Here is a 288,358-nt window from a genome sequence, read left to right on the forward strand (position 1 = left end):
AAATGGCGCCAGCCCCTTCATTCCATGCTGTGCACCAAGGAGCGATCAGGCCCACACCAACAAGCCTCATTCAAGGTAATCGCCTTTTGGTATTTATATAAATGTGTATTTTTTCCTCCTCCAATTGAGGGGATACCAGTGGTACACGATAGTGACTTGACGTTCCCCCTCTGGCCCCCCTCCCTTATTTTCATTCTATTATAGGTCTGATACCTTGCCTTTTGGTGCTGTTGAAGTCTCTTATTGAAGCCAGCATTTTTTTTACCACTATTAGGCCCTTTTCTAGGTCTTAGAACTCCATGAGAGTAGTTGGGTAGGTATATTCTGTTTTTTACTCATATGCAGATGTAGCCAATTTTCTTGGGGCTAATCCCTATAGATTTGGTTCCCATACTAGATCAAGTTCGCTTTTTCCTTTTGTTTATTTTTCTACATCGATTTGTATTGTACGTTACTTTTTAATTTTATTCTATTAAAAACATATATTTTTCAATAATGCCTAATTAGATGTATACTACCCTTTCAAAGTCCCATTTAGAGTAAAATTTTCTTTCACTAGTTACATTTCACCTGCCACACCCAGGCATGATTACTGCCAGACCTGTTGAATCAAGAAATTACATAAATAGAAGCTGTCTGACAAAGTGAAGCACACTAACGGATCACAAAAAGCCACACATCATGCCACAATCTAAAAAAAAAATTCAAGAACAGTTAGAAACAAACATGTATCGGTCTAGGAAGGGTTTCAAAGCCATTTCTGAAGCTTTGGAACTCCTGTGAACCACAGAGATAACTTGGAACAGTGGTGAACTTTCCCAGGAGTGGCCGGCCTACAAAAATTACTCAAAGAGCATGACGACGACTCATCCAGGAGGTCCTAAAAGAACCCAGAACAACATCTAAAGAACTGCAGGCCTCACTTGCCTCAGGTAAGATCAGTATTCATGATTCAACAATGAGAAAGACTGGACAAAAATGGCATCCATGGGAGAGTTCCAAAGCCACTGCTGACCAAAAGATAACAATGGCTCAGCTCGCATTTACCAAAAAAATATTAATTATCCCCAAGACTTCTAGGCAAACATTCTGTAGACTGATGAGACAAAATATTTACTTTTTGGAAGGTGTGCGTCCCGTTACATCCAGCATAAAACGAATACAGCATTTCGTAACAAGAACATCATACCAACAGTCAGACGTGGTGGTAGCGTGATAGTCTGGGGCTGCTTTATTCTGAGCTCTACCAGAAAATCCTAAAGTAGAATATCCTGCCATCAGTTCGTGACCTCAAGCTCAAGTGTACTTGGGTTATGCAGAAGGACAATGATCCGAAACACAACAGCAAGTCCACCTCCAAATGGTTCAAACAAAGCAAAATTTAGGTTTTGGAGTGGCCTAGTCAAACCCCGGACTTAAATCAAATTGAGATGCTGTATCATGACTTTACACAGGCCGTTCATGCTGGAAAACCCTCCAATGTGGCTGAATTAAAACAATTCTGCAGAGTGGACCAAAATTGCTCCCACAGCGATGTGAAATACTCATTGCCATTTATTGCAAATGCTTGATTGCAGTTGTTGCCGCCCAGGGTGGCACAACCAGTTATTAGGTTTAGGGGGCAATTACTTTTTCACATAAAGCCAGGCAGGTTTGGACAGCTTTTTTGCCTTAATAAATTAAACCATCATTTAAAAACTGCATTTTGTATTTATTCCGGTTATCTTTATGTAATACAATAATGTTTCGATCCGAGTCATATAAGTGTGACAAATATGCAAAAAAAAGGGGGGGGGGGCAAATACTTTTTCACGTGTGTGTGTGTATATTATGGGCAGAGAGAGATCTCTCAATAAATTACTATATTGTCAAAAGTATTGGGACGCCTGCCTTTAAACGCACATGAACTTTAATGGCATCCCAGTCTTGGTTCGTAGGGTTCAATATTGAGTTGGCTCACCAGCTAGAACTTTAGTTCTTTCTATAGATTCTCTATTGGATTCAAGTCAGTTGATTGGCTAAATCATTCTAGCAGCTTTATTTTCTTTCTTTGAAACCAATTGAGCGTTTCCTTGGCTTTGTGTTTGGGAACATTGTCATGCTGAAATGTCCAACCTCGTTTCATCTCCATCATTCTGGTTGATGGCGGATTTTTATTAATGTTTTGGTACATTTTTCCATTCATCCTTCCATCAATGATATGAAGTTTGTCAGTACCATATGCTGAAAAACAGCCCCACACCATGATCTTCACCTTCAAACTTCACTGTCAGTATGGTGTTTTTGGGGTGATGTGCAGTGCCATCTGACCTCCAAACATGGTGTGTATTGTGGCATCCAAAGAATTTCAATTTTGGTCTCATCTGACCAGACTGTACTCCCTGTATTTTACAGGCTTGTGTAACTGTTGTGAAGCAAACTTTAAATGATTTTCAACATGCTTTTTCTTCAGCAGTGGAGTCTTTCGTGGTGAGCGTGCATACAGGCCATGGCGGTTGAGTGCATTGCTTATTTTCATTTTAATCATTATACCTGCTAATTCCAGGTCTTTCTGAAGATCTCCGCAAGTGGTCCTTGGCTCTTGGACAACTCTTAAGATTCTTTTCACTCCTGTCAAATCTTTTGCAGTTTATGGTGAAATTACTTCCTTTCCACTTCTGGATTATGGCCCCAACAGTGCTCACTGGAATATTGAGAAGTTTAGAAATCCTGTAACCAATGCCATCAGTATGTTTTGCAACAATAAGGTTGCGAAGGTCTTGAGAGAGCTCTTTGCTTTTGCCCATCATGAGGTTTCTTGTGTGGCACCTTGGTAATTAGACACCCATCAGTTGAGACTGAGCCAGCTGATATTTTACACTGACAAGGGGCAGGATTGCTTTCTAATTAATGGATTTCAGCTGGTGTCTTGCCTTTCCACCCTTTTTGCACCTTACTTTCTTCATGTGTTCAATACTTTTTCCCTGTGTCATTCCATTTTATTACACGTAACTCAATTGCTGAACCTATTTGTTTTGGTTTCTGTGCATGTATGGATTGCATGGGTTGTTACCGAAATGTGGTGAAAACTTCATGTCAATATCATGTTTAGAAATATATTTACCTAGAGAAATGGTGACATGTTCAATTTTTTTTTTTTACCCGCTGTGTCTGTGTGTATGTCTATATATAGAGAGATTCTATATAATACGTGTATTTTCATGTATTACTGTTGGAAGATAAGTCACTCTGAATACTCTGTTCCTTAAAATTGAAAAAATGATTGCGTAAAAATTAAACTCTATGCAAACCCCCCCCCCCCCCCTTCCCATCTTTTCTCCATTGGAAAGATTAATGCTGACATTTTTTGTCTTGGTTATTTTTTCCAAATGCAAACACACGCAACTGCAAAAATTTGATAGAGGTTCTATTACTTCCCTACTCTATCCAAAACAAAAACATTTTGACTGGAATTTTAATTTATTGTGCTAATGCCTTTGCTTTGATATGTTCTGCATGCAAAAATATCTGAAAATATCACACTTGCAATTGGAGGGGGGGGTGGGTGTTTTTCTTTGCTGTTCTGGTGACAATGGTTTGAGCAGACAGGAATTGAGGGGAAAATCTGCAGCAAGGATACAGACCAGAAATATGAGGGTTCTAGCTTTCCCTACTCTAAAGACCTACAAACCCTAACAAACTATAAACTTAAAAGGTGTTCTAACCCTTCCCAATTTATCCAAATTAGGAAAAATAAGTTTGGGCTTAACTTTCATTTTAAAAGTCAAAAATATTTTTAAGCTATTCGTGATAAATCGCAGGTACCTTTTGGTGCCTGCAAGTAACTTCTTCGGTATGAAATTGGTCACTGAGTCCCTAATCTAGCCCCTTCGAATCCTTGGGACGGCAGTGCCTTTATTTCAGTAGTGTTACTTTAGCAACCTCCGTCAAGTGGTAACATTAAATGTGCAAATATTTTTCAAAATTACATCCTTTATAATGCAATACTGCATATTGTAGCTTTACTAATTCGACCCATATCTTTTTTGTAAATAAGATACCGTAAAATGGACATAAACCATTCTGAATTGGCTGGCCCGGTTTAGACTTTAGTGGATGGCTTAAGTGTGCTGATCTTTTCAACTTCCCTCAGGGCAAAGTCTTGACAGAGTATTGTAGTGTGCTTTGGAGGGGTCTAAATGGGGTGCTGGAAGCCAGCACAAGCTTATAGGGATGCACAGTAGCAATTAAGACAGGTATTCTAATCTGCCTATATTCACTAGTTCTCAGCAGAGGCCATGCAGTCATATCTCTGGGTTGGTCTCTGAGCTGAGATACTCTCCCATACAGATTGAACACGGTCAGGTTCTTCAGCCGATATCTCCCATCTGAAAGTACATTTAAAGAATGGGTTTAGAAGAAACCCTAGGCGGATGCAGCATCGAACCAATGTTTACTCTGCCCCCACAATTTTTAAGACTGGGAGTGATCAAAGACTGCTGATTGCTCAGTTCTCAGTCTTCAGTGAGCAGAGAGCTGGTGACTGTCAGTCACTGGCTCTGTGCTCTGCCCTCCAAACGCTCACTAGAGCACTTAGCTGTGCATAGGGTGAGATCAGGATGCAGAGCCTGGACTGGCTGAGTGGCCTGTTGCAGGAGTGTAGAATGAACTGCACTTATGTGATCCCCAGAAGTATAGCCAAAATAGCTTTGGCTATTCTGCTTTAAACAAAATGTTTGCTATGTTTTTGCTAGAAACAAACACCTTCACCTTTTTTGAAAAGGAATTCAGGGCAAAAAAATTGATAGCTGCAGTTTCTGACTTGACTCTTGGGCTCTCCTAGTAGCAAAGGAAAGAAAAGGGTAATGCAAAGCCATTTGGTAATCTTTTGCACAGAATATAGAATGAGCAGGCTAGGTGGCGGGAAGGTCGTTTATAAAATTGCAGAGCTCATACTTTGAAGAACCATGGTGGTGCAACCAACTTGAAAAGTAGAATATTTGATCAATTACAATCATTGCTTAACGTAATTACAAGTATTTTGGCATGCTAAAAGATAAAAATTGTAGGCTTAAAGTGGATGTAAACCCTCACATATACCTAACAGCCTCAGATGATACACAGGGATGAAAAAAAATTCCCTTCATAAGTTTTACATGTATATCTGCTGTCTTCAGCTTGCTAGATTTAGAAAGTGCACATTGTGTTAAAAAATCTCTCCCTGTTTAGCACTGGGAGTGAAGTCTTGGCATACACTGTGTGACCGCTGATTGGAGGAAAGGTACACACCCCCTCTCCACATAAGCGGAGAAAGGAAGGAATGTGCAGAGCTGTGCTGTGAACAGATCAGCTCTCTGACCTAGGCACATATCTGCAGTGTTTTCCTATCTCTCTCCAAAGCCCTAAGTCCCGTGTCTGTCTGCTGCTCTATTTATAGCACCCACCCCGACACAAATTTCAGGCTGGTTTTAGCTCAGTTGTCAGAGAACTTGTCAGAAGTTATGCTGATGATGGAAGAACAGAGCAGCAGACAGACATGGGACTTAGGGCTTTGGAGAGAGATAGGAAAACACTGCAGATATGTGCCTAGGTCAAAGTTCATGAATCAGGTATACATCCACTTAAATGCATAATGCTTTGGAGCCTGCAGTTGATCTTGACGTGTATCTGGTGACCAATTTAATATTTTAATAATGCTGCATTTACCAAACACAATTTTTTTGTTCAAAGATTAAAATCTTTTCTATGCTTGTCTCCCAGGCAAATATGACAATTCAGTTGATGTCTATGCTTTTGGGATTCTGTTTTGGTATATATGCTCAGGATCAATAAAACTTCCAGAGGCCTTTGAAAGATGCTCAAGTAAAGACCATTTATGGAACAATGTTAGAAAAGGTAAGTTGCCTTTATTTTATATTAAAAAAAAAAAAAGATACAATCCAATGATTTGGTTACTTGTATTTAATCCTTATGTGAAGTAAAGTATATGAAATTCCCAGTCACTAAAGTTTTGGCCTGAGCTTAGTGTAAACCCTACACAAACCTGAGCAATTCATACTTAACCTGTTATAAAAATGTGCACATGGAAGAAGTAACCTAAGCTGAAAACTACATAAACAGTAGATCAAAAAATTGGCAGCTATAGATTTACACAATTCTCAAATATTATTGTAAATTTTAAGCTTGACCTTCTTCTTTACATCGGTCTTCTAATGTGACAGTCAGCCTCACTGACCAACTTGGAACAGAAGGGAAAGGAGGAGTGGTCAAGCTTAACACTATAGGCAGATCTGTCTGGGTCTGTTGATCGTTTTGTTAAGTTTTTTTTTTTTTTTTTAACAGAAGGTAAAAACTCTGCATTATTTAATCACATTTTCAGTTTAAGTTTCTCAAATATGTAACAAGTATTTCTGTAAGCCTTTGGACCTGATATTTTTGTTTCTAACCATAGGCGTGCGTCCAGAGAGGTTGGCTATTTTTGATGAGGAGTCCTGGAAACTGATGGAAGCATGCTGGAATGGGGATCCCTCTAAACGCCCTCTCTTGGGCATTGTGCAGCCAATGTTGCAAGGCATAATGGACCGGCTTTGTAGCAATCAAGAGTCTAACAAAACATTAGAAGATTCCACATGATGGCATCCACCTTGTATTTGTAGGTTTGCAGTGAATCAGACTGTTAGCCCTACTGTATGGAGTGGTGGAAACTTTGTACAGCCCAGGCTTTTTTTTTGCCTTGCGCATGTTTAAAATGCACAGTTCTAGCTAGCTGTACTTTCCATACTGGTTTGAGCACCAAAGTGGCAATTTGTTCTTCCCACCAACTTCTGTAGGTAGTTTGGCTATAAAATTATTTTTCCAGTGTTGTAGGAAGTGACTTTTTTATGTTTACAGTATGTGTTCTGCTCAGGACTATGATCATCTAGTCCTTGAACTTTATTGTAATTGTGCTTACAGCATAAAACCTGTATTTTTATGGGTTGTTCTCCAGATTGCTTTCCTCTACTCCTGAACTCCATGCCGTACCAGGAATTATGCAGATACATGGAATAATTTTGGTCAAACCTACTCTTCCCCACTTTAAGGAAACTATCGGAACCAGTTGCAAAATTATGCAGCCTTAAATTATGTTTTGTGAATTCATGCATTCATGTTTTAGTCGTTTTTTTAAATGGGTTTTAGACAGTGTGAAAGAACCCTTTTTAATTGACTTGAATATGAGGATGCATGTCTGTAAGCCATGTGTGTATGTCTTTCAAGTATAATCGGCGCAAAGAGTCTATTGTAAATAAGGTGCGTTTATGTTTTCCTGCAGTTACAATGCAGTAAAAAGTACTGTGGACTAAACAATAATATAAAGTGGATATATTGAAAATCACCCATAAAGTCAGCTACAGGTTTGGGTTAAAAAAAAAAAATTAAGTACTGCTAGTTTTTATTTTTTTATTTTTGTTTTTTTTTTTTTTTCTCCACATGACATAAGTTTGATTCCCAGAGAGGTGAAGATTATGCACTGCAAAGCCAGACCTGTCTGTCTCCTGTTTGGCAGGAGTGTCTAATGGATTGGTAAAACAGTACAGATATGTTTATTTTAACTTTGCAGGTATCGTTTTGTCTGTTGTTCTGCCAAGCCCTTCACAATTTTCCTCAAATGTTTTATTCCCCCCCCCCCTCCAACTTTTCCCAACCAGGAAACCGTTGCCACCTGCAATTTGTTGTCAGTCAAAAAGAACTGCTGAAAGAATATTTAAGATGTGTAAAAATGTTAACACTTCTGTATCAAAAATGTTTGTCCCTTTTTTGCTTACTTTATATGTTAAAGGTGCTGAAACTTTTAAATGCATGTTTTTTAATGTTATTTACACATAATTTGCTTTCATTTTAATTATACAAATACTTTTCAAACAGGGACTTTCACTGCTATATTAAAAATAAGTTCCTCGCCTGAAGTTGGGCAGTTTCTAAAACCTGGCTATACACTGTTGGACTTAATGGAAGGAAAAATAAAATTGATTCCTCCCTCCATGAGCTGAATGGAGGAACCCAAGAACCCCCTAACTGCACTGCTTCCCACGTCTTCATACTATATTCATCGGCCTAGCAGCATTGTTTTTCCTATGCTTCTGGACTGCCGCAAATGTTTAAGAATTTACAGATTGTTACAGCTGCACTGTAGCAGAAGATATGGTGGCAATTGTTAACAAATACAAGGTAGAATTGTGATGGTAAAATCGTACTGCAAAGATAGTGAACCTGAGGGTCTAGGAAGTTGGGTTGGGGGAAAGGAGATTAGCTGAGACCATGGTGTGGTTTTCCTCCTTTTTCTTGTTTGTACTGTATAATGAATTTCAACTTAAAGTATTTGAGTTTTAGGGTTTGTTTGAGTTTAGGACACTTTTTTGCACATAATCCTATGTAAGGAGCTTTATCAGAAAGCAACATGCCTATTAGAAAAGGCTCTAGAAGCAGACCTCTTTCAGTTCATGTGAATCTGTGTACAGCTTAATCGCTTCAGAACATTTTTTGCTTTGATATTTTTTTTTTTTTTAAGGAAATCTGAAGTTTGCTGCCGTTGCTAGTTGTATGACTGTTAGATGCTCAGGCTTTAATACTTTGAGTTGCTGACCTGGAACAAAACGTACAGATAAGGACTTATAACTTTAATGCAATATTCTTGGTTTTTGTGTGTTAGAAAGTATTTAAGCCTTAGGTCAATGTAACAGTCAGCCATTATGCTTTTCAGATGCTTTTCATTCTCTCAGGACAGGTGTACTTTAGGACAATATAACTAATTCAGTGTTTAAACACAGGTACACTCCAGTATTTGTCTGGTGTTCAGGATATGCAAGATTACTGCATTTTATACAAATCACAATAGGTTCCTCAAATATGTGGCAAGCAGAGCATGTGGCTGAAGTGACAGGACATGGCACAATTGAATTTTAGCAAATTATTGGGTATATTGTGATGCCGAAAGACATGCAATATTTTTTTAATGATGCTTCATTTCTAGAAAGTAGTTTTAATCATAGTTTAACTATGAGTGTGCATAACTTGTTGTACAACTTATAACTATACTACTTGCATATTCTTGTTTGCTGAATTGTCTTTGACCATATTTTCTGCCAGGAGGTAATTTATACATTGTAAAGATACATATGTTACATTTAATGCATAACCATCCCAAATGCCATTGGGAGATTGATCTTTATTTGTCTTTTATAGTCATTCTCAAACACTAAATACACCTAAAACTAATATTGCTTGAAGGTAGACTGTTTGCCAACAGTGTGTTGTGTTGTGTTTTTTTTTTTTTTTTTTTGTACGCTGCCTGTGGCACATGTAGTGTGTACACTAGTTATTCCACCATGCATGCGTGGAAGTTCAATCATCACTGGCCGCCCAATGGCCAAATAAGACATTGGCGTAGAAGAAGATTCCAAGAAAAAGGGGCAAATTTAAGTGGTAAGTTTGTTATTAAGTGCAATGTGCAAGTATGCAGTGCATATTTGCACGCTATGGCATGTGCTTCTGGAGTCCCCAGGTGGCTTGGTTCTGATTTAATGTGTAAGGTCCTCTATTAGCATTCAGACATATAATGGTTTAAAAAAATGCACAAATATACTGAGGGAAATTTTTAAATTAAGATCAGAAATGTTTAACACAACACGTTTTAAGAATGAAGTTACATTTATTACACAATACCTATACAGATTGTAAATAGTCCAAGGGTTAGCAGTACAATACAGCAGTTTTTCGGTAGCATACTTACTATCTAGTGCTTATTCAGTAGTTTATTGGTTAACAAGCTATGTATGCCTATTGTTCACAGATTTTTAGGCATGCTTGAAAATCTTTTCCTCATGACTTCATCATAAAGAAAACTTAAATTGTCAGTGTTACATCTTTGTATATTACTTTGTTACAGATTTCAACAGCCTAGAATGAAGCACACTTCCAGGGAAGTTTTATCACCCCTTTTTTTTTTTTTTTTTTTATATACATATATATATTCTATTCAAGGTAGCCATGTTTACATGCTTGTATCTATGTGCATAATTTACAGACTTTCTTTTTTAATTTAAGAATAAAGTGTGCATTTTGTTTTTGTGGGTTTTATGCATCTAGAGGTATATCTGGTTTTGAAACCTTTGAGTGCTTGTTTACATCATTAGACGTTTAATAAAAAATGAAATGTATTGGATTTCTAAGAGAAAAAGGTGTGATAAGGAATATAGTGTAGCAGTTTGTAAATTGTTCTGTAGGCTTTGGCCATTGTTTTTTTTTTTTTTTTTTTTTTTTTCTTTTATGTGAATTTTCTCTTGGCATGTATTTTAAACCAAAACTTTTTTTTATAGTTTTGGATAGAGTGGGGAAGAATTAGAACTACTGTAGGTTTCTACTGTTGTTCGAGGCTCTGTTATGCTTGGTTCAGATCTGTGTGTTGAACATGTGCAAAATTGTGTGCGTTCCCGATCCACACAAATGCACTACTGCTCTTTAGCAGATATGCGGGAGTGGCAACAATTCCTACTATAATACAAAGTGATTGGACCTGTGCTGATGTGTGCAATTTAGTGAAACCTGAATATTCTTGTTTAAATTTATGTGCAAGCTTTAATAATGATTTGTACCATAGTTACATAGTTACATAGTTAGTAAGGTTGAATAAAGACACCAGTCCATCCAGTTCAACCTGAGTGAGTGTGTGTCTACAACCCTGACCCTTGTTCCTAACCCTGTACATCGCACACTCACATCAGTCCCTACCCTCAATCAAAGGTCCCCATTCATATACTAGGGCCAATTTTTGGACAGAAGCCAATTAACCTACCAGCATGTCTTTGGAGTGTGGGAGGAAACCGGAGTACCCGGAGGAAACCCACGCAGGCACAGGGAGAAAATGCAAACTCCAGGCAGGTAGTGTCGTGGTTGGTATTCGAACCAGCGACCCTTTTTACTGCTAGGCGAGAGTGCTAACCACTGCACCACTGTGCCGCTGATGTAGCAGCTATGAGTAAGCACTTAGCATAAGTGCGAAACACGTTAGCTGATTGCCTGTACTTTTTTGCCACGGTATCCTGTATGATCCTGATTTTACAATAAATACTTTTGGATAATATCTTCCCAGTGTGCGGCTGTCTGGATTTTCTCATCTACCTTCAGTAAGAGGTCTCTGACCTTTTTTTTTTTTTTCACTTCGAGCTGCACCAAACTGCATGATGCTGCGACACCATGTAGTTTGACGTGAACAAAGACATGTGGTTTGCCAATGGATAGGGTGTCATTAAGAATGAATGAACTAAAGTATGACCAGAGCTCAGGTTCTCTTTATTGCTCTAGAATTATTTCATAAAGAGGGTCGGAGTTGGTCACACTTTAGTAAATTTAACTGGACAGTGGGAGTTCACCCCCTTGGTTTTTGGTTCACTTTTTTTCCTTTTGCATACATAGAACTACATAAACAGAAACGTGCACAAGTAACTCTCTGTACTCATATTGCACACAGATTACAGAGAGTGGGCTAAAAAGTTGATTTCGATTTTTGGAAATGTTGTACTTGTCCGTGTTGGGAAGAAGAGTTGGGGTTTTTGAGGTTATTTCAAAAGTGTAAATGAGAAAAAATGCGCTACCTTATCACAAATCTGCAATGAATAAGTGAAAAAAAAAGGGCGCTACCTTATCAATATCACAAAGCTGTATGCTCAATTTATAACATAGCTAAATATTATAAAGCCATAAATATTATACCAATTTGAATTTTTGGATGGCATGCATTGTTTTATATTTATGGCTTTATAATATTCAGGTATGTTATAAATTGAGCATACAGCTTTGTGAGATTGATAAGGTAGCGCCCTTTTTTTTTTTTTCTCACTTATTCATTGCAGTTAGTGTTTCACTAATATTAGGAGCAGCACCTTTTTTGTAATGAACATTTTATGTATAGAATAATAGTTTGTGCCGTTTCCCTTTTTATTTATTTCGAAAGTGTAGTTAATAGACCAGAGCTCAAGGCACTGGGCCTTGAATTGCCAATCAGCTTTTTCTGTACAGTTATCACTGTACAATTTTATAAATATCTGAACCAACATTGTCTTGCCTTTATGGTTATAACAAAAGTATAATGGCAGTCCCCTTATAGAGTACTAAAAGTGTGCTATCTGTATGGCTTCTTCCCCATGAGTTGCTCAGAGTTCTAGCGAGAGCTTTTCAATTACAACTTTTATCTGGTGCACCACCTGTTTGAATCAAATACTGTAGTGCACATAAAAAATTAAAATAAATTAACATACAAAGTTGATTAAGCAACCTATATATTTTTTGATAGTATAAAAAAAACGAAGAGTGCTTCTAGATAGCAGCATCTGTCCAGAAAAAGTGTCCCCAAACTGTAATGAACACTAAGGCAGCACTTCAAGAGGAAAGAAACGACTCTGGTGAAAGGAAACAAAGAGGAAGGCACCTCAAAGTGTGGAACACAAGGACTTTATTAGCCAAAAGGGTTAAAAGCACTTACTAAAAAGTAGCGGTTAAAAGGCTCATGTGGCGGTTTGAAAAAGGAGCCTATCAGTCGTTCTAAAATGCGTCCCGCCTTTTAGACGTCCCTTCCGGGACCATGCATTCCACGCTGGTTCTGAGTACACGTGACGCAATTGCCTAGTCCAGCATTCTATCCTGGTTCACAACAGCACAGCAGTTTCCTCATTGATCCTCTGTGATGCAGCTTACCTCTGCTGGACAGCTGGGACATTCAACACTCCGCTGCAGACCTGACCATCCCAGGACTACCACCACTGCTGGACTCCTCCACATGAGCCTTTTAACCACTACTTTTTAGTAAGTGTTACCCTTTTGGCTAATAAGTCCTTGTGTTCTGCACTTGGAGGTGCCGCCTTCTTTGTTTTATATATGTTTTCATGTTGCATGCCCAGTGATAAGTTACACAGGAGTTTCTTTGTACTTCTCTGAACAATGCATTTAATCTCAAAGCCATCTTTCTTTACATTGCATTCGGAAAGTATTCGCAGCGCTTCACTCTTTCCATATTTTGTTAAAGCCTTATTCCAAAATGGATTAAATTCATTATGTTCCTCAAAATTCTACAAACAATACCCAACGTGAATGAACTTGGTTTGACATCTTTGCAAATGTAATAAAAATAAACAAAAAAATCACATGTACATAAGTACCGTATTTATCAGCGTATAACACGCACTTTTTTCCCCTGAAAATCAGGAGAAAATCCTGGGTGCGTGTTATACGCCGATCCCCCGCTGATTGTGAGCTCTTCGGCCGCTCTCAGCGGCTTCTGGCTCTTCTCGGCGGCTTTGAAAATGGCGCCGCGGCTCTCGGCCGCTTTCGGCAATTCTCGGTGGCTTTCGGCGACTCCCGCAGTCCCGCGGGAGCCGCCGAAAGCCGAGTGCGGCCGAGAGCCGCCGAGAATGGCCGAAGGCGGGCGAGAGCCGCCGAGAATAGCCGAAGGCGGCCGAGAACGGCGGCGCCATTTTCAAAGATGATGCAAATGACACAGGCTACAGAGTAACACTGACAAGGCTGCAATGGGGGACAAGGCTGCAATGGGGGACAGGGCTGCAATCAGGGACAACACTACAGATGGACACTGACAAGGCTGCAGATGGACACTGATGAGGCTGCATTGATGGGCATTTAAATGTAAGTTTTTTTCCTTAAACTTTCCTCCTAAAAGTTTTTTTCCTTAAAATTCCCTCCTAAACTGTAGGTGCGTGTTATACGCCGATAAATACAGTATTCGCAGCCTTTGCTCAATACTTTGAAGCACCTTTGGCCCCAAATACAGCCTCAAGTCTTTGAATATGATGCTACAAGCTTGGCACGCTTATTTTTGGGCAGTTTCTCTTTGCAGGACCTCTTCAAGTTCCATCGGGTTGGATGGGGAGCGTTAGTGCACAGCCATTTTCATCTCACTCCAGAGATGTTCAATCGAGTTCAAGTCTGGGCTCTGGCTGGGCCACTCAAGGACATTCACAGAGTTGTCCCACAGCCACACCTTTATCTTGGCAGTGTCCTTAAGGTCATTGTTCATCTTCACTAGACTGGGGTGAAGATGAACCTTCACCCCAGTCTGAGGTCCCGAGTGCACTGGAGCAGGTTTTCATCAAGCATGTCTTTGTACATCACTGCATTCATCTTTACCCTGATCCTGACTAATCTCCCAGTTCACGCCACTGAAATACCATCACTACAGCTTGATGCTGCCACCACCATGCTTCACTGTAAGGATGGTATTGGCCAGGTGATGAGCGGTGCCGCGTTTCCTCCAGACATGACACTTGCCATTCAGGCCAAATAGTTCAATATTTGTTTTATTAGACCAGAGCATTTTGTTTCTCATGGTCCGAGCCCTTCAGGTGCCTTGTGGCAAACTACAGGTGGGCTGTCATGTGCCTTTTACTAAGGAGTTGCTTCCGTCTGGCCACTCTACCATACAGGCTTGATCAGTGGAGTGCTGCAGAGGTGGTGGTTCTTCGGGTTTTTGGTCACCTCCTTCTCCCCCAATCACTCAGTTTGGCCGGGTGGCCCGCTCTAGGAAGAATTCTATGTGGTTCCAAACGTCCATTTACGGATTATGGAGGCCAATGTGCTCATTGGGACCTTCAGTGCTGCAGAAATTTTTTTGTACCCTTCCCCAGATCTGTGACTCCATATAATCCTGTCCCAGAAGTCTACAGACAATTCCTTGGACTTCATGGCTCGGTTTTTGCTCTGACATGTACTGTTAACTCTGGGACTTGTATATAGATGTGTGCCTTTCCACATCCTATCCAATCAACTGAATTTACCACAGGTGGACTCCAAGTTGTAGAAACATCTAAAGGATAATCAGTGGAAACAGGATGCACCTAAGCTTAATGTTTGAGTGTCATGGCAAAGGCTGTGAATACTTATGTACATGTAATTATTTTTTTTTTTTCATTTTCTTTTAAATTTGCAAAGATTTCAATAAACTTCTTCCACGCTGTCATGGGGTATGGTTTGTAGAATTTTGAGGAAACTAATGAATTTAATCCATTTTGGAATAAGGCTGTAACCTGACAAAATGTGGAAAAAGTGAAACACCATAAATACTTTCCGGACGCACTGTAGATATTATCCAGGGTCAGCAATTACTTCCTAGACTGTAATATTTACTCAGTCATGCAAATCCCGGTGCCTTTTCAGTTTTTGGCTATTGTTACAAATCTGTGACACGGATCCATTCACTCACATGGTGACATACTACAAGTTACAATGCTGCATTTTGAGTGATAAATAAGGTAGAGTAGACTGAACAGCAGACTGACTTTTTTTTACAGGCTATCAAAGTAATTTGACACTGAAAGGCTGCTTTATACTAAAAAGCAGCAATATGTAAAAAAAAAAACCACCCTGTTGCTATTTAGAAATAATATTTCCCTGCTTTTGTGCCATATAAAGAATTTATGCAAACTTGCAAATTCACTGAGAAGTTAATTTGAAATCAAGCTTAATGTCTTGTGGGCTCAGTTTTAGTAAAACAGCATATTTCCAGTGGCTACAGCCAATAGGCCTGGGAGCTCAGGCAAAAAGATTTCACTAAGACTGAAGTCAGTTTTGGATAAACAAACTACTAAAGTTACTGTGTTTTAATGTAAGTTAAAGTGAGCTGAGTTTTCTCATGTGTTCATGTAAAAACTTTAAAATAAACCTGTAAAAACGCAGGGCAAAGCAACTGCATTACTACAAGGTCTGGTAAACACTAGCTCAGAATATTTAAAGTTGAACATAAGCAATAGGTGTCTAAATACAAGAGGCATGTTTATTACTTTTTGTTTTTTCAGGTCTGTGCAGTAACCCAGTGTGAAATGTTGCATCTGTGCGGGAGTTTTCTTGTAACAGACTAGTCTCTGCTGCTCTTTTTTTCTTGTGCAAAGTGATCTTGAAATCAAGCTTAAAGTGGATGTAAACTCTCACATATACACAGTGAAGTTGAACAGCCTCAGATGATAGAGATGAAACAAATCTCCCTACATATGTTTTTACATGCATATCTGCTGTCTTCAGCTTGCTATATTCTTTAGAAAGTGCACAACGTGTTAGATATTTTGTGTTCCTGGTTAGCACTGGGAGTTGAAGTCTTGGCATACACTGTGTGACAGCTGATTGGAGGAAAGGCACACACCACCTCTCCACATAAATAGAGGAAAGAAGGAATGTGCAGAGCTGTGCTGTGAATAGACCAGCTCTCTGCTAATCTATTTATAGCACCCTCCCTGACACAAATTTCAGGCTGAATTTATTTTGGTTGTCGGAGAACTTGCCGGAAGTTATCATGCTGATAACAGAGGGATTGGGGAGCAGAAAGACACGGGACATAGGGCTTTGTAGAGAGAATAAAACACTGCAGATATATGTGCCTAGGTCAAATTTCATGCATCAGGTTTACATCCACTTTAATGTATTGTGGCTCAATTCTAGTACAAATTAAAATGATAAACTAAAGCGCTAATGGATTTCTGATATTAGGTGATACAGTGATTCAAAAATTCTGGAGATTCAAAAATGTAGTGATTCAAAAAATTTTTAAAAAATTTTGTTTTCAAAAACTTATTATTCAATGAATTGTTGTGTGTTCCTAATTCCTTCTACATCAACAAAATAATTAACAATACTATGTATAAAGCCGCACCTCTATCGTAGTGTTCTAATGCCACTCAAAAGGGATTTAATATGTGAAATAAGATGCAAGGGTCCTACTTTGTTTATGTTCCACACCAGCTGTTCATATCTAAAATGTAATGTATGGACTTGATATCTATATCCATTTGGGACTACCATATGATTGTCTATATTTATCACCATCTGCCTTATATAAGCTTAGCAGTAGCATAAGCAATTTCAAGTATTATTATTTTTGCACTTATCATTTTAAGCACAGAGTTAGCAGTGTGTTTAGCACCTCTTATTTCACATATCAGTTCTAGTACAACAGCTGCCAGCTTCCAGTGAGAATGAAAAATCTGAACTATACTTCTATACAGTGAATGATGCACACATTGTTGGCTGAATTCAAAAGATAATCAGTTTTCTGAACTACTAAACAATTCATGTATGCATAAAAACGCTTCAATTTGTGATAGCTGTTTTGACCCTGTCGCCTCTCTGGACTGCTTTGTAAAGGAGAACAATTGTTAAAAAAAAAAATAATGGATATATAATCTTCCAAAACTGCATTCCTTTTGAAACCCATTTACATGTGTATGTACACAGATGGCACCTACTCCATATGCCTTCATTCTACATTAAGCTAATGCTAAAGTTGCACTTGGGGCACTTTCACACTGAGCCGCCCAGACATCGGCGGTAAAGCGCCGCTATTTTTAGCCGCGCTTTACCATCGTTTTAGCTGTGCTTTTTGGCCGATAGCGGAGCACTTTTAACCCCCGCTAGCGGCCGAAAAAGGGTTCAAAGTGTCACTGGAACGGTGCTTTGCCAGCGCTGCCCATTGATTTCAACCGCTCCTACAGCGCCTCAAAGAAGCTGCTTGCAGGACTTTTTTGAGCGTCCTGCCAGCGCACCGCTCCAGTGTGAAAGCACTCGGGCTTTCACACTGGAGTGAGAGGAGAGGTGCTTTGCAGGTGCTATTTTTAGCGCTATAGCACCTGTAAAGCGCCTTAGTGTGAAAGGGGTCTTACTCTATATTCCTTCATTCTATATTCAGTTAATGTCAACAACTGAACATTTCACAGCATACAGAGTATATTATATCCTACCAGCTGCTTTCTAATTTGATCAATTCTGTTTAGAATGCATGCTATAAAGTTGTGTTTAGTTTTCTACAATACATGGCATCAAAAGAAACTATAAAATTAGTAACAAAGTGTAACGAAAGGCAACATCTCCTATGTCCAGTTGCAGATTTCCCCCCTATTTTCTTTTGGAATTTCCTTCATTTTTCTTTTGTTGATCGGAAAGAAGATAGAGAGGGTAGTAAATCTCCCTAATGGGGGCACAGAAGGCAGTAAAAACTGACAGATGTTCTAATCCCTCTCCACTCTAGCCAAGACATTCCATAAAATGCTTATGCAGCATCAAATATGTAAACAAAATGAAAACTTTAACGCAAAAGGAATTGCAAAACTAGGTTGTAGCACTGCACAACGAAGTTGGCCCCCTTAGCCAATTAATACAGAACAAAAGGTTAAACCGCCTATGTTGGGTCCTTTGATTTACATAGGAATCCACTAATCCTAGAATCGCTTTTGCAAGAGCATTGGTGAAGGCCTGAGATATAAGCAGACTAACCATCTTCCTTGCTGACTGCAGTGATGATGCTGAGTTTAGCTGGGCAGAAGAAACTACATTTTGTTTCCTACTCCTTTTTTTTTAAAAAAAAAGTGTGTATATTTTTGTATTGATTTCTGAATGTGATCTTCGATTGGGAGGTTTTCAAGATGTTGAAAGGGTCTCTTACATCGGATAACTAATTTTTACCAATAAGTACTTGAGAAAACTCTTTTGGCATGTTGATTTTTTTTTTTTTTTTTTTTTATAGTTCTCTAGATGAAGTGTGCCTGTTAAAGAATTTGTCAACGTGCTCTTAATTTGAGTGTTTTGACCCTTGTATCCAGAACACTAGATTCAAATTTAGACTGTAAATGTGTATTAAGAAAATCTGCCACTATTATTTTTTATATGTAAGTATCTAAAACTTGTAAAATATTTAGACTTTTCTCTGTATTGTGCAAGAATAATAAAACCTATTAACCAGATGATTCCAGCATGTTTTTTTTTCCTACTTAATACTTAAAGGATAAGTTCGCTTTTTAGGAAAAAAATAATAAATGCACATTTTTATTTATTTTTTTCGCCCATACATACCGCGCAGCAGCTGCAGCACAGGGAACATGTTACATGTAGGACCGAAACAACGAATCGATTATGAAAATAGTTGTCAACTATTTTCATATTCGATTAATCTGTCAGCTGATTAGTTGGACTGCATACAGAATTAATTTACATATCCACAAATACAGTGATGCACACATACAGCTCAGTACACCATCCATACGTGTCAGAAGAGACAATGCAGCACACATACAGCTTAGTACACCACCCATATGTCAGTAAGTGCCTGAGAACTTGTGAATGTGTGAGGAGCAATGCCTCATGGGACATGTAGTGCTGGGCAGGAAGTGGGTGGTTCTAAAGGCAGAAGGTCCTGAAGAGGAAGAGCCACAGCCACCTCATCTCTGCCCACCATTGGCACCTATCAATGCCCACCCGTGGTGCTCATCACTGCCACCTATCAGTGCAGCCTCATCAGCATACATCAATGAAGGAGAAAAATTACCTGTTTGCATAATTTTATAACAAAATATAAAACTGTTTTTGGTGATTTTATTTTGTTTTTGTTCAAAATCTTCGTTTTTTTTTTTTTTTTTCTTTACCACTTGCTTACTGGGCACTTAAACCCCCCTCCTGTCCAGAACAATTTTCAGCTTTCAGTGCTCACACTTTGACAATTACTCAGCCATGCAACACTGTACCCACATGATTTTTTTTGTCCTTTTTTTTCATACAAATAGAGCTTTCTTTTGGTGGTATTTGATCACCTCTGGGTTTTTTATTTTTTGTGCTATAAATGAAAAAAAGACTGAAAATTTTGAAAAAAAAAACACTAATTTTTCTTAATTTGTGATAAAATTTAAAAAAATTAGTAATTTTTCTTCATACATTTTGGCCACAATTTATACTGCTACATATCTTTGGTAAAAATAACCCACAATTAGTGGAAATTATTTGGTCTGTGTGAAAGTTTTAGAGTCTACAAGCTATAGTGCAAATCATAAAAAAAGTATCACATCTGATGTACTAGCAGCCTATCATTTCTTGACACCCTAACAAGCCAGGAAAGTACAAATGCCCCCCAAATGACCCCTTTTTAGAAAGTAGACATTTCAAGGTATTTAGTAAGAGGCATGGTGAGTTATTTGAAGTTGTAATTTTTTTCCCTCAATTCTTTGCAAAATTAAGATTTTTATTTTGAATTTTTTCACAAAATTGTCATTGTAATGGCTTATTTCTCTCACATGGCATGTGCATACCACAAATGACACCCCAAAATACATTCTGCTACTCCTCCTGAGTATACCGATACCACGTGTGGGACTTTTTCACTGCCTGGCCACATACAAAGGCCCAGCATGCAGGGAGCACCATCAGGTGTTCTAGGAGCATAAATTACACATCTCATTTCTCAACCACCTATTACAATTTTGAAGGCCCTGGAGCACCAGAAAAAATGGAAACGCCCACAAAATGACCCCATTTTGGAAAGCTAATACCCCAACGTATAATCCATGAGGCATAATGAGTCTTTTGAACGGTTCATTTTTTTTCCAGAAGTTTTTGGAAAATGTGGGAAAAAAAAATGAACTTTTTTTTATTTATTTATTTTTTTACACAAAGTTGTCCGTTTTATAAGATATCTCCAACATATAGCATTTAGATAGCAAAAATGACACTCCAAAATACATTCTCCTACTCCTCCTGAGTATGGCGATACCACATGAGTGAGACTTCTACACAGCCTGGCCACATACAGAGATCCAACATGCAAGGAACACCGTCAGGTGTTCCAGGGACACATAGCATGCACATACCAAGAATTACACCCCAAAATAAATTATGCAGAGCAAAGCGTAAACAAAAGATTACCTGTGGTTGTAGTAGTGCAGTTGTACACAGGACCATAGCACTGGTCCAGGCAGGTACTTGGTCAGCAACGGCGAACACAATTATCCATGCAGCAGGCAGGGATACTGTCCATATACAGTCCAGGGTCAGTGCAGGCAGAGATATTGTCAGAAGTGCCAAAATATCGGTCCTGGTAGTAGGCAGGAACATGTGGTATGGTCAGTGCGACAGGCAGAGACATAATGGCAGTAAGTCCTACAGGCAGCAGGCAGAAGTAGGGCCTCGTTCAGGACAGAATTGGGACAGGGGTAGAGGCTTCTCCCACCCAAATCTCTTTGAAGTCTCCAGACCCTAATCTAGGAATGAGAAAACAAAAAAAAATGTTTTCTTCATCCAGAAAAACAATTCTGGAGCCCCTCACATATGTGAGACCCCTGTGTTGAATCCCACTAGTCCAGTAGCAGGGTACAATATCAGTCCATGAGGCAGGCAAAAAGGATGGTCAAACAGTCCAAGGTCAGTTCCAGATCAGGCAGAGGTATGTACAGAATCGTTAGGCAGAAGCATGGTCGAATAACAGCAGGGCCGATCCCAGACGGGGTGCAGTGCACCCGGGCACCAGAGAGGTGGGGGCGCTGAAGCGCCAGAGTGCTCCCCTCCCTCCTCCTCTGTGTCCAGAGGCGGCTCCCACCGCAGGTCACCGCCGCCGCTGTATTTTTCGAGGCTCAAGCCCGTCCCCCCTCCCTATCATAGAAGGAGAGCAGCGCCGGAGATCGGAGCGGCTGGGTTGTGTGTGGAGAGAGACCAGCCACGCAGTGACATCGCTGGGGGGGGGGGGCCGTGCCTGACGTGATCTCCTCCACTGTCTCTCACTCCCGCCCAAGCCTGTCACCAACTGCTCTCTACCCGGGTGGCGTGGCTGCACACTGTTCTCTCCTCTCCAGCTGCCGCCTGGGTGTTTTTATGTACGCTAATGGAGGAGGGGGGTCTGTACTAATGAAGGGGAGGGTTTGTCCTGGGGGTCTATACTAATGGAGGGGGGTTTCCTGGGGGGTCTGTACTAATGAAGGGGGGGTTTCATGGGGGGGTCTACTAAAGGAGGGGGGTTTGTCCTGGGGGGTCTGTACTAATAGAGGGGGGTTGTCCTGGGGGGTCTGTAATAATGAAGGGGGGTTGTCCTGGGGGGGTCTGTACTAATGGGGGGGCGGTTTGTTCTGGGGGGGTCTGTACTAATGAAGGGGGGTTTCATGGGGGGGTCTACTAATGGAGGGGGGTTTGTCCTGGGGGTCTGTACTAATGGAGGGGGGTTTGTCCTGGGGGCGCTGTACTAATGAAGGGGGGGTTGTCCTGGGGGGTCTGTACTAATGGGGGGGCGGTTTGTCCTGGGGGGGTCTGTACTAATGGAGGGGGGGCTTTGTCCTGGGGTGGTCTGTACTAATGGAGGGGGGTTGTCCTGGGGGGGTCTGTACTAATGGAGGGCGGGTGGTTTGTCCTGGGGGGTCTGTACTAATGGAGGGCGGGCGGTTTGTCCTGGGGGGTCTGTACTAATGGAGGGCGGGCGGTTTGTCCTGGGGGGTCTGTACTAATGGAGGGGGTTTGTCCTGGGGGGTCTGTACTAATGGAGGGAGGCTTTGTCCTGGGGGGTCTGTACTAATGGAGGGGGGCTTTGTCCTGGGGGGTCTGTAGTAGTGGAAGGGGGGCTTTGTCCTGGGGGGTCTGTAGTAATGGAGGGGGGTTGTCCTGGGGGGGTCTGTACTAATGGAGGAGGGGGTGTCCTGGGGGGCTCTGTACAAATGGAGGGGGGTTTGTCCTGGGGGGGTCTGTACAAATGGAGGGGGGTTTGTCCTGGGGGGGTCTGTACAAATGGAGGGGGGGTTGTCCTGGGGGGTCTGTACTAATGAAGGGGGGGTTGTCATGGGGGGGTCTGTACTGATGAAGGGGGGGGTTGTCATGGGGGGGTCTGTACTGATGGAGGGCGGGCGGTTTGTCCTGGGGGGGTCTGTACTGATGAAGGGGGGGTTGTCATGGGGGGGTCTGTACTGATGGAGGGCGGGCGGTTTGTCCTTGGGGGGTCTGTACTGATGGAGGGGGGGGTCTGTCCTTGGGGGGTCTGTACTGATGGAGGGTGGGCGGTTTGTCCTGGGGGGTCTGTACTGATGCAGGGGGGGTGGTTTGTCCTGGGGGGTCTGTACTAATGGAGGGGGGCTTTGTCCTGGGGGGTCTGTACTACTGAAGGGGGGTTGTCCTTGGAGGGTCTGTACTAATGGAGGGCGGGCGGTTTGTCCTGGGGGGTCTGTACTAATGGAGGGGGGCTTTGTCCTGGGGGCTCTGTACTAATGGAGGGGGGGTTGTACTAATGGAGGGGTGGTGGTTTGTCCTGGGGGGTCTCCACCCAGGAAAGTACACCCAGGACTCCAGAGGGAGAGGGCAGTGCTGAGAGAACACCATCGAAGAGAGAACCCCGCTGCCCTGCGTCACCAGAGGGAAAGCACACAGTCTAGTGCCATCCCTGGCAGAGAAAGGAATGGAGTCATTGCAGGAATACAGATCTGGGCGCTTCCCAGCGGAGTTGCCATGGGCAATTCAGAGTGAGCTGGCTCCTGATCAGAGGAACCATTGCTGAATCGCTGGGTCAGGTGAGAGGGCCGATCGGCCATTATCTACTAACGTCCATAGGAACTGCAGTCTCTGACCATCTCCTGTACCATGTCCGCAGTCTCTGACCATCTCCTGTACCATGTCCGCAGTCTCTGACCATCTCCTGTACCATGTCCGCAGTCTCTGACCATCTCCTGTACCATGTCCGCAGTCTCTGACCATCTCCTGTACCATGTCCGCAGTCTCTGACCATCTCCTGTATTATGTCTGCAGTCTCTGACCATCTCCTGTACTATGATTGCAGTTTCTGTCCATCTCTTGTATCAGGTCTGCAGTCTCTGACCATCTTCTGTATTATGTCTGCAGTCTCTGACCATCTCCTGTATTATGTCTGCAGTCCCTGTCCATCTCCTGTATTATGTCTGCAGTCTCTGTCCATCTCCTGTACCATGTCCGCAGTCTCTGACCATCTCCTGTATTATGTCTGCAGTCTCTGACCATCTCCTGTATTATGTCTGCAGTCTCTGTCCATCTCTTGTATCATGTCTGCAGTCTTTGACCGTATTATGTCTAGGGGCTCTTTCTAACAGACAGCCCTCTGTGCGTGCATCAGAGAGACTCCCCTCCAGGTCTCAGTGTACTCTCTTCCTGTATTTTCTTTATTGTTAAGAGATCATGGGAGGATCCCAAGGTAACGAAGACTTCTAAGGGGAGCTTCTCTGCGTTTGAGTCCTTGCCATAGAAACATTTGTAAAGGGGAGGAGTTTTTAAGATGACCACGCCCATGTAGGGGCGCCAGAAATATTTCTGCACCCAGGTGTCTGTGACCCTAGGATCAGCCCTGAATAACAGTCCAGGGTCAGTTCCAATTTAGGCAGAGGTATGTACAGAATCGGCAGACAGAAGCGTGGTTGAATAACAAGCCAGGGTCAGTTACAGAGCAGGCAGTGGCATAAGGTGTGTGAAGGCATGAACTGAGGATTACGTTTACAATACTTCACTAATAATTTATTGAAGTATGGTAACGGTGAAAACATTCACCTATGCAGAGGCCTGGTTGGGAACAGGGCTGGACTGGGACAAAAATTTGGCCCTGGACTTCATCCAGACCGGCCCACTTAAATTTTGCAAACACACACAAAAACAGTATATGAACTATACGCAATTGCGCAAAAAACTATACTATACGCAATTGCGCATCAGTGACCATGACCAGCAGTGGCACTAGTAAATTCAATCATCAGTTACCCTGACCAGTGGCAGTAAATTAATTCACCAGTGGCATTAAATTATTCATCAGTTACCATGATCAGTGGCATTAAATTATTCATCAGTTACTGTGACCAGTGACATTAAATTACAAATCAGTTACCGTGACCAGTGGCATTAAATTATTCATCAATTACCGTGACCAGTGACATTGAATTACTAATCAGTTACCGTGACATTAAATTACTAATCAGTTATCGTCACCAGTGGCATTAAATTATTCATCAATTATCGTGACCAGTGACATTAAATTACTAATCAGTTACCGTGACCAGTGACATTAAATTACTAATCAGTTACCGTGATCAGTGGCATTAAATTATTCATCAGTTACCGTGGCCAGTGGCATTAAATTAATAATTGACCAGTGGCATTAAAATTAATAATTGACCAGTGGCATTAAATTATTTATCAGTTACCGTGGCCAGTGGCATTAAATTAATAATTGACCAGTGGCATTAAATTATTTATCAGTTACCGTGGCCAGTGGCATTAAATTAATAATTGACCAGTGGCGTTAAATTAATAATTGACCAGTAGTGTTAAATTAATAATTGACCAGTAGCGTTAAATTAATAATTGACCAGTGGCATTCAATTATTTATCAGTTACCGTGGCATTAAATTAATAATTGACCAGTGGCATTAAATTAATAATTGACCAGTAGCATTAAATTAATAATTGACCAGTGGCATTAAATTATTCATCAGTTACCGTGGTCAGTGGCATTAAATAATAATTGACCAGTGGCATTAAATTAATAATTGACCAGTGGCATTAAATTAATAATTGACCAGTGGCATTAAATTAATAATTGACCAGTGGCATTATAATAATATTAATGTAATGCCACTGGTCAATTATTAGTTTAATGCCACTGGTCAATTATTAATTTAATGCCACTGGTCAATTATTAATTTAATGCCACTGGTCATGGTAACTGATGAATAATTTAACCATGACCAGTCCAGTGGCACTGTGGCAGTACATCTACAGTACAGATTTACCCCTACCCCCTCCCCCCGCCATGCTGCATATTCAGTTACTACTATTACACAGTTACTTTCTTATAGTAAAGTATTAGTGCTTACTTGAATGAATCACACACAGTCACAGTCGCTTTGGTCCCTGTCTGACTGTACTTGCTGGCTGCCTGCAACTTGGTTCTGTTCTGGTAAGGTAACACTAACTTCCGAATCCTCTTCCTCAGCGGCGCTGGTTCGGCCTCAGCTCCTCTTGGTTGCAGCCCAGGCTTGCTTGCTACGCTGTTCTCCTGGCTCCGCCTCCTCCTATGTCCCCGGGCCGCCTCCGGCCATGAGTGACGTCACTGCGCCGGGACAAACAGGCCGCCCAAGGCTGCAAATGTTAGGGGAGAGCCTGGGGGAGGGACTAGTGAGTGGCAGCCAGCGTCATGACTCATGATGATGCCAGTGCTTGTATGACGCCGCCCGCCGGGTGCTTGAGCGGAGCCGCCCGGCGACAGCGTTATTCCAACAATGATAATGTTGCGTCGGAGAGAGAAGTGTAGTGGCCCACTGCCAATCGGCCCACTGGGAAACTCCCGGTAGTCCCGATGGCCAGCACAGGCCTAGTTGGGAAGGACATTGGGCACAGTAATAAGATGTCTCTTCTGACTCCTCCTCTGGTACACACCTTACATTTTTTTTTTTTTTACGTCGTTAGTCTGTTGGTCTGGGAGGGAGTCTATCTGGAAAGTGGCGTTCGGAGAGTCGACTAAGAACATGTGATCGGATGTTTTCTGGTGGGCCGTTCGGGAATATAAGGGCAGTGAAAACTTCCTCCTGGTAGCCAAGGAAGTGTTTGGGGTTATGGGTGGAGTTGCGGTAAATGACATAAGTTGTATTTGGCCAATTGAAAAAAATTAATTGTGACATTTTTATAATAATGGTATGTCCGTCTTTTAGCAAGGTATGGTTCCAGCATTTGGTCATTGAAGTTGACTCTCCCCATAAACAAATTATATTCATAGATGCATTTTGGTTTTTAGATGGGGCCATTCCTTCTGGGGATTTCCACAAAGGTATCATTGTGGATCGAAGACAACATGAAGACATCCCTTCTGTCCCACTTCACTGCCAAAATCTCCTTGTTTTGCAGACTTGCTGTTTCTCCTTTTCTCAACTTCTTACTGACAAGAGTTTGAGGAAAGCCCTTCCGGTTCTTTTCTATGGTGCCACATGCTGGCGTCTTCTTCCGGTGAAGGTTGTGGAACAAGGGCAGAGATGTGTAGAAGTTGTCTACGTATAAATGGTAGCCTTTCTCCAGTAAGGGTTATATGAAGCCTCAAACAATTTTCCCGCTTGATCTCAAGTAGTCTGGGCAATTAGGGGGTTGCATCTGGGTGTCCTTCCCTTCGTACACTTTGAAGGCATACATGTTTCCTGTGACTCGGTCACATAATTTTTATACCTTTACCCCATAGCGGGCCCTTTTGCTGGGAATAAATTGTTTGATTTTAAGCCTGCCACTAAATTTAACAAGGGGCTTATTCACATATGTGTTGGTCCGGGGTAAACAGCTGGGGGAATACTTCAGAAAAATAATTTAGAAGTGGCCAAATTTTGGAAAGCCTGTCCTAATTTGGGTCATTTCGGGGAGGGCACTGGGAATTATCATTGAAATGAAGGAACCTCATTATCATTTGGTATTTGGTTCTGGGCATTACCTTGGAGAAGATTTTCATGTGGTGGATGGGGTGGGTTGACCAATAGGAATTCAAAGTGTTTTTTTTTTTTTTTTGGTGAGTCCCATACAAAATGTGAGGCCTAAAAAAAAAAAAAAAAAAAAAAAAACACACAACCTTCAACTCCTCCACCGTTAGGTCTCTCCACTCGTAGGGACGGGCATAATAGGACGACTCAGAATTGGAGTTTGAAAGGAAATCCCAAAAAGAGAGCTCCCCATTGCTCTGGTCGGCCTGGGAAAGAATTTGGTACGCCTCCTAGGCGGAAAAGCATCTTTTGGACATGGTTGCTGGTGGTGATGCGACTACAGGGGTGTGTGCTAAGCCTGCACTGATGAGGTGGCACAGATGGGCACGGAGGTGGACAGAGGGGCACTGATGAGGTGGAACAAATGTGCACTGATGAGGCGGCACAGATGTGCGCTGATTTATGGCATAGATATGCACTGATGAGGTGGCAGTGATGAGGCGGAACAGATGTGCACTGATTGCACAGATGTGTACTGATGAGGGGGCACTGATGAGGTGGCACTGATTGCACAGATGGGCACTGATTGGCACAGGTGGGCACTGATGAGGTGGCACAGATGTCTGGACACTGATCACCATTGGCACAGGTAGGCACAGATCCCAAATAGGCACTGTACGGGCACTGGTTTATAACTGTACTTTTTGTTTTTTACTCACTGGAGCACAGATCGCTGTCAGACATCCTCTCTGTCCTCACACAGCACAGAATTTCCCCAATGCGCGCTCGTGAGTGCGCACGGGGAGCGAGGAAAGCGGGGGACGGGCTCCCGGAAAATGAGGTCCGTGCTGTAGCAGTCATTCGGCTATGGCCCGGACTTCAAGTGGTTAAACAAAGGATAAAAGACCAGCAGTGATTAAATACTAAAAAAAAAAAAAAAAAAAAAAAAAAGCTTGATTTGTTTGAAAAAAAATGATAAAAATTTTATTTGGTTACAGTGTTGCATGACCGCACAGTTTGTCATTTAAAGTGTGACAGCTCTGAAAATTGGTCTGGTTTAAGTGCCCAGTAAGCAAGTGGTTAAAGACTGTGTGCAGGGAAGGTCAGCATCTGAACCTAGAGAAGGTGGAGGCTGATAAACTGGAGGTGATATTCGGCATTACAACTACATTTAAAGTAAACTTTTACTAGTATTGTGCATTTATATTTAAAATGATCATATCCATGAAAAATAAGTCAACTCTTTAGTACTACATTAATATAAACGATTTATATCTCCCTTCATATAGATTCATGTTTGACCGTTAGTTAAAATGCCCATATATCCTACTTCTGGGTTTTATTTATTATATATATATATATATATAATATCTCTCTTTCACTGTTTTACAGTATAAATGAACCCCTTATAGTAGCGATTATCTACTCTTTTTTTGTACTATAAAGGGCTAATTTTAGTTTTTTTTAAACCCCATGATGACAGGGAATACAAGAAAAAGCATGCTGCTGCTACTACTAAACGTCTTAGACCTGGTTCACACCTATGAGTTTTTTTGGTGCTTTTTTTTTTGCAGAAACTCACTACAGTTCATTTAACATGGTTTGCTATGGGGCACGTTCACATCTGTGCTATTTGTCAGCTGCTGCATATTTGGAAAGGCCCAAGGATTTTTTTCAATGCAAAGCGGTGCTTTTTTGCTTGTTTGGTTCAATAGACTTCAATGAAGAAGCTGCAGAAAAGCATGTAGTGCATTTTTGCTGCAATTTGCCCTTTTTTAATCTGCCCAACAACAAATTGGCCAATAAAAAAAGCATAAGAAATGCAAAGCGCAAATCGCGTGAGCAAAAACGCAAAATACACAGTAAAAGGCACTGCAGAAACGGATCAAAGGCGAACTGCATAGGTGTGCTTTATGCTGGCCATACACGTATTGATTTTCGGACGAGAATATTCATACGATAAATCTTTGTGAAAGAATGTAGTTTTGAAAATTTCACTTGGTTTTAACGTTCAGTTTTTAAAGAATGTCAAACGAAAACCATATAGACGGTCTGAAAATTCCTTTGACCAAGAAATTTTCTATTCTGCACTTTTGAATTTTCCCGTCGCTGTGGTTAAACGAACATCGTTTTGACCCCACTAACGATTAGAAATTAATTTTTTTTTTTTTTTTTTTTTTGGAAGGAAGACATTGTTTTTGTATGGCCAGCATAAGTGACAGTAGGTGCAGGTAACTTTTATCAAGGCACGTTCCTAGGACAAGGGAGTCTGTCATACATAATCTATTTCAGTTCTGTCTGAAAATCCTTATTTAAAGAAAAAAAAAAACTAACAAATTTGATCTGAGCCTGATATTTACCAGATTCAACCTCTAATGGTATATACAGTATACAATGCTGTGAAAGTATTAGCCCCCTTTCTGATTTTTTTTTTTTTTTTTGCATATTTGCCACACTTAAATGACTCAGATCATCAAACAAATTTTATTATTACACAAAGATAACCTGAGTAAATACAAAATGCAGTTTTTAAAATGATGGTTTAATTTAGTAGCCTCCCTGGTGGTATGATTGTCAGATTTTTGCGTCTCAAAGCAGTACAATTATTTTGCATAGAATTTTGGCGTTTTATATTGTAGGCCTGTAATTCTTAGCAATAACACTTAAATCTGTCCACCAAGAGTCTAGTAGATATCCCGGGTATGATGAAGTTTGAAACACAAAATCATAAATTATAATAAATATAAATAATTATAAAAAATAATATAATAAAATTTCCCCACGATTCACTATCACTCAATTCTGTAAGTGTTCTAATTTACTATCGCTATTTTCTAGCTGGTCTAAAACCACTTTTCATGTAACGGGACACTTTTTGGTTGCTATGGACAATCTCAAGTTTCCAGGCAGAAAGAACAGTATATATATATATAAAATAAAACTGCATGCAGGGCATTGGACAAAGCACTGGGGACAAAAGGGATGGGAAATAATTTCATACAGTAATGTAATCTAAGATTACAGTGTACTGTATGTATGATTTTTCACTTTTTTGAATTTGCCGCCAGGCTCCGCCCCATGCATCGCGACGCTCGCAGGGAACGGAGCCCGGCACAGAGAGGCTTCGGGCAGAGGGCAGAGCCCGGCACAGAGAGGCTTCGGGCGGAGGACAGAGCCCACGGACACAGCAGGGGGACATCGCAGGATCCTGGGGACAAGGTAAGTACACCGCACCGGGATCCTGCAATGCAATCCTGAGTGTGGCTCGGGGTTACCGCTAATGGTGCTGAAATTTAACCCTGAGCCACACTCGGGAAAACCGGAAGGGAGGTTAAGGCAAAAAAGCTGTCCAAACCTGCCTGGCCTTTATGTGAAAAAGTAATTACCCCCTAAACCTAATAACTAATTGTGCAACCCTTTGCGGCAACAACTGCAATCAAGCGTTTGCGATAAATGGCAATGAGTCTTTCACATTGCTGTGGAGCAATTTTGGACCATTTTCCTTTGCAGAATTGTTTTAATTCAGCCACATTGGGGGGTTTTCCAGCATGTTCCAAGTTATCTCCATTTGTGGATAATGGCTCTCCCTGTGGTTCACTGGAGTTCCAAAGCCTTAGAAATTGCTTTGATTGTGCAATGATGTGTGGATTTTTGTGATCTTCACTTTGTCAGACCGCTTCTATTTATGTGATTTCTTGATTCAACAGGTCTGGCAGTAATCAGGCCTGGGTGTGGCAAGTGAAATTTATCTTGGCTTTCCAAAACATTGTGGTTAATCACAGTTCAGCATGGGAGGGGTCAATTACTTTTTCAGGGCTAGGCAGGTTTAAACAGCTTTTTTTTTTCCCCCCTTAATAAATTAAATAATTTAAAAACTGCATCTTGGATTTACTTGGGTTATCTTTGTGTAGTATTAAAATTTGTGTGATGGTCTGAATCATTTAAGTGTGAGAAATATGCAAAAATAAATAAATAAAAAAAATCAGGAAGGGGGCAAATACTTTCACAGCACTGTATCTCTTCTGTCTGGTATTCTCAGAGTGTATTAGAGATTTTGCACCCCAACATACAGTTATTTATATTTACCACTGCATATAGATATTTTTTTTTTTTTAAAAACACGTATTTTTATCTTTACATATTAACTAAATTATACACCACATATTTTTAGGTGATTAGTTGGCCAATGAATTGGATATGAAAATAATCGTTAGTTGCAGCCCTAGTTACATATTCACCCTAAAATCAAGTGGAACATGTAACATGTTCCCAAAGGTGATCTTACTTATGCATTTAACATAACGATCAAGGGTAAAAGTATATGGCATGTGGGTAAGGGGCACCAATTGGGGTTCCAAAGTTAGTCTTTACGATCCCCAAATTATGCAATATGAGGTTTTGTACTTTTAAGTTTTAGTAGAAACTCCTTATGTTGTTATTTTTGGGGCCTGATTGCAATGGTAGTATAAGTTGGAGGTCACAATGACTTATGTCCCTTTCTTTTACTGGAAAAAAATAACACATGTAATGACATCACTATAATTCCGGAACCTAGGAAAGGAAAAAACTCACTTATTGAAGGAGTTACCAGCCAATTTTCTTTCTTCTTTTACTCCAAACACCCCCACACAAATTCCGACACCTCACATCGTGTCCACAAAGATCAAGTAGGTTTTTATCACTCATAAATGTTAAAACCCTTTGTGCTTGCTTGCGATGGAAGTCAAAACCGTGTTGATCAGGTTATGCAACTATGTTTCAAAAAATATATGGAACTGGATGTGACTTGTATTGTGCCTCTGAGAAGTGTAAACAAATGAAATTATTATTATTATTTCAGGTACTTCTATAGCGCTGTCAATTTACGCAGCGCTTTACATATACATTGTACATTCACTTCAGTCCCTACCCTCAAAGAGCTTACAATCTAAGGTCCCTAACTCACATTCATACATACTAGGGACAATTTAGACAGGATCCAATTAGCCTACCAGCATGTCTTTGGAGTGTGGGAGGAAACCGGAGTACCTGGAGGAAACCCACGCAGGCACAGGGAGAACATGCAAACTCCAGGCAGGTAGTGTCGTGGTTGGGAAATACAATAACAAACTTATAAAAAATGTATTTAATATAAAAACAGTTGAAAAAATTATATTACAGTTTGTACGATTAGGTTTGAGTTCAGGGTGTGCAGATCCCCAACAATTAATAGAAATATGGCCTATGTGTTTCGTGGACAGTGCCGCTTCGTCAGGGCCTTGAAGATAGCACAGTATGACGTGTGAATTCTACAGATAAAGCATCAATTAATACTGTATAAATTATATAATTATAGATAAGGATTGAATACACACTGTATACAGACGTTATTGCATGAATCCTTACATAGGTATATATTAATAGCATGTCATCATAAATATTTCAGTAAAATGAAAATATTTGTAAAACACTGAACAAACAAATACAGTTACATTTTCAACTCGGTATATAGCGATGCTTTTCACAGGGAGCTAGAACAAAGGGAGTCAATTGCATGCTGTTAATTATCCAGATATGTGACGCTAAACTATGGAATTATCTAAAAACACACACACACACACACACACACACACACACACACACACACACACTCCATGAAGGCGTATCTCTCACCCACCCAGAAACTGTAATCGGAGGACACCAGCTCAGCGGGACAATGTGAGGCCTGGGAGCCCGTGGGAAAACTCCACCCCACCTTAATGGGGAGGAATGGGTGGGTCCCTATACATGCAGATGGAAAAGTATAAGTCAAATGGTGGCCTCAAAAAAAATAATAAAGATAGCTAAAATGACTAGAAAAGGGGAGGGGGGGCTGCCAAAAAAAAAGAAGGGGGGGAAGGAGAAAGTTGTGGAAAATTGAAAGGAACAAGGAATGAGAGTGATAAGAACACAAAATAAAATAAATATAGGAACCCTCCAAAGTGGGGGGGGACAATAATATCCTTATAATATTCAAAAATGTTTGATTGCTTACGTGGAGATATATATGCTAGGTTTTATTAGAGAATTAGTGTGATCCTATGGATCAAAAGATACACTATGCTTGAATTATAGTTTTCACTCTGGTAAGAGGAAGATATAGATCTCTAAAACTTGAAGACGATCAAAAGAGAGAGGCATCCCAGAATGAGGAAAAAAGGCTGAATTCTCAGCTTGCTGGAGATTTAATCCAAAAAGACAAAGATTAGCTTAAGGGTAGAGATTCGCTAAGCACATGAACAAACATGTGTCTGGAAAAGTGACCAAGGTAAGAGAGAGGCAAACCAAGTCTTTCCCCAGCGTCCCCCACACAAGTGAGGAGAGACTGCAAAGATGTACCTTATATAGGCAGATACAACCGCCCTAATCTCATCCCGGCAGGTGTGTGTGGAAGGAGATTCCTGGGGTCGCTTGAGTCGCCCGGATTACAGGGAACTGGAATAGATCCTTCCAGGGTGTAGAGGAAAGGAAGGGGGGCGGATCTATCCCCCCCCCCCCCCCAGATCAGGATGGATCAGCAAGGAGGAGGGGAACCAAAACAGCATGGCGTCAATTTTCTTTTTTTTTTTACTCCAAACACCCCTACACAAATTCCGACACCTCACATCGTGTCCACAAAGATCAAGTAGGTTTTTTTATCACTCATAAATGTTAAAACCCTTTGTGCTTGGCGCATGCGCGAAGCTCAACATGGAGGACGCTTCCTCTTAGAGCTCCGCAATCCCCGCCACAGACTCGGGACCGAACGACACATCCAGACCGCCAAAACGAGCCAGAAACCCGGCGATCCTCTCCCGCAACTCCCGAGCCTCAACCGGGATGGTTTTAACGGGACATAGGGGCAAAAACAAGTCCAAGCCGATCAAGGAGGCCCTGGCCCGCGCCTCTTCCAAGATGGTGGCGAAAGCCCTTGCAAAACAACACGCTGCATCCCCAGCAAGATCAGAACGGGCAGACAGTGAGGAGGAAGAGGACACAGATCCTGCATACAGCGGTTCCCCCGTACCTCCACAATCAGGTATGTCTCAGCCTGATTTCCTGAAACATATGGAGAAAATGTTAAACAGGGCCCTGAAAGCTACATCTGACCAAATAACTAATAGACTGTCACGGAAAATAAGGGAACTCGGTCAGCGTACAGCAGACTTGGAAACCAGGGTAGATGATATAGAGCTCACTATACAAGAGCATGCCCAGGAACATGCGGCCCTCCGTGAGTAAAATGCCACATTACTCTCACGTTTGGAGGATGCCGAGAATCGCTCGCGCAGGTCCAATTTACGCCTCCGGGGTATCCCTGAAGCGATCGATGATATACAATCCTTCACCACAGCCCTCTTCCAAGAGCTCTGCCCTTCCATACCCATCGAACGCCTGGAATTTGACAGGATTCACAGGGCGCTGACTCGCTGTCAACAAGACGGCCCTCCACGGGACATAATAATCACTTTTTCCGTACAAAAGAGCAACTACTCACAGCTGCCCGGAATAAGGACGCTCTCCAATTCCAAGACCACAACTGCCAACTTTTCTCTGACCTGGCACCCCTCACCATTCCCAAAAGGCGAGCCATGAAGCCGCAATTACAAATCCTGATCCAGCACCAGATAAAATACACCTGGCGATTTCCCTTCTCCCTCTAGTTTACGTATCAGGGGCAGCAACACTCCTCCACATCCCCAGAATCACTTCAACGTCTTCTTGAATCGCTTCATCTGTCGCCCCCTTCACACCAATCCGAGACTTCACTACCACGAACTCCAGCCCGCTCATCAACCCAACCATACACCACCACTCCAAAGCGGAACCAATCAGGCCCCTCCTCAATCCGAAAGGGAACCCCAGCTCGCCAAGCAAACCTTTTTGATCCGAAAGCTCACACGTCGTTTCTGAACAGAAATTGATCGTCCATGGCTTTCTTTTAACACCACTTGATAACTCCTGGTCACACAATTGTTATCACATAGACCGGAAATAGATGTGGTTTTATCCTGTTACCATGACACAGGAGTTCCTATAAGTTCTCTTATCGTTACGGGACGCACCAAACACGACCCCCTTATTTCTATTATAGGGCGTATATATGTTTTGGATACATTCCTTTTGATATGTTCCGCTTGTTCTTGTTTTTCTTCCTTTTTTTTTTTTTTTTTTTTTTGTTTTTCTGCAGCTCGTTTTCTACCTTAAGTCTTTGATTAAGGTTTTGAATATGCTAATTACGGAATTTGCAATAATATGGATAACATGATCCTCTCTACATTTTTGCATTCCCCCAGATATTTTTGATCTCAACTGTGCCAACTGTCTCTTTTCTCCCATTCCCACTCCTTTCCCTTCCCTCCTCCCCCTTTTTTTTTTTCTTATTCCCCCTCTCTCCCCTCCTATACCCCTAGACCTTTCTCTCTTTCCCTAATCTCCCCTTCCCCCCTTTTTTTCCTCTCTCCTCCCTACCCTCCCCCTAACCTCCCTCTCATGTTCCCATTCTTTTTCTGATTTATTGGCACTGAGTTTTCCCACTAAGTGGGACTGTTACCTGTATAGTATAAGTGCATACAATGTCCTTAAAGTTAACTGTTTATATGGTTTGAGTACTACAGTTTTCTATTTTGTCCCGGTCTGTGGCAAAGAACTGTCACTGCTCCCCCCTGTAGGATGCTCGTGCTCCCTCTCCAGCTGGCTGGTTTGGAGGTGCGGGCATGTACCTGTTGGGCTAAAATGTCCAACGCACCAAGTGTTTTTACACTTCCTTGTTCTCTCTACAAAACTCTTTCACTGTTCCTTCACTCCCCTTTCTGTTTCTCCTCTCACTTCTCTCTCTACCTCCTTCTTTGTTCCCCTCTAGGTCGGGGGGGTCGAGTGACCCTCAAAAATCTTCCTTATAATATCTCTCCCAGAACACGTAAATGGCCCCCTTGAATATACTCTCCCTTAACGTTAAGGGACTTAATTCCCCTAATAAAAGGGTTAAGGCCTTCCGAACTTTCGCATCCCTGAAGGCCAACATAGTAGCCCTACAGGAAACTCACTTCTCTACTCAAGCAACGCCCAAATACTTTAGTTCCAAATACCCCCAAGTGTTCACCGCCTCTGCTACCACAAAGCAACGAGGTGTCCTTGTTGCATTTCATCATACCCTTCCGTTTATATTAACTAATGAAAATCAAAGACCCTGAAGGTCGTTACATTATCTTAGTTGGACATGTGCAAGATGTGATGACTACTATAGTCTCCTACTATGCCCCTAACACTAACTCCAATCCCTTTTTTACCCATCTATTACAAGTGATAAGATCACACTGTAAGGGCACCCTTTTCCTGTGTGGTGACTCCAACCAAGTACTGCACCCACACCTCGATAAATCTCCCTATGCTCCTGAACAATATTCCTCTTCTATATCATTTCGCAAACTTTTCCAGCAAGCCTCTTTACTAGATACCTGGAGAGAATGCAATCCTGCTAAGAAAAATTTTACTTTTTATTCCTATCTGCACAAATCCTTTTCAAGGATTGACCATATCTTTATACCAGTTTCATCCTCGCCAACCCTACTCCACTCACACATACACCCAATAACCTGGTCAGACCACTGCGCAGTGATTACAACAGTCTCTTCCCTGATTTCTCAATGGAAAGATCACACATGGTGTATAAATGAGGCACACTTAACTAACCAATCCTATTGTTTTGATATACAACTAGCCCTTAAAGAATACATACAGCATAACTCCACACCAGACGTCTCTCCTGTTCTATTATGGGAAGCTCACAAACCCGTGATCCGAGGCACCTGTATATCTATATCCACTCATCTCAAAAGAGACAAAAAACTCAGAACCCAGCAATTAGAGGCAGAATTTCACCGCCTCTTCCTTCAATTCCAATCCGCTCCAACTGAACCTCATAGAATTGCGCTAGAAAAGACAAAAATAGAATTGGACCTAATTTTAGCAGAATCAGCAGATAAAACCATCGGTAGATCTAACCATACAATTTATACTAAAGCCAATAAACCTGATACTTTCCTGGCACTAAGACTCCGTCGACCGGAAAGGGTGCATAATCCTATCAGACTCAAGCTGGCTAAGGATAACTTCACGAGTAACCCTGTTAAGGTCCTTGCGGAATTCCGTAGAAAGTTAGCTGACTTGTATACCCCAACACGCACCTTCTCGGCGAAACAAACTGAATCACTCTTTCAAAATATAACATTACCGAAATTATCAGAGGACGACAGAGTCTATGGAATGCCCCGTTACGTCCAAAGAAGTCCTTTTTGCTATAAAATCTCTTAAACCACACAAAAGACCGGGTCCCGACGGTCTCTCTAGTTCTTATTTCAAAAAATTTGCTCCCACCCTAGCCCCCCTCCTCACCAACTCCCTTAATGCCCTCCTTAAACAACCCTCCTTTGGTCGAGATACGTTGACAGCCATTATATCTATGATACCCAAACCTAACACAGATAGTTCCCTGTGGTCCAATTACCGACCCATATCTTTACTCAATCTGGACATAAAGATCCTAGCCAAAATTATGGCGTTACGTCTCAACCCAATTATAGGTGGCCTTATACATAAAGACCAAGTTGGCTTCATCCCAAAATGTCAAGCCAGTGACAACATCCGACGCGTGATTCTACTCCAACATCTAGCCCGAACGCGCCAAATCCCTATGCATCTACTCTCGCTCGATATTCGTAAGGCGTTCGACACTGTCTCTTGGCCTTACCTTAACTATATATTGCAGAGATGGGGATTTGGCCCCAATTTTCTACAATGGGTTAATTCCCTTTATAAGCAACCACAAGCATGTGTTAAATACTCTGGATACCGCTCGGACTGCTTTCGGATCCAAAGAGGTACAAGACAAGGGTGCCCCCTCTCCCCCCTTGTATTCGCATTAGCGATAGAAACACTAGCAGCCCTCCTTAGGGCAAGTCCAAATATTAAAGGCCTAGATATAGCCTCCACATGACACAAACTATGTCTATTTGCCGACGACGCACTACTATTCGTCACCTCTGCACGAACCACACTCCCGAACCTTATCTATCTTTTAGACAAATTCGCCCAAATATCAGGATTGGAAGTTAATCAGTCCAAATCAAAGGCTCTCAACGTGTCTCTACCACAATCAGAGGTCGAACACATACGGGAATTCTTCCCCTTCACCTGGTCCTCATCCTCAATAGCTTACCTTGGTATCAAACTAACTAGCGACCCGGCCCACTTATTTAGAGCAAACTACCTCCCTATGTTAAAACATCTAACAGCCCTGTTAGAATCGTGGCGTCCGATATGTATCTCTTGGCTAGGCCGGGTAGCGGCTGTAAAGATGTCTTTGCTCCCAAAACTACTTTATTTATATAGAGTCCTCCCGATCCCTATTCCCTTATATTACCACCGAATTATCCAATCACGAGTGTCCAAATATATATGGGGTCCCACTAGACCTAGGGTTTCAAAAACTGTACTACTTCGTAGTAAACTCAAGGGGAGGTTGGGTCTGCCTAACTTTTTGGGATATTATCACGCTGCCCAGCTGACCCAGATTACACTATACCATGCACAAAATGAAATCCCACTCTGGGTCAGTTTGGAAGCCATCGACCTGCATCCTCTCAAAATATCTAACCTACTATGGTTACCCCCCACGACCCGTGGTCCAATCAGTAATCCCATAACTGGACACTCCCTTAAGTTATGGGATAAACTCCGAGGTCCATTTAAGTTATAATCCCCCCATTCTTTTCCCGTTATTTTCGTATCTGGGTCACCCGAAATTTTACCCAGCCCAAGTTAACCCAAGCTCATTTCAACTCTGGCTTAGAGCGGGACTATACCGCATCTGTGATTTTGCCTCTGGATCCACTATAAAATCGTTCTCATCCCTACAAAACCAAGCTGACATTCCCTCTACAGAATTCTTTAGATATCTACAGATAACCCATTTTATTCAGACCACGATAGGCACTCATACCTCACTAGATGCCCTAACCTCTTTTGAAGGGATTTGCAACTCTGACCCTCACGCCCCTGGTCTAATCTCCCTTTTATACGCTCACTTGACCTCTCCCCCAACCAGCCTACCCTCTTATGCTGCGCAGTGGTCCAAAGACCTCACACTAGATCTTGATGCAGAGGACTGGTCTGATATCTGGTCCAATACGAAAATATCATCACAAAACGTAATCGCTCAAGAGGCTAATTACAAAGTACTCATGAGATGGTACCTGGTTCCTGCCAGGATCTCCAAATTCCTTCCAAATTATCCAGCTACATGTTTCCGTGGCTGTAACGAGCGGGGTACACATATGCATATATGGTGGACATGCTCAATAGTACAGGAATTTTGGGCTGCAATATTCCAAATGGCCTCCACCCTATTCCAACATAGCATTGAACCTGATCCGGCTGCAGCACTGTTGAATCGTATTCCATCAGATTTCACCAGATTTCAGACCCGTCTCCTCCTTCAGCTCACAACAGCAGCTAAGCAGACGATTGCCAGGGCCTGGAAAACCCCAAAACTCCCTCTAGCTGAGGTCAAAAATAGGGTCACTCAAGCAATGATCCACAGTAAAATAGAAGCAACGATCCTCGATAGGATTCCCCAACATCTTAAAATCTGGAACCCTTGGATTGAACACTTTCTTCCCCCAGATTTTGATAAGCGCCTTTTAAAACCTTAACCAGATCAGGTCCATTCTTGACAGACTCTTCGACACTTTGAGGGCTCGCGCGTCCCCCCCGACCATTCCCCTCCCTCTCCCCATCTTTCTCTAACTTCTCCTCATCTCTTCTGTGCCTACCACTCTCTTGACTCTCTCTTTTCTACTTACTATCCCTCTTAAGGTTATATCTATGGTAATATTATATACAAATAGCAAAAGGTCAATTAGAATTTGACTCTAAACATGTTCGCAGATGAACCTTTTATGCGAATATATAAATCCTTCGATAATGCTTTTGCGCTCTTTTTGTTGTTTTGTCTATTAGTTGTAAATGTAACAGTTATAATTAACCCGCAACCATCTCTGCGGAAATTTAAGTCTCTAGACTTCTGGTTTACGACATATCTCTGAAATTTGATGTATCCTTGATGACTCAGGAGAAAAATATGTATAAATCTCATTGTTAAATGATGCACAAATATTGCCTGTTGAATTTTATGTCTTCTTTTCAATAAAAATTTTTGAACGAAAACCCTTTGTGCTTGCTTGCGATGGAAGCCAAAACCTTGTTGATCAGGTTATCTGTCATTTTTATTTTAAACTATTCTACAACAAATCTGTATTTGAGATTATCTAATCCATATCATGCCCTTATATACCCTCTCCCCAACTAGGATGAGAACCAATGGTATGCTCTGAAATTTCTATACAATTCATGCCAGTGATATCCACTATAACCACTTATGTACCATGGTAATGGAAAATTTGAAGATACTCTTGAGGTCAAATAACTCCATCCAGGGACTGACTAGATGGAGCACCCAATCAAAATTGTTTGCTGATGATCTCTTAATGATAACCTGCCCGCAGGCCAGTCTCCCCAGAGTCCTACATGGAAATCAAATTACATAGTTGCATAGTTAGGTTGAAAAAAGACACAAGTCCATATGCAGTTCAAACAAACAAAAAAAAAAGAATACAAACAGTTGATCCAGAGGAAGGCGAAAACCCCATCAAACAATGATCAATTTTGCTATAGCAGGGGAAATAAATTCCTTCCTGATCCCCTGAGAGGCAATCGGATTTTCCCTGGATCAACTTTACCTATAAATGTTAGTACCCAGTTATATTATGTACATTTAGGAAAGAATCCAGGCCTTTTTTTTTTTTTTTTTTTTTTTTAAGCAATCTACTGAGCTTCCCAGAACTACCTCTGGAGGAAGCCTATTCCACATTTTCTTACTGTAAAGAAACCTTTCCGTATTTGGAGATGAAATCTTTTTTCCTCTAGACGTAAAAAGTACCCCCTTTTTCCTCTGTGAGGACCTTAAAGTGAATAACTCAACGCCAAGTTCACTACATGGACCACTTATGTATTTGTACATATTGATCATATCCCCCCTTAATCTCCTTTTCTCAAGAGGGAATAGATTGTTTGAAACCTTTGCCCATTCCAGCACCTAAAAATGAAAATCTAAAATGCGTAGTGGGAACCCCTCACAATTGCTACAGCCAATAGTCCTGGGAACTTGAGCAAAAATATTTATCCAACACTGAAATCCGTTTTAGGCAAACAAACTTTGTTTAATAAAGTGTGAGCTGAATTTTCTCACGTGTTCATCTAAAAACTTTAAAATTATCCTGTGTTTTTGCCCATGCAGGGCAAAGCAACTGCTTTACTTCAATATCTGGTAAGCACTAGCTCCGCATATTTAAAGCTGAACTCCAGGATAAGCAATCTTCTATCTACAGGACCAGATAAAATCTTTAGAGAGACTTGCTGAGATCAAGGGTGGGTTCATATGCTGCCATGGCTAGTCACAGAATGTAATGCATTTTTTTTTGTTTCCTGGTGCCTACATAGCCATATAATAATGATAAATAATTAGCTAATGGGGTGATGCTGAACAAGTCAAATTTTATTAACATAAGGCCATGGGAGCCTGAATTGTCTTCCTGACAAAATCCACCTTCATTAGGACCCCTGTATCCATGTTGTTGTGCCTAGGGCGTGTGTTACACTGACCAGTTTACCTTCCTGACTATAGTCTCTAAGACGGGGGTTGACAAGCCGTTGACCACAGGAAGCCGACCAGTGGATTGTGACCACAGCTCTGCCTCCCACCAGCCTCCACTGCTATTGTTGCAGAGCTCGGGAGGCAGCGTAGTGCTAAATGGAGGGCGGGAGTTGCCTCAGTGATTTGTTGCTAGGCAATCCTAGCAACCAATCACCAGCTTGTTATGCAATGTTAACCGCAGCAGCTCCTGCTCTCGCCTTCCACCCAGCACTATGCCGTCTCCTGATTACCTCTCTGCTGTATACACGCTGGCAGGTAGGAAATGCTACCTACACAGTGCTGTGTGTATGGGGAGGGGAGGGGACATTGTGATTAAAAATGGGTAGAGGACACCACAGTGTGTGTGGGGGGAGGAGACTATGTCTACATCTTTTTATTGGGAGCCTGATTTCTTTTTTATTCAATCTTACTTTATTGCAAAAGTAAAGATTACATTCTTTTATACAGGTATCACCAACAACAGGTATCAACTGCATTAGAACATAAGTAAATTATAGTCACACATGTATTATACCATGTTTCTGAAGCAGATTAGGAGTCAACAAATGTGTAACATAGAGAAACATGACAGGTAGAAGTACAGATCGCTAACATCAATGACGGAGATATCGTATGTACAGTATCTCATAAAAGTAAATACACCCCTCTTTTTTGTAAATATTTTATTATACCTTTTCATGTGACAACACTGATGAAATGACACTTTGCTACAATGTAAAGTAGTGAGTGTACAGCTTGTATAACCGTGTATATTTGTTGTCCCCTCAAAATAACTCATCACACAGCCATCAGTGTCTAAACGGCTGGCGACAAAAGTGAGTACACCCCTAAGTGAAAATGTCCAAATTAGGCTCAATTCGCCATTTTCCCTCCCTGGTGTTATGTGACTCGTTAGTATTACAGGGTCTCAGTTGTGAATGGGGAGCAGGTGTGTTAAATGTGTTATCGCTTTCTCACGCTCTCATACTGGTCACTGAAAGTTCAACATGGCATCTCATGCCAAAGAACTCTCTGAGAATCTGAAAAAAAAAGAATTGTTGCTCTACATAAAGAAGGCCTAGGCTATAAGAAGATTGGCAAGACCCAGAAACTGAGCTGCAGCGTGGTGGCCAAGACCATACAGCATCATATCCAGAGGTTGTCCTTGGGAAATAGATGTATGAGTGCTGCCAGCATTGTTGCAGAGGTTGAAGGGGTTGTTCAGCCTGTCATTGCTCAGACCATACGCCGCACACTGCAGTCTGCATGGCTGTTGTCCCGGAAGGAAGCCTCTACTAAAGATGATGCATAAGAAAGCATGCAAACTGTTTGCTGAAGACAAGCAGACTAAGGACATGGATTACTGGAACCATGTCCTGTGGTCTGATGAGAACAAGATAAACGTATTTGGTTCAGATGGTGTCAAGCGTGTGTGGTGGCAACCAGGTGAGGAGTAGAAAGACAAGTGTGTCTTGCCTACAGTCAGGCGTGGTGGGACTGTCATGGTCTGGGGCTGCACGAGTGCTGCTGGCACTGGGAAGCTACAGTTCATTGAGGGAACCATGAATGCCAACATGTACTGTGACATACTGAAGCCGAGCATGATCCCCTCCCTTCGGAGACTGGACCGCAGGCAATATTTCAACATAACTACCCCAACCACAACCTCCAAGACAATCACTGCCTTGCTAAGGAAGCTGAGGGTAAAGGTGATGGACTGGCCAAGAATGTCTCCAGACCTAAACCCTATTGAGCATCTGGGGCATCCTCAAATGGTAGGCGGATGAGAGCAAGGTCTCTAACAGCTCTGTGATGTCGTCATGGAGGAGTGGAAGAGGACTCCAGTGGCAACCTGTGAAGCTCTGGTGAACTCCATGCCCAAGAGAGTTAAGGCAGTGCTGGAAAATAATGGTGGCCACACAAAATATTGACACTCTGGGCCCAATTTGGACATTTTCACTTATGGGTGTACTCACGTTTGTTGCCAGCAGTTTAGAAATTAATGGCTGTGTCAAGTTATTTTGAGGGGACAGCAAATTTACACGGTTTTACAAGCTGTACACTCGTTACTTAACATTGTAGCAAAGTGGAATTTCTTCAGTGTTGTCACATGAAAAGATATAATAAAATATATTTACAAAAATGTGAGGGGTGTACTCACTTTTGTGAGATACTGTATATATTATGCATTAAAGCATCAAAACTTATATTGCAAAACTGGTATGTCTTAACAGAATATGTTGCAGGGATCACACTTTGTTACAGAAAAATTGGGTGAGGAATAGTCATCACTTAATGGATTCCTACACAAATGCACAGAGGGGGAGGAAAAGAGGAGGGGGCAGAAATAAAGAAATAAGAAACATTCCACTGTGGTTATGAGGTGATGTCATCTGGGCCACCTTCTGCCCAAGACTCTGAGGAGTAGCAGAACATGGACCATGAAGTCCAAGTGAAAGAGAACTGTTCATCCTTACCAGATTCCTGAGCTAAAAGATGATCCAGGTCCCTAATACGGTCCACCTCAATAGCCCAATCTCCCAGGGAAGGTATGGTTGTTGATCTCCAGTGCTGGGGAATCACTACCCTGGCTGCAGCCAAGAAGTGTGGCAGTACATTTCTTTCTGGATTTGAAGGTTCCAGGGAGTATAGACAGGAGGGCTACCTCCGGTGAAGGCTGAATTGATCAGCTTGCAGTATAGTTCAAAGATTTGGTGCCAAAATCTCTGTATAGGAGGGCAATCTCAGTAGATGTGGAGCATGGTACTCTTGGAGCCAAGACACCGCTAACAGGTATCTGGTAGTGTCAGGTTGTACTGGTGTATAGTTGAAGGGCATCTGTACCATCTCGTCACCAATTTTAACTCTTTTTTTTTTTCCTGCTTCTTAGTGGCTAAAGAGAGCTTGTGCGTCAGAATAAAGCATTTTTGCCAATCCACAAAGGAGGTTGAGTGCCATAGTTCTACTTCCCAGGCCCTCGCATATGATGGAAGTTCAGGAGTAGAAGCATTAAGCAAGAGGGAGTAAGATTGAGAGACCACGTGCGTTGGAGGGTCTGCCTGCATAAGCATAGCCTCAAATCCTGTTGGTTAAGCTAGAATGTCTGTTATAGATGGGAGAGTCCGAACATAAGAAGTTATTTGTTGTCTCTGGAGCCACTGCATGGGGAAGTGACCCTGAGGGGGTATCTGCCATTAAAGACGGGTCTGCTTGGAGAACTTTGGCAAGTCCCCTATGATCATCTTTTTGCCATGGGCGTAATTTCCGGAAATACGAGCTAGGTACTAGGCATGCACCGGTACCATTTTTTTGTACAAGTACCGATGCTTTTTTTTTAGTACTCCCCAATACCTACCGCAACTGTTTTGTTTTCACTTCAGCTGTCAGCAATGGTACACAGCATTGAAAAGTTATTTACAAATTAAATAAAATGTATTTGTTTTTTAATTTTGCGCTTTTTCAATGTGAAATGTGTAAATATATCTTAATATATATGCGTAAAAATAATCACTAACAAAGCAAACAAAAAAAAGTTTTAATTCTTTATCGTTTATAAAATGGACGTGAACAAAAAAGCAGGAAAATAATAATTAAATGGAGGAGAATAGGGAGTTCATTAAGGCCTCTTTCACACATAATGTCCATTTTTGACGGACTCCGTTTGCTCAGCGGGGATCGCTCCATTGATCCCCGCTGAGCCGACGAATGACATCTCTGCACACTGTCAGATCTCTGCTCTCCGCTATGGGGGATCAGATGAAAACGGATCCACCTGTCTGTTTTCATCCAATCTGATCCACCAGACGGATGGAAAATAGGGTTTCCATCCGTCTGGATTTAGCAGAGTGGATTGGATGTCAGCAGACATGTCACCGCTGACATCCGTCGCTTCATAGAACTGTATGGAGCATCCGTTCAGGTCCGCCTAAAAAACTGACAGGCGGATTTGAACGGTCCCCATGTGTGAAAGGGGCCTTAGGCTGATTAGCGTAAATTAAGGGTTAATAAGGGGTTAAACAGAGGAACATTTGTTCATCCCTTTGATCTGTAGATGAAGAAACAGAAAGATACAAAAAGAAACAATGTTTCTTTTTATTTTAGTGTTTCAGCAGCTGAGCAATGTGGTTAATAAATATTACGTCTGCTTTTTTTTTTTTTTTTTTTTTGACAGCTCCAATTACCGGACTTCTTTAACACTTCAGCTGTCAACAGGGGAGACCCACTGACAGCTCAAAGAACCGAGCCTAAAAGCAGGGGTCTCAAACTGGCAGCCCTCCAGCTGTTGTGAAACTACAAGTCCCATCATGCCTCTGCCTGTAGGAGTCATGCTTGTAACTGTGAGCCTTGCAATGCCTCATGGGACTTGTAGTTTCGCAACAGCTGGAGGGCCACCAGTTTGAGACCCCTGCTAAAAGTAGTGGTTTCAGGTATCAATACTTGTACTTGTAGTACCAATACTTGTGCAAATACTCTGTATCGGCACCGATACTGGTATCAGTGCAACCCTAGGTACAGTATGTATATAGGGATTGTTTGGAATAGGTGCAGAAACAGAGGGAAAACAACCATTTTCAGGGCATTCACCCTACCCCGCCATGAGAGCCGTTTGGACGCATAGGTGGGTTCGAAGGAGTAAAGTTCCTAGAAAAGAACTGGGATGTATCCGCCTGCAGCACTGAGGGCAAGGACATATGTGGGTGCGTCACGAATAGGAGCAGGTCATCTGCGAATAGGGCGAGTTTAGTATGAGTAGGCCAGACTGTTATACCTTGGATAGAAGGATTATTCTGTAAGGCAATAGCCAAATGCTTTATAGTAAGGACATAGAGAAGGGGGGACAGGGGGCAACCTTCCTTCCCATTAGAAATAGAGAATGCTGGGGAAAAAGAGCCATTTAATCTGATCCTAGCAGATGGAGAGGAGTAAAGGGACATTATCCTAGAGATCATAGAGATCACCCAATCCTATTTGCTGTAAGGACAACCAAAGGAATTGTCACGCAATCGAATGCCTTCTCTGCATCGACCATTACAAGGCATAGTGGAATGTCGGGAAAATCAACATGAGGAGCACTGTTCTGGTGCATTGGTTAATACAAAAACGATAAAAGCAGAGGGAAAGGAATGTGCCCTGTAAGCGCTGTGACTCACGGCTTCCATGGTAACCTCCACAAAGCCAGGAGGGATGGATGGCTGTCACAAACCCTAGAGCTGTAACTTACTGTAAGGAAGGGATGTTGAGCCTGGTGAGTGCAGGCTACGCTCCCGGGTCTCGGGCGGAACCAGATGGAGGAAGGCTGCGTGGAGTCCTGGAGCTCCTGAAGGGGGGCTGTGAGCCCAGGAAGAGCACACTCTGCTCCCGAGAGTCAGGGATGCAAAGCTGGTCGGCCCCGATTAGGGGGATGGCAGGAGCAGACAGAGGAGCTTGCACGAGCAAGCAGCGGCAACCACAAATGGGCTCTGGCCGGTCACCTGTCCACAGGGCAGTGGGAGGCTGTGGCGTTGCTGGGGGGGTGGGGGGGTGCTTGGCGCACCTGGGTGACACCCGCCAGAGGGGTGACACCCATGGGTAGTGGCACCGCCCGCTGCCCTACACTGATCTGCCTCTAGGGTCTCATGGCTGTGTCCCTCAGTGGAGCGGACCGAAGCCGCCTCCCCTCTTTGTTTACATCCACGCAGGGGGAGGGAGAGCCCGAGGGACACACACACACACCGCTGTCTGCTGTTATATCCGTCCGCACTGTTCTGAGGTCTGTACACTACTATATGTAGATGGGCATGTGAGGGGGGCGCTATACTGATGGGGGGTCTGTACTGAGAGGGGGTGTCTATACTAATGGAGGGGGTCTGCACTGAGAGGGGGTCTATACTGATGGAGGGGGCTGCACTGAGGGGGGAGGGGCTATACTTATGGGGGGATCTGCACTGTGGGGGGTCTATACTGATGGGGAGGGGTTGCACTGAGGGAGGGGGGTCGGTACTGAGGAAAGAGGGTCTGTTGTTAGTGAGGGGGTCTGTACTTAGTGGGGGTGGTCTATAGTTAGTGGAGGGTGGTATGTACTGAGGGGGGAGGGTTTGCACTGAGGGGGGAATATAGTTGGGGGGGTGACACCGACCCTAGTGACGCCACTGGTGGGAGGGGAAGTGGATGGTAGAGGAAGATGCCGGAGCTCAGTCAATCTCGAAGTACGGGTTTTGGAGATTAATCCCTTTCATCAGGTCACGAGTGGAATGTCATGAGTTTGGGCGTAGTCGGTAAGAAGAGTTTTCAAAGTTTTATCCCTAGCTTTACATCCGCTCACAAATCTGACCTGATCCAAGTGAATTAAAATGGTTGCAATCTATTGGCCAATATTTTAGCGAAGACTTTCAAATCAACCCCAATTAGGGATATTGGCCTATAATTCATGCATAAAGTTGGGTCTCTCTGGTTTTGGGATAAGTGAAATATGAGCTTTGAGTGTTTGTGGAGGGAATACTGAGCCCTCTGACATGGAGTTGAACACTTTAGTTAGGAAGGGAGTGAGAAGGAGCAAAAAGTTTATAAAACTTAGGAATAAAGCCGTCAGGGCCTGGGCTCTTGCCAGTTGGTGTACCCACAATGGCTCTTGCAACTTCATCTTCTGTAATGGGTGTTTTCGAGGTCTTCGATGGTGTCATCATCCAAGGTAGGGAGCGCAATTTCCATAATACAAGACAACTTATCCTCCTCCAAAGTGGAGGGGGAAACTGGAGACTGAGCCGCAGATATATTATATAGGGACTGTTAAAAATCTCTGAACACCTGAGCTATCTTAGGTGAGGAGATTGATTCACCATGCACACCCTGAAAAGTGCTGCTCCACTTTTAAAGTTTCAGCTAAAACTTTTTATTAGTTGTGATCAATGGGGGGAAGAGTCAGAACATCCGTCATGTTTTATTGCTGTCTATGTCCCCATTGTGGAAATTTACCCTCACTTCTTGTTTCAGTGAAAGTAGAACAAAAATGGGTGGCACCTGGACAAAAAAAAACACACCAGAGCAATAATAACCTAATATTTGGGATGAGCTCAGGTGTGTTCAAGCACAGGTCCAAACACACCAAACACTCCAGGAAACTGTCTCCACGGACAGCCAATCATAGTGGCAGAGGCATTCCCTGCCTCACAGTTGCATATGTACAAGAGGTGTGTATACATGCAGGATTAGTAATTTCTCTGTTGCCAATGATTGGCTGTCCACAGTGATAGTTTCCTAGTGGACTAGTTCAGGCAGGTTTGGATATGTGTCCAAACACACCTGAGCTAATCCCTGCCTGACATACTATGCATAGTTGCCAACATTGCAAAAAAAAAAAATTCAGGACACTTTTTTGCATGTAGACGGAGCCTTGCTATAATTAGGGGGCATGGCATTCTTTTGTAGGCGGGGCATACCGTAACAGAAAAATGCGGTGCGTGAAGCGCATCGTGGCGAAACATGGGCGTAGTTTGAGCGGAATAGTGGGCGTGTCTTAAATGGGCGTGGCTCGGAAGTTGTGTGGTATGAGATGAATGAGGGATGGAGGGAGAAAGAGAGAAAGAAAAAGAGAAAGAAAGAGGGATGGAGTGACAGCAGGCCCAGATCCTACACAACAGTAGAAATATGTGTATTCCAGAAAGTTTAACAAATCAGCAGATAAAGATACTCCAAACACCTGGTGTTGGCGCTTCAATCATCCCGGCACCAAGGTTGTTATGGTGTCAGGATGATTGAAGTGCATTATTTCTATTATTACATTGTAATATAGAATGAAATTATTTAACTCACCATAATGCAGAATCAGTGGAAGCCCTGAGCGTGTCACCTGCCACGTCGCCTGGCACCAGTTGCCATCAGGTGTCCCCAGCGGAGTCCCCCCTTACATCAGGCATTTCCAGCTGACTCCTCCCTTACATCAGGCATTGCCAGCTGAGTCCCCCCTTACATCAGGCATTGCCAGCTGAGTCCCCCCTTTCATCAGGCATTGCCAGCGGAGTCCACCCTTTCATCAGGCATTGCCAGCGGAGTCCACCCTTTCATTAGGCATTGCCAGCGGAGTCCGCCCTTACATCAGACATTGCCAGCAGAGTCCCCCCTTACATCAGACATTGCCAGCGGAGTCCCCCCTTACATCAGACATTGCCAGCGGAGTCCCCCCTTACATCAGACATTGCAGCGGAGTCCCCCCTTACATCAGACATTGCAGCGGAGTCCCCCCTTACATCAGACATTGCCAGCGGAGTCCTGTCCTTGCACCAGGCATCCCCCAATGGAGCCCCCCCTTTCCTTACATCAGGCATTCCCAGCAGTGGATACTCTCTCCGCCGCCATTACTAAATAGAATGGGACAAAATAGTCGGGTGGCTGCCAATAGAGCTGCGGCGCCGCCCATCCCCACCCCTTCCCACATCAGGTCACAGACAGCGGGGTGGGAGGTGGGCGGTGCCACAGCTCAAATTCTATTGGCAGCCACCCAGCCATTGCTAAACAGCAATTTGGTCTTCGGGAAAATGGCAGCCGGTGGAGACATTGTCTCCATCAGCCACAGACCTCTGGCAGTGGCGAAAAAAAAAAAAAAAAAAATCGGTAAAATAAGAATTTCCCGGGACATTTCCTGGGAATGGCTAAATTCGGGAAAAGGGTCTAAATCCCGGGAGTGTCCCGGGAAATTCGTGACAGTTGGTAAGTATGACTGTGTTCTAACCCTTCCCAACTCTACCAACTAACAGTAGCTTTGTTGCACTGTCGGTATCAATAATAGAGATATCCCATCACTTTCTGTCATTGTGACACCCTGCCATCAGGGCAAGACATGAGGGTAAATCGCCCAGTGGATGCAGACAGCAGTAAAAATCTGACAGAGGTTCTAAGCCTTCCATACTCAGTTTAAAACTAAGAGACAAATGAGACAAAAAGGACCATATCATGAGGGTAAAATTCGTAAAGCAATTGGGGGGCGGAGAGCACAAGGGGACATTAGAGAGCATGGGGGGTCTGGAGAACATGGGGGAGTAAAGGGCACTGTGGGCGGGGTGGTGAGCACAGGGGGGGGTGGAGAGCAAAGGTGGGAGAGTACTGAGGGGGTGAAGAGCACATGGGGGGAGGTCTGAGAGCACAGGGAGGGTCAGAGAGCATGGCGGGAGCTGAAACCACTGGGGAGCTGAAGAGAACAGGGGGAGTTTGAGAACACTAGGGGGAGCCTGAGAGCACTGGGGGGCTCAAGAGCACAGGAGGGGAGCTTGAGAACACAGGGCAGGAGGCCTGAGAGCACAGGGGGAGCCTGAGAACATGGGGGGAGAGCTGAGAGCACTGGGGGGCTGGAAAACACAGGGGGGGCGCAAAAAGGATGGCTAGGTGGGGAGCCTGAAAGCACAGGGGGGGCTGGAGAGCACAGGGGGGGAGAGCACTGGGGAGATGGACAGCGCATGGGGGGGTCTGAGAGCATGGGGGGGCTGGAGAGCATGGGGGCGAAGAGCTTGGAGAGCACAGGGGGAGCCTGAGAGCATGGGGGGTGATAAGAGCACTGGGGGGCTGGAGAGAAAAGGGGGTGAAGAGCCTGAAGGCACAGGGGGAGCCTGAGAGCATGGGGGGAGCTGAGAGCACTGTGGGGGGCTGGAGAGCACAGGGAGCAAAAAGCACAGGGAGGTGGGGAGCCTAACAGCACTAGGGGGGCTGGAGAGCACGGGGGGGTGGAGAGCGCATGGGGAGGGTCACAAAGCACTGGGGGGATCAGAGAGCACATGGGGGACCTGAAAGCACAGGGGGGAGGTGGAGAGCGCATGGGGGGGTCAGAGAGCACTGGGGGGTGGTGAAGAGCGCATGGGGGGGTCACAGAGCACTGGGGGGTGGTGGAGAGCGCATGGGGGGGTCAGAGAGCACTGGGGGGGGTGGTGGCGAGCACATGGGGCACCTGAGAGCAGAGATGGTACAGCAGAAAGTAGCTGGATGGGAGGATTTAGAAGAATCAATCTCTCCATCTTCCACCTGCAGCCTCTGAATGTGGGAGAGAGAGAGGAGGATAAGCTGGCTTTAAGAGGCTGCAGGAGTAAAATCGAGGAATTGATTCTTCTATGCAGCCGTCCCGCCGCTCCTCCTATCCAGGCGCACAGGGAGCGTTACCTTCGTTCAGGTCTGGTGTATCCTCCAGATCAGCTTCCTCGTCATGCTCACACAGATCACCTGACCTGTAGTTTACGCCCCCCTCCCCCGGCCCGACGGCGGAACTGAACAAGCCGGTGTTCTGCCAAGAAAGTTCCCCTCTGCAGATAAGGACCCCCCTCTACTGCGCAGGCGCAGCGCTTGCGTAGTAGGAACGAGGGAGCCGCAGAAAAGAGCCGAAGCTGAACACCTGAGTCAGCTGTACACGGCGCCTGCGTGCCAAGACTATTTTAATAAAAAATAATTTGTAACAGGCCCCTCGCGGGGTCGCTACACTTCGGGCACGACCTCGCTGCGCTCGGCATATTATTCTACCTCTATGTCCACTTGGATGGTGGGGCTTTAATGTGGACATAGGGTAGAATGTAGTGCGCAGGCGCCGTGTACAGCTGATGATCATCTGTTTATCTTCGTCTATTTTCCGCGGCCCTGTAGTCGTTCGTACTGCACAAGCGCAGTGCATGCGCAGTACAGGCGGGTCCTTATCCGCCGGGGGAACTTTCTCAGCAAGACACCGGCTGCGGAGAGGTAAGCAGCGCGGGCTCAAGGAGCAGCCCAGCTGCTTTGGCCATACCAGGACATGCGGCCGCGGCCCACTGGGCAAGTGCTGGTGTCCCCTATGGCCAGTCCGGGCCTGGTGGGACTGCTGTGGAAGGTGGTCCAAACAAAGTTTCCATCACTAACAGATGCACCTGCTGGGAGAACTGCATAAACTGTATGTAGCATCATTTATTCACAGTATACATTACTGGGTTACTTCCTGTCCCATTTCTGGAACAACATCAAGTTGGGCTGAGCGCTGCTTAGCCATGTAGCTGAAGCTTTATATTTTTTATGAATAAATAAAAGGCTTCCTCTGATTGGATGAGGTGGAGTAGTGGGGGACGATGTCATGATCTCTACCTCAGCAAATCAGAGGAAGCCTTGTATTTATTCATAGAATACAAAGCTTCCGCTGAATGGCCGAACAGTGCTCAGCTTGACTCGATATTGTTCCAGGAACAGGACAGGAAATCGTTTCCCTCTGATGAAACACAGTGCTGTATACTGTATGTAGCTGAGGCTACATATAATTTATACGGTGCTCTGTGGGCTCATCTGTTAAAAAGGGAGCCTGCTTGGTCCAAACAAACTATTTAAAGTCATAGTAAATCTGGGGTAGGCTTTAAAGGCTAAGTTAACCTTTTCCAGAAAACAGCCTATGCAGTCAAGGGGCCCCAGTAGGTATTAAAAAGTGTGCAGCTTTGAATTTTTTCTCCCCAAAACAGATGCATTGTGCATGTAAATCAGGGGTCTCAAACTGGCACCCCTCCAGCTATTACGAAACTACAAGTCCCATGAGGCATTGCAAGGCTGACAGTTACAAGCATGACTCCCACAGGCAGAGGCATGATGGGACTTGTAGTTTCGCAACAGCTGGAGGCCCGCCAGTTTGAGACCCCTGATGTAAATGAATCACAACCCCACTGTCAGTGTATGTGTGACTTACCTCCTTTAACTGTATACAACAGGTTTCTATGTATGCAATGTAACTCCTCCTCCTGGCTGAATTTCAAAGTTCTCTGACTTCCTGTTTGCTTCCTTTTCCAGTCCTGATACTACATGTCCCATGATCCTTTGAGCCTCTGTAGTTTCTGGGTGGGCTATGGGAGTCACTTGAACTAGTTCTGGGAGTTGATGTGAGTGGGTTCCAGGGTTACTGTGGGTGTTTTTGGGGGCCTTCATGTGGGTGGCGAAAGATGTAAATATGTCATACCTCGTCCTGTGTCATTCCTGTCTTGCAGCATGCCAAAAAAATAATAATGGCATACTGCAAGACTACAGAGGAAGAGCTATGGGAGGTTATTATGAAGGCATTTTCTTCAGATGTAAATGAATCACTTCACAGAGAGCAGGAATCTGGGAGGGAGCTGAGCGGTGGGGCTCTCACTATTTAAACTGGTTGGCATATTTAACTGGCAGGATTGAATTGTAATTGTGATCAATTCAATCCTGTCCAGCAGCAGCAGCACAGCTAGCTTTCAGAACAGGCTGTGTATGAAGGTGTTTCCTTCTTGAATAATTCTGTGATCTTTGAGTCTGGACTGGGGAAGTTTGGATTCTTTCTGTAGGTGTGACTGGGCAGGTTTGAATGCTAATTAGGATGTATTGAATCCCACCCACCATCAGAGCTGTGAGGGAAATTACATATTTTGCAGAGTCTGAAAGACTACAAAGGGGAGTGTTACGAGCTCTAGCAGGAAATTGGTGTGGAAGGTACAGAGTCTATCAACAGGATATACAGAGTGCCACATGACACAAAGCCACAACTAAACCCAGAATATCAGGGGATCTGCAGACAACAAAGCAACATGGTACCGAGGATTGCCACCTCGTCCCTTTAAAATTGAACACATATTAACTACACAGGTTCTGTAGCTGATTAAGGTGGTAATTAAACTCACTTGGTGCCTTATCTGCATTAAATCACCCTCAGAACCTGTGTAATTCATATGTGTTCAGGTTTTAAGGGACGAGGTGGCAACCCTAGGTATAATCTATGCTGAGATTGATCATTCCATTCAGCTTTAGTGAAAAGAAAAAGTTCAGCTTTAATTGTATTTTCATACCTGTATGTCATTTGTGTTTTCACACAGGTTTTCACTCCCGTAGTGCTGGGAGTGAGCTTCCAATTGTTTTCACATTATCAAGACAGGATGTGGGGATTTCTAACTGGGAATTTTTCAGCCTGATTTCAGGGGGAACAAATGGCCTACAGGTATAACAATAACAGGGCCAGCCCAACCATGGTTCCAGGCGGCATTTTAAGAGGGGTGGCAGCCAGCAAGAAGTTGTCAGGAGTAGTACCGTACTCTCAGGGCCAGCGCTCCCGCTAGGCGGCCGCCTAGGGCACACTGCTGCCTAGCCTAGCCGGGAGGATGCAGGCCAGCCCAGATGGATCAACATGCGAGTGTGGCATGTGAGTCTGCAGGGCCCAGCGGCATACTGCTACCTCTGTGTGTCCTGATTCTGTGCATTGCTGCTGACCGTGCAGTGTGCAGGCATCATGGTCCGCCCAGCCAGCGCTGTCTGTGTCTGCCAATTGGATAGAAGGTGACACCGCCACCCGCCAGACCCCGCCAATGCCCATCACGATTACATTTAGGCTGCTTCCTGGCTGGCACTGTGTGCCCAGGACAGGTGCCGTGACAGCCAATGAGGTGCTGAGCGCGGGCGCGGTGCGCCGCCCACCTCATCATGATGTTGTTCCCTCCTCCAGTCCAGTCCCACCAACAACTGAGCAGAGGATCCCGCGCAGTGCCTTGGCTGGCTGTCCCACACAGTCTGCAATGTGTAGTGGAGGCTCAGGCTGGAGCTAAGAAGAAGGTACAGTCTCAGACAGTGTGATGTGTAACAGTGTCAGTGTGGCCTGTAATTGGTACGGATAAATGTAAGTAAGATCCTTCGCACTATCAAAGTGAATATATGCTAATCGCAGTTTAATGATATATATGGAATATTTAACAATAAGCGATAAATGGTGTACAAAATTGCTAATTGCGATTATGTAAATAAATAATGATGCTGTGCAAAATAACTGAAGCAACAGTTGCCCTATGTTCATAGGGCAACTGTTGCTTCAGTTATTTTGCACAGCATCATTATTTATTTACATACTCGCAATTAGCGATTTTGTACACCATTTATCGCTTATTGTTAAATATTCAATATATATCATTAAACTGCGCTGAATATCATTTACTTTATACCATTTAAGTGCATTTACACACTTTGGATCTAGCTGCAACTTATCTGATTAGCATATACTTAGTGATTTTACATAGCAGCATCATGCGTTTTTGCACAGTTGCAACATAGTCATTCTATGTTTATGGACACTGAACATAGGGCTATTGGTACTTTAATATATACTATGCGTTTACATTAGTATATTAATACCCAGAAACACCATTGCATTTGCACAACACTACGTGTACATACTCAGATTGGTTTGTTCAGCACTATTTATTGTTTTTTAGCGATTTTTACACAGCATCATTATGCGGTATTGCACATTTACAACATAGGCACTTTAGCATTCATCTACGTTGAACATAGGGCTACTGTTGCTTCAGTTATTTTGCACAGCATCATTAGCAATTTGCATAATCGCAATTAGCGATTTTGCACATCATTTATCACTTATTGTTTTTCCTTTATACTGTAATTGGTATGGTCTGAGACCGTGTAACACGGTGTGTCAGTCAGACAGTGTGTGCTGCAATAATTGCTGCCTGACTCAAGCTGTAGACAGACAGTATATTACACAGTCTGCAGCTGCAGCAATTATATTCAGAATTCACAATGTACAGTATAATGGCATAATATACATATTTATTATAGTATGGACAATAACTGGATACTATATTGTGGGAAACATTGGCAAAAGCCAAGGCATACTGCAAGCAGATATTGATGGATAACATCAGCCCTCCACAATAGTCCCACTGTTAGGAGCTAAAACAAGGACATTGGGCGGTGGCAGAGGTACTTACTAAAGTCCCCTTAGTTGGCAAAATTAATAATCCAGCCTTTGTGGGTACTTAACCCACCTAAGCGCAGAAAGTAGAAAAAATCATCATCTAGACGAGAGAAGATATGGGGCAGACCAGCGTGTGATGTCAGAAGTAAATTTTATAAGGAGCATTCTTGTGAGCCATTCCCCAATATTTATATTAGCAGAAAAATATAATATATACAAAAGAAGCAGTCTTGTGTGATCCCCAATATTATATATCAGCAGTAAATATAATATTATTATAATAAAAGACTGCTGCTTTTGTATATATATTTGCTTCCGAAGTGCCCCACACACATATACTGTGGCAGGGCAGCCCTTCAACACGAAATCACGTACCTGTATGTCTTTTTTTTTTTTCAGGTCTAGGGTGCCCATGCATGCCGCTGATGAACCGCTCCCAACGTGATTGGACACAGCGCGAGCCAATCAGTGGATCCAGTGGACCCAATGTCCACTGGGACCCACAGATCGTTCCCGAGACAGGCAGAACAGCGGACTGCCTATGTAAACAAGGCAGATCGCCATTCTGTGCGAGGGGAAGATGGAGATCTTGCGTTTCTGCTAAGCAGGAACACGGATCTCTGTCTTCCCGTAGTCAAAGTACCTCCCCTACACTGTTAGAAAGCACTCCCAGGGAACATATTTAAACCTTTGATCGCCCCTGATGTTAACCCCTTCCCTGCCAGTGTCATTAGTACAGTTTCAGTGCATATTTTTTTAGCACTGATCACTGTGTTAGTGTCACTGGTCCCCAAAAAGTGTCACTTAGTGTCAGATTTGTCCACCGCAATGTCGCAGTCCCGTTAAAAATCACTGATCACCACCATTACTATTAAGACATTTTTTAAAAATTCCATAAAAATATCCCATAGTTTGTAGACACTATAACTTTTGTGCAAACCAATCAATATACACTTATTGGGATTTTTTTTTAATAGGGGCCTCAAGCCGCTATGTTTTGAATCTGACAACAACTGATCTTTGTACTAATATTTTGCCTGGCCACTGTGCCCATCAAATGCTGCCACTGTGCCCCATCAAATGCTGCCATTGTGCCCCATCACCATGACAGGTCCTCTTTATACTCCTATACATGTAGACCGCCATGACCGGTCCTCTTTAGTTATTATTATATAAAATAATGGATTTTTTTTTGGTGGGCATGATTTTTTTTTTTTTTGGGGGGGAGCACAATGTCTTGGGCTGGCCCTGAACAATAATATTTACATTTCACACTTTTTTTACTTTTTACTTTTTTTACTTTTTTTACTTTTTAATAACTATTAGGGCCCCTTAACTACATAGACTAGTTTCTGGAAAAGGTAAGCATAGCCTTAAAGGAGAAACATGAGAAACCACTACCTACCCCTTCTACAACAATTACCATTATCAGAAGGTCAGTACCGGCAGCCAAAACATTTTTTCAAAGGAAATCTATTTTTAAAACATTCCCCTCATTTCATTATGAAAATGTACGAAAGACATGTATTTGTTCCTTTAAGCTCATTTAAACCCAAAAATCAAAAAATGAAATATAACGCATCCTACCAATTCTTAGATAAAGTTGTTACATTAGTTTTATTTTCCAAAAGAACACAAAAAAGGGCTCTCTCATCATAAAGTCAACAAATTGCATCAAATGTGGGATTATTTAAATAAATGAACATCCAAAAGTCTATATATTAGAAAACATAAAGTGTTATTAAAAATGTCTTTCTCCTTCTCATATAGAAAAGTCCACATATAGTGCCAGAAAGCAATAGTGTTCTCCTGCACACCACCAAACTTAAGAATCCCCGTGATTTAAGTGCTCACTCAACAGAATGATTTGACCTCTTAATGCGCTTTGGAATATAGTTCTCTTCTGCTTCTTATACATGTCAGGTTCCCCAAGGTCATCATTAGAGTCTTAAGGTCTCTCTCCTTCATATACAGCCAAATGCACATCAGTCAAAAGAGAAACATACAGGTATATAGTGTAGTATTTATTATATCACCAAATAAAAAAATATATATACAAGCCGCTAACATTTTGAAAGTGCCTAAAGGGTAAAATCACATGTTACACCCATATTCAGGGTGTAGCATGTAAGAGTTTCTCAACTCCAGTCCTCAAAGTGCCCCAACAGGTCATGTTTTCAGGCTTGCCATTATTTTGCACAGGTGATTTGATCCGTTTAACTCCCTTAGTAATTACAACAGCCGGTTCATCTGAGGGAAATGCTGAAAATATGACCTGTTGGGGCGCCTTGAGGACTGGAGTTGAGAAACACTGGCATGTAACCTGTTATAAATGCGCTGGCCCCCTCACCTCCCGCTTCCCTACTGTGACAGCTAGTGGGGAATCTTCTCCTCCCTGCTAGCTGTCAAAAGTTTTAAAAAACGCAGCCGCGTAACTCATTCAGAGCTCTCTGTGAATGGATAACTACAAGGTTCGGCAGCCTTTGCAGTTGTCGACTTGTAGTTTTCCATGAACTACCATGGCGCTGTGAGCGCTGTGGTAGTTCATTCATTCATTCTTCCTGTTAGTATGTATCAGCTTCCTTGTACGAGTTACGAGGAAGCTGATTCAGTGACAGATTTGCAGGAGACCTGCATGGCACCAGCGATCTGGTGATCACTGGTGCAATGCTTTATAGGCTCCTGCAACAAAAAATTTAAAAAATATACATTTTATTACCTGCAACAAAAAAAAAGTGCATTTATTATTTTTTGTGAAATAGTAAACTTATCCTTTAATATAGGCACCAAGAAAGAAAGCCTGGGTATATCACACAAGAATGCCACTTCTCCACTCTCGCTTAAGCCGGCGTGTGTTCCATTTACCTGATGTAGCGGCCCAGATGTGATGTCACTGGAACTGACGGCTGAAGACTCTGCCTCAATGTAGGCTGACCCATAGTTTATGCGGGGTGCTGTAGGTAATTGGTGGATGGCACCACCAGGAAATCATAGGAAAATAAAGAATCTTTACCAGCACACCTTAGTATAGTGATAATCCTGTCCTTTATTCATGTAAAGGAATAGGCATCACAGGCTCTTATGTGAATAAAGGACAAGATTATCATTATACCATGGTTTGCTGGTGAAGATCCCGAAGTAGCGCTACCCCAAACAAGCCGTTTGGTAATTTTGAGTTCTCTGTTCTGAGCCTCAACTCCAAGAACAACCTTAGCCCCTCTTGCACACCTGCTTGAATGGAAGTCACTGCAAGCACATAAAAGGACACAAATATTGATACCTTTAACCTGGCTGTGGGTTACTACCAGAAAGTAGACACAAAATTGTTTAGTGGTAGATGAACGTAATGTTTTGATACGGGTCAGAATAACTGGCAGGTTGAACATAAATGAGGGCCCACAGGTAAATTCAGACACAGTCTGCTACACAGAGTAATAGCTACATCAAAATAACTTTGAATCAGGTTCTATACCACTAAACGGGAATCAGCATGTGAATCAGCAAATTCAGCAATAAACAGTGCATAAAAATGTTAACTGTGAACAATAACCCTACTAGAATAGCTAGGGTATGGTATAGCATCCATTAAGACGTGCTAAGAAAGGGGCAAGGGTCTCTGGGTAGCAACCGGAAAAGTTTTTAGTCTTGAGTCTTTAGTCCTGAGTCTTTAGCAAGTTGGTGTTGGGGCCCTATGACACCATTGGCAAGCTTGTGGACGGCCAATAAGGCCTGCAGCCAACAATAGAGCCTTTAAAATAGCTGTGTAGTCAGTTTCTAAGGGCTCAGTCTCTAATGATAGCAACAAGACATGGCGGCACAGTAGTAGTGGTCTCTCTGGTTAGGTGTCCTCTCACTCTGAGTTGCCTAGGGTGACTCCAGTCTGTAGCACGGCAAAGTCTGTATTCTGGCAGTGGGCTCCATCCCTCCTCACTCAGGTCACAGCTCTACACTCTCTGGGTTCCCCACACAGCAATGGCTTTCCAGTGGCTCAGTCTCTCTCTCTCCCTGGGGTGGTACCACAGCATGGTACTCTCACTATCTCTGCCCGCACTACACCGACTTCCCAGGGAACTTTTTACCTGGGAAACGCCTGCTTTTTCCACCCTCTTTAAGCAGGGATCTGTGGAAGTTGTAGCTCAGAGACCACAGCCTTCAATGATTAGTTTCCCCTGTCACAAAACAATAGTGGTTTGCTTCCTAAGGTCTGAAAATAGGAAACCCGAGCCACATCCCAAAATATTGGAGGAAAAATGGAGAAATGTGCCCCAGGGATTGTGCGGGTAAGTGATAAGACCAGTAGAGAAGTAAGGGAAATAAGAAACAAGTATGAAAAATATTACACAAGGTTATTATACAAACATATTACACATAAAATCTTGGTTATAAAAACAAGATAGAAAATGTGGTCATGCTATAACATATATACAGATGACATCTGAATCATACTAAAGTTCTCACAGTAAGAGGCCAAGGTCAATCATATCAATTTCAGGAAACCCAACATGTTTTGGAATAAATTGTTGAATTCCTTCTTCAGGGGTAATTAGGGGTAAGCTGTATTATCTACCGTAAGAATAGATAAATGAAATTAATCAAGGTATCGTGTATAAACATAATATTGGGAAAAAGATAGCATGGCAAACACTGCAAGGTCGTTTGAATAAAATCTGAAAGTACTTACAGGCAAGTTGACCATACAAGCATATTAGCGACCACTTTCCAGCAAGATACGCGTCACCTCAAGATCCCAGCATCCATATTCATACCAAGCCATATTTAGGATAGTTTAGGATCTATTCGATTCATCAAATTGCAATGCAAAGCAAGGAAAATGAGGAAGTGTTGTTTGCCACAAGTAAGGATGGGGAAAGGGGAGGAAGGGAAGGGAGAGGGGACAGGGAGGAAAGGGGGGAGATGATGCAGGGAGCGCAGTTGATGGCAAAGGAGTCCACAAGGATCGGATAATGCCACAAGGAGATCCCCTAAACCTAAAGAGAGTATATAACATAAATGTGTGGGGAGGAGGTTAAGGAGTAACTCCCAAAATTTATAAACACTCAGAGTAAATATATAAAGATGGGACACTCCTAATGTATAGGCTCTCAGGGTATATGTGTAATCATGGAGGTAAAACTAAATGTAAAAATAAGCCACCAGTAATGCAAAGGTAGATTGGACAACACTAAATGGGTTTACATGTTCGAGTCAGGCTAGGTAAAAAATGGATAGTCAAAGACTAAATGTTCCCGACAGTGTATATCATAAAACACCAGGTGATAACTTACTTTGAACAACAAATGGTGATAGATCCTCCTTGCAATGATGTGGAGTCCAGGCGTGCCACAATCTACTGACATTATGCAAGGGTATATATGAGAGAGTGGGGTGTGAAGTTCACACCCATCAGAATGGTGGTGTCCAATGGTGGAAGCAGAGAAGCACCAGGTGATCTGGGGGCTCACCTGGGAAATGGTGAGCATATCCAGATCAGCTGGTGCGGGAAAGACCCTGGAAGTGCTGGGAGCCGTCCGATCCCTCAGCTTAATGGCATCCAGAGGCGCGGGGAGGTCAGACGTCACAGAGCCGCCGACACGGGAGAGGGGCAGTGTCTCTCCGACAGCTGGAACAAAACACCACGCATGCGCAGAACGGCATATACGTGCTGGTCTGGGTGCTTGTCGGAGAGGAAAGCCTGAGAGAATGCCCTATGATGGCAAAGATGTCATGGGGCCTACCCATGCCAGGGGAGTCCAAAGCCAAACGCAAGAAAGCTAAATTTTATGAAGAATGATGGTTATACAGATTTTTGCATGGCAAGAAAACAGTAAATATAAATTTACGGAAGATCATGGCCTGGGGTCCGGATTAGGGAGGGGAGGGGAACACGGAGCCTGAAAAATAGATGAAAAAGGGGTCAGGTAATATTAAAGTTGTTACAGGCAATGGAAATTCCACAATAATGAAGGTAAGTACAGATCTAATAGCATAGAATCTAAGTATGCATTGTTATTGGCATGATCCATATGAGAAACACCATGTGGTTATACATTGGGAGATACAGCGAACAAAAGGGAATGGTGATACAATATTGCATTTGGACAAGAGAGCAATTATAAACAGAGCATTATACATCACGTTACATAAGTAGAAGTTAAATTATAGAAGACAGTTATGCAAGGAAAAGTTTGTAGGGAACGGGCATGAGTAGACTTGCTCTAGATATAGAACCGACTAATGCATGGTGGCTGACTACCAGAAACCATATTAAACCTAGAATGGGGTAATAAAAATAGTAAGTGTTATATATAGTAAAGGGGATTCATTACATATCCCTTTCAAAACCTCCCGAATATAACCCTTGTAAAAAGGGCTTAAAATTTAAGGCGTCGTTCAAGCCTGGAGGTAAGATGGCATTTAGATCTGAAATCCACCTAAGCTCCAGTTGGAGGAGGATTTTATTGAGGTCACCTCCTCTGGGGTTTTGATGTAGCCGATCCAGCACAAGGACCAAAACCTTTGGGAAGAGGACATTGTGAACTAAGGCCACATGTCCTCCCAGAGGGAGGTCCGAATTGCTGGTTTTCATGGTTGATATATGACGGTAGATTCTTTTCCATAATTTTTGTATGGTTTTCCCTATATAGTAGCAGCCACATTCTCATTGTAACAAATATATGACTAGTGTAGTCTGGCAGTTGGCAAAGTGTTTGGGGACAAAAGTCCATCCATTCGGTAGTCATATATTTTTCCTTGTGTCCATATAGCAACAATAGGCAGAAGAGCCACAGGAGAAGGTGCCCAGTGTGTTACATGGGTCACCCCTTTTGGAACCCTTAAATTCACTCTCTATGTAACGTACCTGAAAGGAGACTGAAATGATGAGGTCGGCCTCTCTTGTATCTCCAGCCCTTGTCCCGCTGGAAGTGGAACAGAGGGAACCGAGGACCAGGAGGAACACGAGTGCCTGCAGATGTGGAGCCGGAGACTTGTAGCAGAGAATGCGACCTTGGGAGAGCAGGAGAACCATCAGATCAGGGAAGGTAGTCGTGCACCAAGGATCAGCTGGGATTAAAGATGCACTCCGCTTGAATAGTGGTACTGGAACGTCAGGTGATGTAAAGTTCCTGGTAGACTTGCAACAAGAGGTTGCAGCGGGTCTCAAGACCGTAGTTGCAGACATTCGGAGAATGATGAGGAGCAACACACGAAGCAGGAGCAGGGTCACAGGGTCACAAGGATAGCCGGGTTCTGTAACAGGTGGGCAGCAAGGTACAAGGCAGCAGGCAGAAGCAGGGTCACAAGGATAGCCGGGTCTGATAACAGGCGGATAGCAAGGTACAAGGCAGCAGGCAGAAGCAGGGTCCAATGGGAAGCCAAGATCAGGAACCGGTAATCAGAACAGAAACAGAGTCCAGAAGCAGGGTCAAGGCAAGCCAGGTTCATCAACAGGTATCAGACAGGATAATAGAAGGATTCAGGATATCAAGGAACAGCTGAAGACCAGTCAGCAACGGTCTGGGGTCAGGGCACTTCCTTAAGTAGGCCATTTGGCGCCAATTGACGTTGAGGATGTGCTCCTGCACGCAGTCCACCGTGCATGCGAATTGATGCGTCCAGGCACCTGCAGACGCCTGTGCGCGTGAGCATGCGCACGAGTGCGCACTGGGCGGAAACTAATAGCTCTCTTACACTCTACTAGCAAATCACCCACCGAAATGCTCGTCTGAATGTGACCAAAGGGGTTGGCGGAACAAAGGGTCCTACTGCAGGATCTGATGTTAGAGTATGCCAATATTTATTGCAAATTTGTTTGATCTTTAAATGTTCATTAGAAAATGTAGTGATAATCCTAGTATAGTCATGAGAGGTGGATATATCCTTTTTATGGGGAATAGTAGGTCGTGTCTATTTTTATTAACCACTCGATTAAATGCCTTTTTGAGGCATCTGTGACTGTATACTCTATCCAGGGGGTGTCGTTTTAGATTTTTGGCTTCATGTCTGAAATCTGCATCATTCGAACAATTGCATTTAATTCGCAAGTATTAACTATGAGGGATTGAATCCACTAAAGGCCTCGGGTGGAAGCTGGTCTAGTGTAAAATGGTATTTCCTGCAGTTGGTTTTCATTTACGCTATCACAATCTTTGAAAATTTCTACATCTAAGAAAGTTATTTGAGTAACATTATGCGACATGGTACATTTTAAATTGAACTCTGTCGTGACCTTGCAGCAATACTTTCATGACCTGTCTGTCTCTTACCTGGTCTGTGTATCAGCAGTAGGGCTTGTACTCTCACACCTGCATGGTTAAATAAACTTCCCTCAGTGTGGCTCCACCCTAGCCTCAACAGGAACCACTATTTAACACTCTGTTCTCCAAGCCTGCCTTGCTGTGCAATATTGCGTGTTTAGTTTCCTGTTTGCTCTATGTTTGTCTCTGTTACTGAACTTGGCGTGTTCTCGACTATCCCTGTCTGCTTGTGACCCTGACCTTTGGTGTGTTCTCGACTATCCCTGCCTGCTTGTGACCCTGACCTTTGGTGTGTTCTCTGTTTATCCTTATCTGCTAGTCGCCCCGACCTTTGGCTTACCTCCTTACTATCCCCTGTTGTCCTGGGCTCCTCTCCATCCCCCTATAGCATACCTTGAGCGTGAGCTGGGAGACCCTGGGGGCCGCGACCTGGAGCCAGTTGCAGCTCATTCCATCTTCACCACTAGAGGCTCTGGTGAACACCTGCTGGCTCTTAGACTCCGCGTCCTGGGGAATCTTATGCTCTAGCTCCCTGTGGGATACGTGCTGGTGCTCCAGTGGACCTGCCTTCCTGAACCACCTAGAGTTCCATCCGCAGCAGTCAGCCATAGGGTCCATTACCTTAGCAGTGCGCTCCTGACCCCAACGGGGTGCATCTGTCACCTGGCCTCAGGTGACTTGACAAACTCAATTTGGTTTAGAGTAATTAAAAATTTGTGTAGCAAACTGGTAGGTCTGTCCCACAGGATGAAGATGTCATCTATGTATCTGTACCATATGGTAACATGGCACAGGTACATGGGGAGATCCTCATCCTCAAATAGAGTGCGCTCCTATTCCCCCAGGTACAGGTTGGCCTAGCCAGGGGCACACTCTCTCATATATACCCTTGCATAATGTCAGTAGTCTGCTGCACGCCTGGACTCCACATCATTGCAAGGAGGATCTATCACCATTTGTTGTTCAAAGTAAGTTATCACCTTGTGTTTTATGATATACACTGTCAGGAACCTATAGTCTTTGACTATCCATTTTTTACCTAGCCTGACTCGAACATATAAACCCATTTAATGTTGTCCAATCTCCATTACTGGTGGCTTATTTTTACATTTAGTTTAACCTCCATGATTACACATATACCCTGGGAGCCTATACATTAGGAGTGTCCCATCTTTATATATTTACGCTGAGTGTTTATACATTTTGGGAGTTACTCCTTAACCTCCTCCCCACACATTTATGTTATATACTCTCTTTAGGTTTAGGGGATCTCCTTGTGGCATTATCCGATCCTTGTGGACTCCTTTGCCATCAACTGCGCTCCCTGCATCATCTCCCCCCTTTCCTCCCTGTCCCTTCTCCCTTCCCTTCCTCCCCTTTCCCCATCCTTACTTGTGGCAAACAACACCTCCTCATTTTCCTTGCTTTGCATTGCAATTTGATGAATCGAATAGATCCTAAACTATCCTAAATATGGCTTGGTATGAATATGGATGCTGGGATCGTGGGGTGACGTGTATCTTGCTTGAAAGTGGTCCCTAATATGCTTGTATGGTCAACTTGCCTCTAAGTACTTTCAGATTTTATTTAAACGACCTTGCAGTGTTTGCCATGCTGTCTTTTTCCCAATATTATGTTTATACACGATACCTTAATTAATTTAATTTATCTATTCTTATGGTAGATAATACAGCTTGCCCCTAATTACCCCTGAAGAAGGAATTCAACAATTTATTCCAAAACATGTTGGGTTTCCTGAAATTCATATGATTGACCTTGGCCTCTTATTGTGAAACCTTTCGTATGATTCAGATGTCAGCTGTATATATGTTATAACATGACCACATTTTCTGTCTTGTTCTTATAACCAAGATTTTATGTGTAATATGTTTGTATAATAACATTTTGTAATATTTTTCATACTTGTTTCTTACTTCTCTACTGGTCTTATCCCTTGCCTGTACAATCCTTGGGGCACATTTCTCAATTTTTTCTCCTTTCCCCTGTCACAGAACTGCTGCTCTGCCATGTGCTATCCGGTGGGGTGGGGGTTGAGTCGAGTAGGTGGAAACACACAGGAAGCACCTGTTTACTCCTATGGAATTAAAATGTGTCTTTATCTGCATTACATTGGGGATTAACAGTTATAGAGGAAAGATAACATTATTTGTGTTTTCAGTTTGGCTTATGGGAAGTGACAAGCACACTGCACTTCTGACTAGATCAACAGTCTGGACTTCCTGAAAATGTTGTTACCTGAAAAATAAAGACTGAGGCCTCCTTTACAAAGGAGAATAGGGTCATGCACAGAATCCCAGTGGCAAGAATCGGCAGATTCTTGTGGCTGGTGTCACAGGCGTATATGAGCAGTGGCATACACTCTGCCTATACAAATAATGACACACTGAGAGGAGCTGTTGGTGACAGTGGCCATTGCTATGCGTGGGTAAATGCACATGCAGTAGTTACCTTGCAGTTAGAGAAGGATGTTGAATTTTTTTGCATACAGCGACAATCATTTGTCCCTAACAGCATGTGTCATTGGCCATATATTGATTACATTTCTGACAGCAATGGCCACTGCCGTCTTGCCAATCATTCCCACAGGCAGAGGGGCAGCAGCTAAACCTAATCACAAGAGATTCAGGCTGACAAAATTTGTAGAACGGCCCTAATTATTTGTGTGAATAAGGCTTAATACAGCCATTAAAGAAGAGCTCCAGGCTCCCCCCAAAAAAAGTTAAAAGTCAGCCGCTGCAAATACTGTAGCCACTGACTTTTGATATAAGGACACTTACCTATCTAGGGATCATGCGATGTCCACACCTGAACCAATTCTTCAATCAGCTTTGGGTGTCTCTATCTCTAGTAAGAAGAACAGGAAGTGAAGCCTTGTTTCCTACTGCGCATGGGTGAGCTGCACTGTGCCTTGTGAACGGTCCTGTAGTCTATTGAGACCCGTGATATGTCCCATGAATACCTGCAGCGGAAAGAGGGAGGGCTGAATTTCTGTCTCAGATCGCTTGTCAAAACCAGGTACCCTCTCCCCTCCAAAAAGTGCCAAATGTGGCAGGGGAGAGGGTGCAAACAAGCAGTGCTTCCCCTTTTGAGTGGAGCTCTGCAACATACAGAATATGTATTAGCATGATTGGTTAACTGAACACTTTATTTACTAAACTCAGCGAGCATACACTTTGCTAACAGAACAGTATCTATGCCTTTAGTAAATCAACCCCATCCTATCACTTTTGACCTAATTTGATGTCTTTCTTGCTGTTCTGAATGCAAGCAAACCGTGTCCCACTAGCTGCATAGGAAACCAATAATCCATCATTATGGCAAGTCATGCTCGGTGTATGTCTATAGAAATCTACTATGTGCGATTAAAAATTGGACTACTAAAAAGGGGGACGTACTAAACTGCATATTGGGATGATGGGATGATTGGATTATTGGCTGCAATACTGAGAACTCTCACTAGATGTCAGTGTACCATATACACATATATATGGTAATGACTCTGTTGTTTCTCAAAATATGTTATTCTTTACTGCAGTGCTTGATACAATGTTGCAAGAAGCAGTTGCTAATGTTTAACTCTTCACTTGCTGATATATATGCAGCTGTACAACAGTTGCTGATATACATGCAGCTGTACAACAGGATACAGAAGTAATATAAAAATTACATTTGACCTGTTTTTGATGGGAATATGGGTAGAATTATTATTGCTCATGGGGATTATTGGAGGAATATCATGTTAACACCCGACAATGAACATATTTAATTAACAAAAATAATATGCATATACTTTTTCTACATAGGGATTATGGGTGGAATATTGTAGTTAGACATGCATAGGAATATATTAAACCTATTTCTGATATAAATATGTATATAATTATTTTTCTACATGGGGATTATTGGTGGAATATTGTTTATAAATATACATAGCAGCATATTAAACCCATTTCTAAAGAGAATATGCATATAATGATTTTTCTACATGGGGATTATTGGTGGAATATTGTTTATAAATATACATAGCAACATATTAAACCCATTTCTAAAGAGAATATGCATATAATGATTTTTTTACATGGGGATTATTGGTGGAATATTGTTTATAAATATACATAGCAACATATTAAACCCATTTCTGATGAGAATATGCATATAATTATAATTCTACATGGGGATTATTGGTGGAATATTGTTTATAAATATACATAGCAACATATTAAACCCATTTCTAAAGAGAATATGCATATAATTATTTTTCTACACGGGGATTATTGGTGGAATATTGTTTAAAAATATACATAGCAACATATTAAACCCATTTCTAATGAGAATATGCATATAATTATAATTCTACATGGGGATTATTGGTGGAATATTGCTTATAAATATACATAGCAACATATTTAACCCATTTATGATATGAAGATGCATGTAATTATTTTCTACATGGGGATTATTGGTGGAATATTGTTTATAAATATACATAGCAACATATTAAACCCTTTTCTAATGAGAATATGCATATAATTATATTTTTACATGGGGATTATTGGTGGAATATTGTTTATAAATATACATAGCAACATATTAAACCCATTTATGATATGAATATGCATGTAATTATTTTTCTACATGGGGATTATTGGTGGAATATTGTTTATAAATATACATAGCAACATATTAAACCCATTTTTAATGAGAATATGCATATAATTATATTTCTACATGTGGATTATTGGTGGAATATTGTTTATAAATATACATAGCAACATATTAAACCCATTTCTGATGAGAATATGCATATAATTATTTTTCTACATGGGGATTATTGGTGGAATATTGTTTAAAAATATACATAGCAACATATTAAACCCATTTCCAATGAGAATATGCATATAATTATATTTCTACATGTGGATTATTGGTGGAATATTGTTTATAAATATATATAGCAACATATTAAACCCATTTCTAAAGAGAATATGCATATAATTATAATTCTGCATGGGGATTATTGGTGGAATATTGTTTATAAATATACATAGCAACATATTAAACCCATTTCTAAAGAGAATATGCATATAATTATTTTTCTACATGGGGATTATTGGTGGAATATTGTTTATAAATATACATAGCAACATGTTAAACCATTTCTAAAGAGAATATGCATATAATTATAATTCTACATTGGCATTATTGGTGGAATATTGTTTATAAATATACATAGCAACATATTAAACCCATTTCTAAAGAGAATATGCATATAATTATTTTTCTACATGGGGATTATTGGTGGAATATTGTTTAAAAATATACATAGCAACATATTAAACCCATTTCTGATGAGAATATGCATATAATTATTTTTCTACATGGGGATTATTGGTGGAATATTGTTTAAAAATATACATAGCAACATATTAAACCCATTTCTAATGAGAATATGCATATAATTATAATTCTACATGGGGATTATTGGTGGAATATTGCTTATAAATATACATAGCAACATATTAAACCCATTTCTGATGAGAATATGCATATAATTATTTTTCTACATGGGGATTATTGGTGGAATATTGTTTAAAAATATACATAGCAACATATTAAACCCATTTCCAATGAGAATATGCATATAATTATATTTCTACATGTGGATTATTGGTGGAATATTGTTTATAAATATACATAGCGACATATTAACCAGTTGCCGACCGCCGCACGACGATGTACGTCGACAGAGCGGCATGGGCAGGCAAAAGGGCTTACCTGTATGTCCTTGCCTGCCCGCGGGTGGGGGGTCCAATCGGACCCCCCCTCCGGTGCCTGCGGCGGTCGGCAAATCTCCCCCGGCGATCGGTGGTGAGGGGGAGGCCATCCATTCGTGGCCCCCCCTCGCGATCGCTCCCAGCCAATGGGATAATTTCCCTGCCTCTGTATTGTACACAGAGGCAGAGGAAATGATGTCATCTCTCCTCGGCTCGGTATTTTCCGTTCCGGGCCGAGGAGATAAGACTGTAATGTGAGTGCACCAACACACACACACACAGTAGAACATGCCAGGCACACAAAACACCCCGATCCCCCCCCGATCGCCCCCCGATCCCCCCCCAATCACCCCCCCCGTCACAAACTGACACCAAGCAGGTTTTTTTTTTTTTTTTTCTTTCTGATTACTGTATTGGTGTCAGTTTGTAACAGTTACAGTGTTAGGGCAGTGAGTGTTAGCCCCCTTTAGGTCTAGGATCCCCCCTAACCCCCCCTAATAAAGTTTTAACCCCTTGATCACCCCCTGTCACCAGTGTCGCTAAGCAATCATTTTTCTGATCGCTGTATTGGTGTCACTGGTGACGCTAGTTAGGGACGTAAATATTTAGGTTCGCCGTCAGCATTTTATAGCGACAGGGACTCCCATATACTATCTAATAAATGTTTTAACCCCTTGATTGCCCCCTAGTTAACCCTTTCACCACTGATCACCATATAACCGTTACGGGTGACGCTGGTTAGTTCGTTTATTTTTTATAGTGTCAGGGCACCCGCCGTTTATTACCGAATAAAGGTTTAGCCCCCTGATCGCCCGGCGGTGATATGCGTCGCCCCAGGCAGCGTCAGATTAGCGCCAGTACCGCTAACACCCACGCACGCAGCATACGCCTCCCTTAGTGGTATAGTATCTGAACGGATCAATATCTGATCCGTTCAGATCTATACTAGCGTCCCCAGCAGTTTAGGGTTCCCAAAAACGCAGTGTTAGCGGGATCAGCCCAGATACCTGCTAGCACTTGCGTTTTGCCCCTCCGCCCGGCCCAGCCCAGCCCAGCCCACCCAAGTGCAGTATCGATCGATCACTGTCACTTACAAAACACTAAACGCATAACTGCAGCGTTCGCAGAGTCAGGCCTGATCCCTGCGATCGCTAACAGTTTTTTTGGTAGCGTTTTGGTGAACTGGCAAGCACCAGTCCCAGGCAGCGTCAGGTTAGCGCCAGTACCGCTAACACCCACGCACGCACCGTACACCTCCCTTAGTGGTATAGTATCTGAACTGATCAATATCTGATCCGATCAGATGTATACTGGCGTCCCCAGCAGTTTAGGGTTCCCAAAAACGCAGTGTTAGTGGGATTAGCGTTTTGCCCCTCCACCTGGCCCAGCCCAGCCCAGCCCAGCCCACCCAAGTGCAGTATCGATCGATCACTGACACTTACAAAACACTAAACGCATAACTGCAGCGTTCGCAGAGTCAGGCCTGATCCCTGCGATCGTTAACAGTTTTTTCTTTTTTTGGTGAACTGGCAAGCGCCAGCGGCCTAGTACACCCCAGTCGTAGTCAAACCAGCACTGCAGTAACACTTGGTGACGTGGCAAGTCCCATAAGTGCAGTTCAAGCTGGTGAGGTGGCAAGCACAAGTAGTGTCCCGCTGCCACCAAAAAGACAAACACAGGCCCGTCGTGCCCATAATGCCCTTCCTGCTGCATTCGCCAATCCTAATTGGGAACCCACCACTTCTGCAGCGCCCGTACTTCCCCCATTCACATCCCCAACCAAATGCAGTCGGCTGCATGAGAGGCATTTTTATGTCCTCCCGAGTACCCCTACCCAACGAACCCCCCCAAAAAAGATGTTGTGTCTGCAGCAAGCGCGGATATAGGCGTGCCACCCGCTATTATTGTCCCTCCTGTCAATCCTGGTCTTTGCATTGGTGAATGTTTTGAACGCTACCATTCACTAGTTGAGTATTAGCGTAGGGTACAGCATTGCACAGACTAGGCACACTTTCACAGGGTCTCCCAAGATGCCATCGCATTTTGAGAGACCCGAATCTGGAACCGGTTACAGTTATAAAAGTTACAGTTACAAAAAAAGTGTAAAAAAAAAAAAAAAAAAAAAACACAAACAAAAATATAAAATAAAAAATAATAGTTGTCGTTTTATTGTTCTCTCTCTCTCTATTCTCTCTCTCTATTGTTCTGCTCTTTTTTTACTGTATTCTATTCTGCAATGTTTTATTGTTATTATGTTTTACCATGTTTGCTTTTCAGGTATGCAATTTTTTATACTTTACCGTTTACTGTGCTTTATTGTTAACCATTTTTTTGTCTTCAGGTACACCATTCACGACTTTGAGTGGTTATACCAGAATGATGCTTGCAGGTTTAGGTATAATCTTGGTATCATTCTTTTCAGCCAGCGGTCGGCTTTCATGTAAAAGCAATCCTAGCGGCTAATTAGCCTCTAGACTGCTTTTACAAGCAGTGGGAGAGAATGCCCCCCCCCCCACCGTCTTCCGTGTTTTTCTCTGGCTCTCCTGTCTCAACAGGGAACCTGAGAATGCAGCCGGTGATTCAGCCAGCTGACCATAGAGCTGATCAGAGACCAGAGTGGCTCCAAACATCTCTATGGCCTAAGAAACCGGAAGCTACGAGCATTTTATGACTTAGATTTCGCCGGATTTAAATAGCGCCATTGGGAAATTGGGGAAGCATTTTATCACACCGATCTTGGTGTGGTCAGATGCTTTGAGGGCAGAGGAGAAATCTAGGGTCTAATAGACCCCAATTTTTTCAAAAAAGAGTACCTGTCACTACCTATTGCTATCATAGTGGATATTTACATTCCCTGAGATAACAATAAAAATGATAAAAAAAAAAAAAAAAATGAAAGGAACAGTTTTAAAATAAAATAAAAAAGCAAAAAAATAATAAAGAAAAAAAAAAAAAAAAAAAAAAAAAAAAAAGCACCCCTGTCCCCCCTGCTGTCGCGCTAAGGCGAACGCAAGCGTCGGTCTGGCGTCAAATGTAAACAGCAATTGCACCATGCATGTGAGGTATCACCGCGACGGTCAGATCGAGGGCAGTAATTTTAGCAGTAGACCTCCTCTAAATCTAAAGTGGTAACCTGTAAAGGCTTTTAAAGGCTTTTAAAAATGTATCTATTTTGTTGCCACTGCACGTTTGTGCGCATTTGTAAAGCATGTCATGTTTGGTATCCATGTACTCGGCCTAAGATCATCTTTTTTATTTCATCAAACATTTGGGCAATATAGTGTGTTTTAGTGCATTAAAATTTAAAAAAGTGTGTTTTTTCCCCAAAAAATGCATTTGAAAAATCGCTGCGCAAATACTGTGTGAAAAAAAAATGAAACACCCACCATTTTAATCTGTAGGGCATTTGCTTTAAAAAAATATATAATGTTTGGGGGTTCAAAGTAATTTTCTTGCAAAAAAAAATAATTTTTTCATGTAATCAAAAAGTGTCAGAAAGGGCTTTGTCTTCAAGTGGTTAGAAGAGTGGGTGATGTGTGACATAAGCTTCTAAATGTTGTGCATAAAATGCCAGGACAGTTCAACCCCCCCCCAAATGACCCCATTTTGGAAAGTAGACACCCCAAGCTATTTGCTAAGAGGCATGTCGAGTCCATGGAATATTTTATATTGTGACACAAGTTGCAGGAAAGAGACACATTTTTTTTTTTTTTTTTTTTGCACAAAGTTGTCACTAAATGATATATTGCTCAAACATGCCATGGGAATATGTGAAATTACACCCCAAAATACATTCTGTTGCTTCTCCTGAGTACGGGGATACCACATGTGTGAGACTTTTTGGGAGCCTAGCCGCGTATGGGACCCCGAAAACCAAGCACCGCCTTCAGGCTTTCTAAGGGCGTAAATTTTTGATTTCACTCTTCACTGCCTATCACAGTCTCGGAGGCCACGGAATGCCCAGGTGGCACAAACCCCCCCCTAATGACCGCATTTTGGAAAGTAGACACCCAAAGCTATTTGCTGAGCGGTATAGTGAGTATTTTGCAGACCTCACTTTTTGTCACAAAGTTTTGAAAATTAAAAAAAGAAAAAAAAAATGTTTTTTTTTGTCTTTCTTCATTTTCAAAAACAAATGAGAGCTGCAAAATACTCACCATGCCTCTCAGCAAATAGCTTGGGGTGTCTACTTTCCAAAATGGGGTCATTTGGGGGGGGTTTGTGCCACCTGGGCATTCCATGACCTCCGAAACTGTGATAGGCAGTGAAGAGTGAAATCAAAAATGTACACCCTTAGAAATCCTGAAGGCGGTGATTGGTTTTCGGGGCCCCGTACGCAGCTAGGCTCCTAAAAAGTCCCACACATGTGGTATCCCTGTACTCAAGAGAAGCAGCAGAATGTATTTTGGGGTGCAATTCCACATATGCCCATGACCTGTGTGAGCAATATATCATTTAGTGACAACTTTGTGCAAAAAAAAAAAAAATAAATAAATAAATTGTCACTTTCCTGCAACTTGTGTCAAAATATAAAATATTCCATGGACTCAACATGCCTTTAAGCAAATAGCTTGGGGTGTCTACTTTCCAAAATGGGGTCATTTGGGGGGGGGTTTGTGCCATCTGGGCATTTTATGGCCTTCAAAACTGTGATAGGTAGTGAGGAGTAAAATCAAAAATGTACGCCCTTAGAAATCCTGAAGGCAGTGATTGGTTTTCGGGGCCCCGTACGTGGCTAGGCTCCCAAAAAGTCCCACACATGTGGTATCCCCATACTCAGGAGAAGCAGCTAAATGTATTTTGGGGTGCAATTCCACATATGCCCATGGCCTGTGTGAGCAATATATCATTTAGTGACAACTTTTTGTAATTTTTTTTTTTTTTTGTCATTATTCAATCACTTGGGACAAAAAAAATGAATATTCAATGGGCTCAACATGCCTCTCAGCAATTTCCTTGGGGTGTCTACTTTCCAAAATGGGGTCATTTGTGGGGGTTTTGTACTGCCCTGCCATTTTAGCACCTCAAGAAACGACATAGGCAGTCATAAATTAAAGGCTGTGTAAATTCCAGAAAATGTACCCTAGTTTGTAGGCGCTATAACTTTTGCGCAAACCAATAAATATACACTTATTGACATTTTTTTTACCAAAGACATGTGGCCAAATACATTTTGGCCTAAATGTATGACTAAAATTGAGTTTATTGGATTTTTTTTAGAACAAAAAGTAGAAAATATCATTTTTTTCAAAATTTTCGGTCTTTTTCCGTGTATAGCGCAAAAAAATAAAAGCAGAGGTGATCAAATACCATCAAAAGAAAGCTCTATTTGTGGGAAGAAAAGGACGCAAATTTTGTTTGGGTACAGCATTGCATGACCGCGCAATTAGCAGTTAAAGCGACGCAGTGCCAAATTGGAAAAACTGCTCTGGTCAGGAAGGGGGTAAATCCTTCCGGGGCTGAAGTGGTTAAACCCATTTCTAAAGAGAATATGCATATAATTATTTTTCTACATGGGGATTATTGGTGGAATATTGTTTAAAATGTATATTTATAAACAATATTCCACCAATAATCTCCATGTAGAAAAATAATTATATGCATTTTCTCATAAGAAATGGGTTTAATATGTTGCTATGTATATTTATAAACAATATTCCACCAATAATCCACATGTAGAAATATAATTATATGCATATTCTCATTAGAAATGGGTTTAATATGTTGCTATGTATATTTTTAAACAATATTCCACCAATAATCCCCATGTAGAAAAATAATTATATGCATTTTCTCATCAGAAATGGGTTTAATATGTTGCTATGTATATTTATAAACAACATTCCACCAATAATCCCCATGTAGAAAAATAATTATATGCATATTCTCTTTAGAAATGGGTTTAATATGTTGCTATGTATATTTATAAACAATATTCCACCAATAATCCCCATGTAGAATTATAGTTATATGCATATTCTCATCAGAAATGGGTTTAATATGTTGCTAGGTATATTTATAAACAATATTCCACCAATAATCCCCATGTAGAAAAATCATTATATACATATTTATATCAGAAATAGGTTTAATATATTCCTATGTATGTCTAACTACAATATTCCACCCATAATCCCTATGTAGAAAAAGTATATGCATATTATTATTGTTAATTAAATATGTTCATTGTCGGGTGTTAACATGATATTCCTCCAATAATCCCCATGAGCAATAATAATTCTACCCATATTCCCATCAAAAACAGGTCAAATGTAATTTTTATATTGCTTCTGTATCCTGTTGTACAGCTGCATATATATCAGCAAGTGAAGAGTTAAACATTAGCAACTGCTTCTTGCAACATTGTATCAAGCACTGCAGTAAAGAATAACATATTTTGAGAAACAACAGAGTCATTACCATATATATGTGTATATGGTACACTGACATCTAGTGAGAGTTCTCAGTATTGCAGCCAATAATCCAATCATCCCATCATCCCAATATGCAGTTTAGTACGTTCCCTAAAAAGGAAGTAATTTGGCGTGTTTTGTTTACATTTTTTAAAAGAGCGTTTTGTAGCATTTGTATCTCCGGAACCTTAGTAGTGGGAATCTCATACCGCACGGACAGCAATTTAACTGCGCACGCCTCGAAGGCCGCGGCTGCCCTTTGAGGTGCCTGTCGTAAAATATTTTTGGTGTCCTCGCTGTTGCCGGATTCGTCTCAGCTTTCGCGTACAATCCGTTCATAATCGCCTTATTGTGTTTTACCTTCCCTGCCGCCCCAGTCTAGGGGCACGGCTAAAAGATAACGTTAAGTAAGGCCGGACCGGAGCAATGAATTTGGAGTTACTCGGTAAGGAGAGGTCGGAGGAAAGGAGCGGGATGTATGAAAGGAAGAATGGATGTGAGGGGCCCTGTGCTATGTATATAGGGGAGTCCTAACAAACATTTCTCTTCATAAATTCTCCACTGTAGACGATCGTTCTGTGTATCTCCGCAATGTACGTTCTGTGTACTGCTGCTGGGAGGATTCTGTGTAAACTGATTGCACGTTGGAATGTTTGTTGCCGAATCTCTGCTGTCAGGTACACTGTCTAGGGCTGTAGCTGATTGGCTACAGCCTATAAAATTTCCAACATATCTCCTCGTCAGAAGTTGATCAAACAATTGACTGTTAAGCAGGGACTGTCAGACACTGATCAAAATCCATTCTGTCCCTTCTGAACCAACAGAAATGTAATCAATATATGGCCAATTTTAGAAGCCGAAGCTACGTTTTTTTCCCCGATCTTATCTTCATCTGACGATTATGTCAGAAACGCACCTTAAGCCTAGGTTCACACTATAGCGATACGGGAACCAGCGACGGTTCCCACGTCGGATCCCCCCCCGCAGGCAGTTCACACTGCCCTCTGCCGGTGTCAGTACTTTGTTAATGACACCCATGGAACGGATCACAGATCACAGTGCGAACTGTGGATTCAGACAGGAATCAGATCGCATGGGTGCGAACACCCATGCAATCAGATTTCTGTGCCTGGAAAAAAAAAGTCCCTACACCTTTTTTATGCGAGTTCAGCCATACAACTGTATGGCTGAACTCGCATTGCACAGACATAGCATGTGATCGGCACAGCAGTGCGGGTGCGAATCACATGCAATGTCTGTGTTCGCAATAGTGTGAACCCAGGCTTAAAGAGAAGTTTTTTTTATTTTTCTTCGCAGAATCATACTTAGGTAGATGCAGCATTCGTCCGATGCTGCATCAGTCTCCCGCCGCTTCTAAGATTGATAACCGAGTGATTAAACACTTGCTCGGTTCTTAGGGCTGCCAAGCAGAAAGCTGGTGACTGTCAGTCACTGTTGTCTGCTCTGCACCCCCCTTGCTAACTGGAGCACTGGGCTGTGGAGGGGGCGGGGGCAACTGGCTCAGGCTCTCAGTGGCTCGCTGAGCCGGGTGCCGATCCCGACTTCATTCTTGCGATCTTGCCCAGGTCTGGACCGACTCTGTGCTGTCAGCCCCCTGTCTGCTGAAAACAGGTCACAGGAGTGCAGAACAAACGAGCTCTGGATGTACTTCTCCTTTAAGGCTGCATTCACACTTCAGTGTTTTGAATCGCAGGCAGATTTGCTGCGAAATTGCCCGCGATTTGAAAGCGCTGATGTGTGAATGACAAATCGCGGGACTCGCTTTTGAGATGCCATTCATTTGAATGACACCTCAAATCGTGGCTCAAGTCTGCCGCGATAAATCGCGCTGCAATCGCGGGAACATGCATCGTGGGAAGCATGTTGCTCAAAAAAAGTTCATGTGCTACTTTTAGGCGACATGCTACTTGTGATCCCGATATTGCAGCGCAATTTATCGCGCAAGACCTGTGTCACTGGATTTGATTAACAGCAGCGGAAGCCAATGGCTCCTGCTGCTATCAATCTATACAGTGAGAACCCGAGACAGTGGCTGAAGCTGCAGGGCACGTCCTCGACACTGGAACAATCAGGTAAGAAAAAAGAGGGGGGGCTCTGGGGGGGCTGCTGCAGCACAGAAGGTTTTTCAACTTCCTTAATGAATTGACCTTTGTGTGTTGAATACATCAGGTATGCCACTGATTGATTGAAAGCTAAACAAGAAAAAATGATGGCTGGATTTAGACCGCAGATTAAATTAGTGTGCAAACAACCTAAAAAATCCATGCAAACACAAAAAAACCTGTTTGTGTATAATTTTGTGTTCATTTTTTTTTTTTTTTTTTTAATCCCTAGAATCCTTTGGACAGAACTACCCAGAGGTGAGCATATATTATTTTCTATGCATGTTCCACATTATATGGCCTTTATATTCCAGATAATCTTTATCTTTGTACAGTTTGGAATAAGTTGAATCTTTCCAAGAGATAGAGCAGGAGTTATGAATAACAAAGGGCTGCAAAGTAAAGGAAGTGGCAGGGTTGTGACAAACTAGCAATAATATACATTGAGAGGAATGTATCAAACCTGTAGCAGCTATGCGTGGCAACCAGTCAGCTTCTATCTTCAGCTTTGAGCATGAAAAATAGAAGCTGGTTGGTTACCTTGCTCAGCTAGCTGCTCCAGTTTTGATAAATTCCCCTCACTTTATATTCAGGGCTGTAAATCATTTTTTTACCTGGGGGGGTTCAGGTCTTTTAAACTCAAAGGCATCGTTTACACTTATGTTGGGAGGTACAGTAAAAACATGTGACAGTGGAGTGGGGCCACGAGGCTTTGCAATGCACAAGGCTTTTGCAATGCAGTTCAGCAAAAATTAACCACGTTCAACTGAATAGGGGCACCCTGCAAGAACGCAATGCACGTGGTTGTAGTGCAGGGTTTAAGGGATTAAAATAGGTGGTGAGGAAGCAATACTGCGCCTCCTCACTGCCTGTCAAATGCTCTCTGAAGAGCAATCTGAACACGGATCCGCTTCGAAGTGCAACGCTCGTGGAAACTAGCCCTACGTGTTTATGTACTGTAGCTGACATCCTAAGGTTTTTAAATATACACCAGCTATGTCCTTCCTGAGCTAAATTTTTAACTTGCATTCATACTTATTTTGTTTCTTTAAAGCGGAGGACCGCCCACCCCTGCAAAAATGAAAAGCTAGCAGCTACACATACTGCAGCTGCTGACTTTTAATAATAGAACACTTACCTGTCCTGGAGTCCAGCGATGTTTCCATCAGCTGTTGGATGCTGCCACCGCCATTGCCGGTAAGGGAACCCGGTAGTGAAGCATTACGGCTTCACGCCAGGTCCCTACTGCGCATGCGTGAGGCAGAAGCTAATCTTACGGCCAGCTTTTGTCTGATGAGCATGCTTGAAAATCAACAGTCAACCGACATCCGATCAGCCAATGGCTGCGAGCATTGGGGTTGTCCCCCTGTCAGAACACAATAGCTCAGTGGGGAGATCGCTGTACTAACATCGCATCATTAATACAGCGAGCTCCTCAGTTTTTTTTCAATAAGCCTGCTGGGTTGTACGAAAGAAAACTTACTGTGTGAACCAGGCTTTAGATCTCATATGTTCTAAATGGCCACGGAATCGCAAGTATACCATGAATACCTACAGCCGGGTTCCCAGGTGTTCCACTTTTTGTGAGCTGCTCAGCCTGTTCACCTGAGTGATGGGCTGAAAAGAGTCAAGGCCGTCAACTGCTGTTAACATGTATCTGCACATCTAGTAGTTGCCTGCTGTTAGGGACAAATTTCCAACCCTGGTTGCAGAGAGATTTTGTCCAAGGGCAAAAATGTATCCCTACCTGCAGGTAACCACTGGATATGCAGATACATGTGGAAACATGTTTACAGCAGCAGACAGCCTTGGCTATTTTCAGCTCGTCACTCGGGTGTACAGGCTGAGCAGGAATTGGAACATCTGAGATCCCGGGCGCAGGTATTTGCAGTATACTTGCCGCACCATGGTCATGTAGGATGTATGAATGAGAACCCAAGACTGAATTTTAGCTAACCTTGCTGTGCAACCTGACCAGGTGCAAGGGGCAACTGTGACGAACCCTGGTACTCAAGAGGAGTATGTCCACGGTATAAGATCCCGCAGCCCACCCAGTCACTAGTCTGGACAGTGTAGGGTGGTGAAAAACACAAAACTGGTTATTGAAAACTCACAGAGCATTGATATACCACACAAAATCAGATAAAAGCTTGACCACATTACCCTAACAATACAAACTGTAAACATAGCTAAACTGCCAACATTAACAATATGCTACTCCCCCTCTAGCAACTAATAGCTGAGTGATATAATTAACATGAGCTAATTAACTAGTCTCTTAAACCAGCCTGGGTGACCAGACCATTCAGCACCTACAACCCTGAATACAAAGCACTGTACAATACACTTTATTACAAGTATAAATACATAGATGAGAAGACAGACAGAAACAATAGGAAACACAATTAACCATGGAATTCAAGCCTAGCCAATGCTTTGATTAATCAGGGATCACAGACTGCATGGCAACGGTCTACAACAGTCTATGAGGCAAAGCTCATACAATGTTCCAGCAGTCTGATACAGTGGAACTAATTTATCTTCAAATGTTTCTTGAGGGATATTGTTGATAAATATTACTGTCCCAAGTGAAGAAGCCTCTCCAACCCAGTATGCAGTAAGGCCACCATATTCCCTCTGACCATTCGCCTGTACAAGATTGATATTGCATCTTTCTATCCACTCCAGGAAGGAAGCTTTATTGTCCTTATTCAGAGAAGTAATCCAAACCATGCTCTGTGTCCATTAGGTGGTGGTCCATCATGCTCTTTCCATGGGCCATGATCAGTGGGTAGGAGGCTTGCCCTAGTCCACTCCAAAAGCCCCTGTCCTGGTTGGGTCTGTCACAGCAACATATTGTGGTAGTCAGTAAGTGATTTTATTTAAACCTTAAAATGCTTTGTCCTAAGAAATTTATAAAATGTTTTAAGAGGTTAAAAAAAAAATGTGCACTGCCTACCACAGGATGGTGCCCTTTGCACTTGGTCAATAAGGTTGGCTTGTATTCAGTCTTAAACTGTAGTAAACCCAGCTTTTTAACTTGTACCTACAGGTAAGCCTATAATAACGCTTCCCTGTAGGTACAGTGAATATCTCCTAAACATGTGGTGTTTAGGAGATATTCACATGGGAAGCAGCTGGTGATGTCAACGGCGCATGCGCTCTGAAGGGACGGCATACCACTTTGTTGCACTTCTACTGAGGATCACAGCAGTACAGTTCGTCCTGCACTTCCAGAGCCCCTTTTTTAGTTGACAGCCGGCTATAGCCAGCTGTCAGCTGACATCGCTCAGCAGGTCCAGGCTGTGGGAAGATCCCAACTTTAAAGACGGGATTCACCCAGATGCCTGGACCAGCAGCTGGTGAGCCACTGGTACAGTGAGCCGCTGAGATCCTGAACCAGCTGCTTCTGCCCCCTCAACATCCGGCATTCCAGTGAGCGGTTGGGCGGGGGGGGACGTTGGAACAGAGTTCCAGGGACCAGTCGTTAGTCGCTGAAGGCTGAGAACTGAGTGATCAGCAGCCTTTGATCATTGTTCTCCGTCTTCGAAGCAGCGGGGGACAGATGCAACATCGGATCGATGCTCCAACTACCTAGGTAAGTATGATTAAAGAAAAAAAACATCTCTTTTGAAGGTTAAAAAAATAAATAAATATGAAACCGATGCAGAATTATCTGTATAATTCTGCATCTGTTTGGTATTTAGTTTTTTGTCCCTGGTTTCTATACTTGTAAGGGAATTGTATGTATGTAATTGTAAGGGGAATGTACAGTTTCCATAACAAAGCATTTTTTCAAGACTGTAAACCCTCTCCTGATTCCGTCACAGGATCCTACTTTCTTGTGTTATCTGTATAACACAAAGTAGGATCCTGGGACAGAATCGGGAGAGGGTTTACACTTTACAGTCTTGAAAACATGTTTTGTTGTGGAAACTGTACATTCCCCTTACAATTCCATCTGGGTTCAGTAAAACATTGTAGAGAGTAAAGCCCAAATTGCAGTACCCATACTATAAATGAATCAAAGTCTATCTGGTGCTCATTTGACCTTGATTAATTGACTTCTTGCTTGCTATGGGTTACTGCATTTACATCTTGTACTATTATTTGAATAAAACCATATACAGTATGTTCACTAGTACTCCTTTACTGATAGGATTTATTACCTGATGAGCCAAATGGGAATCTAAACCTTGACAATTAGATACACTGTTGGCATACAAAAATAAATAAATAAATAAATCAAGGCAAATTGTAAAAGAAGATCTTTTATGGTGGATGGTAAACAGAATCTTTGCTAATTTCAGAGCTCTGGGCTCAGCAGCAGTTCAGTACTTCCAGGTGTGTTGGATGGTGTGTCCTCTACTGGTCATTGTGGTTCTTCCCGCAGACCCCTTTGTGTCTGCAGATTTCAATCAAGATGGAGGAGTCAGCAAGAGCAACCACAATGATCAGGAGGGGACACACTATCTGATATACCCGAAAGTGTCAAATATCTATTTATTATGGGTACAGTATTTAAATGGTGCTGACAATGTATGCAACTTTACATATTGTACATTTACACCAGTCCCTGCCCTAAATCTAAAGTTGCTATCACACACACACACACACGTATATATACTGTATATTAATATTACGGCCTATTTGACAAGAGCCAGTTAAACTACCAGCATGTTTTCAGAGTCTGGGAGGAAATCGGAGTACCCAGGGGTAACCATACAAACTCATGGAGAACTCCGCACAGGTATTGTCCTGGTTTGAATTCAAACTGAGCACCCTTGTGCCGCAAGGTAGGAGTGCCAACCACTGTGCTACCCACATTAAATGGGGAAAAGCAATTTATAAAATGCATTATTTTACAGGGTACATTTTTTTTGTATGTTTTTAGGTGAGATGCAAACACCTGGAAAGGGGATCATACAGTGCATCCGAAAAGTATTCACAGCAGTTCACTTTTTCCACGTAGTCACAGCAGTTCACTTTTTCCACATTTTGTTATGTTACAACCTTATTCCAAAATGGAATAAATCGATTTTTTTTTTTTCAAAATTCTACAAACAATACCCCATAATGACAACGTAAAAGACGTTTGTTTTGAAATCTTTGCAAAATTATTAAAAATAAAAAAATTAGTCTTTTTGAGTATGAAGCTTAGCACACCTATTTTTGGGCAGTTTATCCCATTCTTCTTTGCAGGACCTCTCAAGCTCTATCAGGTTGGATGGGGAGCGTCGGTTCACAGCCATTTTCAGATCTCTCCAGAGATGTTCAATCGGGTTCAAGTTTAGGCTCTGGCTTGGCCACTCAAGGACATTTCACAGAGTTGTCCCGTAGCCACTCCTTCGCCCCAGTCTGAGGTGCAGAGCGCTCTGGAGCAGGTTTTCATTAAGGATATCTCTGTACATTGCTGCATTCATATTTTCCTCATTCGTGACTAGCCTCCCAGTTCTGGCCACTGAAAAACAACCCCACAGCGTGATGTAGAGCTGCACAATTAATTGTTAAAAGTTCGCAATCTCGATTCAACCCCCCTGACGATCTGTATTGCAGAGTTTCCCGATTCTTTCATGTAACAAGTATAGGGAGTTCTCTGCTCACTCTGGCAGTCTGCCAAGTTTTCAACAACATTGTAACTCTTCCATCTTAGATCAAAGGGATGACACTTCTGTGTGTAAATGCAGGACATTTAACCACTTAAAGTCTAAACCTTTTTCTGACGCTTGTTTCTTAGAGTTAAAATCTGATTTTTTTTTTTTTTGCTAGAAAATTACTTGGAACCCCCAAACATTATATGTTTTTTTTTTAGCAGAGACCCTAGGGAATAAAATGGCGATTATTACAATATTTTATTGTCACACTGGTATTTGCACAGTGGTCTTTCAGACGCAATTTTTTGGGAAAAATACACTTCAATGAATAAAAAAAAAAAAAATGAAACAGTAAAGTTAGCCCAATTTTTTTGTTTAATGTGAAAGATTATGTTACGCCATGAGAATCGTGATCTATCTTCTAAGCAAAAAAATTGCGACTCTCATTTTAGCCAGAATCGTGTAACTCCAGCGTGATGCTGCCACCACTATGCTTCACTGCAGGGGACAGTATTGGCCAGGTGATGAGCGGTGCCTGGTTTCCTCCAGACATGACGCTTGCCATTCAGGCCAAAGAGTTCAATCTTTGTTTGATCAGATCAGAGAAATTTGTTTCTCATGGTCTGAGAGTCCTTCAGGTACCTTTTGGCAAACTCCAGGTGGGCTGTCATGTGCCTTTTACTGAGGCATGGCTTCCGCCTGGACACTACTATACAGGCCTGATTGGTGGAGTGCTTCAGAGATGGTTATTTTTCTGGAATGTTCTCCTCTCTCCACAGAAAAATGCTGGAGCTCTCTGAGTGACCATTGGGTTCTTGGTCACCCCCCTGGCTAAGGCCCTTCTCCCCTGACCGCTCAGTTTGGCCCTCTCTAGGAAGAGTCCTGGTAGTTCCAAACTTCTTCCATTTACGGATGACGGAGGCCACTGTGCTCACTGGGACCTGCTGCAGAAATTTTTCTGTACCTTTCCCTAGATCTGTACCTCGATACATTCCTGTCTCGGAGGTCTACAGACAATTCCTTGGACTTCATGGCTTGGTTTGTGCTCTGATGTGCACTGTTAACTGTAGGACGCACCTGAGCTCAATTTTGAGTGTCGTGGCAGACTGTGAATACTTATCTACATGTGATTTTTATTTTTATTTTTTTTAATGAATTTGCAAAGTTTTCAAACTTCTTTCATGCTGTCATTATGGGGTAAAATAATTAATTTAATCAATTTTGGAATAAGGCTGTAACATAACACAATGTGGGAAAAGTGAAATGCTGTGAATATTTTTGGGATACATTGTAAACAAAAAGGTAGCAGATAATTCAGCCCCTTCAATCCCTCACTTCAGACCTCTTGTTTGGTCAGTAAGGTTACCCATTTTACCCTTAGTGGTTCTCACTTAAGTTAACCCCTGGTTTATGCATTATTTTGGCCTGGTTTGTTAAATGTTTACATTAAAGGAGAAGTCCAGCCTGAGCATTTTAGGCTGGGCTTCTCCTATGGATCGCAGGAGTGCAATTCGTTTTGCATTCCTATGACCTGTTTTCAGCGGAGAGCGGTCTGAAGTCTGCTCTCCGCTGACGTCACTGCCATCATTTGAGGCAGCGCATCATCCTGACTTTCAAATCTGGATCCACCAGCTGCCTTTATTGATGGCAGTCTCGGTACGCCGCTGAGATGGCCACTTCCCGCCCCTCCACAGCTCAGCGCTCCAGTGAGTGTGGAGAAGCAGAGAGGAGAGACGCTGACTGACAGTCAGCTGCTCGCCTCTCGGAGATCTGTGAAAACCGAGCCATCGGCAGTGTTCGGTGGCTCGGTCCTCAGTGCAGAGACGGCGGGGGACAGCTGCAGCATCGGTCTGATGCTGCATCCACATAGGCAAGTATGAAACTAAAAAAAAAATACTTCTCTTTTAAAACAAGCCTTTGACTGTGAATTAGGTTTGAGTTTGCAATGGGAGCTCTGGCTGTTTGTTGAATAGGCTAACTAATGAGCCTGTTTGCCTGCCTGCTGACATGAACCTCCGGTTGCTGTAGGAAGTCATACATTTACTGACAGTTGTATTACCGCCACCAAATGGTGACAGCTTTCTGCTTAGGCCTGTGCAATTGCCCGTTCTGATTGGTTGCTATGAAAATTAGTTTATTTTTATTTCTTCACATAGGAAGCAGATGGAACGTTGGATTGCATTAGCATGGCCCTCACCTGCACCTTTAATAGGTGGGGCACTCTTCTCGCCGTGGGTTGTAACGACGGCCGTATTGTTATATGGGACTTCTTAACGCGGGGCATTGCCAAGATCTTAAGTGCTCATATACATCCTGTGTGCTCTCTATGGTGAGTAATCTGTCTTTTGATTTGAAAACAAATGTCCAGCACATTTTACTTGGTCTTATTAGGGATAATAACTAATGCCATATTTTGTGTATTTTTTTTTTTAACCTGATCAGTGTTTTCAATTGTAGTTGTGATATTTTCTTGTTTGTGGCACTGTACACCTTTTTAAGGCTTTTGAATTTGTGTATCCTAAAAATGTTGTCTTCTTTACAGCTGGAGCAGAGATGGTCATAAGCTTGTGAGTGCCTCTACCGATAACATAGTATCTTTGTGGGATGTCTTGTCTGGAGATTGTGATCAGAGGTTTAGGTTTCCTTCCCCCATACTTAAAGTTCAGTTTCATCCCCGCGATCAGTAAGTAATAGTAGATGTGTTCTTTAATATATTGTTTACTGCTTTTATACTGTATGCTGTATTTGGGTCTGTGCTGAAGCAGAGCTTCTGTGTTGATTATTGTATTATTGCAATACAGCTCTAGGACACACAGTTTTTTTTTCTTTTTTAACTGCTTGTACTTTTTTTATTTTTACAAGGGATAAAGTTCTAGTGTGTCCCATGAAATCTGCCCCTGTTATGCTAACGCTGTCAGACTCCAGCCATGTTGTCCTACCTGTGGATGATGATTCTGATCTTAACGTAGTAGCATCTTTTGACCGTAGAGGAGAGTACATCTATACAGGAAATGCCAAAGGGAAGGTATGATGCATTAGAAAAGTTAGTATATTCTTTACAAAAACACATTGAATTAAGGGAAACTGAGTGCATCTCTTATAATATTTTTTTATAGATTTTAGTGTTGAAAACAAACACCCAGGATCTGGTGGCATCTTTCCGTGTTACAACTGGGACCAGCAACACAACTGCTATTAAATCCATAGAGTTTGCGAGGAAGGGCAGGTAACGGCTAATCTCGATGGCTTTGTGTAATTCTTTTACTTCTTCCTGTTCTATCCCTATAATCTTGCCCAGGACTGGGAACATTTTGTTGCCAGGTGGCTGTGTTATAGTTTGTATAGTATCCAGCATCCAAACACAGCAAGTACAATTTTCTCATGTTTAAAAGAGAAGTAGGGTACATCCTTTTACCTCTTTTTTTTTTTTTGGCTCGAATGAGTACGTTTACTAATGTTGTGACACAGTCGGCTTATAGCGGGCTTTTGCATGCCTTCACCTGACGGTGCAGAGCTTTCCAAGTTTAGGAAGGAGCCAGATAAAATTTTCAGGGATTTGCTGGAAGCCAGTATGTATGTTTTTGTTTTGTTTGTGTTTTTTTTTTTTTTTTGTTTTTTTTTTTTATTTAAATTTTTCCCACAACAAGGACATAATGGATAAGGTCAAATTATGCATGTTTAACATGAATCAACATTTTAAAATGGATAGAGATGATTTGTTGGAAGATCCACCCGTTAAAGTGAAATGTTTTTTTAATAAAATAACAAATATGGTATACTCACCTGCTCTGTGCAATGGTTTTGCATAGAGCAGCCCCGATTATCCTCCTCTGGGGTCCTCCACCAGTGCTCCAGGCCCCTCCTCTTCGACGAATGCCCCTTGGAAAGCGCCTTTCCATAGGGGCATGCATGCAGGCTCGTTTCTGAGCCGCCCTGTCTGTGTCTATTGACACTTGGCCCCGTCCCCTGCTTCCTCGTCACAGAATTTTTTTTTTTTTTTTTTTTTTATGTATAGACTGCATTAAGGTACAACGCCTTAAGGCTTTACTATCACTTTAAAGATCATATATAGAATGTCACCGAGGTACAGGAAATTAAGTAGATTTTTAACAGGGTATGTATCATTTCTGAATCTAGTTGTTGGATGAAAGGTCAACTGGGTTTCCAGTTCATTGAAATAAAACCAAAAAATCAAGGGTTTAGCAGGGACTATGACAGGATATCCAGGAGTCACGGGAGAAAAGCAGAGAGGGGCATATAATAAAAGGAAGGGGCAGGAAGAGGAGAGAAATAAAGAATGTGGGGGGGGTGTAAGGAGGGATTGGCTAGGTGAGTGATGTGTTTTCTATATAGGAAAGTGTAAAGATTAAAAGTCCAAGAGAAAGGTGTATAACAAGCTAAACTCCTTGCTTAAGGATCACCCTGTATGCCAGAGGTTAAATTTATTCCAACTAATAGAAACAGGTATGTCTAAAATTATCTTTACAATATTTTAGGGAAGCTTTGAGATTTTCTATATGTCTAATATAATTTATCTTTGAGAACCATAATGCTAGAGAAAGGGTTGAGTGCTGTTTCCATAGCAAACATCTCTTTTTTTTATTGCACCCAATCACAATGTTAAGGTAGTAGGGTTAATTACGGTTTCACTTCTATTTTGACATGTATTAGGACTGAGCATGTATATCTTACTTAGTCTGTTCTTATGGCTCCTAAGAGCAGCTGATGAAGAGCTTTGTTTTACTGTTGAAATTATTTTGGAGCATCTCAAACTGATCTCAATTACAAGCAGAATGAACCTGAAAGCAAACTGCCTTATCCCATTGACATAAGCCCACAGCTCCCATCAAAAGTCCTCATACAGTTTGTGACTGGGATAATCTTCTGCATCTTTTGCCTCAGCATAAAAGATACACCAAAGACAAGGTTTAAAATGAAACTTTAAAATACGTATATAGAACACAGCTAACCTTTCAGGGCTTAATTTTATCATCCAGGCATAAACTCAATCTGGATGGATTGAAATTTGGCCAGTTTAGTGGGACCATACTATTTCCAATCCATGTGTGGCTGCTGCCAGTCAAAAGATTTTTAGTCTTATTATTCTAGACTTCCCAGGAGACAGAATGTTTTCATAGCGTGAATTGTGCTGTTTTTAAAGCAGTTGCCATCGAATGACTCTATTTCTGAATATGAAGCTCGACAGTCTTTTTTTTTAAACTTATGAAAACATGGTAAAAAATATACTGATGCGGTTACCATCTGTGTGCTTAATTGATATCTTGGTATCACATAATGACTGTATTCCGATAATCTTTGATATATTACATTGAGTAAACAAGTCAAATATTTTGTAATTTCTTCATGATATGAGAATCTATTTATCATATATTTCTCTGTAGCTGAAAAAACAAATGTTTTCCATTTCCCATTACATATTTTACTAAAGCAATGCAAAAATGAAGGCCCTCCTTTTCACATTTTTTTTTTTTTCTTTTTTTGCGCGCTTGTACTGCGTTCTTAGCAACTTTTTTCACTCTACTGCCTGCTCTATAGCAGAAATGTTTGGAATAAAATGGGAGCAGAGAGGATATCAGGGTGAGAAGTCATATATTTTTCTCTGTGCCCTGCACACGTTTAACAGTGACGTTTCAAAGTTCATATTTCTGTTGAAGTTTCTCTACTAATAAGTTCAGTATATATTGTTTATCTTTTGTATAGCTGTTTCTTGATAAATACAGCAGACAGAATAATTCGAGTGTATGACGGACGGGAAATACTTACCTGTGGAAGAGATGGGGAGCCAGAGCCTATGCAAAAACTCCAAGATTTAGTTAACAGGTACAGATATTTATCTGAAAAATTAACGTAAACTTCTTTTGTCAACCCCTATAAGACTAGCCTTTGGGATTTAATAACATAATCCACATTTTCCAGACTGTTTTGATGTTTTTTTGAAATTTTTATTTTCTGTTTAATGGTTCTTAAAAGAGAAGTAAAGGATCCCCCCCCCCACCCCCCCAATCATACTTGCCTAGATGAATGCAGCATCAGTCCCCCGCCACCTCTACACTGAGAACCAAGCGATCGAACAACGCTGATCACTCGGTTTTCAGAGCTCTGTGAACAGAGAGCTGTAGACTGTTAGTCACAGCTCTCTGCTCTTCTCCCTCCTCGCTCACTGGAGCACTGGGCTGTGGAGGGGGCAAAGCGGCCGCCTAAGGCTCAAAGCGGCTTGCTGAGATGGGTGTCAGTACAGGCACCTGGCGGATCCAGACTCCGTGGTCAGGATGACGCGGTGCCTGGACTGAAATCGGTGACGTCAGCAGAGAGTGGACTTCAGCCCGCTGTCTGCTGAAAACGTGTCACAGGAGTGCAAAGCGCATTGCACTCCTGTGATCCATAGAAGAAGTACAGCCAAACGAGCTTTGCCTGGACTTCTCCTGTAATAATGTTTTTTAGGCCTCATGCACGCTGGATGTTTAGCCTTGAAGCATGAGACTCTTGTGATAGAGTTGAAGAAATAAAAAGAAGGTAAAAAAAAGAAATTATAATAAAATTAAATGAAATAGTAATAAAAATTAAAAGCACTTTTGTACACAACCCAGTGCAATGTCACAGCATAGGGCACGCACGTGTATGCATACATAAATTGAACCACACATACGAAGTATCGCCATAAATCAGAGTGTGAGTAATAATTGTTGGGCAAGCAGTCACAGTTAACTCTAAACTGATAACGTGTAAAAGTTGTTGGTGTAGCCTATGGAGAATATTTGGTTACTCCCAGGTGCACACAGTTTTAAAGTGATTGTAAAGGATTGTTTTTACATTTTTTTTTTTTTTTTAAATAACAAACATATTACCTCCACTGTGCAGTTCCTTTTGCACAGTGTGACCCCGAACCTCATCTTCTGGGGTCCCCTGGTGGCGCTTGTGACTCCTCCTCGCATCGGTAAACCCCCTGGGAGAAGTCTCTCCCTGGGGGTTACCTTGCGGGCGCACTTCTGAGTCCAGCATTTGCTTGCATAGACACAGAATGCCGGACTCGGCCCCGCCCCCCCGATGCCCACATCATTGGATTTGATTGACAGCAGCAGGAGCCAATGGCTGCGCTGCTATCAATCCAATCAGGAGCCGAGAACCCCAGGCAGAGAGGAAGACGCGTCTCCGCTGAGGGAATGAACGGGCTCAGGTGAGTAAACCGGGGGGGGGGGGGGGGTTTCTTCCCTGAAACAGGGAGCAGGGACGCACAGCACTCCTGTGTGATCCGCAGCTGGTTCCAGTGTGAACCGAGCCAAGTGTATTTTCCCTGAAAATATGCATTTGATAAATAGCTGTGCAAATATTGTGCAACATAAAAATTTTAAACTAACACTATTTTACTCTACAGGGTCTCCTGTACATAATTGGGGATTTCAAGTCATTTCTGGCACAAAATGCAGATATTAACAAATCTATGACAAATTTAAAAATTGTCCTGGTAAACCAATGGTTCAAGTGGAACTTGTTTTCTTTCCTTTAATTAGGTCATGCTGTCCTGCAAAAGTGGAAGTTAGAATGGGTTGGGAAATTGCCACTGTCAATTAACACTGACAGTGGCAATTTCAACAGTCAGCTTTCTTTATAAATGATTAAGGGACACAGAGTCAGAAGTAAATCAGAGACAATTGGGTTTAAACAGCTGCCTGCTGTAAGAATGTGCTATAGTCACTTCCACCAAAAAGTCAGCAGTTGCCTTGACAGTTATAAACACTGTTTCGGCTGCTATAATGTGTGTTTAAATGCCTTTGCTACCAGCCACCATTTATAAATGGTGCTGTTTGACAAGTGGTTAAAAAGTGTTAGCTGATGTTGGACTTTAATTTTGCATGTATTTTTGCTTAAAGGTACTATAAATAAACCTTTTTACCTGCACTTTGTGTTTTTCACCTATAAGATGTACGTTGATCTAGTTGTTTCATGGTGTAGTTTGTCGGCTTTTGCACACACGGTCTGTAGTAGAAAAATTGTGGTGTCAGCGGTTTGTCTGCTTAAATGTGAGGTATGCGGCATGTCACTACACAGGTTAATACATGGTAAGGATTTAAGTGCAGCGCTAAGTAACTAGAGATATATGTAATAATGCAAATATATAAGTGACAGTGCACACTTAAACATACATTAATGGCATTGCCTGCAAAGCAAGACTAGTATGCAAAATGGTGAGACAACTTATACATAAACATATTGAGAACCTAAATGTCCATTAAACGGGGTCCCATACTCCAGATGTCTTGGTAGACGAAACGTTGGGACGTACCGTGCTGGCTCCACAACACTGTGTTCTTCTCCTTGTGATCACATTATACAAAGGCCTGTTTTTATCTAAATTGATGTAAGTGCAATACTTTATATAATACATTTTTAGCCAAGGATTTTATGCTATGTGGCAATCCATTTTTTTTCCTGTATGACTCCTTCCTGTTGACTGGTGGAGCCGATGAGTCTCTACATGCTGAGTTTGGTTCGTTATGCTTTCTTGATGTTGGTCCCTGAGAGCTTGATTGTTTTTTGGCAGAAAAAAGTATAAAGGCACAGAAGTATATAAAAGGCAACTATGTGCCACTTTATTTGGATACAAAACGGTAGGTATTGCCAACATACAACAATCATTAAAATTTTTTTGCACAAAGTACACCAATATAACTCATAATACATGAATATACATATATAGCAAACCCAAGGCTAATAATCAAGGCACTGCCAGAGTCAAACTGAGGTCAGTCCATAGAGATTTGTAGCATGCATCCCGACATGTTTCGGAAATTTTTATTGGTACATATTTTCCTTCATCAGGGGAGATTTACTTGGGGTGACTTTATCTTTATCTACAACATAAATATGATACATAATATATGTGCAGTGACATGTGAAAACAAATAGTATCATATAATTAATTTATACAGTGTTTTGAGTCAAAAGGTACGTTTGGATTTCATAGAAATAACATAGAAGAATACTGAAAACAATGGCATATAAAACCGCGTTGGCTGGAAGAGCTCAGGCAAAGACCTGCAGACTTGCAGCTGTGCAATCAGGGAGCGGCCAGGTGCTTCACACATACAAGAGACTCCCTGGTATATACCCAGCAGAAAGCACTATCCGAAAAGTCATAAAAAAGGACCCCTGATTAGTTTAAACAGTGGGTGTAATTTTTGGATGCTATTAAAACACCGGATTAATACTGACTTAGCGAGCCAGGCATAACATGTGCCCTAAGTTGCCTAGTCAGTAAACGGAGTAAATTTTACCTTTCACTGGAGATGGAACATGTGCGGTGCAAACAGCCAAGTAGAGAGAGAGTATCACCACTCCAGGTGGGTCAGATCAAAGTAAAAGGCATCTCCTTCAGTCTATAAGTCCAGGTGCTGGCAATACTGTAGCAGTTAGACATCAAATAAATCCTGGACAGCTGTACTCCAAAAATATTTGCCTTTATTCAATAAAGTGTCATCCAAAATACAGGTCACAGCAGAGTGGAACAAAGCTTACGCGTTTCGCACTACACAGAGTGCTTAGTCATAGCTGCAAACAGCCAAGCAGCAGTCCTCAGACTGAGAGAACGCTGGATGTGAGTGAGCACCTTAAATAGTATAAAGCTGTACAAAGGGCCAATCAAGGCAACCTGTTTGTGTGTTGCTGGTAGTTCCATTTAATCAGCTGCAAATAAATGCAGCTGAGATGGCCGAGGCGTGCGGCGCAGCCACGCCCTGAAAGGGCGTGACGGGGTCACGCGTCACCGGCGGAAGAGGAAGCCCCCATCAGCGCAATGCATTGCGCTCAATGGGGACATACAGAGGCTCTCCCCTGCACAAAGGCATAGGCGGGGATCTCTGAGACCTCCACAACCCATTAGCCATGCGCAGGTGGTGCCCATCCGCTGGGCATGCGTGAAGCATGGCATGGCTGGAGTTTGCATGTTCTTCCTGCCTGCGTGGGTTTCCTCCGGGTACTCCGGTTTCCTCCCACACTCCAAAGACATGCTGGTAGGTTAATTGGATCCTATCTAAATTGTCCCTAGTATGTATGAATGTGAGTTAGGGACCTTAGATTGTAAGCGCCTTGAGGGTAGGGAGTGATGTGAATGTACAATGTATATGTAAAGCTCTGCGTAAATTGGCATCGCTATATAAGTACCTGAAATAAATAAATAAATAATGGCCCTGAGCACGCTTCGCGCACCATCTAGTGGCCGAGTAGAACAATGGCAGCCAACATTTTTACAGAGACAGAAAAATTGTATGCAACACGAACAGAAACAGAAAAAAGGGGAAAAAAATTAAAAATGAAAATAAATATGTACATGGCAGCGAGTAGTAACAAGTACATGGTTACCCAATAGCTAGATTTACACTGGAATTAGTAATCATGACCCCATATATCAATAAAGGTATGTTTTGCTCATGAATAAGTAGTACAACTGTATATAGTATTGGAAGGGGAAAAGGGACTATATTAACAAGGAGATTGATTGTAAGTTGCCTTGTTGAAATTTGATGTTGACAAATTTGCAGCGTTTGGCGTGGTTATTATATATTGGGTTTGTGTAACTTGGGTGAATGTGTTTAAAATGTTCTTCGGGTCTATGTCTGACCCCTCATTTAAAGCGGGGGTCCACCTATCTATCGTTTTTTTTTTTTTTTTTTTTTGAAGTTCATTCACAAACTTTTCTTCTCATGATTATCTACTCACATGTTCTGTGTAATAAGTCCGCCTGTGTCCGATTTCGTTGTAAAGAATAACTTATAAAATTCACTGAAGGCAGTTTCCATCTTCATTGTGGGCATTTGAAGCCCACAAGCATGTATTTCCTGGATGCGGTGAATGCTGCGCTCCCAGCATTCAATGAGATGTTGTGATGACGCTGTTGCACAATGCATGCTGGGAAGCCTGAGACTAGCTCCCAGGGGACTGTGGGAGGTCTGGGAGAGGCGAGAAACACACCTACTCCCATGGGAGGAAAACCAGGAAGTGCTAAGAAGATTAGAAAAAAAAAAGGTAATTACAGCGATTTAAATTTTTTTACACAGCATGTCAGCATCTAGGCAAGGAAGAGAATGCATAGAGATAATGTTCAAAATTTGGGTGGAACCCCACTTTAATCTAAAAAAGTGCCTATAGGTGGATAGTGTGAGCGTGAGATAGTTGGTGCAGTAACAAGTGCTTAAATAAGATTGAGTGACTCACTGGAGTGTGTATATCTAATACGTCACTATTAGTATTGTGATGAAAAGTGACTGTCATAACTGTTACCTGACTGTAAGGGTGAATCCCCCATATGGAGAGATTCATCGTGCGACTCATCACCTCACCAGCGGCGCTTATGTCGGCTACAACCTCTGGGCTGAGTTGAAGAATAAAAATAAGAGATTAGTGAGTATGCAGGTGATTGATAGGCGTGTGTACGTTTTATTTTTGTTTTGTACTTTGAGTTACAATTTTGGTTCAATTGCCATTTGTAAGCTTTACCATCTTGAAGTGCCCTCCTATCACATTGGAGTTTCTTGGCCCTTTTAATCAAGATGTTTTTATTGAATTACTCCAAGTGACCCTTGCATTTTTAATGCGATTCCTCAATTAGTAATGACATCATTGTTTTGGAGCACAACTTCAGATTGTCCTCCTAAACAGTTTTAAAATTGGAATCGATGTTGAACATAAAGGTTGCCACTTTAATACGCTGCCAAAAAAAAAAGGAAGGGGGGAGGAGGGGAAAGGAAAAATTACTATAAAACCCAGTACCGATTGACCTATCGATAACAATATCTACACATCCATAACCAGAGGACAGGGGACTTACGCAGGTATTTACTATCCGCATGCTAGTTCCTGTGATGTTAAAGACCCCATCAGCTTTGCTTGTTTGACTGCTGCTGGCAGGTAGCCCACACCATTTACCTTCACTGGTGGTGGTAGCACATTTTGATGGTGAAAATTGTTTCCTTGCTGAATTGAGCATACATCTCTGTCGGTCATCCTTGGCTGCAAGTCCGAATATCCACCTATTTTGCACAGTTTAAAAAATTACTTTTTTTCACTTTGGACTCATCTAAGTGTCTCTTGACGCAGTTTAACCACTTAAGCCCCGGACCATTTGGCTGGCCAAAGACAAGAACACTTTTTGTGATTCGGCACTGCGTCGCTAAAACTGACAATTGCGCGGTTGTGCGACGTGGCTCCCAAACAATTGACGTCCTTTTTTCCCCATAATTAGAGCTTTCTTTTGTGGTATTTGATCGCCTCTGCAGTCTTTTTATTTATTTTTTTTTTTTGCGCTATAAACAAAAAAAGAGCGACAATTTTGAAAAAAAATGCATTATTTTTTACTTTTTGCTATAATAAATATCCCCCAAGAATATATAAAAAAGCAGTTTTTCTCAAAGCATCTTCCAGGACAGTCCATGAGACCTAGGGCTCCTCCTACCAGGACAGGAAACACGTTACCCCCCACCAGATAAAAGGGGCGGTCCTCCAGGCCCCATGTCATTTATTAGTGTTTCCTCTGGACGGGGGTAACATGTTCCTGGAACAGGGGCTCTGTATGGCTATTTGGGACATATCACTAACCTTCTCCTCTGCCAGAAACAGCACTCCGCTGGGGAGCTTGGCTGTGCTTCTGTCTCCTGTTTCTCAGTGCCTGGAGAGGGCCAGGCCGGGGATGGTGTCAGCTCCCAAGCGCTTTGCTGAGGTTATGCACTCTGTAAGGCAGGGGTATCCTTTCCTCACAGACAGCATGGCTGGTTTGTGTGAGGAAAAGCAGTAAGCTGCGGCGCTCGAGGGGGTGGGCGGAGCTTCTGCGCTCCAAGCTGGCCCACAGGAAGTGCCGAGAGTAGGTCACTTCCGGGGCATATGACGTAATCATCGGGCGCCGGAAATGCCGGTTCCAGTCTCCTTAAACGGCGCAAACAGGAGACGCTGGCCACTGGTGTCTTTTGGTGGAAGCAGCCTGGCTGTGGAAAGCCAAAAAGGGGGCAGGATGTACCAGTCTGCAGTTCCTGCACAAGTAGTCGAGGCGGTGCCCAACACCAGCACCTCACAGGTAAGCCTGAAGTGTTGTCACTCTCTTGCTATCCCTGTTAGTGTTCCCTCCCTCTCCCCTCTCTGTAGTAGTGGGTTATGGGGACACATTTCCCTCCCTCCTGCACGTGGTGTTTCGGAGTGTCAGGGTGGCTCAGAGTCTCATTACGGGTCATACAACCCAGGACAAGGCTCAGGCACAGCCACCTAAAAGGAAATGTGTGGTGTGCGCAAACAAATTGAGCTCCTCTTGGAGCAAAGCGGTTTCTCGCAGCTGTATGGAAGGCCTTGTAAAAGATGACCCGGCTGCCTCTTGCCAGAAGATGCTTACTTCTGTTGGAGATGAGCTTGCGTCCATCTTCAGTTCTTTTAGAACACTTATTGACAAGCTCCAGACTCCAGCTGAGAGTCCGTCTTCACAGAAGATGTCGGTCAGCACTCCGCAGCAGGCAGAGAGTGAGGACTCTGAGGCTGAGGTCAGAGCTACCCGTTCTTCTCCAGAAGAATCAGGGTCAAATATAGAGCCCAGGGATAGAGAATCCACTCGGGGCTTGAGATTATCTGTAGAGGATGTGGAAAACTTATTGAAGGCTATCTATACTACTCTTGAATTGAAAGAGGAGGAGGTTCAGTTATCCAAACATGATCTTATGTATAAAGGATTGCATAAGAAAAAATCGAGAGTTTTTCCAGTTCATAGTTCTTTGATACTATCAAACTGGAATGGGATGATCCTGAGAGAAAACCATTCTTCTCTAATAACCTAAAAAGAAGGTTTCCTTTTGAAGAGGACACTGCGCAGCCGTGGAATAAGAATCCTAAGTTGGACGCACCTCTTTCAAAGGTTTCAGAAAACTCGGACCTAGCGTTCGATGATATGAGCAAGCTTAAGGATCCGATGGACAAGAGAGGGGATATCCTTCTCCACAGAGCCTGGGACTCAGCGGTTGGGAACCTCAACCAGCTCTGGCCTCCACTTGTGTGGCCAGAAATCTGGAGGTTTGGTTGACTCAGATCCAGTCGCATCTGTCAGCAGGTACCTCCAGAGAGCAGATTTTGAAGTCTTTTCCTCTTCTCTTTCAGGCAGTAGGTTTTTTGGCGGATTCTTCCTCAGAGTCAGTAAGAATGTCGGCCCGGACTTCGGCTTTAGTGAAATCTGCCAGGAGAAGCCTTTGGCTTAAAACCTGGTCAGGGGACTCAGCCTCCAAGTTGCGCCTTTGTGGCCTTCCCTTAACAGGCGATCAGCTATTTGGCCCAAGACTGCAGGAGGCACTAAAACGTACAGCTGATAGGAAAAAGGCTTTTCCAGAGAAAAAGAGAATCCCGACAGCCAGAAAGTTTTTTTGTGGCCAAGGCAGGCAATGGGGTCCTAGAGAAAAGGACAACAGGCCGAAAAAACATTGGACTGGGCACAAAGGCAGAGGCAAAGGGGGGGTCCTGTTTAACCCTCCTCAACAGCCCGCCAAGCCACAGTGACTTGCGTTTCCCGGTGGGAGGAAGATTGAGGGGCTTCATCCCACAGTGGGCAGAAGTCACTTCGAGCCCCTTCATCCTGGACCTAGTGACCAACGGGTACAGGCTGGAATTTGCCCATCAACCACCAGAGCGGTTATTGGTCACCTTTCCTCCCCAAGAGCGAGAGAAAGCGAAGGCTCTGGGTCTCCAGATCAGAGACTTATTGGATCAAAAGGTCCTGATTCCTGTTCCCCAGTCAGATCAGGGCAAGGGGTTCTATCCCCATGTAGTTATGGTCCAAAAGCCATCAGGGAAGTTTCGACTTATCCTGAATCTCCGGACTTTAAACAATTCAATCAGATACAAACCTTTGCGTATGGAGACGGTTTTCACTATCAAAAACCTGCTCTACCCAAACTGCTTCATGGCCACGCTGGATTAAGGGATGCCAATTTTCACATCCCTATCCACCCAGCCTTCCAAAAAATTTTGAGGTTAGCAGTGAAGTTGGATACAGGGACTCAACACTTTCAGTTTCAAGCCCTCCCCTTCGGTCTCTCCTAGGCCCCACGCATTTTTATGAAGGTGTTGGGGGAAGCACTGGCTCCGCTGAGGTTAAAGGCGATAACTGTTATCCCTTACTTGGACAACCTCCTGGTGGTGGCAGAGTCATACCAAAATCTGTTGGAGGACCTCCAGATTGTACAAAACTTCCTACAGTCCCTAGGCTGGTTGATAAATATAGAAAAGTCATCCTTAATCCCAGCCCAGAAAGTAACATACCTGCGTTACGACTTTTGCTCAGTAGACCAGAGAGTTTTTCTTCCTCAGGAGAAGATTACAAAAATGATCCAAACTATGTCAGCATTGCAGACCAACCAGTCGGTCTCTCTGAGACAGGTTTCGAAGGCAGTGGGTCTGACCTCATGCTTTCCCGCAGTACCATGGGCGAGACTTCATCAACGTCCATTACAACTGTTTCTATTGAGAAACTGGGATGTCAAGGGTCTGGCTTCCCCCCAGGATAAAAAAAAGCCTGTGGTGGTGAACAGGCCAGCACCTAACAGGGTGTCTCCCATGGTCCATTCCCATATCCCAAAGGATTACTACGGATGCGAGTTCCTGGGGATGGGGGGCCCACCTCAACAATGCAGGGGCACAGAGAGAGTGGTCCGCGAGGGAGGCAAAGGCTTCCTCCAATCAAAGAGAGCTGCTAGCAGTTCTCAGAGAGCCCTGCAGTCTTTTCAGACGGAGATCAGGAGTCACAATCTCCAAATTCTGTCAGACAATATTGCGACAGTCGCGTACCTCAACAAGCAGGGGGGCACGAGAAGTTGGATACTTCAATCAATTGCCCAGGAGATCTTTTCATGGGCAGAAGGGAATCTAGCTTCAATTTCAGCTGTGCACCTGAAGGTAACACACAATTGTCTAGCAGATTATCTCAGCCGCTACCGGGTAGATCGAGACAACTGGTCCCTTCATCCCGAAGTCTTTGCAGATCTCCCCAGCAGATTGGGATATCCTGAAGCGGATCTGTTTGCAAACCAGAACAACTGCAAGACGAATTTGTTCTTTTCCATGAACCCAGCAGACCAATCCTTTGGGATCGATGCTCTGGCAAACCCGTGGCCTATGTTATGCCTTTCCGCCAATCAGACTTATTCCAGAAGTTCTCCAGAATTTTCTTCTAGAAGAAACGGATCTCATTCTAATCGCCCCTTTCTGGCCCAAGAGGCCATGGTTTTCCCTGCTTCAGACTCTGGTCTCGGAGCCTCCACTGAGTCTTCCGAAGAGAGAAGACTTACTATCGCAGGGTCCAGTGTCACACCCACAGGTGGTTTTAAACTTGACAGCTTGGTATCTGAAGAAAAGATACTGAGCGCCCAGGGGTTCTCTGACAAGGTAGTCAGGACTGCAGAAAACCAGTCACCAGAGCCATATATTCCAAAGTTTGGAAAAAGTTCAATTCATGGTTATCTGAGAACTTGTGATATTCCTTCAATTTTGGAATTTTTTTCAGGAGGGGGTCGACCACGGTCTTTCTGTTCGTAACTTAAAGGTACAGGCGGCAGCTATTAGTGTGTTCCCCTAGTTTTCTCTCCTGGAAAATCCCACTATAGCTAGATTTTTCAAATCAATCTCTAGAGCTAGACCAGTAGTGGTGAGAAGTTGTCCAACTTGGGACCTGTCCCTAGTACTTCAAACTTGAATTTCCTTTTGAGCCTCTTGAAGATATCTCAGTTAAGTCACTCACATTGAAAACTATTTTTCTTGTAGCTGTTACCTCAGCTCGTAGGGTAAGTGAGTTGCGGGCCCTATCAGTGAGGGAGCCTTTCCTCACGATTTTTGAGGATCGAGTTGTTTTGAGAACCGATCCAGGCTTTTTGCCCAAGGTGGCCAGTACATTCCACCGATCTCAGGACATTGTACTGCCAATCTTTTGTAGTTCGCCACAGGGCGACCTAGAAAGAAAGTTTCGTTTTTTAGACGTGAGAAGGATTCTCCTAGTCTATCTTGAGGTCACCAGGACCTTTAGAAAAACTGATGCCTTGTTTGTCCTCTTTTCAGGAGTTCACAAGGGAAATAGTGCATCTAAAGCCACCCTGGCTAGACCTCTGAAGCTTATAAAATTAGAGAGGTTCCCCCACCTTTTGTTACTGCGCACTCAACTAGAGCATTATCTACGTCTTGGGCTGAGAGGGCTGGTGCCTTACCGGAACAAATTTGCAGGGCTGCCACATGGTCCAGTTACTCAACCTTCATTAAGCATTATCGCCTGGATCTCCTATCAGCTCAGGAGCAGGCGTTTGGTCGTAAGGTCCTTCAGGCAGTGGTCCCTCCCTAGACTGGTAAGTTCTGGCTCATCGTCTCATGGGCTGTCCTGGAAGACGCTTTGAGAAAAGCTGAGTTAGACTTACCGGTAACTCCTTTTCTGAGAGTCTTGCAGGACAGCCGGATTCCCACCCGGTTTTGTCTGAAGTTATGTATATTATCATATGTTTTGTAGGTACATCCTACGTTTCTTGAGAAGACTGACATGGGGCCTGGAGGACCGCCCTTTTATCTGGCGGGGGTAACGTGTTTCCTGTCCTGGTAGGAGGAGCCCTAGGTCTCATGGGCTCTCCTGGAAGACTCTCAGAAAAGGAGTTACCGGTAAGTCTAACTCAGCTTTTTTCCTCAGTTTAGGCCGATACGTATTCTTTTACATATTTTTTGGTAAAAAAAATCGCAATAAGCGTTTGGTTTGCGAAAAGTTATAGCGTCTACAAAATAGTTTTATGGCTTTTTTATTTATTTTTTTTTAACTAGTAATGGTGGCGATCAGCGATTTTTTTTTTTTTTTTTTTTTTTTTTATATCGTGACTGCGACATTATGACGGACAGATTAGACACTTTTGGCGCTATTTTGGGACCATTCACATTTATACAGCAATCAGTGTGATTAAAAATGCATTGACTACTGGTATAAATGTGACTGGCAGTGAAGGGGTTAACCAGGAGGGGGCGCTGCAGGGGTTGATTCTAACTGTAGGGGGATGGGCTACGTGTGACACGACACTGATCACCGCTCCCGATCACAGGGAGCTGTGATCATTGTCATTAGGCAGAACGGGGAAATGCTTGTTTACATCAGCATTTCCCCGTTCTTCCTCTCTGTGAGACGATGGAGGGTATCCCTACGGACATCGAGTCCGCGGGACCCACGATCACACTCATGGAGCCGGCGGCAGGGTCACGCGGCGGCACGCACGTGACCACCTGGCGGCAAATTTAAAGGGACGTACCCGTGCGCCCATTTGCCTGTCCGTGTCATTCTGCCGACGTAAATGTTCAGGCGGTGGTCGGCAAGCGGTTAATGGACATTTAGTTTCTCAATATGTTTATGTATATGTTGTCTCACCATTTTGCATACTAATCAAGCTTTGCAGGCAATGTCATTAATGTATAAGTGTGCACTGTCACTTTATATGTTTGCATTATTACATATATCACTAGTTACTTAGCGCTGCACTTAAATCCTTACCATTTTCTTTACGCAATTTGTCTAATTGTAGTGTCAGCAGCTCATCTATTGAGTGTGGTGGCGCAGTATTATTCTTCCTTTTTTTTTTATTCACAGATTAATACATGACCGCTGTTTTGTAGTCTAAGAACTGACACATCCTGTGAAGAAACTACATATCCACCAGTTTCTGGATCTCTCAGTCTAGTGATTTTCTGCTAATTAATTAGATCATACAAAAGCAAGCAGAGAAATTTACAGCTGGCTCATCATGTATTCTTTCATCACATTTGCACTCCCACATTTGTAACACAGAGGAAATCAACAAAGCTAATTAAGGGAATGGAGGACCTCAGGACTACAAGCATTAAACTTCTCTCTGGAGAGAAAACGCTTGAGAGGGGATTTGATATCAATGTACAATTACCGTACTGGCGACCCTAGCATAAGGAAAATACTATTTAGTTAAATTTAAAAAGACACACGGCCATGCACTAAAGTTGGAAGAGAAAGAGCGGTAAGGATGTGGAATTCTCTTCCACAAACAGTGGTATCAGCAGGGAGCGTTGATAGTTTCAAAAAACTATTAGATGGGGCACCTTAACGACCACAACATACAGGAGTGTACGTATATATAACACACACACACATATCATAGGTGCGACTAGATGGGCTGATGTGTTTCTCACCAACTATGTGAGGCATAGATTGTGACCTGGAACAAGAAGTTGCCTGTCTATTTACCGAATAGGGACAAGTTAGGTGGGTTAATGCATGGACATGGGAGAATTGATTGGCCATGACACTATAAACTGCAGCCCCAACATCATTACAAGGTAAGATAAGACAAACACAATGGGGAATATAACTACACTAATGCCTAGTTAAATAAAAATAAAAGTGTACAATGCTTTTTAGGCCCATTTAAACTTCCATGCCAATCTAAGAATTTCTGTTTCAGGGTGACAACAAATGATTTCATTTTAGAACCAGCAGCGTTATCACCCTGTTACAGAAAGTGGAAAAATAACTGATCTGTAAGACCAACAGGTAATAAAACTGTTACGGGAAACTCAAAAAAAAAATCCTGTGTTAATGCTAGTGACAAGCTATGTCCTATCTCATTTGGTTTTGCCCAGAATTCCATTTTAAATCAATGCAAGGCAGGTGTCCTGCAAAATTTCCAAAACGGTTTTAGTTGTAATCATATATATTAACTTTTGTGGTAGTTCTCTTTTTTTAGGTTCATATTTACAGTGACTAAACCTTTGCTTTGGGGCCAGTTGAACATTTAGTTTGCTTTTAAGCCATAGTAGCCATCAGCAAAAATAAGTAAAACGTAATTGTGTCTCCTTTCACAGAACTCCTTGGAAGAAATGCTGCTTCTCTGGAGATGGAGAGTATATCGTAGCAGGCTCTGCCCGGCAACATGCTCTGTACATTTGGGAAAAGAGCATTGGAAATCTAGTGAAAATCCTGCATGGAACCCGTGGTGAACTACTGCTAGATGTTGCTGTATGTTGTACACCTATATGGGTTTCTTAAAGTGGCTTTATTGTACAAAACACTTTTACCTATATTTATATGTGTTTGTGTATAGGAAGAGAATGAGAGCGAGAAAGAAAGATTTGAGGAGGTGGAGACAGAGGTTGGAGAGGGAACAGAGTTGGAGTGGCACTGTATGTGTTGCTTTCTCCATTTTTGAGAGGTGACGATGCACCCCTTCACTAGAATAGGAAAGTTTGGTTATTAGTGGGATTGCTTCAGCAGTCCCACTATTGTTGTTCGTTTTTTTTATTTATTAGTGGGACTGCTTCAGCAGTCCCACTATTGTTGTTCGTTTTTTATTTATTTATTAATTTTAATTTTATTCCGTATGTTTTCTGCGTAACTTCTGCATGCTTTCAGCTATTAAAACCATTCAACTTTTAAAATGTTCAGCTCTTTCAGCTAATGATGGGACTTTTTCAACTTTTTTTTTTCTCTTATTTATACTTTTTAAAATATTTAGCTTTTTAACACTTTTTTTAACATTGAAGTGAATGAGAGCATGCTTCAAATCCTTAAAATCTTCTTCCGCTCCCAAAAGTTTCTGCTCCTTTATACTTTCACCTACAGACGCCAAACAAATTTTAAAATGTTCAAAAAATATTCAGCTATCTGGCTATATCTTTTCAGTTTGATATCTTTTACAGTTTTTGTGAAAATTTTATACTGATACATTCACAAAGGCCGTGTGTCTCTAGCGGTGAAGTCGCTGTTTCCATAGCATGTACTCTTGTGGATTTATTACGGCTTGTTTGAAGGGTTCTCTCACAATGTGTCTCACTCATTAGGTGTGGGGATTAATGATCAAAAAGCTTTTCAAAAAACCTTGAAATATTCCTCATCTTTCATACATTAGTGGTGGTGTTAAACTTTTTAAATGAAATTCATGTTTATTTTAAAACGATTCCTACTTTTCCAACTATTCTCACTTCTTCAACTGTTTCTTAAGGATTTAAGCTATTCATCCAGTTAGCTTTAGCAATTCAGCTATTAAGTATTCCCACACATTTTCTCCAGGAAATGCATTTTCGAATTCTCATAGCGGTGGTTGGGTACACAGTTTGTTAATGCTAATTGGTTATGTGGTTGTGAATAGACATAAGCCTTTGACCTTTGCAAACAATGTATCATTCTATATTACATCTAGCATTTCTAAACTTTTTTTTTTTTCTTTTCAAGTGGCATCCCGTTCGACCAATAATCGCATCTATTTCCAGTGGAGTGGTTTCTATATGGGCTCAAAATCAAGTAGTAAGTGCTGTTTTGTAAATATAAAAATTTATTTTTTAATTGATCTTTACAAAAAGTATTAAATAGGGTTCATTGTCCATTATCCTGTTATTGTGCAAATCTGCTTTTGTGCAGGAAGTAGCTATTACTAAAGTGATATTAAAGGCTTTCTTTTTTTTTTCCTTCCTTAAATAACCTGTCATACTCACCTGCTCTGTGCAGTGGTTTTGCCCAGAGCACCCAAGCAGGCTCATTCCAGAGCCACATCGCCGCGAGTCCATTTACACACAGAGCCCCGCCCCCTCTCTGTCCTCATTGGCTCACTGGCTGTGATTGACAATAGCGGGAGCCAATGGCTCCCGCTGCTGTCTCAGCTAATGAGGCTCTCGTGCACATCGCTGAATTGTAATGGGGACTACTGCACAAGCATAGAATGCATTAGGGTAAAAAACCTTGAGCCTTTAGAACCACTTTAACCGATAGCCGCCTGCCGTCCATCATATGACGGCCAGGCGGCGCGGCTCTCGTTCTGGGAGGGCGTCATATGACGCCCTTCCCTTTAAACAGGGAATGCGCACGATCGTGTGCGTGCATCCCTGTACCCTCAGTGGCGGCGAGTCATGGAGACGCAGCTCGCCGCCGAGGGGGGTGAACTGCCCTTGGGCATGGCAGTTTAACACGTGATCAGCCGTGATGAAGTCACGGCCGATCACAGATGGTACCGCCCCACTGTGCACGGCGAGCGTACGTCCCGGGAACACTTTTCGTTACCGACGATGGTAAACAGCCATTGGCCGACGGCTGTTTACCACGTGTTCGGCTGTGATCCTTTTACAGCCGATCACTAAATGTAAACACAGAGCGGTAACTAGCTGTTACCAGCTCTTCTCTCCTCACACACTGTTTCCAATGTGAGGCGAGAAGAGCCAGGAGCAGTGAGTTACCGATCTGTGTCTGTATTGTGCTGCACCAAGCACAACACTTGTCTCACCCCCCCCCCCCCATTGTCATCTGTCACCCAACAGTCACCCCATAAAGTGCACCTGTCACATAAGGGACTGCCATGCACCTGTCACCCATCACCGACCATCAGCCATCACCCATCAGTGACGGTCAGCCATCACCCGTCGCCCATCAGCCATTAGCCGTCACCCATCAGTGACATCAGCCGTCACCCATCATCGGCCGTCACCCATCAGTGGCCATCGGCCGTCACCCATCAGTGGCCGTCGGCCGTCACCCATCAGTGACCGTGGCCTGTCGCTCGTCTCTGACCATCACCCATCAGTGACCATCTCCTGTCACACCGTCATCACCCATCAGTGAATGTCACCTGCCACCCATCGCACAGCCCATCAGTGACCGTCATCTGCCACCTGTCACACAGCCATTAGTGTCATGTCCAAAAGAGTTTACAACAGTGAGGGGGCGTTCCAGATCCTCTCCATGACTGATGAGAGCGACGGGGAGTTCTCATCAGATTCCATTTCTGATTCTGAATCAATTTCGGAATTTGAACGGATTGAGTATAGTGAATCGGCAAATGATTCGGAGGAAGAATGGGTCCCTCCTAAAAGGGCACGGCACTTTGGAGACCAGGATTATATTCTCAGGCCCAGTACCAGCGCTGCCGCCTGCGATAGGCCCCGGGAACAAATGCCCAGTACCAGCGCTGCCTCCGGCGATAGGCCCCAGGAACAAATGCCCAGACCCAGTACCAGTGCTACCACATCACACCAGAGTACCAGCACAGGAAATTCAAATCCCCCAACTACTGGAGTGTCACGTCCCCCAAGAGCCAGTGCCTCTACATACATGCCAGGTGGTCTTGCCAACCCAACATGGCTGCCATCCAACTCGGGATCACCAATTATTCTCTCTTTCACAGCACAGCCAAGTGTGCAGGCCAACACCCAAAATTTCTCAGAGATTTATTGCTTTCATCTGTTTTTGCCCGATACTTTGCTGCAATTCATTGTGGACTAGACAAATTTATATGCCCAGCCGTATATTGCCAACAACCCCCAATCATCATATGCCCGTCCATTTGAGTGGAGAGATCTGAATTGAGTTCAAATTGTTTATGGGCCTCACTCTAAACATGGGGCTTACAAAAAAAAAATCAAGGACATGCCTATTGGTCCACTAACCCCATCCACAACATGCCCATTTATTCTTTTGTAATGGCCAGGTCCTGATACGAAATGATAATGCGCTTTCTTCATTTTAGTGACAACGCCCAGTGCCCTCCCCGCAATCATCCAAATTACGACAAATTATATAAACTTCGCCCACTGATAAATTTCTTTTCCCAACAATTTGCAGAACTCTATGTCCCCGATCAGAATATGTGTCTGAGTCCCTGGTACCCTTTTCAGGCCGGCTAGGAATAAAGCAATATATTCCTAGCAAAAGGGCCAGATACGGAGTAAAATTATACAAGCTCTGTGAGAGAGCCACGGGATATCTGTATGTCTTCCGCATATATGAAGGAAAAGATTCCCAGCTCTAGCCCCCTGAGTGCCCGGCCTACATGGGCACAACTGGAAAGATTGTATGGGACCTGGCATACCCACTTCTGAACAAAGGATATCACATATACCTTGACAACTTCTACACCAGCCTGCCCCTTTTCAAGCACTTATACATCGCAAAAACCCTGGTCTGTGGAACCTCCACAAAAAATAGGAAGGGCTTCCCACAATCTCTAGCAAACAAAAAGCTGCGAAGGGGGGAAAGAGCAGTATTGAGATGCAACGAAGTGCTGGCCTTGATGTGGAAGGATAAAAGGGACGTGCACAGGATGTCCACCATCCATGACAACACTACAATTGAGGTTCAAAGAAGACGAGGTCCCATTGAAAAGCCAGTATGTGTCCAAGATTATAATCTCTACATGGGGGTGGGGGTGGATTTCAATGATCAAATGATTCAGCCCTATTTTTCTATAAGGAGGTCCCGATTCTGGTACAAGAAGGTAGTAATTTATCTCATCCATTTGGCCATTTATAATTCCTACGTAGTCTACACCAAATCCACAGAAAGCCCCGCCCCCTTCCTACAATTCTTAGAAGAAGTTGTCACGTCCATCTATCACCAAAGACCCCCCCCAGAAGACCTTCGTTCTGAGGCTGTTTGCCGACTTCATGAGCGCCACTTTCCCTTAAACATTCCACCATCTGAAGCAGGCCGAAGACAGCAAAAAAAATGTTGCGTGTGCACCAAAAGAGGGTTTCGAAAAGATACCAGCTACCATTGTCCCCAGTGTCCCTCCCAACCTGGCCTTTGCATTGGTGAATGCTTCCAACTTTATCATGCATCCCTAAAATATTAGCCCATATTTTTAACCATTTCCCCATTTTCATCATCTGTGCTGACCATTTTCCATGCTTCCCCAAATAACCATGCCACTGCCTTCCATGTGAACTGACCCTGGCCTGTTTTTTGACTATGCCTCTGCCTACCGTTTGGACTGCCTCCACGTGAACTGACCCTGGCCTGTTTTATCAACTACGCTACTGCCTACCGCTTGGACTGCTTGCACGTGAACTGACCCTCGCCTCTTTTTTTTTTTTTTTTTTTCAAATTATATTTTATTAAAGAACAGGAGAGGACATGGGTCCCACACAGTGATACAAGGTATGTACAAAACAGTATATTGAGGGTGCAGCCTCCATTTATACATAATCGTCTCCTATGGATACCGTAGATATTATTTCTTTGTAAGAAAACCAGTGTGGGCTACTAATAGAACCTCATATGTATAACCAAGAAGCAATATGTGGGTGGGACCGAACCTCTCCGTTTCCATTTCAATTTACTTAAAAAGGAGGAAAGAAGAGGCCTAAATAATAAAAAAGAAAAAGATAAGAGATGAGAAATAGAGAGAAATAAGATAGTAGGGGGGTTCAGGGGAAAGGGATGGGAGGGGATATGGGGTAACGGGGGGGGGGGGGGACAAGGAGACGGCTACTACATGTGCCGTCTGACAGGCTTAGGAAGGATCAGCACTGTTTTTTATACCAGATAATAGCATATCAAGATGTCTTCCACTAAACAGACTAGTTCCCTTCTAGAAGCACCTGGCCTTCAGCCGAAAGGATAAATATGTTCCATCCGGACCAAGTCCTGGTGAACACTTCGCTTTGGTTTCTAGCAGTCAGAATCAAATCCTCCATTCTCTTAATATCCTCTACCTTTCTGAACCACACACCAATTGATGGGGGTTGTGTAGATTTCCAAAGCAGGGGAATACATGCCTTGGCGGCATCCAGTAGATGCCGGATCAATGACTTTTTATACACTTTGCTGGCTGAGGTGGTGGCGTGGAGCAGAAAGAGGGCAGGATCATTTGATATTGTGCGTTCGGTAAACTTTTGTATAACGTTTCGGATGGTTTCCCAAAACCGGTCCAGCAATGGGCATGTCCAGAACATGTGGAGGATGGTGCCACGGTCACTATGGCATCTCCAACACCTATCCGTTGTGAGAGGGAACATCTTATGTAATTTTACAGGAGTGTTGTACCACCTAGTGATCAACTTGTAATTAGTCTCCTGCGTTTTTGTGCAGATCGAAGATCTGTATGTGAAATAAATTATATTCTGCTTTTGACGCGTCGTAAATTTACATTGTAGGTCCTGTTCCCAGGATTCTAAACTTTGTAAGCTAAAGCTGTCTGGGGGTTTAATTAACAATTGGTATGTGGCTGACAAGGCATGTGGCATGGGGTCTTCTTCCGTACAATATAGATCATATGTCGTCAGGGGTTGGCTAAAGCTATCGGGGGATGCTAATGTTTTGAAAAAGTGATCAAGTTGGAGGGCCCTCAAAAAATCTAATTGAAACGGTCCGGCTGGGTTTCTAAGTTCTGCTATATTAGGCCATCTTCCATTCAATAGGAAGTGAGAGGCTTGGAAGTGATTAGAATTCTTTAGAGATATAAACAGTGGATCTGTATACCCTGGAGTGAACTCGGGTGTACCCAAGATCGGGCGGATCGGGGATGTTGTTGATGTAAGATGGAACCTTACGGGGGGCGTGGCCTGAGGAGCTATGGAGTAGGACGTTTGGAAAGAGAGCTCCCTTTGCCCAAAATCCTGTAACCGACATCCTGCTCTAATCCTAGCAATCCTGACAGGAAAAGACACATCAATAGGCTTGTCCCATCATCTGTGTGGCCCTGGGTGCTGCCTGGCCGTCTGGAGCGCTGCTCGGGGCCGCGGAGACCGGATCGTCCCGCCCCGGGCCCGGCCTGTAGGAAAGTCCCCGGCTTCGGCCTAGTGCTTGGAGCGGCGGCCATATTGCTCCACCCGGCGGCGGCTCCTACTCATCCCCTGGCTATACAAGGCTCCCCAGAGACGGATCTTTGCCTGCCTCGGCCCCCGGACTGCCTGTGGCCCCCAGCGCTGAACTTCTGCACCCTGAAACAGCTCCTGGGACGGCCCGGGGATCCGGCCTGGTCCTCGGAGCGGCGGCCATCTTGGTACACCCGGCGGCGGCTCCTGCTTATCCCCCGGACATACAAGGCTCCCCAGAGACAGATCTTTGCCTGCCTCAGCCCCCGGACTGCCTGTGGCCCCCAGGGCTGAACCTCTGCACCCTGGGACGGCTCCTGGGACGGCCCGGGGCTCCGGCCTGGTCCTCGGAACGGCGGCCATCTTGCTGCACCCAGCAACAGCCCTGCAGATTCTCCTGACTTGCCGAGCCCCCCAAAGGACTACTTTCTGCGTGCATGGGCCTCCAGATCTCCTCTGGGGACACAGTACCTGAGGAGAGGCCTGAAAGGTGAGGGAGTGAGATACAGACAGAGCAAACTTCCAGCACACAAACTCCTGATAGGGGTCCTGAGGAACGATACACCAAAGTAATTCATCACAAGGGTTCCCCTTCTGTCCTGGGACCGCTGAGGACTATGTCACCACCAAAGCGGAACACTGGGACGACAGACAAGCTCGCGCAATTTCGCCGCCTGGAAAAAGACATGCAGCAGGAGGGCAGCGCAGACACGTGTACGGGCCCCGCTCCTCAGACGTCAGACACCGACAAAGTGCTGGACGCTATAGCCGCCTTGCAAAGTACGCTGACTGCGAAGATAGACGAAGTAAAAATCGATATATCCCTGATCAGACAGGACTTCTCAAAACTGAAAGACAGGGTTACGGAGGCAGAAACCAGAATCAGCAACGCGGAAGATGCCCTGCACCCCATGAGACATACTACAGAAGAGATGCAGAGACAAATACAGCAACTTAATGCCCATCAAGATGACATGGAGAACCGCCTTAGACGCTGTAACCTCCGCTTCATAGGACTGCCGGAGAAAGAGGAAGGCGCAGACCCGGCAACCTATCTAGAAACGCTCCTGCTCAAAACGTATGGCCGGGAAGCCTTTTCAGTAATGTTTGCGGTGGAGAGGGCGCACCGCATACCTGCGCGGCCACCACCACCTGGAGCGCCTCCCCGCACATTCATCGCCAAATTTCTAAATTTTCGGGACCGAGACAAAATCCTTAAACTCACCCGGGAGAGAGGAAACATACAGATCGGGAACAGCCAGATAGCAGTATTTCCGGATTTTTCCAGCGAGGTGCAAAGGAAGAGAGCACAATATCAAGAGGTGAAGCGCCGATTGAGGACCCTCCATCTCAAGTATGCAATGTTATTCCCTGCCCGGCTGCGGGTGGAGGAGGATGGAAAAGTACAGTTCTTTGACGACCCGGCGGCAGCGACAGCATGGCTGGATCGTAGAGACAGGCCAGCTTAATCTGTCTAAGTTCATACAACCACAGTGAGTACTTTCTGACCTCGCACAAAATCCTACAATACAAATGTCATAGAGACTTTTTAGAAGGGAACCAGAATCCAGTTTAGGGATATAAAGAACGGGGACACACACAGCTTGTACACAAGAGCAGTAGATGAGGATAAGAGAGCTAACTCCTGTATAATTCTGACATGGAACAAGAGGGATCATACAATAAAGTTGCGCGGGTTACCGGTTGCGCCCTTACATTTTGAGAAGAATGGGGACAGTCTACAGTGATATGCTCTGCAAAACTCCTAAATGACAGGGATGAACTGTACTACAACATCCTGGAATATGAGTCATAATTTGACCAGTTGCAAGGAAGAAAAGTGCAAGGGGAGCTCACTGACTGAAATGTGTGATAGTCCTGATTACAACTACTCCACGAGCGACAGGAAAACAGTCGCCCCCTTAACAAAGTTGTTTCAGCATAAAAGGACAACACATCTATTGCTATTAAGAAATGTGCCTCCAGCGGAGTGTATCCGCTGGATGATATGTTATATGCTGACAGTTTGGGTAAATATGCTCACATCAGGTTGGGGAGATGTGCAGCTGGGAGGGATGGGAACAGTTAAAAGGATAAGTTTTGTGTTTTACTTTGGGAATATAAGTATTGATGTGACCTTGATACGGCTAGACAGACAATATGCATTCAACGTTAAGATAGGTATTAGCAGACTGGCACAGTGGAAAGGGCAGACTAAGGAGGCACCACTGTCTTGGAATCTCACTAGATGGCAGCCACACTATTATAATCAGAAACCAATATGGCCGATGTAAAGTTTTTGACGTGGAACGTACGCGGTATGCGGAATAAGGTAAAACGAACCGCAGCCTTAACATTTCTAAAATCACAGAAAGCAGATATAATAGCTTTAATAGAAACACACATCACAGGCCAGATGCAGGTAGCCTTAAAAAAACCGTGGATAGGATGGTTATACCACAGCACACACACCAATCAATCAAGGGGGGTATCGATACTGGTCGCCAAAAGAGTGCCCTTTGAACTAATTACTCTAGAGTCAGATAGATTAGGAAGATATATCTTCCTGCACGCCATCATAGGAGGCAACTCTTTATTGATTCTGGCGTGTTATATCCCCCCCCCTTTTTCGATCGAGGTAGTACTCAAGGGACTGGCATTCATGGCACAACATCCATCAGTTCCTGCTATATGGATGGGCGACTTTAACCAAACCATGAATCCAAATTTGGACAGACCAGGCCTGGGAGATACATCCAGGACTGTGCCTCACCAAACCAGACTATGCAGACTATTCACAGAATTTGCGCTAACAGACGTATGGAGATGGCAAAACCCGACTAAAAAAGCATACACATGTCACTCGGCAGGCTGTGACACGATGTCCAGGATTGATTTTATACTGGTCTCAAATGCATTGCTGCCTAAAATAACAGGGTCGGATATGGCTCCACGAGCACTATCGGACCATTCACCCTGTTGGATAACAATAACTCTATTAAAGGCAATGCCCACTTCTAATTGGAGGTTGAATCCATTCTGGCTGTCTGTCCTGCCTGATCTCGAGAGCATAGGGCAAGAATTACAATATATCCTAAACAACTTAAGATTTACAGATTCAGACACTGCAGTCTGGGACACCTTCAAAAATCAAGCTAGTAGAATACTTTCACTAAGAATAAATAGATTTAAAAATTCCACCAAACTGCTATTACAGATGACCACTGACAAACTACAGGAATTGGAACAGGTATACGCACAAGAACCCAGTACTGATAATCTCCATAAACTACAAATGCAATCCAGAACAGTAACCCAAATGCACCTAGAGAAGGCCAAACAACAGGTTTTTTTCAAAAAACAAAGAATCTTCGAACACGGGGAGCAAGCAGGTAAATTGCTGGCATATTTAGCCCATTTAAATGAAAAACCTCCAGTAGTGGTGACCCTAGCTACCTCACAGGGAGACGAGGTGACCGACCCACAACAGGTAGCAGACATTTTCCTAAACTTCTATAGGAATTTATATAAAACTCAGACAACACAATCCACACACGAAATTAAAAACTACTTACACAGAATTCAGTTCCCTAAACTCACATTAGAACAGGTTAAGCTACTAGACGCCCCCATTAGCCAGGAGGACATATCTGAAGCACTGTCCCAACTAGCTAAATCCAAGGCCCCCGGACTGGACGGCCTGCCACTAGAATTTTACACTGCATTCCCTGATATACTAGTCCCGAATTTGCAAAAAGTATACCAACAAATATTTAAATATAAATCACTCCCTCCATCAATGCAAGAAGCACAAATAATAGTTATACCTAAACCAGGAAAAGACCCTAGATATCCCGAGTCCTACCGTCCAATCTCACTATTACAAGTAGACATCAAGATACTGGCCAAAATCCTAGCATCCCGTCTAAATAAAGTTATTCTATCATTAATTCACCCAGACCAAACCGGCTTTATGCCCGGGAAAAATACAGCCATGAATATAAGAAGACTGTTTCTAAATATTCAAGCACAACACGATAATCGGGGTACCAGAGTAGTGGTGGCCCTGGACACAGCAAAGGCCTTTGACTCAGTGGAGTGGTCTTTTCTTTGGGAGTGTCTACGAGAATATGGATTTGGTCCCAATTTCATACAGTGGGTACAAATACTCTATCAGTCACCAAAAGCACGGGTCCTCGTTAACGGTTGTATATCGGGACAATTTCCCCTAGAGAGAGGCACACGCCAGGGATGTCCCCTTTCTCCACTGCTATATGCCCTGGCAGCCGAGCCATTGGCCATAGCTATAAGAGCTGACACGGGCATAGTGGGACTTAAAATAGGCAACCATATAGAGAAGATCGGACTATACGCAGACGACACAATACTATATCTAGCCGATCAGGGCCCATCACTTCAAGCAGCTTTGGACACTATAGATAAAATGGGAAAACTCTCAGGCCTACGGATAAACTGGGAAAAATCACAGATACTCCCCATAGACCAATTCCCCCCAACCATTATACATCCAGAACTACCATTAGTCAGGGTAAACACCATTAAATATTTAGGGGTACTGGTTACAAGAGACCTACGCGAATACACAACCAACAATATAGAACCATTGTTTGCCATGATAAAAACCAAAACGCAAGCCAGGTCCAAACTACCACTGGGAGTAATGGGGAGGATAAATATCATAAAAATGATTATTTTACCCAAGATCCCATATATGGTATGGCACGCCCCACTATATATACCTATCGGGATTTTCAAGAAAATGGAATCTATTTTGAACACCTTTGTCTGGGGACATCAAAGACATAAGGTAGCCTGGCATGTCCTTAAAAACCCTACAGATATGGGAGGAACAGCTCTGCCAGATCTGCAGGAATATTACATAGCGGCACAGATGTCGCACATGCATCACTACCACAATAACGAAAGACAACGCTATAGTACACTAGTATCCAGTAACCCAGACAGTCCTTTATCTACCCCACTTCAAATTATACTACGAGGGGGCCAATTTAATAGGAAAAGTCCAAACTTTAATGATGGGGTACTCAACCATCACCAACGAATATGGGGATTAGCCCTGAAAAAACTTAAAATAGGGTGCATTCATTCCCACACTCCATTATGGGCGAACAACCAACTAGCGGAGCTTAAAAAAATACCAGACCCTAATATATGGGCCAGATATGGAATTATTTACCTGCACCAGGTAATGGCAGGTACCAGGCCTAAAGCATTTCAAACCCTTAAGGAAGAATACTCTATACCACAACAATTAATGTTCAAATACATGCAACTCAGACATACCCTGCGTTTTCAATTTAGGAATGAAAACTGCATCCTGGAACATCCCCAAATATTGGACATAGTAATGGGAGCCGACCCACAAAAATTGATATCTAATCTCTACTACTCCATAAGATTACCCAGAATCAAAGAAGTGACGCAAAAAGCCAAAACAAGATGGGAAAGAGACGTAGGTGCAGTTAGTGATTCGGATTGGGAGGAAATTTTAGAAAATGTAAAGGTGGCATCTCCAAAACTGTCTGATAGGCTAACACAGATATACATCATTCATCAAGCGTATCTAACACCTAACATAATAAGGAAGTTTCAACCTACACGCAATATAGCATGTCCTCACTGTCAGGCAGAGATGAGTAGTTTTTTCACTTAATTTGGGAATGCTCTACTCTTCAATCATACTGGAGTCAAGTGATTAAGTTCTTACACGACCAGATGGGTTCCCCTGTGGTATTAGATCCAAAACTTTGTATATTGGGTCTTCTTCCAGATGTGGACATTGATAAATACCAGGCCATATTTATATCTGAAGTCCTATTCTTGGCCAGAAAAGTAGTTGCCAAGACTTGGATGCAGAACGTAACCCCCACCATAACAAGCTGGAAGAGAGATGTTAATAATTCCCTCCCATACAAGCAGTTGATTTACAAACACAGGGGAAATAGTCAGAAATACTCAAGGATTTGGGATGGTTGGCTGGGTGATGGGGAGACATGTGTATAGTAATGCGTGAAAATAAGTTTATCAATACCTAGCAACTAAAACGTACAACCATATAATAGGTAACCCGTTTAGGTCTGTCAGAGCCTCACCGAATCACCAACAATTGGTATATCTCTGTTATGAAATGCCAGCCTTATAAGACTCTACTATATGTTAACATACCACATGTGACTATGTTTCATGTTTTTATACTTGGACCTCAAATGCGCTGTATTAATATCTGTCTAACTTCAATAAAGATTATTTTTTTTCCCGAAAAAAAAAAGATGGAACCTTACGAACAAGGTCGAGCATATGCGCGTAGTCACCCCTATGAGGGGATGTCTTTTCATGTGGCTTGGGAGTAAGTCATAACACCATGGGGCTCTGTTGAGGGGTATGTCACATTGTAATTGTTCCAGTCTGGTCCAGAGTTTAGTAGTGTGATGTCGATTCCAATCTATAAGTCTGACCAAATGGGTTGCGTAATAATATTTACGAAGGTCTGGAACCGCCATACCCCCGTACAGTTTAGGTAAGGTAATTAGCTTCCTAGAGAGTCTGGGTTTTTTATTGGCCCATATGAAGTCAAAGATTAGTTTATTAGCCTGGGCAAAGTATGATGAGGGGATCTGGATCGGTAGGGCCTGTAGTAAATATAGGAATTTGGGGAGTATACTCATCTTAACAATGTTGCATCTACCGAACCACGAGTGTAGACCTGACTGCCATTTGGACAATAGGGACCGGATTGTATTTAATAGCGGGGGAAAGTTTAGTGCAAATATCTGGGTCATTTTGGAGGGGATATAGGTACCTAAGTATTGTAGCGCTTTAGTCGTCCATTTGAAATTGAAGCTTCCTCTAAGGGACGTAAGTAGTCGAGAATGTATACCTATACCCATGGCTTCGGATTTGGTGATGTTAATTTTCAGGTTAGACATAGCACTATATTCCCTAAATTCCTGTAGGAGGTTGGGGAGGGATATCAATGAGTTGGTTAGTGAGAACATCATATCATCCGCATAAGCGGCTACTTTCTGTTGCGAGTTACCCACCTCAACCCCTTTTATGTTTTGGTTGGCTCTTATATTGCACAGGAAGGGCTCCAATGACAGGGCGAAGAGAAGAGGGGATAACGGACAGCCCCGACGGGTTCAGTTTCTGATCGGAAACGAGTCAGACAAGATCCCATTAGCTCGAATCCGGGCTGTAGGGTCTGAGTAGAGTGCGTTTATCCAGGTGAGCATTTTGTTGCCCAAACCTATATAGCCCAGAACGGAGGTCATGTAATGCCAGTTCACCCTGTCAAAGGCCTTCTCTGCGTCTATGCTTAGAAGCACACATGGGGTCTTATTTTTATTAACTATGTGGATGAGGTTCAACACTTTGATCGTGTTGTCCCTTGCTTCCCTGGTTGGGACGAATCCAACTTGATCCTGATGGATCAGATTCGGGAGATGTTTCTGGATCCTGTTGGCCAGAATTTTAGTGAAGATTTTTAGATCCGTGTTAAGGAGGGAGATCGGTCTATAACTTCCACAGGCCGAGGGGTCTTTCCCTTCCTTAGGTATCACTACAATGTGAGCAGCTAGGGTGTCTCTTGGGATGGACGTGTCTGAGCCTATGGAATTAAAGAATTTGAGCATTGGACCTTCCAGGGATTGAATCAGGGTTTTGTAATATTGCACCGTTAACCCATCAGGTCCCGGGGCTTTGCCTGATTTACTCACACCTATTGCTGTTTTAAGTTCTTCCATGGTAATCGGTTCCTCTAGTGACTCCCTAGTTTCAATGGGAAGTGTGGGTAAATCTGATCTATGGAGGTATGCGTCAATTTGGTCCTGTGGGGAGGGAGGTCGTTGTAAATTGTATAGTGATGCGTAAAAATCCCTAAACTCCTTAGCGATATTTCGGGGTAGTGTAACTTTCTGGCCTGAGGGGGTCATGACGTGTGGAATATAGTTCGCCAAAACCTGTTCTTTTAGGGAATTGGCTAGGAATTTACCGCACTTATTCCCCGACTCATAACTCTTGCGTCGGCAAATCTGGATCGCCGCTTTGGCTCGGAATAACATTAGATCCGTAATCTTATTACGCAAGAGTAGGATTTCAGCCTCATTAGAGGGTGTTTGGGCGTGTTTGTGTCTAGCTTCAGCTGCTTGTAACTCATCTAGGAGTGATTTTATTTGTGACGTGCGTTGTCTTTTGATCCTTGCTCCGTGTTTGATTAGGACGCCCCGGATTACCGCCTTGTGCGCTTCCCAAATTATTCCGGGGTTACTGTTCGGGGTAATGTTGGTTTTAAAATAAAAATCTAATTCCCGGATGACGTCCTTACAGACTCCTTCATCCTGAAGAAGACTCTCATTAAGTCTCCATGTCCGAGTTTTGGAAGTAAAATTATCTGTCAAGGCATATGTCAGCATTATTGGGGCGTGGTCTGACCATGTAATTGAATCAATCGAGGATTTGTGGACAGCGTGTAATTGTGTGCGTGAGGGATTAGGAAATAGTCTATTCGGGAGTATATTTTGTGTGGGGAGGAGTAGAAAGTGTAGTCTCTCTCTCCGTTGGATGAAGGAGTCTCCAAACATCAATCAATTGGGCTTTGTGCAGAGAGCGTGCAATGCGCTTCCTGGTAGCTGGTGTGACTGATGAGTGACCCGACGAGGTATCCTCCGTGGGGATCAACGGAACGTTGAAGTCCCCACCCAGGATTAGCTGACCCCTCTGAAACTTCATCAAAACATCTATTGTCTTGCTTATGAAAGAATCTTGTTGACTATTAGGTGCATACAAATTGGCTAGTGTTACTTCTATTCCACCCAAGTCTCCTCTGAGGAACAGATAGCGTCGCTTTTCGCTTCCGCGCATGTCCATGGGACTGAACGGGAGACAAGGATGGAAACTCCTCTTGATTTAGCATCCGCAAAAGTGGAATGATATGCCCATGGATATAATTTGTTTTTCAAGATCGGGAGGTTGTCCCTTTTTGAAGTGGGTTTCCTGTAGGAACGCCACGTCGACTTTGTGTCGGCGAAGATCATTGATCAACATCCTCCTTTTCTCAGGCACATTGAGGCCCTTCACATTGAGTGAAAACACGTTCACCGTCTCCATGTCTCTAGGTAAAAATTATAGATCAAGATATAGAGAAATACGTGGGTTTGGGTAGTAAGGTGGGGGAGAAAGGTAGAGAAAGAATGAAATAGATCAGTAAGTGGAAAGGAGAGAAAAAATATCGAATCGAATTTGCACTCTAGGGTGCAGCAATATCAATCTAAAGGAGGTAGCACACTAGTGCTAATACGCTCACCAGGTAGCTGCTGTTAAACGAGCGTAATCCTAATTGGAGGTGTGGGAAGCGATAGTCAGAATGGAACTCATCGACCTCCCTCTCCCAACTCAATTGAAAAAGGCTAACAGTATTGGTATGAAAACGACTAGTAAACCTTATTATGTAGTATTAAATGGTAGAATAGAACACTAAAACAGTTAGTCACAAACAAGTTAATGAACTATATGTTGTATTGTCATCCGGTATACCCTGAACATTCCTAACCACATCTCCTTCTATCTTCGGCTGAGCCCCTAGAAATAGTGGACCTGTTTCCCACCCCTTAATATAGACATACATGTTTTATCTTAGCATGTAGTCTACTTCTGTTACTCTCAGACCATCCCCTGAAAAAGATAAGACTCCGGGGACTGTGGCCATTTTCCTATTAACTTCGTTGTGGTAAAGCTGTATTGTTTCCCCATCCTCTATCAACATGTGAGTCATTAAGATGTCGGTGTCGGAGATCCCTCCCCTCTACCATCTCCGGCAGTGACATGTGTCTATCAGATATAATAACGATCTAGGAGCACAAAACCATGTTATTAACCTAAAACATATAATGTGTACTCTCCTAATAATAAGGGGTCTGTACTAGCTGAAGATGGCACCGTTCACTGTTATCAGTGGGATATAGAGAGTTCAGGGGCTGTTGTCCCTGGCTGGTGCATAGAGGGAGTATCCAGGAACAGCAAATAGAGCCCAGTCCCTGACTCTCACTGATGTTATGGGACTGAGTACTAAGTCCAGGTAGGCACTTCGGTGAGCAGGAAGATGAATGTACCCCAATCACGTTCCAGCTGACAGATCCCCAGTACCGTATACACCCAGTGAGTGGGGTGGGTGACCGTAGATTGTGGGGTGAGCAGGTTTGTTGTCATGCAGGTGGGGACATTGTGGTCGTGTCAAGATCGGGGGCTCACTTTAAGCAAGGCATCCAGGAGATAGTGGATGAGGTCGTCAGGACCGCATTGAGATCATAAAATCAAGCTACAACTCACGTGTACCCTCGTTGGAGGGTGCCCGGTGCCGTCTTCTGGATCGCTGTTGGCGCGGCTGCTGAGGATCCCGGTGATAGGAGGGGCCTGGTCGATCCGTTCTTCGGGGGATCAGTGCCAGCCAATTAGGAACTGGGATCGGCTCCGCTTCCACAAAAGCAAAAAAGTCCGGTAGATCTTGTGGAGAGCGCAGGTTAAAGGTGTTGGATCCCTTACGGAAATTCACCGCTAAGGGGTATCCCCAGCGGTACGTGCATCCTTGCCGGCGAGCCATGTCTAATATGGGTTTCAGTTTTGCCCTTCTCTGCAGCGTCGCTCTTGAGAGGTCTGGCAGGATCTTAATCGTCGCTCCGTCGAATTCCACCGTCCCTTGGTCCCAGGCCTTTCTCAGTATAAGCTCCTTCTGTGTATAATGGTGGATCCTGCAGATCACATCTCTCGGTCTGTCCGGGTCCGTTGATCTGGGTCCCAGTGATCTGTGAACCCGGTCTAGTTCCAGTGACGCCGGTGGGGCTCCCAGGACCTGGTGAAAGATAGCGACTACAGACGCTTCTAAGTCCTCCGCGCCTGTGGCTTCAGGAAGACCCCGCAGCCGCAAATTATTGCGCCGACTGCGGTCCTCCATTTCCTCCAATCGTAATTGAAAGTCCACCGCTGTAGCTGCGTGTGAGTCTCGGGAATTCTCTAAGGTCTCTACTCTTTGTGCCAATGCCGATAGAGATAATTCCCCCGAGTCTACCTTCTCCGAGATTGTCTGGAGCTCCGCTTTGAGTTCTTGTATGTCCCGGGTGTGCGCCTCCTCTACCCAGGATATGAGGGCTTCAATGTCTGATCTGGTGGGCAAGGCCTCGATGTCTGCCTTGGTAGGCAGGGCACGCAGGATAGCATGGAGCTCCTCCGGAATTCCAGAGTGTCTCTGTGATGTGCCTGCCATGTTAGAGCTGAGAGTCGCTGGTGTTTCGGACAAACAGTCTGAGGACACAGACGAGGTTGGGGACAGAGGGGAGGCTAGTACGTCCGAATCTGCCATATAGTGTCCACGTGGCGCTGCAACTATGGCGCCCGGAGATCTCCTCTGCTGACCGCGGAAGTATCTCCGAATGCTGCTCCGTGGGGTGGCTGATCGGTCTCCGTTTGTAGCAGATCTTGTTCTGTACCTTTTGGGGGTTAGCATTCCTCCTTCATGGGTTACAAAAGCCGTTAGGTTCTTGGGTAGGAGAGGGGATGGTCAGGAGCTCTTTGGAAACCCGTCCTCACTCCGCCATCGCTAGGCCACGCCCCGACCCTCGCCTCTTTTATGGACTATGCTTTTGCCTACCGCTTGGACTGATCTGTTGCCTTCTGTAGTACACAGGGGTCTCACATATGTGAGGGGCTCCAGAATTGTTTTTCCGGATGGAGAAAGCATTTTTTTTTTTTCCTCCGGGTTTCGGAATTTCAGGATTAGGGTCTGGAGTCCGGGGGCTTCATAGAGATTTGGGTGGGTCATAGCCTGTGCCCCTGTGCACAGGTCTTACCTAATTGCGGCCCTCAGCCTGCTGCTGACTTGCTGCCATCATGCCTCTGCCTACTGCATGAACGGACCACACCGCTACCTGGACTATGCAAATAATTCGCTGTAGCAAGAGGCAGTATGTTTTTGAAGGGCTGGAGAGCGGTACAATGAGTGTCTGCAGGTAACCGTGTACCAGGACCAATATTATAGCTGTGCTGGCTGTCTCTGCCTGGACAATTTCTATGGACTATGCTGTGCTGACCATATCCTTGTGCTGACTATAGACAATATTCCTGCCTACTGCCTGGATAACTACTATTGCTGTCGCTAAGCACATCACATCCCTGCCTGCTGCCTGGACCAGTGCTCTCCTCTGTGGATACTATTAAAAGCACAGGTATTGCTTTTTTTTTTTTTTTTAACCCTTTCCGCAATAGAATTTATTTTGGATTGTAATTTTTGGTATGTACATGCTATGTGTTAGAAATATGAAGGGCCTTCAAAAATGATAAGTTGCCAGGAAATTATATATGTCATTTATGCTCGTAGAATGCCTGAAGATGCTACTTCAATGTTGGGCCTTTGTATGTGGCCAGGCTGTGTAAAAGTCTCACATGTGGTATCACCATACTCAGGAGGAGTAGCAGAATGTATTTTGGGGTGTCATATTTGCTATGTACATGCTATGTGTTGGAAATATCTGATAAATGGACAACTCTGTGTAAAAAAAAAAAAAAAAAAAAAAAAAAATGCTTTTTCGTTTTTCTTCCACATTTTCCAAAAACTTCTGGAAAAAAATGAACCATTCAAAAGACTCATTATGCCTCATAGATTATACGTTGGGGTGTTAGCTTTCCAAAATGGGGTCATTTTGGGGGCAATTCCATTGTCCTGGTGCTCCAGGGCCTTCAAAAGTGTAATAGGTGGTTGAGAAATGAGATGTGTCATTTATGCTCGTAGAACGCCTGAAGGTGCTACTTCAGTGTTGGGCCTTTGTATGTGGCCAGGCTGTGAAAGTCTCACACGTGGTATCGCTATACTCGGGAAGAGTAGCAGAATGTATTTTGGGGTGTCATTTGTTGTATGCATATGCTCTGTGAGAGAAATAACCTTTTAATATGACAATTTTGTAAAAAAAATCTTAATTTTTGCAAAGAATTCTGGGAGAAAATTACAACTTAAAAAACTCAGCATGCTACTTAATACCTTGGAATGTCTGCTTTCTTAAAAAGGGGTCATTTGGGGGGGTATTTGTACTTTCCTGACTTGTTAGTGTCTCAAGAAATGAGATCACACCTGATCAGTTTTCAGTGATTGGCACCATAATTTGTAGACTCTATAACTTTCACCAAGGCCAAATAATTTACACTTATTTGGGTTATTTTTACAGAAGATATGTAGCAGTATAAATTTTAGCCAAAATTTATGAAGAAAAATTACTAATTTGCAAAATTTTATGACCGAAACAAAGAAAGGCATTTTTTCACAAAATTGACGGCCTTTTTTATTTATAGCACAAAAATAAAAAAAAACACTAGTGATTAAATACCACCAAAAGAAAGCTCTATTTTTGTGAAAAAAAGGACGGAAATTTCATATGGGTACAGTGTTGCATGACTGAGTAATTGTCATTTAAAGTATGAGAGCGATGAAAGCTGAAAATTGGTCTGGGCAGGAAGGGGGATGTAAGTGCACTGTATTGAGGTGGTTAATTATAGATCAAAATTCTTTTACTTTCAGTTAATTTTTATTGAGTTTAAGCAGTAAGACAAACAAAAGAATAGGAAGAATAGCTGTCATTGGTAAATAATTCAGTACAAATTCAGTATAATGTTATACAGAAAAAGAAAGGTAACGGTTACATTAACATGCATGTAACAGTCCTATATGTCATGACAATTTGGAAAGGAGAGTGTAGCTAGTGTGGGAAGGTCTTTATGGTATACAGAAGAAAAGTTTGTCATACCAATTGAACCAAGAGAAGCAAAGTTGGTTAATAGAAGATAAACGCCCTTGTGAGGCCGCAAACATACGTTCGTAAGAGCCATGAGTATACACCGAAGAGATTACTTTGCTTATGGTGACTGTATCAAATGTTTTCCATTGGCGGGTCAACCTTGCAACCAAAAGAATATGGATTGTGATTTATCGCTGTTGCATGGGAATTTTATTGATGCCAATACCTAAAAAAGCTAATTCTGGTGTTGGGTTTATGAATATTTTAGTGACATCATGCAGGAAGGAGTGTGAACACTTCTGACCAAAAGGTAGATAACTTGTTGCATTCCCATAAGATGTGGAGTAGATTACCTGGTTTTCCACAATTCCTCCAACTAGAGGGAGAGTTAGAAGGGTTAAATGTGTGAATCTGGGATGGAGTAATACACCAGGGAAGAGTGAATTTAAAAACAAGTTTCCAAAGATTTGAGGAACGAGTTGCTTGGAAGCTAGAAGCCAGTCTAGCTTGCCATTGAGATTCGTTGAATGTTTGGCCTATGTCCGTTTCTCATTTCAGCATCAGATGTAGTTTGCTAAAGGAGGTTTTATCTTGTAGTAAATTATAGAATAGAGTAATGCCTTTACAGTTAGAGTGGTCAGTTGAGAGATATTTCCATGCTGATTTGTGCATGGGGATTGCGTAACAAGCAGTGGGTTATTTGAATATACCTAAAATAATCTGTTTTTGGAAGTGAGAATGTTTGTTTTTTTGGGAATGGTTTGATTAGGCTCCCAGAATATAGGTCAGACACTTGCAGTATACCGGAGTCTTGCTAGGAGCGTGTGGCTAAGTTGGGGATAAGCAAGGAGAATACTGAAATAGGTATTGGTATCTTGTCCGTCTTATCTTTAATGGGTGTGTGTGAGATGAGATCTGAAGAGCAAGACTAGGCATGCTCAGAAATGAAAGAACACATAAAAAACAATTCAACACATTACATCACTTCTGACGTTGAATTCTGTCGTTAGAAAATTTTCTGATGGAGCGTACCCTCTTCACTTTCGATTTGAGACTAGCATCAAACAACTGACCAAAATTCGTCCAATAATCTGACCATGTGTACAAGGCTTTAGAGTCCTGGGCAGACCTGTTTAAGCTATGTTAAAACAGGCAAAACAGTAGTCTTTGCAATCTATGAACCCTGTCCCTGCTACCGATCTGTGTTTTAATTAGGATTGCTCGGGCGCTCCTAGCTTTCGAGTTTTGCCAGACAAACCTATTCAGAGTTATGTGAAGGGAAGGATAAAAAGGACATAGGTAGTGGTATGGCGAGGAATCTACAGAAGTAGAGTAATTGTGGCAGTTTGAGCATCCTTAATGAATCGTGACAGGGAGAGTTTTTAGAGATACCCCCTAGTTATGGAGGTCATTCAAAAACGGGGTAAAATTTGCCTGGTAAAGAGATGTCACTGATTTAGTTAACTTAAATCCTAAGTAGGATATTGAGTCCTTGGCCCATACATATGGATAAGCCTTGCTTAGCGTGGCTTGTTGTTGTATACCACATAGCCCACATAAACCACATTCAATGCTGCTGCTTCCTCTGTCTCGTTTCCTCCAGAAATGCTTAAAAGGGGTTGTAAAACCTCCTGTGGTGCTGCAACCCCCCCGAGCCCCCGTTTTGCTTACCTGACCCCGATCCTTCGCCGGCCGGAAACGAGCACACCAGCTCTAGCTGGTGTCTCGTGTCCTGATTGGATAGATTGAGAGCAGCGCAGCCATTGGCTCCCGCTGCTGTCAATCAAATCCAATGATGCAGGAGGATTAATATCATTCACTACGCTGAAAGCCAAGGCATGCCTTCTCTGCTTCTGTCTTTGGATGCAGAGAAGGCATTCGACAGAGTCCAATGGTGGCATCTAGACCAGATGTTACGCATCTGGTCTAGATGCATAAAAGGTAACATACATTGTTCAAAGAACTATTCATTCCAGCATAAGATTAAGGACTAAATTGGCTAAGTGTTCTTACATACAGCAGCATGGCATTCAATAAATATAATGCCAGATAGACCTCGACACCTTTCACCTATACAAATCAGGTACAGTTATCTGTTGCTATGAAAGGATAGAGTTCTCTCTTAATACATTACCATATGAGTTAAAGAAGCAATCTGTCCAATACTAATTCTAGCGGGGATAATCCTGGGGTAGTCAACCAAGGAGCTCACAGCAGGTCAAATTTACCTGGTCGGCTCCAGTGTTGAAATATATACTTTTCTAATCTTAAAGTGGCTCCCGTCTGAGCTATCCAATCCTGTAACCTGGGAGGATCAGTCGCCTTCCAATATTGCAGAATAAGCTTACGGCTTGGAAAAGAGCTCTACCAATTGCCTTTTTTGGATTGTCTTCAATTGGGAGATCATCAAGAATACCAAGGATACATACTTTGGGGTCCTGTGGGACATTGACCAGGAATACTTTATTGATGGTTGTGAGAACTCCCTTCCAATATAGGTGTAGTTTTGGGCATCTCCCAAATAGATCAATGAGGTCCCCATGATCTCCAGAACACCTTGTACAGTCAGCGCTATCGCCTATGCCCATTCTGTGCAGCCTAGCAGGTGTGAGGTGGACCCTCAACACAATGTATAACTGTGCCAGTTATGCTGCGTTAAGCGATCACCCCTGTATTGCCTGTAGTACCTCCTCCCACTGGTCCTCCTCAAATGTACCCACATCTCTCTCCCATGGGCATGTCACCTTGGTAGGAAAGCCATTTAAAAATATTGATAGTAACATAGTGTGTGACCTGGATATGAAAACCTTGAAATGGGACACCTCCGTCATATAATGGAAGACAGGGTAGGGCATTGTGTCCATAGATTATTTCCTGCTTGTGCCTGAACCGCATGTCGTAACTGTAAATAAGGGAAGTACATTGATTGGGGTAACCCAAATTTTCCTTGCAACTCTGCAAAGGGGAGCAGTCTGCCATTAGAAAAAATATGAACAAGATGTGTAACACCATGCGATTTCCATTGTTCTGCACAAGTCAGAAGAAGCCACTCCCCATAGTATTGTTCCATATAGGGCTATGCCCTGTAAAGCCGTTTAATATCCTGTAACTGTTGGGCTTTATTCCAAACTTTTTGGATCAGCGCATACATGGGGAAGAGTTTATTCGACTTGGCAAGGGATAGAGCCTCAAGCCCCGCAGCCACACTGTGTGAACCCGTGGTATGCTGTAACAGGGCTGTAGTTGGATCCTCACATCCTCCCCCTGTACCAGGCCCACTAGGTATAGCTCGGGCAATATGTTGTAGCTTGGTAGCATGGTAGTAGAGCCATGGATTGGGAAGGGCCAGTCCCCCCGCCTCCTTAGGTTTCTGGAGCTGTTCCAATCTAATTCTCTGGTTTATTAAGCCAGAGAAAGGCCCGAAATAGGGAGTTAATAACCCTGAATATTTTAAGTGAGACTACCATGTGTTATGCAGAATGTACAGAAGTTGTGGCATGAAAATCATCTTGGTGAGCTTTACTCTGCCTACCAATGACATTTTTAGTTTGGACCATATTTTAGTTTTATCTCTGATCCGGCCTAATAATGGGGAAAGATTAAGGGATACGTATTCACAAGGCTGTGGAGTGACCCAAACTCCCAAGCATTTACATTTTGGTGATACCGGGATGCCATGAAGTGTAGAGCCCTGCGTAGGAGTCCAACTTTATGATTTGCTCCAATTGGTCACAAGTCCCGAGAATGACCCAAGTTGCTTAAAAACTGACATGGCTTCTCCCAGGGACCCCGACGTATCCCCCAATAGCAACATAGCGTCGTCCAAGTAGAGCATACGTTTTTCATGTATCTGGCCGTATTTAAAGCCAGTTATTAGAGGGTTGGAACGAATCAGGGCAGCCATAGGCTGTATGGCAATGGCAAAGAGTAAGGGGGATAGAGGGCAGCCCTGTAGAGTCCCTCTATGTAATGTGAAAGGGGCAGATACACGCCCTGCTTCTCTAATTGCTGCTGAGGGGGAACTATAGAGTAGTTGGACCCAGGAGAGGAACATTGGACTGAACCCAAACTTGGTCAGCGCAGCCTAGAGATATTGCCACTTGATGCTGTTGAATGTCTTGTGGGCATCTAATGACGCCCTATCTCCCGATGGTCTGCCTGGGATTGTATGTTAAGGAATAGTCGGCGTAGATTAATGGCAATGGACCTTTCCGGTATAAAGCTGGTCTGGTCTAAGTGTATAATGGAAGAAATTGCCTTTTGGAGTCTCAGGGCCAGAACCTTTGCAGTGATTTTTATGTCATTCTGTAGGAGTGAGATCGGCATGTATGAGCCCGGGTCCAGTGGGTCCTTCCCTGGTTTTAGCAAAAAAACTATGCTGGCCTGTGTGATGGAGTCCAGGAGGTGCAGGGAGTCCCTAGCTGAGTTGAGGGTCTTAACCGCTTCCCGACCGCTGCCTGTACATTTTACATCGACACAATGGCAAGGACAGGCAAATGGGCGCATAGGTACGTTCCTTTAAATTTGCCGCCATGCCATCACGTGCGCGCCGCCGCAAGCTCCGTGAGTGTAATTGCGGGTAAGTCCACAGGGATACCCGCGATCATCTCATGTAGAGGAAGAACGGGGAAATGCTGATGTAACAAGCATTTCCCCCGTTCTGTCTAGTGACAGGACACTGATCACAGCTCCCTGTAATTGGGAGAGGTGATCAGTGTCGAGTCACACATAGTCCCTCCCCCCCACAGTTAGAATCACTCCCTAGGACACACTTAACATTTACAGTGCTACCTAGTGTTAACCCCTTCACTGCCAGTCACATTTACACAGTAATCAATGCATTTTTAATCGCAGTGATCGCTGTATAAATGGGAATGGTCCCAAAATAGCGCCAAAAGTGTCCGCCATAATGTCGCAGTCACGATAAAAATCGCAGATCACCGCCATTACTAATATAAAAAAAAATTATTAATAAAAATGCCATAAAACTATCCCCTATTTTGTAGACGCTATAACTTTTGCGCAAACCAATCAATAAACGCTTATTGTGATTTTTTTTTTTTTTTTTTTTTAACCAAAAATATGTAGAATAATACATATCGGCCTAAACTGAGGAAAAAAATGTTTTTTTATATATTTTTGGGGGGATATTTATTATAGCTAAAAGTAAAAAATAATGCGTTTTTTTTTTTTTTCAAAATTGTCGCTCCTTTTTTGTTTATAGCGTGCAAAATAAAAACCGCAGCGGTGATCAAATGCCACCAAAAGAAAGCTCTATTTGTGGTGAAAAAAGGACGTCAATCTTGTTTGGGATCCACGTCGCACCACCGCGCAATTGTCAGTTAAAGCGACGCAGTGCCAAATTGCAAAAAGTGCTCTGGTCTTTGGCCAGGCAAATGGCTCGGGGCTGAAGTAGTTAAGCAGTTGTGGTAGTATGATATCCCCATATTGTTTGTAAACCTCAATCGGAATGCCATCATCCCCGGATGCCTTAGAGTTGGGAAAGGAGTTAGTTGCTATTTGCATCTCCTCAATGGTGATAGGGGCTTCTAGCAAACCGTTCTGGGACTCTGTTAAGCATGGTAGCTCAATCCCTTGTAAGAATTCCTGTACCTTCCTTGGTGAATGTGTCTGTTTGGATTGATAGAGATCTGAGTAGAAGTCTACCAGTTCCTGCATAATCAAGTCCGGTGTAGTTACCACCTTACCTAATTTGTTATGTAGGGCCCCAATAGAAGAGGATAGCTATTGTGAGTGTACTATTCTTGCCAGCAACCTTCCCGACTGTTCCCCCTCCTCCATAAAAGGCCATTTTATTGAAAAAACGTTTCCTATCTGCTTTGACAGCATCTAAAAGTACTCTGCTTCCAAGCGTCTTACCAGCCGGTCAGCTTACTCCCTTTGGGCAGAGGTATTTCGTTTGATAGCGTTAACTTCTGATATAAATAGTCCCCTTAGGAATGCTTTGAAAGCATCCCAAGCGGCATTCAGATCAGAATATTCCGTGTGTCTCTGCCAGTAGGCTGTTTTTTTCATTTGCAATTTTAGTATGGGAGGAAAAAAGATTCAGCCTAAAGACATTAAGTTTCCATGGTGCTCTCGGCAGATTAGATGCCGGCATAACAGTTAGGCGCACTATCAAAGGGGAGTGATCTGAGATGCTTCTAGTTAGGTACTGCACCGCCTCAATATGTTGGGAAGCAGATGTCCTGCATAGGCATATATCAGTTCTGGACAGAGATAAGTGCATTTTGGAGAAGCACGAAAATTGCCTCTTTTGGGTTTCTGATTCTCCAGGAGTCAATCCACCCCACTTCCTCTATTAATTTTTGCAAAGGCAGGTCTTGCCCTCTGGAGTCCCCCTGCAGGTGGGGGGTATCTATTCAGTTTTGGATCTAATATCCTGTTGAGATCCCACACCAATATTAAGGGAATACCCGGGTTGCCCAGTTGGTACAAGAGCAGGTCACGTAAGACTACAAAATTGAACGGAGGAGGTATATACACAGCTGCTAAGATAAATGTCAACTGAGAAATTCTGCATATCAAAAACACATATCTTCCCTCCTGATCAACCACTGAGTCAATTAATTGAAAATCTAGGGACCGGTGTATCAGAACACTCAGCCCCCCAGAATAGGAGGTATGGGTGGAGTGATACGCCCATCCTACCCATGTAAAGCCCATACATGACCAGGTATCTGGCGTCAAATGAGTTTCCTGCAAAACTCATACCGCAGGGAGGTGTTTTCTCATAGCGGTTGACACCATGGTACGCTTAAGGGGATCATTCAGGTCTCTAACATTCCACAAAACAATAGGTGTACAGGTCATCATTATATTCTATAATAATAATAGTGGACTCAAGGCCACCCTCCACTTTATCGTGGAATGCGGTGGCCTACCATAACTAGAGTGTGCACAGGGTCCATCAGGTTCTACAGTACTTAGCCAGGTCTCAGCTGCCGAGGACAGTCTCACAACATTTCCGTTGGGGTATGTAAGGACAGATAATATGCTGGTAATAAAAAAAAAAGTAGCAAGTGGAACTGAAATAAAAAATTTCTAAGGGGGGACCCCTGTAGGTATTACACTGCGTGCACAGTAGGAGATATGCCAGACAGATAGTGTCGCCCCCTAAGAGCTTTGCTGACAGTGTTGGTGCTTCCCCTCTCCAAACGGACTCAGGGTCACCAGTAAAAAAGAAAAAAAAACTCCGGAACAGTAACAACAACTGGTGGGTCTAAACAGTAACCCATTCCGGTCTCTGCTGAAACAGGCAGGCAGTGACCAGTATCTTGAAACATACTTTGTACTCCAATAATAGTCTTGGTCGCATAAGAAATACTTGTGCTCTTTTCCTGAAAGGAAAGGGGTATGTGTCTCCCAGTCATGTAGACGGTCAGCCATGTTGCACAAAAAGTAGGGTTGTCCCGATACCACTTTTTTAGGACCGAGTACAAGTACCGATATTTTTTTTCAAGTACTCGCCGATACCGATTACCGATACTTTTTTTTTTTAATGTCACGTGACAGTGTTTTTTTTTGTTGTTTTTTTTTTAACAGTGTTTTCTTTATTTATTTTTTGGGGGGGGGTGAACGGTTTATGCGTGTGTGTGTTTGTGTGTTGTTTTTTTTTTTTTTTGTTTTTTTGTTTTACAATTTTTATTTTTTACAATAATATTTTTTTTATTCTTTATATGTCAGCTGACTCTGTCCATTCACACAGCGGAGAGAGACAGCAGAACGGAGGGGACAGAGAAGGAGAGGGGAACGGAGGGGACAGCGGAGAGGCACAGGGAAGGAGAGAGGAAAGGAGGGGGACAGCGGAGAGACACAGGGAAGGAGAGAGGAACGGAGGGGGACAGCGGAGAGACACGGGGAAGGAAAGAGGAACAGAGGGGGACAGCGGAGGGGGACAGAGGAAAGGAGGGGGCATGGAGGAGGATGCAGTGACAGTCAGCGGTGAGCGATCACCGCTGTATGTCACTAAAGCTGCTGAAAGCCGCTGGGGGAGAATCTTGTAACTCCCCCCACGCACCGATCACAGCTGACTTCCAGGTATCGGGGGAAGCATCGGGAGCATTTGCCCGAGTACAAGTACTTGGGCAAATGCTCGGTATCGGTGCCGATACCGATACCGATACTAGTATCAGTATCGGGACAACCCTAACAAAAAGAAAAGTGATATCCGAGAATTCACATCAATGGAGTGATAGCTATTTGCTGATCCAAAATCCAGTCCTCAGCCTCAGGCCTTATGGCTTGGCGAAGTAGGTGATCATTCGCATCCAGCCACGCAGAGGCCTCTGCTGCTGATTCAAAAAATTGGGGCCTACCCCCCCGCTATCACCCGGAGCCTGGCTGGGTATAGCATGGCATAGTTGGCCCAAAGGCGCTGGAGCCTTTTCTTTTCTTCCCCAAATTTGGCTCTGCGCCGCTGTACGTCTGCTGAGAAGTCGGGGTAGAAAGACACGCTTACGCCATTGAACTGTATGTTGCGCCTCTCCCTGGCTAGGCGGAGTATATCTCTTTTTCTTTAAAGTTAAGGTGTTTGGCCTGGTGGAAGGGGTCTGGGTGGTACTCTGTGTGCTCTCTCCACTGAGTAAAAAGGTGTAAATACCTCCTTGCCAAACACCTCAATCAGCCTGCCTTCCGTCTTTTCCGGGAGCCCCACAATGCGGATATTGTTCCGCCTGAGGCGGTTCCCAATGTCCTCATTTTTAAGTTCATTGGCTGATGCAATTCTGGCTGTGCTCTGTACCTCTCTGAGAAGGGGTGGTCATTTTATCCTCCACTTCACTGACACGGCCCTCCACTGCTGTGGTGCGCTCCCTGATATTTTGTATGTGATGGTGAATCAGCCCCACCTCCTCCTTTAAGCCTCCAAAGTGCTCCTGTAATGTCTGTACTGATGCTGTGCACTTATGTACTGCTTTCAATATTTCAGCTAGGGTAGGCTGTTCAGTGTCATCCCCACCATCCTCCTCTGCTATCACAGGGGAGAGCTGGTCTGATACAGCCTGAAGGGCCTGTGTGGATGGCTCTTCTGCCTGCATGGCATGAAAAATATCTGGGGTAGCATCTAGCTCCTCATCCGAGGGGTGCTCTGCAATACCGTTTAGTTGTTTGGATGTAGTACACCATGTCCTTCCCCTGGGCTCTGGGAGTTTTTAGTAAGGACTTCCCGATTCTTTTTGTCCCCACGTGAGCGCTGTGTTACCGCGGAGCCATTTTAGAGGCCGTGTGGCATCTCGTCCCCTTTCTGCTGTTTGCGGATCAGCATGCTGTTTGCATAGCCGGCGAGGAATCCGGGAGGGTCCCGCAGTGTTCAGTGAGGGATCAGGTGGTTCCGGTGCCGGATCGAGCCGATGGATCAGCCGGGAGAAGGATCTTTGCAGGGTAAATACAGGGAGCTCTGTGAGACACTTCCTCTCACATGCCGCTCTTGGCCACGCCCCCTACAAGGATAGGTTTAAACTGTTTATAATATTCTCCTACAAAACCATCAGGACCTGGGGCATTGTTGTTTGTTTGGTAGTGAGTCAATAGCTTTCCATATTTCATCCTTTGTGAATGAGGAGTTAAGAATAGACAGCTGCTCAGGAGATATGCTGGGAAGAAGAATAGAGTCCAAGAATGCTTGGATGGAGGAGCTATCTGGTTGGGCTAGGGTTTGATCATTTTTCAGGTTGTAAAGAGTACCATAATAGGTACTGGAAAGCCTCTGCGATAGCTTGCGGGTCAAGGATTTCTGATTTTGTAGTAGGATGGTAGATGACAGGGATGGGAGTTTTGGTGTGACTCTCTTTGATTTGGCGCGCCAAGAATTTAACTGCTTTATTGTCATTAACATAAAATTGCATTTTGAGGCGTTTTTGGTTTTTTTTAGCTTTCTAGGGGAAGGGATCTTATTTCACGTCTTAGCTTAAGGATTTTAGATTTAAGCTCATAGCATGGACGCTGTTTAAGAGAATCGTCTGTTTGGATATCATTTAGGAGTTCGTCAACACGCTGCTTCCTTTGCCTCTTAAGTCGAGCCCCCAGTTGAATAAAGAGACCTCGCACAAATGCTTTATGTGCGGCCCAGACCATGTGAAGATCAGATGCTGAGTCCTTATTTACTCTAAAAAAGTCCAAGTTGGGTACAGAGAGAGTCCGAGTAGGGATCGGTCTGCAGGATTCTAGTATTCATCCCACCAAAGAGACGCTGGAGAGGAACTTGGGTTGTCTTCAATAGTAATGGATATTGGGGAATGATTTTACCAGGTAGTAGAGACAATAGTGGAGGAAGAGATTTTCTGCAGGGTCCCTCAGTCCGTTAAGAAAAATTTGATGTGGGTGTAGGAGTTGTGGCAGGAGGTAAAGAATGTGAAATCCCTTTCTTCTATATCCTCCAAGTGTCATACAGGGGGAAAGTAGATAGAAGTGGGTTACGTGCGGGTTTACCTCGTTTGGGGAGGGATTTGGAGATGATGTGAGGGTCCGGAGTGACGTTAAAGTCCCCACACCACACAACAGATCCTTGTTGTACTGCGCAAACTTTCTTGTGTAGGTTAGAAGCATATATGGATACAATGATGTAAGAAGCACTGTTGATGGAATATACAGTTGTGCTCATAAGTTTACATACCCTGACAGAATTTGTGATTTTTTTTTTTTTTTTTTTGGCCATTTTTATAAGAATATGAATGATAACACAAAAACATTTTGTGATTGGCTGAAGCCATTTACTATCAATCAACTGTGTTTACTCTTTTTTTTTTTTTTTTTTTTTTTTTTAAATCATAATGACAACAAAAACTAGCCAAATGACCCCGATCAAAAGTTTACATACCTTGGTGATTTTGGCCTGATAACATGCACACAAGTTGACACAAAGGAGTTTGAATGGCTAATAAAGCAAACCATCCTTACCTGTGATCTGTTTGCTTGTAATTAGTGTGTGTGTATAAAAGGTCATTGAGTTTCTGGACTCCTGAAAGACCCTTGCATTTTCATCCAGTGCTGCACTGAGGTTTCTGGATTCTGATCCATGGGGAAAGCAAAGAATTGTCAAAGGATCTGTGGGAAAAGGTAGTTGAACTTTATGGAACGGGATATAAAAAGATTTCCAGGGAATTGAGAATGCCAATCGGCAGTGTTCAAACTCTAATCAAGAAGTGGAAAATTAGGGGTTCTGTTGAAACCAAACCACAGTCAGGTAAACCAACTAAAATTTCAGCCACAACTGCCAGGAAAATTGTTTGTGATGCAAAGAAAACCCCACAAATAACTTCAGGTGAAATACAGGACTCTCTGAAAACATGTGGTGTGGCTGTTTCAAGATGCATAATAAGGAGGCACTTGAAGAAAGATGGGCTGCATGGTCGAGTCGCCAGAAGAAAGCCATTACTACGCAAATGCCACAAAGTATCCTGCTTACAATACGCCAAGCAGCACAGAGACAAGCCTCAAACCTTCTGGCACAAAGTCATTTGGAGTGATGAGACCAAAATTGAGCTTTTTGGCCACAACCATAAATAGTACATTTGTAGAGGAGTCAACAAGGCTTATGATGAAAGGTACACAATTCCTACTGTGAAACACAGAGGTGGATCGCTGATGTGGGGATGTGTGAGCTACAAAGGCACAGGAAATTTGTTCAAAATTGATGGCAAGGTGAATGCAGTATGTTATCAAAAAATTATCAGCCAGGAAGCTGCGCATGGGACACACACTTGGACATTCCAACATGACAATGATCCAAAACACAAGGCCAAGTCGACCTGTCATTGGCTGCAGCAGAATAAAGTGAAGGTTCTAGAGTGGCCATCTCAGTCTCCTGACCTTAATATCATTGAGCCACTCTGGGGAGATCTCAAATGTGTAGTTCATGCAAGACAGCCCAAGAACAATCTTTTTTGCCAAGAGGAATGGGCAGCTTTACCATCTGAGAAGATAAAGAGCCTCATTCACAAACGCCACAAAAGACTTCAAGCTGTCATTGATGTTTTTAATGGGGCAATGCATGTTATTAAGAAATGGGGTATGTAAACTTTTGATCAGGGTCATTTGGGTAGTTTCTGTTGTGATTATGATTTAAAGAGTAAACGCAGTTGATTGATAATACATGGCTTCAGCCAAACACTAACCATGAGTGAAAGAAAAGTTTTTGGGTCATCATTCATATTCTCTGAAAAATGGCCAAGAAATCATAAATTCTGCCATGGTATGTAAACTTATGAGAACAACTATCAGTAAAAGGTAACGTCCTTCTGGATTCTTGATGCAGGATTGCAGTTGAAAAGAGAGGGAATTGGTGATGGCAACAAGGAGGATACCTTTTTTTTTTTTTTTTTTTTTTTGAATCAAAAAGGTTTTTATTGCACGCATAAACATATTTTTTTTTTTTTTTTTCCCTCCACACATAAAGCACATTACACTTTGCTCTTATCTTAGCTTTATCCATCATATAATCCAAAAATACATTTTATCAACATTATCAAAAAGTGTAGCTCTCATTTTTGTAGTCTTTAGATATGCTATATCCTGAAATGGTCTACTGTCTGCGCCATACAACTACCTCCTAGCAAGGTTTTCGCTGCACTGGAACTCACATCCTTCTTCCCATACATATTGCCCTGTCTAGCTAATTCTCCTGCCCGAGATATATCTATGTTGCTTTTAGCAACCTCATTTGCACCAGCTCCATGGGACTTATTCATGGTACGTCGAGCCAAGCATCCCATAGTTTATCAAATTTACCAGGGATCCCCCTATGCTGGTATATGTATTTTTCCATGATAAGCGTCCTATCCATGTGTTGTATCCAAGCTGAAGTCTTTGGCGGAGCAGCTGATTTCCAGTTCATGAGGATTGTTTTCCTGGCTTGAAATAGAGCTCTGGAAAAGACAATTCTGGTCCCCTCCTCCTCTATCACCCCCTCCAGAACTCCCAACAAGCAGCACCCAGGCTCTAAGGGAACGTTGGTCTGGAACACTTGGTTAAGTGTGGTCAAAACCTCCGTCCAATATCTGTGTAACTTTGGGCAACGCCATAGGAGGTGAATCAGATCACCCGGCTCCACTCTGCACCTGCTGCAGAGTGGGTCAGGTATCTTGCCCATTTTGTATAATTTCACTGGTGTGTAATGAACTCTTAGTAGTACATATAGTTGTGAAACCTTTTGTGCTACATTCAGTGAACAAATATTAACTGCCTGTAAAGCCTCTTCCTATAGCTCCTCCCCAATGGGTCCTAAGTCCGCCTCCCACTGTGCCACTACCTTCATGGGATATCCATCTAGAAAGGACCCTAGTAGCATATTGTAGTATTGGGAAATTACACCTTTAGTGTCGGTCGTGTCTTGCAATATATGAAAAACTGTAGTGGTCGACTGAGTCCACTCCACTGCCTCTCCCTGAGCCTTGACTGCATGTGAGAGTTGTATATAATAGAAGAACATGTTTGATGGTAAGGCATATTTAGACTGTAGTTCCCTAAAGGACATCAAAGCACCATTATGAAAAATATGTTTTAAATGAGTAATGCCCACCCTGCGCCACCGGGGTCCCTGTTGAATCTTAGCTAATTCTGCATACGAACCGTTATCCCATATTGGACTATTCCAAACATTTATTTTATCTCTAAAACGAGTTAGCATGGGGTATATGTTCAACTTGCAAAATTCTATTGGTTTGGGGGAGACCATAATGCCCAGGTATTTGAAGGAGGTCACCGTGGGGACTGGGCAAACCTGCCCTACACTCGCCTCGTGAGGGCCGTCCAGAAGCATTAGTGCTGATTTGGACCAGTTTATTGTGAGACCTGAAAAGTGGCCAAACTCCGTAATAAGGGACATAGTTTTATTGAGGGATTCTTTCACGTCCTCCAAAAAAGAGAAGCATAAAGCATTATTTTCTCCTACATTTCACCGTAGCGGAATCCCTTTATTTGTGTGCAATTCCTAACCTGCGCCACAAGAGGCTCTATGGCCAGAGCAAAGAGCAGGGGGGACAGGGGACATCCCTGCCTAGTCCCCCTGCCCAGCACAAAGGCATGAGAAATCCTGTCTGACATGCGTATGGTGGCCTGTGGTGTGTCGTACAGCAGTCTCACCCACCTGATAAATCTGGGGCCAAACCAAATTTGGCCAGCACAGCCCACAGATACCGCCAGCCCACACCGTTGAATGCCTTATTGGTGTCAAGAGACAACAGTGCTCTGTGGCTGACGGAGTCTGAAGGGGTCTGCATGTTTAGGTATAGGCGTCTTAGATTTGTCGCAGTGGATGTTCGCGGTTTAAAGCCTGCCTGGTCTGGGTGGATAATGGACCTAATTATTTTGTTGACCCTCATGGCCATTACTTTGGCTAGTATTTTGACATCACTCTGCAAAAGCGATATGGGCAAGGATACCTTTTTAGCTGCAGCGTTAGCAGTATAAATGTTGGCAAAGTTTCTGTTGGTACAGGGGGAGGATTAGAAGCATGATAATGGGTCTCTTGTACACACAAGATGTCACAGTGGGATTCCGCTGCCAACTTCCATAGAGATGATCCTTTGGATGGGTGGTTAAGCCCATTAGCGTTTGAGTGATAAGATTTTAGGTTCAATAAGTTTTTTTATTTTAACATGCGTTTAAACAGACACAGAAAAAAGCAGGAACAAGGCCAGTTGCCTGACATCAGGCATCCTGGTCTACAAATTTGAGTCATACAAATAACAAACATAGTGCATTCCATTGCTTGTGCATAGGTAACTTGAAATAAATTCTTGAGGTAGCATTTCAAACATATGTCTGATTTCCGTGTTCGTGCTGTTTCTCTCGGTCTGGATGCCCCTTTGGGAGCCTGCTGCGCCCAGAAGCCGAGGAAATCCAAGTGTTTAAACTAGGACAACAATGATTGTCGGAACTATATTAGTGGTGTAATTCCAAATCTCTTGAGAAATAGGAAAAAAAAACTCATAGTGGGAGAACCGAATACTTGGGGCTATGATCGGACTCACAAATCACTCACTGATTTATATTGCGACCAAGAATGGCTAGAAGAAACGAGTAAGGAAAAGTTGGAAATAACAGTAAAGAAGAGAAGAAGGGTAAGGAGGGGAAAGGTTGTAGGGGTATAAGCTGGGGTGTGGGAAGGGGGGGGGGATGGAGAGACAGCGAACCTCTACCCATGGTGTGTTCTACAGTCCCGGTGTAGGGACATAACAATAGGATAATTTTGTCTCTCAGGCGGTATTCTTCCTGGAGAGTCTCTGCTTGAATTTATCTGAAGTAGAATAATGCCTCCAAATACTCCAGACAAAGGAGAACTTTGCTTGTTTGTCTAATGCCTTGGCTTGCATCTCTTCCATAAGCATAATATTGTTTATCTCACCTACCCGTTCTATAAGGGATGGGGGTGTAGTGGTTTTCCAGTGTCTGGGGATTGGTTGCCGTCCCGCACTGAGAAAAAAATTTCAAGAGGTTATTTTTTTGTGATTTGACAGTACCAGGTAGTATGGAGAGAAGGGCAATAGAAGGTGAGGGCATAAGTGGTTTATCATAAATTTCTGTTTAGATCTGGAAGATTTGTGTCCAAAATGGGAGGAGCACGTCACACTGCCACCAGATGTGGATGTACGTACCCTTCATTGAGTTGCACCTCCAACATGTGTCGGTGATCGATGGAAACATGATCCTGAGGGTGGTTGGCACACGATACCACCTCAATATCAGTTTATAGTTTTTTTTTCTTGCGTGTAGCTTGAGATGGATGTTTTGTGAGTGAATAGGAAGGCCCTACTCCACTCTGCCTCGGTTATCTCTCTCCCGATTTCCACTGACCAGTTTTTAGTGTATTTAGGTGGGGATCCATGAGTGCATTCTAGGATCAGTTTATATGTCAGTGATAAGATGTGGCAGGGAATGTCAGAGAGTGTGCATAGTTGTTCAAACCCGGTCATGGGTCTGTGGATCTGTTTAGAATCGTGGAGTTTCTTAAATAAGAAGTCAGGTGTCTGCATGTGAGCCATGTCACCTTGGAGGTGGAATCCGTTTGAGTAGACAAAAAGGTACCTAGGGTATTGTCGACAAACTGTCGCGCTGTGGGCCAGGAGTCTCTGTTGTAGTTATCTATAGTATGGGTTAAATTGCCTTCCGGGAGGTCTGGGTTGTCGAATAGGGGGGTAAGGGGACTTGGTTCGGAGGATAGCGAGCAGCTGTCCTTTCTACGGTACCAGATTGCCAAAGCATCTCTAGTAAGAGGAGACAACGTTTGAGAGTCCGATCATAGCCCCATAGAAGTGCTCGCAGGTCGAGTGAGGACAGGTCTTGTTCCACTAGTGTGGAGGCTTTGATCATAGGGCGGGGAAACCACTCGAGGATACGGGAGACAACTGCCGATTGTATGGGAAAGCTCAAAATCTGGTAGGCATATCCCGCCTTTAGTGATAGGAGAGCATAAGAGTTTGTTTCAGCCTCGGGTGGTTCCCTCTCCATACAAATCGAATAGCCATAGATCGAAGGGTGCGGAAGAACGCTGAAGGAAGGGCAATAGGGAGGGCCTGAAATAAGTACAGTAGCTTGGGGAGTATGTCCATTTTTAATGCGTTCATTCGACCTACCCAGGACATTGGTAGGTCCATCCGGTCTTCAGTAAGACGTCTGAGTCTTTTGAGTAGTGGGCTGAAATTCAGGGTATATATATCTGAGGTTTGTTTTGGTATGGCTGTGCCTAAGTATGAAATAGAATTTGGTTGCCATTGAAATGAAAAGTTGGCCTGAAGAGAGGAGAGAGTAGACTGGGTGAAAGAAAGGTTCAGGGCTTCTGTTTTAGAAATATTTAGCTTGTAATTACTGAAACAACCGAATTGGTCTATGCAAGTATAGAGGGTATACTAAAATGGGGCTGAGTTACGTAAAGAAGCAGATCGTCCACATATAGGGAGAGTTTACATTGGGATAAGGGGGTTTGTATACCGTGTATGCTAGGGTTTTCTCTGATAGATTGGGCTAGGTGTTCAATTACCAGGGCGAACAGGAGTGGGGAGAGAGAACAGCCCTGCCTGGTGCCGTTGGTGATCATACATTTTTCTGATTGGGTACCGTTCACCAAAATCGTGGCAGAGGGTTTGGAGTATAGGGACATGATGCGTGCCAGCATTTTCGGGCCTAGTCCTAATTGGGAGAGAGTGACCTGGAGAAAGGATCAGCTGACCCTGTCAAAGGCCTTTTCTGCATCACAGGAGAGAAGGCACGTTAGTATATTATGGAGCTGGGCATATGCTATTAGGTGTATGGTTTTGGTGGTGTTGTCCCTGGCTTCACGTCCAGGGACAAAGCCCACCTGGTCTTTATGTATCGTTTCCGGCAGTAAAGGAGAGAGGCGATTTGCAAGGATCTTTGTGTACAATTTTAGGTCAAAATTTAGAAGGGATATCGGTCTGTAGTTGGAAAAGAGAGAGGGGTCTTTACCTGATTTAGGAATGACTACTATTTGGGCTTGGAGTAAAGTAGGAGAAGGGGCAATGGTTTCATCTATAGCATTAAATGCTTTTGCTAACAATGGTGAATGTTGGGTTGCAAATGTTTTATTTGGACAAGGAGGACTCTAGGTCTTCCACGTCAGATGCTGGAAAGGGTGGGAGTGCTGTCTCCTGGATATATGAGGGCAGGTCTTGTGGGAGAGGCATGGGTGGTGGAGCCCGAGGGGTGAGGTTATGAGGTTATACAGGTGGAGTAATATTGGTGGAATTCTTCGGCTATTGCCGAGTTGTTCAATATTTTACCTTTGATAGGAGAATTTATAAACGGGATGGGTTGCCGGGCCTGCCGGGGTTGGAGTGTGTTCGCTAAATGTCTGCCACATTTGTTGGCTTGAGAATAATGGCCGAATCGCCCCTTGTCACGAGCCACCAGAGATCTCTCGGCAAAGATTTGCAAGAGGTCCCTCCTAGCATTGGTGAGATCTAGAAGAACTGTATTGTCAGGGTTTTTTTATGTGACTCTTCCAAAGTGGCTATGGTGGCGAGAAGACGTGTAGTGTCCGCTATGCGTGCTCGTTTCAGTCGGGACCCGTGTTGGATAAATTTGCCCCTAAGCACACATTTAAGCGCTTCCCATTTCGTAAGCGGGTTAGTGGCATCATGGGTGTGGTCTGACATGGTGTTTGGTGGTCTGTATAATGTCCTGTGTGCATATTGAGTCAGACAGTAGATTGTCATTCAACCTCCAAGAGGATCTCTTCGTGTGTGTGTGTGTGTGTGTGTTCCCCAAGCTCATGTGTAGGGGGGCATGATCTGACCAAAGGGTGAGGCCAATAGAGGCGGAAGGAGAGTAGTCTAGTAGGGATTGGGAAATAAGGAGGTAGTCCAATCTACTGTAGGAAGAATGTGCCGGGGAATAGTATGTGTAGTGTTTTAGTGTTAGGATGTAGCATCCTCCACACGTCTACTAGGGATAAGTCAGATAGAAGTGCTCTAATTTTGGTCAGGGAGGTCGGGGAGATTGAGGACTTACCAGTCGAGGCATCAAGACAAGGTATCAAGGTGGCATTGAGGTCCCCTCCCAGGATCATGTTTGTTGTGCTGAATCGTTTCAGACGAAAGTTCACCAAGGAGAGAAATTGCTGCTGGTCCTGATTTGGAGAGTATATGTTAATAACAGTATAAATCATATTCATGTGTGACATTTTGATAAAGACATATCTGCCTAGTGGATCAATACAGATGTCAAGAACATCTGGGGTGAATGAGGCATGGAACGCTATAGAAACCCCTTTAGATTTTGCTGAGGGGTTGGTACTGTGAAACCAGGTGGGGTATTGTTTATGGAGAAATTGTGGAATTTTGTTTGACCTAAAGTGGGTTTTCTGCAAAAGAAGGATTTGGGTACGTATTTTATGAAAGTGATACAGTATTTGTCTTCTCTTCTCTGGGGTGTTAAGGCCCCTGTAGTTCAATGAGGAGACTTTCAAGGAGGCTTGTACCGCCATGGGTAAGCTAATTTATAGGGTAAATAAAAATGAACATAGGGGAGGCTCGCTGTCTCAGAGGAGTGGAGCGACATCTAGTGGCAAGAAGAAAGGAGGAAAGTATATAAAGTGGTAAAAGAAAAGCAGAAGTAGAAAAAGAAAACCGAGGCCAGAAAGGCGTCACTAAAATAGTGTTGTGGTCATCATATCAACTAAGACCGCTATGGGCGCTGAAAACCCTAAGTGGGGGGATCGCGGTCAAAGCACGGAGGGGCCTGCGCACACCGGGCAATATCTGTAAACTTTTTCTATGAACAGAACAGCTCAGGGCCCCGCACTGCTGTATGTGTGGTGGACAACTGTGCGTGACGATCTAGGAGGACGAGTCCTCTAAAGATACACTAGAGACCGAACAGCATGCACAGCTCTTTACTTGCCATCAAAATAAAACATTGTTCTGTAGAGGGAGGGGAGGAAAGGGAAGGGAGGGGGTCGGGATGAGACATGTGGAGGGGACAGCGATCACAAAGAGGGATGCCTCTCTTTCAACAGGTGGTCATACATCTGAATAATACATAAAAAAAAAAAAACCTGTATGGAAAAAGTAAAAAATTGGATTAGCAGTATAGTGTCCCAACAGAACTGTAAGCAGGGACGTCTTCACTGGTCTGGGGCCTGTGAAGAAAAATATGGTCAGTCAGGTAAAAGCAGCAAAGGTTCATCCATCTGTCGCCTTGGAGGATTCTGATTTGGAACACTTGTTCTTCTTCGTTTTGCTTTTGCCAGCGTGTAGCGACTTGGAATCCAGGAGTAGCTGCATGAAGTGGCCAGTCTGGGATGGAGATCTGTGGCAGCTCAAAAATCCTGAGGAACTTGGGGAGATCACCCAGTGTGCGAAATGTCGCAGACTTCCCTTCATGAGATGCGAAAAGGTTAAAGGGAAAGCCCCAACGGTACTTAATCTGTTTTGCTTGAAGGGCGCCCGTGAGGGGTTTCAAAGCACGCCAGGTCCAGGGTCAGTTTGGAGATGTCTGGAAGCAGACACCCCGGGGTGCCATTGAAGTATATGGCGTCTTGGGCCTGTGCAGCTTGCATGATGGTGTCTTTGATCGCCTAAAAGTGCACCCTGCAGATAACGTCTCTGGGATGTTCCAGGTTCGGATTCTTAAGGCCAAGGGCTCTGTGGACACGATCGAGTTCCAGCGGGACATCTTTGTCTTTTTGGAGCAGATCGTTAAACATGGCAATGACTGCAGGGGCTAGATCTTTGGTTTCCACAGATTTTGGGAGGCCACGTATGCGTATGTTATTATGTCTGGCCCTGTGTTCCTGGTCATCTTGATGGTACATTAATTGCAGAATCTGCAGGGTGTGCTAATGTAAAATGACTTCATGTGCTTGCAGTGTGGACGCAGTCTCCTCCACATTATGTTCCACTTCTTCCAGCCTGTTTGTGACATCCCTGCAAAGCGCAGTTATCTCTTGTTTGTATGAGCGCTCGAGTCGCTGTACACAGGCCTCAAAGTTGTGCCTGGTAGGGAGTGCTTTGATGTATGCTTCCATGTCCCATCCACCATAGGACCGGTGTGAGTCGGGAATGGCAAGCAGAACGGACAGAGCCGATCTCTGAGTCAGGAGGGGACCTGGCACGCTGTCTGGTCTTCATGTGGGGTGTGAAGCATTGTGAAACAGCTCCTTGCGCCTGAGGTTCAGCCCGGTGCCATCTTGGACAGGGGGGGGGGGGGTCGGAACGATTCTACCCCAAACGAGTGAAAAAGCAATCTATTTCCCCCTCGAGATGTGGATCGGGGGTATGGTGTCCTTCTCCCCCACCTCTCCTCCCCATAACTGACCTTATTTTGAAAGCTGGGAAGTACCAAGAGCCTTGTTTTGTCCGGTGTGTGCAGGAGCTCCAGGAGAGGATGTCCTACTTCCCCATACGCTCGGCCGAGTGATAAGATTTTAATGGTCATGTTTTGTCGCTTTTTTAATGTGGATAGTGCATAGTGCATTGACGACCAAAGATGTACTAGTATTTTTGCCCAATGGCAATGAAGATAGATCTTCTGGCTAGGATGCTTGATATGATGTTAGCCCTTGATAGTTAGAATCAGTGGAGAAGGATTTTGAGAGCGAAGAGATGCACAGCAACCAGTACAAATGACGTTGAAAGTCAATATGGCGGAATTAAACAGAAAAACCTAATGCACAACAAAGAAAAAAAACGAGTAAATATCTGAACTATTCTTCCCGAGTAACAGGCACTTCAGTGCCAAGGGAGAGAGAACTGGGGTAAAAAGTTCTAAGGACCGAGTGAGGTTTCTCATGTCGCAGGATCGCTTAGAGTATTATTTTCCTCAGCAGCATATCAGCGGGAGTTGTTGGACCGTTGGGGCAACAGCAATGCATGTTGATCAGCAACAGGGCTTTGATCCATGGGTGTGCTGGTTGGTGAGTTCCGGGATTATACCCCAGCACTGCAGGATCCGCAGGCCATCTTGGAGTGATGAGACTGTGTGTTTAGATCCATTATAGGTAATACATAATTTTGCTGGTGCTATCCATTGATACTAGATGTGATTATGCCACGCTTTGGTTATGGTGTTAAGTTGTCTGCAGCGGCTTAGGGTGTGCTGGGAAAGGTCTGCAAATATTTGTAGCTGGCCGTACAGGTCTGGCAGAGTCCCCATGGTTCTTGCTTTATGCATGAGCTGCTCAATTACACAATAGAAGTGAATGCGTAGAATCGTATCTCTAGGTACCGACTCAGATGAAAACGGTGGTTAGGGGAGTGTGTGTATGCGGTCAATGACCAATTCAATATTTTATAAATCTGGCAGTAAGGTCTTAATCATACTTTGCACATAGTTGGACAGTTCAGAATTTTGCACAGATTTGGTTACACCACAGATCTTGAGATTGTTGCAGCGTGACCTGACCTCTATGTCCGCTCGCTTGTTTTTAAACCACTTATTATCCGCCACTTGCTCGTCCTGGGTGTCAATGATATCATTATCAGTAGTTGTAATGTCCCCTATGTTAGATTCAATGTGGGACACTTTCTACCCTGTCCTGGCGTTTGAAGGGGCCCCTGAGTCCTCCAGGTCTAGGGTTCCTTGTCCCTGCTGCTGAGGGGAGAGAACTGCTGATGCAGCTGCATGGGAGTGAGCCATGGCACCATCTTGGCGGCACGGCTGGCTGAAACATGTAGGCCGTGAGCTTCCAAGGGTTCCTTTCTTTTCGCCGACATGCCACTCCGGGAGGGGCCGATAGAGCTCCGGGTGGCTGTACAAGCTACGTGCTGGTGTGCAGGCGGGCGCTGGTGGATGCGTCTTGTTGAGAGGAGACTGCAGATCAAGCGGCCATCTTGCCCGCGTGCCAGTCATACAGCTGTAGATCCATTATTTAAGAGTATCGAAATATAAAAGTTTGATTTTAATTTCAACATTGAATTTTAATTATTTCTAGCCTACTCCTGTTCTATACCAGTGGTCGCCAAACTGCGGCCCTTTGCTAGCTTTTATCTGGCCCATGGGGCACTATTTCATTCACTGGCACCAACAAAGGGGCACAATTCCTCCCGATGACACCAACGATGAGGTGCAATTCTTGCCAATGATACCAATGATGGGGCACAGTTCCTCCCAATGACATCCAGCAATGGGGCCCAATGACACCAGTGATGGGGCACAATTCCTCCCAATGATGCCAATGTTGGGGGAACAATTCATATCAATTACACCAGCGATGGGGGAACATTTCCAACCAATGACCCCAATGGTGGGGTGCAATATCTACCAATGATCAATGATGGGGCACAATTCCTACCAATGACACCAATGATGGGGCACAATTCCTATCAATGACAGCAACGATGGGGCGCAATTCCTTCCAATGACACCAACAATGCGGCCCAATTCCTCTTGCTGACACCAAAGATGGGGCATTGTTTACTCAAACTGATTCTAAATCTGATTCTGATGGCCACAGTCGGGCCCCCCTCCACCTACCTCAAGTCTAATGGACAGTAAACTGGCCCTTTGTTTAGAAAGTTTGGAGACCCTTACTTTCAGGGTTTCGGGGGGGGGCACAGTTAGTAAAGGAAACAAACCATATCCCTGCTTGTAGGCAGAAAGGTACCATAACACATGCAGAAATCCTTAGAATCGAAAGTAAACCAATGAGCAAAGGAGAAGCTGCAAAGTGTGCATGAAATCCAGGAAGTTGTTGGAGATGGCTTGCACATTGGCAGTACTCAAATCACAAAAGAAGGTTTCTCAAATAAGCTGATATTGGATTGTCAAAAATAACTATTGTTTGAGTTAATATTAGGCCTCATGCACACTGGACGTTCTAAAAACGCCAGTAGCTTTGCAGTGAGTTTTTCAACTTTTTTTGCAATAGCGGTTTTTAGCGTTTATTAGCGTTTTTAGCATTTTTTTTTCTAAGAAATACACATTTTTTTTTCAATGGATCAAAAACGTTAAACGCTGGTGAGCGACGTTTTTGAGCGTTTATCAACATTTATCAGCGTTAGAGCGTTTTTTACAGCTGAAAAAGTCTCTCAAAACCCACTAGTTTTGGGGGTTTTTTTTACTGCTCAAAAACGCCACTGCCCAAACTGCTGATAACGGCCTATGTGTGCATGGACAAAAAACGTCTACAGCTAAAAACGTAAAAAAACGTCTAGTGTGCATGAGGCCTTACAATGCTGCTGATCTAAAATGAATGTGTACTGTATGCTGTAACTTTAGAACTCCTTTAACTTCAAGCTGTTCCATCGTTGAAACAGTAAGTGGAACACTGTCCCTCCAAAAAAAGTCTTGAAATGATAAAAATCGAAATGTGGTAACCTTCCACACAACTCCACCATAATCTAGAAATCTCCTCGAGGTGATTTGGTTAGTTACAGCTCCAACCAAAATGTGCTTTCTCACTGTAAATTGGATAGGAACTCATCACCACTACCCTCAGAGAGATAGGCACATCTAGCTTACTTTGTAACATTCTCTGCTGTGGAGATTCTAGATAATATTGATGGTCCAGTCACTGTTCGCTCTAAACAGCCCATATTTTTACAGTGCATCTGGAAAGTTTTCACAGCGCTTCACTTTTTCCACATTTTGTTATGTTATAGCCTTTTTACAAAATGGATTAAATTGATTATTTTCCTCAAAATTCTATAAACAAATACCCCATAATGACAACGTGAAAGAAGTTTGTTTGAAATCTTTGCAAATTTATTAAAAATAAAAAACGAAAAAATACACCTGTACATAAGTATTTACAGCCTTTGCTCAATACGTTGTAGAAGAACCTTTGGCACCAACCTACCTTTTTGAGTATGATGCTACAGGCTTGGCCCACCTTTTTTGGGGGCAGTTTCTCCCATTCTTCTTTGCAGGACCTCTCAAGCTTCATCAGGTTGGATGGGGGGCATCTGTGCACCGCCATTTTCAGATCTCTCCAAAGATGTTCAATCGGGTTCAAGTCTGGGCTTTGGCTGTGCCACTGAAGGACATTCGCTCTTTTGTTATCTTGGCTGTGTACTTAGGGTCGTCTTGTTGGAAGATTAACTTTTGCCCAATCTAAAGTCCCGAGCACTCTGGAGCAAGTTTTCATCAAGGATGTCTCTGTACATTGCTGCATTCATCTTTTCCTCGATCCTGTCTAGTCTTCCAGTTCCTGTCACTGAAAAACATCTCCACAGCATGATGCTGCCACCACCATGCTACACTGTAGGGATGGTATTGACCAGGTGATGAACGGTGCCTGGTTTCCTCCAGACATGACGCTTGCCATTCAGGCCAAAGAATTCAATCTTTGTTTCATCAGACCAGAGAATTTTGTTTCTCATGGTCTGAGAGTCCTTCAGGTGCCTTTTGGCAAACTCCAGGCGGGCTGTCGTGTGCCTTTTACTGAGGAGTGGCTTCCATCTGGCCACTCTACCATACAGGCCTGATTGGTGGAGTGCTGCAAAGATGGTTGTTCTTCTGGAAGGTTCTCCTCTCTCCACAGAAAAACTCTGGAACTGTGTCAGATTGACCATTGGGTTCTTGGTCACCTCCCTGACTAAGGCCCTTCTCCCGTGTTTGCACAGTTTGGCCGTGCGGCCCTCTCTAGGTCAAGGTCAAGCAAGAATCATTTTTGGTCTGGCTTAAGTTATTTTAGGCTGTCAAGTGTCTTATGACAGATGCTTCCTTATAGTGTCAATAGCCTCTGTAGTTGACATGCAAGTGAAAAGGGATGTCGCATCGTAGGGCACCAATGTTGCTTCTGCCTCTGTTCAGTCCATGGACCTTTTTGACAAACTCTTAAACATTCCGAATGTGGTGTACTTTGGCGGTTATTTTTCAATCTTGCAGTATACAATTTCTTGTGTCTCAACGTTTATACAAAAGTTTTTTTGTATTTTTTTTTTTTTTTTTTAACAGCGAGAAACAAAAGAGGGTTATGTTTCACTAAAGAGGAAGGGTGAAACAGGTATAAAAGGAGGCGGGTAGAGGGGGAACTGAGGGCATCACTAGATCTTTTCTAAATGATCCTCCCACTAAAGGGAAGAAACAGGTCCTCCAGCCAAACCCAAATAGGGTAGAAAGGCACTTGGGGTCCTTTCAAAGTGCACTGCAATATATTGCGTTAGCCCATTCAAAATGATTGGACTGTAAAAGCACAAAATAAAATGTCTTGGAATATTTGTTTTTTAGTCAGAAGGGCAACACAACACACTGAGCATATGCATTGCTGTATAGCAGTGCATTATAATGCAGGTTTGTTGGGGAGTAGTTAACTTTGCAGTGCACCACAGTGCACATCTACAGTGTGTTACCTTGCATTGCAGAAACCAGCACACAGGTCATGTTGCATGTTAATATGTATTACAGCAGGGCTTGACAAATTTTCTTTGAATCTTAGAGCCAGCTAAAAAACTTAGGAGCCAGTTTTTTTTAACTAACCAAGCTTATGGGTAGAGCATGTAACATGATGACAAGATGACCAGAAAGAAAGGGTCAGAGGAGACCGCAGCACAAGAAGGATCTGGGGCGCACAATCTGCGCGGCCCCAAGGACAAAGCAGGTCAGGGAGCGGCCGCAAAGTTGGAGCGTTTTGCCCATACACCAAACTGCACACCTAAAAAAGGCAGCCAGGTGGGGGGTGCGCAACATCAAGGGGCGCAGGCCAATCACCCTGGGGGAAGGAAAAGTCAAGGCCCAGCCGAAGTTTGTGTACCCATAGTTACCAAATCAGCATCACAGACGCATTTGGAAAAGGAGAGTGGTCTGGGCAATGAAACAATAGAGGATAAGGGGACACTAGAGCAGGAACCATCTTTAAAGGATATTCTCCTAGCAATTAATGTCTGTAAGACCGCGCTGTCGGATCTATCGGATCAGCTCAGAGGTATTAGAGATGATTTAGTTATGCTGAAAAGGGATATGCAGGAGGTATGCGCTCGGACTACCGTTCTCGAGGGGAGACTTAGCCAAGTGGAGGACGATGTGAACCCACTGAGACATGAGGTTAAAAGGATGAAGGAGCAATTAGACACGTGTCTATGGAAAATGGATGAATATGAGAACAGGGCACGCAGGAAGAATGTGAGGGTTCTGGGTCTCCCCGAAAAAAGCAAGGGTAACAACCCTGCAGAATTCATGGAGGGTTGGTTCAGGGACATGTTTGGCAAGGACGCATTTTCCAATCTGTTTGCTATTGAACGAGCACACAGAGTTGCCCCTAGGATTCCATCTTCGGGGGTCAGCCAAGGCCCCTTATAGTTAAATTTTTGTTTTTCAAAGACAAAGTCACTATTTTCCAGAGAGCAAGAGAGATGAAAAATATTCTGTACAATGGCGCAAGAATATCCCTGTACCCAGATTTTTCCCCTGAGCTGCAGAGACAGAGGGCAAAGTTCACAGAGTGCAAACGGAGTCTACAACAACATAAAATAGGCTATGCGCTGCTATACCCAGCTCGTTTACGGGTAACAGTAAATGGGGAGGTGAAGTTCTTCAATGCTCCTGCAGAAGTGTTCTCATGGCTGGAGAAGAAGGAGGGAAGGTCACGGCCGGGTGAAAGGCCTTAGAAGAAAAGCGGGAGGGAGGAGGAGGACAGAATTTGGGGCTTTTGTCCAGTGGGCAGACGCATATTTGGGGACGTGATTTGTCACTTTTATTTTTAATTTTTTCTTTCCCCTTTGTCTTTTTCTCCTCCCTTCTTTTCACTGATAAATTTACAGAGGTGTGGGTTTAAGGGGGTAGTAGATATGAATCCTTCACATATTGGCTATGTTGGGGGTAATCCCCCTCTTATAAAGGTTCGGGTTGCAATGCAAAAGGGAGAAGGAGGTACTGTATATCCACGTTTAGAGGGTCAACACGGTCACTTTAGAAGCTCGGTGGGATGGACCCAAGGTTGGGTCGGGGGGGGGGGATGGGAAGGATTGGGGAAGGGGATGTGTATATGGTTGCATGGGGGGGGGGGAAGGGAGGTAAGGGGGTAGAGTGGAGTGAAGTAGGAAGTATTGAAGACACACAAAAAGTAAAGGCACCAAAATTTCAAATATTAGTCACAATGGTTTTGGGAATTGAGAATTATTTTGAGTTAAGATATAGGAATAGGTGAATGGTAGGCACAAAAATAGGTAGGAGGGTAACCTCAGGAATTTTTAAGCGTATGAAGATATGTTCATGCAATGTGCAGGGGGTTAAAAGACTTATGTAAGAAACAAGCAATTTTCTCTATGGCCAGAACAAGGGATGTCAGGATACTCTGTCTCCAGGAGACCCACCTAGATAAGAGTTCAGTTAATACTTTGAGGAATAGGAACTATCAAGAGCAGTATCACTCAACTCACACCTCGTATTCGAGGGGGGTGAGTGTGCTGATAAACACTGGGTTGGTTTTCTCCTGCAGACAGAGTAAACTGGACAAGTATGGTCGGTATGTTTTTCTTTACTGTAATATTGACGGGCGGGACTGTATTCTTGCAGGTTTGTATATTCCTCCACCATTTAAAACAGAGATACTCAGCGAATTGATAAGTTTTATAGCGGATAAACCTGGGGCGCCGGTTATAGTGATGGGGGACTTTAATATGGCCATGGACAATTGCTTAGATAGATTTCCGACAAGGAATCTGGTGGGTTATCTAAGGGTCCGCTTCTCCAATTCAATGAGGAAGTAGGATGGGTGGATCTCTTCAGGAAGTGGCATCTGGGTGAGAAGCAATATTCATGCCATTCGAGGACGCATGCTACTTTTTCCAGGATTGATTTAGTGCTCTGTAATGAGGAAGCCCTGAGGATAGTGGAAGGGACAGATTATGAGCCAAGGGGGCTCTCAGACAATTCTCCAGTAGTCTTTTCAGTTAGAACGGGGATGAGCGTTGGAGGAGGGGAGTGGAAATTGAACCCCTTTTGGCTTGAAGTAATTGAGGATGATGGGGGGATTGTTGGTAACCTGAAAGAATTCATAAATTTGAATCTAGGATCCGCCCCGCTAGGTATAATCTGGGACGCCCTGAAGGCATTCCTTAGAGGAGTTTTTATACAGAAAATCTCCTATGTTAAAAAGAAAACACAGGTCAGGGAACATAGAATAAGGGAAAAGGTGAGGGAGGTAGAAGATATATACTTGGAAGAGCCAACTATAGCTAGATATGAGGCTTGAGTAGAGGGTCAGGAGGAATATAGGAAATTCGTTTTGGAGAAAGAGGAAAAGAGTAAAATGTTTCAGAAACAGAATTTTTTTGGTGAAGGAGAATTAGTAGGTAGAACTTTGGCATTGATAGCCAGGGCAAATGGCCCCTCATCCACTATATCAGCAATATGGGATAGGGATGGGAGTACTATAAGAACTACCCCTGGTATAGTGGAAGTGTTTAGAGACTATTATGAAGGTCTGTATAGGGCCCCACAGTTGGATGTGGGAGTTCTTTGAAAAACTGAAAATAGTCCCGCTATCTAGTGAGGAGAGAGATGCCCTGGAAACCCCGTTGACACTGGCGGAGCTACAAAGAGTGGTAAAGGAAATGGCGAATCAAAAAGCGCCAGGACCTGACGGCTTGCCCGTAGAAATTTATAAGAGATACGGGGATGTTTTGCTCCCAAAACTACTGGAAGTCTTGAATGGAGCCGTGGTGGAAGGTAGATTGCCCATGTCTATGACAGAAGCTACTATTATAATTTTGTTAAAAGAGGGGAAGAACCCGTTAGATGTAGCTTCATACAGACCAATCTCACTTCTATGTACAGATGTTAAGATTCTGGCAAAAGCCCTGGCAAACAGGTTAAAAAAGATAATTTCTAAAGTAATACACTCAGACCAAACCGGTTTCATACTGGATAGATCAGTGAGCATGAATATCAGGCGAATGTATGGTAATGTACAAGTACCTACGGAGAAAGAAGGTAATAGAGCTATTTTATCACTAGGCATTTGATAGCCTTGAGTGGCATTATTTGTGGAAAGTACTGGCAGAGTTCAAATTTGGCCCTAATTTTGTTAATTGGTTGAGTCTTCTATATGACAAACCAAGAGCCAGAGTTAGGGTCAATGGTGAGTGCTCCAAGTGGTTCCAGTTGGGGAGGGGGACGAGACAGGGGTGCCCTTTGTCGCCCCTGCTCTTCGCCCTTGCATTGGAGCCTTTGGCTGTCGCTCTAAGAATGTCGCAAGAATTCCAGGGTTTTAAAAGAAGGGGCGTAGAGGAGAAAGTCGCAATGTATGCGGATCATATTCTGTTGTTCTTGGAAGATACACAAGCCTCTTTGCTAGCGGCCATGAAACTGATGAAAGAATTTGGGCGTTTTTCGGGTTTGAGAATTAATTGGGAAAAATCAGCTCTTTTACCGATAGACCCCCTGGTAAATCCGCTCCCAAGACAGGTGAATTCTATAAAAATTGTAAACCAAATGAGGTACTTGGGGGTAAATATAACCAAAGACCCAGGGCAGTACATAACAGGCAATGTAGTACCACTAATGGTAAAGTTAAAACAGAAGAGCCGGGTGTGGGGTGGTCTTCCTCTCTCGGTCGCCGGTAGATGTAATCTTATCAAAATGATATGGATGCCGCAAATTCTATTTGTATTACATAATTCTTCCGTCTGGATTCCAAGGCATTGGTTTAGGAAACTGGATAGTTTGTTTAGGGAACTAATTTGGAAAAACGGAGTGGCAAGGATTGGCCTGAAGGCGCTACGGCGGCCGAGAGAGGCGGGGGGCCTGGCGCTACCGGACCCCTGGAGCTACTTTTTGGCAGCCCAAATACAGTTTATGAGAGGCAGCAACTTGTCTGAATAAAGGGTTGGAAGAAATAGTATATGGATAAATAACATCAGTCACGATACAGAGGTGGAAGCAGTGGAGGCTGAATTTTTTGGACATAGCTGCCCTACAACTCAGCTAATGATCAATTGCTGGAAGACGGTAAAGGCTGTATTGAGATATACAGGGTTCTTCGAGTTTTCCCTGATATGGAACAACAAAAATTTGAAAGAGCTCAGTGTGATGGGGAAAATATTAGAATGGGATAGGAGGGATATCCACTGTTTGGTGCAACTGTACAGGGCAGGGAGGTTGAAATCGTTTCAAGAGATAAGAGAGGAGTTTGCAGTGCCCAACAGACTGTTTTTTGGCTACTTGCAAGTGAGGCACGCCCTGGAGGTACAATTTAGAGGCAAGGAGATAGAGTGGAGTGAAATGCCCTTGTTAAGGAAATTGGTAAACACTAAGGGATCTAAAGGGCTGATCTCAGAAATATACAGGAGTATAAACAAGGCGGGGCAGGAAGGGGTAGTGGAGTCCAGGAAGAGAACTAAATGGGAGGAAGAGGTTGGTACAATAACGGAGGAACAATGGAAGTTCATTCTGGCATTAGGGCCAAGGATATCTTTATCACCGTCACAGGGGGTCTTTCATTTGTATTTGATTTATAGACTTTATTACCGGAAAAATTATTTAGGTTTGGTAAGAGGCAGGATGCGAAATGTCAGCGCTGTGGAGATGGGAGAGGAGATCTGATACATATGTTCTGGCGATGTCCCAAGCTATATAGGTATTGGGAAAAATTAGTGGAGGAAATTAACGCAGTATTTGGGTCCTCACTGGAAATGGAGGCGAGAACTTGTCTTTTGAGTTTGTTGGAGAAAAATGATATGCTGAAAGATACCCAGACCACAATTATAAGATGCCTGTTTCAGGGAAGGAAAATTATAGCACAGAAATGGCAGGCGAAAGAACCCCCAACAGTAGGAGAATGGAAAAAAGAGGTTAAGGATATGATCATAAAGGAGGAACTCTGGTATAGAAGGAGAGGTAGTTTAAAGAAATATAAGAGCATATGGAAGTTATGGCTGGAGTATCAATGGGCTGGATAGGTATAAGAGCATTAGGTAGAAAGGGTGGTGTATGCATGGGGTGAGAGGAGGGTGGAGGTGAATGGGGTGTTGGGGGGAAAAAAAAAAAAAAAGCGACCATTTCTAAATGGATTCGACAGTTGATTATTCAGGCTTGCGATTTGAAACAGAAGATTCCTCCGTTTCAGATCAGGGCACATTCCACAAGGGCTATTGGTGCTTCTTGGGCAGTGCATCACCGGGCTTCTATGGCTCAGATCTGTAAGGCCACAACCTGGTCTTCAGTGCATACATTCACCAGATTCTATCAGGTGGATGTGAGAAGGCATGAGGATATCGCCTTTGGGCGTAGTGTGCTGCAGGCAGCGGTACAGGGTCCTCAGGTCTGATTTCACCCTACTTGGTCGTGGTTCCCCCCCCTCAGGTAGCATTGCTCTGGGACATCCCATCAGTAATTACTGTGGCTCTGTGTCCTGTGATGTTCGAGAAAGAAAATAGGATTTTTTAAGACAGCTTACCTGTAAAATCCTTTTCTTTCGATGGACATCACAGGACACAGAGGTCCCGCCCCTCTTCTAATACACTATATTGCTTGGCTACAAAACTGAGGTATCCCTGCAAGGGGAGGGATTATATAAGGGGTTGAACTTTCTGATAGGGTGTGCCAGTGTCCAATCACCAGTGATACCCTATATAACCCATCAGTAATTACTGTGGCTCTGTGTCCCGTGATGTCCATCGAAAGAAAAGGATTTTACAGGTAAGCTGTCTTAAAAAATCCTATTTTTCTCTCCTATAAAAACGCCTCTGAAGAAGGGACATTGTCCTGAAACATGTTAGGCTTATGGAGAAATCTGGATTCAGTTTGGAATTTATAGAAAATTGATTATATGCAAACTGTGATATATATACTACTTTTGTGTATAGATTGTCATCATGTTTTTATTTATCATGCTTTTTTAAGCAGTTTTTCTAAATAAATAATATGGTTTTATAATTTTTGACTGTTTGCCGTCAAAGTCCCTTGTACCGGGGGGTACAAGTGTTCCCTCTCTCCCCCTTTTTTTGAGGGTTCCTTCTATAAATAGTGCTGCCACCAATGCAGTGACAATTCACATCTGGTAGCAGGCAGAGTGGCAAGTGACATTCCGCATCTGGTGGCAGGTGACGTGGCAAGTGACATTCTGCATCTGGTGACAGGCAACGTGGTAGGTGATGTGGCAAGTCACAAGCTGCATCTAGTGGCAGGCAACAGTGGCAAGTGACACACTCAGGGCTCACACTGATTCTGCATTACGGCGAGTTGAACAATTTAATTTATTACTACAATGCAATACTAGAAATAATGCGCTTCAATCACCCTGACACCAGGCTGGCTGGTGTTAGCGCTTCAATCATCGTGGCACCATGCTTGATAAAGCATGGTGCCACGATGATTGAAGCGCTAACACCAGCCATTGCCCTGAGAAGTTGTCCCTAAAAAAAAAAATCGCTTAACCCCCCCCCCCCCCCAACCCCCGGGCCTTGGCACAATTTTCTTTTGATGCAGTTTTTCACAGATGAACCTCTGCCCATACTTCTGAGACTTCTATTTTCTTTTGTGAATGAATTTCAAATCATTGCATTCTGTTTTTATGTAGCTTTTACAGTGTCTCACCTTTTTTTGGAACTGGGATTGCATTTTTTTTCCCTGTATATAACTTTTACACTTATGTTTCTTTCTGTAGGAAAACTGGAGTGCATTTGCTCCCGACTTCAAGGAGCTAGATGAAAATGTGGAGTATGAAGAACGTGAATCAGAGTTTGATATAGAAGATGAAGATAAGAGTGAACCTGAACAAACAGGTAAAAGAAGACAACACAGTTTAACTTTGAACTTCTAGTGGACTTGCTATTATTAGTAATGATAACGATACATTGCAGACATTCTGCATTTTATTGCAGTTCACACAAAGGAATTGCATGCCACGGCAATACACACAACACACAGTGACGTGAATGAAGTGTCACAAAATGCCCGTCAAACAAAGTAACCCAAACTGTGGATGTTCTAAAATGTGCATAATGCCGCTGGTTGACTGCAGCCCACACACTAAACTGTTGCAGTATGAATGCGTCCTTAAAGTGATTGTAACGTCTCATTTTTTTTTCTATTTAAACAACAAATATGTTATACTTACCTGCTTTGTGCAGTGGGTTTGCGCAGAGCAACCCAGATCCTCCTCTTCTCGGGCCCCTGCCTGGAGCTCCGGGCCCCTTCCTCCTGTTGAGTGCGCCCGACCTGAGCTGTAGCTCAGTGTATCTATTCAGACACGGAGCCGTGGTGCGGCCACACTCCTTCTCTCTCCTCGTTGGCTAACTGAGTTTAATTGAGAGCAGCGGAAGCCATTGGCACCGCTGCTGTGTCTCAGCCAATCAGGAGGGAGAATCCTGGACAGCCAAGGCACTCGTGGACATCACTGGATGGAGATGGGGGCTGAGGTAAGTATGAGGGGGGCTGCTGCACACAGAAGGCTTTATATCTTAATGCATAGAATGTAATAAAAAGAGAAGTAAAGGATTTTTTTTTCCCCCCATTCATACTTGCCTAGGTGGATGCAGCATCGGTCCGATGACGCAGTGCCTGAACTGAAACCGGTGACTTCAGTCCAGGCACTGTGTCATCCCTACCACGGAGTCTGGATCTGTCAGGTGCCTGGACTGACACCCGGCTGAGTCGCTGAGAGCCTGAGACGGCTGCTCTGCCCTCTCCACAGCTCGGTGTTCTAGTGAGCGAGGAGGGAATAAAGCAGAGAGCTGCTGATTGACATTCTACAGCTCTATTCTCATGGAGCTCTGACTTTGGCCCGTTTTCAGCAGAAGCCAGGCAAAAGTCCGTTCTCTGTTGAAGTCACTGAAATCGGTGACAGGATTGCAAAACGATCTGCAGCCCTGTGATCTATAGAAGAAGTTCAACCAAACAAGTTTGGCTGGACGACTTCTTTTAGATAGAAACCGTCTGCCTTTACAACCACTTTAGCTTAAGATAAATCCTTCTTTTTTTTTTTTATACTTTGAACGTAGTGTAGAAGGATTAGAATCACTGCTATGTTTTTATTGCTTTATACATGGTAGAAAATTATTTTGAATTTCACCAAATAGATTGAATATCATTCCATTGCAATAAATAATGCACTGTATACTCTAGCCTGTATACAAAAATAGAACAGGGAACAATTGGAAAGGTCCTTTGACCTGTATTAAAAAAAAAAAAAAAAAAAAAAAAAAAAAACCTAAATATATAAATAACTATGACCTTTTAATAATGATCAAAACATGTTATAGCACATTAGACATAAATAACATACAAACAGCCCCCTCCCCAAAAAAGAAAGTTGAAAAAATTAAACTGCTACAGCAGGGCCCTGCCAGAAAAGAAAAACATTAGTAAAAATAAAAGATTCAAAGGATTACCATTATCCAAAAGTAATAATTACTGTGCCAATCGATAATTTAAAAAACTATTAGGCACCTGAACAACCAAAACATACAGGAATATACAATGTAATACTGACATAAAATCACATGCATAGATTGGACTTTATGGACTGATGGCATTCAACTTGCAATGTGTTCCCATATGGGGGAATCAAGCATATGTAGAAGATTTCATGTATACTATCCAATCATTTTGAAAAACATCCAGCATAATTTGAGACCTGAGGTAGGTAAGAATGTTTATGTATGTCTTATAAGCTATATTTTTTTATATTTAATAAAAGTCATAGTAGTTTGTATATTTTTAGGTACAAGGTTTCAGGTTAATACACAATTAAGCCTAAGGTCTTTTTATTATTGTCTGTTCTATAAGTTGTTATTGCTGTCTGTGTCTTTGCCAGAGAGGCTCACTCTCTCTCTTTTTACCCATGTTATAGTGATTAAAGTGAAGGAAAATGTATAATTAGGAGTGGCCACCAGAGCAAGAATTGCAGGGAAATCTTCAAATATGGACACTTCTGCTTTGAGTTAAATTCAGCTCACATTTGAAATTGGTTTGAGACACTGAGTTGGATCGAGCTGTTTCAAATTCTGTTTGAATTCTGATTAATTTGTTTGGGAAGTAAAACAGTCCTAACACTAATCTTGTGTACACAAATACAGTTCTGGCTTTGTCATGAAAATATGATTAATTTTATACTAATTAGTGTAGTATGATTAAACATTATTTAGCATGAAACGCCCCACTTCTATGTCTAAGCCTATACCAGAGTGTTCATAATAAAGTTACTAAACTTTAGTGCAGTGTGCAGTCTTTTTTTTAATAAATTTGCTGCATTGGCCTCGTGTGATACCTGGCGTCCAGTTTCACTTGGAATGGCTACAGCAGGGATATGCAATTAGCAGACCTCAAGCTGTTGCAGAACTACAAGTCCCATGAGGCATAACAATACTCTGACAGCTACAAGCATGACACTCAGAGGCAGAGGTATGATGGGACTTGTAGTTTTACAACAGCTGGAGGCCCACTAATTGCATGTCCCTGGGCTACAGTATTTAAAGCGGAAGTAAACCCATCCATTAATCAGTTTCATTTCCGGCACATGCCGGAAATGTAACACTCCCATTGGTTGTGCTCTCAACCAAACTGTCCAACGATCCAATGGCTGGTGTCTAAACTGATCACATGTGTAGCATCATGGCAGTTGTAGAATAAACAGAGGCAAAGATGGCAGCTTCCTTGGCTGAAAACGATAGGGGGGTTTACTTACACTTTAAGTGGTTCAATGCAGAAAGACAGGGTGGAAGACAAAATCCCCCAGAATGTATGTCTCTTGTATGTGTTTTGGTTGCACTTTTTATCATTAAATCATTTTGTTAATTTAACATACAGTATATTTTAAAGCGCTTGCTTGTGCAATTTTAGTTGTTTTAAAAGCCATTTTCTTAATGCTTAGGAGGAGATGCTGCAGAGGACGAGGAGGTAGATGTGACCAGCGTTGATCGAATTGCTGCTTTCTGCAGCAGGTATGTCCATTGGTAATATTCTATACATTCATCTACCTTTGCAAAGGAAATATCTTTCTGTAGTAACTTTCGTTTAGTTGAAAAACACTAAGGGCGCCTACACTCATCCCTATTTCTTAAGCGTACAGTACAGGACACAGGCAGAGTATTCATACACCATCGGTCATAGGTGTGTACCTTCAGGTGTTTAAACACTGGCAATTCTTTAGAGGACACGCCCTGGGCGGCTCTTCATGAAACCTCCGTGTTCTGCTAGTGTCTGAAATTAATGGACCTTTTCTGCATCACAGAGAAAATGATTTGTGATTTGCTTAATTAGTTTTATTATTTATCTTCATTATTTTGTCTTTAAAATTCTTCAATAAAGCCCTCACTGTCTTCTAATGTCAACATAGAAGCAGTGTATCTAAATCGGTGCAACCTTGGGAGCTGTATCCAACCCCGCACAGTGGGGGATGGCCTGTAATGTTGCTTTGGGCAATGGATCCTGCAGGGGTGCTTGCCTTGGCACTTGGGTGCTGTACAGCTCGCCTTGGCCAAAGGGTGCTATACAGGTCCAGGGCCCAGTCTGTCACTATTGAACCCAGTCCCTGAAGACTCCTTCAGGGTTATGTCCACCATGACAGGAGAAGCCTGGACTTTATATACAGTCAAGTGTCATGGACAAGTAACACAGGATCACCCTGCATCTCTATCTCTGACCATTACAGCAAAAACAGGGCTATGTTTGGAATGTATTCACCTTGCAGTGTAAAGTTTTCAAACTTGGCACTGAAACTCAACCACTCCGAGCTTAGTCTCAGGTGGATGACCATGAGGTACATCACACCACTGGTTGCACATTTTGCCGCCAATTAGACCCTAAAAGGTACTCGGACGCTTCTTCCTGCCCTTTCACCAAGAGGATTTGTTACAGGATGAGTCTATTTCTATTACTAGTCCTATTTCAGGCACGCAGCAAGTGGCCTATTTGACTAAAGCAGAACTATCTGCATCTACAGTATGTCACATTACGCCCTTAATACAGCCATCTTTATTCAGATCTCCAAAACACCACACCTCTTCACCTACTTCCATTTCTCAGCCTCAGATCCCAATGCATCGGTTCTAGAGGGTGCAGACACAGAAGGGAATTGAATTAAAGCGTTTGTTAACCCAAAAAAATAAAATAAATGGATCCTGCTCCTTTAAAGCATGTTATATGACAGTGCTTGTCCTGTGTCATTTGGCCCCCCTGTAACACCTAAAAAATCTGGCTGATCCTGCCAGTTTCTCCCTACCCCTCTGTAAACTGACCACGGTGTATCATGGCTGCTGAGCCCTGACACCGTGGTCAGTTTACGTGCTTCCGTCATCAGCAGCCTACTATCTGCTCTCCTCTCTGCTTCTGTGTCCTCCTCCCCCCTCCCCTCTCTGTCTGTGTGTGAGCCACCCCTCCCCCCTCCTGCTGCTCTCATAACACAATATACACCATCAGCACTGCCTCCTATTGCAGCGTCCTCCTCTGTGAATGATTTATAAAAATAAATGATGTAAATACCGCATTTAAAGTGATTCTAAAGGTTTGCGTTTTTTCTTTTTTTTTTAAATAACAGACGTCATACTTACCTCCACTGTGCAGTTTGTTTTGCACAGAGTGGCCCCGAACAACGACTACTGGGGTCCCTCGACATCTCCTCCTCTTACCAGATAACCCCCTAGGAGAAGCGCTCTCCCGAGGGGGTTACCTTGCGGGCACGCTCCAGAGTCCAGCATTTGCGTCCATAGAACGAATGCTGGACTCGGCCCCGCCCCCTGGCGCCCACCTCATTGGACTTGATTGACAGCAGCGGGAGCCAATGGCTGCGCTGCTATCAATCTATCCAATCGGGACACGAGACACCGGCCGCAGCTGGTGTGCTCGTCCCCGTCGCACAAACTTCGGGGCTCAGGTAAGTATAATGGGGGCTCTGGAGCGCTGCTGCATCAAAATTTTTTTTCACCTTAATGCATAGAATGCATTAAGGTGAAAAACGGCAAGGGTTTACAACCCCTTTAAGAGCCGAGATTGCAATCATATGACCAGCCAGCTCTCTCCTCCTCCCCCCCTCCAGACTGACATCAGCAGAGAATCTCAGCCCTGCCTGCTGCATCTCTCAGAGGAGGAAAGGAGAAAGCTGGCCAGTCATGTGATCGCAATCTCGGCAGTGAAATTAGGTATTTACAGCATTTACTTTTATAAATCACACACAGAGGGGGATGCAACAATAGGAGGCAGTGCTGATGGTGTATACAGGTTAGTGGCTTAACAACCACTTTAAGAGGATATTGAGGCATTATTGAAGGAAGCTGCAAAAGACTTTTTTTTTTTTTCACCAGACACCTGCAAAATAGTGCAAAATATTACCTGTTAATGGACACACATAATGTGCGGTCTATGACCTGGATTACTTTAGAAAGAAAAAATAAATCTTTGCTATACTCTATCCAGTGAGTTTGCAAGGATGTGGGCTATTCCTGTACTTGATCCTTCCTTCCTTTGCCCTAAAGAGACATCTCACTGTACCTACTAAAGATGTTCCTTCTTTCAAAGATTATGCAGATGGAAAATTTGAGGTACTCTGAAAGGCTCTCTTTGCTCTTGCAAGCCCATCCCTGCAACCAGCTCTTGCTGCCATTTCCGTATGTCAACTTCAGCTAATTGGACTAGGGCAATGAACAACCAACATGACCCTCCTTTTGTTTTCTTGTATTTCAGTACTGTGCTTTTACAGAGCAATTGCTTTCTGCTCTGCATTTTGTGTGGAGGCCCTCATAAAATGTTAAAAAGTTGCTCTGGCAAAAATGGTCTTTCATATATTCATGTTGGTTACTACTAACGCTACTATTTTCATCAGTTATTTCTCTGACATGATCCCTTATTATGTCTTCCAATTGTTTACATTCTTTCGATGTTAGGCTGACTGGACTGTAATTTCCAGGTATAAATCTTGACCCTTTTTTGATTAGTGGTTTCTTGTTTGCTTTTCACCAATCTGCTGGTTCAGTTCCAGTCAATAAGCTGTCCTTAACCACTTCACGCGAAACGACGTAACTGTATGTTGTATGTTGTTTTGAGGCAGTAGTTGTACCAGGGGTGAAGCATGCAGCTTGTTTTATAGAAAAAAATTTTTCTTGTTCATATGCCTTTTTAACTTGGTATTTATCCACCCAGTTTTTACTTTTGTTCTTTCTCGTATTTTTTGCCCAGTGGAAAGCACTGACGAATGTCATTGTTGAATATGTCCCCAACGCACTTTTCTTCAGTGTTGTTGCTGCAAGAATTTGATCCCATGTACTATCATGTATAAAGTGCAGCTTGGTAAAGTTGGCTCTTTTGAAATTTAGTGTACTTATCCTTCCCTCGTGTCTCCCTTTCCTATAATTTGGAAAAATGGTTTTGAAAAGGAAACTATGCAACAGACTAATCCTAAGGGTCACTGCCACATCCCAAAACAAACTAGTATAAGAAAAGGGTGCCCCCAGGGATGATGTGTGCAGAGAACCAACATAGGATAATAAGGGAAAGATACGAAGTGTGTATAAAAATTAATACATTTTATTCAAATTACAAAAAATTCTGAATATCTAAAAACAGTAAATAGGAACAGAGTCACAAATGTAAACATACAGCTACTGGATGCTGCAGCGAACGCTTAGGGGACACAGCTGCTGCAAACCACCCTACATGTTTCGGAAAAACACAAAAAGATTGATTTCTTTTTATGATGAATGTACTTCCTTCTTCAGGTTCAGGTAGAACGTGTTGTTATATTTCTATCAAAAAAGATTTTATATATATATATAACCAAACACTACAAAATGCAGTAAATTTACATATTTGGGTTGATTTATAGAGAGGCAGACATACAGGCAAAATGTACAAGTAGGTACTTGCAGATCAAAAATGTTCTTTTACAAGAGGTTGATACATAGCACATATGCGGGTAGATGGGTTCCCACATCCAGAGGCCCCTTTGAGAGTCGACTGTAAGCAGGGGGAAACCCCAATCGTATGGGAGATCCCGTCACCCCGTCAGTAAATGGGCAAAGTGTAAGGCATATAGCAGTTTGTCTAAAGTCTGGGATGGGATCAAACACCACTAAAAAGCGGATGCGGCAAGTCAGAGCTCGCAGGAACCACCCAACATGGGTATGAAGGGTGCAGATCTGTCAGTACAAAAAGGGGAAAGATATGTATGTGTGTATACTGCAAACCTGTCTGTATAATACAAAACCGTTGAGGGGTAATCAGCATAAAAGAAAGTATGCTATGTAGGAGAAAAGGAAAAAGAAAAAGAAAAAAGGGGAGCAAAAATAATATTGTTTCTAACCTCTCTTCAGATAAATCTCCACGCATCCATGTCAGGAAAGATCACATTGGCTGTGCAGCAGTGATATGCTGCACAAGCCAATATTTAAATAGCCTCATGGTGGGAGTGGTGTGTAAAAACAACCAATCACAACAGTTTTGGGTAAAGGTGTAGGGGAATGTTGCCTGAGAGACTGAGTAAGGCCTGAGTAGGCCTAATCGTACAGCCGTGTAAACAAACACACCTGTGTGTGGGAACCCTCCAATAGAGGTTCCTCGGCTGATGCGGTTTACTAATCCTTAGTGGTGTATGAACTAGCAGATTTAAATCAACTTTTACGTAAGTGACTAACAAATTAAAGCCGTACTTTAGCAAACACCTTTTTAAGCAGTTACTGGGTTAATTTTTTTTGTTTTTGGGTTAAAGATTTTCCTAAATGAATATATGTAATGACTCATTAGTCATCCCTGAAAGTGTTAACTGGTTTGTCTCAACCCCCTAACTGCCACCTTCACTGGATAACTTGATTTGTGACAGGGAGTTGAAAAATTACAGACTTGCCTGATCATCAAGTGAAAAGATATGCAACAAAGTCTTTTTCATGTTTAACATTTGTTAATCGCATCAACTTAATAAGTTCAGTCTGTCACTTGAGGACTATGTGGGATCATTGCAAAAAAAAGGGTGCTGTACAAAACCCCAATACATTTTTTTTTTTTTCTAAATTTTCATGTTTTTTCTTTTTCGCCAAGATATTGGTTACACTCTGGATATTTTTTCTTCTATATCAACCAAAGCTTCAGATACATTGAGATGGTCTTTTCACAGCAGCTATCTGGATTGGCATATCCTTTGCAATTGCTTTGAAGGCTGTATCTGTATACCCCTGGACTGATGATAAACCTGCAATGTCATCTTTTGGACTCTGAGCGCTGCATTGTGGCACTTTCCAGCCATTGTGTCAGATGCAAAACATTGTCTCCAAGTCCAAAGCCAAGGCATGACCTCCTCTGGTGTGACCCAGTCTCTGAAAACTCACAGCTTTTAAGGCTGAAACATATGGGTATTTCATCATCTTGGCTTTGGAATCTCTACCTGCACCTCAATGAACTAATATTTTGCAGGTTACCCTGGTATGCGACTCGTTAAGCTCTGACTCGTAGTGCTCTCCAGACCCTGTGTGCTGTGTTAGTCAGCTGCAGCGCAAGGCTCAGTCCATTGGGTGACTAAAAGTGTGATCTGAACTATATTGGCATGATGTGCAGGTGTGGGGTTGGTGGCGCTATGTAAAAATGTAGAGAGGGTGTAAAAACCTTCTATTCTCAGAGTCGTGTTATGTCAACAGTGTCTTAGGCGTTTTGTTCAAAAGTTCTGTAGGCAGACTGTCTTAAAACAAAGTGTGAGTTTATTTGGTCACACTTGGCAACAACTTGAAAATATATACAAAGTTAAATTCTTCTTACAGCTTGATGTAGTAAAACAAAAGATAATAGGAACAAAAACTTGTATCAAGAGAGTTCAAGAGATGTTTCAGCTCTTATAATAAATTATAAAGAATGGGTATAATGGCGCTACCTCTAAATTTTAAACTGGGACAGCCTAAGGTTCTAGCGGTTCCTTATGCGTGGTTTAGAAGATACTAAACATGTAGGAAAGTATTTCCCCTTATGTTAAAGATGTCTCTTCAACAGATAAGTGTGTGCCTCTGAATTAATGCTGCAGATATGTACCAAACGCTCAAGTGTCGCACAAGATAAATTGGTCCTACAGCATCTGGTAGTAAAGCCAGAGGCTATATTCCCTAGAGTGCATTTATTGGACAATATCCCATATGCTCTATTACTGTAGTAAATCTATGACCATATCAGGCATGAAAATATGACCTCAAGGTAACTTATTACTGGTACGACTACCATACAATACATACAGGTTATGCCACCCCACTCAGACACCATAAGTAGGGCCCATAGGTTGCATATATATACAGTTAGAAATAATAGCACAAAGAATATAGCAATAATGCTTCGGGCATATTATAGCAGTCCCATATGTCGACAAAGAATATATAAAAGATATATATAATAAAATAGTGAGTAGATTCCCAATGGTGACTTTGGTGCTGAAACAATTTTGCCTGGTGACTCTCGTGCTCCCCCTGTTGGTTGCCTACTCACCAGCTCCCAGAACCCCGGCAGGGGTATTACGCCTGTAATGTAGTATGCTGAGTTGTTTCCCTTGTTGCTTCCTCTGGTGGATTCTAATTATATGATCAGCTCTCCACGTCACACATCAGGGTAATGCGATTATGCTGGAGAAAACGGGCCGCTTTGCCTCCAAATTTTGTATTTGATGTTTCCTGTGCTTCTTACTTAATAAGGATGTTGCTTCCCCTCATAAATTGAGAAAAAAAGGGGCTTCCATGGTGTGATAAAGTATACGACTTTATTTTAAAAAATATATATACGTACCCTCAAATGAGGGGCTCAGCAGATAGGCAAAAAGTCCAGATGAATAAACACCACAAAATGACAATACATAAAAAATCAAAAATAAAAAATAAATAAAAAATGACTAAAAGTAAAAAACTTTAAAAAGTCCAGGCACTAAATGCAGACAAAATCCAGATGGAGTAGGACAGCATTAGTTGCCAGACATGAGCCAAGATAGAAACAATCCCTCCTAAAAAGCATAAACAGTGAGGTGGGGAATAGTAGTGCCCCAGCCGCTGGCTGCGTCCTCCTCTCTCGTATGCTTTGGAGTTGACTAGCAGAGCGTGATTCCGTTGTGCGCGCTTCGTCACATGACGTCCTCAGCAACGGTGTCACACTCCCCTGTCTATTAGATTTATAGGAAGAGAGCGTTCATACTCAGCCCACCCCACTGATTGCAGTACCTTAAAGATTAAGTGTTTTTATGGGGCTGGATATGTGTGGTGCAGATCGATCTCCCACTTTACACTAAATGACTTTTGTGTTCTTAATCTGTATGTCCATATTTCTAAATATATAAGGATCATGAACGCGCTCTCCATTAAGTCATAGGGAATGCATTGACATCATTTTAGATAGACCAGGCTCCACCTGCTGGTTCAGACTAGAACTACAATATACCATTAATACAAGGAGGGTAATCATACAGTATATAATGCAGGAATTCTATTAGCGTACTATACAGTAAACCTAGAAATACATTTATGCCCATACTTAATTGACTAAGTCAGCTCGGCATACCCCAACTGTTCTGTCTAAAAATAAAGCTATTTGGGCCACATATGATAATGTATTGAGTCAGGGAATGTACCCATTCCTAAATTAAGAAATGTGATGATATGCATGCATTTACACCAGTAAGTGCTTAATGAAAAGAATTTTAATTAAAGCTATTACTTATATTAATTAGAAAGAATAAACTTATAATATATTGATGTGCCCCGTGTGTTAATAGTTAAATACACCAATAGTGAATAATCATCAAACGAGTGAAAAACATTATTATGGTAGTATTCCCATATCCTTGTAGGGATTATAAGGAATACCACATACTAAGAGATAAATTTATCTCCGGTAATATGATTTGACCTTTCATAGACAATACTATGTATCCAAATTACGTACTAGGCCGTCCCTACTATATGTTCACATAGGTGGCCCTGCTAGATTATAGGTGTGTGCCATTGTGAATGTGCTCCAATGTAACCAAAAAATATATATTAAGGGTTAAGTGCATGTGCCTATGACACCTATGTAGGTGTCGTAGTGATACAACTTTAAGGTGTTATAAAAAAATTTTTTTGTTAAAGTGTGTGTTTAAGGGTGCAAAGGCTAGAGGAAGGAGTCATACATATGGGAGGGGACGCCATATCTATGGAAAAGCCGAGCTTATCCATATATGACCCCTATGGAGAAGATTAGTTATGTGCCCAGTTGACATAAATAACGAAAAAAGGCCAAAAATTACAGGAAGGGAAATAGGTTATGTGTGACATGACTCGGTGATAAAGCAGTTAAGGTCTATATCTAGGTTGAGGCCCCTAGGCGCTAGGGACCTCAACCTGTATATCCAGGCCGTTTCATTTTGGGAGATGAGGGTGGTCTTGTTGCCTCCTCTCCAGTGGTCTTTTATGGAATCAATGCCATAGAAAATTAACCCCGAAGGGTCTCTTTTATGCACTTGATCAAAGTGGCGTGACAAATTGTGTTTAGGAAAACCGTTCCTTATGTTCTTAATATGCTCGCGTATGCGTACATGTAAGGGCCGGGTGGTCCTGCCCACATACTGAAGGTGGCAAGGGCATTCGATGACATATGTCACGTGAGTGCTATGGCACGTGATCAGATTTCTGATCTTGTACTCTTTCTGATCAACCTTAGATTTAAAGGTTTCCCTCCTACGGGGTACCTTCTTACTGACCCTGCAGGGTAGACATCTCTGGCATTTATAAAAACCCTTAAGATTAGGAAAGATCTCTATTTGTTTCGGGGGGTTGATAACATTATGGACCAAATATATATTTTTTGGTTACATTGGAGCACATTCACAATGGCACACACCTATAATCTAGCAGGGCCACCTATGTGAACATATAGTAGGGACGGCCTAGTACGTAATTTGGATACATAGTATTGTCTATGAAAGGTCAAATCATATTACCGGAGATAAATTTATCTCTTAGTATGTGGTATTCCTTATAATCCCTACAAGGATATGGGAATACTACCATAATAATGTTTTTCACTCGTTTGATGATTATTCACTATTGGTGTATTTAACTATTAACACACGGGGCACATCAATATATTATAAGTTTATTCTTTCTAATTAATATAAGTAATAGCTTTAATTAAAATCCCTTTCATTAAGCACTTACTGGTGTAAATGCATGCATATCATCACATTTCTTAATTTAGGAATGGGTACATTCCCTGACTCAATACATTATCATATGTGGCCCGAATAGCTTTATTTTTAGACAGAACAGTTGGGGTATGCCGAGCTGACTTAGTCAATTAAGTATGGGCATAAATGTATTTCTAGGTTTACTGTATAGTACGCTAATAGAATTCCTGCATTATATACTGTATGATTACCCTCCTTGTATTAATGGTATATTGTAGTTCTAGTCTGAACCAGCAGGTGGAGCCTGGTCTATCTAAATTGATGTCAATGCATTCCCTATGACTTAATGGAGAGCGCGTTCATGATCCTTATATATTTAGAAATATGGACATACAGATTAAGAACACAAAAGTCATTCAGTGTAAAGTGGGAGATCGATCTGCACCACACATATCCAGCCCCATAAAAACACTTAATCTTTAAGGTACTGCAATCAGTGGGGTGGGCTGAGTATGAACGCTCTCTTCCTATAAATCTAATAGACAGGGGAGTGTGACACCGTTGCTGAGGATGTCATGTGACAAAGCGCGCACAACGGAATCACGCTCTGCTAGTCAACTCCAAAGCATACGAGAGAGGAGGACGCAGCCAGCGGCTGGGGCACTACTATTCCCCACCTCACTGTTTATGCTTTTTAGGAGGGATTGTTTCTATCTTGGCTCATGTCTGGCAACTAATGCTGTCCTACTCCATCTGGATTTTGTCTGCATTTAGTGCCTGGACTTTTTAAAGTTTTTTACTTTTAGTCATTTTTTATTTATTTTTTATTTTTGATTTTTTATGTATTGTCATTTTGTGGTGTTTATTCATCTGGACTTTTTGCCTATCTGCTGAGCCCCTCATTTGAGGGTACGTATATATATTTTTTAAAATAAAGTCGTATACTTTATCACACCATGGAAGCCCCTTTTTTTTTCTCAATTTATGAGGGGAAGCAACATCCTTATTAAGTAAGAAGCACAGGAAACATCAAATACAAAATTTGGAGGCAAAGCGGCCCGTTTTCTCCAGCATAATCGCATTACCCTGATGTGTGACGTGGAGAGCTGATCATATAATTAGAATCCACCAGAGGAAGCAACAAGGGAAACAACTCAGCATACTACATTACAGGCGTAATACCCCTGCCGGGGTTCTGGGAGCTGGTGAGTAGGCAACCAACAGGGGGAGCACGAGAGTCACCAGGCAAAATTGTTTCAGCACCAAAGTCACCATTGGGAATCTACTCACTATTTTATTATATATATCTTTTATATATTCTTTGTCGACATATGGGACTGCTATAATATGCCCGAAGCATTATTGCTATATTCTTTGTGCTATTATTTCTAACTGTATATATATGCAACCTATGGGCCCTACTTATGGTGTCTGAGTGGGGTGGCATAACCTGTATGTATTGTATGGTAGTCGTACCAGTAATAAGTTACCTTGAGGTCATATTTTCATGCCTGATATGGTCATAGATTTACTACAGTAATAGAGCATATAGGATATTGTCCAATAAATGCACTCTAGGGAATATAGCCTCTGGCTTTACTACCAGATGCTGTAGGACCAATTTATCTTGTGCGACACTTGAGCGTTTGGTACATATCTGCAGCATTAATTCAGAGGCACACACTTATCTGTTGAAGAGACATCTTTAACATAAGGGGAAATACTTTCCTACATGTTTAGTATCTTCTAAACCACGCATAAGGAACCGCTAGAACCTTAGGCTGTCCCAGTTTAAAATTTAGAGGTAGCGCCATTATACCCATTCTTTATAATTTATTATGCTTTGCAAAGAACCCTATTAGGAACTTTGTGTGAGGGAGGCAGCAACCTTTGACTTCTGACCCCACAGACGTGACCTAAGCGCAGTTTCTTTCTTGAACAATATGTTTCAGCTCTTGTCTGTGCTTCTCTATGTCAGAGAGGTGTCTGCTCTAGCAGCTGTTTGTGACGTAGGCTGTGTATAGGCCTAATGTAAACAAAATGTCTTCTTCAGTGTAAGGATGCGTGTGTCCTTATTCTTCTTTGTGTGTGAAAAAGTAGTGAAGTCCTTCTGTGTGTGTGAGTGAAGGACATGTGTTGTGTTGTGTAGTGGTGTGTCGTGTCGTGCATCCTGAAGTGAAGTGTCACTCTGTTTTTATACTATTTCAAATCTACTAGTCAGCAGACTATAGCCATAGCCATATACGGCTAGAACTAAAAATGAAATGATCATATTCGTGATTATTCTAAATATTCTCTTTGCCAACAGCTGACACGTCTCTTAAGCTTCTTTGATTGTCAGTAACACACAACAGATTCTTATAAAAAACTCAAGGTGAATGACCTTTCCAAATGGCCGAATTCTTGTAATGGATATTCTTTAAGCTACAGAAATGCAATTCTGTACCAAACTTTACAAATGCATATTAAACTATAATTGGATACATATAAACATATATTACTTCACACAAACTCAATCTAGCTAACTAATTAAATAACTATATCAAATAACTAACTATATTATAGATAATATATGTTTTTACTTTTAAAAAGATCTTTACAATAAAGTCTATGACAAATACTCTGAGTATATTCTTATCTGTGAAACCACTGACCTACTGACCTTTATTCATTAACCCTGTACATGGGGAACAACTGGTACAAAAAATAACACGCACACAACCTAGCTATTTCAAGATTCGTCTTATGCTGAGCGAGTGAGCTTTTTCAATGTCAAAGCATAAAAGGGAACTCAGACTGCATACTTACAGATCTTGATAATAAAGCCAAATTAATATAATTATTCTACAATTCCCCCTGAATATAATTTATTATATTAACTAAATCACGCGCACTCCATTTGTGTCCCTTTCATACACATTTTGAATCAGTTGCTCCAGATGTACCACAGCTCATCATAGGATCAGATAAGCCAGAAGTAATTTTCCGACTAAAAATACCTGTCATAATTTTTTCAACTGTTTTCATTTCTTCCTTAATCAATTTATAAAATTGTTTCATTCTAACCATAATACAGATTTGAAATAAAATACATAATATCATGATAATAAATATAATAACTATAGGATGCAATAAACAAAAAAATTATAATTCCAATGTACCTTAAAAATAACAAAATAATCTTTCCAATTGGCATCCCAATTGACATCTCTGTTTGCATCCCTGGTACCTTCAGATCTATAATTCTTAACCATAACTTTAGCTACTGGAATAAATTACTAAACATACTCATTAGAAGTAGAAATCTCATTCAAGACATCATTTCTATTTAAATTTAGCAAAGGCCTAGCCATGTTTTGTGAACAACTTCTGAAATACCTGCACCTGTTGTTTGCAAAGTTTGCAACCACACTTCTTTCTATGCAACAGATTATATAAAAATAACGGAGTATGCTAACCTCAAAAGACGTCCTGTCATTAACTCAAACAGTTAACAAACCCTATGTTTAGAAAATAATAAGGTTTTTAAACTAAAACTGTAGCAGGTAAATAAGTCACCCAATCTTTACCTTTTCTTGAATCATCTTGCCCTATTTAGACTTTATAATACTAATCATACGTTCTACAATACCTGAGTACTTAAGATGATAAGAAACAAAAACTTTACTAAATACCTAAAATTGCATACATGTCCTATAAAATTTTAAATCATAATCTGATTCCATGGTTTGAAGTCCAACCCCAATGGAATATGACATAAGTTCACAACAACTTAGCTTTTGTTAAAAATATTATTTTTTCTAGAATTAGCTCAACTATTTTATCAAAAAGAAACATTAACTAAAAAAACATCCTAATATCCTCCTTTAGCAGGTGGAAAAACTAATATAATCAGTCTATATAGATTTGCCAAATTCCTCAATACTTTGTAGTATCAGGTTACTCTTTCCTTTTGGATTGCTCTATAAACAAATAAAACAATATTCAGAAGTTTGATGACAAAGTGTTCTAAAATGAGTAGTTCAGAATTTCTTTCATTAGCTTAAACAAAAAATCAATCAGTCAGTCAGTCAGGTACCTGGATATGCAAAAAGAAATATTTTCATTTAAAATAACTCTATCCATTATTGTTGGAATCAATTATTTTTTACCATACATTTTATCTCCATAATCAATCTGTACTGACTCTAAGACAAAATTTCATAGTCCCCCTCTTTATCCTGTGACTAATATTAAATCTTGTAAAAGAATAATCTTACCAGATTATTGTATTGTTTCCTTTACACGGACAATTGCTTTAATTTTGTAAAAGAACACTAATTTAGGTTGGGCTTTCCTAAATATTCTATTTCTGAAAGAAATTTGATCATGTTGAAATTTCTTTTCAGAACCAAAAATATTCCTCTCATACAGTATGATTGAATGAACCACACATGCCTGTCACTGTGACTGCTAAACACATGGCAGTCTTAAGTTCAGCTTTCAATGCGTCCACTAAAAGTTGAATAAGTGACTTTTTCCTTAATTTATATAACTGTGGCTCTATCCCTCACACTGCATCAATTTAGTCACCACCATATTTATATACCACTACAACTGATCTTTTTAACATCCAATTGCCACTAGACAAAGCTGTGTGTGTTGACACCTCCCGTTTTCCTTGTAATAACACCCTTAGCGTAACATAAGATGTTTTTCAAAACAAATGGTGCAAAACCCACAATGTCTCAGATCTGTAGCATTGGACAATGCACTCCTAACACATTTTTTATAAATACCAATGAATTTGTCTTATCATCCACATACACTTGAATGTAAAATGGCTGAGAGAGATCTCTATATTAATCAAAAATACTAAATTAATAAGGGCTTTCTTTAGATCTTCAAATTATTATATATATAAGTTCTCTCTTGTTATTAAAAATATTTGCCCTACAGTAAGCCTATATAATTCATTAAAATTTACTCAGACAGATACTTTGTCTGCAAAAATCTCAATGAACGCTCAAGAAAAGTTATTTAAGGCCCAAAAAATCTTATTTTTTAAAAACAATTACTTTAGTAAGTAGTAATACCTTTTACAAATGTATTTTTTCTCATTCATGAACCCTCTTCCAGATATTTGGAAGACTTTGATCCACAGAAGTGAAAACTGTCATGACATGATGACTAGTCTGTGTAACTTGATCTGCATTTCTCTGTTGGTAATACACTCTTCGCATGTCACAAACTCTTCAGAGAATGATCTGTTACAGTCAGTCTTAGCTATCATGCTTTGTATACAATACACTGTACAATTGGGTAACAATCTAGTTTATTGTTTTTAAAATGTTTAACCTTTTTACCACTTTTTAAACATATTTTGTTTGTACATCTGCCAAAAATCATGTACACTACGTTATATGACTTTCCTGATTATAGTAATGACAAAAAAATTGTATAGAGGACAATCTCGTGAAACTCACAGATTGGATCCTGCCCAAAAACTGTGATTGGCCATATCCCTGAGAAAACTCCTCCCTCAATCAAAGTCCTTACTTTTACCAGAAATACTCATTTACAAAGACTTTTAACAATTGTTATTTTTACAATTTTTTTAGATTGAACAAAACTTTCATATTTTAATATTTTCTCTGGGTAGTCTTAAGTAAATTAGAACAATCTACTACTTTTAATTTAATAACCAAATCTAAGTTTGTAATTTTTGTATAAATTGTTCAATCCTTAACTTATTATTTCTTACAACCAAATCTGTAGGATTTTTGTAAGACACTAAACACCATGTTTTTTCCATTATCTCAATTTCATACAGTTCTTTCCACAATCTTAATCAATACTTTTTTTCTCTGAAAACTTTTTTCTGCCCCCTATATATGTGTTTTAAAATGACCACGTGTAATAACACACATTTTCTGTTGTTGAGGGCCTAAATATTCGTAAACATTTACATGCAGCATTAAACTTAGTTTCCTTATTAAATAACTTTTTTACACTCTGGCATTAATTAATTACTACTGCATGTATTCCTGTATTCCATATATATGGAATGTATCAATTTCCTGATGGTACAGGAAAATACTTCTAAGCCTTGAGATGTTAACCATCCCATGTTACCCTTTTATATAAACACACTCACCCCTTGTTAGTATGATAGTCCTGTGCGCACTTAAAAAAAAACAAGAGATGAATAATGTCCTTTAACTTTGTTGTTCGTTTCCTTTTCTTTAGTTTGTTGCTTTTTCTTCCATTTGCTGCTTTTTCTTTCGTTTGTTGCTTTTTCTTTCGTTCGTTACTTCTTCTTTCTTTGAAGAATAATTTTCATGTAGCTTTTTGCCTTGTTCTTTGTATTGTGTGCTGTAGTGTGCTGTAGTGTGCTTGCCTGTTGATTTTTCTTTGCCTTTTTCTTGGACTTTCCATCTTCAAACATCAAAATCCGACTTTCATCTTAGCTTACCAAATAGTACATACATCTGCCTGTTGTACCTCAATGGTAGCTTTTTCAAATAACGTGAAGTCTCAGTTCCTGATTCAACATTTTTTCTTATTGGGCAACTACCCAATATTTTCTTATGTGAGACTTTCTCACCTTCTTAGGAACTAACCTTGGCAGAAATCTTCACGTACGTAACGTTACGTTTTCACAAACAAAGTCTTGGATTTCCAACAAGAGCTTGAAGCATACCGTCCAAATGGCCTTGTCAATCAACTTCGTAGGCTGGGTCTTCCTTTTTTTTTTTTTTTTTTTTTCAAAGTTACAAACTTTGGCTAGAGGTGAGAAAACAGACATAGAAAAACTCACCCTCGACTTTTATTGAACTGTTGTCCACATCTGACGCAAACGCCTCCGTCTAGGTTCTTTACTTAGTTTCTTCTTGGAGCTTGTTGTTCCTCCATATTTGATTATCAGATGCCATATCGTATTTAGAAGAATTTCTCGTCTTTAGCTGGCTCAGTTCCTCGGACCTTTCGTCCTCATCTGATGGAACACAAACGCCTCTTTCTAGGTTCTTTGATCGTTTTTTCCCGAGACTTGATCAATCATGAAAATGTGTGAGTCTCCCCCCTTTGTCGAGGAACAGGGAAAAAAAAAACTGGACTGGCTGGCAATCGCCAATGTAAAAATGTAGAGAGGGTGTAAAAACCTTCTCTTCTCAGACACGTGTTATGTTAACAGTGTCTTAGGCGTTTTGTTCAAAAGTTCTGTAGGCAGACTGTCTTAAAACAAAGTGTGAGTTTATTTGGTCACACTTGGCAACAACTTGAAAATATATACAAAGTTAAATTCTTCTTACAGCTTGATGTAGTAAAACAAAAGATAATAGGAACAAAAACTTGTATCAAGAGAGTTCAAGAGATGTTTCAGCTCTTGTCTGTGCTTCTCTATGTCAGAGAGGTGTCTGCTCTAGCAGCTGTTTGTGACGTAGGCTGTGTATAGGCCTAATGTAAACAAAATGTCTTCTTCAGTGTAAGGATGCGTGTGTCCTTCTTCTTTGTGTGTGAAAAAGTAGTGAAGTCCTTCTGTGTGTGTGTGAGTGAAGGACATGTGTTGTGTTGTGTAGTGGTGTGTCGTGTCGTGCGTCCTGAAGTGAAGTGTCACTCTGTTTTTATACTATTTCAAATCTACTAGTCAGCAGACTATAGCCATAGCCATATATGGCTAGAACTAAAAATGAAATGATCATATTCGTGATTATTCTAAATATTCTCTTTGCCAACAGCTGACACGTCTCTTAAGCTTCTTTGATTGTCAGTAACACACAACAGATTCTTATAAAAAACTCAAGGTGAATGACCTTTCCAAATGGCCGAATTCTTGTAATATATATTCTTTAAGCTACAGAAATGCAATTCTGTACCAAACTTTACAAATGCATATTAAACTATAATTGGATACATATAAACATATATTACTTCACACAAACTCAATCTAGCTAACTAATTAAATAACTATATCAAATAACTAACTATATTATAGATAATATATGTTTTTACTTTTAAAAAGATCTTTACAATAAAGTCTATGACAAATACTCTGAGTATATTCTTATCTGTGAAACCACTGACCTATTGACCTTTAGTCATTAACCCTGTACATGGGGAACAACTGGTACAAAAAATAACACGCACACAACCTAGCTATTTCAAGATTCGTCTTATGCTGAGCGAGTGAGCTTTTTCAATGTCAAAGCATAAAAGGGAACTCAGACTGCATACTTACAGATCTTGATAATAAAGCCAAATTAATATAATTATTCTACACGCTACCTACTGGCTAACTTATAAGGATGAATATAGTGGCAATGTGCATGCCAGTGGTGAATGCGTGTACAGAAGGGTTAGTTACCCAGATAATGCAGGCTCCATGCATCCATACCAATGTGCAAAAAATAAAAAATGTGAAGTACACAGATAAAAATAAATATTAAGTGAATCCCAATAAACCTCACATATATATGTGTGCATAAGAATAACCTTGAGAGATAAACCTCATGGGATCCATGTACCATCAAAAAAACCTTAATGTCCAAAAGATAAAAACTATATATACATTATGTGCAAAAATGTATAAAACCCAAAACCAGCAAAATTCAGTGACACATATGTGTAGTCATAAACCGTAATAAAAAATCAGCATGAAGATATAAAATATATATTGAAAATTATTTGTGAAGCTCCAAAATGACCAGCGAAAAACAAAAAAAGTCCAAAGTGCTCAAGTGACTCTTGTGTTCAGAGAATCAAGTGACTTCTGTGCTCCCCCTGATGGGTCCCCACTCACCAGTTCCCTGCACCCCTGCAGGGGTAATGGGCATGTAAAGATAGCCTGCGATGGTTCCTGGTATTTCTCCTAGTGGTCCACACGTGGTATCTGTGGTCTGTAGGGCCTCAGCAGCTCACTCCACCCAGTAAGGGTGTCCAAGGGAGTCTTCCTGGTCACTTTTCCCAAAGTTGATTCGTCAGCTGTTCATAGTTAGATCCTCAAATCTTAGGCACATATTGATGTGCATAGTAAACCAGGAAGTTATGCTATCTTTACATGCCCATTACCCCTGCAGGGGTGCAGGGAGCTGGTGAGTGGGGACCCATCAGGGGGAGTCACTCGATTCTCTGAACACAAGAGTCACTTGAGCACTTTGGACTTTTTTTGTTTTTCGCTGGTCATTTTGGAGCTTCACAAATAATTTTTAATATATATTTTATATCTTCATGCTGATTTTTTATTACGGTTTATGACTACACATGTGTCACTGGATTTTGCTGGTTTTGGGTTTTATACATTTTTGCAAATAATGTGTATATATATATTTTTTATCTTTTGAACATTAAGGTTTTTTTGATGGTACATGGATCCCATGAGGTTTATCTTTCAAGGTTATTCTTATGCATACATATATATGTGAAGTCTATTGGGATTCACTTAATATTTATTTTTATCTGTGTATTGCACATTTTTTTAGTTTTTAGTTTTTGCACATTGGTATGGATGCATGGAGCCTGCATTATCGGGATAACTAACTCTTTCGTACACGCATTCACCACTGGCATGCACATTGCCACTATATTCATCCTTCTAAGTTAGCCAGTAGGTAGCGCCACCAACCCCACACCTGCACATCATTACTTTCTTCAGTCCCATTCCAGGGACTGATTAGGGGAGGCTGCAACCTGCTATAATATTGTTATAATATTGTTGCTATCCTGAGCGCGGAGTTTCTCTCAATATGTTTTTGAACTATATTGGCATTTCCACTGCAGTATTCATACCCCTCTGTATATTCAGCTATCAGTTTTAATTGGAATGTGTCTTGGGGCACTTTGCTTTGTGATATTTTGCAAATAATTTTTTTCCCGATTCAGAGCATGACACAACATAGGTATTGAGCATAAGCAAACTGATGCACTGGAAATTACTTCACAGTTGAAGCAGTTTTGCACCTTTTTAAAGTTTCCCAATATTTTAATGTGGTGACAGTTAAGGCTGAGATAACATAACATAATTTGCTTACTGAAGTGTGGCATGTGCACTCTGCGCACTTTCTTCCACCTTTCCAGCCTTCAAGAAGCACTACCTTGTTAAAGGCCCACTTAACCAAAACCTTTGGAATCTTCGAGTCCCTGGTCTGGTTCCATTGCTTGCCTATAGAGACTTAGTCACCTTTGGTCACCTATGACCCTCGTTAGTACCGCTTTCCTTGGGTTTTTGAGTATGCACTTTGAGCCTAGTTTTCCACTGGGAATGAAGTACAGCAGGTCTTTAGACAGAGAACAGTCCCGCTGTTATGGGTGACCTCAGCCAATACTTTCCTGTTACCTGTAGCAGCAATTATTTTTCAGTTCCCTCAGAAGGGTCCTATGACTGCAGTCCTGGGACTCCTGTTACTATAGGATCATCCTCTTGAGAGTATAATACAGCTCCACAAAATGAGTCGTATCCCCAACATGCAGCTGCAAGACCCTTAATGTGGCCGTGAAGTGACTAGCATTAGGTGATACACAGAGATGAAACAAACTCTCCTACGCAAGTTATAGCTGTGTATCTGCAGCCATTTCATCTGTAGATCATCTGAAAAAACTACGATGAAAGGATTTCTTCCAAGCTCAGCAGCAGAGGGCAGGGATCTGAAGACTTCACAGAGCCCATAACTCTGAGCCTTGATTGGATGGAAGGGACACACCCCCTTCATACAGAAAATAAGCACTGCTGTGAATAACAGTTTCAGGCTGTGCTGCAGCTCCCTCCCCCATCACTATTCTGTCTATTGTTTTCAGGTAAAGTTGCCAGAAGTGACTCAAGCTGATAAAACAGGAACCAGGCAGCAGAGAGAAATTCAGACCGTTGTTTCTCCATGGTGGACCTGTAGATCCAGGAAAAAAAAATGTCTAATGCTTTTTGTTTTTGCTGTGTTTTCTCTTGCATGGGCTAGTGTCCATTTACATGCGCATTGTTTCTGGGTCTGGGAAGCTGTTGAAACCCTTAAAGTGGCATTCCAGTCAAAATCCAACTAAAGAATAAATTTGCTACCACCCCCATTCTAAGTCTATTCTATCTACACTAAAAGAAAAGATGTCTATATTTATCTATTCTGATGCTTGTCCGTTCACATGATTGGGTCCCAGCACCAGTTTCAGTGCAGAAGAGGCACAGCTAACAGCTGCCTCTAGTAAGCCTATGGGAGACGTCATTGCCCAGGCTTTACAGCCATTGTCGCTGCCTCTCCTCTACGCTGAAACTGATGCTGGGACCTGATCATGTAACTGGACTGGAGCAGCTTCAGAATAGGTAAGTATAGGCATCTTTTCTTTTTACAAGGTACATAGAATAGTCTTGGAATTGGGTGGTGGGAGTAGATTTAGACTTTGTTAGATTTTGACTGGAATTCCACTTTAAGGATCATTTACTTTACTTTCAAAGGCAGGTGCCCTTTCGACTGTTATTGCCCTTGGTATTCCTGAACCTTCTGCCACTGTTTACAACTTCCCCAAAATAGGAGGTCTGTAGAGGAGATGGATCAACCTAATTTTTTCAATCGCTTCCACTGAATTCTTTGCAGATGGCAGATATTGGCAGTACCATAAACTTCACCCTGCCTACTCTCCTCTGTAGCTGCCATTTCTTTCTCGAACATCACGGGACACAGAGCCACAGTAATTACTGATGGGTTATATAGGTATGACTGGTGACTGGACACTGGCACACCCTATCAGGAAGTTCAACCCCCTATATAATCCCTCCCCCTTGCAGGGATACCTCAGTTTTTACGCCAGTGTCTTAGGTGATGGACGTGTAAAGATGTCCTGTGCTGAGCTCCAAAGGGAATATCCTAAGATCCTATACTGGGGCAAGCCAGGCGAACCGGATCCATTCAAAGTGTCTTTTCATGGCCGAATTGAATGGTACCCGGACCTCGTGTCCGAAGAAACGAGGTTTTACTTCACTTTTGCTTCTCTTTTTAGAGAGCTGGACCCCGCAGATCAGAAAATGGCTTTAAACTTCCTAATTTCTGGCGAGGTGCTTTACGGTCCCAGAACTGTTGGATCCCCCTACTGATGGGGGCCCCAGTCTCTGACGGTTTTTTCAAACGGAGCCCACCGTGAGAGGTGAAGATTGGGTCTGTGTAAACAGCACCCTGCGGCTGGATAAGGTAAGAGGAGATTCCACAGAATTTTTGAGTTCTAGTGGCTTTTCTCCTTTAAGGTAAATGCATGCTATGCCTATTGTGACCACCGGGGGCTGCCAAGAGCACAAACCTACACATGCTGACTCTGTCTCAGGTGTTGTAATCGCTGTTTATGTCCCAGCGTCTCAAGCAGGCTGCAAACCGGTAAGGTGGAAAGGGGGATTTCTCATGTTTGAATGTTCCCCCCCCCCCCCAGGCTAGAGAGGGGCCACAGGGGTCTAGAAAGTGGTTATACCACCCGGGCTCTGCGGCCTAATGGCCACCATCTCTCAAGATAGCCGTTCAGGCAGATCTTGTTACTTGTTTTTTTTTCCGCCGAGAAAGTTTTCAACACTTTATCCAATGGAAGAAAAGTTTATTAAAATGTGGGGAATACCGGCTATTGATGCCGCCATTTCCTCCGTAAATAATAGCCTGACTTGTCCTGTAGACAATGCTCAGATGCTCAGGGATCCTGTAGATAAAAGGATGGAATCCCTATTGAAGGATGTTTTCTCCTTAGCAGGATCAGTGGCCCAACCTGCAGTAGCAGCGATTGGAGTCTGTCAATACTTAAGAGACCATGTTAAGCAGGTCATCAAAGTATTACCTGAACAGCAGGCCCAGGGGTTTTCTAACCTTCCAGCGGCCTTATGCTTTGTGGTTGACGCCATTAGAGATTCTATCGTGCAAACCTCCCGTCTTTCACTGGGGTTGGTGCATATACGTAGAATCCTATGGTTGAAAAATTGGTCAGCCGAAGCACCATGTAAGAAGCTACTGGCTGGGTTTCCATTTCGTGGTGCAAGGTTGTTTGGAGAGGACTTGAATAACTATATCAAGAGAATCTCTTGTGGGAAAAGCACTCTCTTACCTGTCAAGAAGAAGAGTAAGCGTCCCTCTTTCAAACGGACTCTTTCCCCAGCGCCGGGGGCTTCAGCCTCCAGGCAGTCTCGACGGCCGCCTCCATCGGGGTCCAGAGACAAGAGTCAACCCCAGGGACAAAAGAAGTCCTGGGGAAAGAAGCCTACTAGGCAAAACACTAAGACCTCTGCATGAGGGGGCGCCCCCGCTCACTCGAGTGGGGGGAAGACTGCGACAGTTCTCAGAGCTCTGGCAGGAGGACTTCCAGGACAGATGGGTAATCTCCACGGTAACCTTAGGGTACAAGCTGGAGTTTCAGGAATTCCCCTCTCCTCGGTTCCTCAGATCAAATGTTCCCAGAGACCCAGAGAAGAAGCAGTCGCTCCTTCTAGCGTTAGAGCGACTTTTGTCGCAGGAGGTCATTATGATAGTTCCCGCAAAGGACCAGGGATTGGGCTTCTATTCCAACCTTTTTACGGTCCAAAAGCCAAATGGGGGTGTCAGGCCCATTCTGGACTTAAGGGATCTGAACCGATTCCTAAGGATTCAATCCTTCCGCATGGAATCAATTCGAACAGTAGTTCCCACCCTGCAGGGAGGAGAATTTCTGGCATCAATAGACATCAGAGATGCATATCTGCATGTGCCCATTTTTCCTGCTCATCAGAAGTTTCTGCGCTTCGAGGTAGGAGGGTGCCATTTCCAGTTTGTGGCTCTGCCTTTCGGGATAGCCACTGCACCTCGAGTGTTCCCAAAGATCTTGGCTCCTCCTCTGGCCAGATTAAGGGCTCAGGGTATAGCTGTCATAGCATACCTAGACGACCTGCCCTTGATAGACCGGTCGGTAGCCTCTTTGAAGGGAAACTTGAGGACCACGGTCAGGTATCTAGAACACCTGGGTTGGATCCTCAACTTAGAAAAGTCTTTCCTAAAACCAGTAAGAAGACTGGAGTATTTAGGTCTGATTATAGATACAAGCCAGGAGAAGATATTTCTACCCCAGGCAAAGATCACTGCTTTGAGAGAGCTGATTCTGACAGTAAGGACCAAGAAGGGTCCCTCAGTCCGCCCTTGTATGAGGCTACTAGGGAAGATGGTGTCTTCATTCGAAGCAGTTCCCTATGCTCAGTTTCACTCAAGAATGCTGCAACACAGTATTCTGTCGACCTGGAACAAGAAGGTTCAGGCATTAGACTTTCCGATGCACCTGTCGCATGCGGTGCGTCAGAGCCTCAATTGGTGGCTCATACCCGAAAACCTGCAGAAGGGGAAATCCTTTCTACCGGTTACCTGGACGGTGGTAACAACAGATGCCAGTCTGTCAGGTTGGGGAGCAGTTCTGGAACAGGCTGCGGTCCAAGGGGTATGGTCCAAGACAGAGAGGACCTTACCCATCAACATTCTGGAGATCCGGGCGATACATCTAGCTCTAAAAGCCTGGACTATCAGGCTACAGGGTTGTCCGGTCAGGATCCAGTCCGACAATGCCACAGCAGTGGCTTATGTCAATCATCAGGGAGGCACCTGGAGCCGAGCTGCTCAAAAAGAGGAGAACCAGATCTTAGTCTGGGCAGAGATGCATGTGCCATGCATATCGGCAGTTTTCATCCCGGGAATAGAAAATTGGCAGGCGGACTATCTAAGTCGCCAGCAGTTACTTCCAGGGGAATGGTCTCTGCATCCCGACGTCTTTTGGGCCATATGCCAAAGATGGGGGGTTCCAGATGTAGATCTCTTTGCATCCCGATTCAACAAAAAAGATAGACAGATTTGTGGCAAGGACAAAAGATCCTCTTGCATGCGGGACGGATGCGTTGGTGATTCCGTGGCATCGGTTCTCACTGATTTACGCATTCCCGCCTATTCTGCTACTACCACGACTCCTTCGCAGGATCAGGCAGGAAAGGAAGTCGGTACTTCTGGTGGCCCCCGCTTGGCCCAAAAGGACTTGGTATGCAGAAATAGTAAGGATGACGGTGGGTTCCCCGTGGACCCTACCGGTACGCCCAGACCTGTTATCTCAAGGTCCAGTGTTCCATCCTGCCTTACAAACGCTAAATTTGACGGTTTGGCTATTGAGACCCACATTCTGAAGAGTCGTGGGCTCTCAGGTCCTGTCATATCTACCTTGATTAATGCAAGGAAGCCAGCTTCCAGGATGATTTATCATAGAGTCTGGAAGGCTTATATAACCTGGTGTGAATCCAGAGGTTGGCATCCCAGGAAATATGTCATAGGTAGAATCCTTAATTTTCTACAGATGGGATTAGAGATGAAGCTGGCCTTGAGTACCATCAAGGGCCAGGTCTCTGCTTTATCAGTATTATTTCAGCGGCCACTTGCTTCGCATTCTTTGGTCCGAAACTTTATGCAGGGGGTGATGCGTCTTAATCCTCCGGTTAAAGCGCCCCTAAACCCCTGGGACTTGAATTTGGTCCTGGCTGTGTTACAGAAACAGCCTTTTGAACCAATAAGTCAGATTCCTTTGGTCTTGTTGACAAGGAAATTAATTTTTCTGGTGGCCATCTCTTCTGCTAGAAGAGTATCAGAATTAGCAGCTCTTTCCTGTAAGGAGCCTTATTTGATTATACACAAGGATAGAGTGGTACTACGCCCTCATTCTAGTTTTTTACCGAAGGTGGTTTCTGATTTTCATTTAAACCAAGACATTGTTCTACCTTCCTTTTTTCCAGATCCCTGTTCTCCGGAAGAGAGATCTCTACATTCGTTGGATGTAGTAAGAGCAGTTAAGGCCTATCTAGAGGCAACTACTCAGACGGATGTTTTGTTTGTGCTGCCAGAGGGTCCCAATAGAGGACAGGCAGCGTCAAAAGCTACCATTTCTAAATGGATTCGACAGTTGATCATTCAAGCTTACGGTTTGAAACAGAAGATTCCTCCGTTTCAGATCAGGGCACATTCCACAAGGGCTATTGGTGCTTCTTGGGCAGTGCATCACCGGGCCTCTATGGCTCAAATCTGCAAGGCCGCAACCTGGTCTTCAGTTCATACATTCACCAGATTCTATCAGGTGGATGTGAGAAGGCATGAGGATATCGCCTTTGGGCGTAGTGTGCTGCAGGCAGCGGTACAGGGTCCTCAGGTCTGATTGCACCCTACTTGGTCGTGGTTCCCCCCCCTCAGGTAGCATTGCTCTGGGACATCCCATCAGTAATTACTGTGGCTCTGTGTCCCGTGATGTTCGAGAAAGAAAATAGGATTTTTTAAAACAACTTACCTGTAAAATCCTTTTCTTTCGAAGGACATCACGGGACATCACGGGACACCGAGGTCCCGCCCCTCTTCTAATACACTATATTGCTTGGCTACAAAACTGAGGTATCCCTGCAAGGGGGAGGGATTATATAGGGGGTTGAACTTCCTGATAGGGTGTGCCAGTGTCCAATCACCAGTGATACCTATATAACCCATCAGTAATTACTGTGGCTCTGTGTCCCGTGATGTCCTTCGAAAGAAAAGGATTTTACAGGTAAGCTGTTTTAAAAAATCCTATTTTATCACCTTCCTCTTCGTCTTCCTTTCTGTCTGTTGGTCTCTTTTAGAGATTACTTCCTGGCTGGGAACATTCCTCAGCATAGACTATTCTACAATCCAATAGACTATAGAGAAAATTGTATTTTTGTAGTTAGGTTGAAAAAGACACAAGTCCTTCTAGTTCAAACATAAAAATAAATAAAAAATATCATACAATCCCATATGCACAATCCTATACCCACAGTTAATCCAGAGGAAGGCGAAAAACCCCAGCAAAGCATGCTCCAATTTGCTACAGCAGGGGGAAAAATTCCTTCCTGATCCCCCGAGAGGCAATCTGATTTTCCCTGGATCAACTTTACCTGTACCCAATTATAATATGTACATTTGGGAAAGAATCCAGGCCTTTCTTAAAGCAATCTACTGAGCTGGCCAGAACCACCTCTGGAGGGAGTCTATTCCACATTTTCATAGCTCTTACTGTGAAGAAACCTTTCTGTATTTGGAGATTAAATCTCTTTTCCACTAGGCGTAAAGAGTGCCCCCTTGTCCTCTCTGATGACAGTAAAGTGAACAGCTCAACACCAGATTCACCATGTGGACCCCTTCTATATTTGTACATGTTGATCATATCCCCCTTAATCTTCTCTTCTCAAGAGAATAAATTCAATTCCTCTAATCTATCTTTATAGCCGAGTTCCTCCATGCCTCTTATCAGTTTGATTGCCCTTCTCTGCACTTTCTCCAGTTCCCCAATAACCTTTTTGTGAACTGGTGCCCATAACTGAACTGCATATTCCAGATGAGGTCTTACTAATGATTCAATCTCTCCCTCCCTCCCTCCCTCCCTCCCTCCCATACATCTCTTAATACAAGAAAGGATTTTGCTTGCTTTGGAAACCGCAGCTTGGCAGTGCATGCTATTATTGAGCTTATGATCTACCAAAACCCCCAGATCCTTCTCCACTACAGAACCCCCCCAGTTGTACTCCCCCTTAGTATGTATGATGCATGCGTGTTCTTAGCCCCCAAGTGCATAACTTTACATTTATCTACATTAAACTTCATCTGCCACATAGTCGCCCAATTAAACAGTGCATTGAGATTGGCATGTAAATTGGAGACATCCTGTAAGGACATTATTCCACTGCATAGTTTGGTGTCATCTGCAAAGACTGAAATGGTACTTTTAATCCCAGACCCTATATCATTTATAAAGATATTAAGAAGTAAGGCCCCTTTCACACTGAGGCGGTAGGGGGCGTCGGCGGTAAAACAGCGCTATTTTTAGCGCTGTTTTACCGCGGTATTCGGCCGCTAGCGGTGCGGTTTTAACCCCCCGCTGGCAGCTGAAAAAAGGGTTAAATCCACTCGTATAGCGCGGATATAGCCGCGGTATTGCCGCGCTGTCCCATTGATTTCAATGGCAGGAGCGGTGAATACACCGCTCCTTCACCGCTCCAAAGATGCGGCTGACAGGAGATTTTTTTCTTCTCCTGCCAGCGCACCGCTTCAGTGTGAAAGCCCTCGGGCTTTCACACTGAACAAACAGCGGAGGCTGTTTTGGGGCGGTTTGCAGGCGGTATTTTTAGCGCAATAACGCCTGCAAACCGCCCCAGTGTGAAAGGGGCCTAAGCGTCCCAACACTGAACCTTAGACCATTCGGAGTATGAATTATTAACTACTACTCTCTGAATTCTGTCTTTTAGGCAGTTTTCTATCCATTTACAAACTGATATTTCCAAGCCTGTAGACTTTACCTTACACATTAGCCGTGTGTGGGGAACTGTATTAAACGCTTTTGCAAAATCCAAGTATACCACGTCCACAGCCACCCCTCTGTTTAAGGTTTTACTTAACTCTTTATAAAAAGAAATCAGATTTGTTTGACAACTTCTGTCTTTCATGAACCTATGCTGTCTGTTGCTTAAAATATTTTTTTCCAGCAAGAACTCATCTCTGTGGCCTTTTATTAAACTCTCCAGTATCTTCCCAACTCTAGAAGTTAAACAAACAGGTCTATAGTTACTTGGTAAAGACTTTGTTCCCTTTTTATATATAGGCACCACAATGGCCCTATGCCAGTCCAGAGGTACTATTCCAGCCATTAATGAGTCCCTAAAAATTTGGTACAATGGCTTTGAAATGACAGAGCTCAATTCTTTTAGGATCCCTGGGTGGATGCCATCTGGTCCAGGTATCCACCTTTATTCTGTCTAAATATTTCTGGACCATATCACTTTTGAGCTGTTGTGGATCATTTGGGGCTGTGTCAATACCATCCCCATTATGGACTTGAGCTACCCCATGCTCCTTTGTATACACATAGCTGAAGAAAGTATTTAATACATTTACTCTAGATTATTTTGTAAAAGGCCTACATGCTCAGACCTGACCTTTTTACTATTAATATATTTGAAGAATTTTTTGAGGTTTGTCCTACTATCTTTTGCAATCTGTCATTCGTTTTGAATTTTTGCGTCCTTGATTTCCTTTTTTACATATTCTGTTATGTTCTTTGTAACATTTAAACGATAATAGTGTTCCTTCACGTTTATATTTTTTTAAAAGCTCCTATTATTTATGGCTTTTTTAACTTTGTCCATGAGCCACATAGGTTTTATTTTTAGCCATTTTAAACGTATAGCCCATGGGAATATACTTTTCAGTGAGTTCACATAAGTCTTTTTGAAGAATTCCCATTTCTGTTCTGTGTTCATCAATTACCATATCAGTTACCATAAAATCTTTTTCTTAAAGTACATTGGGGGGACACAAACCCTGCCCCTCTGTTATATTGCTGTTGAAACTGAGGATTTATGGTTGGAAGTGGGGTTATACAGGGGCTGGCTTAATGGTTTTGTCCAAAGTTCCTGTAGGCAGCAGTATACCCCAAATATCATAGACTGCTCTGCAATCTTGTATTTCTCAGTGTACTCTAAGAAAAAGATTTTGATGGTGCAAATCAAAGTACAAATCTTGTTCATATAGTAAATTGTATTTTTTATTGTAGTTGTTTAGTATAGATATATAATTTTGTTTTTTAATTTGTTTTTCATTATGTAATTTCATCAAATTGATGCATATAACTTTTTTTAAATTTTTTACCATTTCTGATCCATGAGTTGAAATGCTGCAAAAATAATATATTTTCATCCTTGCAGTGACGAGGAACTGGAAGATGCTAAAGCACTGCTTTATCTTCCTATTGCACCCGAGGTAGAAGACCCTGAGGAAAACCCCTATGGGCCTCCCCCTGACACTGTTCAAATGTCACTGGGTGAAGATGGAACTGCAACAGAAAAGAAGCGTCAGGCTTCCTCAGATGGAGGTCAGCCACCAAAAAAGAAGCCAAAAACCACAGTGGTTGAATTGCAAGGAGTGCCTAATGATGGTAAGTTTGAGTCTGGTTGTTATTTGTGAATGTAATGACAAACCATTTCTATGGTACATTTACTGGAATTTACACAGCTTTTAGTTTGACTGTCTATCTCATTTTTTGAGGTGCTAAAATGGCAGGGCAGTACAAAACCCCTCCAAATTACCCCTTTTTGGATAGTAGACACCCCAAGGAATTTGCCGAGAGGCATGTTGAGCCATAAAAAAATTAGATTTTTTTTTTATCACAAGTGATTGAAAAAATAATAATAATTTTAAACAAAGTTGTCACTGAAATGATATATTGCTCACACATGCCATGGGTATATGTGGAATTACACCCCAAATACATTCTGCTACTTCTCCTGAGTACGGGGGTACCACATGTGTGAGACTTTTTGGAATCTAGCCACATTCAGGACCCCGAAAACCAATCACAGCCTTTAGGTTTTCTAAGGGCGTACATTTTTTATTTCACTCCTCACTACCTATTACAGGCCATGAAATGCCAAGATAGCACAACCCCCCCCCAAATGACCCAATTTTGGAAAGTAGACACCCCAAGCTATTTGCTGAGAGGCATGTTGTTCAAACACCTTTTTGAATGCTAATGCATAAAAACACACTATACTGCCCAAGTGTTTGGTAAAATATAAAAGATGATCTTATGCTGAGTACATAGATCCCAAACAGGACATGCTGTAAAATTACTCACACCTGTGCAGCGGCGACAAACGATATACTTTTTTAAAAGTCTTCACAGGTTACCACTTTAGATTTACAGAGGACGTCTACTGCTAGAATTACTGCCCTTGATCTGACATTTGCAGTGATACCCCACATGCATGGTGCAATTGTTTAAATATGACACAAGACTGATGCTTGCGTTCACCTTTGTGCGCGTGCACGGGGGGATGGGGTGCTTTTTAATTTTTGTTTTGTTTTTATTATCATTTTTATTGTTTTCACAGGGAATGTAAATATACCCTATGATAGCAATATGTAGTGACAGGTACTCTTTTCAAAAAAAAAAAATTGGAGTCTTTTAGACTCTAGATTTCTCCTCAGCCCTTAAAGCATCTGACCACACCAAGAATGGTGTGATAAGATGCTTTCCCAATTTCCCAATGGCGCTGTTTATATCTGGCGAAACCGAAGTCTTGAAATGCTCATAGCTTCCAGTTTCTTAGGCCATAGAGAGGATTGGAGCTGTTCTGGTCTCCGATGAGCTCTATGGTCATCTGGGGGGGACCACTGGCTGCATTCTCAGGTTCCCTGGTGGGACAGGAGAGCCAGAGAAAACAATGGAGGGGGGTGGAATTGCCTCTCACTGCTTGTAAAAGCAGTCTAGCGGCTAATGAGCCATTAGGATTGCTTTTACATGAAAGCCGACTGCCAACTGAAAAAAACGATACCAAGATGATGCCTAAACCTGCAGGCATCATTCTGGAATAACCACTCAAAGACCAGAAACATACCAGTACGTCGCTGGTCCCTGTTGGTTATATATTGTAATCTTTTTTTTTTTTTTTTTTTTTTTTTTCATGCAGCCTGTGGGTTAAATGAAAAAAGAGAACCTAACCGATTCCGCCATTCATATTGATCAAACGATGGTATGCCCACCATTCGAATGCCGCCCTGCATCCATCCAATTCTAATGATGGGCATACATGTACCGTTTGTTTTTTTTTTCATTCAGCACATGGGCTGAACAAAAAAAAGAACCTAGCAGATTCCTCCATTCACATCGATTGATGTGGATGAAGAAATCTCTGCCAAGAAAAGTAAATAAAAATATATGCTGACGCATTGGGGCGATCCGCCCCTATGTCCACCCCTGCCCCTATGCTTCGGCATATATGCTCTTTTTTTTTTTTAACTGTTGGGTAACAATGCTTGAGTTCCAGATTTACGTATTGTGAGAGCCATCCCTGTTGCTGTCAAAATAAATAAATCCGTGCTGCAGCTGAATGGCGTACCTGCAAAGCAAACAATGGTAACAATAAATCACAGTATCAATAAAACATTAACTCAATAAAACAACTTTTTTTTTATTGCAATCTGTGCCAAAAAAAAGAGTATAAAATATATGCTGAAGCATAGGGGCAATCCGCACCTAATGTCCACCCCTGCCCCTATGCATATATGCTCTTTTTTTTAACTGTGGTGGTGAAATCGCCTCCTACAGCGCTGGGGTCACGGATTTATGTATCGTGAGAGCAAACCCTGTTGCTGTCAAAATAAATAAATTCGAATGGTGTACCTGCAAACCAATCTATGGTTAACAATAAAACACAATAACAGTACAGTATAATAATAGAATGACATACTTGCAAAGCAAACACAATAAAACATTACAGTTAAACATAAAATACAGTAAAACAGAGCATAATAGAGAGAGAACAATAAAACAGCTATTTTTGGCTTTTTTATTTATATATACAGTTGTGCTCATAAGTTTACATACCCTGGCAGAATTTATGATTTCTTGCCTATTTTTCAGAGAATATGAATAACACAAAAACTTTTCTTTCACTCGTGGATAGTGTTTGGCTGAAGCCATTTATTATCAATCAACTGTGCTTACTCTTTTTAAATCATAATGGCGACAGAAACTACCCAAATGACCCCAGTTCTCAATACCGTGTATTGCCCCCTTTAACATCAATGACAGCTTGAAGTCTTTTGTGGTATTTGTGGATGAGGCTCTTTATCTTCTCAGATGGTAAAGCTGCCCATTCCTCTTGGCAAAAAGCCTCCAGTTCCTGTAAATTCTTGAGCTGTCTTGCATGAACTGCACGTTTTGACATCTCCCCAGAGTGGCTCAATGATATTGAGGTCAGGAGACTGAGATGGCCACTCCAGAACCTTCACTTTATTCTGCTGTGGCCAATTACAGGTCGACTTGGTCTTGTGTTTTGGATCATTGTCATGTTGGAATGTCCAAGTACGTCCCATGTGCAGCTTCCTGGCTGATGAATGCAAATGTTCCCTCCAGTATTTTTTGATAACATACTGCATACTGCATTCATCTTGTCATCAATTGTGACCACATTTTCTGTGCCTTTGTAGCTCACACATCCCCAAAACTTCACCTTTGTATTTCACAGTAGGAATGGTGTACCTTTCATCATAGGCCTTGTTGACTCCTCCAAATGTAGCGTTTATGGTTGTGGCCAAAAAGCTCAATTTTGGTCTCATTACTCCAAATGACTTTGTGCCAGAAGGTTTGAGGCTTACCTCTGTGCTGTTTGGCGTAATGTACTTTATGGCATTTGCGTAGCAATGGCTTTCTTCTGACGACTTGACCAAGCAGCCCATCTTTCTTCAAGTGCCTCCTTTTATTGTGCATCTTGAAACAGCCACACCACGTGTTTTCAGAGAGTCCTGTATTTCACCTGAAGTTATTTGTGGGGTTTTCTTTGCATCCCAAACTATTTTCCTGGCAGTTGTGGCTGAAATTTTAGTTGGTCTACTTGACCGTGGTTTGGTTTCAACAGAACCCCTCATTTTCCACATCTTGATTACAGTTTGAACACTGCTGATTAGCATTCTCAATTCCTTAGATATCTTTTTACATCCCTTTCCTGTTATATACAGTTCAACTACCTTTTTCTGCAGATCCTTTGACAATTCTTTTGCTTTCCCCATGACTCAGAATCCAGAAACGTTGGTGCAGCACTGGATGAAAGATGCAAGGTTCTGTCAGGAGTCCAGAAACTCATTGACCTTTTATACACACACACACTAATTGCAAGCAGACAGATCACAGATGAGGATGGTTACCTTTTAATAGGCAATCAAACCCCTTTGTGTCAATTTGTGTGCATGTTATCAGGCCAAAATCACCAGGGTATGTAAACTTTTGATCAGGGTCATTTGGGTAGTTTCTGTTGCCATTATGATTTAAAAAGAGTAAACACAGTTGATTGATAATAAATGGCTTCAGCTAAACACTAGCCATGAGTTCTGTTCGTCCTTCCATCTCACGGCAAGCAATCCGGTGGACCTCAAGCAGGTTCTCTCCCCCTGTCTAAGTCGTGTATCTACAAGCCGTTGGGGGAAGCCACTGCAATTAGATTGCACGGTGCCACATAAGCCAATTCCTAATTAAAAGGGGTGTCTAAAAAGTGTCACGCTTGTGTAAAAATTGTCCACGTATAAATGGTACCCCTTTCAGAATAAGGGTAACACCAAGTCCCAAACAATCTTGCTGCTGCTCCCTATGTAGTGTGGGCAGTCAAGGGGCTCCACGCTTCTATCTTTTCCCTCATAAACTAGGAAACTATATGTATAGGCTGTGGCCCTGTCACAGAGCTTATACATCTTGAACCCATATCTGGCAAGCTTGCTGGAGAGAAACTGTTTGAACACAAGGCGGCCAGAAAATTTACTCAGGGATTTATCAACGCAGACATTTTGTTCGTGAATAAACAAGGCTGCAAATTGTTGGTTGAAGTGGTTTAATGGGGGGCAGAATTTTATGGAGCCGATCATATTCAGGGTCACCCCGAGGACGACAGAGTTCATGGTGGTTGAAGTGCATGAACCGCAAGATTTGCTAGTATTGAGTCCTGGTCATGAAAGCAGAGAACGCGGGCATATGGTGAATTGGGTCAGTGGACCAATGTGACCACAACGCACTCTTTTTAGTAATGCCCATGAGGAGGGATAGGCCCAGAAAGGTTTTAAATTTGGAAACTGTTATAAGTTTCCAGCCATATTCTCTGGCAAGCATCAAATTTGGATTTGTGACGATAAATTGACCAGCATATAAATTGCTTTGGTCCACAATAGATCTGTACAGATCTTCTGTTAAAAACAGCACGTAGAAGTCCAGGGAAGTAAAATCCGCTGTTTCCAACTGAATTCTGGGTCTGCTGCATAGGAGAACCATGCGGTTGTTGCACCTCAGCAACAGAAGAATGGGGTTGGGTACACCTGACCTTAGCAGGGACCGCTACTCCGTTGTCAGGGCCATTTGTCAGGGTGCCTCTGTTCTCTGCAGGTTCGTATGGGGAACTTGAATCGGATTGTGATTCTGATAGTGAGGCTTCCCCTGCACTCTCATCTGTCATGCTCAGTATCCTGTAGGCCTCTTCACTAGTGTACCTTTCGTTTGACATTTTGGCCACTAAATTTAAAGGTACAGCTAGTGTGACTCACAGGTAAAAAAGCACCTGGTTGTCAGAGACTGCTTGAATCGCTAAAAAAAAAAACTGTTAGTGTTAGCAGGGATCAGGTGTGACTCTGCTAATGCTGCAGTTTTGTGTGCTGTGTTTTGTAAAGTGACAGTGATCTATTGATCCTGCACTTTAGCTGGGCTGGGCGGAGGGGCTAAACGCAGGTGCTGGCAGGTGTCTGGGCCGATCCTGCTAACTCTGTGTTTTTTGGAACACTATACTATTAGGGATGAGCCGAACACCCCCCAGTTCGGTTCGCAGCTGAGCATACGAACAGGCAAATAATTTGTTCGATCACCGTTAAAGTCTATGGGACACGAACATGAATAATCAAAAGTGCTTATTTAAAGGCTTATATGCAAGTTATTGTCATAAAATTTTTTCGGGAGCAGTGATTTGAATAATGCTTAAAGTGAAACAATAAAAGTGAAATATTCCTTTAAAGTTCGTACCTGGGGGGTGTCAGTATGCCTGTAAAGTGGCGCATTTTTCCCATGTTAGAATAGTTCCTGCACAAAATTACATTTCTAAATGAAAAAAAGTAATTTAAAAGTACTCGCGGCTATAGTGAATTGTCGGGAGGGGGGCGTATTAGCCATTATGTGTTCTATATTAACACACCTTTTTTCATTGTTTGATTTAGCCCATTCCACCACGCATGTTAACAGAACCGCCTCGTAATATTTTTGAAAGTCAGGTACATTTAATCCCCCTTGGCTTTTTACTTTCTTCAGAATTACCAGAGAAATTCTAGGTTTCTTATTGTGCCATATTAATTTAGTGATTACTATTCTTAAAGTTCTAAGATATGCTGGATATATATATATATATATATATATATGGAGCATCTGAAACTTGTACATGATCTTCGGAAGTATTATCATCTTTAGGGCGTTAATCTGGCTCATCCATGAGGGGGCGTGCTGCTATTCTTTTTATTTCTATTTTTATCTCCTCTAATAATGGGATATAGTTTGCTTGATATATTTCCTCTGACAATGCCGTTTGATCCCAAGATATTTTATTTCTGTTCTCCAAGGGAATAGAAACTCTTGTTGTAAACTCTGTTCCTCTTTCAATTTAATATTTATATTTAATATTTTGGATTTACTCTGGTTGATCCTAAAATTAGATAGATCTCCATATTCCTTTAGTGCTTTCTTAAGATTGGGCATTGTATTCGGGGGTTTGATATATAGAATAATATATCGTCTGCAAATGCAGCTAATTTATGCTCCTCTTCTCCAACTTTGAAGCCTCCTATGTCCGCATTCCCCCAGCACTGTCGCCAGGAAAGGTTCCAGCGGCAGCACGAACGGGAACGGAGACAGGGGGCATCCCTGTCTCGTCTCGTTATTCATTCTAAAGGGGGTCACAATGTTCCATTTACTTTCACCATTACTGTAGGACCTTTATATAATGCTTGTATCCACTGCATCATCATTGGGCCTATCCCCATGCTCTCTAGGGTGCTCCTCAAGAATCCCCAGTCTACCCTGTCGAACGCCTTTTCAGCATCTATCGACAGGAGTAGACCGGAGACTCTCCCTCCTTTTATTTTTTGGAGTAACAGAAGTGTTCTTACCCCGTTGTCCCTCCTCTCTCCCTAGTACAAAGCCCACTTGTGCGAGATGGTTCAGTTCCATCATTAAATCTTTCATCCTTGTTGCTAATATTTTTGCGAACAATTTTGTGTCCACGTTTAAAGTGGCTGTAAACCCTTACAGACCAATTTAACCTACAGGTAAGCCTAGATTAAGGCTTACCTGTAGGTGCAAGAAATATCTCCTTAACGCACACGGTTAAGGAGATATTTTCCTGAAAACGGGCACTGATGTCTACGGCACTGGTGATGGAGCGTGCCGTTAGTGAAGGCGATCATGCATCCATCCTTGTCGCTAATATTTTTGCGAACAATTTTGTGTCCACGTTTAAAGTAGCTGTAAACCCTTACAGACCAATTTAACCTACGGGTAAGCCTAGATTAAGGCTTACCTGTAGGTGCAAGAAATATCTCCTCAACCCACATGGTTAAGGAGCTATTTTCCTGAAAACGGGCACTGATGTCTACGGCACCGGTGATGGAGCGTGCCGTTAGTGAAGGCGATCATGCCGTCACTGACGGCTCCTGCGCGCATGCGATACCCTGAAGGAAGATGGACGCTTCGTGGAAGAGGGGACAGCGGTGACATCGCAGGCTCCTGTGTCAGGTAAGTGACACATAATGGGCTATTATGCGATGCATAGTAGCCCATTATGCTTTACCTTTGCAGGGAAACAAAGAGGAAGTAAACCCATCAGGGTTTACTTCCTCTTTAACAATGATATAGGTCTATAGTTAGTACTAAGTGTTCAATCTTTTCCTTCTTTTGCTATAATGGTAATTGATGCCAATAAGGCCTCTTTACTCATCTTGTACCTCCTTCCCAATCCATTCATATGTGCATAGTTTTGGGGTCAGGATTTCTTTAAATCTTTTTAAGTATAACGTCATGTACCCATCTGGCCCTGGACTTTTTCCTGGTGCTGATTCTTTTAACCCCCGATTAACCCTTTCATGACTAAGCCTATTTTTGAAATTTGGTGTTAAAATCCGTATTTTTTGCTAGAAAATTACTTAGAGTTTCCAAACATTATATATATATTTTTTAGCAGAGAATCTAGAGAATAAAATGGAGATTGTTGCAATATTTTATATCACACGCTATTTGTGCAGCTGTGTTTTAAACGCAAATTTTTGGAAAAGGGACACTTTCATGAATTTTAAAAAATCCAAACAGCAAAGTTACCCCAATTTTTTTGTATAATGTGAAAGATGATGTTACGCCGAGTAAATAGATATCAAACATGTCACCCTTTATAATTGCACGCACTCGTGAAATGGCGACAAACTACGGTACCTATGAACCATTTTTTACGGTTACCAGGTTTGAGTTACAGAGGAGGTCTAGGGCTAGAATTATTGCTCTCGCTCTGACGATCGCGGCGATATCTCACATGTGTGATTTGAACACCGTTTACATATGCGGGCGTGACTTCCGTATGCGTTTTCTTCGCTGCGCAAGCTCGCGGGGACGGGGGCGCTTTTAAAAAAAAAAAATTTTTTTTAATTTATTTTATTTATTTTTATACTTATAAATTTATCAATTGTGTTTAAAAAAAAAAAAATTTTTTTTTTTTACTTTTATTGCTGTCAAAAGGAATGTAAACATCCCTTGTGACAGTAATAGGTGGTGACAGGTACTCTTTATGGAGGGATCCCTCCTTTGCACTTCAAAGTATTCAGATCGACGAAAACGGTGATTCTGAACACTGTATATTTTTTTTAAAACCGGCACCATTGGCAGCCGAGTAAATGGGAAGTGACGTCATGACGTCGCATCCGCGTTTACATTGAGAAGGCTGGAACGAAGCCGCCCACAGCTTCGTTCCAGCCCGCCCCCAGCCGCCGAAGGCACCCGATTGGACACCGGGCCTCCCGGTCGCACGGGAGGCCCGGTAAGAGCGGCGGGAGGGGGGGATGTCCCCTCCTGCTCCTCCGGTATAACAGCCGAGCGGCTTTTAGCCGCATCGGTTGTTATACTCGGATAGCCGATCGCCGGCTCTAAACAACGGTACTGGGATGATGCCTGCAGCTGCAGGCATCATCCCGGTATAACCCCGGAAAGCCAAGTACGCATATCTGCGTACGGTCGGCGGGAAGGGGTTAATCTCCTCTACCGTTATTGGCATTTCTAAGGATATTTTTCTTCTTTTATCCAGGGGATCCTAGCTTTTTTTTTTAGATATTCTTTTATTCTTTCTTTTTTCCCCTCACCCCATTGTCCTTTCTGGTTTACTGAGTATAGTCGTTCATATCATGTCCTTTGTATTATAGATCATTTCCTTTTTTATTTTGTATTTTTTCTATGAAGTTCATTGTTTTTTTGTTTTTGTTTTTTGCTAGACACTTGCTATTTTTATTCCCCCATTGATATCTTTCCTTTGAGGTTTTATTGAAGGTTTTCCTTATTTCCTGCTCTAATAGTTCTTTTAATTCATCTCTTTTTATTACTAGTTCTTGTGACAGTTCCTGATCTTGCCCTCTCCCTTTTTGTGTCTTTTTGCTCCAATAGGTTTATTTCTTCTGTCAATTTTGCCCTCTTTTTATTCTTTCCTTCTTTCTCTTTGTTCCCATTGAGATCAGGATTCCCCTTATGTAGGCTTTATGAGCCGGTCATAGTTACATAGTTACATAGTAGGTGAGGTTGAAAAAAGACACAAGTCCATCAAGTCCAACCTATGTGTGTGATTATGTGTCAGTATTACATTGTATATCCCTGTATGTTGCGGTCATTCAGGTGCTTATCTAATAGTTTCTTGAAGCTATCAGTGCTCCCCGCTGAGACCACCGCCTGTGGAAGGGAATTCCACATCCTTGCCGCTCTTACAGTAAAGAACCCTCTACGTAGTTTAAGGTTAAACCTCTTTTCTTCTAATTTTAATGAGTGGCCACGAGTCTTGTTAAACTCTCTTCTGCGAAAAAGTTTTAACCCTATTGTGGGGTCACCAGTCCGGTATTTGTAAATTGAAATCATATCCCCTCTCAAGCGTCTCTTCTCCAAAGAGAATAAGTTCAGTGCTTGCAACCTTTCCTCATAACTAAGATCCTCCAGACCCTTTATTAGCTTTGTTGCCCTTCTTTGTACTCGCTCCATTTCCAGTACATCCTTCCTGAGGACTGGTGCCCAGAACTGGACCGCATACTCTAGGTGCGGCCGGACCAGAGTCTTGTAGAGCGGGAGAATTATCGTTTTATCTCTGGAGTTGATCCCCCTTTTAATGCATGCCAATATTCTGTTTGCTTTGTTAGCAGCAGCTTGGCATTGCATGCCATTGCTGAGCCGATCATCTACTAGGACCCCCAGGTCCTTTTCCATCCTAGATTCCCCCAGAGGTTCTCCCCCCAGTGTATAGATTGCATTCATATTTTTGCCACCCAAATGCATTATTTTACATTTTTCTACATTGAACCTCATTTGCCATGTAGTCGCCCACCCCATTAATTTGTTCAGGTCTTTTTGCAAGGTTTCCACGTCCTGCGGAGAAGTCATGTGACTGCTCAGTCCGGTCCGCATCTCTCTCCTCTCAGTCTCACGTTTCTCTGTCTCTTCTGACGTCAGTGGGAGTTCTCAGTCAGCCCCGCCCACCAACTTTAGCTATCAGATCAAAAGAGAGGCGGGCAGGGCTGACGTCAGGAGAGACAGAGAGGAGAGGGGCGGGCCGGACCGAGCAGTCACATGAGGATATACAGTTATATATACAGAGTAAAAACGAGGTATGAAGCTACATATATTTAAAAAAAAAAAAACACATACAGCGATCACCACTGAATGGATTACAATTGCATTTAATAGCAAAAGCCATTTTGCCAAAGACGTTCGGAGCACACTTCCGGGAGGGGCGGGGCAAGTCGGGATGACGTCACACCCGACATCGATTTTTTTGGGGTTCTTGCATCGGGGACCCCCGAAGCATCGATTAAATTCCACACCCCTACATCTCACCCGGTCCACGCCGAGGGAGCTGACATTTCCCCTCGGCGTGTCTTCCGGGTATCGCGGCTCCGGCCCTGTGAGTGGCCGGAGCCACGTTGTCGTCACTCCCGCGCGTGCACTTTTCTGGCAAGGTCCGGCGGCTGCCGTGCTTTCAGCTGAGAATCCCCTGTGCGCATGCGCCGCTGCAGTCAGCAGCTCATTGCGAGGGGAATATCTCCTAAACCGTACAGGTTTAGGAGATATTTTTTTTACCTACAGGTAAGCCTTATTATAGGCTTACCTGTAGGTAAAAGTTTAAAAAATAGGTATACAACCGCTTTAACTGTGGGACCTTATATAGACAGGTGTGTGCCTTTCCAAATCATGTCCAGTCAACTGAATTTATTACAGGTGGACTCCAATCAAGTTGTAGAAACATCTCAAAGATGATCAGTGGAAACAGGATGCACCTGAGCTCAATTTTGAGTGTCATGGCAAAGGCTGTGAATACTTATGAACACGTGATATGTTAGTTATATTCCAAAATGAATTAAATTCATTATTTCCCCCTTCGTCTTTCAGGACAGCCACCATGAGAGATAGTCTCCTCCTCTTCCTCTAGGAAACACTGCGCCAGCCCATAAATTCTTACTTCCCCCTGCCAGACCTCAGTATTAGTGTTTCCTCCGGTGGGGAGACACTGTGCAAGGAACCGGGCCACTCAGTCAGGGTGACTGTGGTTGTTGTTTATATTTTTTGGAGCCAGTAATGGGAGCAGGGGCTTCCTAGGTGCATGGGGGGGACTTACCCCTCGTTCTGTTGCCACCACTTCCTAGCCGAGCGCGGCTTCAGGCTGTGGGGGTTCCCTATCGCGGCTACAGGGCCGCAGCATGCAAGCGTTCGCCTTTCCTGTATATTATACAGACCGCTCTCTTTTTTTCTTTTTTGGAACTAGGCGGGCCGGACGACGGGCGACGTCATTTCCGGCGGAAGGGCGAATGCTTGCCTTTGACCCGCGGCTTCCGGTTCCGGGTCGGGGAGCTGATAGGGAAGCCAGGCACAGGCTGGAGACGAGTCTGGGATGCGCACAGGCAGCGTGGGACTTGGTAGTAGCAACCACCTGCAAGTCATGTCGGAAGCAGATGCTCAGTCAACGGACACTACCTCCAGCCTTCCTAAGGTAAGAGTGCCCTGGGGAAGAGTACTCTTTATCTAGGATTGTCCCTCCATGTATAGTTCCTGTCATGGGGGGGCAGACACCCTGGGTGGTCAGGGGGAGGGAGGCTCAGATCCCCACATATTAAGGAGGGTCTAGTGCACTCCCAGGGTTGTATCCTTGTTTTAAAAAAAAAAAAAAAAAAAAAAGTGACAAAATGTTTGTTTTTTCCTTTTCATGTATTTCAGAAAGCTACAGAGAAGTCTAAGTCTACACATAGCTCTAAGAAGAGGTGTGCCTCTTGCAGGGACACATTAGGGGAAGCATGGACAAAGGTCTTGTGTAGGAAGTGCATAGACTCCCTTGTTAAGGAGAGGGACTCTGAACAGGAGTCAGGACTTGCAGCCTCGGTAAAGGAGCTCTCGTCCACCTTTTCTTCATTTAAAGCCTTATTTGAAAGGTTTCAGCCTCCCATTAGTCCAGCTCTCCAGGATACAACCCCGCCTCAGGCTCAGGGCTCTGCTCCTGCCCAACCTGCAACTTCAGTTAGGGCAGAGGAAGCTCCAGGGCCTTCCGGAGTGGAACAAAGACAGCCAGACAGTTCCTCCTCCGATTCCCAGGATGGTTCAGAGGGGGAGGACCAGGACGGGGAGTCCAGGAAATCCTCCAGATATAAATTATCCCTGGAAGAGGTAGAGGACCTCTTAGGGGCTATTTATACAATCCTCGGTATTCAGGAGGACAGGAAACCCCTGACCCTTCATAACCAAATGTAATGGGGCTTGGGGGAACAAAGGAGGAAAGTTTTTCCAGTACACGAGGTACTGGTTGAAACTATTAAAAAGGAGTGGCAAGATCCCGAAAGGAAACCCTTTTTTTCTAGATCCTTAAAAAGGAGATTTCCGTTCTCGGATGATCCTGCATCTATCTGGAATAAAAATCCCAAGTTAGATGCCGCCTTCTCCCAGGTTTCCAGACACACAGACCTGGCATTTGAGGACATGGGGGCCCTGGTGGATGTCATGGATAAGAGAATAGACTCTCTCCTCAAAAAGACTTGGGATTCAACAATTGGTAACTTAAAACCTGAGTTGGCTGTCACAGTAGTGGCTCGCAATCTGGAGCACTGACTCTCTAAGATCCAAGAGCATATTGAAGCTGGAACGGCAAAAGAAACCATTCTATCTTCTTTCCCTACGATTCTGCGGGGTATCGCCTACATAGCTGATGCCTCGGCAGAATCAGTCCGTATGTCGGCCAGATCAGCGGCTCTGGCCAATTCGGCCAGGAGAGCCCTCTGGCTAAAAACTTGGCCGGGCGATAGCGCCTCTAAGGTCAAGTTGTGCGGGATACCGTTAACGGGAGACCTTCTCTTCGGCCCAGGGTTAGAGACCGTCTTGGACCGCACAGCAGACAGGAAGAAATCCTTCCCGGTTAAGCGGAAAAGCCCTACACAAACAAAGAAGGGGTTTCGTCCGCAAAAACGTAAAGAAACTCCAAAGCCGGAAGGGCAAAAGAAATTTTGGGGTCAAAAAGGCAAGGGCAGGGGAGGGGCGATTTTTCGCCCTCCTGAACAGCCCCGTAAAAGCCAATGACTCCCCAACCACGGTGGGGGGAAGACTGGGGGCCTTCCTCCCACAGTGGGAGGCAATATCCCCCAATCGCTTTATCCTAGGGGTTATAAGAAGGGGGTACCGTATCTAATTCACAAATCCTCCTCTACGGAGATTTCTTGTCACGCACCTACCCAGGTGTACGGCAAAAGCCGAGGCTCTGTTGGAAGCACTAAAAGATCTGGTAGATCAAAATGTGGTTCTCAGAGTTCCAAGGGCCGAGGAGGGAGAGGGTTTCTATTCACACATCTTCGTAGTGAGGAAACCCACAGGGAAATTCAGACTGATTCTGAATTTAAAGCCCCTGAACATGTCAGTGACATACAGAAGATTCCGTATGGAGACAATTTTCATAGTCAGAGCCCTGTTGCCCCACAACTGCTTTACGGTATCGCTGGACCTAAGGGACGCGTATCTACACATTCCTATAACAGAAGCCTCGCAGAGGTTTCTTCGGCTAGCAGTAGACATAGGTGGAACAACGGTACATCTACAGTTTCAGGCGCTGCCTTTCGGGCTATCCTCCTCGCCCCGCATTTTCACCAAGGTCTTGGCGGAGGTGATGGCCTTTCTTCGGCTCCAGGGAATATCAGTGATAGCATATCTGGACGACCTGCTCCTATTTGCACCGTGTCCACTGCAGTTCGTCAGAGATCTAGAACTAACAAAGAGGGTTCTTACAGGTCTAGGGTGGCTAATGAACTTGGAGAAATCCAGTTCGATTCCCTCTCAGCGCATCACGTACTTAGGCTATCTGTTGGACTCAATGCTACTGAGAGTGTTTCTTCCAGCAGAAAAAGTACAAAAACTGGACAGGGCAGTGGCTGTTCTCCAGTGCAGCAGTCAGGTCTCCATAAGAGTTCTGATGTCGGCCCTGGGACTATTAACCGCTACCCTCCCAGCAGTGCAGTGGGCAGGTCTGCACTTTCGTCCCTTACAGTCCTTTGTCCTAAGGGTGTGGGATCACAGTCAGAAAGATCTGGACACCTTGGTACAGGTTCCACCCCAAGTAAAGAGATCCCTCTGGTGGTGGAGGAAGGTCTCAAACTTGTCGCAGGGTCGTCTGTGGTTCATCCCAGTTTCTCAGGTGGTAACCACAGACGCAAGCGGCAAAGGTTGGGGGGCGCATCTGGGTTCCCTTTTAGCACAGGGCACCTGGGAGGGCGACGAACTAAGAAGGTCGTCCAATTGGAAGGAGCTGAGGGCAATCGGGCTAGCACTCAGGTTCTTCAAAAAGGAGCTACAGGGCCACCATGTTCAGGTGCGGTCGGACAACTCGTCCGCCGTGGCCTATGTAAACAAACAGGGCGGCACGAGAAGCGGAGTCCTGTTGGCCTTAGCATCAGACATTCTGAACTGGGCCGAGACTCACACTCTCTCACTTTTAGCAGTCTTCCTGAGAAGAGAAAAGAATGTGATAGCAGACTTTCTCAGCCGAACCAAACTGAGAGAGGGCGATTGGATCCTCAACCAGGATGTTTTCAATCTCATTTCAGAGAAATGGGGTCCTCCAGAAGTAGATTTGTTCGCGTCAAAAAATAACGCGAACGCCCCTTGTTATTTCTCCCTATACAGAGGGGAGGGGGGCACGCGGGGTCGACGCATTGATCCAGAACTGGCATTTCAGAATCTGCTATGCCTTCCCGCCCCCGGCGTTATTACCGGCAGTTCTCAGGAAGTTCCAGATGAAAAACACGTCCCTGATTCTATTAGCACCACATTGGCCAAAGAGGGCTTGGTTCTCAGTACTCAAGCAGCTAGCGGTCGAACCTCCCTTATTCCTGCCACCTCGAGAGGATCTCCTCTCACAGGGCCCAGTCCTCTGTCCACAGGTACACCAATGGCAGTTAGCGGCCTGGCTACTGAGGAGGGTATGCTAAGAGCTAGGGGTTTTTTCTGAGAAATTAATCTCCACCCTCCTCAACAGCAGGAAGAAGGAAACACGCCAGATCTATAAAAAGGTCTGGGTACGTTTCAATTAATGGTGTGCAGAAGGCTCCTTTGCGGTACACAGTCCCACAGCTGTGTTGGAATTCCTTCAGTGCGGGGCAGATAGGGGTTTATCCATAAGTACCCTTAAAGGTCAGGTGTCAGCACTCAGTGCTTATTTAGAAAAGCATCTGGCCACCAACCCATGGGTGGTCAGATTCTTTAAGGCTCTGTCTAGACAGAGACCGGTTCAAGGCCCTCCCTTTCCCAAGTGGGACCTATCTTTAGTTTTACAGGGCCTGACGGGAACCCCCTTTGAACCTTTAGAAGGATGTCTACTAAAGGATCTTACGTTAAAAACAGTTTTTTTGGTAGCAGTGACAACTGCCAGGAGAGTCAGTGAGATTGAGGCCTTATCTGTTAGACCTCCTTTTTGCGTTATTTTTCCAGATCGGATCATCTTCAAGACTGATCCAGCATTTTTACCTAAGGTGGCTTCTGGTTTCCACAGAAGTCAGGAGGTAGTTCTACCCTCATTTTGTCCCAACCCCTCGGGGGAAAGGGAATTAAAATTTAATTCTTTGGACGTAAGGAGATGTATTCTTCAGTACCTAGAGCTGACCAAGATGTTTAGAAAGTCAGACTCTTTATTTGTTTTGTTTTCTGGGGCCAGAAAAGGATGCAAAGCGTCTCGACGCACTATTGCCAGATGGCTCAGAGTAACCATTGGCCAGGCCTATACATTAGCAGGGAAAGAAATCCCAATGGGTATAAGGGCACACTCTACCAGAGCTATGGCAGCTTCTCAGGCAGAAAAGGCTGGAGCAACGCCAGAGCAAATATGCAGGGCTGCAACATGGTCCAGCTATTCCACTTTCGTAAAGCACTACAGAGTGGACCTGGTGTCGGCTAGTGAGCAAGCCTTTGGGCGAAAGGTATTGCAAGCTGTAGTCCCACCCTAACTGGTAAGTGCTCGTCCATCCTCTCATGGTGGCTGTCCTGAAAGACGAAGGGGAAAAATTAAAGTTACGTACCGGTAACGTCTTTTCCAGTAGTCTTTCAGGACAGCCCTAGTTACCCACCTGAAATTTTGGGGTGTCTTATAAAAGACCAGAACGCAGCATGATAATGATATGGGATAGTATGTTATTAATGTGTTCTTGTGTCTCCCCAGCTGACCGGAGGTAATCTTGGAATATACTGAGGTCTGGCAGGGGGAAGTAAGAATTTATGGGCTGGCGCAGTGTTTCCTAGAGGAAGAGGAGGAGACTATCTCTCATGGTGGCTGTCCTGAAAGACTACTGGAAAAGACGTTACCGGTACGTAACTTTAATTTTTCCTCAAAATTCTACAAACAATACCCCATAATGACAACTTGAAAGAAGTTTGTTTGAAATCTTTGCAAATTTTTACAAAAAAAACCCAATAAAAAAACATAAAAAAGTGAAGTGCTGTGATTACTCACCGGATGCACTGTATGAAGTGTAAAAGCTGTTATCAGCTTGATCTTGCAATGAAAGATTGATGCTTTACGCCGTGTTATTCTGAAATGCATCTTTGGTGTGTTAAAATGTGTAAAAACAAAATGATTGAGAACACTTTATACGTAAATCTATAATTACTGTTAAGTCCTGGTATATGTCACCTGAACTCTGATTCTGAGCTTGTAGTATTGTATGTTAATAATCTAAAATGTTAATTTATCCAAATTTTTTCTGATTGAACGATTTTCGTCTTTTTTGTTTACTTTGCTCACTGTCAGAAGTTCATCCTCTACTGGGCGTGAAGGGGGACAGTAAATCCAAGAAGAAGCAGTCAGGACGGCCTAAAGGAGCTAAAGGTAAAGAGAAAGACTCTCAATTTAATCCGAAAACCTGCAAGGGTGACAGGGGCATGTCTCTGGAGGCTGCAATGAAAGGCAAAGCTCAGAATGAGCTGCCACAAGTACTGACAGGTAAGGGCAGTACTAATCAGTGCAGATATCACTTCTGCTTCCTGTGCCCCTGGCTTCACGCAGATGTTGTACCCTCGCACACTGCTCTTAAACCATTCAACGCAGGTGGGCACCTGTGTATGACTTTAGAAGATCATGGGGGGGGGGGGGGGGGGGGGCACAATTATTTCAGTATTATTTGAGAAACTTACAAGTTATATGTAATGGAAGAATGCATATTTCCTTCACATAAATACCATAGAAATGCTGTAAATATTATTAAAGTCTGGCCTTTGGGAAATTGGATTAAAAAAAGAATGCTATTTAAGCAAGAGCATCAATGTCTGTTCTTTTTCATACATGCATTATAATGTCATTAAGCAGATGGTTGCTTAATGCCCACAATGTTTGGTTTAAGAATAGTACCATCTTTGTTTTCCTTACCGCTGTGATCATTTCTCTGTGTAAATTGCAAGACCCCTTTTTGCCTTGAATTTGTTTTTGTCTTTACAAAAAAGTACTTGTTGAATGTATGCTATATGCAGAGATGTAATTTCTTTGAACACATGCTTACATGGATTATAGTGTCAATAATCAGGTGTTTGGTTTAAGACAAGTACTTGTTAATGTATTTGTTTATGCAGTACAATGCTCTTTTATAATTACAGTTAGTTTTATATTTCTCTCTGTCTGTCTATCTATTTGACTATATATTACTCTATTTGACTGCAGGGATCAAAGAAGCATACACTGTACTTTCAGATGTTGGGGAGTCCCAGGAGGCCCCATTGGATCTTATGCCTAAGTTTTACAAAGGGCTTCAACTTCTCCCCAAAAATCTTAGTTGTCTCTAAAATTCAGTACATTAAAGTAGATGGCACTGCTACTCCTAACAGCCAGCAGAGCAGCCCTTCTAGTAGGGGTGGTGATGGGAATGCAGGGAGACCTAGACGGTTGGTAATCAGGGATTTTATAATCAAAAGGACTGATAAAATAGTTGCCAGGATCAACTCAACCAAATGATTTGCTGTCTCCTTGGTGCCAGGTTCAGCATGTAGTGGAATAGGTGATAATTTAATAAAAAGTCTTGGGCATGACCCAGCTGTATTGGTCCACGATGGAACCAAATACGGAATACATGGAAGATGGAGAATCCTTAAGAATCAATAAAAATCAAAAAAGAAAATTAATGTGCAAGTTAATAGGAAGGACCTCCAAGGTTATATCCTCTAGAATATTTCTTGTGCCATGCACAACACAAGAAAGACATGGAGCTTAGAGAACTGAATGCATGGCTCAAGACCTGGTGCAAGAAAGAAGGATGTAAGTTTGTGGCACACTGGGCTGACTTTTCATTGGAGTACAAGATGGTTTGCACCTAAATGAAAGGGGGTCTACTGTGCTAGGAGAAAGGTTTTTGGGAGAGCTGGTAGAGTATTTAAACTAGGATTAAAGGGGGCGTTATAATTATAATATACTGGAGCAGACAAATTAGTCAGGGGTCAGACACTAATGAGGGTGGAATGTGGGGGGAGGATTATGGCAGGTGAGAAGTTTCCCATGTTAAAAACAACCATTGGCAATTAGTAGTACTGTTTGTAGTACTAAAAATATATGCAAAACACAAGTCAAAATGTGACAATAAATAAAGTGTTTACCTGTGTGAATTGTCTGCCAAGCAAAATAGGATAGTTGGAAGCTTTGGTGCATGAAGAGAGCTATGATTTATTTGGCGTTGCTGATTCTTGGCTTCATTCTTCACATAATTGGGCTACTGATATTCCTGGCTAAAGGAAAAGGTGGCTGTGCATGTCTGTATGTGAGACATGATCTCAAAGTGAGTTTCAAAGTGGACCTTGCTGAAGAAGCGTGTGATGATGCTGAAGCATTATGGGTGTGGGTTTTTCAAAGTTAATTATTTGAATTTATTACTGGCCGCCCGGTGTTAATGAAGAGGTGGCGATTCAGCTCCTTGCACAGATAGAATGAGCTGGGATAGTGATAATAATAATAGGTGATTTTTTTTTAACCTGAAATTGACTGGAGTAATGGCACTGCTGGAACAGTAAAAGGGCAGAAATGTATAAACCTATTACATGACCATTTTCTGGTACAGTTCATAGAGGCCCTAACTAGAAATTATGCTCTGCTGGACCTGTTAATCTCAAACCATGCAACACTTATTACTAATGTTCATATAAAAGAACCTCTAGGTAGCAGTGACTTTTACATGATTTCATTTAGCCCTGGTTCACACTGATGCGATGTCTGTTCCATTCCAGAAAGCATAGAATTGCATGACAAGTAAAATAACTTGGGTGTCTGTGGAGGCCATTAACATACAGTATATGCAATGCGAATCCGATGTGATTTTAAAAAGGGTGCTGTGCGAGTTTAGTGCTATGTGGTGTGATTTTTAGCTCCATAGACTTGAAGAGAAACTGCATGGAGATTGCTTATCTGTCCTAACGTAACACAATTCCAGCACATTTTGTACAAGTGTTTGCTTTCTTCAGTACTTCCCATCCCTGTACCAAGTGCTATAGTGTGAAAGCGAGAGAGAGAGATATCTCGGCTCTATCCAAATCGCATCAAAAACGCATCAGAAATTAATCTAAACCACATCAACTCGCATTGCAGCTGCTCCTAGAAAATGCACTGCAAAATGGATTCAACTCACACTGCATTGGTGTGAGCCTAAGCTTAATGTAAGCTGTAAACAAGCACATACTAGAAAGATAAAAACACTTCATTTTAAGAGCAAATTTTCCATGGCTAAGGGCTGCTCTTCACGATTTAGACCGGAAGGGAATGTTGTTTTTTATATATATATATATATATATATATATATATATATACACAGTTAGGTCCATATATACAGTTGTGCTCATAAGTACCCTGGCAGAATTTGATTTCTTGGCCAGTTTTCAGAGAATATGAATAATAACACAAAAACTTTTCTTTCACCCATGGTTAGTGTTTGGCTGAACCCATTTATTATTAATCAACTGTGCTTACTCTTTTTAAATCATAATGGCAACAGAAACTACACAAAAGACCATGATCAAAAGTTTACATACCCCAGTTGTTAATACCGTGTATTGCCCCCTTTAACATCAATGACAGCTTGAAGTCTTTTGTGGTATTTGTGGATGAGGCTCTTTATCTTCTCAGATGGTAAAGCTGCCCATTCCTCTTGGCAAAAAGCCTCCAGTTCCTGTAAATTCCTGGGCTGAATTGCATGAACTGCACGTTTGAGATGGCTCAATGATATTGAGGTCAGGAGACTGAGATGGCCACTCCAGAACCTTCACTTTATTCTGCTGTAGCCAATGACAGGTCAACTTGGCCTTGTGTTTTGGATCATTGTCATGTTGGAATGCAAATGTTCCTCCAGTATTTTTTGATAACATACTGCATTCATCCTGCCATCAATTTTAAACAAATTTCCTGTGCTTTTGTAGCTCACACATCCCCAAAACATCAGCAATCCACCTCCATGTTTCACAGTAGGAATGGTGTACCTTTCATCATAGGCCTTGTTGACTCCTCTCCAAATGTAGGGTTTATGGTTGTGGCCAAAAAGCTCAATTTTGGTCTCATCACTCCAAATGACTTTGTGCCAGAAGGTTTGAGGCTTGTCTCTGTGCTATTTGGCGTATTGTAAGCAGGATACTTTGTGGCATTTGCATAGTAATAGCTTTCTTCTGGCGAATCGACCATACAGCCCATCTTTCTTCAAGTGCCTCTTTATTGTGCATCTTGAAACAGCCACACCACATGTTTTCAGAGAGTCCTGTATTTCACCTGAAGTTATTTGTGGGTTTTTCTTTGCATCCCGAACAATTTTCCTGGCATTTCTACCTGACTGTGGTTTGGTCTTAACAGAACCCCTCGTTTTCCACTTCTTGATTAGATTTTTTTTTTTTTTTTTTTTTTTTTTTAAGTTTTTATTGTAATTTCAAGGTAAAATACAATACAATACAGAGCCTATTGGGCATACCCAGGCTCGGTCACACACACAACTACAAAACAAAAAAAAACAATATAAATATATATATATATATATATATATATATATATATATATATATATGTGTGTATATGTATGTATTAAAATGACTAACTACTGTAAGCTCAACCACCTGTGCAGGTTATCTAAAGCAATCCTCTATTTCCACAGATACTCTACAGAGCTTACTTTAATTATTATTATTAAGTAGACATTACACCCCCCCCCCCCAATAACTATTGACAGAGCAACCCAAGGAAGCATATAAGTTCAGAGATGCCACTTGAGCCATTACAGGTACTTAATAGATGATTACTAATCGTCAATCGAGTCTACATTAGTGGATATGGATTCCGTCCAGATGTCCCATATTTTGTGGAATTTTTTGGCACAGCCGCGCAACAGGTAAGGTGGTCTTGTATAGTGGCAGAGCCGAGTTCACTAACCTCTTCCAAATATGTATTGAGGGTGCGGACGAAGCCTTCCATCGGAGTACTACAGATTTACGGCATAAGAAAGTAATAATGCTAGCAGGGTTCTGATTGCCCGACGAGGGGCCAGTGGTTCTACAAGTCCCAACAGACACGCCTCCACAGACAATCGCACTGGAATGGTGGTGACAGTCAAAATAAAGTTGGTGACCTCAGCCCAAACGATTTTAATCTGAGGACAGTTTAAAAAAAAAAGAATGAAATCCTCTGAGGGTGAGTCGCATCTCCAGCAAGAAGCTGGAAAAAATGGATATATTTTGTGTAGGCACAGTGGCGTGTAATACAAGTTATGTAGTATTTTGAATTGCACTAATCTATCTCTAGCTGATACTAGCTGTGAAAAGGGACACTCCCACATTTCCTCCCAATCTTCTGTATCTAGTGTAGGGAAATCTACCACCCACTTCGCCTTAAGGTTTTCTAGGCCCGTGTGAACGTTAGGGAGTAACGCTTTATATATGGTGGATAAAGGCTTAGATAACGCTTAATCCATTAATCGAGGTGTAAAAGGCCACTTGTGCATTTTCAAACTGAGTGTTAAAGGCATGTCTAAGCTGCAAGAACCTAAACAAATGTGAATTAGGTAAGTTATATTGTTTCAACCTATCAAATGACTGTAGTCGGCCCTCAAAACAGATCTGATTTATATATTTGCCCTTGCATGCCCATACGCTGGGATCGGGTATGGACCCTAATTCTGACAGTTGCAGGTTAAACTAAAGAGGGTTATGTGGGGAGATGTGTCCAGGAGGCATGGGGCGCATTGAATTTTCCACTGACCACGCTCTCAGGAGTGCTCTCATTGTCGTTGTAAGAGGGAAGGGAGGGCTGGGACCCTGGTAAAGTAAGTTTTGTAGCACTTTATAAGACCTCACACATGCTGCTTCCAGGACCACTGCCACGTTGGACTCATCTGAGACCAGCCAGTTGTGAATGTGGGATAACAGGGCAGCTACAAAATAGGAATGGAGGTCAGGACAAGCCAGACCTCCCTCTCCCCAAGGTCTCTGTAGCACTCTCAGCGTAAATCTCAGGTGACCAGTGCCCCAGAGAAAAGATAGTAAAATGGTGTTTATGGGGCGAAATACTTTTTTTGGTATCCAGACAGGGGCACGTCTGAGAACATAGAGAAAGGCAGGCAGAAGCTTCATATTGAATAAATTAATTCTCCCAATTAGAGATGGGGAAATGTGCCTATGCCTTCAGTCTTGCCCTCGTCATTTGTAGCGGTGGCTCCAAGTTAAGAGTATAGTAGTCGGAGGTAGATGCGGAGATATAAATACCTAGGTATTTCATTTTGTCTGTCCATAGTAAAGGGAGGTTGGGATCTGCTACATCCTTCACGGGATTATCTATCGGTAAAATTTGGGATTTGTCCCAGTTTGCCTTGAGTCCCGAGCAGCTAGTGAAATTGGAAGGAATGGCCAGCGTCTCTTGAAGGGACTGGGCAGGGTCATTTAAGAAAAGAACAAGGTCATCTGCGTATAAAGCAACTTTCTCATGTATGGATCCCACTTATATGCCCCTTACCCTGTCCGCTTGTCTGAGGGCCAAGACAAGTTGCTCCATCATCAGAGCAAAGAGAGCCGGTGACAGTGGACAACCTTGCCTCGTACCTCTTCCAACAAAAAAGGGCGCTGATAGAGCAACATTAAGTTTTATCTGTGCTATCAGATCTTTATATAAAATGTCAATCCACCTGCGGAATTCTTCTCCGAAACCCATGACTTCTAGAAACGAAGACAAAAGGCCATGCCACCAAATCAAACGCCTTTTCAATGTCTAGTGTAACCATTACCCTAGTGGAGGACTCAGGAAGCTGAAAATGTGTAAACACACTACATAAATTTATATCTGTTGATTTCCCTGGCATGAAACCAGTCTGGTCTATATTAATCAGAGATGGGAGAATCGTCCGCAGCCTGGTTGCTAATATTTTTGTCAAGATCTTGAGGTCATAGTTTAGCAAAGAGATGAGCTTATAGGAAGCACAGTGGGATTTGTCTTTGCCGGGCTTAGGGATGAGGACTATATGTGCCTGATACATAGACAGGGGCAAGGACATTTGTTTTTTTACATTCAGAAAAGACCTTCAACAGTTTTGGTGCAATTAATGAGGCATACATTCGGTACCATTCACCAGGTAGGCCGTCTGGTCCCGGTGTTTTACCACTGGGGAATGAGCACCTCTATCTCCTTGGTGGTAAAATCTTTCTCCAAAAATTCAAGATCCTCCTGCGAAAGAGTGGGTAGATGCAAGGATTGCAAAAATTCCTTACGCCGGTCTTCAGGCCAGCCAGGGGCTGCCCTGTATACGTTTTCATAGAAGGATCTGAATTCATTTAGAATTAGCTTGGGAGCAGAGATCACCTGACCATCCAAACCACAGACTTCTGACACCACTGTCTGCATTTTAGAGTCTGCAACTAGATTCGACAGGAGTTTGCTGTTTTTGTCTCCAGACTCAAAGATCCTCCCTGCCAGTGAATTTAGATCCAAATGTGTGGCAGAGGCAAGATGTAGAGACAATGCTCTTCTTCAACCAGTCATCCACATCGGCCAGGGAGTTGAAGAACCTGACCATGCCATTGTGAGGGACCCGGAGAAAGCTGGTATACATGCTGTATTTATTGTCCTTTTCATGTAGGTGCTTACGGACCTCATTAAAGGACTTTCTCTTACGCTACAGCTCAGCCGAGAAATCCGGGAACAGTAGGACCAAGGAGTTGCCGTAAAGAAGTGAGGGGTTTTTGCGAGCTTCGGAGAGGATCCTGTCGCGGTCCGTGAAGTTAAGGAAGAGGACCCGGAAGGGTTGGGTACACGGTGGGCGCGCTCAACGACATAGGTCAGGGAGACATCCACGAGGCCTAGCAGTTTCTTGAAGAGCTCTTCTGCGAACTCTGCCAGTCGGTCGCCCTCTTCCCCCTCTGGGAGACCAAGGACTCGGACGTTGTTGCGTCTCGCCCTGTTTTCCCCGTCATCGGATTTAGCGACAAGCAGTTGCACCGTGCGTTGCAAATCCGCTATGGTGTTGGTGTGGGTAGCTGTAGGATCTTCAGTAGCAGAAATTCTGATTCAGTCAGCCTACCTCTTGATTTTATCCAGGTCGTTTTTAATGAGAATTCATTCTTCTGCAAGGTGGTCGATTCTCACTAGCATGGAGGTTTTGCTATGTTCAGTGGTGACCAGGATCACTGCAGTGCTATCCTGGGAGGAGGGGGCAGTCTCAGGCTCCATAGCTAGTTCAGCCAGCAGGGCCTGCAACCTCCCTATGAGAGAAGGGTCAGGCTGTGCAGCCATTACAGGGGGTGGGTGGCTTGGTGTGGGTGAGTTTTTGGCCCGGTTCTTAGGGCCCATGAATCTAAAGGGCAAGGGTTTGGTAAGATGGAGCAGGTGAGTGGTTAGCCTGCAACTTATGACAATGATCTGACAGGGGGGGCACACTGCACACACAACAGCCTTTGATTAGAGTTTAAACACTGCTGATTGTCATTCTCAATTCCTTGGATATCATTTTATATCCCTTTCCTATTTTATACAGTTTAACTACCCTTTCCCGCAGATCTTTTGATAACTCTTTTGCTTTCCTCATGACTCAGAATGTCATTGCAGCACTGGATGAAAGAAAGAAGGCTCTGTCAGGAGTCCAGAAAATCATTGACCTTTTATGCACACACTAATTACAAGCAAACACATCACAGGTGAGGATGGTTACCTTTAATAGCCATTCAAACCCCTTTGTGTCAACTTGTGTGAATGTTATAAGGCCAAACTCACCAGGGTATGTAAACTGTTGATTTGGCCACTCTTAATGTTGCTGCTGTCTCTCTGATAGAATTGTTTTTGAAGCCTCACAATGGCCTGTTCCACTTGCATGGACAGCTCCTTTGAACACATGATGTAGGTTCACAGCAATAGATTACAAATGCAAATACCACACTTAGAATCAACTCTAGACCTTTTACCTGCTTGGTACGTTGGCCAATTTAAGAGCGATGGGGGTGCGCGCGCCGCTAGAGCCAATACACGTGGCTGGTGGCCACGCTGTCTGCCGGCCACCCGTGATCACTCCACAGAGAGGCAGAATGTGGATCTGTGTATGTAAACAAACAGATCCCCTTTCTGACGGGTGTAGCGAGAGATCTGCTGTTCCTAGTGATTACAAACCACGATCTCTCTCCTCCTCAAGTCAGTACACTGCTCCCACAGTTAGAAACACCTCCCTAGGGAACACTTAACCCCTTGATCGTCCCCTAGTGTTAACCCCTTCCATGCCAGTGACATTTATACAGTAATCAATGGCTATTTTAAGCGCTGATCTCTGTATAAATGTCAATGGTCCCACAAAAGTGTCCGATCTGTCCACCGCAATGTCGCAGTCCCGCTAAAAATCGCAGATCGCTGCCATTAGTAGTAAAAGATAAATAATCAAAAGGGCATAAATCTATCCCCTATTTTGTAGACACTATAACTTTTGCGCAAACCAATCAATATACGCTTATTGCGATTTATTTTATTTTTTTTTTTACCAAAAATATGCAGAATACTGATGAAGAAATTTCATTTTTTTTTTTTTTTACTTTTTTTTTTTGGGGGGGGGGGGGGGGATATTTATTATAGCAAAAAGTAAAAAATATTGTCTTTTTTGTTTTTTTCAAAATTGTCGGTTTTCTTTGTTTATAGCACAAAAAATAAAAACCGCAGAGGTGATAAAATATCACCAAAAGAAAGCTCTATTTCTAAAAGTGTCAAAAATAAAACACAATACACAGGTTTTTAACCACTTCAATACAGGGCACTTATACACCTTCCTGCCCAGACCAATTTTCAGCTTTCAGCGCTGTCGCATTTTGAATAAGAATTGCGCGGTCGTGCTACACTGTACCCGAACAAAATTTTTATCATTTTGTTCCCACAAATAGAGCTTTCTTCTGGTGGTATTTTATGACCTCTGCGGTTTTTATTTTTTGCTAAACAAATAAAAAAAGACAGAAAATTTTGAAAAAAATAGTTTTGCTTTTGTTTCTGTTAAAAAATTTTGTAAATAAGTAAGTTTTCTCTTTCACTGATGGGCACTGATAAGGCGGCACTGACAGGCACTTATAAGGCAGCACCGATGAGGTGGCACCAATGAGCGGGCACTGATGATGGGCACTGATGGGTGGCACTGATGCAGCACTGATGGGCATTGATAGGCGGCACTGATGGGCACTCATGGGTGACACTGGTGGGCACTGATAGGCGACACTGATGGGCACTGAAAGGCTGCAAAGATGGGTTCTTATTGGGTGGCACTGATAGGCGACACTGATGGACACTGATAGGCGGCACTAATGGACACATAGGCGGCACTGATAGGCGGCACTGCTGGGCAGTGATGGGTACTGATACGCGGCACTGATATGAGGCACTGATAGGCATCCCTGGTAGCACTGGCAGTGGTAGGCATTGTGAGTGGGCACTGATTGGCAGCTGCCTGGGCATTGATTGGCAGCTGCCTGGGCACAGATTAGTATTTCCCTGGGGGTCTAGGGGGCATACCTGGTGGTCCAGTGTGGATAGCCATCCTGTTGGCCCTGGGCAGCTTCCCTGGTGGTCCTGGGTGGGATCCGAGGGGGGCTGTGCTGATAAACAATCAGCACAGACCCCCCTGTCAGGAGATCAGCTGATCGTCTCTCCTCTACTAGCGTCTGTCAGACGCAAGTGAGGAAAAGCTGATCACCGGCTCTTCCTATTTACATCGTGATCAGCGGTGATTGGACATGGCTGATCATGTGGTAAAGAGTCTCCGTCAGGGACTCTTTACCTAGATCGGAGTTGCGGTGTGTCAGACTGACACACGGCAGCAGCGATCGCCGCGATGCGCGCCCCAGGGGCGTGCAGAGGCTTAATATCCTGATCACGCCATATGACGTCCAGTCAGGTTATTAAAACCACTTTGCTGCCATCATTTTGCTATATGGCGGGCGGCAAGTGGTTAAAGCAGTTTATTAAGGCAGCTCCGTCTCTTCCACTCTCTTCTCCCCTCTCCGGCTCTTCTGTGTACTCCGCTGACATCTTCTGCCTCTGTCGGTTCTTCTCCCCTCTCTGGTTCTTCTCCACCCTTTCTCCGGTTCTTCTCCCTCTGTCCGCTGTCTTCTGCCGGGTCTCCTCCGCTGTCTTCTCCCACTTTTGTTAGCTCTTTTGCCTGGTCTTCTCACTCTGTTCTTCCGATGTTGACTCGATGCTCTCTCCCACTCTAATGCTGGGTGCGCGGTGTGCCACTACTTATATTGACATGGGGCAGGGTCACCGGGTGATGTCACATGGAGGCCCCGTCCCTTATGATGTCACTGCCCAGGGCATGATGGGGCAGTGACGTCGTAAGGGGCGGGCCTCCGATGACTATGCCCCATGCCAATATAAGTAGTGGCACACCACGCACCCAGGATTAGAGTGGGAGAGAGCATCGAGTCAACATCAGAAGAAGTACAGAGGGGGAAGAAGACAGCAGAGAAGACCCAGCAAAAGAGCGAGAAGATATCGGAGAAGACTCGGACAGCGGAGTAGACATCGGACAGAGGGAGAAGAACCGGAGAGGGCTAGAAGACGAGAGCGGAGAAGACCCGGCAGAGACAGAAGAGCCAGAGAGGGGAGAAGAAATCGGAAGAGGCGACGGAGCTGCCTTAAAAAAATTACTTTAAAAACATGTGTAATGTGTTTTATTTTTGAAACTTTTTTTTTAGGTGAATGGGTAGGGGTACAATGTACCCCATACTCATTCACATAGGGTGGGGGACCGGAATCTGGGGGCCCCCTTGTTAAAGATTCAGATTCTGATAAGCCCCCGCCCGCAGACCCCGACTACCAACGGCCAGGGTTGTCGGGAAGAGGTCCTTTTCCTCATCAATATGGGGACAAGGTGCTTTGGGGTGGGGGGCGCAAGGTCCCCCTGCCTCAAAGCACCCACCCCCCATGTTGAGGGCATGCGGCCCGGTACTGTTCAGGAGAAGCGGCGCTCGCTCGTCCCCACCCCCTTTCCTGACCTGCTGGGCTGTGTGCTCGGATAAGGGTCTGGTATGGATTTTCCCTGAAAATCCATACCAGACTGAAGGACCTGGTATACTCTTGGAGGGGGAACCCATGCCTTTTTTTTTTTTTTTTTTTACATTGTGTGTGGAGTTCCTCCTAAAGATTCATACCAGACACAGTGCTTGGTATTGTCGGGAATCAAAGTTGGATCCCTGTTCATTGAAGTTCATTCAAGTCGCAGGGCAAAGTCTGATCCAAAGTGGTACAACTGTCGTGTCATACCAGTGTGAACCTGGCCTAAGTGGGGCAAATCCTTTCGGTCCTTGTGTTAATTGATTAAGAAATAAGGAAGGAGTGGCCCACACCTGGCCATCAAACAGCTTTTGATTCAATTGTCCAATTACTTTTGGTTCCTTGAAAAGGGGGATGGCTATTAGCTGTAATTCCTAAACCCTTCCTCTAATTTGGATGTACATACCCTCAAATTAAACCTTATACATAGCTTGAATATGTTGTGTAAAGTACCTGAATAAAAACTAAAATTGTGTCCAAATATATATGTATATGCACCTAACTGTGTGTATGTGTGTGTGTGTGTGTATATATATATGTATGTGTGTGTGTATATGTATGTATGTATATATATATATATATATATATATATATATATATATATATATATATATATATATATATATATATATATATATAATCTATAAAGAGATAATCTTTATAGAGAAAAAAAAAATATATATATATATATATATATATATATTTTTTTTTTTTTTTTTTTTCTATAGAGAGAGAGATAATAAAAATATATATCCTGGGATGGGAGCAGCGATATCTCGATCATAGCTGCAGTGATGGCCAAGGTATCATTCTTTAGTGCTGGCAATTCTCTACTAAGTAAAAATGATCTGATTGGCTGTATCCATTTTACTTTTACAGGCAGTAGAAAGACACCACCTGCCTTTACTGGGCTCTCTCATCCCAACGGGGAGCCCAGTACTGATGTGACTCGTTTCATCAGATTCCCTAGGCAGCATGAGAGGAACTTCAGTTGTTCCTCCCACTCTGTGACATCAGAAACCAGAAGCCACAAGGATTTTGTCACTTCCAGCTGTGGTGTGTTTGTTTAAAAGCCATTACTGGTTTGTAAAGCATCTGATCAGTTTAATCAGATGATTTGTAGGACAGAGGAGAGATCTGGGGTCTAATAGATCCTAGAGCTCTACATAGAGAAGACCTGTCATGACCCATGTTGTGATAGCAGTAAAGTTCAATAAAGAAAAATAAACATACAGTGTCTGAGAAACACTGGCTAATATTTGTAACAGAAGAGGATCCAGGATGAGAGTTTAGGAGGATTACAGAGGACACTGAAGAACCCGAGAGTGTTGAGATCTAAAAGCGAGGCTGACTCTTTTTATACAGAAGAGGGCCATTCATCTCTGGTGAGTGTGGAAACATAGGGAGGTAACGAGTGTTGCACGAGACTAATTCTTTAGATGGACGTTAAGAAACACTGCACTGGTAGACTATTTCATATAATGGTGCAAAGTGAAAAACTGAGACTTTCGATATACTTTTTCACTATTGAAATTTATGTGGTTGTGGTTTTGTGGGTAGAAAATGAGAATACAGGGTAATGTAGAGAGAGCACTGTAATTATATGGTTTACTAAATGTCAGAATAGGCCTGGACTGGAGGTGGTTTAAAGAACACAACAGAAATGGAAATACTTCAAATTGACTGTGTGCAAACACACTGCAAAAAACATTCCCGTAGGAAACAAGTTTAAAAGACTAAAAATGAAACCATGTGGCTCAGGTCCAAAGTTAAAATGGCTATATATAGTAAGAAAAGAGCATTTAAAATATAAAAATGAAGAAGCAATATTCTCATTTAAAAGTTACAAATAATAATACCAAATATGTAAAAAGGAAATCAAAATAAAAGAAAATGAACGATAGATTGCAAAAGAGAGTAGGACAAACCTCAAAAAATCCCTAAATATATTAATAATAAAAAGGTCAGGTCTGAGCATGTAGGCCCTTTTACAAGATAATTTTGAGTTGGTGACTAGGAAAAAGAGAAGGCAAATGTATTAACTACCTTCTACAGCTCTGTGTATCCAAAGGAAAATGGAGGAGCTCAAGTTCTTAATGGTAGTAATATTGAAATAGCTCCAAATGATCTACAGTGCCACAAAAGTGGCATAGTCCAGAAAAACAAACAAAATAAAAGTTAATAAAGCACCTGGACCTTTTTCTATTTGTTTTTAGAGAATCTGCGATGGCTGGCATGGTACTGGCGTTAGGCCAAAGTGGGTGCCTATACAGTGGGGAAAATAATTATTTGATCCCCTGCAGATTTTGCAAGTTTTGCCCACTTACAAAGAAATGAAGGGTCTATAATTTTTATCATAGGTCAGGTGTATTTTAACCCTTGTGCTGCCAGGTTAACAGCTGGGGGTTATACACACAATCCGGTGGCTGCAGCCACCAGGATTGTGTGCGAAACTGATAGGCAGACTCCTGCCTGTCCGGTGAGAGCATTTGTGCGGCTCCGCTGGCGCCCGATCGCTCTCACACACCCCTGGTACCGGCGCCACCTCCCTGCCGCCGCGCTCCGCTTACCAGGTTCCGCTTGCCCATTGGCAGGCCCGGGACCTCCATGGCAGCTGTCGGCAAAAGGAGGGGAAGGAGAAGAGCGGATACACGTCCGCTCTCCTCCCCTTTTTTGTGTGACCCGGAAAGCGACGTCTCTTACGTCACTTTCGGGTCAAACTCTCGGTGTCCCCGGCTAGCTCAGCCGGGAAATAATGTTTTGCAACACGATCTGCATTGCAAAACATTTAGTGGAGTACAGGGAGACATGCGGGGTCTTTCAGACCCTGCATATCTCAATAAAGAGTACCTGTCACTTTTTATCGCCTATGTGATGTTAAAAAATAAAGTTGCACATAAAATCCCCCTCCCCAAACCAAAAAATTGAGGCCCCTCCCCACCCCTACATATACACACGCACGAATGTAAACACATGCGTCTGGGCGCCTACGCCTGAAAATATAGATTGCAATACACATGTGCGCCGTGCATGCTGAAGTGAGCAATAATTCTAACACAAGTCGTCCTCCGTAACACTAAATTGATACCTATAGGGGGCTTTTGAAGAGTCACCTATAGAAAATATAGGGTACTGAAGTTTGACGCCATTTCACGGGAGCACAAAAATTTAAGGTTTGGCATGTTGGGTATCTATTTACTTGGTGCAACCTCGTCTTTTGTAATTTACCAAAAATTTGGGTCATTTATTGCGTGTGTTTGCCCTAAAATTCACATTGTTGTGTTTTTTACTGAGATTTTGCGTTTCCTAGACCTTTGTGGTAATATCGTGTGACATAAAAATCGACCACTATTTTATTCTCTAGGATATCTGCTTTTTAGAAAATATATAATATTTGTGTAATCTTCAGGCCTAAAATTATTTTTTAAACGTGCGAAAACGGCTCTGGCAGCGAAAGGGTTAAATGATAGAGACAGAATATCAACCAAAAATCCAGAAATTATTATACAAATGTTGTTATCATTTGAGTTGCAGTTCAGTGAGTAAAATAAGTATTTGATCCCCAAGCAAAACATGACTTAGTACTTGGTGGAGAAACCCTGGTTGGCAAGAACAGAGGTAAGAAGTTTCTTGTAGTTGGTGACCAGGTTTGCATACATCTCACGAGTGATTTTGGTCCACTCCTTTTTTTTTTTTTTTTTTTTTTTTATTGTTTATTTATTTATTTTTTACAGATCTTCTCTAGAGCCTTAAGGTTTCTTGGCTGTCGCTTGACAAATCAAAGCTTCAGCTCCCTTCATAAATTTTCTGTAGGATTAAAGTGGATGTGAACCCTCACATATACCCAGTGAAGTGAACAGCCTCAGATGATACACAGGGATGAAACAAATCTCCCTACATAAGTTTTACTTGTATATCTGCTGTCTTCAGCTTTATATACTGTTTAAAAAGTGCACATCCTGTTATATTTTCTCTTCCTGATTACCACTGCAGTGATGGCTGGACATACAGCCAAGACAGCTGATTGGAGGAAAGGCGCACACCCCCTCTCCTCATAGGTAGAGACTTTCAGCTCTGTCCCTTGTATTGTTCAGGCCTCTGCTAATCTATAGCATCCTCCCCAACACAAAACTCAAGGCTGCTTTTATCATATGTGACGGAGAGCGTGTCAGGAGTTCTCAGGCTGATAACAGAAGAACAGAGCAGGAGACCGCTACGGGACATAGTGTTTTGAAGAGAGATAAAACACTGCAGATATATGTGCCCAGCTCAAATGTCATAAATCTGGTGTACATCCACTTTAACCACTTCAGCCCCGGAAGATTTGGCTGCTGAATGACCGGGCAATTTTTTGCGATTCAGCACTGTGTCGCTTTAACTGACAATTGCGCGGTTGTGCGACGCTGCTCCCAAACAAATTTTACGTCCTTTTTTTCCCCACAAATAGAGCTTTCTTTTGGTGGTATTTGATCGCCTCTCTGGTTTTTATTTTTGCGCTATAAACAAAAAAAAGTGCCAATTTGGAAAAAAAAAAAAACGATTTTGTACTTTTTGCTATAATAAATATACCCATTTAAAAAAAAAAAAAAGCTAATTTTTTCTCAGTTTAGGCCGATATGTATTCTTCTACATATTTTTGGTTTTCAAAAAATCGCAATAAGCGTATATTGATTGGTTTGCGCAAAAGTTATAGTGTCTACAAAATAGGGGATAGATTTATAGCATTTTTATTAGTTTTTTTTTTTTTTTACTAGTAATGGCGGCGATCTGCGATTTTTATCGTGACTGCGACATTATGGCGGACACATTAGACAATTTTGACACATTTTTTGGGACCAGTGGCATCTATACAGCATTTATAGACGTATGAGTGCTACCAGCATTGCCTGTCAGTGCTCAGACCATACGTTGCACACTGCATCAAATTGGTCTACGTGGCTGTCCTACCAGAAGGAAACCCAGACATCTCAAGTCTCCCACGAGCTGCGGGAGTCTCCCGCATTTGGTTGCAGGCTCCTGGACACCCGCGCGTGCAGGGCGATCTCCTGGCTAGACCTGTCACTCAGCCACAGACAGACAGAGCAGCCCGAGCGGCCAACTGGAGTACGGCCGCTCTGTCTGGCTGAGTGACAGGCGGATGTAGGCTGCGAGCTGAGGCAGAGGGGGGACAGCCCATACTACTGCATGGGTACTTTTTTTTTTTTTTTTTCCAATTCGGGTCGGTCCGACCAATACAGCAGGGAAGGAAAGGAGGAGGGTGGGCGGAGGCAGAGAGAAGACTGTGCGCCACCCGTGATCTGCAGGCTGTAGCAATTAAAAGAAAAACTTTCCCCAGTCAAGCAGACTCTTCACGTTCGGGTGCCGCTGCGCAGTGATATCCTGTGCGAGAAGTACATGACAGTTCTCTGCTTTAACAATCCGCTGGGCAGACCGGGACTGGTCATGTACTTGCCGCATAGGAGAGGCACCCGGAAGTAGAGAAAGAGTCCGTTTGACAGGGGAAAGTTTTTTTTTTTTTTCAGCATACAGATCACGGCGCCCAGTCTTCTCTCTACCTCTGCCCACCCCCTTCCTGCTGGGGAATTCTCTGACTGGGATGGATCCCCTGGCCCCAGCAGGTGCGGACCCCAGGCCCCAGCAACCAGACCCCAGGACCAACAGCCCAGCTCCAGCAGCCAGGCCCCAGGACCAGCAGCCCAGCTCCAGCAGCCAGACCCTTGGCCCCAGCAAGCAGACCATTGGCCCCAGCAGCCAGACCCCAGGACCAACAGCCCAGCTCCAGCAGCCAGACCCCAGGACCAACAGCCCAGCTCCAGCAGCCAGACCCCAGGACCAGCAGCCCAGCTCCAGCAGCCAGATCACAGGCTCCAGCAGCCAGACCCCAGGACCAGCAGCTGTGTGATCAGGCTGCATTTCATGGGCACTGGTATAGCTGCATTTAATTGGCACTGATCAGGTTGCATTTAATTGGAACTGGTACTGGGAAGCGAGTTTTTGCAGGTTGGGATGTCTGGAAACCCCTTCTAAAGATGATGCACAAGAAAGCCCGCAAACAGTTTGCTGAAGACACGCAGATTAAGAACATGGATTACTGGAACCATGTCCTGTGGTCTGATGAGACCAAGATAAATTTATTTGGTTCAGATGGTGTAAAGCGTGTGTGGCGGCAACCAGGTGAGAAGTACAGAGACAAGTGTGTCTTGCCTACAGTCAAGCATGGTGGTGGGAGTGTCATGGTCTGGGGCTGCATGAGTGCTGCCGTCACTGGGGAACTACAGTTCATTGAGGGAACCATGAATGCCATCAGTATTCTAACACAACAACCCCAAACACACCTCCAAGATGACCACTGCCTTGCTAAAGAAGCTGAGGGTAAAGGTGATGGACTGGCCAAGCATGTCTCCAGACCTAAACCCTATTGAGCACCTGTGGTGCATCCTCAAACGGAAGGTGGAGGCGCGCAAGGTCTCTAACATCCACCAGCTCTGTGATGTCGTCAAGGAGGAGTGGAAGACGACTCCAGTGGCAACCTGTGAAGCTCTGGTGAACTCCATGCCCAAGAGGGTTATGGCAGTGCTGGAAAATAATGGTGGCCACACAAAATATTGACACTTTGGGCCCAGTTTGGACGTTTTCACTTTATGCAGAACAAAAATACTTTTTTTTTAGATTTTCAGACGGTTCTTTGCCATGAGGTACCATGTTGAACTTCCAGTGACTAGTATATGAGAGTGAGAGCGATGACACCAAATTTAACACACCTGTTCCCCATTCACACCTGAGACCTTGTAACACTAACAAGTCTCATGCCACCGGGGAAGGAAAATGGCTAATTGGGCCCAATTTGGACATTTTCACTTAATGGTGTACTCGCTTTTGTTGCCAGCAGTTTAGACATTAATGGCTGCGTGTTGTTATTTTGAGGGGACAGCAAATTTACACTGTTGAACAAGCTGTACACGCACTACTTTACATTGTAGCAAAGTGTCATTTCTTCAGTGTTGTCACATGAATAGATATAAAATGTTACAAAAATGTGAGGGGTGTACTCGCTTTTGTGAGATACTGTATATACACTATATTGTCAAAAGTATTGTGATGCATGCCTTTACATGCACTTTAATGGCATCCCTGTCTTAGTCTGTAAGGTTCAATATTGAGTTGGCCCACCCTTTGCAGTTATAAACAGCTTCATCTCTTCTGGGAAAGCTGTCCACAAGGTTTAGGAGTGTGTCTATGGGAATGTTTGACCATTCTTCCAGAATTGCATTTGTGAGGTCAGACACTGATGTTGGACAAGAAGGCCTGGCTCGCAGTCTCTGCTCTAATTAATCCCAAAGGTATTCTATCGGCTTGAGGTCAGGAGTCTGTGCAGGCCAGTCAAGTTCCTCCACCCCAAATGCACTAATTCACGCTATATTGCCAAAAGTGGGCCACCACTCATTCATTTGGTGTGGATTTTTATTTTTTTTTACAGGGTTTGGGCTTGGCCCCTTAGTTCCAGAGATGCGCACTCTTAAGGCATCAGCATACCAAGACATTTTGGACAATTTTATGCTCCCAACTTTGTGGGAACAGTTTGGGGATGGCCGCTTCCTGTTCCAACATGGCTGCACACCAGTGCACAAAGCAAGGTCCATAAAGACCTGGATGAACGAGTTTGGAGTGGAGGAACTTGACTGGCCTGCACAGTCCTGACCTCAACACCGATAAAACACCTTTGGGATGAATTGGAGCATTTAATGCATTTGCCTTTTGTGCAATAGACACTAGGGGTCGAAGGCGCAATCAAGCGGAGTTTGGACACACAGGAATGCCAATCGGTAGGTCCGCCGGCCACCCACAATCATTCCCAGGAGTGGCAGAACGGTGATGTGCCTATGTAAACAAGGCAGATCACTGTTCTGACGGGAGAAGATGGAGATCTTGTGTTCCTGCTGAGCAGGAACACCTATCTCTGACTTCACCCAGTCAGAGCAACCCCCACACAGTTAGCAAGCACCAGCTAGGCACACAGTTAACCCTTTGATCGCCCCCGATGTTAACACCTTCCTTGCCAGTGTAAGTACAGTAACCGTGCATATTTTTAGCACTGTTCACTGTATTAGTGTCTCTGGTCCCCAAAAAGGCGTCAGTTAGTTGTCCGATTTGTATGTCGCAGCCCTGCAAAAAATCGCTGATCGCCGTCATCACTAGTATAAAAATAAATAAATAAATAAAAATTCCATAAAAATATCCCATAGTTTGTAAACGCTATAACTTTTGTGCAAACTGATCAATATTCGCTTATTGGGATTTTTTCCAAAAATATGTAGCTGAATACATATTGGCCTAAATTGATGAAGAAATTTGATTTTTTTTTTTAACCGGTTCCCGACCGGCGCACACCTATGTACGTCGGCAGAATGGCACGGCTGGGCAAATGGACTTGCAGCTACGTCCGTTTGAATTCCCCGCCGTGCCATTGCGTCCGCGCGCCGGCCGGGAGCTCCGTGAGTCGGGTCGTGGGTCCCGCGGACTTGATCGCCGCAGGGAAACCCGCGATCGCCTCACGGAGAGGATGAACGGGGAGATGCTGATGTAAACAGCATCTCCCCGTTCTGCCTAGTGACAAGTGTCACTGATCACAGCTCCCTGTCATCGGGAGCTGTGATCAGAGTAATGACACTGCTAGCCCATCCCCCTACAGTTAGTAATCACTCCCCTAGGACACACTTAACCCCTCCCCGCCCCTAGTGATTAACCCCTTAACTGCCAGTGTCATTTACACAGTAATCAGTGCATTTTTAATCGCACTGATCGCTGTATAAATGACAATGGTCCCAAAAATGTCCGACATGGCCGCCATAACATTGCAGTCACAATAAAAATCGCTGATCGCTGCCATTACTAGTAAAAAAAAAATTATTAATAAAAATGCCACAATATTAAAAAGAGTTTTCTATCAGATAGGGAAGCGGCTAGGGATGGAAAAGATGCATGCGCCGATAAAGGTAAACACCTGACCTTTTAGATAGATTTGTATAAATGGGTGGTGCTGCGCTAATTAGCTCAGCACCACCCATTTATACAAAAATGCCACAATACTATTTAGTAAACGCTATAACTTTTGCGCAAACCAATCAATAAACGCTTATTGCGATTTTTTTTTTTTTTTTTTTTTTTTACCAAAAATATGTAGAAGAATACGATCAGCCTAAACTGAGGAAAAAAAATGTTTTTTTTATATATTTTTTGGGGATATTTATTATAGCAAAATGTAAAAAATGCGTTTTTTTCAAAATTGTCACTCTTGTTTATAGCGCAAAAAATAAAAAACGCAGAGGTGATCAAATACCACCAAAAAAAAGACGTCAATTTTGTTTGGGAGCCACGTCGCACGACCGCGCAATTGTCAGTTAAAGTGACGCAGTGCCGAATTGCAAAAAACGCTCTGGTCAGGAAGGGGGTAAAATCTTCCGGGGCTGAAGCGGTTAAAAATTTTATTAGATATGTTTTATAGCAAAAAGTAAAAAATACTGTTTTGTTTGTTTTTTTTTTTCAAAATTGTCGCTCTTTTTTTGTTTAGTGCAAAGGATAAAAACTGCAGAGGCTCCCGCTGCTGTCAATCAAAGTCAGTGAGCCAATGAGGAGAGAGAGGGGGGGGCAGGACCGAGCCACGGCTCCATGCCTGAATTAATGGACACAGAGCAGCAGCTTGGCTTGGGTGCCCCATAGCAAGCTGCTTACATTGGGGGCAGGAGGGAGGGGTCAGGAGCATCGGTGAGGGACCAGAGAAGAGGAGGATCAGTGCTGCTCTGTGCAAAACCACTGCACAGAGCAGGCAATTGTAACATGTTTGTTATTTTTAAACAAAAAAAAACAAGACTTTGTTATTATTTTAAGGAATAGTAATAAGGTGCAAATTATCACAAGATGGTATATAATTTGTAAATCCAATGGCTTTCCTGATTGCAATGAATGATTTGCTGATTCCATCAGTGTCTGAAAAAATGGGATGGAATCATCTGCAGTGCAGAAAATGTAGGATCCTTCACATTTGTATTGTGTTTGCCGTCAAATGTAGTGTTTTTTTTTTGTTATGGATATATGTATATATTTGAATTTCCATAGTTTGGCCACAGTTGTACTTTGACTGTCTAATTTAATTCCTAAATACCAATCTCTTACGTTTAGCTTTTTAAATTTAGTTTGAAATTTCTTGTTCATAACAAATCAGAGATTGGTAGGATGCAAACAAATTATGAATGTACTGAATGATTGGGCCACCTGGCACTAGGATTGAACCCAGGTAGCCTGATCTTCATTAGACTGTGCAAGTGATAGCTCACAAATGAAGGATTGAGGAGCAAGGCAGTCTGACGAGTTTTAAACGTGCCAGTGAACATTAAAAAAAAAAAAAAAAAACATGAAAAGGTAGGCACTGTCTTCTAATCTTTTTAGGGGCATTGTTCGTTTTTTGGTAATGTCCACCTGGCTGGCAAAATCAAGGTGTATGACAGTTGAGCTGGAATTCTGAAATGTGAAGTAAACAATGGATATTTAATGACACAACAATTATTTGAGTACTAGCCTCATGATGATCCTTGACAGGCGAATGGCCAAGTTTACTTAGCTTTTAGTAGCATTTTTTTTAAGCAGTTCCAAATTAATTGCCATGACTAAAGTATGATGAAAATGATTCAGATTGGTGCAAAAATAATAGTGTAGAAATTAACTGAGCAGGATGTGCAGATTTGTCTGTTCTTGATTAACCACTTCCCGTCCGCCATATAACATAATGACATGCACAAAGTGGTTAAGTTCTCCTGACTGGACATATGAAAAAAAAGCAGGATACACACCAACTCCGATCGTGGTAAAGAGCCTATGACATAGGCTCTTTACCACGTGATCAGCTGTGTACAATCACAGCTGATCACAGCGTGTAACCAGGAAGTGCTGGTAATCGTCTTTCCTCGGTTCGTGCTGACAGGAGAGCCGATCGGGGGCTCCCCTGTCAGAGGGGGCTCTGTGCTGATAATCAGCACATGGATTATCAGCTCAGCCCCCATCAGAGGTCCCCACCACATCTGCCAATCACTGTCCATCAGCTGCCTGTCAGTGCCCACCAAAATGCCCATCAGTAACACCTGTCAGTGCACTTCACAGATGCAAGCAGTGCCCATCAGTAATGCCTTTCAGTACCTCCTCATCACTGCCGCCTATCAGTGCCACATATTGGTGCCTCCTCATCAGTGCCGCCTCATCAGTGCCTGTCTGTGAGTAAACAAAATTTTATAACGGAATGAAGAAAAACCTTTTTTTTTTTTTCTTTAAATCAGTATTTATTTTTAGTTTGTTTAGCAAAAAATAAAAACCCCAGTGGTGATCGAATGCCACCAAAGAAAACTCTATTTGTGGGAAGAAAATGAAAAATTCAGTTTGAGAACAGTGTTGCATGACTGCCCAATTGTCATACATAATGTGACAGCGCTGAAAATTTGTGCTTAGCAGGAAGGGGGGGAAGTGCCCTGTATTGAAGTGATTAAGCAGGCAAAAAACAATGTGAAGGTGTATTTTTCTTGTTTCGGTTTTAAACACTTTAATTAGACCTTGCCTAGCTGAAATACGTTTGTTGCTGTTGAAACAAAAAAAAAAAAAAATCATAGGGCAACCTATCTCCTGTGGGACCATTGCAAAGAATTTGCACTGACATATATTGAAGTTGATTTACTAAAACTAGAGAGTGCAAAATCTGGTGCAGCTGCAGATGGTAGCCAATCAGCTTCTAACTTCAGCTTGTTCAATTAAGCTTTGACAATAAGGCCGGGTTCACACTAGTGCGAGAAACGCTCCGACATTGGGAGCTCATGTCGCATAACGTGTGAAAATCAATGTTTCCCTATGGGAGCCGTCCTAACTGGTCCGACATAAGTCGGTCCTACTTTAAAAATTCTCCCTGTACTACTTTGGTCCGACTTTGATCCTACTTCAGCCCATTGACTATCATTGAAGTCGGATCAAAGTCGGATCGCCGTCTCGCATGATCCAACTTTGGCATGCGACTTGTGCTCAGATGATCTTGAGGGGGAACTCCGCGCCAAATTTTAAATAAAAACTGGCATGGGTTCCCCCTCCAGGCCCTTGGGTCTGGTATGGATTTTAAGGGGAGCCCCCTACACCGAAAAAACGGCGTGGGGGTCCCCTCAAATCCATACCAGACCCTTATCCGAGCATGCATCCCGGCCGGTCAGGAAAGGGGGTGGGGACGAGCGAGCACCCCCCCCCCTCCTGAACCGAACTACGCCGCATGCCCTCAACATGGGAGGGTGGCACCTTGTCCCCATGTTGATGAGGACAAGGGCCTCTTGGTTGTCGGGGTCTGCGGGCAGGGGGCTTATCGGTTCCCGGGAGCCCCCTTTTAATAAGGGGACCCCCAGATCCCGGCCCCCTACCCTATGTGAATGAGTATGGGGTACATCTTACCCCTACCCATTCACCTAGGAAAAAAGTGTCAAAAAAAAAACAAACTAGACAGGTTTTTAAATTAATTTATTTAGCAGCTCCGGGGGTCTTCTTCTGACTTTGGGGTCTCTTCCTTCTTTTCCGCGCTCTCTGGCCTCTTCTCCGCGCTCTCCAGTTCTTCTCCCGCTGTCCGGTATCTTCTGCCGGGCTCCTCCGCTATCTTCTGCTCTTTTGCCCGCTCTTTTGCTAGCGGTGGCCCGGTCTTCTCCGCCGTCTTCTTCCCTCTTCTCTTCTTCCGATGTTGACACGACGCTCTCTCCCACTAATGCCGTGTGCACGGTCCGCAACAACTTATATAGGGATGGGGCGTGGTCCGGTGACCCCGTCCCTTATCACGTCACAGTCCCAGGGCATGATGGCATTGTGACATAATAAAGGGCGGGGTCACCGGGCGACATCACCCAGTGACCACGCCCCATCTCTATATAAGTCGTTGCGGACTGCGCACACAGCATTACAGTGGGAGAGAGCGTCGTGTCAACATTGGAAGAAGAGAAGAGGGAAGAAGACGGCGGAGAAGACTGGGCCACCGCTAGCAAAAGAGCAGAAGATAGCGGAGGAGCCCGGCAGATTATACCGGAGAGCGGGAGAAGAACCGGAGAGCGCGGAGAAGAAGGAAGACACCCCGAAGTTGGAAGAAGACCCCCTAATAAACCTGCCTAATAATTTATTTTAAAAACCCGTCTAGTGTGTTTTTTTTATTGACACTTTTTTTTTTTTTTTTTTTTTTTTTTTAGGTAAATGGGTAGGGGTACGATGTACCCCATACTCATTCACATAGGGTGGGGGGCCGGGATCTGGGGACCCCCCTATTAAAGGGGGCTCCCGGATTCCGATGAGCCTCCCGCCCGCAGACACTGACAACCAACGGCCAGGGTTGTCGGGAAGAGGCCCTTGTCCTCATCAACATGGGGACAAGGTACTTTGGGGTGGGGGGGGTACAGGGTGACCCCCTGCCCCAAAGCACCCACCCCCCCATGTTGCGGGCGTGCGGCCTGGTACGGTTCAGGAGTGGGGGGGCGTTCGATCGTCCCCACCCCCTTTCCTGACCGGCCGGGCTGCATGCTCAGATAAGGGTCTGGTATGGATTGGGGGGGACCCCCACGCCGTTTTTTCGGTGTAGGGGGTGCCCCTTAAAATCCATACCAGACCCAAGGGCCTGGTATGCTCTTGGAGGGGGAAGCCATGCCGGTTTTTTTCAATTTAAAATTTGGCGTGGAGTTCCCCCTCAAAATTCATACCAGTGCCTGGTATTGGCGGGGATCCAAGTCGGATCCCCGTTCATTGAAAGTCGGATGCATGTCGGCTTCAAGTCGCAGGGCAAAGTCGGTTCCAAAGTAGGACAGCTGTGGTGTCACACCAGTGTTAACCCGGCCTGAAGCCTGGAAGCATGTAGAGTTGTGCCAGATTTTACACTCTCCAGTTTTAGTATGTCAATAGGTATCTTCTTCAGATCCAGATCTCAACCCCATTGCTTTTCCAAATTAATGCAATATGAAATCTCTTTAGTGGTATAATATAAGGAATGCAGCTGAAGCAACTGTTCCTTGTAATATTTTCATAGTAAAGCAACTAAGGTTTATTTTTACATTTGTTTCATTATAATATCCACCTACCCTCTTCACGTTAGTTGTGTGCAACTAACTGATTGTTATATTGCTTTGCTGCTTCATCCCTTTTGCTACTTTATTTTTGTTCTGCTTTTTTTCTTTATTTTTTTTTTACTTTTTGTCTGTTTACTTTCAGGAGGTGGTGCCATTTCTGAGCTCCTATGAGCTTCTCTGTATGATTCTTGAAAATCTACAATAATTTGTCGCCCTGAAGTTCCCATTAAACTTGGACTGATCCATTCCAGTGACAATAAACGGGATATTCTCGTAAATATGTCATTCGTTCGAACAAGGAGCAATAGAAACCTTGTGTTTTAATAACAGACATACTTTTAATATATGAAGCTGTGGATTTATCAAAAGGTATATTTGGATACATTGGAACCATATTTCCCGCATTGCTTTGCCAGAATGAAAACATTTGATTCAGTTTTACTTTGACACCAGTTGACAGTTTGTTGGACCTTTCTTGCTTTTTATACAAGTGGAATATCTGTTTGACTCCCTCTTTCTTAGCCAATAAAAGAAATCAACATTGTATGAAAATGGAGAATCAGATGTGAAAAATCAGCCTTCTCTAATCTTCATTAAAGAAAGAAAGGATTCTGGCATTTTTGGTTTTATATTTTTGATCCCATGGATTTCTCTCTGTCCCTCAGAGGTGGGGAAATAAAACTGCCTTGTATTTGTTTATATTGTATTGTTTCTTTTTCAGAAGTTTGTATGGTTTTATTGTCAAATAAGTCTTTATTCAGGAAATGCAAAGAAAATTTCCAAGATATAATATGTAATATAACAGATACGAGATATAAAGTTTACAGCATGCAATCGGTGTTGTACATCTACAAAGAAAACATTTTGAGACATTGTGAGTAGTAGCAATACATTTTAACTGCCAATTAAAGCGGTTGTATACCCACACATCTAGAAGAAAAAAAACCCTGCAAGGCAAAGGCATAATGAGCTAGGATGCACCGCATCCTAGCTCATTATGAAATGCTTACCTTAAATTGAAGCCCCCGTATTGCAGCCCGGTCCACGCCAAGGGAGCTGATATCTTGCCCTCTGCGTTTCTTCCAGGGTTCGCGGCTCTGGCGCTGCGAATGGCCGGAGCCACGATGACGTCACTCCCGCACATACACGCAGGAGTCTATCTCCCGGCAAGGTCCGGCAGCATCTGCCGGACCTTCGGCCAGGCATTCAGAGCACATGCGCCGCTGATGTCAGTGGCTGCATGCAAAGGGAATATTAGATATTAATTTTGCCTATAGGTAAGCCTTATTATAGGCTTCCCTGTAGGTAAAAATGACAAATTAGGGTATACAACCACTTTAAAGAGCCTCTGCAAAATATAGGAGGGAGTTTAGTATATTTTTAATGCACAGCTTTGAGCTCGTCCAACTGACTATATGATTTGTGTTGTGTCATTGTCATTTACTCATGACTTACAATATCTAAATATCAGTCAATAAAAAATTAAGAGAGTGATATTTTATTAATCTGCCTAAAACAAGCTGTCTACCAAAAGTTAGTGACTTCACTAGTGAGGGAAACCAGCAAGAGACCTTTGAGATTGCAGAAACTATGCACACAACAGCTGTTGCTTGGGAGCCCAACGAGTCGCAGCTTTATGAGAGAAACCATACCTAAAAGGTTCTGTGGCCTAATGAGACGAAAATTTTAAACTCCTGTTTGGTGTAAACACACAACCCTCACTGGAAAGCATGGTGGTGGCAGCATCATGCTGTAGGGATGCTTATATGCAGCATACCATGGAAAGCTTAGGTAGAATGAATGCAGCACAATAGAAAGACAGTTTCAGAAAAACCTGGTGCGGTCTACTTGAAACTGAGCCTTGGATGAACTTATGTCTAAAAGCAGGACAGTAACACCAAGCAAAAAAAAAACCAAGCATACCGGTACGCAAAATCTAATTAAAAGCAATGCCTTGGAATTGTCAGGCTGGAGTCCAGATCTCAATTCAATGGAGAATTTGCATCTTGATTTGAATAAGGCATATCCTTTGCGACTAGAACTGGAGACAAAATGAATTGTCCAGACAAACAAAGCTTTCAGAGGTTTATCTACATAGGCTCAAGGCTTTAATTAATGTGGCCAAAGGAGCATTTCTAAATACTGTTTTGAAGGGGGTATTTAGCTATGCAGTCAGTAATTTTTTGAAGGGGGTATATAGCTATGCAGTCAGTAATTTTTTGCTCCCAGCTTGTCATGAGTTTTTTTTTTTTTTTTGCTAGAGTCCTTAGGAGAACCAGCATCTTCTCTCTGAGAAAAGCAAAACCTTTTTTTAATTTTTATTTGATCAATTACCTCTTAGCTTTGCCCTGGGGGACCATACCCAGACTCCACCGGGAAGTAGATACTGGACTAGCCTGTAATATCACTGCTCCTCTTTGCTCACCTAGGCACATGGTATAACACATTGTTAGCCATATGGTGCTCTACAGTACGAGGACCACGGATCACCTGTCTAGTAGAACCCATTCCCTAAAAACCCTGCCTGATGGACAAAAATGCTGCATAGGGCTCATCTATTAGTCCCTGTTTATCAGCCTTGGAGGATCTGCAGATTTGAAGATGCCTGCGGTATGTAAAGGCTGTTACCCTTTAAACAGACCAAGTGTGCTGTGCTAGTCCCCCAATGGGTTTGTTAGCTGAGTGCTATCTGCAGCATTTTCTGTCACAGGCGAGCTGCTTGGGAGGAGGTTTTTTAGGGGGGGGGGGGGGGTTATTTATATATATATATATATATATATATATATATATATATATATATATATATATATATATATATATATTCTATATTATCTCACAAAAGTGAGTACGCCTCTCACATTTTTGTAAATATTTTATATTTTATTATATCTTTTCATGTGACTTCACTGAAGAAATTACACTTTGCTACAATGTAAAGTAGTGAGTGTACAGCTTGTATAACAGTGTAAATTTGCTGTCCCCTCAAAATAACTCGACACAGCCATTTAATGTCTAAACCGCTGGCAACAAAAGTGAGTACCCCCCCAAGTGAAAATATCCAAATTGGGCCCAATTAGCCATTTTCCTTCCCCAGTGTCATGTGACTTGTTACTGTTACCAGGTCTCAGCTGTGAAGGGGAAGCAGGTATGTTAAATTTGGTGTTATCGCTCTCACTCTTACACTCATACTGGTCGGTGGAAGTTCAACATGGCACCTCATGGCAAAGAACTCACTGAGGATCTGAAAAAAAGAAATGGCCTAGGCTATAAGAAGATTGCCAAGACCCTGAAACTGAGCTGCAGTACAGTGGCCAAGACCATACAGCAGTTTAACAGAACAGGCCTCGCCATGGTTGACAATAGAAGTTGCATGTACGTGCTGAGTACTGCCAGCATTGCTGCAGAGGTTGAAGGGGTGGGGGGGTCAGCCTGTCAGTACTTAGACCATACGCAGCACACTGCATCAAATTGGTCTGCATGGCTGTCATCCCAGAAGGAAGCCTCTTCTAAAGATGATGCACAAGAAAGCCCGCAAACAGTTTACTGAAGACAAGCAGACTAAGGACATGGATTACTGGAACCATGTCCTGTGGTCTGATGAGACCAACATAAATTTATTTGGTTCAGATGGTGTCAAGCATGTTTGGCGGCAACCAGGTCAAGCATGGTGGTGGGAGTGTCATGGTCTGGGGCTGCATGAGTGCTGCCGGCACTGGGGAGCTACAGTTCATTGAGGGAACCATGAATGCCAACATGTAACGTGACATACTGAAGCAGAGCATGATCCCCTTCCTTCGGAGAGTGGGCCGCAGGGCAGTATTCTAACCTAACGACCCCAAACATACCTCCAACATGATTACTGCCTTGCTAAAGAAGCTGAGGGTAAAGGTGATGGACTGGCCAAGCATGACTCCAGACCTAAACCAAATTTCGCATCTGTGGGGCATCCTCAAACAGAAGGAGCGCAATTAACATCCACCAGCTCTGTGATGTCGTCATGGAGGAGTGGAAGAGTACTGCAGTGGCAACCTGTGAAACTCTGGTGAACTCCATGCCCAAGAGGGTTAAGGCAGTGCTGGAAAATAATGGTGGCCACACAAAATATTGACACTTTGAGCCCAGTTTGGACATTTTCACTTAGAGGTGTACTCACTTTTGTTGCCAGCGGTTTAAACATTAATGGCTGTGTTGAGTTATTTTGAGGGGACAGCAAATTTACAGTTATACAAGCTGTACACTAGATCTAAAAATATTTACAAAAATGTGAGGGGTGTATGTGCTTTTGTGAGATACTGTGTGTGTGTATGTATGTATATACAGTATCTCACAAAAGTGAGTACAGCCCTCACATTTTTGTAAATATTTTATTATATCTTTTCATGTGACAACACTGAAGAAATGACACTTTGCTACAATGTAAAGAAGTGAGTGTACAGCTTGTATAACAGTGTAAATTTGCTGTCCCCTCAAAAAGAAAAATCAACACAGCCATTAATGTCTAAACCGCTGCAACAAAAATGAGTACACGTCTAAGTGAAAATGTCCAAATTGGGCCCAAAGTGTCAATATTTTATGTGGCCACCATTATTTTCCAGCACTGCCTTAACCCTCTTGGGCATGGAGTTCACCATAGCTTCACAAGTTGCTATTCCGACATCATGGAACTGGTGGATTCTAGAGACCTTGCACTCCTCCACCTTCCATTTGAGGACGCCCCAAAGATGCTCAATAGGGTTTAGGTCTGGAGACATGCTTGGCCAGTCCATCAACTTTACCCTCAGCTTCTTTAGCAAGGCAGTGGTCATCTTGGAAGTGTGTTTTGGGTCGTTATCATGTTGGAATACTGAGCTGCGGCGCAGTCTCTGAAGGGAGGGGATCATGCTATGCTTCAGAATGTCACAGTACGTGTTGGTATTCATGGTTCCCTCAATGAACTGTAGCTTCCCAGTGCCAGCAGCACTCATGCAGCCCCAGACCATGACACTCCCACCACCATGCTTGGCTGTAGGCCAGACACACTTGTCTTTGTACTCCTACCCTGGTTACCGCCACACACGCTTGACACCATCTGAACCAAATAAGTTTATTTTGGTCTCCTCAAACCACTGGACATGGTTCCAGTAATCCATGTCCTTAGTCTGCTTGTCTTCAGCAAACTTTGCAGGCTTTCTTATGCATCATATTTAGAAGAGGCTTCCTTCTGGGATGACAGCCATGCAGACCAATTTGATGCAAAGTGAGGCGTATGGTCTGAGCATTGACAGGCTGACCCCCCACCCCTTCAACCTCTGCAGCAATGCTGGCAGCACTCATATGTCTATTTCCCAAAGACCACCTCTAGATATGATGCTGAGCATGTGCACTCAACTTGTTTGGTCAACCATGGGCAGGCCTTTTCTGAGTGAAACCTGTCCTGTTAAACCACTGTATGGTCTTGGCCACTGTGCTGCAGCTCAGTTTCAAGGTCTTGGCAATCTTCTTATAGCCTAGGCCATCTTTATGTAGAGCAACAATTCTTTTTTTTCAGATCCTCAGCGAGTTCTTTGCCATGAGGTGCCATATTGAACTTCCACTGACCAGTATGAGAGAGTGGGAGTGATAACACCAAATTCAACATACCTGCTCCCCATTCACACCTGAGACCTTGTAACACTAAAGAGTCACATGACACTGGGGAGGGAAATGGTTAATTGGTCCAATTTGGACATTTTTACTTAGGGGTGTACTCACTTTTGTTGCCAGCGGTTTAGACATTAATGGCTATGTGAGTTATTTTGAGGGGACAGCAAATGTACACTGTTATACAAGCTGTACCAGTCACTACTTTACATTGTAGCAAAGTGTAATTTCTTCAGTGTTGTCACATGAAAAGGTATAATAAAATATTTACAAAAATGGGAGGGGTATACTCATTTTTGTGAGATAGTGTGTGTGTGTGTGTGTGTGTGTGTGTGTGTGTATATGTGTATATATATATATATATATATATATATATATATATATATATATATATATACACATACATATATACACACACTATGCTTGGGCACCACACTGAGCCCGCAGCCGCCATCGCTAATCAACATGTCTTTCGGGCTCCATTATGCATTCAGTGAGAATAACAGGCAGTGTTAATCCCTCTTGCCCTGCAAAGTATTGTGAGTACCCCTAAGAGCGTTCTTTCACATTTTTACTATTGTGGATCATAGACTTGAAGGAGGCAACCCTGGGGTCCCTGTTTGCTCCTGCTTGGCTAACAACACAGAGAGGGTTTGCAGCCCCCAGTTCATCCCTGATTTTTGTCTAACAGCTGCCATTTCCCATTCAGATAGGGAAGATGAGGATGTATTAAAAACCAAGGAAAACGCAGGGGGATAATACATCTGTTGTCACATAGGCCTTGAGAGGTGGTTATGCTAGACTGCTCTGGGTAGGCTAAAACCAGTGCAGCTAGGTAAAACTGTGAAAAGAAAAACGTGTAGCGCTATATAATACTAATAAACATTAATGTGGATATCAATGTGAACCTTTGTGTAAAACACATGAGTATACATCTATACTTGGTCCTGCTGGTCATGCAGGAATAATAAAGTAATGTGATAACACCATATAGGTAAAAATTTAGTGATATAAAAAATCCATAATAACAACTTTAGTGTAAAACACCCATGTATACATCTATAATAAGACCTGTTGGTCATGCAGAAATAAATGTAATAACACTATGTATGTGAACAATCCAGTGATATAAAAAATTCATCGCAGAAGCCTGCTACATAGTAAACATCAATCCAGACTGTGTGTACAAAGTAAAATAATCCCAAAACTTCAACCTAAAGATAAATATATGCAATACAAATTGGGATGGGATTAAATGGCAGGTCTCTGGGGTATAGATCAGTTCATTCAATCAGACGAGGATGTCCTGGAGCATAGGTATAAATCTCACAGTAGTATTAAATCGTATCCCCAATAGACTCTTCATATATTCAGACAGGCAGAAAGTAGTATAAAATGCCCTTACCGGACGTGGTGGACTCACAGGCCGTTGGCGGTGAGTCGTATGGGCTTGCACCGTTTTAACGGTAAGGTTATGGCTACCCTTGGTCCGTAGTAGAGGGTCTTGGATGGATCCCTGATCACGAACAGTATCCTGGGTTCCTCTTCCGGTGGTCACTTGATCTCATTCGGATGAGATGAAGGAAAAGGGAAAAAAAAGAGGCTCCACATGGCATAAAATTCCCAGTCCTGACTGCTGAAAAACATCCCCACAGCATGATTCTGCCACCACCATGTTTCACTGTGGGCATGGTGTTCTTTGGCTGATGTGATGTGTTGGTTTTGTACCTGACAGCATTTTCTTTGATGGCCAAAAAGTTCAATTTCTTTATTTGTACATCACTGGACACAGAGCCATAGTAATTACTATGTGGGTTATAGTCCACCTTCAGGTGCTGGACAATGGCACACCCTAAACAGGAAGTTACCTCCCTATATAACCTCTCCCATACCGGGAGTATCTCAGTTTTTTCGCCAGTGTCTAAGGTGTTGGTCACAAGTGAAGATGTGCTGTGCTGAGCTCCACTGGAGCAATCCTTGCTGGGGCTAGCTATGCAGCGGGATCCATTCAAAGTGTCTTTTTTTGGGCCAAATTGAATGGTACCCGGGCCTCATGTCCGAAGAAATTAGGTCTTTGATTGTAAACGCTTCTCTTTTTAGAGAGCTGGACCCCGGGATCCAGTACTTTAGTATTTTAAGCCATAAAGTTTTACTGGTGGGGTGCTATTACAGGTCCAGGATTGTGGGTTCCCTGAGGGTCCCCGGTTCCTGAAGGTTTAACGGAACCCACCGTGAAGGGTGAAGATTGGGTCTGTTGGTTTTACCACAGAAAATCCTGCGGCGGGAAAGGTAAGTGGAGTTTTTCTAAGCAATTTTTAAATTTTCTTATGAAATGTCTCCTTTAAAAAAGTAAATATTGTCATGCCTAAGTGTCACCACTGGGGGCTGTATGGAGCATGTACCTTCTCATGCTTTCCTCAGAGATCGTGCTGTGTCACATAAGCAGCAGGCTTTTTTCCTCCGACTAGCAGGCAGACCTCTGGTAAGTTTGGGGGGGTTTGCTTCCACCAGACACCCCCCACCTGGGCTGAACTCTCCCCCTATTCACGAGGCTGAGCATTGAGGGAGAGCTAAAAAAAAGGATCGGCGATGGCGTTTTCTTTCACCGCCCCTACATGGCATCGGCTTTCAGGTCTCCTCCACGCCATCCCTCCCTCACACACCACACGAGCCGATCCCGACGGAACGGAGGCCCGCGCTCGCGTGGGAAAACTTTTTTGAAAGAGAAAACGGGGGGCCTGATGCGACGGAGGGGGTGGGCCTTAACACGGGGTTGGCCTCCTCCAAGGCGGGAATGTGTTTTAAAAAAAAAAACCTCCATTTGTGCTGGTTGCAAAAATTGTCGGAGGGACACAAGAGGTTGGTTACACAGGCATTTCCTGTTTGACACATTTACTATTTGCATCAGGCTGAGCATTAATAGCAGCGGCAGTGGCTGACTATTGCTCAAGCAGTGGATGCGATTTCTTCTGGTAGTACCTCTGCTTTGTGCATCGGGCTAAGATCAGAAGGGGGGGTTCAAACACCCCTAAAAAAGAGCTAAAAGCATCTCCCTCAAGCTCTGAAAGCCTACTCATCTCTACAAGTGGCATCCTCCCCTGAGAGGGGGTGGCGGCTGGTCAGAGTGAGCATCGGGGCCATGAAATGTTTGCAATTGTTTTCAACACTGCATCCCCTGTTTATGTTTTTAAAAAGATCTTTTTTCCTCAGCCAGGATGGCATTGAAAAAAAAGGTTAGCGGCTTTAATCGCATCCCAGTGTGGGACTAAATGCGACAGGTTCTCTTCCATTACCCAGGACCCTAAAACTGAGGAACTAGGGGCCAGAGAAGATGAATTACCTCAGGGGACCGTGGTGAGGCTGATGACTTCTTCTGAGGTGTCAAATGCGGGAGAATCAGCGTTCACAATCTGTAAGATTGATGGTGCAATTTCTTGCTGAACAGTCCGCTCCACATTTATGTACCCTTAACTGAGTGGGTTCGCTAAAGCCTCCTCAAGCTGTGCATACCTTTTGCTGTCCATTCATTGCTAGAAAAGTTTTATTGTATCTGAGTGGATCACCAAGATAAGCATTTTATTCCCTCCTAAAAGTTTTCACACTTTATCCTATGGTGGAAAAAATTCACTAAGTAAGGTATACCAGCAAATAACGCTGCTACATCCTCTGTGAATAAGAGTTTGGCTTGTCCGGCAGACAATGCTTAGGGATCCAACGGATAAAAAGTTGGAATTCCTATTAGAAAAACAAAAACAAAACCCTTTTTTTCTCTGGCAGATTGACTGTCTCAGCCTGCGCTGACAGTAATTGGTTAATCGTTGAGAGACCAGTTTAAACAGGTGTTCAAAGTTATCCTGGATCTGGCAGCTTTGTTTGCAATAGTTGCTGTGAGAGATTCTATCCTTCAGGCCTTGCGCCCTTCGCTAAGCGCCATGCAAGAAGCTCCTGGTTAGTCTTCCTAACAGCTATTTGGGGATCTTTTGGATAATACATCCAAAGAAATTCTAGTGGAAAAAGTACCCCTTTTACCATTGAAGAAAAGGAGTAAATGTATTTTCGTTTTAAAGCTCCTTCTCCTGTTCCAGGGGCATCAGCCTCCAGGCAGTCACGATGGCTTCCGCCATCAGGTTCAAAAGGTAATCCTCAGAGTTAACCCCAGGGTACAAAAGAGGTCTTGGGTGAGGAAACCTACAAGATACTGAAGCCTCCTTATGAGGAGGCGCCCCCGCTCGCTCGAATAGGGGGGATTCTTCTGCAGTTCTCAAGGATCTGGCAGGAAGAGTGTCAAGACGAATAGGGGACTTCCTCAGTAGCTCCCAGTTACAAACTGGAGTTCTAAGAGTTCCTGTCTCCTCGTTTTCTCAGATCAAACATTCCTAAGGATCCAGAGAAAAAGAAGTCTTTCTCTAAAGCATTTGACCAGCTTTTGGCAAAAAGTGATCATGGTGGTCCCCATGTAAGAGCAGAGGTTGGGGTTTGGTTCAAACCTCTTTTCTTTACCGTACATCATAGGACACAGAGCCTCAAGTAATTACTTATTGGGTTATAGCCTACCTTCAGGTGTTGACACTGGCAATCAATAAAGGAAGTTGACTCCCCTATATAACCCCTCCTCCTTCCAGGAGTACCTTAGTTTTTCTGCCAGTGTCTAAAAGGTGTTGTCACGAGTGAAGATGTGCTCTGTGGAGCTCCAAGAGGGATCCATGCTGGATTTAAAAAACCTCCACAAACGGATCCATCCCGCCACTGCGGCTTTGGGATAGTACCGAGCCTCGCATAGAAGAACAAGGTTTTGCTTGTAATGCTCCTCTTTGAGGGCTGGACCCTAAGAACCAGGATTCTTTTTTTTTTTTGGCTTGCTACATTACCTAAAGTTGTCCTGAGGGGTGCTATACATGGCCCAAAGGAGTGGAACCCCTATAAAATGGGCCCCAGTCTTTGAAGGTTTAACCACGCTGCCCGCCGTGATGGGTGAAGTTTGGATCTGTCTGTTTACAGCAGTATCCTGCAGCGAGGAAAAGGTAAGAGAAAAGCATAAGAACTGCAAAGTCTTCAATGACTTTTCTTTAAAATATATTGTAATGCCTTATATACTCCTCTAGAGGGAGTTTAAAAAAGTTGTTGGCATACCTAGACGATCTATTATTATAGTCCAGTCAGTGACTCGCTTAAACAAAGCTTACACATTTCAACCAGTTACCTGGAAAATCTTGGTTGGATGCTCAACCTAGAGAAGTCCTCCTTAAAGCCAGTAAGAAGGCTGGATTACTTAGGTCTGATCATAGATACAGCCCAGAAAGGGGTGTCTTGCCTCCAGCAAAGATCAGCTCCATACAAGAGCTGGTACGGATGGCCAGGTCAAAAGCAAATCCTTCAATTCACCTTTGCATGAGGTTGTTAAATAGATGGTAGCTTCAATCGAAGCAGTCCCTTATGCCCAGTTACATTCAAGACTGTTGCTAAACAGAATCCTCGGCTTGGAACAAGATGATCCAAGCTTTGGGCTTATCTATGCAGGCTGACCCCAAGAAGGTCTCGAAGCCTCAGTTGGTGGTTACGAAGCAAGAATTTGCTAAAAGGGGAATCCTTTGGACCAGTATTCTGGAAAGTATTAACGACAGATGCCAGCCTCTCAGACTGGGGAGCGGTACTAGAAAGACAACTGTCCAGAGACAGTGATCAAAACTCAAAGAGCCCTGCCATCAATATCCTAGAGATTCAGGCAGTGTAGCTGGCTCTGAAAACCTGGACCTCCAGGTTAGAGAATTGTTCTGTCCGGATTCAATCCGACAAGGCCACGACTTTGGCCTATATCAATCACCAAGCGGGCACCTAGAGCCTCTCAGTTCAGAGAGAGATGAACCATATCCTAACTTGGGCAGTAAGGAATGTCCCATCCCTATGGGCAGTTTTCATTCCGGGAGTAGAAAATTGGCTGGCGGACTATCTAAGTCGCCAGCAGTTATTCCCAGAGGAATGGTCTCTTCACCTAAAGTGTTTCGGGCTGTTTGCCAAGGATGGGGGACTCTGGACATAGATCTTCTAGCCTCCAGATTCAACATGTAGGTAAACAATTTCGTGTCCAAGACAAGGGATCCACTTGCATACAAAACATATGCGCCGGTAACCCCGTGGGATCAGTTTTCACTGATCTATGCATTCCCCCGATTCAGTTCGACTTCCTTGCAGGTTTAAACTGGAAAGAAAGCCGGTAATTCTGGTAGCACCACCAGGGCCCAGAAGGTCATGGTATGCAGGAATCGTAAAGATGGCAGTGGAGGGTCCTTGGCCTCTCCCAGGAGGGGTTACAAGGGCCAGACCTGCTCTCGCGGGGGCGATATTCCATCCTACTTTACGAACGCTAAATTTAATGGCTTGGCTATTGAAACCCACATTCTGAAGAAACGTGGATTTTCCAGGTCAGTTATCTTGACTTTATTCAGCTCAAGGAAGCCAGCTTCCAGAGCTATATTATTGAGTTTGGAAAGCTTATGTTTCCTGGGGTAAATCCAAGAGTTGGCACCCTCGGAGATATAGGCAGAATTCTTGCCTTTCTACTATTGGACGTAGGGATGAAGTTGGCCTTAAGTATTATTAAGGGCCAGGTCTCAGCCTCAGCCTCGGTTTTTATATCAAAGACCACTTGCTACGCATGCTCTAGTCTGGGGTTTTTTCTTGCAGGGAGTGATGCGGATTAATCCGCCAGTTTAATCACCCTTAAAGCCCTTGGGACTTTATTCTGCCAGAGGGTCCTAAGAAGGGACAGGCAGCGTCAAAATCCACTGTTGCTAAGTAGATTTGGCAAGTTATAATTTAAACGGTAAGATTCCCCTGTTCAAGTTAAGGCGTACTCTACAAAAGCGGTTAGTGTTTCTTGGGCAGTGGGTGACCAGGCCTCCTTTACTCAGATCTGCAAGGTCGCAACTTGGTCTTCGGTCCATACATTCACAAATTTTTATCAAGTGGATGTAAGAAAGAATGAGGATGTCGCCTTTGGGCGCTGTATGCTGCAGGCAGCAGTATAAATCCTCAGGTCTGCAGGTGCCCTATGGGCTGTGTCTCCCTCCCCTCAAGTGGCAGTGCTTTGGGATGTCCCAATAAGTAATTATTTGAGGCCCTGTGTCCTATGATGTACGATAAAGAAAATAGGATTTTTTTTTATAACAGCTTACCTGTAAAAATCCTTTTCTTAGAGTACATCATAGGACACAGAGGTCCCTCCCGTCTGTCTTATGGAGTATAACTATATTGCTTGGCTACAAAAACTAAGGTACTCCTGGAAGGAGGAGGGGTTATATAGGGGAGTCAACTTCCTTTATTGATTTCCAGTGTCAACACCTGAAGGTAGGCTATAACCCAATAAGTAATTGAGGCTCTGTGTCCTATGATGTACTCCAAGAAAAGGATTTTACAGGTAAGCTGTTATAAAAAATCCTATTTTTCACGGTGCCAAATCCGAATGGAAATTCTGGATCTCAAAAATCGAAATTTAATTCCTGAATATATCCACTCTTTTTTCGTATGGAGTCAATCCAATCAGTTATCTCCATCCTACAAGGAGGAGAACTTCTGGCGTCAATCGACATCAAAGATGCATACCTCCATATGCCTATTTCCTCACTCACTAGTAATATCTACTTTTCACGGTTGAAAATCTTCATTTTCAGTGTGTAGCTCTGCTTTTTGGTCTAGCTACTGCACCTTGAGTTTTTACAAAGATTCTGGCCCCTCTTCTAGCCATCTAGATTAAGGGCCCAAGGTATATTATGGTTTACCTAGACGATTTGTTCTTCATAGACCAGTCGGTAGCCCGCTTAGACCAAAGTATGGTCACCACATTCAACTACCTGGAATATCTATGTCAGATTCTCAACCTAGAAGAAATCTTCTTTAAAACCATGAAGAACGCCAAAATACTTGGGTCTGATCATAGATACACCCAGAAAAGGGTATTCTTGCCCCAGGCAAAGATCAGCCCCATAAAGGAACTGATTCAGGTGGTCGAAGCAAGATGAATTCTTCTATTCAGCTTTGCATGAGGTTGTTGGGAAAGATGATGGCTTCATTCGGGGCCGTTCCTTATGCTCAGTTTCATTCGAGACTGCTGCAAAACAGTATCCTATCGGCTTGGAACAAAGGGTTCAAGCTCTACATTCCCAATGTGTCTGATTCCAAAGCCTACGGCCACATCACCTTGAAAGCGCCCAGTCTCGTCGGATCTTGGAGGGTAAGCAGGGTCAGGTCTGGTTAGTGCCTGGATGGGAGACCACCTGGAAATACCAGGTGCTTTAGGCTGGGTGCGCCGGAGCCTCAGTTTATGGTTGATAACCAAAAATCTGCAAAGGGGAAAATCCTTCCTTCAGTTACCGGGGAAATGGTAACAACATATGCCAAACTTTTTTTTGGGTTGGGGAGCAGTCCTGGAAGAGGCAACTGTCCAAGAGAAGTGGTCCAGATCAGAAAGGGCCTTGCCCATTAACATTTTAGAAATTCAGGCAGCGCACTTGGTCCTGAGGGCCTGAAGGTTCAGTTTACGGAATTGTCCTGCCAGGATTCAATCCGACAATGCCACAGCAATGGCCTATATTAATCACCAAGGGGGCACAAGAGGTTGTGCGGCCCAGAGAAAGGTGAATCATATCCTATCTTGGGCAGAAAATAATGTACTTTGCCTATCGGCAGTCTTCATTCTAGGAATAAAAAAATTGGCAGGCGGACTACTTGAGTCACCAGCAGTTGTTCCCGGAAGAAGGGTTCCTTCACCCCGATTTCCTGTCAATATGTCAAAGATGGGGGATCCCAGATCTGTTTGTGTCCAGGTTCAACAAAGAAATCGACAACTTTGTGTCAAGAACAAAGGATCCACTAGCATGCGGAACAGATGCCTTGCTATTCCCGTGGAATCGGTTCTCACTGATTTATGCATTCCTTCCTATTCTGCCTGCGTCCACGACTTCTTCGCAGGATCAAGCAGGAAGGGAAGTCCGTGATTCTTGTGGCCCCCAGCGGGGCCCAGGAAAACTTGGTATGCAGAGATCGTAAAGATGGCAGTAGGGGACCCATGGATCCTACTGCCACAGCCAGACCTTCTCTTGCAAGGTCCGGTATTCCATCCTACTTCACAAACACATTTAACGGTTTGGCTATTGAGACCCACACTCTGAAGAAGAGTGGGCTGTCAGGTTCAGTGGTTTCTACCTTGGTTAATGAAAGGGAGCCGGCCTCCATAATTATATAGTATGGAGTCTGGGAAGCATAAGTCTCCTGGGGTGAAACCAAGGGTTGCACCCCAAGAAATAGGTCATAGGTAGAATCCTTGACTTTCTGCAGATGGGGTGAGAAATAAAGCTGGCCTTGAGTGCTTTCTAAGGACAGGTCTCAGCCTTTATCGGTATTATTTCAACGACAACTTGCTTTGCATACTTTAGGCCACCCCTGAACCCTTGGGGCTTGAATTTAGTTTTGTCAGCATTACAAAACAGCCTTTTTTTGGGCCGATACGACATATTCCCTTGGTCCTTTTTGACAAGGAAACAATGTTTTCTGGTAACCATATCTGCTGCAAGAAGGGTATCAGAATTGGCTGCTCTTTCTTGTAAAGAGCCATATTATTATTGTTTTCAAGGATAAGGTAGTATTGCGTCCTCATCCTAACTTTTTTACCTAACCTTTATCTACTTAAAGGTGACTGCTCAGATTCGGGAAAACGCATGTTTTGTTCGTGTTGCCTGAAGGTCCTAAGGCCCCATTCACACTAGCGCGTTTTTTGATGCATTTTGCATTTTGCAGAAATGCACGGGAATTTTTTAACATGGGTTCCTATGGAACATGTTCACATCAATGCTTTTTTGTATCTCTGCGTTTTTGGAAAGGGTCGGGGACTTTTTTTCATGCAAAAAGCAGCGTTTTGCATGTAATGGTTTTCAATGGACAAGCATCAAAAACGCAAGTGCACCGTTTTTGCAGCGTTTTTGATGCGTTTTTGGTGCGTTTTTGCCGTTTTTTTTTTTTTTTTTGTAATTTTTTTTTAAGACTGTAAAAAAAAATGAAAAAAAAAAAAAAAAAAACGCAAAACGCAAATCGCGGCAAAAACGCGGCTCAAAAACGTGCCAAGCATGAAAAAAACCTCCAAAAACGCTCAAAAGCAGCATGCATAGGTGTGAATCGAGCCTAAAAGAGGACAGGCAGCATTGAAATCTACTATTTCTAAATGGATTCCACAAATAATCATTCAAGCTTATGGTTTCTACCCTCTCAAATCAAAGCGCACTCCTCTAGGGCTGTTAGTGCTTCGTGGGCAATGCATCGCCAAGCCTCCATGGCTCAAATCTGCAAGGCCACAACTTGATCTTCAACCCATACATTTATCAGATTCCATCAGGTGGATGTAAAAAGACATGAGGATGTCGCCTTTGGGCGCAGTGTACTGCAAAGAAGCAGTATAAGTCCTCTGATCTCATGGTGTCCTACTTTGTTGTGTCTCCCTCCCTTAAGTTTGCATTGCTCTGGACATCCCACATAGTATTTACTATGGTTCGGTGTCCCATGATGTACGATTAAAGAAAATAGGATTTTTATAACAGCTTACCTGTAAAATCCTTTTCTTTTAAAGTACATCACGGGACACAGAGGTCCCGCCCCTCTTTCTAGTATACACATGTATTGCTTTGCTACAAAACTGAGATACTCCTGGTATGGGAGGGGTTGTATAGGGAGGCAACTTCCTGTTTAGGGTGTGCCAGTGTCCAGCACCTGAAGGTGGACTATAACCCATATAGTAATTACTATGGCTCTGTGTCCCGTGTGATTTTACAGGTAAGCTGTTATAAAAATCCTATTTTTAGTCTCATCAGACCAGTGCACCTTCCTCCATACATTTTGGGAGTCTCCCACATGGCTTTTCGCAAACTCAAAACGTGCGATTTTGCCATAAAGTCAAACTCTATTGAGCGTACGGCTTACTGTCGTCTTATGTACAGATACTCCAGTCTCTGCTGTGGAACTCTGCAGCTCCTCCAGGGTTACCTTAGGTCTCTGTGCGGTCTCTCTGATTAATGCCCTCCTTGCCCAGTCCATGAGTTTTGGTGTTCGTCCGTCTCTTGGCAGGTTTGCTGTTGTGCCATGTTCTTTCCATTTGGTTATCAAAGATTTGGATATTTTTTTTATAACCTAACCCTGACTTGTACTTAACAACATTGTCCTTTACTTGTTTGGAGAGTTCCTTGGTCTTCGTGGCAGTGTTTGGTTAGTGGTGCCTCTTGCTTAGGTATTGCAGCCTCTGGGGCCTTTCAAAAAGGTGTGTATATGAAATAATCATGTGACACTTAGATTGTACACAGGTTGACATCATTTCACAAATGCCTCGTTTCCGCTGAGTGGTTCGGGTCGGTACAGTTTGGAAGGCCTAGAATGGTCCTGCCTATTCAGGTGAGCATTTCCACTGCAAGTCGGACCGCCAGGGGCCATACGTGGGTTTAGAAAAAATGCCTAGCATGGCGTCACACGTCCGCCAATCAATGGAATGTATCATAGCTCCGCCCTAACCGAACCGTACCATTTTCTATGGCCCCACATCTGAAGCAGGACCCAGAATGGTGCAGTTCGGTTGTATGGGCTGCTTTCATAATGGAAACACTCAAAATAGCGTACTGAACCAAACCAAACTGATCTGCTCAGTGGAAACAAGGCATAATTGTGACTTCTGAAGGTAATTGGTTGCACCAGAGCTTTTTTATGGGCTTCATAATAAAGGGGGTGAATACATACGCACGTGCCAATTATCGTTTTTTTTTTTTTCTAAAAAATAGTTTTATGTATATAGTTTTCTAATTTTACTTCACCAACTTAGACTATTGTGTTCTGATCCATCACATATAATTCAGATAAAAAAAAACATTGAACTAAAGGCTGTAATGTAACAAAATAGGTAAAAAGCCAAGGTGGGTGAATACTTTTGCAAGGCACTGTAGGCCAGGCTTAGAGGCCTCAACAAGGGATAAGTCACTAATACAACAGTTGGAGTCAGAATAGTCTAAACATGGTAGAATTCCTACAGCCTGCTGTGTATATGTGTGTGTCCAATCTGCAATCAAGGTCAGTGCCATCCACCATCTTTTGAAAGCACATGGTCGCAAAAGCTTACTGCACTTCACCTGTGAATGTTGAAAACTGTTTCCCTGCATAGGACTATGTTATCCCACCTGTCTAAGCTGCCTTTTGTCTTCTTAAAGAGACAGTAACCATTTTCTGCAAAACTTGAAAAATGTCTAGACAAGGCTCTGAGCACTATTAACACTGAATTGACAGTTGCATCATGCCTCTGACCACACAGGTGTACAGGGAGCAGATTCTGCAGATATCGCAGAGCAAAGTGTAAGACCCAAATGCACAATAAAGCCAACACAGAAACTTGGAGAAAACTATGAAACCACTGGAGATGAGTTCTCCAGCAATCTGTCAGACCTATGGGACAGAACTACATACTGCATGTCAGTTTTTCCACGCTTTAATGATCAACTGGCTGAGTTAAGAGAGATCGCTATCTGCAGCGTAGGAACGTTACCAGCGTCTGTCTTCAAAATACACAGCTTTCTTAAAGCATCCTAATATAGAGGGCTCTTTAGCAGAACTAACTAAGACAGATCAACTAAACCAACAAAGAGATCTCCTAGTGCAATATGCTAATGATGAGGCAGAACTCTGCATTGCCCAACTGCAGGAGACAAGATCTCATAAATCCACATTTTACTTAGCTCACAACACATTCTTCTAGATCCTCTAGCTCCAGAAACTCCTTGTTATGCGACACGCTAATAGAGGCCCGCACAAATAAAGTGTGAAGCTCTTAAGGGAAAGATAGGCCCCCACTCGACTCCATACCATTGGATGATGGAAGCGACGTCCCTTCTGCCCAACGGCCTTAAAGGGACAATTTTTTTGTATTAAAAAAATTACTTTTTTTTTTTTTTTTGAAAATTGACAATTTTTATTAAGTTTTTCATAATAGAACACATATAGAAAATTGAAGTACAAGGTGATACATAATAAGGTGCCATAGTCATGTCCAGAGAAGAGCCCAGCTCTAATAACAGTCGTAACATGGAGTTAGAGTCATTGTACATATCTTGTCTGTATGTTAGATAAAAGGGAGAAAAATTATAACAGGTGGACTGACTCTAGATTTATACCACTGGTTGTATACCTTGTACATCTTAACAGAAGAAGGAAAAAAAAAAAAGAAGAATTAATAGAAAAAAGTGTAGGAATAGAAATTAATGAGGAGAATTGAGAAGAAGGGGGGTTAGTGGAAAGTCCAGGGTGGGATAAGTAGAGTTGGGTAGTGAAAGTAAGAAAAGAGGATGAAGGCAGTGGGATCATACCCCACCCCAGGAGCCCAGTACCCCCTCACCAGAGGGAAAGACCAAGCCTCCCGAGGCCGTCACATGGCAGATTAAGTTATGGGGTTTTCAAAGAGGACCCATAGTTCCCATACTTGGTTATGTTTTTCAAGTTTGTCGTTTAAGGAGGCCGTGAGATATTCCATCCTTTTGACCTCCCTGATCCTAGAGTGCAGTTCCGACACCGAAGGTGGTTCCCTCTGTTTCCATTTTAATGCCACCAGACAACGTGCGGCTGTTAGAGGGAGATTGGTGGGAGACCTAGTACGAAAACCCTCGGGTCGAAAGGCACCCCCGGACCAAGGATGGCCTCCAGGAGGGAGTGCACCAACTCCCAATATGGTACAATCAGGGGGCATGTCCAGTAAATGTGGTATAGCGCTCCCCTATCCTTATGGCACCGCCAGCAGCGAGAGTCAGTCAATGGATACATGGAGTGGAGCAAGTCAGGGGTCCTATACCAATGGAAAAAAATCTTGTATTGGTTCTCTTTATATAGCGTACACATAGAGCTTTTGGTGGCTTGAGACCAAATGAGTTGCCATATGTGGAGAGGAAGGTCTGCACCCAAGGCTCGCTCCCATTTACCCATGTATGCATGTCGGGGTCCCCCTGGTGAGAAATCACGCGTTAGGAGCTGATAAGTTTGTGAAATCATGCCTTTAGGGGATGAGCTCTCCAAGCACAGCTTTTCAAAATCAGTTAGCGGGGAGAAATGGAGGTCAGGGACTAAAGATTGTGCATAGTGTCGTATTTGTAAGTAGCTGAAGAAGGCCTGTTTGGGAATGTCAAATTCTTTTTGCAAATCTTGAAATGTCCTTAAAATGCGGGTCTTAGGGTCTATCAGTTGGCCATAGCGGAATAGGTTCCTTTCCATCCAGAAATAGGACATCTGTGAGGTCAAACTATCCGGGATGTTGGGGGTAAATAAGAAGGACGTGACCGGTGAGGAAGGGGTGGTAAGGGGATGTGCCGATTTTGCTCGCCTCCATAGCTGACGTAGGAGGGACATTGGTCCCAGCAACTGCAAGTTTTCAGAAGCCACATCAGAACTCCACAATAGTGAGTTCGGATGTATAGGGGCTAACCATAGCTTTTCAATTTGTGTCCAGCGATTGAAGGCGTGCAAGGTACACCAAGAGGCTACAGGGCGTAGTTGAGCTGCCAGGTAGTATTTGATTATGTTAGGGAACGCCAAGCCTCCTTGGTTGCGGGGGGCATAGGGAACCGATTTAGCAACCCGGTGTCCCTTGTAGTTCCAGAAGAAATTAATCAGGTCGCCCTGCAGTCTCTTTAGGTGTGTGGCTGGGATAGGTATCGGAAGTGTCTCAAATAAGTATAGCAGTTGAGGTAGAATCATCATTTTAAGGGTAGCTAATCGTCCAAAAAGGGACAATTTTAGGGGTTTCCATTTATTCAGTGAGGCTCTAATAGTGGTATATATGTGGGGGAAGTTGGCTTTATATAAGGAATCGTATGTGGTCGTGAGGTGGACTCCTAGGTATTTTAAGGAGGAAGTTTTCCAGGAGTAAGTAAATGCTTGCGCAAGGGCCGCTTGTGTTTGAGGAGGCATATTAATAGGGAGAGCCTCTGTTTTAGAGTTGTTTATCTTATATCCCGATAAGTCACTGTATCTATCTAGTTCCTTATGTAGATTCGGCAGGGAGATGTGGGCTTGCGTGAGTGTAAGGAGGATGTCATCGGCGTATAGGGAGATTTTAAAGTCTCTGGTTCGAACTGGGATGCCATGTATATTTGAGTTTTCCCTGATATGGGCAGCTAAGGGTTCTATGCAAAGGGCATAAAGGAGCGGTGAGAGCGGGCATCCCTGTCGCGTCCCATTTGAAATCGAAAAGGTGTTGGAAGTTGCGTGTTGAGTACGCACCATGGCGGATGGGGATGAATATAAATGATGAATGGCTCGCAAAAAGGGCCCCGTAATTCCGGCTCGCCGTAGGGTAGCAAACAGGAAAGGCCAACTTAGCCTGTCAAAAGCTTTTTCTGCATCGAGGCTGAGCAGTAGTGCCTCTACTTTGGTCCTGTTTGCTACCTCTACCAGGTCAATAACCTTGCGGGTATTGTCCCCTGCTTGCCTCATGGGTATAAAGCCTACCTGGTCTTTATGGATCAGTGATGGCATGAAATTGTTTAATCTATTAGCTAATAATTTCGTAAAGATTTTAAGATCAGCGTTAAGTAGCGCAATAGGTCTATAATTTGAAGGCAAGCTATGATCTTTGCCAGGCTTGGGAATCAGCGTGAGGTAGGAGTTTTGCATGTCTCGTGGTATGGGTGTCTCAGACAGAAATGAATTAAACAGTGTTGTCATATGGGGGAGTAGGTGCGGTAAGAAAGTTTTGTAGTACTGATATGGAAGCCCATCAGGGCCTGGGGATTTGTTGTTTGGGAGTGATTTAATTGTGTCTGTAATCTCTTCCTCTGTAATGGGGGAGTTTAGTGTGGTCAAGGCGGAGGGGGTGAGTCTCGGTGTGTCGCACTCTTCTAAATAGGAATAGATTCTTTGGGATAGATCTTGTGGGGGAGGGTTATGTGGAACGTCCGGATTATTATACAGGGTCGAATAATAATCATGGAAAATCTGAGCAATCTTGGTGGGATGTGTTTGGGGAGTGCCCATTCGATCGTTAAGATGGGTAATGGAGGTAGTCGCGAGTTTGTCTCGCAGTTGTTTAGCTAATAGTGTATGTGGCTTGTTTGCTTTGTCATAGTAGGTTTGTCGTAATTGTATTAGCGCCTTCTCGATTTTACCCACGTCTATATCACTAAGACCGGCCCGTACCTGTACAATCTCTCTAAGGGTTTTTAAGGATGGAGAGGTGAGCAACCTTGCTTCCAGTTGTTTAAGCTTAGCCAATAGGGCTATGCGAGCCGTGTTAGCATTCCTCTTGAGCGCCGTGGATAACGAGATACATTGGCCCCTAAGAACCGCTTTGTGACCCTCCCAGAGAGTAGCAATGGAGATCTCTGGTGAACTGTTTTCCGCAAAATATAGTTTCATTGTTTTTTCCAGGTCCTCCCTGGAAGGGTCATGTTTAAGCAGAAAATCATTCAATCGCCAGTGACATGTACGGAGGGTTCCCGGGGACAATGCCAGAGACAGGGTTATTGGGGCATGATCCGACCATGAGATGGCTTGAATGTCTGAGTTCTCATGAGCTCTCAGGGTTGGGGCGTTTACAAAAAAATAATATATGCGCGAGTGGGACTTATGCGGGTGGGAGTAAAAAGTGAATTGTTTAGCTGAAGGGTTTGCGGTTCTCCAACAGTCAAACAGGGCGTATTTCCTGGTCAATTGGCGGAAGAGAGAGCACCGTCTCTCGAGGGCCTTGGGGACCTGTCTCTGTCCGAGAGAGTGTCTGTCTAGGCCAGAGGAGAAGGTCAGGTTAAAGTCTCCGCCAATGACCAGGTACTGATGGGGAAATGCAAATAGTCGTTTGTACACTTTAGATAGGAAGGAGGTTTGGTTAGTGTTAGGGGCGTATATATTACAAAGTGTAAGGTCAGCATTTTTCCACGTGCCTCTCAGGATGATATAGTGTCCTAGGGAGTCCGAAATTAGTGATTGTAATTTGAAAGGGGAGTCTTTTTTGAATAAAATAGCCACACCTGCCCGTTTACGGGGATTAGAAGCCAGATATATCTAGGAGTAATACTTAGTGGCGAATGCCATATTATCAGTCTTAGTGAGATGTGTTTCCTGGGTGAAAATAATGTCAGCTTTAGATCTTCTAAATTCCCTTAGGGCTAAGCTTCGTTTGGTATTCGAATTGAGACCTTTCACATTTAATGATAATATGTCAATCATTGGGTGGTAAAAATATAAGAAGCATTAGCTTACCAAGATGAGTGGAGTATGCTTGGATGCAGGGGATGATAATCGAGTGGACTTTCAAATAAAGTACATACCCAACCAGGAACATGCTCCTACGGGCCAGGTCTGGGCTCCAGAGGCGGGGGGCACCCACAGTACACCAAATTACAGGGAAACAGAGAGGAGAGAAGCCAGGGATGAAAGAATAGAAGGAGAAGTGGACGACAAAGAAGAAAAAAACAAAGGTTAGTATAAAAACAAGTTGTAACCAAATGAAGTTTGACCCACTCAAACAGAGTGGTGGGTAAAATTACTTTTTTTTTAAATTTTTTTTATTTTTTATTGCATTTAAGTTTAAATGTGAGATCTGAGGCCTTTTTGACCCCAGATCTCACATTAAAGAGGTCCTGTCATGCTTTTTTTCTATTACAATGGATGTTTACGTTCCTTGTAATAGGAATAAAAGTGACCCAATTTTTTTTTTTTAAAGGGACAGTGTAAAAATAAAAAATTAAAAGTAAAACAAATAAGAATTTTTTTTTTTTTTTTTTTTAAAAGCACCCCGTCCCGCCATGCTCGCACGCAGAAGCGAACGCATACGTAAGTTGCACCCGCATATGTAAACCACGTTCAAACCACACATGTGAGGTATCGTCGTGATCGATAGAGCGAGAGCAATAATTCTAGCAAAAGACCTCCTCTGTAACTTAAAGCTGGTAACCTGTAGACATTTTTAAACATTGCCCATGGTGATTTTTAAGTGTCAAAGTTTGTCACCATTGCACGAGTGGGCGCAAATTTGAAGCATGACGTGTATCAATTTACTCGGCGAAACATTATCTTTCACAATATAAAAAAAAAATCTTGGGCTAACTTTACTGTTTTCTTTTTTAATTCAAAAATGTTTTTTTTTTTCCCCAAAATAATTGCGTTTGTAAGACCACTGCGCAAACACAATGTAACAAAGTATTGCAACAACTGCCATTTTGATCTCTAGGTTGTCTGAAAAATTATATATATATATATATATATATAATGTTTGGAGGGTTTGAAGTAATTTTCTAGCAAAAAAACTTGATTTTAATTTGCAAACACCAAGTGTAAAAAAAAATAGGCCTGGCCCTTAAGTGGTTAAATGAAATCATGTTATGGTCACTGATACCTAGATGTTTTTTTCTATGAATAGTGGTAATAAGCTCTGCATGGTTTGAGATTACCAGGTCCAGCAGAGCATCACTCCTAGTTGGAGCCTCAATAAACTGGACCATAAAATTGTCTTTTAACTGTCCTAGCAGTGCCATTATTCCAGTCAATTTCCGGGTAGTTAAAACCCCCCATTATTATCACTGTTCCAGCCCTTTCCATCTGTGCAAGAAGCTGAGTCTCCACCACTAGGGATGAGCCGAACACCCCCCTGTTCGGTTCGCACCAGAACATGCGAACAGGAAAAAAGTTTGTGCGAACACCGTTAAAGTCTATGGGACACGAACATGAATAATCAAAAGTGCTAATTTTAAAGGCTTATATGCAAGTTATTGTCATAAAAAGTGTTTGGGGACCTGGGTCCTGCCCCAGGGGACATGGATCAATGCAAAAAAAAGTTTTAAAAACTGCTGTTTTTTCAGGAGCAGTGATCTTAATAATGCTTAAAGTCAAACAATAAAAGTGTAATATCCCTTTAAATTTTGTAACTGGGGGGTGTCTATAGTATGCCTGTAAGGGGGCGCATGTTTCCCATGTTTAGAACAGTCTGACAGCAAAATGACATTTCAAAGAAAAAAAGTCATTTAAAACCACTTGCGGCTATTGCATTGCCGGTCTGACAATACACATAAAAGTTCATTGATAAAAACGGCATGAGAATTCCCCACAGGGGAACCCCGAACCGAAATTTAAAAAAAAAATGACGTGGTGGTCCCCCTAAATTCCATACCAGGCCCTTCAGGTCTGGTATGGATTTTAAGGGGAACCCCGCGCCACAATTAAAAAAAAAAAAAATGGCGTTGTGTCCCCTCAAAAATCCATACCAGACCCTTATCCGAGCACGCAACCTGGCAAGCCGCAGGAAAAGGGGGGGGGACGAGAGAGCGCCCCCCCTCCTGAAACGTACCAGGCCACATGCCCTCAACATTGGGAGGGTGCTTTGGGGTAGCCCCCCAAAACACCTTGTCCCCATGAGGATGAGGACAAGGGCCTTATCCCCACAACTGTCTCTTGTCATTTTTGACAGTTTTTTAGTGAAATGGTAGGCCCTTACCATTTCACACAGGGGGCGGGCCGGGATCTGGGGGTCCTCTTGTTAAGGGTTGTGGGGATGAGGCCCTTGTCCTCATCAATATGGGGACAAGGTGTTTTGGGGGGCTACCCCAAAGCACCCTCCCAATATTGAGGGCATGTGGCCTGGTATGGTTCAGGAGGGGGGGCGCTCTCTCGTCCCCCCTCTTTTCCTGCGGCCTGCCAGGTTGTGTGCTCAGATAAGGGTCTGGTATGGATTTTTGGGGGGACCCCATGCCGTTTTTTTTTTAATTTTGGCGCGGGGTTCCCCTTAAAATCCATCCCAGACCTGAATGGCCTGGTATGGAATTTAGGGGGACCCCCATGTCTTTTTTTTTTTTTTTTTTTTTTTTAATTTTGGTTCGGGGTTCCCCTGTGGGGAATTCCCATGCCGTTTTTATCAACTTTTATGTGTTTTGTCGGACCGGCAATGCAATAGCCGCGGGTAGTTTTAAATGACTTTTTTTCCTTTGAAATGTCATTTTGCTGTCAGACTGTTCTAAACATGGGAAACATGCGCCCCTTTACAGGCATACTATAGACACCCCCCAGCTACGAAATTTAAAGGGATATTACACTTTTATTGTTTGACTTTAAGCATTATTAAAATCACTGCTCCCGAAAAAACGGACGTTTTTAAAACTTTTTTTTTGCATTGATCCATGTCCCCTGGGGCAGGACCCAGGTCCCCAAACACTTTTTATGACAATAACTTGCATATAAGCCTTTAAAATTAGCACTTTTGATTTCTCCCATAGACTTTTAAAGGGTGTTCCGCGGCATTCGAATTTGCCGCGAACACCCCAAATTGTTCGCTGTTCGGTGAACTTGCGAACAGCCGATGTTCGAGTCGAACATGAGTTCGACTTGAACGCGAAGCTCATCCCTATCCACCACCTCTTTAACACTGGGAGGTCTATAACAAACTCCATTGATAACCTTTGTAGTACGCACACTCATGTACAGTTCCACCCATAATGCTTAAGACTCATCACACTCTCCATCAACTAGGTCCTCTTTCACACTTTATTTGAGATCACTTCTCACATAGAGACAGACACCACCACCCCTCCATTTTACCCTGTCTTTCCGAAAGAGAGCATAGTCAGCAATATTAATAACCCAATCATGTGAAGAATGTAGCCAAGATTCAGCAATACCAATTAAATCATAGTTCTCCTCGTGCACCAGACCTTCCAACTTCCCTATTTTGGTTGGCAGACTTCTGGCATTGGTGAACAAACACTTTAATTCATTGTCACATTTTGCACACGCATGTTAAATATTTTGTATTTTAGTACAAACCGTACCATTTCCAATGGTTCTTTGTAACATGGGAACCTTTGTATCATCTGCCATCGCCCTCCCCCCATCTTTCCCCCATTCCACCCACCAATAGGGGCTGGCCCCTGTCTGCTCCATTATAATAGAGAAAATTGAGTACTGTCCGTGATACTTTTTTTATTTGCACTAACATATGCAAATAAAAAAAGTATCACGGACAGTACTCAATTTTCTCTGTCACAATTGCACTAATACGGCTACAATCAAATCAAGTCTCCATTATAATATAATTCACCCGTCCCACCCTCAATCCTAGTTTAAATACTCCTCCAGCCTTCCCATAAAAAGGAGACCCCTTTCCATTTAGGTGCATACCACCTTTAGCATATAGGTTGTAACCCAATGAAAAGTCAGCCCACTGAGCTAAAAACCAAAATTTCTCCTTCTTACACCAGGTCTTTAGCCATGCATTCAGGTCCCTAATCTCCCCCTGCCTTTCCTGTGTTGCGCATGGCACAGGCAATATTTCAGAGAATATCACCTTGGAGGTCCTTCAACATGGAAATCTTCAACCCACAAAGGCCTGAGCCTCTTCTAGTCCACAACGCAAGTGCATCTACACAGCAAACAACATCAACTCCTGCCAACGACAAGGTGACTCCCAGCAACAAGCCACAGTTCAAACAACAGCTAGCAGGTGCCTTAAAAATGAAATCACAGCTCTTGCAGCATCATTTTATCCTGTTATACCTCACCCTTATTTACCAGAGAACTGTCACGCCCAGGGGGTCCCACCAGTTACTTTGGCACCAAAGAGTGAGAGATCAGACCTGGCTTGGAGATCAACCTTCAAAGCTGCTATTGATCTCAACCTTACTGCCAAGGAGGAACTTGATTTGCTCATAAAATGGCTGAAGTCAGACTCTGCAGATCGTGTTAAGACTGAGAGCAGTACATGTTGACTACCCAGATGCAGGTCTTGCTGCTGAATGGGTAAGACTTGAGCAAACCTATGGTAGCTCTGAAGCCATAGAAAGCTCTCTCTATTCGAGAGACTGCAAAACTTTCCAAAAATAGGTAACAAAGATTATTGCAAGCTTCAAGAACTAAGCAACCTCCTCATGGAGCTAGAGTTGGCAAAGACAGACCCTCGTCTACCTGGGCTAAGCTATCTGGTCACCGCTCATTGCGTGAATCCAGTAGTGACTAAACTGCAATACAACCTGCAAGAGAATGGGTACAACATGGCTCAAAATATAAAAGAGACTATAATGTATATTTTCCTTCATTCTCAAATTTTTACAGGTTCATCAGGGAACATGCCTGGTTGAGAAATGATTTCAGCTTCAATAAATATAGCTTGTGTGCAACATAAAGACTTAAATAGAGCAGTATCTGCCAAAAAGACAGACATCTCACCAGAGTGATTTGGGTGATAAAGATCCTAATCGTCAGTGTCCTATTCACAAAAAAGCTCACCCTCTTAAGAAATATTGTGGGCTTAGGGCAAAGACTGTCCAAGAACGCAGGGAGATTCTCCAGAAACTTGGAATATGCTATAGGTACTGTGCTTTCTATGACCATTTTGCTAAAAATTGTAAAGTTGTGATCAAGCGCACAGACTGCAGTAGTGACAAACATGTTACAGCTATGCATCCTGCTCCACTTCCAGACAATCCACAGCAGCCTTTTACATACAGTGCCTCGAAAAAGTATTCGTACCCCTTGAAATTTTCCACATTTTGTCATGTTACAACCAAAAACGTAAATGTATTTCGTTGGGATTTTAAGTAATAAACCAACACACAGTGGTACATAATTGTGAAGTGGAAGGAAAATGATAAATGTTTTACAAATAAATATTTGAAAAGTATGGCATGCGTTTGTATTCAGCCCCCCTTACTCTGATACCCCTAACTAAAATCTAGTGGAACCAATTGCCTTCAGAAGTCACCTAATTAGTAAATAGAGTCCACCTGTGTGTATTTTAATTTCAGTATTAATACAACTGTTCTGTGAAGCCCTCATAGGTTTGTTAGAAAACCTTAGCGAACAAAAAGCATCATGAAGGCCACGGAACACACCAGACAGGTCAGGGATAAAGTTGTGGAGAGGTTTAAAGCAGGGTTAGGTTATAAAAATATCTCCCAAGCTTTGAGCATCTCATGGAGCACTGTTTAATCCATCATCCGGAAATGGAGAGTATGGCACAAATGCTTCCCTACCAAGACATGGCCATCCACCTAAGCTGACAGGTAAGGCAAGGAGAGCATTTATCGGAGAAGCAGCCAAGAGGCCCATGGTAACTCTGGAGGACCTGAAGAGATCCACAGCTCAGGTGGAAGAATCTGTCCACAGGACAACTATTAGTCGTGCGCTCCACAAATCTGGCCTTTATGGAAAAGTGGCAAGAAGTAAGCCTTTGTTGAAAGAAAGCCATAAGAAGTCCTATTTGCGAGAAACCATGTGGGGGACACAGCAAACATGTGGAAGAAGGTGCTCTGGTTAGCTTAGACCAAAATTGAACTTTTTGGCCTAAAAGCAAAATGCTATGTGTGTTGGAAAAATAACACTGCACATCACCCTGAACACACCATCCCCACCGTGAAACATGGTGGTGGCAGCATCATGTTGTGGGGATGCTTTTCTTCAGCAAGGACAGGGAAGCTGGGTCAGAGTTGATAGGAAGAAGGATGGAGCAAAATACAGGGCAAATCTTAGAAGAAAACCTGTTAGAGTCTGCAAAAGACTTGAGACTGGGGCGTAGGTTCATCTTCGAGCAAGACAACAACACTAAACATACAGTCAGATCATACGGTCAAAGCATATTCATGTGTTAGGCCCAGTCAAAGTCTAGACCTAAATCCAATTGAGAATTTGTGGCAAGACTTGAAAATTGGTGTTCACAGACGCTCTCCATCCAATCACCAATCGGACAGAGCTTGAACTGTTTTACAAAGAAGAATGGGCAAAAATGTTGCTCTCTAGGTGTGCAAATCTGGTAGAAACATACCCAAAAAGACTTGCAGCTGTAATTGCAGCGAAAGGTGGTTGTACAAAGTATTGACTCGGGGGGGGGGGCTGAATACAAATGCACGCCACACTTTTCACATATTTATTTGTAAAAAAAAATTGAAAACCATTTATCATTATCCTTCCACTTCACAATTATATGCCACTTTGTGTCATAAAATCCCAATAAAATACATTTACGTTCTTGGTTGTAACATGACAAAATGTGGAAAATTTCAAGGGGTATGAATACTTTTCCAAAGCACTGTATAAACACACACACATATATACGCAAACACACAACTAGAAACATACACATATACATGCATACAAACATACACACTGCTGACTTTTAATAAAACTGCACTTATCTGTTCAGAGATCCAGAGCTGTCTTCACCTGGCTAGGTTCTTTGTTGGTCATGGAACCCCAGAACCGCTATTTCTTCGTGTCCCCGGAGCACTATGGGGAGCTGGCTGTGACTCCCTGCAGTTTCACAGCCGGCTTCCCACTGTGTATGGACGAGTCACGCTACAGTTTATGAGTAGACCCACTGCCCCCCAGGACCAGAAAGTTGCGGGCAGGGAGGGGGTGAACATCTGCTCGGATCACCTAGGCAACCAAGCAGATGTGTTAGTGGATACCTGCTTTTTCAAGGGACTGTAAAGCCCTGCTTTATAGCAGGGAGCAACAAAGCCATGCTCCAGCCACAACAAATGTTTATTTTTCATGTACTGAAGCCTGTGGAGAAGGATTAAGCCATAAATGCTGTGCCAAGCTATGTCTAGTCAAAATATATCCGAAGGATCAACCCGAGAAAGCTACCAGGATGTAGCTTTATGTATGCCATAATATGTGAGCAGAGCAACAGATTCCTTGTTAAACCTAACTTCTTTGAGATTGTTGGCATAAAGAGAAATGCGACACCATATACTCTCAACACGGGTTTCAGTCGTGTAGAAACCTCTGGTAGAGAGGCCGATGGGTTCTTGGTCTCCCATATCAAGGCAAAAAAGGGCATACCCTTGCCAACATTAGTTGAGTGTGACCAAATACTATGGTATTTGGTACAGGGAAGAAATTCCTACTCCAGAAGCTGTGTATCACCCCCCCCCCCCCCCACTTAAGGCACCTGGTTACTGAGATTCCTCCAATGGACATGGATGCTGAAATCTTAGTCTTGCTGGGAAGAGACATTCTCAGAGTACATAAAGTATGCCAGCAGTGCGATAAATCTGACAATTGCCCCATATGCACAAAGACTTGATCTAGGCTGGGTGATAGTGGGCAATGTATACTTAGAAATAAAAGTGCAGCGCTAGAAATATCTAACATGTAATAAAAAATATGTAAATATAAGACAAACGCACATTTAAGTGCAAAAAATGTGAGAATGAAAAATAATATAAAAAATATATGTTCAAATGTCCATATGTGAAATACGAAACAGCAAAATGTGAAGGAACAGTGAAGGGATATCTCCTCAGATTTCAAAGCAGAAGTGAACACCAGAAGACGTATGGCTATTCAATAGGAAAGGATGGGTACCCTTACCGGATCAGTAGGACGCACATACCGTATAGCAGTGCGGCTGTCATTCACAGTACCCGTTTCCAGGAAAGGATAGTCCAGAGATGGTCATCAGCATTTAAATATGGTAAAAAGAAAAAGGGGAGCTCCACATGGTATAGGTCAACCAAATTGGGATTTATTGGAATAAAACACCATACAAGAATAAAAAGTGATCAATGTAAAAATGTGGGAAGCTAAAATTGCTAGCCCTACGCGTTTCGACTGAAAAGTCTTCAACAGGGGCTTGAATTAGCCTCCCCCCATTGCTCTTACTTATAGACTAAACAATGATTAAAAATTAGACAGGTCCGCCCCCATCATGGCAGAACCGGAAGTGAAAAAATTGTAAACATGTAAATGTATATGACTAAACCGTATTAAGAAGCGTCCACACCCCAGATCAGAAAGGCTAAAGGAAAGTGAAAGAGCCAGTGTCTAAAACACAAAAATAAAGCAAACTTTGGCTATATACCCCGAGGCAGTGAGGAGCAATGGCGTCATACACAAGGCTTGCGTTCCAAGCCTCATGTGGATGAAGGAAACAACCAGGCCGAGACGCGACGTCATCTCCAATCAGCGGCTGGTAGTCGCATCCACCCACACACAGGAGGCCTGCGTTCCAAATCTCATGTGCGTAGAGGAAACAATCCAGCCGAGACGCCGCGTCACCTCTAATCAGCTTCTAATAATTGGTCCCTCACTCGGGGACATTCAACCAAACCCCGCCCACCTACGTCCGGTGCTGACACAATAAACACAGCGCTAGACACGGAGAGCATAACAAGAAGGGACTGGCAAACTTGTAAAAAAGAATAAATAGAAATTATATACTGGGCATTAGAAAACCTAGTCAAAACAATCTAGGAATATTAAGAGAATAATGAAAAAATGGGAATAAAATGAAAATACAATGTGCCAAAAAAGTAATTGTGATTACAGACGCCTGCAAATAGGTTACCTGCATTCTATTTTCTTACAATGCAGGAAATTTATAAAGTAGAGCCATTTGAAGGAGCAAGCAAGTAATACATGCCCGAACACTTGCAACAAGCGTATGTTCACGCCACAATGCTGTCCTGCAGAGGGGGAACACAACAAAACCGGAGTTTGGGTGAAGATGGTGTCACGGCTCCCATAACAGGTGCAGGGGCATTCACACCACAAATGACCAGTGAGTGTGGACCACCCTCATGCAATATTAGCGCAATGTCTTAAAAGGGTGCCCGGGATCCTGCCAACCCTCATAGCAACTCCAGAAAATGAAGGACAAAAAATAAATGAATAAATAAACAGAGGAAAATAAAGTGAAATGGAACACAAACCCAAAGAATGCGCATTAAAATATCATATAGCTATAAAACACACCATCACGACCCCTATGGGAGATTCCAACTAAAGAGGGAACAAAAAGAAAAAATAGCTCAGAAAAAACAGAAAAACACTGATGGAGGTGTGTCACAGCCCAAGACCACAAGGAGAGGCGCCACTCACGCCCGGTTGATGAAGCAGTTGATGTCCCAATCTACATTCATACCATAGGGCGAGTAGCACCTCAACTTGTAGATCCAATAGGTTTCGAGCCGCGACACACCCCTGAGCCGAGACTCACCCCTCCAATGTGGGACAAACTTGTCAATAATCTGAAAGGAGGTGCCAGTAGGGTTCCTGTCATGGCACTCAAGGTAATGACGAGGGATGCTGTGTTTGATGCAGCCCTTTTGAATTTTCGCAATGTGTTCATTCACCCTAGTGGAAAAAGCTCTTGCTGTGCGTCCGACATATTGTGTCTTACATGGACATGTAATGAGATAGACAATATGTCGGGTAGCACACGTGGTGAAATGTTTCATATTGTAGCTTTTAGAAGTTACTGTAGAGTAAAAAGTATCAGATCTACGTCTCTCACATATATTGTGCAAACATACAGTGCACTTTCTGCAGGGGAAATATCCCTTGCAATCCTGAAAGAAGGAAACTACACAAGGGGGATCTATGGTGTTAGGGGCAATTTCACCCTGAACGGAACGGGCTCCACGAAAAATAACGCCCGCCCGGTCCGGTAAAACGGGGCCCAACACACGGTCATTTAATAAAACGTTCCAATGTTTGTTTAGTATCCTCTTAATTTCCTTGTGCTGTATAGAGAATGAGGTAAAAAAAGACCATTTAAATTGGCTCTCTTCTTGTACCTTGAGATGGTCAACCAACAAAGAGTTCCTATCTACACCCCTAACCTCTCGAATAGCAACATCAAGATCAGAAGGTTTATATCCCTTCTCCACAAACTTCTCCTTAAGGGTCTGAGATTGAGACTGGAAGACAAAGAAACTGGCCCTTAGGGACCGATTTAAGCCATTGGTGGCGGTGACAGCTATCAACCGGGATATACCAGTTGCGGTCTGGCGGTTTGAAAAAAAGTCCTGAACATCAGCTGATGGTCAACAACTGAGATCTCCAAATCCAAAAAGTGGATAGTCTCTGAACTTGCCTCAAAACTAAGAGAGATACCTCTATCATTGGTATTCAAATAACTCATAAATTCATTCAAGGATCTACGATCACCTTTCCAAAGGAGGAGGATGTCGTCTATGTACCTAGCCCACAGAACCAACTCTGGTGGTCTGTGGGCATAGACGACATCCTCCTCCCATAAGGCCATGAAAAGGTTGGCCAGACTGGGGGCATATTTGGCCCCCATAGCAATGCCTTTGATTTGGGAGTAAAATACCTCCTGAAACCAAAAGTAATTGTGTTCCGTTGCGAACTTAAGTAACTCCATGATATAATTGCAATGGATCAGGGGTAGACCTGAATCTCTCGAGAGAAACAGATCCACTGCCGCCAGACCCAAATCTAGTGGGATGGATGTATAGAGTGCAGACACGTCCGCAGTTGCAAGGAGAAGACCATCGTGATAATCCACTTTTTCTAGTAGGTTGATTGTGGCTCGGGTATCTTTAAGGTATGAGGGCATTTGTTTGACCAGAGGCTGGAGATAGAAATCTATATACCTTCCGATCCTCGAGGTAACAGAATCTATCCCACTCACGATCAGAGGACCGAGGGATTAATCGAGTTTTTGTGTACCTTCGGAAGGTAATAGATGACAGGTATTCGAGGGGCTGAAGGGACAAGAAACTTTCTCTCTTTTTGATTGGGAATATTGAGAGAGAATCCCTCATCGACAAGGGCCGTATATTCTACAGTGGGATCCTTAGAGAGAATTCTGTATGTGGTTCGATCTTCAAGTAGTCTCTTAATTTCCACAATGTAGTCTTTCTTATCCAAGACCACTATCCCGCCACCCTTGACGGTGGGGCGTATGATCAGATCTTTTCTATCGCAAAGAGCATTGATACCAGCCGTAATAGCTGGGTCCTGATGTATTCTCTTAATAGGGAGTTTGTCCAGATCATGGAGGACCAGATCTTTAAACACATTAATAGAATGGGATGTGTTATTCGGGGGGTTGAAAAGTGACGGATTGGAGAGGCCAGAGTGTACAATACCACTCTGTGTTGTACCTCTAGAATCCAGTGAAGGAATTGACAAGAAGTGCCTCTGTATATTTAACTTACAAATATATTTGTATACATCTACAAAAGTAGAAAACTTAATAAGTTTCCTGGGGGGGACAAATTTGAGTCCTTTATCCAAAACATATTTCTCTTGCTCAGTAAGGATTGTTTTACTTAAATTAAAAATGCCAGCACCTACTGTGACCTTTTTCTTTTTCCTCCATTGTAAGCGCCACCTCCCTCTACATCCTCTTTTGTTTTTGGACTTCAGGGGGGGTTGTAAGTGGGTTTGTGAAAACCCGAAGGTTGAGAGGGACCACAATGGTTATAATAAGGTGTTCTACTGTACCCCTCATCTCCACCATAATCGTAATATGAACGATCGTGGTGTGCATGTATGCCTGAATAGAATGCGCACGCCACCTGAGATCAACTCCTTCTAAACTGACGTGTTAAGAAATGGGCTTGCATCTCACTTCAGACAATGCCCTCATCATTATGAAGTAAAGAGATGCCTCTGCACATCATCCAGGTATCTGATATTTCTCTCATCTCCTGTCATGACAACTTGGGTAGCACAGTGTTTTGTACTACTTGTGATGACAACAGAATAGTCTTGTCTCTTGAAGATAGAGAATTCATCACAATAATGGACAATTCATTTTTCAAAGATAAATCTAACAGCTGGGTTGCATCATTACCTCTTCTTGCTACAAGAGTCAGACTTCCAAACGATCATGAACAAGCTTTATTGAGATTTAACTCACTTCAGCAAACTCTAAAGAACAGGCCTGAACTGAAGGACTATTTAATTGCCTTATAAAAAGGATCTTTAACAATGATCATGCTGAGCCAGCTCCACCTCTTCTAGAACATGACGAGTGCTGGTATCTGCCTTTCTTCAGACTGTGTCATCAATGTAAACCAAATCAAATTAGGGTAGTGTTTGATTCCAGTGCCAAGCATCAAGGTGTATTCCTGAATGATGTTCTTCTCATTGGTCCTGACTTAACCAACAACCTTGTAGGAGTACTTATTAGGTTCAGAAGAGATCCAGTTGCCATAACTGCTGACATTGAACAAATGTTCCATTGCTTTTATAGTAACAGAAGACCATAGGAACTTCCTAAGGTTTCTGTGGCACTGTGACAATCTAAAAAATTAAGTGATTGAATATCGCATGACAGTACATGTCTTCGGAAACAGTCCCATGTCTGCTGTTGCAACATATGGTCTACGAAGGACTGCTCTTGATGTTGAAAAGGAGTATGGTGCAGATGCTCGATACTTCATTGACAAAAACATCTACATGGACGACGGCCTTAAATCTTTACCCACAGATGAAAAAGCCGTCGACCTGCTCCAAAGGTCTCTAAGGAATGCTGTCTGAGGCCAACCTCAGACTCCATAAGAATGCCTCAAACAGTGCTGCTGTGGTGAAAGCCTTTCAGCCTGGCGATCACGCCGCAGGATTTCAAGATTTAAATCTGGGAGTGGACATACCTTCTGTTCAGAGAAGTCTGGGCTTATGGTGGAACTTATTAAAAGACACCTTCAACTTTCAAGTAAGTTCTGCAGACAAGCCATCTACCTAACATGGTGTTCTGTCAGTGGTGAACCGTCTATACAATCCACTGGGGTTTGTGCCTCCCATCGCCATACAGGGTAAATCCTTATTAAGATAGCTATCAGAGACTATCAAAGATTGGGATTCTCCACTACCAACAGACAAACATTCAAAATGGGAGTCCTAGAAACAATCTCTACATGTCTTATGCCCTGTACACACTACCGGTTTTCCCGTCGGAATAAACTCTGAAGGTTTTTTTCGACGGAATTCCGCTCAAGCTGTCTTGCATACACACGGTCACACCAAATTCCGACCGTCAAGAACGTGGTGACGTACAACACGTACAACAGGACTATAAAATGGAAGTTCAATATCCAGTGCGCCACCCTTTGGGCTCCTTCTACTAATCTCGTGTTTATCTCGTGTTAGTAGAAGTTTGGTGAGAGACAATTCACGCTTTTCAGACTCGTGCTTTTCAGATCGTTTTGTAGTCCAACATATTTTTATTAATTTTCATACAAACAACAAAACACATATACATACATAAATTTAATAAAGTCACTCAGAATACATATTTAACCTTTGATATTCATTAAAGTTGTAATTACTGAATCATTCAACCTTCTTAATTATACATTTCTTCAACAAAGAAAGAAGAAGAAGAGAGAAAAAAAAGGGGAGGGGGGGGGGGGGAAGGAGAGGGGAAAAATAGACAAAAAACATAAATAGTGGTGTCTCACAATAATGAAATCATAGAATCTCTCTTCAACCTTTAAAATTGTTTTAAACAAATGAAGTATATGTGCTCCTACAGCAGTAAATTTGAAAGTTAACAGATTTCCGAAAAAGTTAATGAATTTTTAAATGTTATCCAGGTCTGCCACACCCCATTGAACTTTAGTATAGTATCGTTATTTTCAGCTACCAGTTTCTCCATATGCATAATGCTATTAAGAGTCTCAATCCATTCTGGGATTGTAGGAACCGTTGTGGATTTCCAGTATCTAGGTATCATTTGTCTAATTGCTGATAAAAAAAAGCAAAGAAGAGATTTTTTGGCTTTAGGTAATAATTGAGGTAAGAAACAGAAAAAAGAGCCAGTTCGACGGAGTTATTGATCATTTAGACCTAAGCAATATTATACATATTAATTACTTGGTCCCATAATTTGTAGATAGAAGGGCAAGCCCACCTTAGATGGGATAGGTTACCTATAGCGACGTTACAACGCCAACATTGATCTGATTGCGAAGGAAAAATTCGGTTTAAATTAACTGGAGTGTGATACCATCTGGATAGCAATTTAAAATTGCGCTCTTGGGTATCACAAGCTATTAAGAATTTATGAGTGTTAATAAAAATTTGATCCCAATCTTCCTTTTGAGTTAACCGGCTCAATTCCAGCTCCCATTTGGTCGTATATAGTGGTAGACCTGGTGAATTGAGAGTGGATAATAACGTATATATCTTAGATATAGTGTGTTTTGTTGGGTCTAAAGAAGTACACAACTGTTCAAAATCTGTAAGCGGTCGATTAATAGAATATTTCGGAGTCAAGGAGGAGTAAAAACTTTGCAGTTGCATGTAAACAAACCATACACCTTTCCTCTGATCATGTAGAGTTTGAAAACTTACAAATGGCATAAAGGTACCTTCCAAAATCGTATGTCTAATCTGGGGCCAATGAGATTTGTCCCAGCTTAGGATAGCATTTGAATGAATACCGATAGGAAGAGAGGGATTATCTATTAAAGGTGTAAGTGGAGCTGGAATAGAAGACAAAGGAAATAGTTTTAAATAGTGATGCCAGCACTCCAAAACCGTATAGGTGAGCAAAGGCCAAGAAGAACGTGATCCTATATCCTTGGAACAAAGCCATAGAGCAGCTTTAGGATTCAATGGAGAAGAACATATTTCCAATTGAACCCATTGTTTATCATCTGGGTGATGGAACCAGTCTAGAATATGAGAAAATATTACTGCTTTATAGTAGCAGTCAAAATCTGGCAAGCCTGCACTTCCACGATCTTTAGATCGACAGAGTGTCTTTCAGTTAATTTGAGGTTTAATGTTTTTCCATATAAATTGAGATAAAAATTTGTTCAATTTTAAAAAAAATGTTTTAGGTAGCTTAATAGGTAAAGTTTGGAATAGGTATAAATACTTTGGAAGAATGTCCATCTTAATGGAGTTAATACGGCCAAACCATGATAAGGAAAGCTTCGTCCACGATAGCAGTTCAGCTTGTGTTCAAAGTAGGAAAAAAGTTTAAATCATAAACCAGAGTAAGATCTGTTGGGATTTTAACTCCTAGATATTCCACCGCTACTTCTTGAAAATGAAAAGGAAATAACGCTACCAGTGAAGAAACCTCATCTCTAGGTAGTGAAATATTCAATAAATCAGATTTGGTTAGATTTACCTTAAAATTACTTAAATATCCAAATAGATTTATTTCTTTTAAAACAGAAGGAATGCTAATCTTGGGTGATGTTATATAAAGTAGAACATCATCTGCGTAAAGTGAGGTTTTATCTATCTATTTCATTGATAGTTATGCCATGTATAGAGGGATTATTACGTATAGCTATTGCTAGATGTTCTATTGTAATCACATAAAGTAAAAGAGATAAAGGGCACCCCTGACGGGTACCATTATTAATCTCAAATATATTGGACAAAATACCGTTTGTTCGAACTTGAGCAGAAGGATTTGTATATAACGCCATAATTTTGTTTATCAAATTATCCCCCAGACCAATCTGACGAAGTGAGTGAAACAGGAATCTCCAATTCAATCATTTGAAAGCCTTTTCGGCATCTATTGATAGCTAGCACGCCGGAATTTGTCGTTTCTGCGCCAAGGAGATCAATGAGAGAGTCTTACTGGTGTTATCTCGAGTCTCTCTAGCCTTTACAAAGCCAGTCTGGTCTGTATGAATCATTTGAGGCAACAAAGGTTGAAGCCTATTGGCGATAAGTTTAGCATAGGACTTTATATCTTGATTCAGCAGTGAGATAGGACAGTAGCTGTTTGGATTTGTTTCATCTTTACCCGGTTTCAAAATAACAAAAGTGCAAGCCTTCAGTGTTTCCGGCGGGAAAGTCTGAGAGCTTGAGATTGAATTAAATGAGTACAGAATAGTTGAAGACAGATCTACCGCAAAGGTTTTATAAAACCGACTGGAGAATCCGTCTGGCCCCTGTGCTTTACCAATTTTAGTAGTCTTAATAACGTTTAGCAATTCCTCTGGGGTAAAGGGATCCTCTAAAGAAGAGCTAGTAGCCGAATCAAGACTAGGCAAAGCTGTTTGTTCAATGTATGAGATAATTTTTTTTTCCATCTCTATAAAAGAATAGTCAGTTTTAGGATTGGTTTGTGAGATGTTATATTGTGAAGAATAGTAGTTGCAAAAAGTCTCTACAATAGCTGAGTTAGTATACACCAATCCTTTACCAGGTGAAAATAGTTTCAAAACAGATGATGATAGAGTTTTAGAGTGAAGAGAGTGCGCCAAAAAGGAGCCACTCTTATTACTATATTCATAATACCTTCTAAGTGTTTTATCTCGAGCTCAATAAAGACTGCTGGTCGATTAGGTGCAAGAATTGACTTCTAGTATTGGAAAGTTCTATTCCAACTTTATTGTTATTGCTATTTTTATAAATTAATTCTAAATCAGAGATTTTCTTTAATAAGGCAGAATATTCTCTAGTTGTAATTTTTTTCAGTCTAGATCCATGTGATATAAATATTCCCCTCAAGACACACTTTTAGGCCTCCCATTTAATTGGTGGTGCAGTATTATCCAGTTTATGATCTTCTACAAAATGTGATATTATTTTCCTAATATCAGTTACGCACAATGGGTCTGCTAATAAGTTATCATTCAATTGCCAAGATCTATTCCTGGTACATAATTCTGCTATATTAAGATGACAAAAAACAGGTGAGTGATCTGACCATATTTTAGATTTAATACTAATTGTCGGGGTAGGTTTTCAGATCGCTTTAACTGCTGTTCAGTTTGTGATAATTTTTCAATAAACCAAAAAAAGGAGATCTTGATGAAATAAAACAAATAAAAAAAAAAGATGTCTATAAAAAATAATTCTAACCATTATGGAGATCTGGCTTTTAAAAAAAATAAAGAATGCGCTGCATTAAAAGATCACAGAATTTGCAGCGTGAGGAATGTGCTATCTCCATTACGAACGCTAGTTTTACCACACCGAGCGCTTCCGTCTCGTACTTGCTTCAGAGCATGCGTCATTTTTGCTACGTCGGAACAGCATACAGACGAGCGGTTTTCCCGATAGGAATTTTGTTCCGTCAGAAAAATATAGAACATGTTCTCTATCTAAGTCCGTCTGAATTTTCAACGTAAAAAGTCAGATGGGGCATGCACACGGTCGGAATATACGATGAAAAGCTCCCATCTGACTTTTTCTGTCGAAAATTCCAACCGTGTGTACACGGCATAAGATGAAATTGACATACCACGCTGCTACACTTCAGCTTTCCTTGCTGCAAGTCAGAGAAAAAAGATTCACATCTTCTCAGATGCATCCATGTAGCGTTTCTGTTTGGCAAAGCTAAGTTAGCGCCCGAGCTCACAATTCCCAGGCTTGAACTTTGTGGGACTGTGCTAGCCGTAGAAATTGCAGATTTTATACTGCGTGAGCTAGACATTCAGATAGATGACATCAAATTCTATACAGACAGCAAAGTTGTTTTGGGCTACATTTAAAATGAGGAAAAATGCTTCTATGTCTATGTCAGCAACCATGTAGACAGAATCAGAAAATCCTCAAGGCCTGAATAATGGCATCATGTTCCATCAGAGTTTAATCCTGCAGATCATGCCACCAGACCAGTGTCTGCAAGTGTCTTTGCAAATTCTTCTTGGTTAACAGGACCTGAATTCCTGCTGGATCCTACAGAAGAAACTACAGCTGAGGTCTATACCATGATCAATGGAAGCGGGTACAACACCTTGCCAACTGTTTCTGGAATCGTTTGAAGATGGAGTATTTTTCTCTTCTGCAAGAACGCAGAAAATCGCAATGTCTGAACCCTATTCTCCAAGTTAGAGACCTTCTTCTGCTCAAAGACCAAGGCAAGCTGAAAGAATCAAATGACGCATTGGGGCTCATTGTAAGGACCAATCCTAGTGATGATGGTAAGGTATGTAAAGTAGATGTGAAAGTTGCCAGACAAGGTACTGTAAAGACTTTTAGCAGACCCACCACTTGTTTTGCTCTTGCCTTTTGGGGACTGAACTTGCTTACCTGGGTTTGTTGGATCCTGTTTCTGACCTCAAAAAGAATGTGCCTTGAACTTTATTTTACACTACTTGATGCCTTACATTGCAGTTATTGTTGTTGCATGTACTGTATATGTGTGTTCTTTCTTTTTTCTTTCAGGTCTTCAAGACAACCTCAAATTGCACTAAAGTTTATGTGCACTTGCATAACTACCATTATTTTGTAATATAGTGGTATTTTACAATACCAGATGGGGAGTGTGCTGCTGCACTTGTATGAAAATATAATACAATGCATAGTCATAGTTTAAATGTTATGCTCTCCGCCCTGTGTGCAGGTGCTGTGAATTATCTTATCAGACTGCAGCTGGGATGTAGCCCTCAAGTTCCTATAAAGTTTAAGGTATAAATGCCCAGCACTGTCTGCCCATATATCTTTAAGCTAGTGTATTGTTTCAACAAAATAAAACAATTGTTAGTTATCTCCTGAAACGTGAATCAGTAAAGTGAATAAAATCATTGACTGTATAAAGAATATAAAATATTAAATTCTCATTTGGTGCATAAATCCATAAATATTGTCCTTGAATAATCCTTTAAAGTGCTTAATGTGCTTCAGTGACAAGTGCTGTCAGATAAAGTGCTGTTCTGTGCTCCCCTCCTCATGTGCCTGCATTCATCAAATTGAAGTATATATTGTGCCTGTATTGATATTTATCCTCCAGCGAATGGCTATATCTTTTCCTCCTCAGGGATTCCAACAACCAGTGAATAACTATATGTATAGGCTCCTCACCTACAGTATGTATAGGGAAAGAGAACCAGGAGAGATCCATAGCATGATACTATTTTTGTTGGCATAAAAACATTTTAAAAGCCGATTTTCCACTTACAATAATCTCCTCTTGTGTGTTAGCATGTAAAAACACAAATTTGCTATTCAAACCCATGATCTGCGCTCCAACGAGCGGGCATGACATCACCGGAAGTGATCCTTTCTTAATGAATTTTTCTCCACCCAGGAAATGTCTTCAGAAGAATGTGCCTTGAACTTTAATTGACTCTACTTGATGCCTTACATTGCAGTTATTGTTGCATGTACTGTATATGCGTCTTCTTTCTTTTTTCTTTCATGTCTTCAAGACAACCTCAAATTGCACTAATGTTTATGTGCACTTGCATAACTACCATTATTTTGTAATATAGTGGTATTTTACAATACCAGACGGGGAGTGTGCTGTTGCACTTGTATGAAAATATAATACAATGTATATTCATAGTTAATGTTTATATTACTGCGAATTGAGAATTTATATAGTTAACTTCCTTATGCCATTGTTTGGACTCCGTCTAGTTGATATACTGCCATCTTGGGGTAATTTTGGTGTGTTCCCTCCCATTTTATGATGCATTTCTCCTTTCTTCATACATTGTTTAATGGGATAAATATGGCCACTTGTATAGCCACATGTTAATCTGCTTGCATGGGGGAACGCATTACCATCTTTTCAGTCATCTGCCACATCCTGTTGTCTGCTGTAACCTGCGGCATTCAATAAAGTTCTTCCTGTTGAGTTCAGCTATCTGGTAAAGACTGCTTGTGGTGATTGTATCTGCTTATAAAGGCTATGCATAGAGGTCTCAGGGAGGAAGGGATAAGTCAGTAATACAAAATTTGGAATCAGAATACACTATGCTATATCTCGTGCCTTAAAGGGACATGAGCATTTTTATTTTTATTTTTTTAGCGTTACAACCACTTTAAATAAAAGGAGGTCAGAAGTGGAAAGGGTAAAACTTAAAATTATTATGAGTATGCTAATGTAGCAAATGCAGTCATTATAAACTACCATAGATATGAAAGTTAGAAGACAGTTTTTTTTAACTAACAAAGCTTACAGTTAGAACATGTAACATGTTCCCAAAGGTGAACTTATCCTTTAACCCTTTCACTGCCAGAGCTTTTTTTGGGTTCTTTGCACATGTTTAACCACTTCAGCCCCGGAAGGATTTGGCCTTGCCAGGCCATTGTTTGCAATACGACACTGCGTCGATTTAACTGACAATTGCGCAGTCGTGCAGTGCTGTACCCAAACAAAATTTTTTCCCCACAAATAGAGCTTTCTTTTGGTGGCATTTAATTACCTCTGCAGTTTTTATTTTTTGCGCTATAAACAAAAAAGAGTGAAAATTTTGAAAAAAAAAAGAAATATTTTTTACTTTTTGCTATAATAAATATCCCCCCCAAAAATATTTAAAAAACTATTTAAAAGCAGCATAGCTGGCTGCCCACAGTTAGGATACTGGCACCTGGACCCAAAGCCTATTGAAGAACCGGCTCTGGTGAGGATGGCATTGGAACCAATGGACAGGTGAGTGTCCTTTTATTAAAAGTCAGCAGCTACAGGATTTGTAGCTGCTGACTTAAAAAAAAAATGTTATCCTGAGTGGACAACCGCTTTAAGGTTCTCAGCTGATTTGCTGTGTAGAAGTGAGAAATGCTTGGATACGCTGTGGTCTAGAAAGCCTTTTTCTATATTTCTTCTGTGTTGGCCTAAAAAGATTTTGTAGACCACAGCGCATATCCAGGCATTTTGTGGGTCTATGCAACAAGGACTAATTTACAATCTATACACATGCACTCCCTCATTGAAACACATCTAACCCAGAGTCAGTGGGGCCGGCTGCAATGCATGCATTGCTTGAAGCCGGCTTTCACACAGCAGCCCCACAAGCATGCTTTTTATCACTAAGCGTGCTGCCTGTCAGCATTTATCAGTAAACAACTTCCCTTACCGATTTATATGAGCTTTTTTTCTGATGAATAACCCACTCCCACACTCTGCACACCTATATTCCTATACATAAGTATGCTTATTACCAATATGCCAAAATGTGCCTAAACTGATACAACCTGTGCAGTCTTTTTAGATGTAAGCTTTTATATTCCACACTTCTTGCCTGTACCCATTTTCTTTGTGTTTAAAATACCACACCATATGAGCTCTTTTCTCATCAGGTCTTACATGCCTAACACATGTAGGACTGTTGTCTTTCCTGTGTTTATAAAAATAAAGTTGGGCCATCCCTTCTGTGGACCCAGCCATTTCTTGTCTCAACAAGACTTTAAGGCCCCTTTCACATGGGGCGGATACGCTCAGCGGACTCTGCTAGCTCAGCGGGGGATCGCTCCGTTGATCCCCGCTGAGCAGGCAGATGACAGGTCCGTCTCTGCTCACTGTGCAAGGATGGACCTGTCAGAGCTCTGCTGTCCTCTATGGCAAGATCGGATGAAAACGCACAGCTTGTCAGTTTTCATCCAATCTGCTGGACAGATGGTGAATGTATCGCCATCCGTCTGTTTTGTCAGATCGGATGGCAGGCGGGTGTCAGCGGACACATCTCCGCTGACATCTGCCTGCCCATACAAGTCAATGGGTGACCCAATCAGATCCGCCTGAAAAATGGACAGGCGGATCTTTGCAGGCCGATCATGTGAAAGGGGCCTAACTGTTGCTGTTGAAGATATACCAGTGTTCAAGCAGCCTGTGGGTAAACATTTGGAAACACATTCTGAAACTCAGATGCATTTGAAGACCCTGCCATGTAATCTTCTGTTGCAACCATGTCCATCTGACAAAACCTACTGTAGTTGTCTAGATCAAGGCAAGATCAAGACTCATGATCCTGATTCTATATTTATGGATCCTTCTGTCCTCCCAACATCTGGAGATCTTAGGACCCTATTGTGTAGACAGACTAGTGGATTTAATCCACCAAATTTCCAGATTTTCTTGATCTGCTTCTAGGGCTGAAACAACTAATCTACAAGATCGATTATAATAGATTATGGAAATAGTTAACTATTTTCATAATCGATTAGTTGGTCAGCTGACTAGTTGGCCTGTATACAGATCGCATTATTTGTTTACATTTCAGGAAATACAGTGCAGCACACATCCAGCTTGGTACACCAATAATACATGTAAGCAAGTGCCTGAGAACTTGTGAATGAGTAAGGAGCAATGCCTTATGGGACATGTCATCCAGGGCAGGAGAAGGAAGTGATTTAAAGTGACTCTAAATGCAGAAGTTTTTTTACCTTGCTATATGAGCATTCTGTGTGGCTTGTTATAGGAGCACTCTGAAGGCAGGAGGAGCGCTGGCGGGAGACCCCAGAAAAGGAAAATTGGGGTTGCTCTGTGCACAGAGCAGGTAAGACTAACATGTTTGTGTAAAAAAAATCCAATAGATAATGAATTAAGAGGGTCGCCAACTGCTGTCACCATTAAACAAAAATGTGTAAAATTATTAACATAAAACAGGAAATAAAAAAGGGCGCTACCTCCAAATTGCAACACCATAGATTAGTACAGTATATCACATCATATACAGAAATCCATGTTAGTGAGGTGAGTCCATAAAAGAAAAAAATTTTAAAAATATATGTATTCAGAAAAAAGTGTCCAATCACCGTGTTCCTAAAAAAATATTAACCACTTCACCCCCCGAAAGCTTTTTATGACCAGGCCATTTTTTGCGATATGGCACTGCATCGCTTTAACTGACAATTGACCAGTGACACCAATACAGTGATCAGTGCTAAAAAAAAAATGCACTGATCAATTTATAAATGACACTGGCAGGGAAGGGGTTAACACTAGGGGGTGATCAAAGAGTTTACTGTGTTCTAACTGTGTGGGGGATGGGCTCACTGGGACAACACAGAGATCGCTGGAACAGCAGATCTCCCTGTTTCCCTTGTCAGAACAGGGATCCGCATTGTTTACATAGGCAGTTCCCTGTTCTGTCTCTCTGTACAGCATGCACTACCCCAGCGTCCACAGTATCTCATGCACAAAACGATGTACAGGTAAAAGTGCTCCACCCAAGGTGCAACAAATCAATATGCGCTCAACAGAACTACTCGTGACCATCAGGCATATATCTTCTTACAGATGCAGGGCAATTCTTCCAATAGATAATCACACTCCTCTTCCCCAGTTGGAGCACTGTAATGAAAGGCTCCAAATAGACCACAAGAAGACAATATGAGACCGGTCTAAACTACGTGGCATGTTCACCAATGCCAGGAGCCTGGTGGACAAGATGGGAGAACTAGAGATACTGTTGTACGAGGAGGATTTCGATTTTGTGGGAATTTCAGAGACTTGGTTCAACAGCTCTCTTGATTGGCTGGCAACCATTCAAGGGTATTCCTTTTATCGCAGGGATAGAGAGGGTAAAAAAGGGGGAGGGGTAAGCCTGTATATCTAGAATTCTGTATAAGTGAATGTAAGAGATGACATTACAAAGGGAGCAAGGGAGGAGGTTGAATCCTTATGGGTAGAGCTCCAAAGAGAGGAAAGGAGGAAAAAGGGAAAGTAATACTGGGAGTATGCTATAGGCCCCCTAACCTGGGGAGGAGGGGGGAGACGGACCTCCTATCACAATCTGGATTAGCCGCAAGGATGGGAAGTGTCATAATGGAGGATTTTAAATATCCAGACATAGACTGGACGGAAGGAACAGCGCATTCATCTAAGGCTCGCCAGTTCCTAAATGTCTTGCAGGACAATTTCATCGGTGAGATGGTAGATGTGGCAACTAGAAACAAAGCGTTTCTAGACCTACTGATTACCAATAATACAGATGTGATCACGGATGTGGAAATACGGGGCAATTTAGAAAACGGCGATCACGGGTCAATTAGCTTCAGTAAATCACACAAATAGGAAACATAAAGGGAATACAAAGACAGTGAATTTCAAAAGATCCAACTTCCCTAAACTACGAACTTTGCTAGAAGATATTAATTGGGATAAAATCTTAGGAACAAAGAACACGGAGGAGAGATGGGTTTGCTTTAAGAGCATATTAAATAAGGGCATTAGCCAGTGCATCCCATTGGGAAATATATTTAAAAGAGCGAACAAAAGTCCTGGGTGGCTTAACTCCAATGTAAAAATGCATAAAAGCAAAGGAGAAGGCCTTCAAACAATGCAAGGCTGAGGGATCATCATCAGCATTCAAACTTTACAAAGAATGCAAAAAGAAATGTAAGGATGCAATTAGGACGGCTAAGATAGAACACAAAAGACACACAGTGGAGGTGAGCAAAAAAGATCCCAAGAAATTCTTTAAATGTATAAACAGTAAAAGAGGGAGGACAGACCATATTGGCCCCATAAAGAATGAGGAAGGGAATCTGGTTACAAAGGATGGTGAGATGGCGAAGATATTGAATTTATTCTTCTCCTCAGTCTTCACAAGGGAATCAGGGGGCTTCAGTAACCAAAACTGCAGTGTTTTTCCTCATGACACATCACAGGAAGCACCCTCATGGTTAAAAGAGGACAGAATTAGGAATAGACTTGAAAAACTTAACATTAATAAGTCACCGGGACCAGATGGCTTGCACCCGAGGGTCCTTAGGGAACTCAGTCAAGTAATTGCCAGACCATTGACAGTCTACTGACTGGAATGGTGCCAGATGATTGGAAAAAAAGCCAATGTAGCACCAATATTTAAAAAAGGGCCAAAATGCATCCCTGGGAATTACAGACCAGTTAGCCTAACATCAATTGTATGCAAGCTCTTGGAGGGGATGATAAGGGACTATATACAAGATTTTATGAAAACTGTATCAGCAGTAGGGATGAGCTTCGTGTTCGATTCGAACGCATGTTCGACTTGAACATTGTATGTTCGGTCGTTCGACGAATTACAAACGTTATGGGCCGTCACGGCCCATAATTCACTGCGACATTGCAGTGCATTGCTGGCTGATGATTGGCCAAGCACGCACTATGACCCGCATGCTTGGTCAATCATAGCGCCGTGTGTACAGAGGGCCGCAATTGGCCAAAGCCAGGGAGGCTTTGGCCAATTATGGCTCAGGGGGGTTTAGTACACGCCCACACGCCCCACACTATATAAGGCAGCCTGCACGTCGGCCCTGTGTAGTGTGTTGCGGTGGAGAGAGATAGATAGACAGAGAGACAGTGTCATTTGATTTAAGTTAGAGTAGGCAAGTCGAGTCAGTTAGCTGCACTTGCAGTATATTGTGTATATATATGCATCCCAGGTGTTGTATATATAGATATATATATATCTATATATATCTATATATATATCTATATATACACTGTATTCAGTTTAGCTAGATCCTGTTCTCTTCCTAATATACTGACAGGCAGGCAGGTGTTTTTACAGTATTTCCAGTTACTGTACTGTGTGCCCTGCACAGTTGCACCTACAGTATAACTACCTGAAGCCAGGTGCTTGTGTGGGCTCTTGATGTATTTCCAGTTACTGTACTGTGTACCCTGCACAGTTGCACCTACAGTATAACTACCTGAAGCCAGGTGCTTGTGTAGGCTTTTGACGTATTTCCAGTTACCGTACTGTGTACCCTGCACAGTTGCACCTACAGTATAACTACCTGAAGCCAGGTGCTTGTGTAGGCTCTTGACGTATTTACAGTTACTGTACTGTGTACCCTGCACAGTTGCACCTACAGTATAACTACCTGAAGCCAGGTGCTTGGGTGGGCTCTTGACGTATTTACAGTTACTGTACTGTGTACCCTGCACAGTTGCACCTACAGTATGCAGTGGGGCAAAAAAGTATTTCGTCAGCCACCAATTGTGCAAGTTCTCCCACTTAAAGCGGGAGTCTGGTGAAATTTTTTTTTTTAGATGTCAGCAGCTGCAAATACTGCAGCTGCTGACTTTTAAAATAAGGTCACTCACCTGTCCCGGGGTCCAGCGATGTCGGCACCTGAGGCCGAACCGTCCCTCGTTCCTCGGGTGCTGCCGCCGCCATTCTCAATGGGGGATCAGGAAGTGACGCGTTGCGGCTTCACTTCCCGATTCCCTACTGCGCATGCGCGAGCCACGCTGCTCTTTCTCAATGGTCCCTGCTATCTCCTGGGACCTGTGTCTTTCCCAGGAGACAGCGGGGGAGTGCGGGAGGGGGCGTGACTCCCGCGGGAGTCTATTCCCGGAAGTGGGTGCAGATACCTGTCTTAGACAGGTATCTGCACCTCCCTCCCCCCTGAAAGGTGCCAATTGTGACACCGGAGGGGGGGAGGAATCCGATGAGCGGAAGTTCCACTTTTGGGTGGAACTCCGCTTTAAAAAGATGAGAGGCCTGTAATTGTCATCATAGGTATACCTCAACTATGAGAGACAAAATGTGGAAACAAATCCAGACAATCACATTGTGTGATTTTTGAAAGAATTTATTTGCAAATTATGGTGGAAAATAAGTATTTGGTCAATATCAAAAGTTCATCTCAATACTTTGTTATATATCCTTTGTTGGCAATGACAGAGGTCAAACGTTTTCTGTAAGTCTTCACAAGGTTGTCACACACTGTTGCTGATATGTTGGCCCATTCCTCCATGCAGATCTCCTCTAAAGCAGTAATGCTTTGGGGCTGGCGCTGGGCAACACGGACTGTCAACTCCCTCCAAAGGTTTTCTATGGGGTTGAGATCTGGAGACTGATTAGGCCACTCCAGGACCTTGAAATGCTTCTTACGAACCCACTCCTTCGTTGCCCGGGCGGTGTGTTTGGGATCATTGTCATGTTGAAAGACCCAGCCATGTTTCATCTTCAATGCCCTTGCTGATGGGAGGAGGTTTGCACTCAAAATCTCACAATACATGGCCCCATTCATTCTTTCATGTACATGGATCAGTTGTCCTGTTCCCTTTGAGGAGAAACAGCCCCAAAGCATGATGTTGCCACCCCCATGCTTCACAGTAAGTATGGTGTTCTTTGGCTGCAACTCAGCATTCTCTCTCCTCCAAACACGACGAGTTGTGTTTCTACCAAACAGTTCTACTTTGGTTTCATCTGACTATATGACATTCTCCCAATCCTCTTCTGAATCATCCAAATGCTCTCTAGCAAACCTCAGACGGGCCCGAACATGTACTGGCTTAAGCAGGGGGACACGTCTGGCACTGCAGGATCCGAGTCCCTGGCAGCATAGTATGTTACTGATGGTAGCCTTTGTTACATTGGTCCCAGCTCTTTGCAGGTCATTCACTAGGTCCCCCTCGTGTGGTTCTGGGATTTTTGCTCACCGTTCTTGTGATCATTTTGACCCCACGGGGTGAGATCTTGCGTGGAGCCCCAGATCCAGGGAGATTATCAGTGGTCTTGTATGTCTTCCATTTTGTAATTATTTCTCCCAAAGTTGATTTCTTCACACCGAGCTGCTTGCCTATTGCAGATTCAGTCTTCCCAGCCTGGTGCAGGTCTACAATTTTGTTTCTGGTGTCCTACGACAGCTCTTTGGTCTTCATCATAGTGGAGTTTGGAGTGTGACTATTTGAGGTTGTGGACAGGTGTCTTTTATACTGATAACAAGTTCAAACAGGTGCCATTAATACAGGTAATGAGTGGAGGACAGAGGAGCCTCTTAAAGAAGAAGATACAGGTCTGTGAGAGCCAGATTGTCTGGATTTGTTTCCACATTTTGTCTCTCATAGTTGAGGTATACGTATGATGATAATTACAGGCCTCTCTCATCTTTTTAAGTGGGAGAAGTTGCACAATTGGTGGCTGACTAAATACTTTTTTGCCCCGCTGTAGCTACCTGAAGCCAGGTGCTTGTGTGGGCTCTTGACGTATTTCCAGTTATTGTACTGTGTACCCTGCACAGTTGCACCTACAGTATAACTACCTGAAGCCAGGTGCTTGTGTAGGCTCTTGATGTATTTCCAGTTACTGTACTGTGTACCCTGCACAGTTGCACCTACAGTATAACTACCTGAAGCCAGGTGCTTGTGTAGGCTCTTGACGATTTACAGTTACTGTACTGTTGTCATGAAGATCCTGTCAGTAACCAGCGATCCAGGCGCACGGGAACATGGCCACGGGTTCCACTGCGCATGCGCGCGCGTTCACGGGTGCGGTCACGCACGGGCGCGCACTCCCGCTGGTGTCAGGCGGGCTATTTAAACCAGTCTGTCACACTCCATCCCCGCTGTCTGCTCTACAGCGTTCTGTGTGAGTTACCTGATCTGATCTGTGTATCCTGTTATCTGACCCAGCTTCCTGTTTGACCATCCTGCTATCCGCCTGCACCAGACCCTCTTGGCTTGCCTGACCATCCCTCTGCATTACCCCTGGTACCTCTGCTGTCCGACCGCTACCGTCCACCGGCTTGTTGACCCTCCACTGTGTATACCGGCTTCCAGGCTATTACCTGCTGTTTCCAGTCCAGCGTTCCAGGCTATTACCTGCTGTTTCCAGTCCAGCGTTCCAGTCAGCTACCTACTGCTTGTTCCTGGTTCCAGTCCAGCGTTCCAGTCTGCTACCTACTGCTTGTTCCTGGTTCCAGTCCAGCGTTCCAGGCTATTACCTGCTGTTTCCAGTCCAGCATTCCAGGCTATCACCTGCTGCTTGTTCCTGGTTCCAGCCCAGTGTTCCAGGCTCCTACCTGCTGTTGTTCCGGCTCCAGTCCAGCACTCCACTATCCGGCTTGCTTACCTGTTGGGTTCCTGGTCCTATCTGCATTCCAGTCGCTCTCTTCAGTCTTCTCTTCAGCTTCCTGATTCCAGAGGGTGCCACCATTACTGAACTACCAGCAGCTGTTGATCCTGCCAGGCACCCATACCACTCTTCACTCCTGGCCCTCTGTTTCCATTCCAGGGGAATGAGAGTGGGAGCTGTAAGGGAGGTCTTTCCCTGCGCTTCAGGCTCACAACCTACCAGGTACGTGACAGTAGCAGACAGCCATGTCTGAGCCTGAGCAGGGAACGTCTCCCATGGAGGAACTCTGTGCACACCTGGCAGGATTGACTGAAGCAGTCAAGAATCTACAGCAAGGATACACCAGGCTGGAGGAACGAGTGTTAACCCTGTCTAATCCCATTGGGGTCCAGGGAGCTTCCTCTGCTCCTGCTCCTTCAGTCGGGCCTTCCTCAACGGTGGTCATGCTCCCCCCAGAACCTAATGTTCCTACACCTGAACGTTTCTTCGGAAATCGCCATAAGTTCAGGGCCTTCCGCAACTCCTGCAAATTATTTTTTACTCTGCAGCCACGTACTTTTTCCCTGGAGGCTACAAAGGTGGGCTACGTAATTTCTCTACTCTCTGGTGACCCCCAAACCTGGGCTCATCGCCTCTTAGAGCAGCAGGACATATCCCTGACCAATCTCTCCACCTTCTTTAACGCACTGGGTCAGTTGTATGATGACCCCCAGCTGTCCGTAACTGCAGAGACGGCTCTGCACACCCTTCAACAGGGTCGCAGAGCAGCAGAGGACTATGTGGCTGAATTCAGGAAGTGGAGTGCGGACACGAATTGGAATGATGCGGCTCTCCGCTATCAGTTTCGGTCGGGACTTTCTGATTCTCTGATGGATGAATTGGCCAGGGTGGGTACACCACAGACTTTAAATGCTCTAATCGATCTAGCCATCCAGATCGATCGACGCCTACGAGAGCGTAGGTCTGAGAGAGCTATGGGGTCTTCTCGTCCAACTTGGGTTACCCCTAAGGTTCCTCATCACTCATCACCAACACCACCTACATCCACGTTTAACTTACCTGAGCCGATGCAATTGGGAGTCCTGCGGCCTTCGCTCACCCAAGAGGAACGACAAAGTCGTCGAGCAAATAATTTGTGCCTGTATTGCGGGGAACCTGGGCACTATGTCAGGAACTGTCCCCTTAAACTCCGTAAGTGTTTATCTCTTTCTACTGACTATGTTACACCTCTGGTTAAAAACACCACTCACCTTGCTCTTCCTCATCTGCTACAGCTTCCAGGAGAGACCCTGCAAATCACCGCCATTATTGACTCGGGAGCTTGCAGCTGTTTCATGGATTCTCTTTTTGCCACCCAACACCAAATACCTTTGTTGCCTAAAGCCCATGGACTCTCTATCCATCTAGCTGATGGAACCGCTATCAAGTCTGGACCTGTTACTCAAGAGACTATGCCAATACCCGTTTCCATTTCCAACGCCCATCAGGAACAGTTATGCCTGGACATTATCGCTTCACCCCTGTTTCCCATAATTCTCGGCATGCCATGGTTACAGGCTCACAACCCGGACATTAATTGGATCACGGGTGAGGTTACCTTCCCCTCTCCTTATTGCCGACAGTTCTGCAGAACTCAGAATACCCAGGAGAACCCTACTCTGCTATGCCTAGATACAGATCCTAGTCTACACCCGTCCATTCCTTCTGCCTATCATGACTTTTTAGACGTATTTAGTAAGCAGAAGGCAGAGGTGTTACCCCCTCACCGGGCCTATGATTGTCCCATTGAGTTACTTCCTGGTGCTGAAATTCCTTTTGGAAGAATCTTTCCCTTAACTGAAGTGGAACAAGGGGCGTTGAAAGAATACATTGACAAAAACCTTAAAAGAGGCTTCATTCATCCATCCACGTCTCCCGCAGGTGCAGGCATCTTCTTTGTGCAGAAAAAAGATAAAACCCTCAGGCCTTGTGTGGATTACCGCGAATTAAATAAGATCACTGTGAAGAATCGGTACCCTCTCCCCCTAGTACCAGAGCTATTCCAAAGACTGGGGACGGCCACCATATTCACCAAACTTGATCTCCGTGGGGCCTACAATTTAGTTCGTATTAGGGATGGAGACGAATGGAAGACCGCCTTTCGTACCCGCTATGGACATTTTGAGTACCTCGTGATGCCTTTCGGCCTGTGCAATGCCCCTGCTACATTTCAATACTTTATTAATGATGTGTTATGTGACTTTCTAGACCTGTTTGTCATCGTCTATTTAGACGACATATTGATTTTTTCTTGTTCCCTTGAATCCCATCGCAGGCATGTCAGAAGTGTGTTGGGCCGACTTCGACAACACGGTCTATATGCAAAGGCTGAAAAATTTGAATTTGAACAGGAAAGTATTCCATTTTTGGGGTTAGTCATTTCCAGTAAGGGCATTAAAATGGACCCTCAAAAGGTCACTGCAGTCCTAGATTGGCCAGTCCCGACAGACAAGAAAGGAATCCAGCGATTCGTTGGATTCGCTAATTTTTATCGTAAATTTATTAAAGGGTTTTCAGCCATCATTACACCCATCACACAACTAACCAAACAAGGTACACACTTCCATTGGTCTGCCGAAGCTCAAAAGGCTTTTGAGACTCTCAAGGGCCTTTTCACCTCCACCTCTGTACTAAAGCATCCAGATTCCTCTCTGCCATTTATACTAGAAGTGGACGCATCTGAAATTGCAGTAGGGGCAGTGTTGTCCCAAAGACAGGGAACTAAGGCCCTGCTGCATCCTGTAAATTGTCCGGATTCACTAAAGGTACATCCAGTTTTTCACGTGTCCTTGCTCAAACCATCTATTGCCAACCCATTTCCAGGTCGAAGTACGGATCCTCC

General features: G+C 43.0%; 2 protein-coding genes and 1 pseudogene across 3 annotated transcripts in view; all 3 read left to right on the forward strand.

Moving 5' to 3' along the window:
* Positions 1–7,119, forward strand: part of DSTYK (dual serine/threonine and tyrosine protein kinase) — a 348,400-nt gene extending 341,281 nt beyond the window's left edge. The window contains exons 12-13 of the mRNA XM_073615817.1: positions 5,740–5,874; positions 6,431–7,119. Coding sequence (XP_073471918.1) covers positions 5,740–5,874; positions 6,431–6,612 — 317 coding nt within the window. The 3' untranslated portion in view covers positions 6,613–7,119. The remainder of the gene's footprint in view (positions 1–5,739; positions 5,875–6,430) is intronic.
* Positions 7,120–77,353: 70,234 nt separating this feature from the next.
* On the forward strand, positions 77,354–234,319 carry RBBP5 (RB binding protein 5, histone lysine methyltransferase complex subunit). Of its 2 annotated transcripts, none has more exons than XM_073615818.1 (14): positions 77,354–77,552; positions 79,463–79,488; positions 86,981–87,153; positions 87,367–87,507; positions 87,687–87,849; positions 87,941–88,050; positions 90,546–90,665; positions 104,706–104,859; positions 106,072–106,143; positions 158,256–158,373; positions 161,463–161,532; positions 190,381–190,610; positions 207,754–207,945; positions 233,763–234,319. In XM_073615818.1, the coding sequence occupies exons 1-14, from the start codon at positions 77,534–77,536 to the stop codon at positions 233,789–233,791; spliced, it is 1,617 nt and encodes a 538-aa protein (XP_073471919.1). In that variant the 5' UTR covers positions 77,354–77,533; the 3' UTR covers positions 233,792–234,319. The 2 variants fall into 2 exon arrangements, with proteins under 2 accessions (XP_073471919.1, XP_073471920.1); XM_073615819.1 differs by having other exon boundaries at positions 77,355–77,552; positions 207,754–207,831.
* A 13,096-nt stretch (positions 234,320–247,415) lies between these two features.
* LOC141130420 (5S ribosomal RNA) lies at positions 247,416–247,534 on the forward strand (annotated as a pseudogene).
* The last annotated feature ends 40,824 nt before the right edge of the window (positions 247,535–288,358 follow it).

The sequence above is a fragment of the Aquarana catesbeiana genome, linkage group LG02, assembly GCF_042186555.1.
Source record: "Aquarana catesbeiana isolate 2022-GZ linkage group LG02, ASM4218655v1, whole genome shotgun sequence".
NCBI lineage: Eukaryota > Metazoa > Chordata > Amphibia > Anura > Ranidae > Aquarana > Aquarana catesbeiana.

Bases quoted from the DNA above. Each gene is read 5' to 3' on its own strand.
- RBBP5 (XM_073615818.1), top strand. The intron at 87,850-87,940 runs GTATGATGCATT...ATTTTTTTATAG, and splicing joins CAGGAAATGCCAAAGGGAAG to ATTTTAGTGTTGAAAACAAA. The intron at 158,374-161,462 runs GTAAAAGAAGAC...CTTAATGCTTAG, and splicing joins GAGTGAACCTGAACAAACAG to GAGGAGATGCTGCAGAGGAC.